Source organism: Schistocerca nitens, chromosome 9 (genome assembly GCF_023898315.1).
Source record: "Schistocerca nitens isolate TAMUIC-IGC-003100 chromosome 9, iqSchNite1.1, whole genome shotgun sequence".
NCBI lineage: Eukaryota > Metazoa > Arthropoda > Insecta > Orthoptera > Acrididae > Schistocerca > Schistocerca nitens.
Window position 1 is genome coordinate 283,023,541 of NC_064622.1, and position 288,358 is coordinate 283,311,898.

Genomic DNA, 288,358 nt, shown 5'->3' on the forward strand with positions numbered 1-288,358 from the left:
GCGAGAAATTTAAAGAAACCTGACTTTGCCACTGTGTCGTGAGCCTCACATTGTTCATGACTTGAGATATATGCCACAAATCTGTAATTGCTGTGGCAATAGAGTTAAAGAAAACATTTAAATGAGCTCAGAGCTGACATGCCTGTTTATATGATATATTATTCCTTGCTTAATTTCTGTAATTAGAGATATCGTATTTTAAAGGGAGAATCTATTTTCTATAAAATATGACGTTTCCAGTATTCAGAAGTACTCGACCGAGACTTGTACCACATACGTTTGAGGAGGTACTTATGCAATAACGCAGTGACGTGTGGTTGTCAGTGGACACGAGGGCCCTGAGTCCGCCAACACTGTCAAACTGTGTCATCCTGGGAGAATGGACATCACGTATGGTTGTCCGTGGACACAAGGTCCCTGAGTCTGCCTACGTTGTCAAACTGTCTCACCAGAGGAAAATTTGACTTCAGGTGTGGTTGTCAGTGGATATCAAGTCCCTGAGTCTGCTGCACTTAAAACATATAGGCCTGGTTTCTTTTGACCAGAGGAAACTGCGAGCATAAAAACATAAAATATCATGTAGTCAGACCACTAATGATTAATGTCATGGAAACCTAAGTGGCCAAATGCAGAAAATAAAATATTAGTTTTTACTGGTTATTAGGTTATGTTAGCTTATTGAAGACTATTCAATGCTTAAGTAGTTACTGCTAAAACTTATATGATCTTTTTTATCTACTTATGTAAGAAACTTGTTATATTTCCTTTAATGTTTTCTTATTGCATACTAGGCTAGCAACATTTTCATATTATTTTTGTAAGAGGAGCCATGTTTTCTCCTTTCCAATCAATTAGGCAAGCAAGATTTCCGCCATTTTGTATAAAATTTTAACATTTTCTCTTGCCTATATGCCATGCAAGAAAATTTTCGTCGTTTTGTAAAAAAATTTACTTCGATGCTAATCAAGAAATACTTTCAGTCATTGGCTATAAATTGTAACATTTTTTCTCTTTGCCTAATTTTTTCGTCGTTTTGTAAAAAATTTCACTGTTCGTTCCTTGCCAATAAGTTAGACAAGAATCACCTCTCAAAATTTTCAAAAATGAGGTTGGGGTTATGAGACTTGGCAATACTCTCTTAGGATTTAAAGGTTGGCTACAGCGCGCATACACAAGCTGTGGAATCTAAGATATTGTTGTCGCGCTTCGCTGCGCACGGATTAATTAGTGGCAGTTTTGAAGCCAGTGTAGGAGCCCGCCTGCTGTGGTGCGCACGTGTGTTGGGCGAGGGTTCGTCGCCAAGATGCCGTACTGCTGTGTCCGCCAACAGCGACACAGGATTTGGTATTAAGTTGATATTTTTTATAATTTGCAGCAAGCTTATTAATTTAAAGAAAAGGGTTTGTGTATGTGCGTAGCAGCAGACGGTAATTTTGATAATGATAGGAGTTGAATTCTTAAGGGAAACCATTGTTAGGCGAATAGATTAAGTACTGATTTTTGTCATTGATTTCTTTTGTAATTGTCAGGGAATTGTTTCACTATGTATTTAATTGAGAAGTATTTCAGTCTGTCTCAAGAGTTTGATCAATTTGTGATATTGCTTTAATGCCACTGTAGGCAGATTTACATACGAAGCGATTATTCAAAGAGCTTCTAGCGTTTTGTTAACTGAATGAGAAAAAATCGCTTTCAGAATATAGTTTTTGAAAAAAAAAGGAATTACTTGTTTGGGTTATCATTTATCGAGTTTAGATTTGACCAAACCCTTTCTCTTGAATTATATGTAGTCGTAGTAAGCAGCAGCAACCGCAGCAACATCAGGAGCCGTCATACAGAACATGCATTGCACTGAGCATGAATAATAGTTTTTTTTATGTTTTTGTTAAATGATGGAATGCAGCAGATCAAGCAGTGGCAGCAGAAAGACCAAGTAAGTTATCTGTTGCGCACAGGACCAATTAAAAAAATAAATAAAGTTTAGGTGATCTCTGTAATAGCTAAGTTAACAAGAGTACAAGCACGAGATTTTCAGTAGAATACACGAGATAAGAAGAAAGAGTTAGCGACTTTCAGAGTCAACTGAAGGAAATCTCTGACATGGCTGTTGATATACTTTTCGGGATGTGAGGTCGTGGTCCAAGAACTTTTCTGCTCCTTACGTTTCGTCCAGAACTGCGCTGGACTTCCTCAGAGGCGCTGCTCCGCTGAGTCTTGCCTCGGCAAGACTCAGCGGAGCAGCGCCTCTGAGGAAGTCCAGCGCAGTTCTGGACGAAACGTAAGGAGCAGAAAAGTTCTTGGACCACGACCTCACATCCCGAAAAGTATATCAACAGCCATGTCACCCGGTCGTGAAAGCCTTCATTCTAAAATCTCTGACATCTGGCAGCGCTTTGACAGCCTTCAACTGAGAAGCAAAAACGGCTGTAAGCGGAAACAATAGCGGTTAATAGACCTTGGAAGAGGGGTTGCCCTAGGGCGTTACCACACAGATGTTTACAAAATCGAGTTGTAGACACGCGAAGCAGCTGGACCCAGCGTACACAAACTGTCCGGGATCATCTCACAGTGAGTCTACTGCAGGAATACGTGTAAGGTTTCGTTTCTAATAGAAAATTGACAAAATGAATACCTGGACAATGTCAAGTTGGTCAATTATTTGTATCATAAAACACATCGCACCTGAACAAAAACGAACAATCACGAGTCGTCAATGACGTGAGAAACATAACGATTGTACATGAAAGAGACTGGTCTAAAGTGAGAGAGAATGAAGAAATCGGCTCTTAAGTCACATTATAACTCGTTTTACAATACGCAGTTAATGAGCAACTGGATGCCGTAAATAGCACGAAATCCCCACACTGATAAGTGATACACGTTCTCTGGATGACAGTCGCTTGAAGCAAAGATATCGCTGCCACGCCAAGTGTTTACATCTATGTATTTGAAATTCATTTTAAATCACGCAATTACATGATCTACTACACATGCAGTAAAAATTTAGTAGCAGGCCTGATGTTTTAATTAATTACATGTTTACTTCTTCTTCTTCCATTGGCACTACATCCCGGTATGGGATTTGGCCTCCTCAATAACTTTCTGCCATTCATCTCTGGACTTCGCCGTGGACCTCCAGTTACGGCAACCGACTCTGGCAGCGTCCTCTCTAACCTCGTTGCTCCATCTCAAACTAGGTCGTCCTCTCGCTCTTCTTCCTCCAAGTTCACTGCAGCAGGCTTTCCTTGCGGGATCTGTCTCATCGCGTCGCATTATATGTCCAGCCCATCTCAGTCTACACAGCTTTATGAACTTTACCACATCGTCCTCCTTACAGCAGTCATAAAATTTGTCATTTCTTCGCCTTCTCCAGGTCCCATTTTCATATACTGGTCCAAAAATCCTCCTCAACATACTTCTCTCATGTCATCTCAGTATTACGTGTTTACTACTGACTATTTGCAACACATTTTGCAGGCAGTATCGACGTATACCACCAAATGTACCTTCAAAATTACATAACTGTACGACACATGGCTCATGACATATTACATCGTAAACATTGAGAGGTATGGAAAACTAGTTTTTGCTTAAAATCGAGAGAAAATTACCCAGACCGCATTTCATCCAATTTTTCATAATGAGAGCACTTCCAACAAACTTTACACATAATTTCAAACATTTTCTAAGCTACTTCTTCCTTACATGCTTACAGTCAAAGTCATTTGTAAAGTAATCAGAAGTTTGAAGCTGTTTTGTAGATAGGACTTCAATTCGCAAAAGAATCGGGGGTTGAAAATGGCTCTGAGCACTATGGGACTTAACTGCTGAGGTCATTAGTCCCCTAGAACTTAGAACTACTTAAACCTAACTAACCTAAGGACATCACACATATCCATGCCCGAGGCAGGATTCGAACCTGCGACCGTAGCGGTCGTGCGGTTCCAGACTGTAGCACCTAGAACCGCTCGGCCACCTCGGCCGGCAAGAATCGGGGGTTTAGACTACTGGTATTGACATAACCCTACACACTTCACTCAGAGTCCATAAGTTTTGTGAACCGTAAGTTACACTGATTGGTTCAACGAAGCAGACAAGGGCGTGTGTGCTGTCCACTGTTTTATTATCCGAAAGATAAGTTCCGTATGTAGAAGAGTGATAGTCGAGAGTTAGCACGCCACCTTCAAAGAACAGTACGTGACAGAATTGTGCGAACTGTAAAAGCAACCGAAGGAATACCAGAACCGGGTGGAAGTTTTCTGTGTGTCAGGTACCGCTCCGCTTAGGTAAGAACAAGTTTTGATTCCAAGAGTGCCATCTGGTTGAGCCTCTACGCATGTCATGTATGTTTCCACTTCCGTAGGAACAAATCCTGTCTTCTAGGCCGCTACACCACTTAGAGTTCAGGCAGGTTACTTTTTAAATCAACAGAGGTTAGTACAAAAAGATGACTTTTATACTTAAAAGAAAAGTCTGTGCGTGAAACAGCAGTGGTTCAGATATCGACAGTTGGCACAGGAACCAGGGTGTACAGATATAATCTCCCATGATACCCTGTGATGTAATTCTATTGATCGCTCCACTCTTTTCATAAATTCTAGATAACTTGCGAACTCTCCATCAGTTCTAAACAGAGTGCTTCACGTGAAAACTCATCCGTACTGATTTAAGATAAAAGACAAACTCGGCCACTACATAAAATTGCTTGAAATTACCTGTCACCTTCGACAACCATTTTGTTACTTGCATTTCTTATATTATCTTTTTTTCGTGCGGTTGATATTTGGTGCATATTTGGTTTCCCTTTCATAAAATAACCCTGGATTTACTGACATGTGTTGTAAGTCAGAACCACCTCTTATTCACAGTGACATAATAGGCTACATGGGGGATATGTTTCATGAACTAATTCTGCAAAACCTGATATAAAACAGTACACAGCTTAACATTGACAATTTTTTAGAAAATTCTTTCGAAGCAACTGATTTATTTCAGTCGAGGTTATGAGGTGATAATATACCTTAAGACAAAAAAAAAAAAAAAATAATAAGAAAACGATGCACCACTAAGGAACTGTAAGAATGGGAAGGAAATCAGTAGATTTGATTTTGATGTACGTGTACAAACAAACAAATGATTACAATTTCAGAAAAATCGGATGACTTATTCAAGAAAAAGATCTTCACCGATTGAGCAAGTCAATTACACTTTAGCCCGCCTCTGCCCCTTATGCAAGCAGTTATTCGGCTTGGCAATGATCCGTTCGTAGTGTGGATGCACGGAACAGAGGAGCTGGTTGCCTTCCTGACATATCTAAACAGCATTAATCCGAATATCCAATTTACTATGGAGACGGAGATTAATGGGCAAGTGAATTTCCTTGATGTGTCCGTGATTAAACGACGGGACGGAACGTTGGGCCATAAGGTGTATAGAAAGGCCATACATATTGATCGTTATCTGCATGAAGATTCAAACCACCACCCTAGACAAAAAAGAGGTGTAATCAAAGCCTTGGTAGACAGGGCGTACAAAATTTGTGAACTTGTTTATTTAAAAGATGAGGCTGAACATCTACGGTCAACTTCCGTGAAGAATGGCTATTCTAGCAAGGATGTAGATGGAGCACTTCGGTCTAGGCAGAGAATCAGGAGCAACGACGAACAACAGTCGCTCAACGGCAAGGTTTTCCTTCCGTAAGGTCACAGATCGTATTGGGAAAGTGTTAAGTAAGTATGGGGTGGAAACTATTTTCAGACCCACCAGGAAAATAAAAGAATATTTAAGCTCGGCAAAAGATGTACGACACCCTTTGGCTACACCGGGGGTATATAAAATTGCTTGTAGTTGTGGACAAGTTTATATCGGTACCACAAAGAGAAGTGTGAACACCCGTCTTGTTGCACATAAGAGGAATTGCCACCTGGGTCACACGGATAAATCGACCGTAGCAGAACATGTTTACAAGGAAGGTAATCATGAAATAAAATTCAGTGAGACGAGCTTCATATCTAAAACCTCGCATTATTATGCGCGCATGTATAGAGAGGCTTTCGATACTGATGAACACCGAAATAATTTTAACAGGAAAGACGAAGGTTTTAAACTGGATAAAATTTGGATGTCTGCGTTGCATGGGAAGCGCGGCGATCGATTACTTTCAATCGAGAACGTTGGCATTACCGACGCCACGTGATTGACAGTTGCGCCCTCTGTACTGCCTATATAATCAGCTCTTCCTTGGGTTCTCTTTGCAGTTCGCCGCTTTACCTCGGAGGATGTCTCCCGTAGCCGGAGACGAAACGTCATGGGAGAGTTTTATACATAGACCACTGCCCATCAGCCCGGAAGCTTTAACTGAAGACAATACCGGCCCTGAAAGCCTACATTGTAGGATCGTTGACAGGGTTGTTGGATGGCCTCCTCAGGTATACCATATCAAATTCTGTCCGATTGGAGCGTTAGATAGTCAAAATTCCGAGCAGATTGTAGGGCCCTTCCCATAATGTTCCAAACTTTCTCAATTTGGCAGGGATCCGGCGACCTTGCTGGTAAAGGTTGGCTTTGGCAGGCACGAAGACAAGCAGTAGAAACTCTCGCCGTGTGCAGGTGGGCATTGACTTGCTGTCCAGGGAGTCTTGCGATGAAGACAGCCGCTGTAAGGGTGACGCGGATGACAACCACAGAGGTCCCGTTATGAAATAAAACGGCACCAAAGATCATCACTCCTGGTTGTCGAGCCGTATGGCGGGCGACAATCTGGTTGGTATGCCACCGCTGTCTAGGGCGTCTTCAGACACGTCTTCGCCGGTCATCGGGGCTCAGTCCAAAGAGGGACGTCACTGAAGACATTCTACTCCCGTCAGTGAGATTTCAGGCCGGAGACGTTTTTGGAGACAACTGTACCAATCAATGACAAGCCGAGCAACCGCTTGCATTGGGGCCGGAGGTGGACCAGCGCGTTATTGGCTTGCTGATTTTGTGATGCTCTTTCTCCTGATTAAATCGTCCAGTTTTCCTGAAACTCTAAATCATTTGTTGTCTGTAAATGTACTTCATATCTACTGATTCTCCTCCCAATTCGGATAATTCCTTCTTGGGACGTCGTTTTCTTTTTCCTTCCGTTCTTTAAAACCATACTTAAAAGATTAAGTTGTAAGCATTACTAATTAATTAAAACGTCGATAAAGATAAAACCATTACTGTCGTAAAAGCTTTCCTAGACAAAATCCAATTTCATTTTGTTGAACCTCTGACCAAACTGAAACGTTTGACGTACGTGACAATAAAAATCCGTTCGTTTATTATTTTACCATTTTTCTAGTGCATTTTGTCTTTGTACAGTGTTTTCAGTTCTTCCACTACCCTCCCCCGTACAGTGCCATTCGATCGATGCACTATTATCAAGTTTTACAAGCGAACAGGACAATTTGTGAGGGACTCCGAATGTCATTTAGATGCACTGAATTACCCATATAACTGGCCGTCAGCATAGCTGAAAATGGATTAATTTCAATCATATGACACGTCGTACACAGACTGGGTCTTGCTTCATGCCATGAGAGTGACGTCAGAAACCACCAGAGTAAAAGAGAGGTCTCCGCTGACTGAGGTCGGTTGTGTGGACACCTTTGGAAACTACTGAGTTGGTTAGGCCAGCGGTTTTGATTCTTAGATCTTATCACATCTCTGCTCTGGAAAGTGCATGCCAGATAGTACGTCCCATTGTACCAGTTGTAAGGACTGTCATGTGTTGTGTGGTAGGAATTATTGTTTAACCCTTTGTTTCCTGACATAAGAAAAAATTTACTTTTTAACATTTTCTTTGCAGAATTTATGCTATTGTCGCCTCAAATGACGGTAAGATTTTTTTGTAAAATTTTATTTTATTTTTTTACAACTTTTTTCATTCCTGGTACTCAGAAGTACCGTCAGACTCCATGGACAGAATCACAACATGAGCAGAAAAATGCTCCAATTTTTATAACTTGTACTTTATTCCTCATAAATATTAAATATTTCTACATTAGAAAATTAATTAACAAAAATATGATATTTCTGAATTTTTTTAAAAATTCCCATAAATTTACCTTACTATGTGTTGGTCTCTCCACATTCTGTGTATCCGGTATTCACATTGAGGTGAAGGTGTAAACAGCAAATAACTCTCTGAGGCATCATTATCCGAACGAGAGGAGTTTGTTTCACAATCTGCCTCTTGCAAATTGCACGAAAAAGCTTTGTCAAAATTATTAACATTTTCGTCATCATCTTCGATGTCAGTATCCTCTGTAATATCAGAGGGAATGTCCTCATGCAAAATTGTTTCAATCTCTGCATCACTCAAAGGTCGAAAGTAGCCACCAGTTTTACGATTTTCGTCCATATGTGTGTGAAAAAGTGGACAGAACAACTATTGCGAGGTAACGCACTGTTGCTACAATAAAGTGTTCGCACAACCTGACGGTACTAATAAGTCCGCTTTATATTTTCCACTTTATCTCATTCACTTGTAACGTAATGCTTCAAACTATTATAAAAAACTAAGAAAGTAAGTACTTACAATGGAAAACTCAACGGAAGTTTCAATAAATTGCGCACAAATTCAGGCAACACCATGGAAACAAGCACATACAATCTTCTGTTTTAACAGCAGCGCGCGAAAAACAGTTTCAAGCTCTGATAGCCAGAGAGGTCTATGTATTGCATAACAACATCTATGAAACATTAGAGCAGAGTTACTGTTACGTACCGACAGGCTCTCAGATCACGAAACTGCACCACGAGAAAATAATGAGAGTCAAAACTTACTGGTACTTTTGAGTACCATCAGGCAACAAAGGGTTAAATGCCTCTGTGCATACTGTCCTCACGGTCTGTATTTGATCGACATGTAGGAGGGTGTATGATATTCCAAGAGTCATCACGTGAAACCGGTTCTTGAAACTTTGTATGTAGGGTTTCTCGGTTTAGTTTGCGTCTATCTTCAAGTATCTGCCAGTTCAGTTTTTTCAACGTTTCTGTGACACACTTCTGTGGGTCACACAAACCTGTGACCATTCGTTGTGGCTTTCTCTGTATACGTTCAATATCTCCTGTTAGTCCTGTCTGGTAGTTCTCCCTCAAACTTGGGTAATATTCTAGGATGGGTCCCACGAGTGATTTGTAAGCAATCTCCTTTGTGGAATGACTGCATTTTATTCTGGTATCCTACCAGTACACTGAAGCCTGCTACCTGCTTTGCCCACGACTGAGCCAGTTGACTGTTCCATTTCATGTCGCTATAGACTGCTGCGCCCAGGTAGTTTTAAGAGTTTACAGGTTCTGACTGTGACGTCTACATCTGTCGATGACTCTCCTTCCAAGATAACTGGCTGCGTCCTCCCTACCAAAAAATCCTCAGTCCAGTCACAAATTTCACTTGATGTCTCATACGTTCGTACTTTTGATAATGAGCATAGGTGTAGTGCTGAGTCAAATGCTCTTCGAAAATTGAGAAATACTGCATCTACTTAACTACCTTGATTCATAGCTTTCAGCACATCATGTGAGTAAAATTTGACTTAGTTTTCACGTGATCGATGTTTTCGAAATCCGTGGTAGTTGCTATGGAGGAGAGCATCCTGTTCGAAACACCACATTATCTTTGAGCTCAGAAAATGTTGTAAGATTCTATAACAAATGAATGTCAAGGATAGTACATGGTAGTTTTCTTCATCACTTCTGCTATCCTTCTCGTAGACGGGTGTCACGACCTATGTTTCTTCCAATTCTTGTGCACGGAATTTTGCTCGAGGGATCTACCATACATTACAGGTAACAGAATGGTTAAATCAGCCTCTGACAGTAATATCTATTTCACTCTTTTTTCAGTTGTTCGATAATTTAATCGGGATAATACTTACTGAGTTTCTCTTCATAAAGGATCTTTTGAAAAAAAGAGTTAAGCATTTCTGCTTTTGATTTGCTACACACAACTTCACTTCCTGACTCGTCCCTGAGTGACTGAGCGCTAACTTGCGTGCACTAACTGCCTTTACATACGACCAAAATTTCTTTGGGTTTTGTAAAACATCTTTTGCCAATATTCTGCTTTGATAGACATTGAAGACTTCACGCATGTTATGCTGACGCGCAATCGTTTCATTCAGCATCTCTGTCTATACCTTGTTTTATACCTATTATTCAGTATGTACTGTTCCTTGTATAGTGACTGGGTGCCATGGAGAGTCCCTCCTATGATGAACTCTTCTACTGGGCACATATCTACCCAGTGCATGATGAACTATTCTCTTAAACTTGATCCGTAGTTCCTGTACGTGCACCTATCAAGATCTGAAAGTTTCAAGTTCCTCAGTGAGATATGGAAATATTGCTTCTCTGTCCAATTTGCTGAACACATTAAATAACGTGCTGGTAATACTGGCTAAACCAGGTGCAAGATGTGCGTTTCTGCACTCAAGAATAGTAGACAAGTAATTCCCAAAGCTTTTCTCCGTTATTTGTAAAGTCACGTCAAACAAAAAATGAATTCGTGAACGCGCATGCCTCGACCAGCAATACCCACAATATTTGTGGATTTGGCAATCTGCTGATGTTGGCTAGATTTTGTAAACTTAACAACTAAATGCGTGTAGATATCAATAGCAGCACTTGAAGCTACGAAATTTGATTAGTGTGGCATTGATGGCTGCGAGATAGAGATGTGTGCTACAGTCGCCCAATTGCACATATGCAGATGGCGGTAGTGTCACGTACACAAGGTATAAAAGGGCAACGCATTGGCGGAGCTGTCATTTGTATTCAGGTGATTCAAGTGAAAGGTTACTGCATGATGGGAACCAACAGATATTGAACGGGAAATGGTAGTTGGAACTAGATGCTTGGGACATTCCATTTCAGAAATGATTACGGAATTGAGTATTCCGCCATCCACATTGTCAAGAGTGTGCTGAAAATACTAAAATTTCACGCATCACCTCTTACGACAGACAACGCAGTCGCCGACGGCCTTCACTTAACGACCGAGAACAGCGGCGTTTGCGTAGAGATGTCAGTGATAACAGGCAAGCAACACCGCGTGAAATAACCACAGAAATCAGTCTGGGACGCACGATGATCGTCTCCGTTGGGACAGTGCAGCTATGGCAGCAGACGACAAACACGAGTGCCTTTGCTAACAGCACGACTTCGCCTGCAGCACCTCTCCTGGGCTCGTGACCATATCGGTTGGACCCTAGACGACTGGAAAACCGTGGCCTGGTCAGAAGAGTCCCGATTTGAGTTGGTAAGACTAGATGTAGGGTTCGAAGGTGGCGCAGCCCCGAGAAAGCCATGGACCCAAGTTGTCAACAAGGCACTGCGAAAGCTGACACTGGCTCCATAATAGTGTGAGCTGTGTTTACATGAAATTGGGCTGGGTCTTTTGGGTCAACTGCGCCGATCGTTGACTGGAAATTTATATATTCGTATACTTGGGGAACTTATGCAGTTATTCATGGACTTCATGTTCCCAAACAACGATGGAATTTTTATGAATGATAATGCGGCGCGTCACTGGGTCTCAACCATTCGTGATTGGTTTGAAGAACATTCTGGACAATTCAAGTGTATGATATTGCCACCCAGATAGTCCGACATGAATCTCATCGAGCATTTAAGGGACATAATCGAGAAGTCAGTTCGTGCACACCATCCTGCACCGGCAACACCTTTGCAGTTATGAACGACTATGGAAGCAACATTACTCAGTATTTGTTGAGTCCACGCCGCCTGAAGTTGCTGCAATACGTCGGCTAAAAGTGGGCCCGACACGACATTAGTATGTATCCCACGACTTTTCTCACCTCAGTGGACAATAACACCTGTACTTCGCGAACTGCAATGAGTGTTGTGTATTAACTGTATCTTTTGCGTGCATGTGACTGATGAGTGCGTGGGTTAGGAATTTCACCCAGTAGAATGACACGTAGTCTGGAGGTTAGGAACAGTTTTCCACTATCGCTCGTCGCTCCAGTGACCAAACACACGTGACGATAACTGTTTTCAACGCCAAGGTTTGAAAGACTAGTTCCAGATAGAGTGTCACAGCACAACCACACGCTATGGCTCTCCGTCTTGGAAATGGATTCTCACGCGTTGTCTTTCTCGATATCAACACTGGACACTGACAGAAAATATGAATGACACGAGTTCACTCTGTATGTGCTTGAAAAGGTGACTCTTAGTCATAATTTTCCGAATGTACATTTACTTCTGCAGCCTGTATAATGTCCTCGTAGTGTTTCTGCTGTTAGGAATATTGCATATTGAGAAACATCTTTGTACGAGGGTTGCCCAGAAAGTAATGCACCGCATTCTTTTTCTCAGCCGAAAACAATGCTACGAATGTCAAACGTTATGTATGTACACTACTGGCCATTAAAATTTCTACACCAAGAAGAAATGCAGATGATAAACGGGTATTCATTGGACAAATATATTATACTAGAACTGACTTGTGATTACATTTTCATGCAATTCGGGTGCATAGATCGTGAGAAATCAGTACCCAGAACAACCACCTCTGGCCGTAATAACGGCCTTGATATACCTGGGCATTGAGTCAAACAGAGCTTGGATGGCGTGTACAGGTACAGCTGCCCATGCAGCTTCAACACGATACCACAGTTCATCAAGAGTAGTGACTGGTGTATTGTGACGAGCCAGTTGCTCGGCCACCATTGACCAGACGTTTTCAATTGGTGAGAGATTTGGAGAATGAGCTGGCCAGGGTAACAGTCGAACATTTTCTGTATCCAGAAAGGCCCGTACAGGACCTGCAACATTGGGTCGTGCATTATCCTGCTGAAATGTAGCGTTTCACAGCGATCGAATGAAGGGTAGAGCCACTGTTTAAAGTGCAGTCAATGCGAATAAGAGGTGACCGAGACGTGTAACCAATGGCACCCCATAACATCACGCCGGGTGATACGCCAGTATGGCGATGACGAATACACGCTTCCAATGTGCGTTCACCGCGATGTCGCCGAACACGGATGCGACCATCATGATGCTGTAAACAGAACCTGGATTCATCCGAAAAAATGACGTTTTGCCATTCGTGCACCCAGGTTCGTCATTGAGTACACCATCGCAAGCGCTCCTGTCTGTGATGCAGCGTGAAGGGTAACCGCAGCCATGGTCTCAGAGCTGATAGTCCATGCTGCTGCAAACGTCATCGAACTGTTCGTGCAGATGGTAGTTGTCTTGCAAACGTTCCCATCAGTTGCCTCAGGGATCGAGACGTGGCTGCACGATCCGTTACAGCCATGAGGATAAGATGCCTGTCATCTCGACTGCTAGTGATACGAGGCCGTTGGGATCCAGCACGGCGTTCCGTATTATCCTCCTGAACCCAACGATTCCATATTCTGCTAACAGTCATTGGATCTCGACCAACGCGAGTGGCAATGCCGCGATACGATAAACCGCAATCGCGATAAGCTATAATCCGACCTTTATCAAAGTCGGAAACGTGATGGGACGCATTTCTCCTCCTAACACGACGCATCACAATAACGTTTCACCAGGCAACGCCGGCCAACTGCCGTTTGTGTATGAGAAATCGGTTGGGAACTTTCCTCATGTCAGCACGTTGTAGGTGTCGCCACTGGCGCCAACCTTGTGTGAATGCTCTGAAAAGCTAATCATTTGCGTATGACAGCATCTTCTTCCTGCCGGTTAAATTTTGCATCTGTAGCACGTCTTCGTCGTGGTGTAGCAATTTTAATGGCCAGTAGTGTTTTGTTTCAAGTCTCCTTAGTGACCGCGCCAAGTTTCCGTCACTTCCGACAGATAGCGTAGCTGCAGGACGGTTTCAAAATGGCGTCTGCAGGTGATTTGCGATACAAGCAACGTGCCGTCATTGAATTTCTCACTGTAGAGAAATTAACTGTGGAGAATACTCACAAACGCTTGTGCGAAGTTGCCTCGGGCATGGATGTGTGTGATGTCCTTAGGTTAGTTAGGTTTAATTAGTTCTAAGTTCTAGGCGACTGATGACCTCAGAAGTTGAGTCGCATAGTGCTCAGAGCCATTTTTTGTGCGAAGTCTACGGAGCATCTGCTATCTAAAGAAGTACAGTTAGTCGATGGGCACGGAGGGTGAGGTCATCAGAAGGTGGTTCGGCGGAGCTCCACGATTTGCAGCGGTCGGAGAGACCATCCACGTCTGTCACACCTGACAAGTCGCAGCGAGCTGATGATGTCATTGGCGAGGACAGGTGCATTACGACTCGGCAGTTGGAGCTGCATCTGTCAATCAGCAAAGGAATTGTGGATGCAATTATCAGCACTCTTGGATATTCCAACGAACGAACTATCAGTTTAATATGCCACGGCTGCAAAATACTAACACGAATTCTTTACAGACGAATCGAAAAACTGGGAGCAGCCGACCTCGGGGAAGATTAGTCTGCATTCCGTAGAAATGTTGGAACACCTGAGGTAATACTGACCCTACGACTTATCTTAGAAAATAGATTATGGAAAGGCAAACCTACGCTTCCAGCATTTGTAGGCTTAGAGAAACCTTTTGACAATTTTGACTGGAATACTCTCTTTCAAATTCTGAAGGTGGCAGTGGTAAAATACAGGGAGCGAAAGGCTATTTTCAATTTGTACAGCAACCAGAAGTCAGTTATAAGAGTCGATGGACATAAAGGGAAGCAGTGGTTGGGGAGTAAGACAGGGTTGTAGCTTATACCTGATGTTATTCAATCTGTATATTGAGCAAGCAGTATAGGAAACAAAAGAAAAATTCGGAGTAGGAATTAAAATCCATGGAGAAGAAATATAAATTTTGAGGTTGACATTTTAATTCTGTCAGAGACAGCAAAGGACCTGGAAGAGCAGCTGAACGGAATGGACAGTGTCTTGAAAGGAGGATATAAGATGAACATCAAAAAAAGCAAAATAAGGATAATGGAATGTAGTCGAATTAAGTCGGATGATGCTGGGGGTAGTAGTTTAGGAAATGAGACGCTTAAAGTAGTAAATGAGTTTTGTTATTTGGGGAGCAAAATAACTGATTATGGTCGAAGTAGAGAGGATATAAAATGTAGACTGGCAATGGCAAGGAAAGGATTTCTGAAGAAGAGAAATTTTTTAAGATCGAGTATAGATTTAAGCGTCAGGAAGTCGTTTCTGAAAGTATTTGTATGGAGTGTGGCCATATATGGAAGTGAAACGTGGACGATAAATAGTTTGGACAAGAAGAGAATAGAAGCTTTCGAAATGTGGTGCTACAGAAGAATGCTGAAGATTAGATGGGTAGATCACGTAACTAATGAGGAGGTATTGAATAGAATTAGGGAGAAGAGAAATTTGTGGCACACCTTGACTAGAAGCAGGGATCGGTTGGTAGGACATGTTCTGAGGCATCAAGGGATCACCAATTTAGTATTGGAGGGCAGCGTGGAGGGTATAAATGGTAGAGGAAGACCAAGAGATGAATACACTAACCAGATTCAGAAGGATGTAGGTTGCAGTAGGTACTGGGAGATGGAGAAGCTTGCACAAGATAGAGTAGCATGGAGAGCTGCATCAAACCAGTCTCTGGACTGAAGACCACCACCACCACCACCACCACCACCACCACCACAACAACAACAACAACAACGGATATTTAAAAGTTTCCGCAAGATGGTCCTGCGGCGTTTAACGGTGGATCACAAATTACGCACAAAAAAATTTGTCTTGGTTTGTTGCATTGAAGCATGCCATTCGTGGAAGACATTTTGAGGACGATGAGGAGGTGATTGACACTGTGAAGCACTGGTTCCGCCACCAGGACAAGGATTGGTAAGGACAGGGCACATACACCCTTGTTTTGCCCTGGAGGAAGGCCATAGAACGGGACGGAGATTACGTAGAAAAATAGCGTGTGTAGGTAAAACACCATTCTTTTGTGTGTGTGTAATTCTCATTATGTTAAATTAAAAAACTGTTCATCATCATCATTTAAGACTGATTATGCCTTTCAGCGTTCACTCTGGAGTATAGTCCCCCTTATAAAATTCCTCCATGATCCCCTATTCAGTGCTAACATTGGTGTCTCTTCTGATGTTAAGCCTATTACTTCAAAATCATTCTTAACCGACTCCAGGTACCTTCTCCTTGGTCTACCCCGACTCCTCCTACCCTCTACTGTTGAACCCATGAGTCTCTTGGGTAACCTTGCTTCTGCCATGCGTGTAACATGACCCCACCATGTAAGCCTGTTCGCCCTGACTGCTACATCTATAGACTTCATCCCCAGTTTTTCTTTGATTTCCCCATTGTGTATACCCTCATGCCATTGTTCCCATCTACTAGTACCTGCAATCATCCTAGCTACTTTCATATCCGTAACCTCAACCTTATTGATAAGGTAACCTGAATCCACCCAGCTTTCGCTCCCATACAACAAAGTTGGTCGAAAGATTTAACGGTGCACAGATAACTTAGTCTTGGTACTGACTTCCTTCTTGCAGAAGAGAGTAGATCGTAGCTGAGCGCTCACTGTATTAGCTTTGCCACACCTCGCTTCCAGTTCTTTCACTATGTTGCTATCCTGTGAGAATATGCAACCTAAGTACTTGAAAGCGTCTACCCGTTCTAACTTTGTTCCTCCTATTTGGCACTCAATCCGTTTATATCTCTTTCCCACTGACATTACTTTTGTTTTGGAGATGCTAATCTTCATACCATAGTCCTTACATTTCTGATCTAGCTCTGAAATATTACTTTGCAAACTTTCAATTGAATCTGCCATTCATATGCGAGACTGCTTATTTTGTGTTCACCTATCTTAATCTCACCCAGCCAGTCTATTGTTTTCAACATATGATCCATAAATAATATGAACAACAGAGGAGACAGGTTGCAGCCTTGTCTTACCTCTGAAACTACTCTGATCCGTGGACTCAATTTACCGTCAACTCTAACTGCTGTCTGACTATCTATGTAAAGACCTTTAATTGCTTGCAAAAGTTTACCTCCTACTCCATAATTACGTAGAACAGACAATAATTTCCTCCTAGGAACCCGCTCATATGCCTTTTCTAGATCTATAAAACATACACTCCTGGAAATGGAAAAAAGAACACATTGACACCGGTGTGTCAGACCCACCATACTTGCTCCGGACACTGCGAGAGGGCTGTACAAGCAATGATCACACGCACGGCACAGCGGACACACCAGGAACCGCGGTGTTGGCCGTCGAATGGCGCTAGCTGCGCAGCATTTGTGCACCGCCGCCGTCAGTGTCAGCCAGTTTGCCGTGGCATACGGAGCTCCATCGCAGTCATTAACACTGGTAGCATGCCGCGACAGCGTGGACGTGAACCGTATGTGCAGTTGACGGACTTTGAGCGAGGGCGTATAGTGGGCATGCGGGAGGCCGGATGGACGTACCGCCGAATTGCTCAACACGTGGGGCGTGAGGTCTCCACAGTACATCGATGTTGTCGCCAGTGGTCGGCGGAAGGTGCACGTGCCCGTCGACCTGGGACCGGACCGCAGCGACGCACGGATGCACGCCAAGACCGTAGGATCCTACGCAGTGCCGTAGGGGACCGCACCGCCACTTCCCAGCAAATTAGGGACACTGTTGCTCCTGGGGTATCGGCGAGGACCATTCGCAACCGTCTCCATGAAGCTGGGCTACGGTCCCGCACACCGTTAGGCCGTCTTCCGCTCACGCCCCAACATCGTGCAGCCCGCCTCCAGTGGTGTCGCGACAGGCGTGAATGGAGGGACGAATGGAGACGTGTCGTCTTCAGCGATGAGAGTCGCTTCTGCCTTGGTGCCAATGATGGTCGTATGCGTGTTTGGCGCCGTGCAGGTGAGCGCCACAATCAGGACTGCATACGACCGAGGCACACAGGGCCAACACCCGGCATCATGGTGTGGGGAGCGATCTCCTACACTGGCCGTACACCACTGGTGATCGTCGAGGGGACACTGAATAGTGCACGGTACATCCAAACCGTCATCGAACCCATCGTTCTACCATTCCTAGACCGGCAAGGGAACTTGCTGTTCCAACAGGACAATGCACGTCCGCATGTATCCCGTGCCACCCAACGTGCTCTAGAAGGTGTAAGTCAACTACCCTGGCCAGCAAGATCTCCGGATCTGTCCCCCATTGAGCATGTTTGGGACTGGATGAAGCGTCGTCTCACGCGGTCTGCACATCCAGCACGAACGCTGGTCCAACTGAGGCGCCAGGTGAAAATGGCATGGCAAGCCGTTCCACAGGACTACATCCAGCATCTCTACGATCGTCTCCATAGGAGAATAGCAGCCTGCATTGCTGCGAAAGGTGGATATACACTGTACTAGTGCCGACATTGTGCATGCTCTGTTGCCTGTGTCTATGTGCCTGTGGTTCTGTCAGTGTGATCATGTGATGTATCTGACCCCAGGAATGTGTCAATAAAGTTTCCCCTTCCTGGGACAATGAATTCACGGTGTTCTTATTTCAATTTCCAGGAGTGTAGATACATTTCCCTATTCCACTCGTAACACTTCTCCATTATTTGCCGTAAGCTAAAGATCTGGTCCTGACAACCTCTAAGAGGCCTAAACCCACACTGATTTTCATCCAATTTGTCCTCAACTAATACTCGCACTTTCCTTTCAAAAATACCTGAGAAGATTTTTCCCACAACGCTGATCAAAGAGATACCTCTGTAGTTGTTAAATCTTTTCTGTTTCCATGTTTAAAGATTGGTGTGATTACTGCTTCGTCCAGTCTGATGGAACCTGTCCCGACTCCCACGCCATTTCAATTATCCTGTGTAGCCATTTAAGACCTGACATTCCACTGTATTTGATGAGTTCCGACTTAATTTCATCCACCCCAGCCGCTTTATTGCACTGCAATCTATTGACCATTTTCTCCACTTCCTCAAATGTGATCCTATTTCCATCATCATTCTGTCCCATTGTACATCGAAATCTGAAACATTACTGATCGCATTTTCACCTACCTTGAGCAACTCTTCAAAATATTCCCTCCATCTGCCCAAGGCATCAACGGGATTCACCAGCAGTTTTCCTGACCTGTCCAAAATACTTGTCATTTCCTTCTTACCTCCCTTTCGAAGACTGTTAATTACACTCCAGAATGGTTTTCCAGCAGCTTGACCCAAGGTCTCCAACCTGTTTCCAAAGTCTTCCCAAGATTTCTTCTTGGATGCTGTAATTATCTGTTTGGCTTTGTTTCTTTCTTCAACATAACTTTCTCTGTCTACCTGAGTTCTAGTATGTAGCCATTTTTGATATGCCTTCTTTTTCCTTTATAGGCTGCCTTGATGGTGTCATTCCACCAAGCTGTTTGCTTCATACTACCTTTTCACACTACTGTTCCAAGACATTCTTTGGCCACTTCTAGTATTGTGTCACTGTACCTTGTCCATTCCTTTTCCAGTGACTGCAATTGACTACATTCAATTAACTGGTACCTTTCTGAGATCACTGTTATGTACTTGTGTCTGATTTCCTTATCCTGAAGTTTCTCCACTCTTATCCTCCTACACATGGACCTCACCTCCTGCACTTTCGGCCTCACAATACCAATTTCACTGCAGATTAAATAGTGATCAGTGACATCAAAGAATCCCCTGAATACACGTGTGTCCCTCACAGCCTTCCTGAATTCCTGATCTGTTATTATATAGTCAATGAGAGATCTGGTTCCCCTGCCTTCCCAACTATACCGGTGAATGTTCTGATGTTTAAAAAAGGAGTTTGTGATTACTAAGCCCATACTGGAACAGAAATCCAAGAGTTGTTTGCCGTTCCTGTTGGCCTCCATATCCTCTCCAAATTTACCCATAACCTTCTCATACCCTTCTGTTCGATTTCCAATCCTGGCATTAAAATCACCCATGAGCAGAACACTGTCCTTGTCCTTTACTCTTAACAACTACATCACTGAGTGCATCATAAACACTATCCATCTTATCTTGATCTGTCCCTTCACAATGCGAATATACTGACACAATCCTAATTTTCTTGCTAGACACTGCCAAATCTATCCACATCAGTCGTTCGTTTACATACCTTATTGCAACTACGCTGGCTTCCATTTCTTTCCTGATGAAAAGCCCTACACCCCATTGTGCTATTCCTGCTTTGACTCCTGACAGGTAGACCTTGTATTCTCCCCCTTCCTCTTCTTTCCCACCCCTTACCCGAATGTCACTAACAGCTAAAACGTGCAACCCCATCTTACTTGCAGCCTCTGCCAGCTCTACCTTCTTCCCAGAGTAGCCCCCATTGATATTAATAGCTCCCCATCTCGTTACCATTCGTTTGCCGAGTCGTATCTTAGGAGTCCCTGGTTTGTCAATAAGAGGTGGGACTCCGTCACCACCAAAGGTCCGAAGCATTTTGCTCTGATTGTTGCCAGCATCATATTTGTAGTACCAGGGAAGCAGGTTGCTAGCCTTACTTGCCCCGGGTCCCATTGAGTTTTACCCCTAACGGTTGAGGGACTAACCGGTGGATTTGGTTGTCTTTGCCCCCTGAGCACAAAGGTGGCCACGACTCGGAATATGTCCGAGATGCCCAGCCTTATTCCAAAGTAACTGGTATGCTGACTGTCAGAACCACTTACTTGGCCACTCATACGTTGCCCGTGGTTCATGAACTAGGACATGATACCAGGAACCCACACCATGAACCACAACCAACCCGAAAAACTGTTAAAGAAAAAAATGCCGTGCATTACTTTGTAGGCAACCGTCGCACCCTCACGTTCTCTTAAAATGTGTAAGTGACTATCTCAACAGATTGTTGGCATATAAGGGAATGATCGTTCTCAAACAGCTGCCCAGTGGGGATTTCCAGAGCGCATTCTTCTGGCTTTTGGTGGAGGCAGGGCCAGGCATTTTTGCCACCGCAAGGTGCGAACAGGCATAACGGCTAGCAGAAAATGTTACTATTATTAACGCTAAATCATATAGGGGTGTTTTAGGTGCTACAGGAAGTAATTTAGGAGATGGTATTATAGACTAATTCGAATAAAAAATTCTATATGACATGTATACAACCTTTATTGGTTATAGACATATAGCTGGTTGCAGATATAAGTTTTCATTTCGTGTGTTGGTAATACAGCTGCTATCGGTTTATTTATCGATTTCATTTTCGTTTCAAAGTCCAAGTTGTGATGTTGTGCTTCACTTTACATAAATGAATTTTTCAGCTATAACTGTGATTGTGATTGATTGTCCATCGTTTAAGTATCTCTTACCTACTTATAAATGCTGAGTATGCCTAGATGATATCAGTGTACGGGTGTCGCAATGGAAATGCTGATACTGCTGCTTGTAGACAATAAGGCAGATGACTTCCTAAACGCTGAGTACCAGACTTAGGATTATTTACTCTTATTTCCAACAAACTTGGACAGACTGTTTCATACAATACACAGCTTCCGTCAATGCATCATCAGCGATTGATAGTAATGGGCGAAAGATAATTCTTAGCGGTCGGGGTCGACAAATGCTCAGGAATAAAAGGAAGTCCAGAGTTTAAAATGAAATGCCCTTCATGGTATTTAGAGGTGTAGCTCATGTCCGTTTCAGACACCTGAGAAGGAAACTAACCATAGCTTTCTTTAGAGGACTATTCTAGCATTTGCGGAATAAAGCAGTTGTGTAGCTGAAGACTGGTTTAGAGTTTTAGACACCTTACGAGATGAAACGTCGACGACTGCTTTGCTTCTTTGTGAAACTGTTTGGACATGGGTTGTTTTTGTAGAAACATCCAATTTTCGAGCTGCAGTGAAATCTAAGAATAGTTGTTTTCACTGTATTTTAGTAATGCAAATAGCGTATATGTGCCCTGGCTGTCAGATGCGCCAAGATAATAAAAATGGAATAAAGTTGACAAGCGGAAAAAGCTCCTATCGGAGCACCAAAAGACAAACCTGTTTAAAATACATTGACTGAAAAGTGCGATGCCCGCTACTGCATTTCACCATTCTCAGCACTTAAAAAAATTCCCAGAAATATAATTTGCTCTTATCTACTTCACTTTCACCTTCTCTTTATTCTTCTCCTACTGGCACTGTCTCCCTCACTCTTTTCCCAGTACTGTCAACTATGTTCCACTGCCCTCTCTTCCTCTGAGACTGCCATTGTCTCCTTCGCTTTTTCTATACCACTGCCACTGTCTACTATTGTCCAATATTTATTGTCTTTTCATCTCTTTCCCACTACTATTGCCTACTTCTTCCTGCAAATTAAAAAAACGGGAATATTAAACAGATGCATATTCCCCTTTTTTTTTTTGCTCTAACAGGAGCATTCTTCCGCTAGTTCCCTTCTTTTTCCTACCATAGCAAGATATGTCACTTTGTGGATCAGTAAAATTTTGATAATTTGCTTATGTGAGATTGAGATAACGCAAAACTAATTTTACACCTCAGATCGGATTTTAAGCGTACAAAAATTCTGCATGTGCGTAAATACTACGACATGGTTTTCCAGGAAACCTTCATTTCTCCGTGCTTCAAATGGTTCAAATGGCTCTGAGCACTATGGGACTTAACATCTGTGGTCATCAGTACCCTAAAACTTAGAACTACTTAAACCTAACTAACCTAAGGACATCACACACATCCATGCCCGAGGCAGGATTCGAACCTGCGACCGTAGCGGTCACGCGGTTCTAGACTGAAGCGCCTAGAACCGCACGGCCACACCGGCCGGCTTCTCCGTGCTTCGTCACTTTATAAACTACTTTTCTACCTCGCATCGGATTTTACGTCTGTATTTTACGTGTACAGATACGGTAACATAGAACCTCTGTATCTCAGAAACGGATAAAGGTTTCAAGAAAATTTTCAAGGTTGTTCGAGATCGGGATCTTAGGAATATAAAGTAAAAATTGCAGCTGTTTGCGGCAGTCGTGGAATCCGTGGCTCGGTTTTTGTACAAAAAAAGTAAAAAGCCCTTGCTTCTGGGTTTTCTAAAGAGCCACCCATGGTCTAATGGTGCCTACATAAGCCCCTTAAGGCACACCGTAGACCACATGAAATGCGAAAAGAACCAACTGGTTTGCTCTGTTAGCCTAAGCAGGAAGAAGTGTGGAATATTCGTGCTTTGAACCTGTACTGTAGGTTAGTGACACCCAGAGGACGCTTCTGCTGGGCATACATATGGTCCCTAGCCTGAGGGCTATCCAAAGCACTTGACCTACTTTTCTATCACCAACACAGCCGAAGATATGAGCCCCGGAAGAATCCTTTTTTCACGCGCGATGGTTTGGAATATAATAACAAGGGAAACTCAGTATCGCATTCCACTCAGATTTAGTGGCAGAATGGCCCAGCGGATAGCCCATCGAAAACGGAACACAGATCAAGCTTGAAAACAGGAAGAAGTCGTGCTGCACTGCGAAAACAGAAGCAAAATAGAAACAGTGGACAATCCGAGCTTAAGATGTACAACATCAAGCGTATTTGTAAGTTGTACTAATTTTTCATGTTGTATTTTTGCACATGTTTTTTTAGTTTTTATATAGACTCTGAAAGCAGGACAACGAAATCAGATTGTATTCTCAATAGCAAACTAATAAAAATTCCTGTTTGATTGCAAAATTTACATACGCTCATGCGTATACAGGGTGGTCCATTGACCGTGACCGGGCCAAATATCTCATGAAATAAGCATCAAATGAAAAAACTACAAAGAACGAAACTTGTCTAGCTTGAAGGGGGAAGCCAGATGGCGCTATGGTTGGCCCTCTAGATGGCGCTGCCATAGGTCAAACGAATATCAACTGCGTTTTTTAAAATAGGAACCCACATTTTTTATTGCATATTCGTGTAGTACGTAAAGAAATATCAATATTGTAGTTGGACAACTTTTTTAGCTTTGTGATAGATCGCGCTGTAATAGTCACAAACATATGGCTCACAATTTTAGACGAACAGTTGGTAACAGGTAGGTTTTTGAATTGAAATACAGTACGTAGGTACGTTTGAACATTTAAATTTCGGTTGTTCCATTGTAATACATGTACCTTTGTGAACTTATCATTTCTGAGAACGCATGCTGTTACTGCGTGATTACCTGTAAATACCACATTAATGCAATAAATGCTCAAAATGATGTCCGTCAACCTCAATGCATTTGGCAATAAGTGTGGGGACATTCCTCTCAACAGCGAGTAGTTCGCCTTCCGTAATTTTCGCACATGCATTGACAGTGCGCTGACACATGTTGTCAGGCGTTGTCGGTAGATCACTATAGCAAATATCCTTCAACTTTCCCCACAGAAAGAAATCCGAGGACGTCAGATCCGGTGAAAGTGCGGGCCATGGTATGGTGCTTCGACGACCAATCCACCTGTCATGAAATATGCTATTCAATACCGCATCAACCACACGCGAGCTATGTGCCGGACATCCATCATGTTGGAAGTACATCGCCATTCTGTCATGCAGTGGAACATCTTATAGTAACTTCGGTAGAACATTACGTAGGAAATCAGCATACATTGCACCATTTGGATTGCCATCGATAAAACGGGGGCCAATTATCCTTCCTCCCATAATGCCGCACCATACATTAACCCGCCAAGGTCGCTGATGTTCCACTTGTCGCAGCCATAGTGGATTTTCCGTTGCGCAATAGTGTATATTATGCCGGTTTACGTTACCGCTGTTGGTAAATGACGCTTCGAAGCTAAATAGAAGGCGTGCAAAAACTCTGTCATCGTCCCGTAATTTCTCTTGTGCCCAGTGGCAGAACTGTACATGACGTTCAAATCGTCGCCATGCAATTCCTGGTGCATAGAAATATGGTACGGGTGCAATCGATGTCTTAGCATTCTCAACACCGACTTTTTTTGAGATTCCCGATTCTCGCGCAATTTGTCTGCTACTGATGTGCGGATTAGCCGCGACAGCAGTTAAAACACCTACTTGGGCATCATCATTTGTTACAGGTCGTGGCTGACGTTTCACATGTGGCTTAACACTTCCTGTTTCCTTAAATTACGTAAGTATCCCGCAAACGGTCAGGACACTTGGATGATGTCGTCCAGGATACCGAGCAGCATACATAGCACACGCCCTTTGGGCATTTCGATCACAATAGCCATACATCAACACGATATGGAGCTTTTCCGCATGTGGTAAACGGTCCATTTTAACAAGGGTAATGTATCACGAAGCAAATACCGTCCGCTCTCGGGGAATGTTACGTGATACCACGTACTTATACGTTTGTGACTATTACAGCGCCATCTATCACAAAGCGAAAAAAGTAGTCCAACTAAAACATTCATATTTCTTTACGTACTACACGAATATGTAATAAAAATGGGGGTTCCTATTTTAAAAAAACGCAGTTGATGTCCGTTTGACCTATGGCAGCGCCATCTAGCGGACCAACCGTAGCGCTATCTGGTCTCCCCCTTCAAGCTAGACGAGTATCGTTATTTGTAGTTTTTTCGTTTCATGCTTATTTCGTGAGATATTTGGCCCGGTCACTATCAATAGACCACGCTGTATATACATCTACACACAGGTCTCAGGCACCCAGTCACGATCCGCGTGGCTCCCCCCGTCGGAGGTTCGAGTCCTCCCTCGGGCATGGGTGTGTATGTTGGCCATAGCGTAAGTTAGTTTAAGTTAGGTTACGTAGTGTGTAAGCCTAGGGACCGATGACCTCATCAGTTTGGTCCCATAGGAACTTACCACAAATTTCGAAATTTCTACACACATTTTAGAATAGAACTGAAGCGATTCTGAGTCAAAACACAGAACAAAAGGAGCAAGGAACTAACAGATCAGATGAGAACGTATATAGCAAAGAAATTACCTAACCAGAAAAATGATATTAAGGAGCTCCGGAAAGGCACAAAATCATGAGAAGTTCAATTTTTACTTTTTTGCGTTTTCTGAATCTGCAGACTATTACCTTTTAATAGATATATAATTTATTCAATTCCGAAGACTACAACTATTTTTAAATTTTTTTTGAAATGTGTTCTACATGGGCGTGACCCACTGTGGCGCTGTTAAACTGCTGTCAAATGGTGTTATTATTCACGTCCGTGTTCATCAGGTACATTTTAGTGATGTGAGATAAAGTATGTGTTGTGGCTAACCTGTGATGGTTCAATATATATCGCTGGTGTGATTGTCGATTGTTTCATGTTTATTTACTCTGTCGTTATCTCGAAAATATTCGTAATTAATTCTGTTTCTTGAGTCTCTGTTTTGTTGAAGTATAATAATGAGTAAAAGTAAAGTTATTAGAAATCCTCTGAAGGCTTTTAAGAAAAGGAGAAATGTTGGAAAGCCAAAGGTATTTAGAAATATGGGAATGAAGATAGGTTCTAACATGGTACGAGCGATGCTTGCTTTAGACAAGGAACGCCTTCGGGCTGCAGACAGGGCTGTAAAGAGTCTAGAAATACAAGCAAGAGTAAACAGGAGGAGGAACAAGAGGAAGCTGGAGGAGGAGTTTGCTGAGGATGAAGATAATCCATCCTATGGACCTGGAATGCACTAAAAAGTTAATCCAATCTTTGTCGCTCGATTCCCAAAACTTTTATTTTCTCATACTAATTACATGTTTTCTAAGGATCTTCCAAACATATTTGTTTCAAACTTCCAGTAAATGTTACACAGTACCTTCTGCATAATTTAACACAGCCTTTTCCCAAAAAACTGTATATTTTTGAATATATAAATAAAAAATTGCAAAAAAATGTTGTGAATTTTCATTACAATTGAAAAAAAATCATCTTTAATAACTGAACTAAAATTTCGTAAAATCCCTGTGTTAAGTTGTAGCCCATATTCCAATAAATAATCTGTAAAAAGTTCAACTTCCTACCTCAAATACTTTGTGAGGAAAGATGTAATTTATAAGCGTTATTTTAACATTGCAAGTATAGGGCGTTCCGGAGCCCCTTAACCAACACCTTGCCGACGGAAAACAAGATTCAATTGGTTGAAGAAGAGGTCTCAATCTTCGCAAGCATGTCCAATAAGCCGTGATCATGTGCTGCATGAAGATCAGGTTATCTTCCCCCTAGCCCTGTACAACGCAATGAACTAAGTGTCCCATCAACCACATTGCGGTATGGGTTTTTGACCGTGGAAATATAGAAGAATCTGGGCGCAGTATGATTTCCGTAGTGTATACAATCTCAGAAGATTGAGTAAGGAAGGCCGTTGCGTCCCAATTTGCCATACGACCTCCACGAGTAAAGCGATGTCATATCGTATCTGTAGACGTACAACGACTACACAAATCTGTGTCGCTCGTTCGTTGGATCAATATTATTTAGTACCTAATACCACGAGGTCGGAACGCGCATCGGCAAAATCGAAGACTGGTTGTTTACGGCTACTCTCTTTCAATGAGGTTCGGGCAATGGACTACTTCCCAATGAGTCCTTAAGAATTTCATGGTGAAGACGGAATTCCATAAAATGTCAGCCCCTAAATAGCTCACCGCAAGATAGAAGTCACGAATGTATTTTAACTTGTAGTTTATACGACCAATATCAATATGGGGTTCAGGACTAGCAGGACGGACACAGAGAAATAAACGAGACGAGAATGTGTGAATTTCTTGAGTCATCGTCAAAACAATATGTCACATACGTAGCATCTGCCTTCGTATATCAGCGATGCCCAACCTCCCAAAGGAACGAGACTTCGTTACCACTTCTTACCGTAAGCGAAATATATGTCTTTTCCGTAAGAAAAGAGGGAAGCGGATAAACTTGGTCCACATAATAAGCTTTGCATAAGACATAAGTATCCAGGATTCGGAGTTTCTGGAGTAGAGTAAGAGAATGCCTTTCAGGTTCTAGTATCGCTCCCTTAATTTTTTCTGTAACAGACTTCCAGCTGAGTGTTGCTATTTTGAGTGGACAACGATCAATGATGGTCCAGAGAGACGTATGCCGACCCACTGCAGTAGCCCACGGAAGAACCACGTCATCAAAACCTCGCAAAGTAAACAGCCTGCATTTACCTTCATTAAGTAGTGGACCTGAACTCTGGCAATAATCATCGATTATAGTCCTCGGTCGAGGTATCCCCGCAGAATTGTGGAGTAGAACAATCTCGTCATCCGCGTATGCACGAATAGCTGTAATCCCTCCGGAAAGCGTCCAACCTTTCAGCTGGGATGCTAGCATCCGAAGCAGCGGCTCCAGAATCAACACAAAGAAAGTCATTGACAGTGGGCTTCCTTGAGGCACTCCCTGACGAATATTTATCAGGGGCGTCAGTTGGCCGTTAACAAGCACCGAAGCTGCAATACTCATAAACAGATTTGAGAGCACTCACCGTGTGTCAACATTAAACCAACTGCCTCCAGAACTGGAAGCAAAAAGTCGTGATTAATACGATCGAATGCCTTATCAAAGTCTAGAAAAGCAGGGGCACAAGGGACGGACGCTACAGGAACAACCGAAACCACATCACGACACTTGACTATAGGGGTAAGAATGGTACGACCAGGTACGCAGCTTTGATGTTTTGCAACAATCCTCTCCATCACAGCAGACATCCTTCCATTAATTGCCCTCGCCACGCCCTTATAATCAAAGTTCAACAAATTAGGCGAAAGCTATCAGAGGCATCCGGCCCAGGGCGTTTCGGGATTAAAACAATTTTCCCCACTTTGAACGAGATAGGCTCTACTCTAGCCTGTAACACTTCATTTAAAAAGACGTAAAGGTAGCACCCAACAGCAGCCAAAATCGCACGTAAAATTCCTTGGGAAGTCCATCCAGACCGGGGACGTTTGAGAAGGCGATCTCACAATAAGTTTGTAAACTTCCTCAGGCTGATAGGCAGCTGTGAGCATTTCATTATGTTCAGGTGTAATTGTCGTATCCAAGATGCTGAATAGTGGGTCGTAAAAGGTTTCGCTGGACTTATCGATGTCGTAGATGTCTGCATGGTTTTTGTGTAAGACACGCACTATATCAACTTGCGCCATTATTTGACGTGAGGGAATGAATACAAACGCGTCGGCAACGGGTCTGATGCCGAAGCAAATGGTGTGAGGAAGTCAGTTATTTCGTCACCAATGTACGTGACTTGGATCGCATTTTCAAACTATTCATTTGCATTCTCTTCAAGCTCAACAATTTTGTCTTTACTCGCCTAACATCTGCAATTCGCAGAGGGGTGTGATTCGCAGCAGCATAAAGTTCACGCAGGGTGGAATAGTACTAATCGTACGTTCTCCGAAAGCCTCGCGCTTTGGCAGCACAATAAAGTATCAAAATTGGCCTGAGCCTCGGTTTTACCAGATGTGTCCACCAGTCAAGGCTGGAAGAGTACTTCACAGTTGACCGTAGAGTACGCTCTCACACGGCTCGCGTCACGTCAGAGAGAGAGAGAGAGAGAGAGAGAGAGAGAGAGAGAGAGAGAGAGGGGTCAACTAGGTGAGCGACGTTTGACATCCACGGAGTGTGAAACAATTGGACTGGTTGCCGTTCAAGATTGAGAGATGAAATTACAGCACAGTGATCTGTAAAGGAAGTTGGGACGACGCCAACATTAAGAGTACTATGGCGCAGGTAGTGTGATAAGTAAAACCTATCTAACCTGCTCCTTGAAGTCGCAGTAAAGTGGGTAAATTTAACTAAAGTCGGGTATTTACACGTCCAGACGTCTTTCAGGCGTAAGGAGCGCACCAATTCATGTAATTCACGACAGAAATTAAAATTTGATCAATCTGCAGGCCGCAACACACAGTTAACATCACCGCCCAACAGAATATACAGAAGACTCTTACGCAACGGGTAAACAAGTTCCTCTTTATAAAAACGCGAACGATGCTCTGTGCGATCAGTGCCTGAAGAGGCGTGTAAAAGAACCAAGGTAAGATTAAAAAGTTGACAACGTATTCCCCTGCCAGAATCCAACATTTCCACCTCAGCAATAGGAATGCCTTCGCGAAAGAATAAGGCGGCCCCCGTAGAATATTCGGGTGCTGCATTAAAGATCACACGGAAACCAGATAAGGAGAAACGCCTAAATAACACTTCCTGTAAGAATAGTATGTCCGCACATGAATCATAAACGAAATGGCGCAACGAAGCCAGTCGCAGTTCTTATTCCACACGATTGACGTTTAAGGAAAGGAATGTGTAAGCAGCTGAGCGTCAAGGTCCATTGGGGGGTCAACGGCATCGGGAAGCCACCCCGTCATCGCAACCTTTTTTTTTTATTTCTTACTCGCCACCGCACGGTCACATTGTATACGCTGTTTCTGTCGGCCAATGGCATAGCGGTCTCTGCAGACGGAGATGTGGGAGGGGTCATAGGCACAGCTTCTTCCCCTCAGAGCAAGGGTCATGTAATGCAGGACCAGTCACTAAGGCGGAAGCATTCTGTAGAACTACCAATGCAACAAGTGCTACGTGGTCGCTAATTTTATTCTCCTCTGTACGCAGCAAATTCAGAAAACAGTAGCCAGAGGACACTGCATCGTCTCGGACTGTAACGGGGACGCAAAGACGAAAGTGGTGCGGGGCGGGGGGGGGGGGAGAACTCTGCCCCTCTCCACACACACAGGCAGTGGAGAAGGAGCCCCTTCGCGAACGGGAGGGATGCTGGAGACTTCTTCGCCACTCACCGTACCACGGACGGGAGGTATCGTAGCACCGAGAGGAACAGAGGCTGCGGAGGAGGCTGGGGCAGAGGGAGCAGCCAAATCCTCACCATCTTAAGTGCGACGTCGCTTGTTAGTAACTGTCACAGGTTCTACCGTGAGGGCAATAGGATTCTGAACCTGTCGCGGAGGTAAAGAAGGAAATTCTTTTACACAATTATCAGAACCGACTTGTAGTAGGTCCGACGTCGGGAGTGGAAGGAACAAGATCAGCAAACGTCAATTGGCGACGCTGCACTAATGACGGCTTTAATACAAAAACCCTCTGCGGGCTATCAGACCGAACGTGTCCACTTCCATTACATGTGAAACGTCCCCTTTGAAAAATTATGAATGACAGTGCTCGGAAAACTCTTACGTTATTTGATACAGAAACAGCTGAGTAACTGACAACGAATTCCCACAGTACTTTCTTTCCTTATTCTGATCATCACCAAACTGACACAATATTTTTAGTACAACGCAATCTGACTTTCAATAATCCCTACAAAAGAATGGCTCTGACTATCAATAACCTATGCCTTTCATGAATCACTTATCTCTCAAAACTCTTCGTTACTCGAATTACTGCAATACAGCGAGCGCCAATACTACCAGCTAAATAAAAGAGTCTAACTACTAATAGGCACAGTTAGCAAATGAAATATTTTGATAGAGAACAAACAATGTATTTACCTTAACAGTGTTCAAAAGTCATAATATATATTATATATTTTGACTAAAGTTCAGTCTTGATCACGTCATGTATGTTTTAACGATACAGGTAACCGGTTTCGGTTCTTTCTACAAAACCATCATCAGACCTGTGGATAAATTTTAAGAAATACTAGATACCAATCTTTAAATAAGATGAAAGTGTCTAATAATGTCAAAATTTAACAAGATAAAATAAAATTAATTATACCTATGGCTCCTTAGGATGGTAGGGGGAGCTCTCCTCGCTGCTACGCAGTCAACTGATGGTTATGAGTGCTGAGCATGAGCTTAAATATGCAGAGGCTCCGCCTACTTCCTGTCACACTACTTCACAACTGCCAATCAGCGTTCATAATATGACGCCATCGTCAAAGTATAAAAGTAGGAAATACACTAATAACATAAAATTGATTCATTTAAATGTCTGACTAACAGATAGTTAGTATGTCTACAGCTTATTTATATTTTGGATAAAAACAGTGAACTACGATTTGTAACAGTTGTGCCCTCTATGGGCAACCTTAATACTATTACAGTGCCAGTTACATCAAAGATGTGAAAGTCCTTGGCGTTGTGGTATATATCGATTATACCGAGTCGCCTACATCACAATTGCATCTTTGTTGGATGCTGCAGAATCGTCTTATTTTAACTGTAGTTTTTATAGCAATATTCTTTATAGCAGTAGGGTAGCAGCCAAGAGTACGTTCCACATTATGTATATCTGAATAACTGATGAGACTACTGATTAAATTTTTTTTTTTTTTACATGACGTGATCAAGACTGAACTTTAGTCAAAATATAACAATTAATTGATCACTGCTTTCCAAAAATGTTTACCAAAATTGTATATATTATATAATTTTGTGACATCCAATTAAGCAAATTTCCTTTTTCTGACGGACACATGTCCAAATCGTCCGCTCAAAACTCGGGCATCACTCTCCCCACATCCACCACTGCTGGCGGATCACCTCCAACTGTTCAACGCTACGCGCTGTTCACATCCAACTGCCCAACACTACACAAGCGAATATTCCAACAATGTGTCCAACCAGCCACAGACTGCACACAGCGCAGTCAGTGATTTTCATACAGAGCGGTACTTGGCGTTACCAACATAAAAACCTAAACAGCCTACTTACACATGACACGAAAACGATAAATACGCATTTGTAAATGTGATGGAATATTGCGTTTGACATGCATTTCCACGGAACTAATTTGACTATAATACTGTCATGTGTGTTGCATAGACCAACGTTCGCGACTGACGTTTTTCACGTTGCCATAAGGAGTCAGTATGTCCTTTAGAAAGTTGTCACCAGCCTCCTGCCGGAGGTTGAACACGTGAACATTTGTATAGTCAGTTTCGGCATCTGCGAGTGACACTACGCTAACAGAATTATCGCGATGCCTGAACGGGACTTAAGAACCGTGTCGCGACGGTAATCTTTCAACGGAAATTTCACGTGAAACTCGTCTGCATCAAAATAAGCGGTGTGAACGTGATCAGAGTTCACATTAATTGTACCGATAAGCCAGTTGTGGATTTCTGGAGACCCGGGCTGCACGTGTCGCGTTGTTTTATCGAAAGTAAAGTTCACAGTACCTTTCCGTGGAATACACGTGGAAACCATGGTAGCCACAGTAGCCATAGAGGAGCGTCCGACGCCGCTGCAAGTACACGAACGCAGAGAGTAAAGCGGAGCGGAGGCGCTACGATTCACTCGGCAGACAGAATAACACTAACGAGGAAAACTTCACAAAAGCAACGCTGCAGTAAGCGATATAAACAAGGAGCTTCCCATTCGGCGCTCGAAGCGGAACTATCCGTCGCAATCAAACACGCTGACCGCCTAACCACGACACCGTGGCTGTTCAAATTCGCTCGATGTTTCACATCTTGACTTGGACCGTTCATTGTTTCGATTTTGGTTCTTTTTTCACAGTTCAGTACACCTTACTCCTGTTTTCATGCTTGGTATGAGTTCAGTTTTTGAAAGGCCATCCAATGCGCCAAATGGTTCAAATGGCTCTAACAAGGGAACCTCCCCATCGCACCCCCCTCAGATTTAGTTATAAGTTGGCACAGTGGATAGGCCTTGATAAACTGAACACAGATCAATTGAGAAAACAGGAAGAAGTTGTGTAGAACTGTGAAAAAATAAGCAAAATATACAAACTGAGTAGTCCATGGCCGACATAGGCAACATAATGGACAATCTGAGCACAGGAGCGGCGTGGTCCCGTCGTAGCGTGAGCTGCTGCGGAACGAGAGGTCCTTGGTTCAAGTCTTCCCTCGAGTGAAAATTTTGCTTTCTTTATTTTTGCATAGTTATTATCTGTCCGTTCGTTCATTGACGTCTCTGTTCACTGTAGTACGTTTAGTGTCTGCGTTTTGCGACCGCACAGCAAAACCGTGCGATTAGTAGACGAAAGGACGTGCCTCTCCAATGGGAACCGAAAACATTTGATTGCAAGGTCATACGTCAACCGATTCCTCCACAGGAAAACACATCTGATATATTCTATACGACACTGGTGACGGCATGTGCGTCACATGACAGGAATATGTTGTCGACCCACCTAACTTGTACACTTGGCGAGTGGGTAAAAAGATTCTTTTACATTGCCCAATTTAGGTTTTCTTGTGGATGTGATAATCACTCCCAAAAAAGTGATGAAAACATAAGAGTTTGTCACATAAACTGAAAATAAAAAAATAAACTTTTCACTCGATGGAAGATTTGAACCAAGGACCTATCGTTCCGCAGCTGCTCACGTCACCACGAGACCCCGGCGCTCCTACGTTCTCAATGTCCTTGATATTGCCTATCTTCCCATGAACTACTCAGTTTGTATATTTTGCTTATTTTTTCACAGTTCCGCACAACTTCTTCCTGTTTTCTCAATTGATCTGTGTTCAGTTTTTCAAGGCCTATCCACTGTGCCAACTTATAACTAAATCTGAGGGGGGTGCGATGGGTAGGTTCCCTTGTAAGCACTATGGGACTTAACATCTGAGGTCATCAGTCCCCTAGACTTAGAACTACTTAAACCTAACTAACCTAACGACGCCACATACATCCATGCCCGAGGGAGTATTCGAACTTGCGACCGCAGCAAAAAAATGGTTCAAAGGGCTCTGAGCACTATGGGACTCAACTTCTGAGGTCATTAGTCCCCTAGAATTTAGAACTAGTTAAACCTAACTAACCTAAGGACATCACACACATCCATGCCCGAGGCAGGATTCGACCGTAGCAGCAGCGCGGTTCCGGACTGAAGCGCCTAGAACCACTCGGCCACAGCAGCCGGCTCCACTGGGTCAAATTACCACTAAATCTAAGGAGGTGCGGTGGGGAGTTACCCTTGTAAGCAGCGCATGCTGTCACACACGTACCAATAAGAGTCATTTTTGAAGTAAAATCCTCATTTCACTCAATGTAGTCCAGGTCCTGAATCAAATATTTATTAATTGTATTTGTTCAAACATATCCACTGCTTGATACAGGAAGAAGTATAAATTATGAAGAATCGATTGCAGCTTTTTGTGAAATTAAGATAACGATTCACGTAATTTATTTTCTTATGAAATAGTTCATTTTACGAACGGTGGGAACGAGGTCTTCCAGGATACATTCGGCACATATATTTTTACAGTTGTACGCCGTTACATTACAGACAAGGACGAAATGCAAAGCTGGCATCAGTCGAGTGCCTAGTAAACAAAAAGGTTTTTCGGAAATGTCGTTATAAATCGCGGGTCGACGTCTTCAGAGCATTAACTGGATGGAGGCGAATGAATTCCTGGACACTGCAAGTACTGACTAACGTATTATTACAATGTGTCACTTATTTCCTAATGTTGCAGCAGGTTGAACGCTAGAAAACAAATTAAGGGCTCCCACCTCTTGAGGAGATTTTGTGGCAAGATTATGCAACTTGTGGTTGCCTCCAAGGTTATTCTGCACGGTATTTACTTCTGTCCATGACTATTTCTTTCGGTAAGCGAAGTTTACAGGAGACAAAATGTAACAGTGTACTGTTGTCAGAAGTTTCCTGGAGACTACGAACTTCATTCCTACTGCACTATATTACACGAAAAAATCGTTGCGAGGCATCTGTCGACGTTGTAAAATATTGAAAACTGTTTATTTGGAACCTATTTAGATTACACTTTTCTTTATAGTCCATTTTGGCCTGTAAACCCATTACATACAGTTACATACAATTTCTAATTCTTAGTACTTAATTCCTTAAATTTCTTAATGATTCTATCTTTCATTGGTCATGGTGTCGGGGATCTACCGTTACTGCATAACGCGAATCCGTTGATTTGGCTACTACCTGCGCAATTAGTGACAACCTCCCTGGTCAGCAGTTTCAGCATGGCAGGTGACAGTTGGATAGCTCTAATTGTAAAAGTGGTCAGAAGAGCCGCACTAAATGATTTTCGAATTATTTCTGTACAACGACAATATTAGATCAACTGTACCATTCAGAAATATCTTCTGGCCATGGAATAATGAATCCACAGAAGACGCTCCATAACTATTGGTCCAAGTGCATAACGATTGGCTTGAAACCGGAAACAATGCTATGAGATAGTCATGCCAAAACGAAAGTGTAAATAACATATTTTTGCATTTGCTTCTTTTGTTTGTTGCGCCAATGCATAGCTCGGCAATGAAACACTTGAAATAGTGATTTCGTTATTGTTACAAGCAATTGGGTTATTTTGAACTGTATCATAAGAAAAGAATTATTAAAATATGTACTGTTTGCTTCATTGTAAAGTCACGGACGTGAAATTAAACAGGGTCCCCAGTGAATCTACATCTACATGGATACTCTGCATATCACATTTAAGTGCAGAGGGTTTCATGGAACCACGTTCACAATTCTCTATTATTCCAATCTCGTATAGCACGCGGAAAGAACGAACAAATATATCTTTCCTTACGAGCTCTGATTTCCCTTATTTTATCGTAGTGATCGTTTCTCCCTATGTAGATTGGTGTCAGCAAAATATTTTCGCATTTGGAGGAGAAAGTTGGTGATTAGAATTTCGTGAGAACATTCCGCCGCAACTGTAAACACCTTTGTTTTAATGATGTCCATACCAAATCCTGTATCACTTCAGTGACATTCTCTCTCCCCTATTTCGCGATAATACCAAACACGCTGCCCTTCTCTGACCTTTTTCGATGTTCTCCGTCAATCGTATCTGGTAAGGATCCCTCGCCGCGAAACAGTATTCTCAAAGAGGACGGGCAAGCGTGGTGTAGGCAGTCTCCTTAGTAGATCTGTTACATTTTCTAAGCACCCTGCCATTGAAACGCAGTCTTTGGTTAGCCTTCCCCACAACATTTCTGTGTGCTCCTTCCACCATGAGGCCTCACGGACGAATGATGCATGTTCATTGGCATACAACCCAAGAACCCGTTTGTCCCCTTTTGCACTAATCCATTAATTCACACTTAACAAGATACATAATTAAGTTCAGGCAATTGACGGAACACTCCATCGCTGCAGTGATAAGTGTCTAAATTCTCAACCTCAGTCGAACGCTCGTTTCTTATCTAGAGTATTGGTGTACTTTCAAGAGGAATTTGATCCGTTGTGACCACCCTACGTGCACTGTTACTTATTGTTAAGCAATCACAGATAAATACAGATAAATTCTCCAAGGCTAAAGGGTTTCTATTCCAGAATTCAGGGCCGTTTTTATGATCTTTTGACCCCCAGGCTCAACCTGTCAAGAAAAATTTTGTAGGAAGTTTTAGTTTTATTCTTCCTGGAATTTATCCGGTGTCTCCTCGGGGTCGTAAACTTATTTCAGATTTCGCATAGTTAGTGGTAAGGGGTGTCCGGATGCGCTTCTTTAGGTCACCACTTCCCCTCTGGAACAGAATTTGTGCACCCCATCTATCTGCAACTAGTGAAACTGTGAGAACATTTTCCAAAGGTGTACAGATCATGCAACCGAGACGGGACGAGGATACCAGCCCTGTATTACCTAGTGGGATGTGAGACACCTGCTGAAAACCACATTCCGGCTGGTCAGCACAGCTGCCCTCGTTTTTAATCCCCCAGAAAGAGTCGATCCAGGGCTGTGGCGCCTCCCTCTGTTTATTATGTAACTAGCTCTGTTTATTATTTCACCAGCTGTGTTTATTATTTAACTTGCTGTTACCAGCAGCTACCCTCGCGTATTCATAATTATGTTATAATGTTTGACGGTAAGTACGTAAACTATTGTACAGGCAATAACGTCAGCTGCTCTCACGTGCCTGCCTGTTTGGGTAAGCGTAGCCTGATAAATAGATGCTTGCCCCCTCCAAATACCCCAACATACGATGACGTGGCATGTGCGCAGGATTGCTGCCAAGCAATACATGTGCATGGTGTGGACATGTGCATGCATCTATACAGCGTGCTACACCAAATTTCATCTAAAGTGATTCAGCGCTTTGTTCCTGAAAACGACAGAGGTACTTTCGCACGTAGTATGTTATAGCACGGAGGTACGGATTAAACAAAAAAAATGGTTCAAATGGCTCTGAGCACTATGGGACTTAACATCTATGGTCATCAGTCCCCTAGAACTTAGAACTACTTAAATCTAACTAACCTAAGGAGAGCACACAACACCCAGTCATCACGAGGCAGAGAAAATCCCTGCCCCCGCCGGGAACGGATTAAACATGTTGAGTATTGTTCAGGCATTGTGTTAATTATGTTGAATCATATGATGTAGAATATATCAATCAATAACAGCATTTTCGTAAAATGACAAAGTTTAAAAGTCAAAGAATAAATAACTTTTTTTAAAGAGTAAATATATTTCCCTAAATCGCGGAATATCCACTAAATCAATAAATACGCTACAGACTTCTTAAAGTAGCCTGTGTTCTTCCTCGGTGTTCAAGCTCTCTCGATATCAAATTTCATCGACATTGGTTAAGCTGTTTAGTCTTGAATAGATAACAGACGAACACATTTTCGCATTTATAAAACTGTGATACAATTCTGACGAAATAAAGCTTGTTTGTTGCCCCAAGCTACGATCACGTTAGCCGTGAGAAGCCTATGAAAGCCTATCTAGTAGTTTTGGAGATTAGGGTGCTCAAGCATACGACCGAACGAAGGTTTCATATAAAACTTAAAATTACGACATATTATTCGCCGTGATGCAATTGTAATGAAATAATGCGTATACGTTGTGCCAAGTGACGCTCAAGTAGCCTGTGCCAACCCCATGAAAATTCGCCTGTTTGGTTTGGAGATTAGCGTGTTCAAACATCGGAACAGATGGACACAGCGGTTTTACAGTTTTATTATTAGTGTAGACTTGCTGTCACCTGCGGCTGCGCTCGCAAATCAGTAGTTTCGTTATGATGAGTAATGGCGAGGAAGTATGCTCTCCCCCCCCCCCCCCCGTACTCTCAAGCTGTCACACTGTCACAGTACACGATGCGTCGGCATGCGGAGCACCACTGCCGAGCAGTGCGTACAGAATGGAGCATGGGCAGAAATGCGCCTCTATGCATAGTGCTTAACTTCTGATCAGTTTGCGTTAGGACGTTCAAACTGTGCGGTTGGCCGCGGGGCATTATGGGAATTAGTATGCGCTGCATGGTTTGGTTTAGCGAGAAAGCCCACTTGCGTTTGGATGGTTTCGTCAATAAACAAAATTGGGGTATATGGGGGGCTGAGAATCCATATTTCGCGATCAAGAAGTCTCTTCACCCTTAACGGGTGAGTGTGTGGTGTGCAAATGTCCAGTTACGGAATAATCTGTGCGGTATTCCTTGATGGCACGGTGACTGCCGAAAAGCACGTGAAGGTTTAGGAAGATAATTTCATCGCCAATATCCAAAGTGACCCTGATTTCGACAAGATGTGGTTCATGCAATACGGAGCTCGACTCCATCGGATCAGGAGAGTGATGTCCTGGAGGAGCACTTTGGGGAACGCATTCTGTCTCTGGGGTACCCAGTGGCCAATGGGATGGGCCTCGATTGGCCGCCGTATTTTCCGGATCTGAACACATACTTTACTTGTGACAAGGGCATTATCGACCATACGCCTGTTCCATGAGCCTCTTCCACTTCTGTCTGCCCAATGCGCTGTTTATCCAGTTGCTGTTGATGTTCATCCTAGTTGTGTCGTCCCGAATGTTATCCCGCCATCTGATTCTGGGTCTCCCTCTTCCTCTCGTTTCATCCATTGTTCTGCTGAATGCCACTGTAGGTAGTCTATTCTCTGTTGTTCGTGCTACATGGCTTGCCCAATTCAACCTTCTTCTCTTGAGCACTTCGACGATGTTACAGTGTTTCTACAGCCCTCTTAATTCTTTATTTCTTCTTATTCTCAATTCCATGTTATTTTCGTCGACTACAGGTCCAAAAATTTTCCTTAGTACTTCTTTCATATATTAACAGTTTTTCTTCATCTTTCTTTCTAAATATTAATGTTTCACATGCATATAACATCACAGATATAATGGACAATTGATGTAAGCGGATTTTGAAGTTACTGCTAAGTGATCTTTATCTTAGAATTTTGATGAAACTGAAAAGTGTCTTGTTTGCTGTTGCTAAACGGGCATCTGTTTCTATATCTGTTGTGTTGTTATTACTAAAAAGTCTTCCTAGGTACCTGAAGTGGTCAACAGTCTTGAAATTGAATCTATCTACAGTGAAAGGTACATCTTTTCTGGTTTTCTTACTTATGGACAGGTATTCTGCCTTTTCTTCATTAACATGCAATTCTGTTTTCTCATAAATTTTGTACTAATTTTGCATCATTCTGATTAATTCTGTTTTGGAACTACTTACTAGTGCTACATCAGCTGCATGCAAGTCTTGTAATGTTCACATACTGTAGCTGGATCGCTTGTGGACTGGTTTTAGAAAATTCTCCATCGATCTTCTTTAGGAGAAGGTTAAATACAATAGGTGAAATGGCATCCTATTGTTTCAGTCCAGTGTACACATTAAAATCTTCAGTTTCTCCTACCGGTGTCTTTATGCGACATAAAGTTTCATCTTTACTCATTTTAACTACTCTGATTAATTTTGATGGTATTTTAAATTTAGGAGTGTCTTTCGGTGTACGCCTTTTTAAAATCCACGAATAATATGTGGACATCTGCATTGAATTCCCATGCCTTCTCAGTTACTTGTCTTAGGGTGAATAAGTGATTTAATGTGGATCTGTTTCTACGGAAACCGCATTGGTAGTCCCCACTCAGTTCTTCTGTTATTGGAATCAGCCTGTTTAATAGGCAGCTCGATAAGATTTTGTAGGTGACATCCAGTAAGGCGATTCCTCTGCAGTTAACACAAACAAGTGGATCATTCTTCTTAAATATGGGGCACACAACTGCAGTTTTCCAATATGCAGGTATGGTTTCTGTCTTCCAAATTTTTTCTATTAACACCTGTATTTCTAATTCCAGTTGTGGGCCTCCATTATTTAATAACTCAGCGTATATCTGGCCTTCGTCACAAGTCTTGTTATTCTGTAATTTCTTTATTGCTTGCTGTATTTCATTTACTGATGGGGTAGTAGCTGTATCAGCTGTATCAATTGTATCAGGTTCTTCCAATTTAATGTAAAAGTGTGGGTCATTGCAGTTCAGAAGTTGTGAGAAGTATGTCTTCCATCTTTTTTGTATGTAACTTTTGTTGGTCAATATTTTCCCATACTGATCCTTTATAAACTGTTCCCTTTTACTGAATTTACCAAAGGATTTTTTTTAATATTTTGATACATCTGCCTTGTCCTGTGATGTTGGAAATCATCCTTTGCTTCTCTGATCATATTGTTATAGTATTCCCTTTTCTCTTGTCTTAGGGTTCTTTGATTTTCTTGGCGGAGTTTACAGTATCTTTCCTTCATTGTCATATTGCCCCTCTCTTTAATCCATGCATTCCTCGCATTTCTTCTTGCCAGCAGTTTTTCATGGCACTTTGTGTTAAAGCAAATTTTATTAGGTCGTTTTCTTTTACCTATGATTTTGGAAGCTGCTTCTTGAATACTGCCCTTCAGGTGTCTCCATCTGCTTTCGACATCCTGCGGTTCTGTATTGGTCAGTCTCGGTTTTATTTGATTGCTCTCAATTTCGTTTGTAAAATTTTCTTTTATATTTACTTTCGCCAGGTTTCCTGTGTTATATCTTGTAATTTGTTCTCTATTTCTATGTACTTTCCTTTTGAGTTTCACTTTCCTTTTTGATATGATTAACATGTGGTCTGTGTCACAATCCGCTCCTCTAAAGGTTCTGACATCTTTAATACTATATTGCAATCGTTTATGGATAGCTACATGACCTATTTGATTGACTACTTTTCCATCTGGTGATATCCATGTTGCTAAATGAATGCGTTTATGTTGAAATTTTGTGCTGCTTATGGTGAGACCATTTGTCATTGCAAAGTTTATAAGTCGAATCCCGTTATTTGAACTTTCCTCGCGTAAGATGAAATTGTCGATGGTTGGCTTGTAGATTTCTTCCTTTCCTACTTTGGCATTAAATTCTCCTAACACCATTTTCACACTGTGCCTACTTAATGAATTTTTCGTTTGTTCCAGTTGGCTGCAGTATTCTTCCCTCGTGTTGTCATCTCTATCTTCTTTAGGTGAGTGTGTATTCAGAAATCACTGCATCTGAACAGTTACCTATGATATACGGCTATTAACATGTTTGAACTCCCTTATCGAGTCATCTATTGATTTATGAATGTAGAAACCGGTTCCAAATTCATGGCGCTAACCGTAGTCTCCATAAAGTATTGTCTCGTCTGCTATTTTCAGTGAACCTGTTCCCTGCCAACTTATTTATTGGAGAGCTACCATTTGCGCACTATATTTTCTTAATTCGTTTGCTAGTATTTGGGCAGTCCCAGGCCACACATATGTGACTTCATTTTTGTGGGGCTATATTAAAGATAACGCGTACAGCAATAACCCCAAAAACATTGCTGAGCCGGAAACAGCCATTCAGGAGGTCATCGACAGCGATGTTCCGACACTTCAGCGGCTCATGCAGAATTTCTCTATTCGTCTGCACCACGTCATCGCCAATGACGGCAGGAATATCGAACATGTCATAACCAAAATATGAATATCTGTAGTGACGTTCACATGTTGAATAAAGTATGTGCACGCCGTAGTTTGTAACTAATTTAAGTTCTTTCCATGTAGTTCAATAATTCCAGAATGAGATTTTCATTCTGCAGCGGAGTGTGCGCTGATATGAAACTTCCTGGCAGATTAAAACTGTGCGCCCGACCGAGACTCGAACTCGGGACCTTTGCCTTTCGCGGGCAAGTGCTCTAAGCTACCGAAGCACGACTCACGGCTGGTCCTCACAGCTTTACTTCTGCCTTACTTCGGTCGGGCACACAGTTTTAATCTGCCAGGAAGTTTCATATCAGCGCACACTCCGCTGCAGAGTGAAAATCTCATTCTGGAAACATCCACCAGGCTGTGGCTAAGCCATGTGTCCGCAGTATCCTTTCTTTCAGGAGTGCTAGTTCTGCAAGGTTCGCAGGAGAGCTTCTGTAAAGTTCGGAAGGTAGGAGACGAGATACTGGCAGAAGTAAAGCTGTGAGGACCGGGCGTGAGTCGTGCTCCGGTAGCTCAGATGGTAGAGCACTTGCCCGCGAAAGGCAAAGGTCCCGAGTTCGAGTCTCGGTCGGGCACACAGTTTTAATCTGCCAGGAAGTTTTAGTTCAATAATTGTCACCCTGTATCAACCAGTAACAGCATTTTCACAAATATGATAAAGATCAAAAGTCGAAGAATAAGTAGCTTTTTCAAAGAGTGAATATTTTCCCTAATTCGAACAATATTCTTCAAATCAATAAATATCTCCTACTTTACAATTTAAGAAGTAGCTTACGTTCTTCCTCAGAGTTACTATCGCATTTATGCTATTAGTATAGATAAAACTTCCCAGTTACGGTATCTTTTTCCCGGTGATCCGATTTTGATGAAATGAAGTCTGTAATTTGCCCCAAGCTATAGTTTTGGAGTATCTTATTCAAACAGATAGACAGACAGACTCAACAATTACGCAGATTTAGTACTAGCACAGATCGAATACATTTTTACATACAATTTATTACTTAACGAACTGATTAAGAAATGAAAAGAATGTTCCTTCGACTCTTCTATTTTTTGGTTCCTCTTGCCTTTCTACATCGTTTAGCTTGTGTTTTATGGTGGACCATGATTACAGATTGCACCACAAAATGTCTTGTTGCAGTAAGAGCTCTACTTCGTTGGTACATTCTCATTGGATTACAGTCCTCGGAACAGCCAAAACACCAGTTCTTAGCGTTGCGCTGCAATGTCTGACTATATGGATGTTGAGAAATTTTGTTGTTTCCAGTTTGTGGTAATACAATTATTGCAATGAAAATACACCTATAACAATACATTCGTATTTAAAATAAACGTATTTGTTTATTTCACTTTTGAATATCTGACCAAAAGGCTCACAATGGCCGCGTGACGATGCTCTGGCGTCACGAGTCAAACTATATGTCATACTCTGTGCATCTGAAAAATCTCCCACGACAGCTCCCGAATGAATAAAATTATCTGAAAATAGTTCTTCCCAGTTTCATGACTTCAAGAATACGTATCCATCTACGGAAGAAATGAGTGATGGAAGAAATTACCTTTCTGAAAATTCGAACTCACTTCAGACCCCCAGAATTCCGCTAATCCTTCTTTTAAAAGTCTTAGCGGTTTTCCCAATTCAAGTTCCATTTGTCTGAACTGCCAATATTGGTAATCTGAAATGACATAATTCGAGAGTTGAATGCTGACTTAATTATGTCAGCTGACCACTGAAGCATCAAAAATTCCATATAGAATAGTTACGTCTGCGTCTTTTACTGTTGTAAGAGAACCTGTGCCACAGTATTAAAACAAAGACCTTTTTTATTTTAAATGTTTGTAGTGTGGGCCTCTAGGCTGCGGCCTACATTGACTGCCTGTAAATACGGTCATGCTAGCAACTACTAAAAGACATGTCACCACCGCTATCGGTAATGAACATCGGTATGAAGTCATTCTATTATCTACTTTCATTAATATTTGCATTTTTCTCCAAGCTGCAAATGTTCTGTCAAACATGCAAGCAAGAAACTGATCAAAATAATAAACCAGTTTTCATAAACGTATAATGCTTGTAATTTATAACAGCAATTTTTGTGACGAAGATACGGCAGCTGTTTCTGATTTGCTTCTGAAACTGTAATCTAAGTAAAGATGATTTCAGTTAAGATTTGCCGCGCGGGGAGCCGCGCGGTCTAATGGCGCCCTGCCACGGTTCGCGCAGCTGCCCTAGTAGGATGTTCGAGTCCTCCCTCGGGCTTGGGTGTGTGTCTTGTCCTTAGCGTAAGCTGGTTTTAGTTAGATTAAGTAGTATGTAAGCCTATGGACGATGACCTGAGCAGTTTGGTCCCATAGGAACTTATCACAAATTTCCTAAAATATAGATTTAAAATTACGTTTGACATCATTCACAATTTATATCATCATCATCATCATCATCATCATCATTTAAGACTGATTATGCCTTTCAGCGTTCAGTCTGGAGCATAGTACCCCTTATAAAAATCCTCCATGATCCCCTATTCAGTGCTAACATTGGTGCCTCTTCTGATGTTACGCCTATTACTTCAAAATTTATGTGTGAATATGTAATGAAAGAGTTCAATTGCCACTTGCAATGTCATTTTAAGAAAACGTTACACGTGGTAAGGCTCTCTTACAGTAGTAAAAGACGCAGGCGTAACTATTTTGTGTGGATTTTTTGCTGTCTCAGTGTGACAGCTCATAAGAATGAAGTCAGTATTCAGCTCTCAAACTATGTTACGTAAAATTCCCAATGGCGTCTCCGTTCAAACAAGTGGAACTTGAATTGGAAATAATTTTATGAAAACTTATGGCAACAGAAAATCCTGACTGAAGGAGGAGGAGGAGGAGAAGATCACATCACATAATAATATAATGAATTCAGTCAGATTAGAAGAACAGCATGTAGTTTTACGAGATATGAAAGAAAAGAAAGCATGTGGTCCAGATAGTATTAATACGGGACTTTTAAAATATACTAGTCCCTTTGGTGGTTTTAGAGTATTACATTTATCTAATAAATGTTGGCGCTGGTGTAAAATCCCAATCTCTTGAAAAATACAAGAGGTTATATCAGTTTTTAAACAAGGCCAAAGAAATAGTTGTGAAAAATTAGCAATTAATCTCCTAAAACCAGCGTTAAAATTTTCAAAAATAATCACTAATCGTTTAAGAACCCTTATAGAGACACTCCTATTAGAAGAACAATGTGAATTTCAGAAAGGTTATTCGTTGAGTGATAATATATTCACCATAAATTTTTTTACAGAAACGACGAGAATTCAGTTTAAAGACACGCATAGCTTTTATTGGCTTCGGAAAAAGCTTTCGACACTGTGAACAGAAAAAATTATGGAACTTGATGATTAAGGCTGTATGTCCTAGACATCTTATTGAAGCTATAAAAAGCGCGTACATGGACACAAAAATAACAACAAAGTTCGTAATAATAAAAATGAATGAATTATTACCAATAAGTGACTCAAAGGCGGCTGCAGTTTGTCACCAACCTGATTTAAAGTATACATAAATGATGTGATTAAGAACTTGAGACAAGAAGTAAATGTCGGATACACAGATTAAGAGAAATAATTATGTCAATATCCGTATGTACGCAGATGATGTTAACATTTTGGATGAAAGTGAAGATGAGCTACAGAAAGCAGACTGTAATTTACACCGGTTAGAGAAAAGAGAATACAACCTTCTAATGTCAAAAAAGAAAAGCAAAATCATGATTCATCATGGGAAAGTCCGCGACTCGTGGTGTTGCGGTAGCGTTCTTGCTTCCCGCGGGGTCAGGGATTTTCTCTGCCTCGAGATGACTGGGTGTTGTGTGTCTTTCATCACCATTTCATCCTCATTCACTCGCAAGTCGCCGTAGTGGCGTTAAAGAACTTGTGGAGCGGCGGCCGAATCGCCCCGCTCGTTATTATCATGGGAAACACCCCACGCACAAAAAAAAAAAAAAAATAATAATAATAATAATAGATAATATACCGTCTGATTTTGTCCATCGTAAATGGTTTTGAGAATGCATGTGACTGTGAAAACAATGGGTTTGTTTATAAACCCGCATACATAATATAGGCCACCCGTTTGGAAAACTAGAGCAAAAGGTCAAAGTTCTACGTCGACTAAACAAAGATCATAAAATAGATTTGTTACAAGAACTGGAGATACATTCACATTACGAAAAATACGAGGGCAAAATGTCGATGAAGAACTTGAATGTGAATCGGTAGATTTCTTCAGATGTTTTGACAATATACTTAAATAAAAATGGTGACAGAAATAAGCAACACTGTAAAATAAGTACAGCAAGTTATGATCTGTGTTGCTATGCATATCACACTCTGCGGAAGACCTGTAACCATCTCCGTTAACTACATCTAAAAACACTTTGAAACTGTTTATTTATGTAAGTTACTCTCGATAAATATTGTGCACTGAAAGTGGTGTGTAATGTTTAACGTGTGTGAGCCTCCGCGCAAACCGACCATAAGGAAACTGTACGTACAAGTTCTTCCAAATTTCGCCAATACATATAAAAATCGATAACTTACTAACAATGGCGCGTTTGTTTACGTATTGGAGTAAAGTCACCAAAACAAAGCAGAATCTCCCACATCGAAAGCAATACATAGAAATGACACAGAGCAAAGAGAAAAAGCACTTGAAACTGGGAATCAATTGCCAAAGCGCAATATGAGTAAAAGAAAATTGTAACTGGTAGCAGAAAAGTTATTTATAAACAAACTCAGATAATACGCCACTTGAGCACCTCTCTTACTTTAATTTTGTAGGATGCAATGTAGTATGTGACATGAACAAGTGCACAGAAAATAAGATTAACAAGTATCAGTCAATATTTAGAATGATAAAATATTCCAGAACAAAATAAGGAAGGAAACAAAGTTAAAAATTTATAAAACCATGGCTACATCTGTATTGCTATATGAAAGTGTGTCATGGGTCCCTAAAAGCGAGATAAAAGCAAACCACAGACAGCAGAAATGAGGCTTCTTAGGAAAGTGAGAGGTGTTACCAGGAAGTACCACAGAAGAAATGAAAATATAAAGAATGAACTAGATATTTGTAAGAGAGGACCTGAAGGCCCTAATCTTGCCAGGTAAAATAAATGCATAAATAAATAAATAAATAAATACTTGTAATGGTAGTAAAAAGATTGAACAATATAAAACGTTATGGAGACATCACCTACAAATAATACGCAAAGAGAATCCCACATTTGGCCATAATGTACCTGCCAAGAGGAAGAATGGACTTAGGAAGACTGAGAATGAGGTGGTAGTGGAAAGTGAAGACGGAACAGGCACAAATTCCTGCACCTTGAAGTGCAGAAGAAGAATAATAAGATGTTAAAGAAGATAACGAATTTACATAATAACCGGAGATGTTAGGGTCATACGTCAAATAATATGTAATAGTTATAGACATAGCTCTGTTGATATTTGTTGTTGCGGCAACCAACATATTAATGTCCCAAAGCATTGTGACGAAGTTAATTGAAAAATATCTCCAGCTAATCACGTAAACGAACCACTCGAAGTGGTTAGCCTATAGCAACGCATTTCACTATATCGTGGCCATATGATGTAGTTAAAACAGATCTACTATAGGTAACACACACCACACACATGCAAACTGACCCACAACCACCAGTATTAACTATGTGAAACTTTTTTCACCAGGCTACCTCAGTAACTGATTAAAATCTGCAAGTGTTAGTAACTTCGTGTAAATGTCCTTTGGATATTACTGTTTACGATTTCAGTTATTTGTTCATTCCTTCGCTTTATCTGTGGCTATTGCACTAACTTTAGAATAGGTTCACCATACAAATATTCTCGTGTTGCTTCAATTGGCGTCATACCTTCTCTTGAATGTAATAAATTGTTTAAAATAATCTCTGCATTTGTACTCTTCATGACCATGGAGTGACTTTTTCATTACACAGCGCACTAAGAACCTTCATCACTCTCACTCGTGGATTCCCTTGTGGGTGAAATTTATGTACTTGCTGTATTCCTCATCGAAACATAAATTCCTAAAACATTCGAGATGTAAATTGTGGTCCATTGTCTGATAAAAGTTTGCATGGTTTTCCCATGGTGTTGAAATTCTCATTGCCCATCATTCGCATCACAATATTGATTTTAGCCTTGACAATGGGGTGTAACTTCATGAATTTAGACCACACTTCCATAACCACTAGTATGTACTGAACTCCCCCAGGTCCTCTTGGTTGGTGGTCTATAGAAATCCATTGTTGCCAGATGCCAAATTCGCTTTCGCACTACTAGGTTACAATTGTATCTAACTGCCCGAGTACTACATTTAACTTTTGCCCATAGTTCCACTCCGCCTTGGGTAAGTAGCCTTGCAACAGCCGCTGCCAGTCCCAAGCCCAGATGGAGGAAGAGATTTGGGCATTGGGCTAACAAACCAGACCAGTAAAAAGCTCTTTGTTATGAAACACAAACTCGCTTCGGACACTGATGGATACAATGGATGACGAAAAGTGCGAAGGAAAAAGGATTGCAATTTGGACATTTGACTTGGCCTGACCAGCTTTTTTAGGTCTTGGAGAACCTATCTCAACCCATTGTGAAGACTGAACATTGGTCTCAGCATCCTAACCGTAGGCCCGCGTCTCATCACCAGTTACGATTCTCTTAAGAAACATTTAGTTCTTATTTGCGCTATCCAAAACCTCTTCACAGACTGCGAGGCGAAAGTCTTTCTGGTCTTGACTCATGAGCCATGGGACGAACTGTACGGCAACACGATGCATTCCAAGATGCGGTGCCTGGGTTTCATTAAATGATCCAACTGAAATGTTACATTCTTTTACAATCTCTCGGACACTCAGTCTTCGATTGGCACGCACAATTTCGTTGACCTTCCTGACAACAGCGTAGTGCCGTAGTCGGTAGAGGTCGAAAAGCGTCCTGAGCGAGTGTCATCTTTAACCTCCCTCCGACCATTTTTAAACCGTGTGAACCAATCGTAACACCTAATACTGGTTAAGCCCTCATCACCGTAGGCTTCCTGCATCATTCGGTGTGTCTCTAAAGATTTTCTTGAGTTCCACGCAAAATTTAATGCAGTCGCGGTGCTCCTCTAACTCTGCCACCTCGAAATTCGCGAACTGCGCGACACAACGTTCTACTCAATTCAACACTGAGCAGACATACAACAGACATACAACAATGAAATTTCCGGCAGTTACACACTATATGTAGGCATATGCAGGGACGCCAACAGCATTACGCTCCAACACACATTGGCGCGAAATTTCAATTGTTCCAGAATTTTTTGAACGGACCTCGTAATATGTTACGTATGTGGCACCATGCATAGTAACAGCAGTTGTCGAAATCCTTCCGGAAGTTTTTCATTCTTCCACGAGTCACTATGCTACACTACTGGCCATTAAAATTGCTATGCCATGAAGATGACGTGCAACAGACGTGGAATTTAACCGACAGGAAGACGATGCTGTGATATGCAAATGATTAGCTTTTCAGAGCATTCACAGAAGGTTGGCGCCGGTGGCGACACCTACAACCTGCTGACATGAGGAAACCGATTTCTTATACACAAACAGCAGTTGACCGGCGTTGCCTGGTGAAACGTTGTTGTGATGCCTCGTATAAGGAGGAGAAATGCGTACCATCACGTTTCCGACTTTGATAAAGGTCGGATTGTAGCCTATCACGATTGCGGTTTATCGTATCGCGACATTGCTGCTCGCGTTGGTAGAGATCCAATAACTGTTAGCAGAATATAGAATCGGTGGGTTCAGGAGGGTAATACGGAACGCCGTGCTGGATCCCAACAGCCTCGTATCACTAGCAGTCGAGATGACAGGCATCTTACCCGCATGGCTCTAACGGATCGTGCAGCCACGTCTCGATCCCTGAGTCAACAGATGGGGACATTTGCAAGACAACAACCATCTGCACGAACAGTTCGACGACGTCTGCAGCAGCATGGACTATCAGCTCGGAGACCATGGCTGCGGTTACCCTTGACGCTGCATCACAGACAGGAGCGCCTGCGATGGTGTACTCAACGACGAACCTGGGTGCACGAATGGCAAAACGTAATTTTTTCGGATGAATCCAGGTTCTGTTTACAGCATCGTGATGGTCGCATCCGTGTTTGGCGACATCGCGGTGAACACACATTGGAAGCGTGTATTCGTCATCGCCATACTGGCGTACCACACGGCGTGTTGGTATGGGGTTCCATTGGTTACATGTCTCGGTCACCTCTTGTTCGCACTGACGGCACTTTGAACAGTGGACGTTACATTTCGAGATGTGTTACGACCCCTGGCTCCAACCTTCATTCGATCCCAGCGAAACCCTACATTTCAGCAGGATAATGCACGACCGCATGTTGCAGATCCTGTACGGACATTTCTGGATACAGAAAATGTTCGACTGCTGCCCTAGCCAGCACATTCTCCAGATCTCTCACCAATTGAAAACGTCTGGTCAATGGTGGACGACCAACTGGCTCGTCACAATACGCCAGTCACTACTCTTGATGAACTGTGGTATCGTGTTGAAGCTACATGGGTAGCTGTACCTGTACACGCCATCCAAGGTCTGACTCAATGCTCAGGCGAATCAACGCCGTTATTACAGCCAGAGGTGCTTGTTCTGGGTACTGATTTCTCAGGATCTATGCACCCATATTGCGTGAAAATGTAATCACATGTCAGTTCTAGTATAATATATTTGTCCAATGAATACCCGTTTACCATCTGCATTTCTTCTTGGTGTAGCAATTTTAATGGCCTGTAGTGTAAATAAAATCAATTTACTGGATTATTATTGCTTAGAGAGTTTCAGAATTTTAGATCCGATCCTGGAGCTCTTTGGATTTGTGTTAACAGCACTCAAAAAAATCACTTTGTATCAAATTTGGTGAGGATGGAAGCATCCGGCTTAACCATGCGAGGAGAGGCTGGTTATCCGGGAACACTTTTTCTGCAGAATACAAGAGATTGACAAATTGGGAAGACCGTTGCTCCATTTTGTTGAAACTGTAAGTTAACTGAAGCACGTTTATTGACAAGGTTACCTGAATTGATTTTCGAGTAAGTTTCGTGACACTGCACGGTTATGAACACTAATCACCATAACAGTGTCGACGTCCTGTCATAAAGTAAAAAATGGGATGAAGCGCCTGAGCACATGAGGAAGAAGAGAAACTGGGCTTGAATCAAGTTCTTATGGCTTATGGTGAGACAAATCTCGAGAATTTTGTTTGCTGGCTGAACTTGAAAGATGAAAATGAGGTTATCCGAAAAAGTTAACGCATGTGGGACGAACATTGCAAAGAATGTGATGACACCATGAGATTTCCAACATTCCAGCACTCAGTTCTTATCCGATAACAGCTTCGGAGGGGTGTATTTTCGATCCTCCGTGAATGATTCTCCCAAAACGCTTGTCTGATAACTGCAACATAGTCGCGCGTTCTTACAGGAGCACCGTGGGGAATTCCGAACGGAAATTCTCAGCACAGAATCTATTTCCGGATCTATAACGGTGCGGAGAAGGCTAGACTACTTTCATTCCCCTGCAGAACCTGTTTTCCTCAAGACTGAAGTCAGATTACAAAGTTTTCTTGTCTGAAACGGAAACCTGACGGCCAGGTGCGAACTGGAAGCGAAACGCCCGTTCAGTTCATGCTGGCTACCGACCATTTTTATTAAACTGTAAAAGAAATTATTGTCCGTTGTGGTGTGTAAAAAGCTCATCGTTTACTTGCAACGCTGTTGGACAGTTTTGTTTGTGAAGTCTTTCCTAGCGCATACATTTTGTCACTGTGTATCATGTCTCATGTCTTAAGTAATTAATGCGATTCATTTTATGTGAGCATTCTTTAGTTAACCACCCGATCCGCTAGATGTCATTACAGCTTTAATCACAGGAGATCAAGATGTTTGGATCACTGGCAGGTGTTAGCATTACCTGACTGATTCTACTTGGGCGGTTTGCGGATCAGTTGGTTAAGAGCCACATGCCTTGTATGCGGATGTTATGAGATTTCGTATAGTAAGCGTCGTTTTTATAATGATGTTGACGTCGATGACGATGTTTCTAACACACGATGCAAGCTGAGGTGTGCTGTCCGTTTAGCGTGTGTATCGGTCTGTGGCATCGTAGCTCCCAAAGGAATGGTCCTATTTTTACACACTTTCTTTTATTTGAAAGCTGGTGTACCCGGGATGGTTCTTAGCTATGTTCCATGAAATGTTCAGCAGTTTAAATTTCAGATATTCAAATGTGTGTAAATTCCTAAGGGACAAAGTTGCTTAGGTCATCGGTTCCCAGACTTACACACTACTTAAACTAGTTTATACTAAGAACAACGCACACACCAATGCCCGAGTGAGGACTCGAATCTCCGGCGAGAGGGGCCGCGCAGTCCGTGACATGGCGCCTCAAACCGCGAGGCCACTTCCTGCGGCTTTTAAATTTTGTCAGCTAAGTAAAAACGTTTTCCGCCAGTGGGCTCTCTCGGTATACTCTACGTAATACACAAAAGCCACATCCAGTTACGTAGTATTAGGCTGTAGAGACCGAGCGAGGTGGCGCAGTGGTTAGCACACTGGACTCGCATTCGGAAAGACGACGGTTCAATCCCGTCTCCGGCCATCCTGATTTATGTTTTCCGTGATTTCCCTAAATCGCTTCAGGCAAATGCCGGGATGGTTCCTTTGAAAGGGCACGGCCGATTTCCTTCCCCATCCTTCCCTCACCTGAGCTTGCGCTCCGTCTCTAATGACCTCGTTGTCGACGGGACATTAAACACTAATCTCCTCCTCCTCCTCCTACGCTGTAGAGCTCAAAAAGATCTAAATAGAAGTCCGCGAGAATATATGTTTATCTTTTATTGTTGATCAAGAATGATGATTTTTGTGTTTTGAAGTCGCTCTTTTCAGCAACTACAGAGCAGTAAAAGCGTTATTGTGACTCAAATGTAAAAGATAAAAACATGCTCTCGCAGTCTTTTTTGTAGTTCTTTTTGAGGTCTACAATTCAGTTCTTCGTAAATAAAATGATTTTGCCCTAATAGTTTAGGCAGCCTATTGCAGAAGAGCGCATTGGCAGCCCATATTCTTCCAATCTCATTCAGAACTATCACCATTGCGTTTTATTTATGTTACCCTAATTAGCTAAATATATACTAAAACATATGTGAGTCAAAACAAGAAACACGTAAATTGCATTAGTGAAAAAGATCTCGTGTCGCAGCTTCGTGTTTCTTCCCGGAAAGTATTTGTGTGAAATGCGGGAATAGTGGTCGTTCATGCCGTGTCTACTAGTAAAATATAAAGTCTGAAAAGCATTGTATATTTTGTAAATAACTCTTAAAACAGCAGAGAAAAAATATAACTGATAAACAAAAAGTACTGGAGACCTGGCAGACGTTTTGCGTTAAAGCCCCCTCTTAGTATGTTCAAATTTAGATCAGATCCTCACACTTATGGGCTTCGTTTAGCTTGCAAACTTCAGACGAAAAGACGAAATTTTTTTTCTAGTTTTGAAAGTTAAAGAACGCTGTCTCTTCAGTAATATTACTAGATACTACACAAATAGTATCTTCTCTGCCCTCGTATCTGTATTATGTAAATATTTATTACTAAAATCGTAAAAAATTGCATTTTTACGAATTTTTACCAGTTCTTACGAATTATTTGCTCGAAAACCCTCACCCGAGAACTTTTGAGAATTACACAAAATATTGTTAGTTAAGATGTTAGTAGTCAGTGCAAACACAGTGGGCAATATTTCTCTGTGTAAAGTGTTGAAAATTTTCCAGCATTCTGCATATTTCGCGTCTCTGAATTTATAGTGTCAAATTATACCATTCTGCATCGAGCTTTGTGTTTGGTTTGAACTTTTTGTTAGATAGAATGTCGCTGACGCTGACGCTGGAATGACGAGCCTGTCCTTGGCTCGTGGTGGTGCAGTTTAGACAAAATTTGTCATTCCTGCGGTTACCGTAAGAGAGAGAAAGATATATTACCACTCTTGTTGGTTGGTCCTAGCTGGTGTAACCCGAAAAAGAGAAAGACACACTCTGTTGAGGGATTAGTAAAGCTTAATCCCTCAACAGGTCAGGCCAACGCGTGGTTGGCCTGTGATGAGGTTGTTGGCCCAGTCCACGGATGAGCCGGTTGCGGGAGCGTCCCGTCTTCTCGCAGAACTTCCTGGCGATGGCTCGAAACCTGTCTCGGAGAGGCAGGATCCCGGTGTCCTCGTGGAGTTGGCGCGTCGAGAAACGCCTCGGAAGATGTGTAGCAGTCTTCAAGGCGCGGTTCTGTATCCGCTGCAGAGTCGCGATGTGAGTATCTGAGGCTTTCCCCCAGACCACGGCCGCATACTCTAACAGTGGGCGAACCAATGTTAGGTAAAGCGTGATGCCGTGTTGCGGTGGCAATGACGACTGCGGGTTTAGCAGCGGAAGCAGGGCGCGAAGGCGTCCTACTGCTCTCCCTTTCACATCACGGATGTGATGCTTCCAGGTGAGCCTGCGGTCTAGGGTAACCCCTGGGTATTTCGCCATCCCACTCCATAGGATAGGTTCGCCCAGGATTTCGACCGGCGTAAGCCCTGGCTGCAGAAGTCTTCGGGTGAAGACGACTGCCTGGCTCTTTGTGGCGTTGAATTTCAGCCGCCACTTTGTTGTCCATGAGCCCTAGGTGTCGCACCCGCGTTGGAGGAACATCAGTGAGAAAATACAGTAGCGAAAGAGTGAGGTGTGTGGATTATGAAAAAAGACACAAGACGGTGGTGTTTATGAAAAGTGAAAATCTGTCAGTAGTATTGCTGAAATATTTTGGTCCTCAAGTAACGGTATTAGCATCACACCCATTGTGCAGGAATTTCTACACTCATTAAAAGAAGAAAGTTAGTGTCAATCACCCTGAACGATCACCATCACCTAAATGCGAAACTGAAGAAGACAGTGTAGGTGTTTATATTCCTGGGTGTGAAGTTGTTGATGCGTTGAATGTTATAATTTCTGTTGTATCCCCTACTATATCTCTCCTTAAACGTCCATTAAAGGTAAGAATCGCAAGAAAGGTATGTAAAAAGAAAAGTGGGAGAAATTGAGACAAGTTTTATACAAGCCACATCTTCAAAACTTTGTCAAGTGTATAATGTAGATACACTTGGTGGAGAACCTGAAGATAGTGATATGTGCACGAAATGTGGAACCTGGTTTCGAAATCCAAATACTTTTATCTCGACAGCCATCTATACTGAGAAGGTACAGTTAATGACACTCATACCACATAACTACTCTAAGCAGCAGATACGAAAATACATAACAAATTCTTCACATTATTTGATTTCAAAAGCTCGTAAAATAAAGAATGAGAAAGGTATTTGGGCATACCCAGATTCTTACTGAGGGCATCCGTTGCAAGATAATACGCTTGCTGTTGCTCTGAAACATTACATCTGTGATCACAAAGATTGCAGCAGGCAGAGTCCTAACCAGACTGATGTTATCTCTGTTACTGAAAATAGTGAAAAAGTTAATGAGTTGACATGATATATGACAAGATCAATAAGAGAAGCCTATCTCCTAATGAAACAGGACAACCCGAATTCAAAAATTATCTCTCAAAATTCTGCTCCTTACGACCAAAACGGGTAAAATGCCAGCCAGTGAAGGAAATATGCACGTCTATTTACTGCACTAATTTAAAACTTGTTTGTTTCGCCATAACCAGTGTCACAGGAAAGAAGTACACAGAGATGGACCTGATGCCTCTGAGTATACGTCAAGAGCCGCAAGATAAATGTTGGTTGTAAGAGTGTGCAGTGTGTCCCGGTGCTATTGCAGCATTGCGCCTTCAAAATACTAACAATAACGTATTATATGCGTTGTGGGAGGGAGAAATGTTGGTGAAGAAGACAGCAAAGCCAGAGAAGTCTGTTATAGAGGTTAGACATTGGGTCATGTCTGTAGGATTCCAAGACAGGCCATAGCAGAAGTAAAATCAGCCACATCCCACAATACTAACACATTAGTTATTCATTTCGACTTTGCTGAGAACTGGTCTGTTGCTTTGCAAAACGAAATTCAAAGTTACCACTGGCACACGTCACAAGTATCAATTTTCACATGTGTTGCTCACTCCCTTGGAACATCACATTGTTTTGCTTTTGTGAGTGATGAACCCATTCATGACAGTGCACATGCATGCTACGCTGTCAGCATGATAATTGATGACATAGCATCCAGAGGCCATGCATTTCGTAAACATGTGTAAGTGACTGATGGTGCAGCATCTCATTTTAAAAACCACTTTCTGCTTTATGAGTTTGGTCATCACTGTAGTACAGGAATTAAGTCAAAAACTTGGATATTTTCAGCAACAGGTCATGGAAAAATTGCATGTGATCTTGCAATAAGATATAATCTGCAGCATGAAGCTGTTGGTGCTATAAGAGATGCTGCTGGATATGTACACACCATATCAACATTAGTAACAAATATGAATCTCTTAATTCTAAATGAAAGTACATTAAGGAAATTCCGTTTAAAAAAATAGAGAAGAGTAGTCTGCTATGAAGCCTGTGGTAGGAATTCAATCAAGTCACTACTGGGTTGCATCCCGGAGTGGCACATACAATGCAAGAACGGTTCTCCACGAAATGCAGTCTGTTACTGTGTGTGAAATGCAGAGACCACAGTTACATTAGAAGACTTTGTAGTGACTCACTTTCATTTCTTGTATGACAATCACTGGTGGTTGGAACAGATAGTAAGTGTCTCTCATGAGCTGCAAGATATAACTGTCTCCTTTATGGCACCTCATGGCCCTGTTAATGCTTTCAAATGGTCATAATCAAAAGATCAGGGTGCAATCTCAGCTTGGCTACACAAGTTGAATGATAAGCAGATGTAAAAAAAAAAAAAAAAAAAAAAAAAAAAAAAAAAAAAAAAAAAAAAAAAAAAAAGGACTCTTTTCAACAGTGCAGTGTTGATTATCACATTGCAGGCAATTTTAATTCATGGAAAGTCATGAACAAGTAAAATCATGATAGAACACAATAATAATCTGTGAAGAATATCATAAAAAAGGGTATAAATATTCTATATATCATTTCTGTTATAAAATGCTTTCAAATAAAATTATGGATTGTTTTCCCATTCACTTATAATGTTGTAAAGAAATTACTTTGATTCAGAAATACCAGTTTTGCATGAATTTACTTAAAACCAGGGATCAAATGTCCTCGATTTTTTGACCTTGAGAATAGAGCTAAATCTACCTAAAAATTTCCCACATTTTGTACATTCCTTAAGTACAATGAGCACCTAACATACCATGAAATTTTTAGAGCATTTAGGATGGAGGTTTTGGAGGAAATAATTTCTAAATAACCAAAAAATTTGAGATTGTTTCATCTTTATGCACAAATATTTTGGCATTCTAAGAATGTCATGCATTAATGTCATAGCTGACAGTTAGCAGTTTTTCCTCTTTATCATTTCTCAAGATAATTAACATCCGGTGACTATTCATATCTTCAAAGCATAGTTTGGAAATTTCGCAAAAAGTTACAAATTTTCATGATTTATTTTTCCAAAAAAAAAGAAAAGTTCAAAATTGCGTATGTATTCATCATGTCTCATAGTATTTGGAACAAGGTATTTATTAAAAGTAAATTCAGATCTCTACCACTTTTGGTTTCTTTACTATAATGTTTCAATTTTCCCTTTCGTTACGACATTTTCACAAATACTCTCATTTAAAGAGGTCTGTAGCGTTTTAACAAATCAAAGAATTGGATTATTTTCGGCTATAATGGCTTCGTTTGTGGATCATGACTGTATGGGATAATTATTTATTTATAATTTCTGCTACCAGTAACTTTTTTATTTTTTGTTTTATGTTTAATCCAACATAATACAATGCGTTTCGAACATTTTCTGTTCATCTTCAGGCGTTTATGCATACATACAGATAAATGTTATTTAAAAATAAACTGTATTAAACTAGATTAACCTAGAACTTTTTGTCCATTTTTTTGTTATTGTAGTGGCTGGGTGGCATTTGGGGTGGGGGGGAGGAGGGGGAGGTGGGCAATGGATAGCCAGAAATCGATGTCAGTGATGTCTTCATCTGGTTTTTTTCTTTCTGGTTGACTACGTATGATATCACAGCCTGTATGCGTGGCAGATAGTTTTTCACCGGTTGTGTGTTGCGAAAATAGCGTGAACCGAGTTTATATGACAGTTGATCACTTACGATTTCATCACCTTGCAGCTTCACTTGCTACACTGATGTAATGTCGAAGCTCTTGATTAGTATTACACTGTTGCACATTGTATTTTGTCACTGATTTCCAGCGTGATTCACTGCACAATTTACTTCGATATACATGTGAACGTTACGCACGTAACACAAGATGGCGGACTTGTAGCATGTGAATCAGCATCGATTATCGAGGCTTTGTATCGATATTCGTGGTGCTGACAGATTTGCAGCCATATTTGAGAATGCAGGCCTTCTCGGTGCATCTCGATGATAAAATCTTCTCGGGTTGACAGCCGAGTCAATGTGTAACCTCCAGCAACGTTTCAGCAAGTTTCATACTTGCCACCCTCAGGCGAAGATGGCAAGTAAGAAACTTGCTGAAACGTTGCTGGAGAACAACACACTGATTCGGCTGTCAGCCCGAGAAGATTTTATCATCAGATTTGTAGCCATTTATTTACACTGACACATCTTGAATCTATTGAGTTAGAACTGGATTAAGACTGTTAAAGAATGCTTATGAATATCGTTATTTCATTCTTAATAAAATTTATTATAAAATGAAATCTAAAATTAGTGGACTAAAGCTTGCTACTTAGGGTATATTTAGCACGATGGGCAATTAAATCTGAATTACATTTTATCAGATATCGATAAATTAACCTAGGAAATTTTGCGCGCTGGCTCCTGTGTCGGTAATTATTGAGACCATCCTACTAAACTCCCACAGTTTCTCATGGAACTGGTACTCTCTGCACCATCTTTTATCTACCTCTCACACGAATCCTTACGTGATGCTTCAGCTATTGCAGTCTCCACAAAATTGAATCTCATGATGGACTACTCTGGCTCCAAATCCAGAAATATCACGCACCCCACGGCATTGCTTTCATTGACAACGCAATGTATGACTGAAGCGTAAGTGAAATAATGCACAATTAATTTTCTGATCAGTCTATCAGTGTCCAAATCACACACGAATCTTGAAATAATATATCAGAGCAATCACCGCTTTCAACTACGTAGTTCTCACCGAGCGAGGTGGCGCAGTGGTTAGCACACTGGACTCGCATTCGGGAGGACGACGGTTCAATCCCGTCTCCGGCCATCCTGATTTAGGTTTTCCGTGATTTCCCTAAATCGTTTCAGGCAAATGCCGGGATGGTTCCTTTGAAAGGGCACGACCGATTTCCTTCCCAATCCTTCCCTAACCCGAGCTTGCGCTCCGTCTCTAATGACCTCGTTATCGACGGGACGTTAAACACTAACCACCACCACCATCAACTAGTTCTAAAGCACTTCATTTTGTCCTTGTCCATCAAAATGGAAAAATCGATGTAATAAGCTCTGTGTCCGCAATAACTGATTTTTTTCATTTGCGTTGTAGGAACACTTCGTGGCTGCCATTTTGTAACTAACCTAGAAACTAAGTACGAGGGTCTCTGGCGCACAAGCCCAAACAGCTGCAGTCCGATATCCAGTGAAGGCAGAGGTCACTGGTAGTTACTCTTTGCGACATATGAACGCTAGATGGCAGCAACGCATCTGTTCTTAAAGCAGCATCTTTACTGGCAGAACATATACACATCGATGACCCACAACATGATGACCAATGCCCAACGCGAAATATAAAGCTTCCTGGTGGCTTGCTGGCACATGACACGGCAGAGAGATCACTCATACAGGGTGAACATTAACAAAACCGACAAGCTGCAGGGATCTGTTCCTGAGTGGAAATAGAGGAGAAAAGGTGTCAGGAAACGCTTCGTTGCTGCGGTAGATGGCGCTGACGATTGAAGTTCTTCTGACCATGTGCCGTGTCTTGTACTCTGTGTGATTGACGCGGCGTACGGTAAGCAGCAGAACGATCCGGTATTTATGTCAGAAACAAGCCGAGATGGTGTTTGTGTACGGCCACGCAGATGGAAACTGTCGAGAAGTAGCACGTCTATGCCGAAACAGCTAGTCTCACAGACACTTACCGTATCAAACAACGTTTCAAGCCGATTCTGTGCGTTTGTCGGATCATGAGTCCTTTCATACAAGCGTGCAGGGAGGCGGCGGATTCTGCGTACACAAGATTTGGAGGAGCAGGTTCTACAGGATACTGAGATAAACCCTAGTACAAACACCGGGAAGTGGCCCGCCAACATGGTGTAAGACAAAGGACGATTATGTGTATCCTGCATGACAATCGCTACTTCCCTACCACCTGCGCCAAGTGCGGGGATTATCGGCAGCGTATTTCCCTCCAAAGGAAGGATTTTGTCTATGGTTGTCACACGAGGCCACTACAGTTACGGGATTTCCGTCATCAGTTCTCTTTACCGACGAAGCAACCTTCACCAGAACTGGCATAATCAGTCTGCATAATCGTCATCCGTGACTGCTCCCGGTAGCTGAGTGGTAGCCGACACGGTAGCTCAGCGTGTTCGGTCAGAGGGTTAGCTGTCCTCTGTAACAAAAAAAACTGAGTGAATGGATCAATAATGAATTTCAACGGGCGTCAGGGAACGTCCGCCATGAACAATTGCAACGAACTATAACGAACAAGCGCGACAGACTGTCAGTCCTAAGGGCCCGGGTTCGATTCCCGGCTGGGTCGGAGATTTTCTCCACTCAGGGACTGGGTGTTATGTTGTCCTAATCATCATCATTTCATCCCCATCGACACGAAAGTCGTCGAAGTGGCGTCAGATCGAAAGACTTCATCCGTGGGCTACAGACAATCCTTGGGGAATAGTTGAGGTGTCTCATCAGAATCGGCTCTCCGTGAGTGTGTGTGTGCAGGGATTCTTGGCAACCACATACATGGACCGGTTATTCTGCCACAACGCCTCGACGGAGGAATGAACCTGGGCTTTCTGCGGAATGCTCTGCCTGAGCTGTTTTAGCAGTGTCTTTGGCAGTACGACAGGTTGTGCGGTTTCTGCATGCCGGAGCACCATCCCTCTTCCGCATTACCTGTACAACATCTTCCCCAGGTGTTGGATAGGTCATGGTGGCCTTGTAACACTGACTACCAGGTCACCGGACTTCAGCCTCCTGGATTTTTACCTCTGGGGCCATCTGAAAAGCGTTGTGCATGCTGACCCAGTTCCTGATATGCAGCCCCTTAAATAGCGCGTTCATGACGTCTGTGGCGGTATTCGGAGAGCGGCTGGAACGTGCAAAAGAGTGTGGCAGTCCATGATGCGACTTGTGAAAGCGTGCTTTGCATTTCGGATGCCCATTCGAACATCTGTTGTGACGTCGATACGGTGCAGCTGTGTACTGCGTTCCGGGACGATTCGTTCCCGTTGCATGCACATCGTCCACTTCCGGAGACACATTCGTAGGACCTTCATTTCTGGTCAGGAATCCGTTTCTGCAGATCATCGGTTTTATTAATGTTCACACTATGTAGGCGGAGGAGAGACGAATCACGAATTGTACCAGCGAGAATACGGACCGCAAATCGGGAAATGCACTGATTCAAGCGACTCTGACAAAGGACGCATGGTTACAGCGCGGCGTCTGGGAAGGAGCACCTCCGAAGCAGCTGGTCATAGTGTTGCGGCTCATCAGTTTATACGATAAATAAGGGCAGCTGGCGTAATCAATGTCCTCCTCTTGCGGCTCCCTGCTGAGGCCAAAATAATTATGCGGGCAACCTGACATGTACATATTTTATTGGTTCAAATGGCTCTGAGTACTATGAGACTTAACTTCTGAGGTCATCAGTCCCCTAGAACTTAGAACTACTTAAACCTAACTAACCTAAGGACATCACACACATCCATGCTCGAGGCAGGATTCGAACCTGCGACCGTAGAGGTCGCGCGGTTCCAGACTGTAGCGCCTAAAGCCGCTCGGCCACTCTGGCTGGCATTATTTTATTACTATGGCAAAAAGACTCTCGATTCTGCCGGAAGCGGTGGGGTATTTCACCTTGCGGTTAGGATGTTTGTTCAGACCACTAGTCCTACGCCGTGTTTACGTTGCTGCGACTGGTTCACCGTTCTTTGTGGACACGCTGTACAATCCGCACTGTTACACTAATAAATCGAGTAACATCAGTCACTCTGCGATTATGAACGCGTCCAAACACGATACCTGCTTTGTGACATCCCGTTATGTCATCTTAAAGCGTTGATCCATACAACCTTCTGGCACATATAGACTATTTCGCTACCACGACACGTCAAGGATGGGGGGTCTCGTAGCTACTTGATATCAGATCTACGCCAGCCGCAGGGCACCAAACCGACTGGTGATGGCTTCTAAATGGATCAGAAACATGTTATGAGCTAATTATTCTCAGGCTAGAACTAAAAGCTTAGTTCTACTAGACCTTGTTACGGGATATGACACCAACCAATTGTTGGAAGCCACTTCCTCTCACTTCTTTTACGTAACGCGATGTCGCTGCAGCAATTGTGTAACAGGTAGCACCACTCCTTTGTGGCGGTGCGCGCAAACCGGTATGCTGTGAGCTTTTAGCCGTGTCGGCGGAGAGGGCGCAGCGAGCCACAACACAATCTGGCAGCTGGACTGGTGGGCGACGGAGCCCGCGTTACCTGCACCGCGATGCCCGCTTACCGAGAGGCGCTCGGCTGCGATAAGCCACTGCCCGATGACAGCGATAGCGGCTGCAGTTCGTCTATCTTGCCGGCCGGAGGGGGCGGCGCCTGCATTCCCGAAGTGGCGATCTGTGCGGTTACCAGGCAACAGGTGAGTGCCTAAGACTTCTGTCCGGCCCCCTAAACACTGTGCGTGACGTATTCACATAACGTTTGTGCTGTTCATCTCGGCGTTAGTCTCCACTTAACAGGCATCGGCAGAAGCGAAAATACTTCGGGCATCACTTTTACGATACCTTACGTTATCACCTGTTCTCGACTTGTCAGCCAAGCGGTGGAGATGAATATATTTTGTTCACCAGGAATCAACCTTAGCGTCTAGTGCCACTATAGATCGCGTCCCGGGAAGAATGGCCATTATTCAGGGATATGACATGAACGATCAGTCGAAGCAAAAAAAGTTTACGAAACAAGGGATCTAAAATACGTAACTTAAGAGCTACGGTCACTTGTTTATCTTCGCTAATGTGAATGACATCTCTACTGCCGAACAACTGCTCATAGCTCTTAAGGAATGCATTTTAAATCTCATATTTAGTAGACAGTTATTTTCTTGTTTTAGTCCATACTACCTCCTCCCAAAATATGGAAAGCAAAGGAGCATAGCCCGCATCTCGTGGTCGTGCGGTAGCGTTCTCGCTTCCCACGCCCGGGTTCCCGGGTTCGATTCCCGGCGGGGTCAGGGATTTTCTCTGCCTCGTGATGGCTGGGTGTTGTGTGCTGTCCTTAGGTTAGTTAGGTTTAAGTAGTTCTAAGTTCTAGGGGACTTATGACCACAGCAGTTGAGTCCCATAGTGCTCAGAGCCAGCCAAAGGAGCATATAGTACAAGAAATTTTTTTCACAGTATCGAAGATGAACTAGTGGTCATGCCTCTTGGAGTATTTTAGAGTTCATTTTTACTACTCTTTCTCTCTCTCTCTCTCATTTTTTTTTTTTTCAAATGAGGCCACGCGGGGTATCCGTGTGGTCTTAGGCGCCTTGCCACGGTTCGCGTGGCTTCCCCCGTCGGAGGTTCGAGTCCTCCCTTGGGCATGGGTGTGTGTGTTGTCGTTAGCATAAGTTAGTTTTATATTAAATAGTTTGTAAGCGTAGGGACCGATTACCTTCTGACTCACCATCGCCCAGCCCTAATCGCTAAGCACAGAAATTTGGAATTTGAGTAGGGTGTTGATGTTGTACTGTAGGCGTCGTTTAAGAAGAAATTTTTGTACATTCCACCCCTAAAGTGGAAAAAATAGGTGATGAAAGGCTTTTTGAAAACATGTCGCCCTTAAGGCAATTTTGAAGCTAAACTTACCAGAATTGCCATTTGGTTTCTCGGTCAGCATTTGTCGAAAATGGGCGTGATACAATGAGTCAAAGTTTTTCTTTTAAATAAATTATTAAAGAACTACTAAAGTATTTTTAAAGTTGCATTCTGAAAATTAGTATTTGGCAACTCGGTTAGAAGTAATAAAATATGTGTTCCAATATTTTTGGAAACTCCACCTCTAAGAGGGTGAAACAGACGATGAAGTGTTTTATGAAAAGGCTTCATTAGGAAAGAATTTTTAAAGCTAAATGTATGAAAATTTGAGTCTGACTTCTCGGCTGGAAATAAAAAATAAGAGTTCTACTCCTTCTGGAAATTCAACCCCTTTGGAGGTGAAATGGGGGATGAAACAGTTTACGACAGTATTTCGGTACTGTAAAACATTTACAAGTCTAAATGTATAAAAATTACTATTTATCTTTCAAAAAAGTATGTATTGGTTGATGAAAATTTCTGTGGAAATTGTATCAAAGGAAATCCAAAGGCGGGATTGACGAAGACCTCCTACTCCAGGCACCAAAATCGTTGTTTGTTAGAAGTACATCCGGAAAAGACCTTGTTTCTACAGTCTTAATTATTTTCAAAAGTTAAGAAGATGTTCCAATTCATGAAGAACATAAAAATTCGATTTAAGGAAAACAAAACAAAATTGTGCGGACCATACGGTCTATGCGAGCGGAGAAGCTGGCGCTAATCGCTAAATATTGACCATTCCTATCGTGAGATACTCTATAGGCGTCCCCGTTTAGGTTATTCACATGATATGGTACACACGTCGGTAACCGACGTCACTAAAATGGAGACAGACGCACACAAAGATGTCGTAACCATGCAGCTGAAATCTACGCATCGGTTTACAATGGGGATCAATTTTGGAAACTCGGAGTGTGCCGCTAAAAAAAGAAAGCAAAACAAAAATTGTTCCAGCACTCTGGCGCGCGCATTTCGGAAACGTATTCTCAGCACAAAATAAATCTGCTTGCAGTATTCCTGTCCAAAATCCGTTTCCAGTGTCCACAAGGACACCCGCCCCTGCTGTTGCACAACTTAATCGCAGCAGTGGTTTTGGCACTGGCCTGTTGGGACCACACACTGTTTTCGAATCGCTAGCGATTGTAGTAGACCATGAAAAAAACGGTTTTGCATACTTCGTCTGTGGACCCAAATGTACCGATCGAAGAGAGAAGAATTTCATATTCAGCAATAAAACGAAGGGGAAAAACAGAAATTTCAAGGCAGAAAAGTTCTCCATGCCAGGAATCGGAACCTTCTCGAACACCATGGAGTGCAACAGATAGCAAGACGTAGCTATAAGATAACGAATTCAAAAGTCATGTTTTGACGGTTGCACGTTGTGGCTAACTGGGAAGAAGAGGATCATCTTAGTTCAGTCCTCGTCTGTTAAGTGGTTGTTTGGAGAGGCTTCCCGTATTCTCTATGAATACTGGTCTGTGTTACAATTCACCAAAAGAAACCGAGGAAAGGAGCTCTGAAAAATGATTTTATTTAATTTAATTTATGCTAGTCAACTCTGAAAAATCGAAGCCGAGAAAAAACTCAATAAATATAGTAAAATTATGTGATGCTAAGTTATGTAGCGAACAAAATGTTGTAGAAGGCGTCAAAATTGAATAACCGTTTTTTAAGTAAACATCCAGTTCCTCACTTTGAAGAGTATAAATCAGTGACATTTCTGCTGGTTATCTTGGTTAATAACCACAAGGTTTTCTCAAATTTCATAATTTTATTATTTTCCGTGTCAAACTAACATTTTTGGTATGTGAACGAAAACACTTTTTGCGAATATTTCTTAGCTTTATTTTCCAACTCGTTGGATACGCTGGATTGAATCGCATGGAAAATGTAATTTTAGATTTTTAAAACGAAAAGAGAGAATCTAAATTCATATTCATAATATGAAACATGTATTTTGCATATATGAATGAAGTATGCTTACCTTTTAGCTATCGAAGTTATCAACCTTCAGAAAAATATCGAGCTGAAACTACCAATCGTTCGACATAAATACGTTTAGCATACTTTCTGCCATATTATTTCATAAACTAAATCAATTATAACGAAAATGTAATTTTCCCCTCTTGGATAAATTTCTGCTGACGCCATTGGACACGTGACGACTCGCTTATTGAGGGATTTCTTAAAATAAATTCTATAGACAGAAATAATTTTCTCAGAGTTTTATTGTTAATTTTGAAGTCAAGTTCTATGCGACGAAAAATTGACAACAAGACAGACAGTATCAAACATTCGTGATAAAAATTGAAACCGAAACTATACCAGATGTAGGCAAAATGAAGTCGGACAGATCCCGTTTAGTAAAAAAAACCTGCTTGTGTATGGCGCCGGCCGGTGTGGCCGAGCGGTTCTAGGCGCTTCACTCTGGAACCGCGCGACCGCTACGGTCGCAGGTTCGAATCCTGCCTCGGGTATGGATGTATGTGATGTCCTTAGGTTAGTTAGGTGTAAGTAGTTCTAAGTTCTAGGGGACTGATGACCTCAGATGTCAAGTCCCATAGTGCTCAGAGCCATTTGAACCATTTTTTTGTGTATGGCACAGTAAAGGCACACTAATGTCAAAAGTCCCCCACACAGGAATAATATCCACGTGAAATTATTTCTAGTAAAATGTCTCACTGTTGAAACAACAGTGAAGTCTAACTTGTTAAAACATCAAGAATGAAGATATCTGTCAAAAAATTCCTCACTGATTAAAACTGTTTGGCGACCCAAGACTCGAACGCTGGGCTTTTGCCTTTCGACGGCGGCAAGTTCTGGCAGAAATAAAATTCTGAGCAGGGATTGTGAGTCGTGCTTGTGTAGCTCAGTCTGTGAGCACTTGCCCGTGAAAGGCAATGGTCCCGAGTTGTAGTCTCGGTCCAACACACATTTTTTATCTGCCGGGAAGTTTCATACCAGCGCATACTTTGCTGCAGAGTGAAAATTCATAATAGATGGAAAAGTTTATTACAACCACCACATTCAGGATTTTTCATCTAATTCTGTATTACAAAAGACACCTGACGGTGAGTGATGGTGGATACTTCCGACACTACTGTTGTGCGAGGAAGTAATATGTTGCCCGACTTTTTCCGGAACATACTCTCTCGCATAATTCATTCGTAATGCTCTATGTGATGCAAAACGCCTCCTTGTAGCTTCTGCCACTGGAGTTTTGCTCAGCATCTCCGTAACGCACTCGCGCCGAATGCCGTGACGAAACGCGCTTCGTTTGACCTTGTGTACATCTTCCATTAATCCCACCCGTAAGGGTCCACAGTATTCAAGAATCGGTAGAATCAGTGTTTTGTAAGCCACTTCTTTCGGGAACGAATTACATTTCTTTAAGATTCTTCCTATGAATTTCAGTCGTGCACCTGCTTTCCAACTATTTGCTTTATGTAATCATTCCAATTAGGGTCGCTCCGAATGGTTAATTCCAGGTACTGTGCTGTAGTTAGTTAGTTTTTCCAGTAATTTGTAGTCAACAGTGTGATTGTGCAGTAGACTATTTCTTCTGCTGTGTATGCTCTATTATTACTATTATTATTATTCGCGTGTGGACCCAATAGACCCATGCGAGGTACAATCCTTCATTGCCACTTTTGAAGCTTGGTCTTCCTTAGTGTTCAATTTGTTTCATCCTTTCACAATGAAGTCTCTTTCTTTTATCAGACCACGGTGATCCAGTCAGTTTTCTAATTTCCCTCTGATCAGATTTCCAAGCAAATATCTTTTGTCTGAATGTTTTTCTATCTGTAGCTTCTGCCTGAGTTATGCCGGCTACTTTAAGATCCTCCTTAATCGCAGCGATCCATTTAATTGGCTCAGTTTTGGCATTATTTCTGTTTTCGTAGAATTCTACTATTCGTTTTGTGAATCTAGTGAGTGCCTTTCTTTTAATGGCCCTTAAAATTTAAGTCTTCGTTTTCTCATTTCACCATGTATGTCTGTTCAAATCAAATGGTTCAAATGGCTCTGAGCACTATGGGACTTAACTTCTGAGGTCATCAGTCCCCTAGAACTTAGAACTACTTAAACCTAACCAACCTAAGGACATCACACACATTAATTCCCGAGGCAGGATTCGAACCTGCGACCGTAGCGGTCGCGCGGCTCCAGACCGTAGCACCTAGAAGCGCTTGGCCACCTTGGCCGGCATGTATGTCTGTGTATTCTACTATTTCCTTATTACTTCTCGGCTCTCCATCAGCAATTTTGGGGCCTAATATTTCCCTAATAATCTTTCTTTCTTTCTTTCCTTTGAACCTCTTCAATATTCGTCTTTCTATTTAAAATTAAAGTTTCTGTCCTATAAAGACATTCAGGTTTGATTACTGTGCTGTAATACCTAAGTTTACTGAATTTAGAAAGTGATTTTTTATTATAAATATTTTGTGTTAATCTGAATGGAGTTACCATTTGACAGCGATCTTCGTTTTCAGCTTTTTCCAGACCGCTTTCGTGTATGATTTCCCCCAAGTACTTAAACTGAGAAACCGTTTTTATTTTTCCATACTTTGTGTTCAAAAACTTTGGTGCTTGTTTGTCGCATGTCATATATTCAGTTCTTTGAATGATATTTGTACTCCTACTTTTTCTGTGACTTCTTTAAGAATTTCATTTTGTTTTTGAGCTGTGGTAATATCCCTAGTTAAAACTGCCAGACTATCTGCATAGGCGAGGCAATCTAATATTACTTCTTCCTAACTCGATTGATTGATCTATATTTTAACCTGACTTTTGCACTCGCCATTCTGTAATCACCTTTTCGAAATCATAGCTAAACAGTAATGGGGTGAGTCCATCTCCCTGTCTAACACCAATCTTTATATCAAATGGTTCAGAAATTTCTCCCATGAATTTAACTTTAGACCTAGTGTCAGTTAACGTTTCCTTAATCAGTGTTAGAGTTTTATTATCTAGCTCTTGTTCCTTTATAATTTGGAAAAGAGATTCACGATCAACTGAGTCGAAAGCTTGTATAATCTACAAATGTAGATACAATACTGTAACCGGAAATCCTTTGGTGCGTAAGGATTAATTTTAAATTTACAATTTGTTCCAAATAGGATTTATTTGGTCTAAAGCCTGCTTGGTAATCACCAATTTTAGGTTCAAACTGTTCTTGGGCTCGGTCAAGTAAACATTGCGAGAGACTTTTATATGTGCTAGGAGAAGAGATATTCCTCGGTAATTATTAACATAGGTTCTATCCCCTTTTTTATGCAATAGATGAATTAGGACAGTTTTTCAGTCCTCAGGTATTTTCTCAGTTTGCCAGATATGTCCTGTTAGTTGAGTGATCTCCTTTATAGCGTTAGGGCCAGCTGATTTTAGTAGTTCTGCGATTATACCGTCTTCTTCGGATGTTTTATTGTTTTTAAGTCTCTTAATTTATTTAATTATTTCGATTTCGTCAGGTTCTTTAGTGTCAGGGCTGGTGTTATTAGTTTTCTGTGGTGGAATTTATTCGATGGTTCAGGACAGTTTAATGGTTTTTCAAAATAATTATCACTTATGTTATAATTTTCTTGGTTGTTAAGAACTAAACAGCCATTTCCATTTTTCAAGCAAAGACTTTCAGGTTGGTAACCAGTTAGTTTTGTTTTGAATGTTTTATAGAAATTTCTTGTATTGTTCTTTCGGAAGTCTTTTTCGATTTCCAAAAGTTAGGCATTTTCATAGTTTCTTTTAGTCTGTTGGATTAATTTAGAAGTTCTTTTCTTACAGTTGGAAAGGTGTTGTACGTATTTTCAGTTTTGTTATTATTCCAATTTTTGAATGCCTCATGTCTAGATTTACCCGCTGTTTCACAGTCCGCTTTCCACCAAGGGTGTTTTTGTTTCTTTCGAAGCGTAATTCAATTTTGTGCTCAGAATGAGGTTTTCACTCTGCAGCGGAGTGTGCGCTGATATGAAACTTCCTGGCAGATTAAAACCCGGACCGAGACTCGACCTCGGGACCTTTGCCTTTCGCGGGCAAGTGCTCTACCAACTGAGCTACCCAAGCTTGGAAGGTAGGAGACTACTGGCAGAAGTAAAGCTGTGAGGACGGGGCGTGAGTCGTGATTGGGTAGATCGGTTGGTAGAGCACTTGCCCGCGAAAGGCAAAGGTCCCGAGTTCGAGTCGGTCCGGCACACAGTTTTAATCTGCCAGGTAGTTTCAAATTTTGCACTGTTGTGATTAACTTTTCTTTCAGGCTTTGTCAATTGTTGGATTGTTTTTTGTCATGTTCGCTTGTTAGAGCTGGGGTTGTTTCAACAGTGTAAAATTCTGGGGTAAGATTTTTTTGTTTTCAAGAGTTTTTGAGGTAAAAGTTTTACTTTTATTCTCGTTAAATAATGGTCAGAATGTATATTAGGCCCTTTCGTAACTTGGACATTTAAAATTTCTTTGTTGTTTGGGTATGAAATTGCTACATGATCAAATTGAAATTCCCCGATAGATGTATTGAGTGCCCGCCAAGCTTTTGTTTAGAAGGGATATTTTTAAAATGTATTGACATGATTTAACGATTAAAAGTTTTGCACGTTTCAACAAATCTTTGACCATTTTGGTTTGCCCATTAATGCCCAGGAAATGCACCCACCGTTTTATTATTTTTTTTTCTCTTTTCCTAAAGGAGCATTAAAATCACCCACAAAATTTTAACACGCTTTGAGGGAATTTTCGAAATGATGCATTCTAAAGTTTCCCAAGCTTCATTAACTTCTTCAGATTTTTTTACGGTAATCCTCATTGAATGGTATGTGGGCATTAATTAAAGTGTATGACTTATTTGCGCATTTAAGAGAAATTGTCATTAGTCTATAATTTATGGGTTTTATCTCCGTTATTGAATTTAAAATATTTTTGGAGGCTACAAAATCAACTCCCAGATGTGGTGTATTATTAAGTATTCTTTTACCAGTTTTACTTTTAAAAAGACGATAATTACCAAAATCCATGGTGTTATTGTCCGTCATTCCAGTTTCTTGAAGTGCGAAATATGAATCTTCCGTTTTTTTTAATGTATCTCCCAATTTATGAAGCTTACCTGGTTGCGAAAGTGTTTGTGTGTTAAGTGTTGCAAAAAAGTATTTATTTTGATTTTATGTTGGTCACTGGATTCCGACTTCCCCTGCTGAATCATACTGCATTTAAACCTGGCCACTCCAGAGCTCGGAAGACCAGTTGCGCCAGTACTACTGAGATTGGCCACTTGGGGTAATATTGTGATTATCAAAATGATCCATGATTGTTGTACGTGGACTGAGGTGGGTTTGAGTAGACTCATTGAGTGAACTCAGAATGTTAAGACTGGATGGGTTAGTTCCAGAATATAAATTTCAGCCGTACCACTAGTGAACAGACACTGACCACTTTTCCGCTTCCTACAAGACAGACACAAAGTGGATTTGGTTTTATTTTACCTTGGTCCGGAACAACCTATTCTGTATTTGCAGCCGTCCACCGTATCTGGTGGAACGTTTACTTTCCGTCACCTGTGACCTGTCCAATACCCTAGGCAAGATCGGCTTCTTAGACTTTTAATTACAAAATCTTGAAGCCTGGAGTATGTTCTATGTGTCACATTTATTTACGTTACGAGTCAGCTGTCTCGGTGCCAGTGATGGCTGTGTGATGGTTATAAGAGAACAGTTGAAGGGCCTGCAACCAACCTGTCCACGGGTTAGACCCTCTGAGCCTACACCTTGAGTTATAGTACCGGGTGCGATTTCATACGATAGGAGAAGCACTTTCATGGTTATCCCACGCACCCCGACTGCTAATCTGTACGTCAGTCTGGTGATTCGACCTGTTGTGCTGCCGTTCATGAACAGCATTCCAGGGGGTGTTTTCCGACATGATAACGCTGGCCCACATACTGCTGTTCTAACCCAACTTGCTCTCCAGAGTATAGACATGTTGCCGTGGCCTGCTCGATTACCAGATCTGTCTCCTGTCGAGCACGTATGGGACATCATCGAACGACAACTCAAGCGTCGTCCACAAACAAAATTAACTGTTCCTGTAGTGGCCGACCAAGTGCAACAGCACGGAACTCCATCCCGCTAACTGACATCCGGCACCTATACAACACAATTCATGCATACTTGCATGCTTGCACTCAACCTCCTGGCGGCTACACTCGTTATTAACGTATCAGGAGTCCGCCCCCGGTAGCTGAGCGGTCAGCGCGAAAGAATGTCAATCCTAAGGGCCCGGGTTCGATTCCCGCTCAGGTACTGGGTGTTGTGTTGTCCTAATCATAATCATTCCATCCCCATCGACGCGCAAGTCGCCGAAGTTGCGTCAGATCGAAAGACTTGCACCCGGCGAACGGTCTACCCCACGGGAGGCCCTAGTCACACGACATTTACAATGTGACAGCAGCATTTCATATTTGCAATATCTTGTCTCGCACTTACATTAATCTATGATTTTGCAATGTTAATCAGTTTAATACGTTACGTAAACAAATGTATGAGGGCTGGAACTTAAATAGTGGCAACTACTTGTTCACAACCGATACTAAAGAGTTACATGTTAGCACTTGTTACTGTCCTTCAAAGTAGTCACCAGCGTTGTGTAGAACCCGTTGCCAGCGGTGTGGAAGACGTAGTATACCATTAGCAGAGCCTTTCCTGTTGCTGGTGCGAATGGAGCGGTCTACTGCCTGTCGAACAGTTCTGATGCGAATGCGACGAAGTGGTTGCTTCATCTTCGGAATCAAATCAAAGTCACAAGGACAAAGTACGATAAGTATGGTGATTGGTACAGTACTTACCAGTCCCATCGACCGAACAGAGCAGCCACACCTTGCGCTGTATGCGCTCGCGCGTTGTCGTGCAAAATGATGGGTTGGTTGCGCAGAAAGTGTTGCGCTTCTTTCGCAAAGCTGGTCGTAGGTGATGCCCAAGAACGAACAGTAATACGACTTAAGTCCTTGTGGCTTTGATTTGATTCCGAATATGAGGGAACCACTTCGCTTATTCGCTACTAGTTTTGGGGATACAGACAGACACGCCGGTTTTAGAATTCAATTATTAGTATAAGATTGGAAAATTTTATTTTTTTTATTTAACTTTGTCGTCAGATGCTCTCACTGTCGCCACAATCGTCAAGGTAACCTAAACGTGCGTTTACACCAGCGCGCCTCGCGCCTAGTACTCGCGCAGCCGTGCTTGCCTCACGTACAAGTAGTGGCATGCCCATAGGTGCGCGCCTTGTCCTAAGCACGTGCGTGCGAATGGATTCCATTCACACCTGTGTTCACACTGGACGCCTCTGCTTCTGCGAGGGGCAAGCTGCAGTCGCACGGCGACTGCCAGCAATGCGCGCAGGTGTAAACGCACGATAACGGAGGGAATTCGTGTACGCCGTCTCTCTATGAGTCGTGTTAACTTTATTCTATGTGTTATCGTACTTTAGACGTTTGTGTATCGCCTTCTCCGAGGTGGGATTTGCGGATCAGCCTAATATTTGTCAAAACGAGCATGGGAAACCGCATAGAAACCTCAGTCAGACTAGCTAGTGTACTGTGGTCGTCAATCCGTCCCACGGGTTTATTTATTTATTTACAAGTCAGGTTGCGTAGCCAAGTTGAGGAGCAAATCTCCAAGGTCATGGAACGTGTCAGTACATTAAATTACAACATAAATGTAATAAAATATTTATGACCCCGAAAAAAGTCAATCCACAAGTTTAAGTAAACGCAATCAACAATACAGCAAGAATCAGCTTAATTTGTTAAGGAACACCTCGACAGAATAGTAGGAGTGACCTATGAGGAAACTCAGCAGTTTCTATTTAAAAGCGTGTGGATTATGGCTAATATTTTTGGTTTCGAGTGGTAGCTTATTGAAAATGGATGCAGCAGTATAATGCACACATTCCTGCACAAGACTTAAGGAAGTGCGATCCAGATGCAGGTTTGATTTCTGCCGACTATTAAATAAATGAAAGCTGCTCATTCTTGAGAATAAGCTAATATTGTTAATAAGAAATGACAGTAAGGAATATATATTGAGAGGCCAATGTCAAAATACCCAGACTCGTGAACAGGGGTCGACAAGAGGTTCGTGAATTTACACCACTTATTGCCCGAACCGCCCGTTTCTGAGCCAAAAATATCCTTTTAGAATGGGAAGAGTTACCCCAGAATATAATACCATACGGCATAAGCGAATGAAAGTAAGCAAAGTAGACTAATTTTCGTGTCGAACGATAACTCCCTTCAGATACCGTTCGAATAATAAAAACGGCAGCATTAAGTCTTTGAACAAGGTCCTCAACGCTGGCTTACCACGACAGTGTACTACCTATCTGAACACCTAGAAATTTGAACTGTTCTTTTTCACTGATCGTATGCCCATTCTGTGAAATTAAAACGTCAGGTTTTGTTGAACTGTGTGTTAAAAACCGTAAAAATTGAGTCTTACTGTGATTACCGTCAGTTTATTTTCGACAAGCCATGAACTTAGGTCATGAGCTGCACTATTTTAAACCGAATCAATGTTGCACACAACATCCTTTACTACCAAGCTAGTGTCATCAGGAAACAGAAATATTTTAGAATTACCCGTAATACTAGAGGGTACGTCATTTATATAAATAAGGAACAGCAGTGGCCCCAACACTGATCCCTGGGGCATCCCCCACTTTACCGTACCCCACTCAGACCACACATCACAGCCATTCTCAACATTGTGAATAACGAACTTTTTCTGTCTGTTGCTAAAGCCAGAGGTGAACCAATTGTGAGCTACTCCCTGTATTCTGTAATGGTCCAACTTCTGCAGCAATATTTTGTGATCAACACAATCAAACACCTTAGTTAAATCAAAAAATATGCCTAGCATTCGAAACCTTTTGTTTAACCCGACGCGTACCTCACAGAGAAAAGAGAATATAGAATTTTCACTTGTTGAACGACTTCTAAAGCCGAACTGTATATTTGATAGCAAATCTTGCTATATAAAATGATCAATTATCCTTACACACACAGCCTTTTCAATAACTTTAGCAAAAACATGGCATAGAAATAGGTCTAAAATTGTCTACATTTTCCCTTTCTCCCTTTTTATGAAGAGGCTGTACTACTGAGTACTTTGAACGTTCAGGAGACTGACCATTCCTAAAGGGAAAATAACAAATATGGCTAAGTGCAGGGTTAACATGTGCAGCACAGTACTTTAATAATCTGCTAGGCAGTCCATCATAACCAGTCTTCAGTGATTAGATTATTGACTCAATCTCCCTCTTGTCTGTATCACAGAGGAGTATTTCAGACATCACTCTCGGAAAGGCATTTGGCGGGAAAGTTACATGATTCCCTGTAGGAACTAAATTTTTATTTAATTCAACAGCAATGTTCAGCAAATGATTGTTAAATACTGTACATGTATCTGATTTATCAGCTACAGAAATATTTTTACTACGAACTGATTTTATATCGTGACCTTGTGCTGCTGACCAGACACTTCCTTTACAACTGATCACATACTTTTAATTTTATCCTATGAATTAGCTATTCTAACACATACTCTTTGCCTTCGTAACAACATTTTTAAGCCCCTTACAGTACTATCTGCAATGGGCTACTGTAGTTTGATTGTGACTACTTCCAACATTTTGATATAATTCCCGCTTTGTTCTACATGATATCCTTAGCCCACTAGTCAGCTACCCGGGCTGCCTATTGCTGCTAGGATCTAGCTCACGTCCTTGTGACACAAGCTATCTCGCTGTTTGTTACACTATAACAGCAGGTGGTGGTGGTGTTGACCACAATAATGACCATTTAACTTTTAGCCCTCAAGCTTCCATACAGCACTGCTCTTTGGTGGCCCAGGTTTGTTACTCGGCAATGTTAGTTATAGGTTTACAGTGATACAAGACAAAATTCATAGGTTTACTGATGAAGAATTGGCCGATGTGAACCTCGTGCATGGGGTCACCAAACGCAGTAAAGAGCGGCACAGCGACATTACAGTGAGCCGTTCCCACATCACAAGCAGTTCTGTACCTCAAAGTTGTTACACTGCTCTCTGCTTGTACTGTACGGTTCAGAGACTACATACTACCATCTTTTTCACTCTCGTTGAAACTTTTTTATATAGAAACAGGGGTAATTTTGGTAACAAACCGAATAAATTATTTTATTACTACGTAACGAGCTACGGTAGATCAGAGGTTCATTGTACCAACAAACTCAGAAAATATACAAGAATAACTTCCGAAAATTTATCGCTAGTATTAAGGATCACCCTGTAGGCTAGATGTAAAAGAAGCAATTGAGGCACTGAGAACCGTAAGGCCTCTCTGCACAGGAACACGTTTTGCAAAAATAGATGTTTGTGAAAATCAATTTTATAGACAAACCACCAGTTTTATAGGTCTGAATTATCTTTTAAACAAGTCTCAACATATTACACTTCTTACAAAAAAAATATATCCACTCTATGTTATGTAATACTGATAAATATTTAAGAACATACACTACCGGCCATTGAAACAGCTACACCAAGAAGAAATGCAGATGATAAACGGGTATTCATTGGACAAATATATGATACTAGAACTGACATGTGATTACATTTTCACGCAATTTGGGTGCATAGATCCTGAAAAATCAGTACACAGAACAACCAACCACCTCTGCCCGTAATAACGGCCTTGATACGCCTGGGCATTGAGTCAAACAGAGCTTGGATGGCGTGTACAGGTACAGCTGCCCACGCAGATTCAACACGATACCACAGTTCATCAAGAGTAGTGACTGGCGTATTGTGACGAGCGAGTTGCTCGGCCACCATTGACCAGACGTTTTCAGTTGGTGAGAGATCTGGAGAATGTGCTGGCCAGGGCAGCAGTCGAACATTTTCTGTATCCAGAAAGGCCCGTACAGGACCTGCAACATGCGGTCGTGCATTATCCTGCCGAAATGTAGGGTTTCACTGGGATCGAATGAAGGGTAGAGCCAGGGGTCGTAACACATCTGAAATGTAACGTCCACTGTTCAAAATGCCGTCAATGCGAACAAGAGGTGACCGAGACGTGTAACCAATGGCACCCCATACCATCACGCCGGGTGATACGCCAGTATGGCGATGACGAATACACGCTTCCAATGTGCGTTCCCCGCGATGTTGCCAAACACGGATGCGACAATTATAATGCTGGAAACAGAACCTGGATTCATCCGAAAAAATTACGTTTTGCCATTCGTGTACCCAGGTTCGTCGTTGAGTAAACCATCGCAGGCGCTCCTGTCTGTGATGCAGCGTCAAGGGTAATCGCAGCCATGGTCTCCGAGCTGATAGTCCATGCAGCTGCAAACGTCGTCGAACTGTTCGTGCAGATGGCTGTTGTCTTGCAAACGTCTCCATCTGTTGACTCAGGGGTCGAGACGTGGCTGCACGATCCGTTACAGCCATGGGATAAGATGCCTGTCATCTCCACTGCTAGTGATACGAGGCCGTTGGGATCCAGCACAGCGTTCCGTATTACCCTTCTGAACCCACAGATCCCATATTCTGATAACAGTCATTGGATCTCGACCGACGTGAGCAGCAATGTCGTGATACGATAAACCGCAATTGCGATAAACAATCCGACCTTTATCAAAGTCGGAAACGTGATGGTACGCATTTCTCCTCCTTACACGAGGCATCACATCAACGTTTCACCAGGCAACGCCGGTCAACTGCCGTTTGTGTATGAGAAATCGGTCGGAAACTTTCCTCATGTTAGCACGTTGTAGGTGTCGCCACCGGCACCAACCTTGTGTGAATGTTCTGAAAAGCTAATCATTTGCATATCACAACATCTTCTTCCTGTAGGTTAAGTTTCACGTCTGTAGCACGTCATCTTCGTGGTGTAGCAATTTTAATGGCCAGTAGTATACTTGTTGGTACGCATGTAATAGCTTGCATTACTTACTACGTTCCGAAACTCAACGCATAAACCGAGCGAGGTGACGCAGTGGTTAGCACACTGGACTCGCATTCGGGAGGATGATGGTTCAATCCGCGTCCGACTATCCCGATTTAGGTTTTGCATGATTTCCCTAAACAACTCCAGGCAAATTCCGGGATGGTTCCTTTGAAAGGCCACGGCCGATTCCTTCCCTAATCCGATGAGACCGATGACCGACGACCCAACCCAACGCATAAACATAGGTCATAAGCTCGGGTTTTGTTGGTTAAAGAAAGGCAGGGTCAAGTGATGTGGACAGCTTTTGGGCTAGGAACCGTTTCTGAGCCCTACTGAAGGATCGTCGTAGTGTCTCAGTCCTACAGTATAGGGTCAAAGTATGAATATCACACAGTTCCTCCTGCTTAGGGAAATGGAGCAATTCGGTTGCTTCTTTTTGCATTATATGTGATCCACGGTGGGCATTAAGATGCTTATGGAGGTACCATTAGTTGGAGGCCGTTTTTTCGTATCAAAACCGACCTGCGGATTCCAAGATGACTGTGCACAGTAAATGGTTGAAACTTTTAGGATATATATTTCTAAGATCCCGGTCTAGCAAACCCTGAAAATTTTCTTGATATCTTTATTCGTTTCCAAGATACAGAAATTCATAGTTACCTTACACGCACGCGTAAAACACGCACGTAAAATCCGGTATGAGGCGAAACATAGTTTACAAACTGACGTTTCGCGGCAAAATATGCTGTAAACTATCTCCGTTATTATCAGATGGGTTCTGAGAATCCCATATTTTATTACTAAACCGGTACAAAATTTTTGTGCACGTTAAATTCGGTTCAAGGCGTAAAATTAGTTTTACGTATTTTAATTTAACATAAGGAAACTATCAAAATTTTACTTACCCAAAAAGTTCTTTTCATAGGAGTGACATGACCTGCTGTGATAAGGAAAAGAAGGAACCTGAAGAAAATTGCTCTTATCAGGGCACGAAGAATGGGATTATGTTCCTGTTCGAAAGACTGACTGAAAAGTGGGGTACCAACTACCTTTCTCAGCATCCTTAAAATTTTCGAAAAATTTTTGGCATGCGAACATATTTGAGCTTTTTATGCTGAGAAAGCTATAGACAGTGGCAGTGGGAAATGGACGGAAAAGTAACAAACACGCGAAGATAGTAGACAGTAGCTTTGGTATAGGAAGTGTGAGAGAAAGAGTTGGAGGGGTGGGGGATAGTGGCCATGAAGCATAGTTGACAGTGACAGAGCAGAGCTAAGAAACGAGTGAACGAGACAGTGTCAGTCGGGAAGGAATAAAGAGAAGAAAAAAGTGGAATTGGGTGAGAGGCAGTGATAATAAGGGACAGAGTCTATGACGATGAGAACGATGAACAGTGAAAAGAGAGAGAAACAGTCAGAATGAATGAATGAAACAGTAGCGTTAAGATAGAGCAAGAGAGAGACAGTGACAGTGTGTGGAGACAGTAATAGTAGGAGAGAAAGAAGGGAACTGTCACTGTGAGATGGGGGACGGTGACAGATAGAGAGACACAAAGAGTTAGTGACAAACAGTTCGGCTGAATGAGTGAGTGAGAGCAGTTGGGAGTGGATGGGTGTGAGCGACTTACAGCGATAGACTATTGGGGTGACCGAAATACATTTAGGGGAGGTTATGAGAGTGACAGGTGAGTAGCATTCTAGAAAGAGCACGAATATTGATCGCATGTCAAAAATTTTGGGAAAATTTTTAAAGTCCTGAGGAAGGTAGGAGGAGGAGCTGGTACTACACTTTTCAGTCAGTGTCTTTTAAACAGAAACATATTCTCTTTACTTCGACCCGCCAGGGTAGCCGAGAGCGCTAACGCGCTGCTTCCTGGACTCGGGTAGGCGCGCTGGCCCCGGATCGAATCCGCCCGGCGGATTAACGACGACGGCCGGTGTGCCGGCCAGCCTGGATGTGGTTTTTAGGCGGTTTTCCACATCCTACTAGGTGAATACCGGGCTGGTCCCAATGTCCCGCCTCAGTTAAACGACTTGCAGACATTTGAAAGACATTCACACTGTTTCACGATTTACACTGGACACAGACAGCTGGGGCACACTAATTCCGTACCGGGGGGTATAGGGTGGCGGCAGGAAGGGCATCCGGCCACCCCTAACAATTAACCATGCCAATTCCGTACTTAACCCTGCTGACCCTGCGCACAATGCGGGATAATGGCGGTAGCAAAAGAAAGAAGATATTCGCTTTTCTTCGTGCTCCGGTAGGAGTATTTTTCCGCTGGTTCAAATGGCTCTGAGCACTATGGGATTCAACATCGGAGGTCATCAGTTCCCTAGAACTTAGAACTACTTAAACCTAACTAACCCAAGGACATCACACACATCCATGCCCAAGGCAGGATTCGAACCTGCGACCATAGCGGTCGCGCGGTTCCAGACTGAAGCGCCTAGAACCGCTCAGCCACACCAGCCGGCTTTCCGCTGGTAATTAATTATAATTCACAAAATTTCCACATGTGGGCTAGTGTCATCTGACAGTTGTACTTTTAATTAATGTAAAGCTGGAATCAGATCGTAAAGAACGGATACAAAATGCGCCACACAAACAATTATGACATATCCCAACACTTCATGGTCCTCGTTATCACTATTTTCATTAAGCACGTTCCATGGGTTAAGATTCTGGTAAAACTGCCGATATACTTCCGATTATGAAGTATTATTACAACACACAATTATGTTGACAACCCTAGATAGTAAATGAATAGTGCAGAGCAACAAAATTATCCTTTGTGCTTTGGGCCCGTATGGAAATGAATATCTGTGAGAGAGGTGAGACAGCTTTTCGTCACTGATCATATATACTGTATGGGGCTACAAATATGGATAAATCTGGTTCACAGTAAGATGAACAGACATCAGGAGTATGCATACATACTACGGTATCCTTACGGTTCTCAGCGCCTCAGTTATGTTGATGCAATATGTAGGGCAAGTCAGTACTGTAGGGTAATTTGCAAAGTGCAAAATGAGATACAAAAGACTAGCACTACTCTTTATGAAGCACTGTAAATAAATTCAAAGTAACTTAGCATTTTCTTCGTATCCATGTTCCGAAATTCAGGAATGCAGGATGTCGAACACAGCGAGTGATGTATATGTCAACGAAGCTAAGAAGTTCGTCACCAGCTGCACAAAAAACCTTTACTTGGTTCACTTTACCCGTTTGAGCAGTTTAAACTGTCACCTTTAAAAGTGAAATAGGCTCCAAAAAATACAGACATTTCCATTCTGTAACAAAAGACGCTGCCGTCTGGTTCTTATTTTGGCGGTGGCTTACCAATGACTTGAGCCTATTTCACTTCTAAAGATATCAGTTTAAACAGTGGAGCCGGTAAAGTGAACCAAATAAAGTTCTTTTGTGCAGCTGGTGACTATCTTCGTTGAAATACTTTGCAGCTGGTGAAATACAGCTACGACCAATATCAGCATGCTGCAGGAAAACAGATCAGCAACCTTTCCTTTATTGAAATAAATGGTTGCTGGTTCGTCGAATGTCGCATTAAGAAGTGTCCTTTATTTATTGTTGGTGCATGGTTTCGTACTAAATGTCCATCTTCAAACCATCCGTTTTCGTAAGTAATTAAAATACAGTCAAATACGCATGCATGTAAGTAGCAGACAATCTAGAGTGGCAGTCCAGATAGCTCAACACAAAATGATCAAAATAGTTCAGCACATAATGAACAAATTATGAGCAGTACAGAGATGTTTCTGACATTAATCTGGTGACAGGTTGTCTCTTTACGAAATGACGACAATAGCACAACAGTATGAAATTCCCAAATTTCTTTTATGTCCTGGTGTATCCTTTACGTTTTGTCCCTGATGTCTGAGTGATGTTTCCCACCAACAGCTGCGGCCAACAACGTGAGGCTGAAGTCAGCCGCAGTGCGCTTCTTACTTTCTCTTTCATAATGTGGCTTACCTAACGCTGACGTTGTGGTTACATGAAGGTTATGTCGCAAAAACTTATCGTCGTGTCTCGGTAATTGTTTTTTGCTCTAACAACACTTCTGCGTACTATGTACTTTGTATCTAGATTTTCTCTCTCGCTTATCTACATGACTGCTTATTATGCGGGCAGTATATCGTGGCAGTGACACGACCGTGAACAAACGAGAACTTGGACTGCCCGGGAGACGAGGGGTGCGAGGGAGTTAGTCCCGCCTCCGTCTGGAGGGGCTGCCATCGACGTCCTCATTCTGTGCGTGCACGAAAGCTGAACTGACACAACGGTCATAGGGATCGGTAATTCCTTTTGTTGTAGTCAGAGTCGATTTCGAATCCCTTTATGCACCAGGGTCTTCAATCATTTCAAAATAAGAAAAATAAAACAAGCAATCTACAATACAAAGCAAACTGAAGTACACTAAACGTGCGGTAATGGCTAAAGCGCAATTGTCTGCTGCGGTTGGCAGTGGTAGTTCATGCCCGAACTCTACCGCTTTATCACACAATATTTCAAAAAACTCCCCATCTAAAACTGCCACGACATAGTGTCCACATAATATTGGAAGCATTATTTTCTTAAGGTTTGGAACAATGTATTTATTTCAGTCAGATGTTTGCTTCTACCGTCTCTTCGCATTAGTATTTACGTTTTTAAAATACTGTTCATATTTGGTGTCATAGCCGTAATAGTCTAAGATTAAGGCACCCGTTAGAGAGAAGACCGGCTGTAATACGGGGTGGTCATAAAGTTTCAATCCATAAAATGTGATTCATCTGAAAAGGCCACCTGTCACCATTCAATGGACGTCCAGTTATTGGCGTGCAGATTCCAACCTTCTTCATCGACGAACAGCAGTAATCACGTATGCATCAACCAGACGCCTGCTGCGGAGCACCAAACGCAACAACATCCTCGGAATGGTCCTTTTTGAGACACTGTTGATAGCCCTTTGGTTCACCTGGCCTGTCTGTTGCCCAACAGTTCAACGTCTTTTTGCCTGTTGTGACGTTCCCTCTCCACCGCATGTTGATGTTGTCGACGCCGTGGAGCTGTTACTGCTACAGCTCGGTCGGTGGAGTCGAGATGCGATGCGCGATGATGGATGTCTCCGTCGGTTAACGAGAGATAAGGTCTGAAAAAAGCTCTTAAGAAATTGTTCCTCGCGTAATGATTAAAGCTTGATTGCGAGGCCGCACAGTTTCCTTATTAATGCGAACTGCGCACTCTGATTGTCTCTTATAGTTTGAAGTTGAATTATTATGCGCCCGGTTTTTAGTGCAGTAACTGATGAATCTTCCCTCATGCGCATCGTCCACATCACCAAAAGCAAGGAAAAAGTTTAATTGCAGTTCGTATTGGTCGTTGTTTGTTCGTTGCTAAGTAAAATTGTTCGTTCCATATGACGCGAGATCCAGAGATACTCTTTAACAATGTCTTAATTATCTTGGGTCGTAATATTATGTATGTCCAAATCTTCCTTGTCACAACTAATAGTCCACGAATTTACTTCCAAGTTAAATAGTCACTGTTCATTAACTTTTGATGAGCAATTACCAAATATTCATAGAATGATGGAGGCGACAAGTTGAATTTCCACTTTTTCGCTAAATACTTTATAAACATCACGCCACACGCACACATGGCTAATTAGCACTGGCAGCTCCATTAGTTTCAAGTATCGTGAGAATCACGACAGCTTTAACCCTTGGGCGTAATTGTATCTTCTTCATGTATTCGTGTCAATGTCTCCTACTCGAGACTAAACGTGTATTATAGTCTTTTGAAACTTTGTCCATTCCTTTCTATAAGTTCACTTATACGAATGTTGAGTCCAATATTGCCTACTTCCGTTAATGAAGTCCAGCAACTCGGTATACACAGTCAGCATACTATCTCGGTTCAAGTCTCTAGTCTGAATATCAGTTCGCAAAATCCGTGCGTCTACGTAACGCAACAACGACTCTTGAAAGTAAAACAATCTCTTCGCGCTCCGTTCGCTCATCTATGGCAAGAGCTGCTCTCGTATGACTTGATAGCACGATAGCGACTTACTTTTTCCGTGAATGAGTATTGTAGACGCATTGAATTTCTTTGTTGCGTGTACAACTCTCTTCCACATAAAAGTTATCTCTGACCGTCATTTCTTTGGACTTAACTTTCATGGTATTAATTTGCAATTATTACTTAGATGTGTGGCAAATACCTAAAGATGACCTTTCTTTCTTCATCCTTTCTATCTAAACACACTCTGTAATGCTTAATGTTGGTGTTTATCAAGACTTTCTGGTTTTATATCATCGGCAAAGTTGTCGTACCTGTCAGGATAACTTTCCCTACTTTACATTAAAAAACAATGTTCAAATGTGTGTGAAATCTTATGGGACTTAACTGCTAAGGTCATCAGTCCCTAATCTTACACACTACTTAACCTAATCTATCCTTAGGACAAACACACACACCCATGCCCGAGGGAGGACTCGAACCTCCGCCGGGACCAGCTGCACAGTCCATGACTGCAGCGCCTGAGACCGCTCAGCTAATGCCGCGCGGCCCTACTTTACATCTTTCCTAATTGGGTTTTGGGGTTCATTAGGGTGTTACACTGTACACATCTCCACAGTCTTCGCTCACCTCTGTCATCTATAGTCTGTGGTGGACCACAGTTGCCTCAGCGCAGTTTATAGATCCTGCGATCTCGCCATGCAGCGGCGACGAGTAGCCGCGCGGTTTGAGGCACCATGTCACGGATTGTGCGGCCCGTTCCCCCGGAGGTTCGAGTCCCTCGGGCGTGGGTTTGTGTGTGTGTGTGTTGTTCTTAGCATAACTTAGTTTAAATTAGTTTATGACAGCAGTGTGATCCCGTACGAATTCACACACACACATTTGATTTCGCCATGCACGTTTTCCTTTAACCATCGCAGCATGTGAACAGTTTAAAAACTTAGCAATTTCACAAATGCCTACACCATTAAACCCAAAACAAATTATCGTGCCCTTCTGGACCGCGAGGTTTGCACATCACAGTAAAGAAAAAGTGTACTTCATAAATTAGACCACACAAAATGCTCAGCTCGTCAAACTGTTTGTTACGATTTTATAGAAGCTGCACACAGCGAACCCCTCATGGGTAACATTTTGTTTACTGATGAGGCGACATTCCATATCTTAGGAAAGGCTAACGAACATATCGGCAGCATATGGAGTAACGTATGACCTCACGTTTACACTGATCGGCACCTTACTCTTTCACAGAATGGCAAAGAGACACACCGAAAATGATTGTGAGGCTGGACTCACGGAGACTACGGTTTATGCAACCATCATTTTGGCACGAGAGGCCATTACAGGAAACATACGCTCCAGCAACTCCTGGAACCAAAGCTATAGCAAGAAGGCATAGCTGACACTGTTGTATGCCTACAAGTATAAAGCCCTCTGTCATTTTTCCGCCATAGGTAGGGAGTACTGAAACGTCCCCTTAGAAAAATTATACATGACTGTGATTAAACTGACACACAATATTTTTAGCGCAACGGAATCTGACTTTCAATAATCCCTACAAAAGAATGGCCCTGACTAACATTAACCTATGCTTTCACAAATCACTTACCTCACCACAATCTTCGTTACTCAAGCTACTGCAATACAGCGAGCGCCGCTACTGCCAGCTAAATAAAAGATTCAAACTACTGAAGGCACTAACTACTGATAGGCATAGTTAGCAAATGAAAGATTTTGATAGAGGACAAACAATGTATTTACCTTAATAGTGTTCAACGGTCATAAAATATATAGCAGTTCATGACACCCAGTCTTACAAATGTACTGTCTCTGATGGACACACGTCCAGATCATCCGCTCTCAAAAATCCGCCATCTCACTTCCCCACATCCACCACCGCTGGCGGCTCACCTCCAACTGTGCAACGCTACGCGCTGTTAACATCCAGCTGACCAACACTACAATGGCAGACAACAATGCAAACTATCCACAGACTTCACACAGCACAGCCAGTGATTTTCATACAGAGCGCTACGTGGCGTTACCAACGATAAAACCTAAACAGCCTACTTACAGTACCTAAATCGAAGATTCGCTAAGAGCTGGATAGGTTAGGACTCAGCAAGAATGCGGCCACCGCGTCCACATAATTTGACTCCTTTGGATTTCTTTGCCTGGGGACATATGAAGGCAAGATTGCACGAAACGAAAGTAAGGAACCTCTAGGAAAGCAGCGTCGGCTATTGCACAAGGTATGCTTCCGAATGGTTACAGGTCTGCTCTTCAAGGATGGGAGCAATGCTTGGAAATGTATGGAGGCCATGTTGAAGTACAATGAAAATGTATACATAGACAGAAATTATCAATAGTTCGGGTTTCACTAGGCGTGGCCTCCACCTAATTAGTTATGGGAAGCGGAGGCTGGCAAAGCTTGTAGGTGACAGTGTAGTGGGTGGTAGTGAGATCACTCATGGAAAAATTCCTGTAGTAATTGGTGTTACAGCTCCACCTGTTTTAGATTCAAGTCAGCTGATAGGTATCCCTGCTTAAAGGGAGTCCCTCTAACAAAGGAATCATCTTCTGATGAGGTCAGGTATCCAAGCAGACAAGGAATTAGCATTTTTCATCAAAATATAAGAGGTATTAGAGATAGGGTTAGTGAACTGACGATAGATCTTGACTCTGACATTATTGGTATATCGGAGCACCACTTAAATAATTTGACGATACGGAGGCTTCCTTCACCAGGATACAGATTAGCTGGCTGTTTTTCAATGAGTTCTTTGCGGTGTGGGGGAGTGGACATGTACGTAAAAAACAGTATTTCATTTGAGTCCGTAGACGTATCACGTCAATGCACTGCACAGGTATTCGAATGTTGTGCAGGGCAGTTGAAATTAGTAAAACTAAACTTCTGATTGTTGTTGTTTATAGGCCCCATAACTCTGACTTCAGAGCATTTCTGCTCAAGCTACACTTTTACCAAAAATTAGTTAAATGTAGTGACTTCAATATTAATTTTGCATGTGATTGTGCAAGAAAAGGGATGTTATAAGATGTCCTAAGCTCATTAGATCTGACGCAGACTGTGTTTTTACCAACTACGGTGCAGGAGAACAGTAGCACCGTCATAGAGAATGTTTTTATTCGCTCTTCATTACTAGACGGGCATTCTGTTAGTAAAAGGGTGAATGGCCTTTCAGATCGTGATGAACAAATTTTAACACTAATAGGTTTGTGTACTCAAACAAATGTTGCATATAATTGAAGACTATGTAGAAAAGCTATCCAGCGGCAATAGAGAGATTTTTTAAGGAACAAGAGTGGCAGGATGTCAATAGTACCGATAACATAGGTGACAAATATAATGCTTTCCTTAACGCATTTCTCGTGCTCTTTGAAAGTTGCTATCCATTAGAACGTTCTGAAAGGGGTACTATCAGTAAAAGGCAGCCTGGGTTGCTGACTAGTGGGGTAAGGATAATATGTAGAACAAAGTGAGAATTATATAAAATTTTTAGTAGTCATTATCAAGATTTCTGGTACTGATAAGTCAGATATATGTACAGTATTTAATAATCATTTTCTGAGCATTCCTGGTGAATTATATCAAAAATTACTTCCCACAGGGAGTCATGTAACTCTCTTGCAAGATGCCTATCCGAGACTGATGTCTGAAATACTCCTCTGTTATACTGACAAGGGGCAGATTGAGTCAGTAATTAAATCACTGAAGACTGAGGACTCTCATGGATATGATGGAGGGCCTAGTAGAATATTAAAATACTGTGCTGCACATGTTAGCCCTGTACTTAGGCAGATTTGTAATTTGTCCTTTAAGAATGGTCAGTTCCCCGGACGATTAAAGTACTCAATAGTAAAGCCGCTTTATGAAAGGGAAAAAGTTTAGATCTATTTAGATGCCATCAGTGTTTGCTAGAGTTATTGAAAAGGCTATTTATGTAAGGATAATTGATCATTTTATTTCACAGGATTTGCTATCAGATGTACAGTTCATTTTTAGAAGTGGTTTAATAACTTAAAATTCTATATGCTCTTTCCTCTGTACATGATGGATTATACAAAATGTTTCAAACACTAGGCTTTTATTTCTTTTATTTCACGAAAGTGTTTGGTTGCGTCGATCACATAACATTGCTACACAAGTTGGACCATTATGGAATACGGGGAGTAGCTCGCAATTGGTTCACCTCTTACTTTAACAACAGACAGGAAAAGTTCATTATTCACAGTGTTGAGAATGGCTGTTATGTGGAGTCTGAGTGGAGCACAGTGAAATGTTGGGTGCCCAAGGGATCAGTCCTGGGTCCACTCCTGTTCCTTATTCATATAAATGACATGCCCTTTAGTATTACAGGTAATTCTAAAATATTTATGTTTGCTGATGACGCTAGCTTGGCAGTAAAAGGTATTACGTGCAGCATTGGCTCTCTTTCAAGTAGTGTAAAAATGGTTCAAATGGCTCTGAGCACTATGGGACTCAACTGCTGAGGTCATTAGTCCCCTAGAACTTAGAACTAGTTAAACCTAACTAACCTAAGGACATCACAAACATCCATGCCCGAGGCACGATTCGAACCTGCGACCGTAGCGGTCTTGCGGTTCCAGACTGCAGCGCCTTTAACCGCACGGCCACTTCGGCCGGCTCAAGTAGTGTAGTTCATGACGTAAGTTCATGGCTTGTAGAATATAAACTAACACTATATCACAGTAAGACTCAGTTTTTACAGTTTCTAACACACAATACAACAAAACCCGACGTTTTAATTTCACAGAATGGGCATATGATTAGTTAAACTGAAGAGTTCAAACTTCTAAGTTTTCAGATAGATAGTAAACTGTCGTGAAAAGCCCACGTTCAGGATCTTGTTCAGAGACTTATTGCTGCCATTTTTGCTGTTCAACGATATCTGAAGTAAGTGACAATTCGACACGAAAAGTAGTCTATTCTGCTTATTTTCATTCGTTTGTGTCGTATGGTATTATATATTCGGGTAACTCTTCCCATTCTCAAAGGATATTTTTGGCTCAGAAACGGTTGGTTCGGGCAATAAATGGTGTAAGTTCACGAGTCTCTTGGCGCCCTCTGCTCACCAGTCTGGGGATTCTGACATGGCCCCTCAATATATACACTACTGGCCATCAAAATTGCTACACCGCGAAGATGACGTCCTACAGACGCGAAATTTAACCGAGAGGAAGAGGATGCTGTGATATGCAAATGATATACTTTTCAGAACATTCACACAAGGTTGGCGCCGGTGGCGACACCTACAACGTGCTGACATCAAGAAAGTTTCCAACCGATTTCTCATTGCCATGCGTATCACCCGGCGTGATGGTATGGGGTGCCATTGGTTTCACCTCTCGGTCACCTCTTGTTCGCATTGACGGCACTTTGAACAGTGGACGTTACATTTCAGATGTGTTACGACCCGTGGCTCTACCCTTCATTCGATCAATGCGAAACCCTACATTTCAGCAGGATAATGCACGACCGCATGTTGCAGGTCCTGTATGGACCTTTCTGGATACAGAAAATGTTCGACTGCTGCCCTGGTCAGCACTTTCTCCAGATCTCTCACCAATTCAAAACGTCTGGTCAATGGTGGCCTAGCAACTAGCTCGTCATAATACGCCAGTCGCTACTCTTGATGAACTGTGGTATCGTGTTGAATCTGCATGGGCAGCTGTACCTGTACACGCCATCCAAGCTCTGTTTGACTCAATGCCCAGGTGCATAAAGGCCGTTATTAAGGGCAGAGGTCGTTGTTCTGGGTACTTATTTCTTAGGATCTATTCACCCAGACTGCGTGAAAATGTAATCACATGTCAGTTCTAGTATAATATATTTGTCCAATGAATACCCGTTTATCATCTGCATTTCTTCTTGTTGTAGCAATTTTAATGGCCAGTAGTGTAGATTCTTTACTGTTGTTTCTTGTTAACAGTTTCAGCTTATTCCCAAGAATAAGCAGCTTTCACTCATTTAATACCAGTCAGAAATCCAATCTCCATTTGCATCTCACTTCCTTGACTCTTGTGCAGAAAGTTGTGCAGTATACTGATGCATCCATTTTCAATAAGCTACCACAAGAATTTAAAAATGTTAGCTGTAATCCACGCGCTCTCAATTCGAAACTGAAGAGTTTCCTCATGGGTCATTCCTTCTATTCTGTGGAGGAGTTCCTTGAAAAATTAAGCTGATTCCTATGAGATATTGTTGATTGCGTTTACATAAAGTTATGGCTTAACATTTTGGGTTCATAAACATTTAAATTAACTGTTATTATTTTCATGTTGCAATTTCATGTACTGACTCGTTCCATGACCTTGGAGATTTGCTCCTCAATTTAGTCCTACGGAACTAGATGTGTAAAATAAAATTAAAAAAAAAACATATATACTTTTCACGTAAATGCAAGAACTTGAACTTTCTCTGTTGGGATTGGTACCAGGTATTCTGTCGCCTGGAGGTAAGTTTTTGTAGAGCTATGTCAATCTGTTTCTAGTTGGCAAGATTGGTATCACTCAGGAAAAGCATATTCTCCTGCCGAGTAACACGACCCTATAACCAACGCATGAAGCACATGTATGCTTTCTCGTCAACTTCTCTCTTTGAGTTTTCTTAAGATACTATTTGGTGCTGTGTTCTTCATTCTGCCTCTGTCGCTCTGTTCCTTGAATTTCAGATGCGAATCAAGGGTGGAGGTGTAATTGAGAAGTGTTCCTAGCCGTGAGGCTTTTAACTTGTAGTTGACATGTCTGCTGCGGAGGTGCAAAGCGCTGACTAATGTTTTGCTACGGATTGGCTTCAGGGTGTCGGCTTCATAATAGTCTCCCAGGTCATGAAGGGCAGAAAGTTGTCTTCAGACGCCTTCAAATGTCTTTTCCTAGGTCGAGAGGGCCAGATCGTCGGCATCACCAAACGAGGTGAAGGCTTTGTTAAGTGGTTGGTCGTTGATGTGAAACTAAATAAGACCAATTTTAACTAAACAAACAGTTTTTGTTTTCCGCTATCGCTTTTGGAGTTTTGAAAGCTAACACAGAATTTTCTGTTGCTGTCCAGCTCTACGATGATCTTCATAAAGCTGTTATCTTGTTGGAGTTGTACACGTTTGGTACATGTCTTCTGATCTTTGCCGTGTCGCAGGCCGCGCTCAGGTCGACAAAGGCGACACCAGTGACGAGACCTTTCTCGAAGCCGTCCTGTATATGCTGCGTAAAATTCAAAGCCGGCCATTTAGAAACATCCCAGGTCGGAATCATTAATTCCATCCAAAGATAGATATAGTAACTGAAATAAACAGGCAGTCTGAACGTCATAGTGCCATGTGTTGCAGACATCGTTACAGATCTAAGAAAAGAAACATGTTGATATACCGTGTGCCAGGACAATAAAATCTTACGTAAGGCATATCACAGCGTGACTGGTTGTTTTTAGTTACATAAAGCTTAAACCCTACAGCAGGATAAACAACTGTGCGTATTTATTTTCGCGGAGCATGATTATCCCATAAAACTTCGGACGTGCAGCCTCATAAATTTCACTTCTTCTTCATCTGATGGTTCGATTGTATACCATCAAGATATCTCCAGTGAGTCGGGTGACTGACGCCTCAGCTCCTGCTCCGTCCTTTTAAACCCGCGGACCGTGCTAATGCGCGTGCGGCCACAGATACACAAGGCGCCAGAGACGTTGACCGGCGGCAAAGAGGAACAACTTGTGCATAAAATAGGATGCACGGTCGATCCACACGGTGCTATCGACGTATCACTGTGAATTGCATCATTTGCGACGTCGTTGTGAGTTTATTCCAGAAATTGCTCGCTTCCCACGCCCGGGTTCCCGGGTTCGATTCCCGGCGGGGTCAGGGATTTTCTCTGCCTCGTGATGGCTGGGTGTTGTGTGATGTCCTTAGGTTAGTTAGGTTTAAGTAGTTCTAAGTTCTAGGGGACTTATGACTACAGCAGTTGAGTCCCATAGTGCTCAGAGCCATTTGAACCATTTGAACCAGAAATTGCTGGATTCCGTACTTTGTCCAAGCTGAATCCGCTATGTCTGTTTATTAAATTCGTCTCCTACCGAATTCGGTTGGCTCTGTGCAACTCTCATCGACTCTACTTGTCGTCTGTCCGATGTATGCTCGGCCACACTCACAGGCGATCTTGTAAACTTCACCGAATCATGTTTACGGGAACCCAGGAGTGCTGCTGCCATTGGTGGAGGGCGTAAAATCATTTTAGCTCTCTGTTTGCTGAGGATCCGTCCTGTGTTTGACGTTCCCATATATGGCAAAAAGCCAAGGATTTCAAAATTTCCTCGTCTTCTTCTGCATTATTTATGTCCACTGTTGGTTTCATTCGTAGTGCCTTACATATCGGCTGTGGAGAATACGAAATGACTTCAAAACTCTTCTCAGTCGTAGAAGCTCGTCCTGGAGACTGCTCTCGTTAGCAATGACGGATGCTGTGTGTACCAGAGTTCTGAGAACACTCATCGCCTGCGAAAGATGGTGGCAGCTATTTGCACGTAAATATAAATCCTTATGGGTCGGTTTCCGATATACTGCGTTCCTCAAAGTGTCATCATCTTCGCGTCGTACCAAAAGATCGGAAAACGAAAGGCAGACAACTTTTTCGATTTTCATTGTGAACTGAATATGTGTATGGATGGAATTCAAAGCTAAAATCTCTTTATCAAAGGTTTTGCCAATGAAAAATAATGATTCTGAAAGAAGAGCCTTTTCGAATAACGCTATATCGAAACTGACTAATATATGAGAAATATTCAGTTTGAGTGATTTTAGTTTGACAATAAAGCCCGTAGAGTTACGTATGTGACGAGCACACTCCGCGGACTTCATTGGCAAACTAAAATCACTGCGACTGGACATTTCTGATATATTGGTCAGTTTCGATGTAGTAGCGTCGTTCCTCTTTTAGAATCATTATTTCTCATCAGCAAAACCTTGCAGTACAAGGGAGGCCACACCTGCGTGGAGAGTCAACCCTACAGTCACTTCCAAGGCCAACACAGCCCGTTATACATCTGTATCTTCATCTGCATGTACACCTACACAAGCCATGTCACAGCGTGTGGTGGGGGGTGACCTACGCCTGGTACCACAATCAATGTCCCCTTCTCCGTTCCATTAGCGAAAGCTCTGCGGGAAGAATGACGATCACATGTCTGTCTATGGGCTCGGAACTATGTGATGCTGTCGTTGAGGTCATTTCGATAGACTTACATTGGAGTAAGTATTGTCTTGTCAGACACATCTTAAAACACACGCTCTCGAGGTCTGAAAATAAACTTGTCTGTTGCGCATAACGTCTGTCTCGTGTCGTCTTATACTGGAAACTGAAGAATATCTCTGTAACGCTTACGAATCGAACCCGCGACGAAACATTCCACTCTTCTTGGATTTTCCTCTTTCCTGTTAATCATATGTGTAAGAGCCCCAGACATGAACCCTATTATTGAATCAATTCGCTTTGCAAGCCGTTTATTACACGAATGAATTATGTTTTTTAAAGATCTTTTCACCGAATCTAAGCGTAGCATCTCTTCTTCCCGAACAACTTCCTCTTTCTCTCTCTCACTCCCTCTCTCTCTCTCTCTCTCTCTCTCTCTCTCTCTCTCTTTCTCTCTCTCTCTCACACACACACACAAACACATACACACATACACATAGCATAATGCCATCGTGTTCGACTAACACTGCGAAATTAAGATTAAGATGACGACCTTCTGAAGATAAGGGGTTAGGCCGGAAAAACAAAAGGGAGGAGACTTAATGGGTCACCTGCCAGTTCTTCCTGTAATCGTCGATCCTCTGCCAGTCTTCCTACATTTCGGTACGATCTAATACTACACACATCAAAAAAAAGTTTTGTATCATCCGGTTCCCAGAAATCCTGAAGGCAGATGTTGACTGTGGATATTCTATCACAGACACAGTCCCTTTGACTGTTCAGAGATGTCACTAAAACCGCCCAAAGATGTGAACAACCATGCATGAGCAGCACCTATTTGACGGAGGGGGTCCGACAGCCGAACAGTTCCAGTCATTCCGCCAGGAAGGAGGTACACAGCTCGTGATGTCTGTAGTTCAACCATGCCTAGACGGGCAATGCCGTGGTTCGATCGCGTCCGCGTTGTTACTTTGCGCCAGGAAAGGGTCTCAACAAGGGAAGTGTCCAGGTGTCTCGGAGTGAACCAAAGCGATGTTGTTCGGACAGGTGGGAGATACAGAGAGACAAATGGCTCTGAGCACTATGGGACTTAACATCTGAGGTCATCAGTCCCATACAGAGAGACAGGGTCGATGACATGCCTCGCTCAGCCTACGGATTATGGCTCGGAGGAACCCTGACAGCAACGCCACCATGTTGAATAATGCTTTTCGTGCAGCCGCAGGACGTCGTGGTACGACTCAGACTGTGTGCAAAAGGCTGCATGATGCGCAACTTCACTCCCGACGTCCATGGCGTGGTCCATCTTTGCGACCACATGCAGAGTGATACAGATGGGTCGAACAACATGCAGAATTGACCGCTCAGGATTTGCATCACGCTCTCTTCACCGAGGAGTGTCGCATATGCCTTCAACCAGACTATCGTCGGAGAAGTGTTGGAAGCAACCCGGTCAGGCTGAACGCGTTAGACACGCTGTCCAGCGAGTGCAGCAAGGTGGAGGTTCCCTGCTGTTTTGAGGTGGCATCATGTGGGGCCGACGCCGGTGGTCATGGAAGGCGCCGTAACGGCTGTACGATACGTGAGTGCGATCCTCCGACCGATAGTGCAACCATATATTGGCAGCATATTGGCGAGGCATTCGTCTTCATGGACGACAATTCGGGCCTCCATTGTGCACATCTTGTGAATGACTTCTTCAGGATGACGACTTCGCTCGACTAGAGTGGCCAGCATGTTGTCCAGACATGAACCCTGTAGACCATGCCTGCGATAGATTGAAAAGGGCTGTGTACGGACTATGTGATCCATCAACAACTCTGAGGGATCTGCGCATAATCGCCGTTGAGTAGTCGGGCAATCTGGACCAGCAGTGTCTTGATGAACATGTGGACAGTATGCCACGACGAATACAGGCATTCATCAATGCAAGCGGACGTGCTACTGGGTATCTTATGTACTACTGTTTACAGCAATCTGGACCACCACCTCTAGCTGTATGGTGTTACAACATGCAATATGTGGTTTTCGTGAGCAGTAAAAAGGGCGGATATGATGTTTATGTTGATCTCTATTCAAATTTTCTGTACAGGTTCCGGAACTCTCGGAACCGAGGTGATGCAAAACTTTTTTGATATATGTGTTATTCTGTCTGAGTTCAGTAGAGAGGTGAGAGCATCGGAGACAGCCTGAAACCTTTACGCCATGTATGGGGATAGTGTCAATGGACATAGCATGGCAAGAAAACGGTTTGCTCGTTTTAAGGAAGATAGTTTTGACGTTAGTGGCTCTCCACGTTCAGGAATAGCTTCGGGGATTGATGAAGATCGTCTAAACCAGTTAATCCATAATAATCCACGTCAGTGTACACGAGAACTGGGAAATGTGTTGAACTGCGACCACTTCACTATCGTGCGACATTTTCATGCAATGGGAAGGGTTCAAAAATCGGGTGTAAGGGTACCACATGCTCTAAGCCAAATTTACGAAAATCGGTGAGTGGCAATATGTGCATCTCCGCTGCTAGTAAACAGTACCGACCATTTCTATCCTGTATCGTTATTGGTGACGAAAACTGATGTCTTCTTGCTAATATAAGGAAAAGAAAGGAACAGCTGAGTCCAAACAAAGCAGCAGCTCCCCGTACAAAAACCTGCACAGCCACAAAGCTTAACGTTTTGCACCTGGTGGAACAGTGACGGTGTGGTGGGCTATAAATTGCTTCTCCAATGTGTAACCATCACTGCTGACAGTTATTGTCAACAACTGAGACGTCTTGCAGACGCAATTCAATACCAACGACCAGGAGGACTTCGAGAAGTGATACTACTCCACGATAACGCCCATCCCCATACCCCATTCTGCTAGACTGACAAAAACATTTTACAGGAGTTGGGTAAGGCCGTCATTCCATACCTACCTTATTGACCTTACCTTGCGGCCTCAGATTTTCAACTTTGGCCGGCCGAAGTGGCCGTGCGGTTAAAGGCGCTGCAGTCTGGAACCGCAAGACCGCTACGGTCGCAGGTTCGAATCCTGCCTCGGGCATGGATGTTTGTGATGTCCTTAGGTTAGTTAGGTTTAACTAGTTCTAAGTTCTAGGGGACTAATGACCTCAGAAGTTGAGTCCCATAGTGCTCAGAGCCATTTGAACCATTTTCAACTTTTCCGCGCTCTAGCAGACAACTTTCAAGGACGGAAATGCGCTCCTAAATGGTTCGACGAGTAGTTCGCTTCCAAATCACGCGATTTCCACAATCGCGGAATCGAAAGTCACCTCAGTGTTGGCAGACTGTTGTAAATAGTGGAGGAGAATATATTATTGATGACTCAAATCTCTGCTACGTGTCTCTGTTGCGTTTATTAAACTTACAGGAAAAACGCTAAGAACTTATGCACCAACGAAATATTTTTATGATTCACGAATAAACAGTACTTCTCTGTCACACATTTACAACAGAGAAAGTTAAAATGATAGTAAAAGTGGCAGATTGCTTACAAAAGCACATCAACAACTACTTTGCCTGACAAAAAAGTGATTTATCCAAAAAGGCACGAGGAAACGAAATGGAACTGCACGGGTTGAGAGAGTACGTGATGTTATTTCGGTGATTACATAATCGAGTCAAATTTACAAAGAACTTGGTTGTATGAGTCTAGTTATCGTAGTGACGCTGCCGTCTTGCCTGAGTGTGTGCACTGACTCGTTTGGGATTGGCGTCATGAAGCCGTCATGTCCCTTCCTGAGGCAATCTGACCCACAGCTGTTGTAACTGGTCTTTGATATCCTGGATATAGTCTCTGAGAGAGAGCTACGTCCAAGCTGGTCCCTACATGTTCTCTGGGTGTTAGCTCTGGGGACCTATCTGGCCACGGAACTACCTCTGCACCACGCAGACGGTTTCAAGTGTGTACGAGCAATGTCCTGTTGAAAACTGGCACCACAGTACTAGTGCATGAGAGGTAACACATGTGCACGTAATTTGTCCTTAACGTACCGTTGTGCCATCAGAGTTCCCCCAATCACTCATTACCATTCGTGACTTGAAATCGTACACGGTGGCTCCCCGCACCACGTCACCGGAAGTAACACCACTGTGAATCTCCAAAACATTGTGTAACGTATGTGCAACTAATATATGTAACGTAGCTATAGCCAATATTGCCTACAGTAATATTCAGGTTGATGGACACTCGTGGAAATGTGTTCTGAATGAGTCTGTCCTATAATATTGTCGCCTATATGGTTAAAAATAAAAACTATTGGCGAGATACGTCACAAATATTCACTAAGAGAATAATAAGTTGAAATTACCTGTCATAGAGCAGACATAACTGCAAAACTTATCAGTGTGGAGATATTAAACATGCATAACATATTTAGAAAGAGTAGCTAGTTGAATTGAAAAACGTAATTATTCGTTTTATTACGATGACAATAAAAATAGCAACAGAGTCTGGTAATCACCCATGATGTGGATTGCTAGCCGTACTGGTAAAGAAATGCATTAAAGAAACGTAGTAGACATGACATTCGGCACCAGTCGGTTACACTAATGAGAAGAATGCATAGCGCAAACTACTTTCGAATGCAGCTGAGGAAGCAATATGAAACAATACGTATAGATGACGTTATTTGCATGGTTAAAGGGGAATTACCTAGGATAAAAGAAGGAGGGATGAACGATGAAAGAGATAGCTGGAGTCGACAATTTTGTTTTACTTTGCAGAAAGAACGTAGCTGAAGAACAGGGAAACAGTTCTGACTCTGGACTAGAAAACATGGTCGGTTGCATCACATGAAAGATAACAGAGTAAACATTTTAAGTCAAAATACATCTTTAAAATTGGAACAGGTATTGTTCTCTCATTTCAGTGTTAGGATTAAATAATTGCATGTGTTTCTTATAAAACCTGCTTCATTGCCGTACAAGTATTAAGAAGGCAGATACAATCACACAGTCTAAAATATATAAAAAAATGCAATAGTAGGACCGTTACTTTGTCAGAACAACTGGAGATGTACCTCCACAAAATCAAAAAACCAGAATCTATGTTAAATGACCAAACAATTTCGCAAGCCAGTTATTTCAGTAATTTTGAAGACCTATTCTAAAGTTATTCCCTGCGTATGTCTAGTGTTTAATAAATAGGTCTCTAATCGCACCATGTATAAAAACGTATGTGAAGCGTTTCCAAACATGTGTATTTAACTGTGGCTCTTGAGTGAAGTGATATGTACGAACAGCATGGAAAAAAGAATGTGTTATGCCACTAAAACGTTAAAAAAGCTTTTCTTGGATTATGTGGTAAATTTACACAGTTCATCTTTTCCACTATTTCGCACATACTTTCCGCGTTTGACTTACGAAATTCATAATCTAACATCAAACCTTTTCATGACAGGAATATGCATTTCACCACATTCAAGGGAAAAAATAAAGCATGTATTAAGACAAACTACACCTGAAGATGGACGCACAGGGCCGAAATGCATAGTGTACTCAATAAAGCACGAAAAGTTGTAACTGAAGGCATTTTTTAATTCATACTTACAGCGAATTAAGAAACTATGAAATAAAGTTAAGTTCGTGAGCTAGATAATTTTGAGTCTTCTGCAGGCGTAAAGCAGGACCTGAGTCGTGGGCTTAAAATATATCTTATAATGAAATAAAAGTAAAGAAGGGAAGGAAATCCACTAGCAAGCATAGTGAACGCCTCGTCACTCTACCATCCTGGCCGGCCTCAGTGGCCGAACGGTTCTAGGCGCTTCAGTCTGGAGCCATGCGACCGCTACGGTCGCAGGTTCGAATCCTGCCTCGGGCATGGATGTGTGTGATGTTAGGTTATTTAGGTTTAAGTAGTTCTAAGTTCTAGGGGACTGATGACCTCAGATGTTAAGTCCCATAGTGCTCAGAGCCATCTGAACCATTTTTTTCTATCATTCTCTCCATGACCGCCTCGTCGTAGTTCGTTGGAAGTTGGCTACAATATTATTAACACTCATTCCACTAAATTAACGCGATACAGAAGACTCGTCTCACTTGGGTTAGGCATGCTCGTATACGACAGTGCAAACTTCAAAAGTTTTGAAAGGGAGTCTTGTATTTGGGACAGTTTTGCAGTTTGTGATGCTCTCGATCAACAAGGAATATAAAGTCTTCTAGAATGGGTGATTTGTCAACTACGAAGAAGTGCACAAAATGTCCCATTAGTCTCGTGCAGTTGTGCTTAGCATTTCGGTAACTATTCCAGGCGGGTTAAGGGGAGTCATTCACCTTTGCGGTGGTCGCAACGCTTCTGTTCAGTAAAGATAGCTTTTTAAGGATACGTTTCCAGTTTCATTCTTTACTGCAGCAAAAAAGTAGTCTGGTGAGTATAGCTTCGTGGTACTGAATTGATACACTAAAAATATGCATGAGACCAGCAATTTTTGTACCGTCAGTATGCAAGGAATCGGGCTGTGGCGACCGAGAGCGCTAATTCGTGTTCGCCCTGGTTGAGTCGTCAATCTTCTGACTGGTATGATGCCACCCGTAACGAATTACTCCCCTGCGTCAACCGTTTCATCTCGGAGTAACACTTGAAACCTACGTCCTCAATTATTTTCTGGTTGTTCCAACTCTGTCTTCCACTACAGCTTTAGCCTCTATACCTCCCTTCAGTGCCATGGAGCTGATGACTCAGCACGTATCCTACCTTCCTACGAGTTCTCGTTTTCGGTGTTTTCCATATATCCCTTTCCTCGCAGATTCTGCGGAGAATGTCCTCATTCCTTACCTTAACAGTCCACGTAATTTTCGACAATTTTCTGTAGCAACACACCTCAAATGCTTAGATTCTCTTCCGTTCCGATACCCCCACAGTCAATGATTCACTACCATACAATACCGTGGTAGAAACGTACATTCTCAGAAATTTCTTCCTCAAACATAGTCTTAAGTCTATTTCGTCGTCACCAATTTTGATGCTAAGTCTCTCGCTGTCCTCGTTTCCCCTGCTTCTCGTTACTTTCGTATTTCTTCGATTTACTCTTAGTCCATATTCTGTAGTCATTAGATCGTTCATTCCATTCAAGAGATCCTGTAATTCCTCTTCATCTTTACTTAGGAAAGCAATGTCATCAGCAAATCGTATCGTTGATACCCTTTCACTTTGAATTTTAATACCACTCTCGAACCTTCCTTTTATTTCCGTCATTGTCCTCCAAAATCTAGGTTGAACAATACAGGTGAAAGACAACGTCCCTGTCTTACACCCTTTTTAATCCTGCGCTTCGTTCTTGGTCTTCCATCTTGTGGTTCCCTCTTGATTCTTTTACGTGTTTTATATTAGCCGTCTTTTTCTATAGGTTACTCGCTATTTTTCTCACAATTTCGAACATCTTGAATCATTTGACACTATTGAACCATTTTTCCAGGTCGACAAATCCTGTGAACGTGTCTTGATTTTTATTCAGTCTCGCTTCCATTATCAACCGCAACTTCAAAATTGCTTCCCTGGTTCCTTTATCTCTCCTAAAGCCAAACTCATCGCCATCAAACAGATGCTCAATTTTCTTTCCCATTCTTCTGTATATTATTCTTTTCAGCAACTCTGAATGCTTGAGTTGCTAAACTGATTGTGCAATAATTTTCGTACTTCCCGGCTCTTGCTATCTTCAGAATAGTATGGTTCAAATGGTTCAAATGGCTCTGAGCACTATGGGACTTAACATCTGAGGTCATCAGTCCCTTAGAACTTAGAACTACTTAAACCTAACTAACCTAAGGACATCACACACATCCATGCCCGAGGCAGGATTCGAACCTGCGACCGTAGCAGTCGCGCGGTTCCAGACTGAAGCGCCTAGAACCGCTCGGCCACTCCGGCCGGCAGAATAGTATGGACGGCGTTTTTTCCGCAGTTCTGAAGGTATATCACGTATCTTACACACTCTACACACAAACCCGAATAGTTGTTTTGTTGCCATTGTCTCCAATGATTTTAGAAATTTCGAGGAATGTTATCTATCCTTTCTCTCTTATTTGATCTTTAGTCTTTCATAGGTCTTTCAGATTATGATTTTCTTTGAATTCTCTTCCCTGTCGACTTCTGTTTCTTCTTCTATCATATTATCGGGCCCTCAGTGTGCTCTTTCCATCTTTCACCCTGTATACCAAATTATTATTCTGAGCGGACGTTACGTCGTAGTTAAAAAGATTGAAATGCTACATAACACTGAAACTAAAAAAAAAGTTACCTATTCTCAGGTGCTATAATTCAAAATAAAATTTTAGTTATGAAACAGAGTGAAAATTAGAAAAAACTATAGTGATACGTTTCTCTTTCTCTGCATGTGAGCGACCGATAACAGTTTTGTGGTGCATGTTTTGTTAGACGTGACCAACGTTTGGTAGCGGGACGGCTACAGCCCACATCTCACAGAGCCGTTCCAGTTCCTCGTTGACCTAATACCGCTGAGAGGTCGATTGAATGATTTCATCAATACACTGTACGCCTCATGAATAGATAACGAGTTTTAGTAGGAGTAAAAGTCATGAAGAGATTTCAGCTGTGCTGCCGTGCGCCAGCTCGCTAATGGCAGTCTCAGTCGAGTGGTGTACGAATGCATGTCCTGCGGCCACTGTATTCCGCTGGTTCAGTGGCATAGTTTCTCATTATAAACACGACATACGCTCTGCCTGTAGGTAAGTGACGCTACCTAGCCTACTGCATGCCTTCTTTGCCTTACTCCAAGGCTGCTGCTATTCTCGCAGAAAAGGAAGGAAGATTAATTAACATTTAACAGAAAAAGGAAGGAAAATCAGGGTTTAGCGACCCGTCGGCAGCAAGGTCATTAGAGACGGAGCACAAGCTAGAGATGGCGAATGAAGGTGAAGGAAATCGACCGTACCGTTTTTCAATGGAACCACCATAACTTTTATTTCAAGCGACTTAGAAAAATTACGGCTAACGTCAGTCCTCACGGCCAGGTGAAGATATGGTCTACCGTCCTTCCGGAATGCGATTCCAGTGCTTTACCACTGCCGTAGTCATTTCTCTCTGTAAATCTACTCAAAGCTATCTTCTTAGCCGTTCGTGTCTTACCACTGTCCGGAACAAAATTTTTTGAAACGTGGTTTTAGGATATTCCATCTGTCACAAAATACTATTATTAATGTAATAAAAAATCTAGCCCGCGTAAAACATTTTCTTTTAAAAAAAAGCAACTGTATGTGAAGGTCTGAGAGTGATCATATATTGGTCGAAACCAGTCCCCGGTTTTTATAATATTGTTTTTGGTCTGGATTGTTTGTATTAAAATTTGTTCATGTGTCTCGGAAGGAAACAGATTAGTTAATACTAGAAAAGAAGACTGCAAAACCAATAGATTTCTAGTGTAAAGAGGTTCGTCTTATACGCCAACACTCGTGCAATGCTTGCTGTACTCCATTCTTCAGCGAACGGTGATGCAAACACTTACCAGGGAACTGAAATATTATGTAAAAATGAGGTGTTACGAAGCGAGTGCCTCACTTGTCGAAACGGAGTCGTTAGATAGGCCAAGGAGTCACGACATAACCAGTGATGTTTGTATACATGCAAAGCCACGTGCTTCCAAGAACGAACAACACAGCAAGCAGATAAATATGCTTAACGCCCCAAAATATATCTGATGTTCACTATTAGAGAAACTTAGCAAACAGCTTTACATAAGCGGCTATAAAAGGACGTAATATAACAGGAGTTCACAACATTCACAAAAACAGGTTTACCAAAGTAGTTGGCCACGTGTAATCTGTAGACGGACTAGATGCTACGAGTACTCATGGATGAATTAAGTATGACTGGATACTGCTATCTATGTGGATACATGATTCTCGACTTGTCACCAAGGAAAACATAGTGCCATCTTAAATCGAACAAGCACACCTCATGAGAATTCACTTTAGCTAAACATGACTCATAAACACACACCAGCCGGCCGCAGTGGCTGAGCGGTTCTAGGCGATTCAGTCCGGAACCGCGCGACTGCTACGGTCGCAGGTTCAAATTCTGCCTCGGGTATGGATGTGTGTGATGTCCTTAGGTTAGTTAGGTTTAAGTAGTTCTAAGTTCCAGGGGACTGATGACCTCAGATGTTAAGTCCCATAATGCTCAGAGCCATTTGAACCATTTTGAAACATACTCGTTCTACAGGCATGTAATCAGATTGTGGGCGGCGGGTATAATACAGTTTTTTATTTAGTTTACAAGTTGAAACGTTTGGTAGTCGTGCAATTTTTGCATACCGAGCCTTTTACAGGAGCCTAAGCACTAAATATGCGAACAGTAAGAAAGAGATGGAGAACGTGCTATTCGTAGTGTTCTGTCCACAGGTCCACCACTGACCTCACCAAAACTGAAATAAAATGCTCTAGCTATCAAAGAATAATGCAAAATAGTCCGAAACGACCGTGCTTTAACTGTAGCTAATTTCACACGCATAAGTATCAGTTTTACAAATACGATTTTTCAGTGTCTATGTAACAACACCGGCACTTCAATATTGTATTTATCCGCCGATACCAGGTAGTGACTTTCAGTTGATATGTTCTTCCCCGTATGGAAATTACATAATATGAGTACATCGAAGGTTGTGACGCAGGAACTGTGACATGTGGGAGTTTGGGACTGGCCGTGTGTCTTGCACGGGTAGCCAAAGCGATTGCCGGCAGGGTAGGTCAGCGTGTTCGGTCAGAGGACTGGCTGCCCTCTCTAATAAAAAACTGACTAAAATATTCAACGAGGAACTTGAAAGGGCTTCCTGAGACGCCACCGCATACCAAATGGCGATAACAATGACGAACCAAATAAAGAAGAATGGATAAAACCTATTAAGGCGACCGCTTATGTAAAGTGGCATATCCAAGTTCGAGTCCTGGTCAGACAAAAATTTTCACTGTCGGCATTCCCTTATATAGAAGGAGATGGTTTGTATAAGCAACTGCGAATACATGTTGTGCAGTTATGTAAATCATTAAGACTTGTCTTATCGCACTTCAGAAACGATTTCTACTTTTTGTTCCTAATTACGTAAAGTTTCTTGCTCGCCTTAAAAGTAGAGAATAATTAAAGCCAATTGCCACGTGGTTTTCTCTAATACAGCGGGCGGCACACAAAAACAAAACGCCGCGAACGAAACACGGAATTCAAAAATAAATTCTTAATCTCACTTTTACACAGTTTCACAAGATACACTCCTGGAAATTGAAATAAGAACACCGTGAATTCATTGTCCCAGGAAGGGGAAACTTTATTGACACATTCCTGGGGTCAGATACATCACATGATCACACTGACAGAACCACAGGCACATAGACACAGGCAACAGAGCATGCACAATGTCGGCACTAGTACAGTGTATATCCACCTTTCGCAGCAATGCAGGCTGCTATTCTCCCATGGAGACGATCGTAGAGATGCTGGATGTAGTCCTGTGGAACGGCTTGCCATGACATTTCCACCTGGCGCCTCTGTTGGACCAGCGTTCGTGCTGGACGTGCAGACCGCGTGAGACGACGCTTCATCCAGTCCCAAACATGCTCAATGGGGGACAGATCCGGAGATCTTGCTGGCCAGGGTAGTTGACTTACACCTTCTAGAGCACGTTGGGTGGCACGGGATACATGCGGACGTGCATTGTCCTGTTGGAACAGCAAGTTCCCTTGCCGGTCTAGGAATGGTAGAACGATGGGTTCGATGACGGTTTGGATGTACCGTGCACTATTCAGTGTCCCCTCGACGATCACCAGTGGTGTACGGCCAGTGTAGGAGATCGCTCCCCACACCATGATGCCGGGTGTTGGCCCTGTGTGCCTCGGTCGTATGCAGTCCTGATTGTGGCGCTCACCTGCACGGCGCCAAACACACATACGACCATCATTGGCACCAAGGCAGAAGCGACTCTCATCGCTGAAGACGACACGTTTCCAGTCGTCCCTCCATTCACGCCTGTCGCGACACCACTGGAGGCGGGCTGCAAGATGTTGGGGCGTGAGCGGAAGACGGCCTAACGGTGTGCGGGACCGTAGCCCAGCTTCATGGAGACGGTTGCGAATGGTCCTCGCCGATACCCCAGGAGCAACAGTGTCCCTAATTTTCTGGGAAGTGGCGGTGCGGTCCCCTACGGCACTGCATAGGATCCTACGGTCTTGGCGTGCATCCGTGCGTCGCTGCGGTCCGGTCCCAGGTCGACGGGCACGTGCACCTTCCGCCGACCACTGGCGACAACATCGATGTACTGTGGAGACCTCACTCCCCACGTGTTGAGCAATTCGGCGGTACGTCCACCCGGCCTCCAGCATGCCCACTATACGCCCTCGCTCAAAGTCCGTCAACTGCACATACGGTTCACGTCCACGCTGTCGCGGCATGCTACCAGTGTTAAAGACTGCGATGGAGCTCCGTATGCCACGGCAAACTGGCTGACACTGACGGCGGCGGTGCACAAATGCTGCGCAGCTAGCGCCATTCGACGGCCAACACCGCGGTTCCTGGTGTGTCCGCTGTGCCGTGCGTGTGATCATTGCTTGTACAGCCCTCTCGCAGTGTCCGGAGCAAGTATGGTGGGTCTGACACACCGGTGTCAATGTGTTCTTTTTTCCATTTCCGGGAGTGTATAAGTGATATATCATTCTACCGAAACACACTAACGTGTCATCGGTAAAGCCATTCGAGGCTTAAGCGGTCACTGTCCTGGGAAAAATCACGGCACATTCTTATATCGGAGCAAACACATTTCCATATGACTGACAACGATCGAATAATTTTCAGGTGCAGACAACTCGTTCTTTAAATATGCTCGGTGCAAACGGCTAACGAAACAATCGCTCCGAAATCGCTTCTAGCTTAGACAGCAGCTCCTATCAGCACTTTCTATGACTGCAAAATTATTTATATCGTTGTTAGTTGAAGATCTATAACAATCACAATTACTCTCTAAGTAAATCTTTACCCTTCTTTTTCTATCAATTCCTTAGCATGGTAACTCTTAAATTAAGAACAAAACCATTTTTCGAATGCAACTGAAGGTGGATGTTGGCCTCCGAACTGTCCCCTTTTAATTTATTTACATTTGTAAAATTACTATGTTATCTAAACCTTGGTGCAGATTCACTACTACGTATGATAAATATATTGCTGATGTCTTGGCAATGTATCATAAAGACGAGAGTTACTTAATCTAAATAATTTAACAAATTTCAGGAACTAAAATAATTTTTTCGTAATAATTCAAAAAGTAGGTGAGGTAGCTTCATGAAAACGTATACCACTTTTCTGTGATAAACTGAACCTAATTCTAGGAGTAGAACTCTCTAATATTATGCACATCTAAAATTTCGAAAAAGTGGAATAAATCAAAAAGTAAAAGAGGTAGCTCTATGGAAACTTCTACCATCTGTTCTAATGATAAACTGCATCTAATTTCAAAAGTAGAACTTTCTATATTTAATATTACGCTGCCTGTTAACATTTTACAAAAGGTGTATTTTGAAGTAACTACAGTGAAGATTAAAAAAAAGGTTCAAATGGTTCTCAGCGCTATGGGACTTAACTTCTGAGGCCATCAGTCCCCTAGAACTTAGAACCACTTACACCTAACTAACCTTAGAACATCACACACATCCATTCCCCAGGCAGGATTCTAACCTGCGACCGTAGCGGCCGCGCTGTTCCAGACGGTAGCGCCTAGAACCGCTCGTCCACCCGGGCCGGCTACACTGAAGAGCCAAAGAAACTGGTACACCTATCTAACATCGTGTAGGGCCCCCGCGAGCACGCAAACGTGCCACAACACAACGTGGCATGGACTCAACTAATATCTGAAGTTGTGCTAGAGGGAAGTGACATCATGAATCCTGCAGGGCTGTCCATAAATCCGTAAGATTACGAGAGGATGGAGATCTCTTCTAATCAGCACGTCGCAAGACATCTCAAATATGCTCAATAATGTTCATATCTGGGGAGTTTGTTAACCAGAAGAGTGTTCCTGGAGTCACTCTGTAGCAATTCAGGACATGTGGCTGTCGCGTTGTCCCTCTGGAATTGCTAGAGTCCGTCGGAATGGACAATGGACATGAATGGATGCAGGTGATCAGAGTGGATGCTTATGTACGTGTCACTTGTCAGAGTCATATCTATAAGTATCAGCGGTCACATATCACTCCAACTGCACACGCTCCACACCTTTACAGAGCCTCCACCAGCTTGAACAGTCCCCTGCTGACATGCAGGGTCCGTGGATTCATGAGGTTGTCTCCATATCCCTACACATCCATCCGCTCAGTACAACATGAAACGAGACTCGTCGAACCGGACAACCATGTTTCCAGTCATCAACAGTCCAAAGACGGTATTGACGTCCCCAGGTGAGGAGTAAACATTTGCGACGTGCAGTCATCAACGCCACATGAGCCGGCCTACGGCTGCGAAAGGCCATATCGATGATGTTTCGTTGAATGTTTTGCTCGTTGACAGTTGTTGAGGCCCAGCATTGATATCTGCAGCAATTTGCGGAAAGGTTGCACTTCTGTCACTTTGAACGATTCTCTTCAGTCGTCGTTGGTCCCATTCTTGCAGGATATTTTTCCGACCGCAGCGATGTCGGAGATTGATGTTTTAGTAGATTCCTAATATTCACGGTACACTCGTGAAATGGTCGTACGGGAAAATCACTTCATCACTATCTCCGAGATGCTATGTCCTATCGCTCGTGCGCCGACTATAACACCACGTTCAAACTCACTTAAATCTTGATAACCTGCCGTTGTAGCAGCAGTAACCGGTTTAACAACTGCGCCAGACACTTGTTGTCTTATATAGGCGTTGCCTACCGCAGTGCCGTATTCTGCTGTTTACATATCATTGAATTTGGAATGCCTATACCAGTTTCTTTGGCGCTTCAGTGTGATTAGCGAATAATGTTGAGATTCATAATATTTAACCTATTAATAGTCTTGCATAATATGACCAGGTCTTGAAACAGTATTTAAACATTTTACATAAGTACTAGTGTATCGTGTAATCATTTCGTTAGCAGCTCACATCATGTACTAAGCACTGTTGTCTCGACCTTGTCCGTGCGACGAGGAAAAATCAATACCTCACTCACCTCTCAGCGCGTGTTTGCTTCCGCACAAGATAACACATAAGAAGCGTTGCTTAACGTAAGAGCTCGTTGTGACCTCAGCCCAAAGGTGTGCCGCAGCATGATGCAAACCGCAACAAGCGATCAACGCCTCACAGTACGAAATTTGGCGGCAGAGTGTAGCGTATGCAGGTGACATTGGAGTTTTGGTAAGATAATCAAGACATCATTACTCGACAGAGCAATACAGATTTCCGTGCGGTTCTAGGCGCTGCAGTGTGGAACCGCGAGACCGCTACAGTCGCAGGTTCGAATCCTGCCTCGGGCATGGATGTGTGTGATGTCCTTAGGTTAGTTAGGTTTAACTAGTTCTAAGTTCTAGGGGACTGATGATCTCATAAGTTGAGTCCCGTAGTGCTCAGAGCCATTTGAACCAATACAGATTTTCAATCACGTCTATCGAACGCCGGGCTCAACAAAAGGAAATCTGGCAATATGAACCTCGGACAGGACAATCAGTCCACAGCAACGTGGACAGTTACCTGTCATAACAAATACGACGTGATTAGAATTTGATTTCGGACACAACATCAGCACACCATAGCTGTGAACTATTGGAAGGTCCTCACAGCCATTAGAGCCAGAGCTAAAGACCATAGTATTAGTCTGGATCCAAAGTGTTCATCCCGCAGATGAATACATTATATCAAATATCAATAACGTGGCGCTAATCTGCGGATAGCTCGCGGAACAGCCCAAAGAATTAATGCCGCATCAGGCTATTTCGTCAGCCTCGGCCACGCATTCATAGTTAGGTTTGACAGGCTCACGCTCACCGTAGAAAATGGACTAAACTTCACGGATGCCTGTAACAGACCGAAAGCCGTATACGGGTGCAATACGCACAAAATGTGGAAAAACCACCACACAGCTTAACAGCCCACCTGCTTAATAAAAAAGTCCCAACCAACGTTGATCCTCCCATATATGTGCAACACATCCCCAACGGACTTTATCATCTCAATCATTTTTCTTGGAATACAGTTATGTACAAATTAAACTTGGAGAAAAACACATCATCGGTGTAAAGGAACTGATGGAATGCAAGCCGACAAATATTATCGAACGAAAGTATAAGGACAAATACTGGAAATCAATATGGAAAAATATACACTGTAAAGATCTATCGTCAGAGGTCAAAGCGACGTGGTATACAACAGTAAACAGGAAGTTACCGACGAACGCCAAACGTCACGCCATGCTTCTCACGGACTCATCCATGCGCACAACATACATGGAAGTAAAATAAATTTGGGCCCTAGTCAGACAGAAGTCAGTACTCATCAACAGAACTTCTCCAACCGTCTTCACCCCAACACATTTCTTGGCCCCAGATACAGTTCCGAACCCAACGACGAAACGGAACTCCACTAATTGGGTCAAGGGACAAACCGAATACATCTTCAAAGAAGGAAACAAGAGTAAAGAAGATTATTGGGAGTCACTACCTGACGAAAACCAAAAACTGAAAGAAAATTATGCAAATTTCTTAAGTAGAACCATCTAGTAACACGTTCTGTGGACATCTCGCAACAGAGAAAGAATATTGTGGACTCTACCAGAAAGGACTATAAATTCTACGAAACCAGAGTCATTATTTATTTTAATTTTTTTCAGTTCGTTTTATTATGAAAGGAAGTTACAGCTTTCTTCTGTTTCACTAAACAAAAAAGTTATTTTAATTTTATAAGAAGAAATATTTATAGCCGTAAGAAGAAATCACCTAAAATACAGAGATAAAATTCTACATTCTTTTTAAGAAAGAAGCTCTGATTTCCTTTTCTTCGTCAGCTTCTCCACGTCTTCAAACACGAAAGATATGGTTTGCACTTTTCAGTGGCTTTCGTTTCTTCTTAATAAGAAACTCCAACGAATGCAGAAAATATTACAATTTTGTTAATGATCTTTCGACTTGCTTTTAATAAAATACTATGAACGGCAGTGAAGCCAGGCTAATGAAGGTAGAAACGGCGAGCACAAATGATGGGCAAGAAGAGGTGAATCGAGGCCCAGCAGTGGAAAAAAATTAAGAAATGTTAAGAAATGAAATCCGAGTTCGAGTTCCGATCCGGCACGAATTTTCAGTGTCGTCATTCCATTATACAGCTGATACTTGTACATATTCGCAATTGCGAATACATTGCATGTATTTCGTAACGGCTGTAATCGCCGCAGTGCCTGTTTCTTTGGGCGTCCATATATGTACAAAGGAACCTTGCATCGTAATACGGAATAACACAGGCCCTACAAAATCATATTTATCCGCCGACACCGGGCAAGCATCGACAGAATTTCCATCCCTATCATCAGTCACTGCATCATGCACTCGGCGACCGTGTTACCGAATGTCGAACAGAATTTTGTCGGTCCGCCCTTCAGCTCCTGAGCGACGACCCTACGGTTTTCCAACGTGTGCTCTTTACCGATGAAGCAGCGTTTACTTACCGCGCTAATGTAAGTTTCCATAATATTTACCAATGGGCAGCGGAAAATCCACACCGGCTTCGTCAGGTGCAACACCAACGGCAGTGGAGCGCAAAGGTAAAGGACGAAATTCTGTTGTCAAATTGCCTGCAAGGTCACCCGATTTGACTTCTATCGAATTTTTTCTTTGGGGAGCTCTCAAAAGTGAACTGTATGACGAAGCGCCAACTATGTCAGACGATATCTGCCGTAGAATCGCCGGTGCACGCTCTACCATATCATCCACTGTAATTGAATCTGTTCATCGCTCCTTCGAACGGCGATTGCAAATGTGCCTTTAAGTCAATGGTCAACAGTTTGAACACATGCTTAAATAAAGGATAAAGTTACTTTCTGTAAGACATAATTTATGTTGTGTGATTTAGGTGGTTACCAAATCATTTATTTCATGTACCTGTGTACGAAATTGCATTGCAGTGTGAAATAAGTCGACAGCGTATATCGCACATAGCTGGTAACACTATCATTAAGCGCTTACATTCAGCATGAAACGGTGTTACATTAAGAAGAATATTTATTTTGCTGTGTACAGTTGATCATCAAAGTATTTTTAATAATATGAATAGTTCAACGAATGTATCCATATGATATAATTTAGAGCGGGGTAGGTAGAGACATCTGTCCGAGCCGCTCGGGGTAGCCTTGCGATCCACGCCGCCTTGCATCGGTTCGCGCGGCTCCCCCCGTCGGAGGTTTGAGTCCTCCGTCGGGTGTGTGTGTGTGTGTGTGTGTGCTGTCCTTAGCGTAAGTTACTTTAAGTTGGATTAGGTGGTGTGTAGCCTACGGACCGATGACCTCAGGAGTTCGGTCCCATAGGAACTTACCACACCACAACTGTCTGATAACATGTGTTTTACCTCTGAGAAGCAAGCCACGTACAGGAAAATAAAGATTAAATCATTTAGGTATTTAATACAGGAGTTGCTTCTTGCAGCGCATTAGATCTCCTTATTTTTGAAGTCCGAATAGTTGCTTTCTCTTTTTCAGCTCGCGTAAACCCGGGAGGATACACAAGTGTTAAATAGTTTTCCTAAGCTCTTTGTGATACTCTAGATTCTAGCCTATGTAGTATTTTCATATACAACATTCATAAGTGAACGTGCATCTAGGTCGTAAGTTGGTTCAAGAGGAAACAAAGCTTTTTTTTGTAGTGCAGGTCTACTTTACGGTGTTCAACTAACCAGCCTGCTCCGAAACGACTGCTTGGCAGTGTTTGCACCGCAAATTCCGTTTCCGGCCATCGTGCTCTCACATCCTAGGACGTTTACAGTTTTTTTACGACAGGTTTCAAAGGCAATATTAGCAAACGCTATATCTCTGTAATTGTCTTCTCAAGAGCTATCGAATATAATTATAAAAAGTATATGGTTCCATTTAAAAACGTACTTACTTCGGTATCTCAGTTTGTACTAGGGCTAAAACCTTAACGAAAAAAACATACATGGCTCTCGATGCTCTAACATTTGCCGAAAACCGCGTTTCGTTATGTGTAACCGTTCATGAAATAAAAGGTGTGTTACAGCTTACAGGACTCACCCTGTAAAACCTTTACTAGCTTAGTATGCAGCATCGCCCGGGAATGTATTTACTGCAATCTCCTCAGTCCATCTCCTCCTTCCCCCTTCCTCTATCCAACCCCTGCTCCCCCCTCTCCTCCCCATCTCTTGCTGCCCCTGTCTCTGTCCAACACATCCTACCCCTTTCTCTGTCTTTCCACTCCTCCACATCTTTTCATCTGCTCCTTTCCCCTCTGTCCATTCCCTCCTACGCCTCTCTGTGTCCATGTTCGCCTCTCCCCTTTCCTTGTTCATTTCGTCCTCCTTCCTCTGTCTCTCTTTCCCTGTGTATCTCCTGCTCTCCTTTCTCTGTTCATCTCCTCCTCCTTGCTTTCTCTGTCCATCTACTCCTCTTTACTTTCTCTGTCCATCTCCTCCTCCTTCCTTTCTCTGTCCATCTACTCCTTTTTACTTTCTCTGCCCATCTCCTCCTCTTTCCTTTCTCTGTTCATCTCCTCCTCTTTACTTTCTCTGTCCATCTCCTCCTCCTTCCTTTCTCTGTCCATATACTCCTCTTTACTTTCTCTGTTCATCTCCTCCTCCTTGCTTTCTCTGTCCATCTACTCCTCTTTACTTTCTCTGTCCATCTCCTCCTCCTTCCTTTCTCTGTCCATCTACTCCTTTTTACTTTCTCTGCCCATCTCCTCCTCTTTCCTTTCTCTGTTCATCTCCTCCTCTTTACTTTCTCTGTCCATCTCCTCCTCCTTCCTTTCTCTGTCCATATACTCCTCTTTACTTTCTCTGTCCATCTCCTCCTCCTTCCTTTCTCTGTCCATCTACTCCTCTTTACTTTCTCTGTCCATCTCCTTCCTTTCTTTGTCCATCTACTCCTCTTTACTTTCTCTGCCCATCTCCTCCTCCTTCCTTTCTCTGTCCATCTCCTCCTCTTTACTTTCTCTGTCCATCTCCTCCTCTTTCCTTTCTCTGTTCGTCTCCTCCTCTTTACTTTCTCTGGCCATCTTCCCCTCTCCCCTCTCTCTAACCAGCCACTTCTCTTCCCTTTCATTGTGCATTTCCCCCTCCCCTACATGTTTCCATCTCCTTCTCCCTGTATCTGTGTCCATCTCCTCCTTCTCCCTCTCTGTCTGTCCATGTCCACCTCCCCCTTCCCTCTCCACGTTATTATCTCCATTCCAATAGAAGGCTGGAGGTTTTTACCTGCAAAATATTTATTTCCTGATCTTAATTAGTGTGTCTGCCAAATTTGACGGAAATCGTTCCAGGAGTTTAGGATGGGCTTTTTATCCATGACTTCGCCCGTGTACGCACAGATCAAATATACTTCATATATATTTAGGATATTTCATACGTATTTGTACATATATTCCACTTTTATATCCTGCGAATTTGAACCTGTAGTCTCATTTTCACGCAACTCAATGTTTATGACGTCGTATCTCCCAGACGTAGGTGTGTTTGTACCAAGTTTGGTTGACATCTCTCCAGTGGATAAGGAGGAGGTGTGGAAAACACACACAGACACACATACAACACACACACACACACACACACTTACATACATACATACATACGTACATGTTTACAGCATTTTTATAATATGTATGGATATGGATATTACACTGTGACGAGTACTTTGATGCATATTGAGTACATATATCGTACTTAAACTACGAAAAGACACAGGGGGTAGGGGATAAAGTCCACTTGTATCCAACAGCTTACGAGGTCGTTAGGGACAGAAAACTAGCTGGGATAGAGAAAGAAGTCTAGAAATAATTCAAGAGTCAAGATCGATTAAATACTTACTGGATAACCGGTTTCAACACACTAAAGGTGCCATCATCGGATCTGAAAGTAGATTAGCATTTATATAACATTTCAATATAACGATACATGAGGCAGACCAGCTGATATAAAATCATTGTCACAAAAAATAAAAAAAACAACTGCTCTCATGGTCATTCTTTTCCGTAAAACATGTAAAACCGAAATCACGAGATAAAACTATTTGGTACATGACCGCTGCTCGACTAACAACGGTCGTCATCACACTGCCCTATTCCGCGCAGGTATACATGGTCTGCCTCATGTATCGTTGTATCCAAATGGTTATAAATGTCAATCTACATTCAGATCCGAAGATGGCCCCTTTAGTGTGTTGAAACCGGTTATCCAGTAAACAGTATTTAAGCAATCTTGGCTTTTGAATTATTTCTACAACAGAGTGATCGGCTCACTACGCACTGTGTGTTCGCTGCAAGAAAGAAATCTCTCATGTTCTTTTCGAAGGAACCATTTCTATATTCGCCTTAATATGTCCAAGAAATAAACGTAAAACTTAAACATGAATGCTTAGAAGGGGACCTAAACCCCACTAATCCTGATAGTCCAGTGACTTAACCATTGCACCACCCCATCTGGTATCCTAACGTCTCTCAACCTTCAACAACCGTATAAAAGTTAAGAGACAGATTTTATTCTTAGCGCATAAGCGACGTCAGCTCAGTAACTGAGATTTTAACAATAACAGATGTACATTCGGTCTGTCTATTGTGAGCAGGCAGTGTTAAGTAGTGGACGTACAGTCTCAGTGCTTTGTCAAAAATCTAAATGGAGCAATATCTCTAAATTAAATGTTCAAGGCATTCTTCAAAATGTTTTAAGAGAAGAGAAAAGTGTGTCTAAAGTTTGTCCTGCAAACTGCCGAACATAAACGACGACAGTAGGGCACCTGCCGCTACTAGATTTACATGTAAAACGCAGCCAAAGGTCACGGAAAGACACTGGAACAAATCAGCTGCTGATACACTACTGGTGCATTTCCTTCCGTCCTGGTAGAAATGCCTTCATGACACCCTACATTCAAATCGGTGGCGATGGACGGTCGATCGTCTCGCGGGGCTCTGCAGGGTGTCGTGACGTCCGTTGCATTTTGGAGCCCATGTTCACTACACTTTTTTGCTTCGAAGTATCGTTCCTGTCATATACCTAACCATTCCTTCTGCGATACCCTGTAAAGCCGCAACATTCAGGTGTCATACACCGCACAATTTGAATGGGACAACTCTCTTTGTAACTTTTTGGCTATTCAATTTAAGCGTTATTGTCAGGAGGTATCTCGAACAAAATGACATCCTCCTTGTCGATCAACAAGGATTTCGAAGACATCGGTCATGTGAAACCCAAGCTAAACTCATAGAATCAGATGACTCAGTACTACATCATTTATCAATGAAAGTTCAATTATATGAGGTATCAAACGAGATTCGTGACTAGACTGATAATTCTTGGTTGAGAGGAAGCAGTATGTTTCGTGGGATGGAGAGCCATCGACAAATTTAAAAGTAACTTCAGGCGCGTCCTAGGAACGCATCTTGGGACACTTGCCGTTCGTATTGTGTATTAATGACATGGCGGACGTTATTAATATTAACCTCAGCTTCTTTGCATATTAGACAACAACCTATAGAGACAGAATAATATTCCTAAACTCTCCAAACTAAGCATGATAATATTCTAAAGCATTGTTAGAATTGGCAACCTGCATTAAATGTTCAGAAATGTAAAATTGTATACTCCACAAGTAGAAAAACAGTATGTTGTGACTACAGCATGAATTAGTCGTGATTGGAATCAGCTCATATAAATACTGAAGTAAAAATTTTTAGGATTATGGTGCAGAGTGATCACATAGGCTCAGTTATAGATAGATTAGGCGGCAGACTTCGGTTCATTGGTAGGATACTGGAAAAGACCTCTATAAAAGACACTACTTACAAAATACTCCTGCGACTTGTCGTAGAATATTGTTCAAATATTTGCGGCCAATATGAAATGTGGCTAACATGGCATGTTGAACGCATACAAAGAAGGACTGCACATTGATGACAGGTCACGGAAATGCTGATAACCTGAACTTCCAGGTACCTAAAGGTCGGCGTCACTTATCCTACGAAAACCTACGTATACGGTTTCAAGAACCGGCGAGGAATCTAAGAACATACTACAGCGCCGCAGTGTCGTTCCATTATGGATCACGAAGACAGGATTAAGACTCATTATAGGGCACACATGCACGATTATGCAGTCAATCTTCCGTGCTGCATTTGTGTATGGAACGGAAAAAATTCTTTTATGAAGTACAATGGGAAGTACTCTCCTCCATGCACATCACTATCGTTTGCAGAGTAGTTTTTGTTTGGCATATTGGTAATGTGGTTCCTATGGGCTGATACATCGATTGTCATTTTTTATTTGTTGTTCACTGTTCCTGTTTGAGTTTACATCTTGTCATTTTGTCATTTGGAGATAGTGAGTGGATCTGTGGATGCTAAAAAAGGTAGTGTCAGGTGGAGAAATCGGAACATTTGCGACACACTCTTCTGTTTGAGTTCAAGAGACGGGTAACAGCAGAGGAGACAGCCAGAGACATTCGCGCCGAGTATGGGGATACTGCCATTGAGCAGTGCACGGCAGGAAAATGGTTTTCTCGTGTTAAGGAGGATTGTTTTCACATTACTCTCCACTTTCAGGAATACCTTCGGGGTTAACATCATTAGCGATAGAAAAGAATATGTAACAGCAAATGCGAATGCGTTAATCAAGGCTAGTGAAGATGTAGGTCTAAGGAAAATTGAAGACGAAACTAAATACCTGGTTACTACTAGAATGCCAACAGCAGTAGATCAGGAAATGTTAAGAGTTGGAGACATGCAGTTTGAAAAAGTGAACACATTTAAGTATCTAGGCGTGGACATCACTTCGAGAAATTGAATCCGAACTGAAGAAGAGATTATGGGCGGGAAATGCGTGCTTCTTCTGACTGAATAGATTACTTTCATCACCGATATTGTATAGGAATTTAAAGATTAGAATATACAAAAATATTATTCTACCAGTTGTGCTGTATGGGTGTGAGACTTGGTCTCTCACTGTGCAAAATGAAAAGCCGTTTGGAGTATTTGAAAACAAAATTTTGAGGAAAATTTTCGGAGCAAAAACGGATGACATTAGCGGAGAGTGGCGAAAACTGCATGACGAAGAGGTTCACGAACACTATTCAAGCCCTGACATTATCAGTATTATTAAATCACGTAGGCTGCGATGGGCGGGTCACGTAGCTCGAATGGATGAGGGCAGGGCAGCGCGCAGAGTACTGGTAGGACACTTAGAGGGAAAACGTCCTGTGGGAGACCGAGGCGTAGATGGGAGGACAATGTGAAGGCTGATTTGAGAAGCCTAGGTATTGAAGGTGAATGGAAGGAAATAGCCCAACACAGGGAGAGATGGCGAAAATACGTTGATGCGGTAATAGACTATCGAGTCCGGTATGACCAGTGTGTGTGTGTGTGTGTGTGTGTGTGTGTGTGTGTGTGTGTGTGTGTGTGTGTGTGTTTGATGATGATCATTTACACGCATTAATCGACAATGATCCATGTCAGTTACTCGAGAAGTGGTAAATGTGATGAACTGTGATAATTGGCTCAAAAAAATGGCTCTGAGCACTATGGGACTTAACAGCTGTGGTCATCAGTCCCCTAGAACCTAAGGACATCACACACATCCATGCCCGAGGCAGGATTCGAACCTGCGACCGTAGCGGTTGCGCAGACTGTAGCGCCTAGAACCGCTCGGCCACTCCGGCCGGCGAACTGTGACCATTCCACCATCGTGCGACATTTGCATGCAAATGGAAAAGATTCAAAAATTGGGATATGGGTACTGCAAGCTCTAAGACACAATCACAAAAATCAGCGGGTGTGCATCTCTGCTTGCTCATCATTAATTGGCTCGTGATCAGCACCGACCATTCCTGTCCTGTATCGTTACTGGTGACGAGCCGCGGTGTCTTGATGCTAAAGTAAGGACAAAAAAAGAATGACTGAGGCCAAACAAAGCAGCAACTCCCCGTACAACCACGTGCGATTATCCACAAAAGATAATGTTACGCAGCTGGTGGAACAGCGACGGTGTAGTGGAGGGGTCTCCAAACATTTTAGTCCGCGGGCCATATTGACTCCTTCACGAAGTCATAAGGGACAAGATCTACCTAGTGGGATTAAAGCACCCTAGCACTCCATAATCACCGTAATGTAAGGCTAAAGGAAAGATGAAATCGCAGAAATCTAAGGTTGTGGGAATAGCTAGCACTGAAACGAACTACGATTTTTATTTAATTACATAATTTTGATTGGTGGACGTACCTGACCGAAATTCTGGCGTATATTATTCTGGTGAATTTCACAGACAAAAAAAATATGTCACTGCACATTCTTCACGAAAGCGTCCTGCAAAGTTAACGAAATTTCAAAATCATTATTAGCAACACTATTACTGCAAGACGTAACACAGGTAGAGTATGTCAACGCATTGTTATTTAAAGCGGCGCAACAATAAGTTTAGTTATGTAGTCTTGTAGCGAGTAGCAGAGCCAATGTCGCGGTGTATTGGTCGCGATAGGCCTCGTAACTCAATTGTTGGCAGAATAGGTACCACGTCAAATACACTCCTGGAAATGGAAAAAAGAACACATTGACACCGGTGTGTCAGACCCACCATACTTGCTCCGGACACTGCGAGAGGGCTGTACAAGCAATGATCACACGCACGGCACAGCGGACACACCAGGAACCGCGGTGTTGGCCGTCGAATGGCGCTAGCTGCGCAGCATTTGTGCACCGCCGCCGTCAGTGTCAGCCAGTTTGCCGTGGCATACGGAGCTCCATCGCAGTCTTTAACACTGGTAGCATGCCGCGACAGCGTGGACGTGAACCGTATGTGCAGTTGACGGACGTTGAGCGAGGGCGTATAGTGGGCATGCGGGAGGCCGGGTGGACGTACCGCCGAATTGCTCAACACGTGGGGCGTGAGGTCTCCACAGTACATCGATGTTGTCGCCAGTGGTCGGCGGAAGGTGCACGTACCCGTCGACCTGGGACCGGACCGCAGCGACGCACGGATGCACGCCAAGACCGTAGGATCCTACGCAGTGCCGTAGGGGACCGCACCGCCACTTCCCAGCAAATTAGGGACACTGTTGCTCCTGGGGTATCGGCGAGGACCATTCGCAACCGTCTCCATGAAGCTGGGCTACGGTCCCGCACACCGTTAGGCCGTCTTCCGCTCACGCCCCAACATCGTGCAGCCCGCCTCCAGTGGTGTCGCGACAGGCGTGAATGGAGGGACGAATGGAGACGTGTCGTCTTCAGCGATGAGAGTCGCTTCTGCCTTGGTGCCAATGATGGTCGTATGCGTGTTTGGCGCCGTGCAGGTGAGCGCCACAATCAGGACTGCATACGACCGAGGCACACAGGGCCAACACCCGGCATCATGGTGTGGGGAGCGATCTCCTACACTGGCCGTACACCACTGGTGATCGTCGAGGGGACACTGAATAGTGCACGGTACATCCAAACCGTCATCGAACCCATCGTTCTACCATTCCTAGACCGGCAAGGGAACTTGCTGTTCCAACAGGACAATGCACGTCCGCATGTATTCCGTGCCACCCAACGTGCTCTAGAAGGTGTAAGTCAACTACCCTGGCCAGCACGATCTCCGGATCTGTCCCCCATTGAACATGTTTGGGACTGGATGAAGCGTCGTCTCACGCGGTCTGCACGTCCAGCACGAACGCTGGTCCAACTGAGGCGCCAGGTGGAAATGGCATGGCAAGCCGTTCCACAGGACTACATCCAGCATCTCTACGATCGTCTCCATGGGAGAATAGCAGCCTGCATTGCTGCGAAAGGTGGATATGCACTGTACTAGTGCCGACATTGTGCATGCTCTGTTGCCTGTGTCTATGTGCCTGTGGTTCTGTCAGTGTGATCATGTGATGTATCTGACCCCAGGAATGCGTCAATAAAGTTTCCCCTTCCTGGGACAATGAATTCACGGTGTTCTTATTTCAATTTCCAGGAGTGTATTTGGCGGGCCGGATACCTGGGATGTCCGGCCAGCTAACGCGGGCCGGTTTTGCCGGCCCTCGAGGGCCGGTTTCGGCCCGCGGGCCGTAGTTTGGAGACCCCTGGTGTAGTGTACTACGAATTGCTTCCCCGATGTGTAGCGGCCACTGCTGACATTTATTGCCAACGACTGAGAAGTCTTGCCGGAAGACTGAGCGAAGTGATGCTACTCCATACAGTACCCGACCGCCTTCTGGTAGACTGACAAAAAACGCTATACAGGAGTTTGGATGAGAAGTCATTCCGCACCCACCTCATTCACTTGATCTTGCGGCCTCAGATTTTACCTTTTCCCCTCTCTCTCAACCAGCCTTCAAGGAACTTTCTTTCCGATTGAAAATACGCTCCGAACATGGCTCGTTGAGTTCGTCGCCTCGAATCGCAGAGTTATGCTAGCGTTGGCAAACTGTTGTAAATAGTGGAGGAGAAAATATTGTTGATGACTAAAGTCTCTATGTGTTTCTGTTGCGTGTTTAATTAAGTCCCATTTTGAAACTCCGCCGCTGCAGCATCGCATTGGCGTTTGGCGCATTCGCGCTTTGTACCGCACTCTGTTGGCAAGTCATAGACGCCTTTACTGCCCGACCATCATATTATTGCACACGGTCTCCCGTGGCCGTTATCGGAAACAAACGGCGACGTTACAGAGAACAAGTACAGTTGTGGTGACTAAGGAGAACGCATCACATTGCGAATGATTTCAAGATCGTTGTGCATATACAGTATAACCTCGTTAGCGCGAACTCGTATAAGACGAACTCGCGGTTAACGCGAAAAAAATATTGCTCCCACCAGGAATACATAAGTTCTTATGGTACGTTTTATCGGTTAACACGAATTTCGGTTAAGGCGAATTACGAACTCTGTTTCAGTTCCTAGCGTAATTAAATTTCACTGTAACACAAACTTCCTACCTTAGAGTATTCTAAGGCGTATTTTTTTCCGAAATTAATGCAGGAAATGTAGCTACAAATCTAATTATACTTACTGTTGACTCGTTTTTAACGTATTGTAGGTCGGTAGCCGCGATTATCACCTCAACAATCGCCATATGCTGTACATTGTAAGACATTCAATAATGTATGCAGCAGCATTTAGGAACGTACTCAGTGCCAGATTTGGCAGGTGTTCTGTTAGTCGTAGCCGTATCGGGTTGGCATACTGAATAAAAACTACAGTTACAACCGGTACCGTAGCACACAAAAATGACAAAGAGGAAACAGATAGCTCTAAATGTACAGTTAAAGCTTAAGATTCTAGATTAAGTGGACCGTGGTACCAAGAAAACAGCAATCGCAGAGCAGTTTGGAATACCTAAATCTACTTTATCTACTATTATTAAGAATCGAAAAAAAATTATTAATGCTGCGGCATCAGGTTCTGGAAACAAATCTAAACGACTTCGTACCGCCAAGTATGAAGACATCGAGACGTTACTGCTAGAATGGCTCAATCATATGCGTGCATCTAACATACCTTTAACTGGCCCTGTGGTTCAGTCAAAAGCAAATGATATGGGCGTCGAAGACTTCCGTTGTTCTGCTGGTTGGTTGTATCGGTTCCAAAAGAGACATTCAATTTCGTCTGTACAAATTTGTGGTGAAGCAAATAAAGTTGATGAAGAAAGTGCGAACAGCTGGTTGCATGAATTCAACCGAGTGAGGGAAAAGTATGCGTCGTGTGATGTGTTTAACATGGATGAAACTGGATTTTTCTACAATCTTTTCCCAAATAACACCCTGGGGCTAAAAGGTGATAAGTGTCACGGTGGAGCACGAAGCAAACAACGTGTGACTGTTGTACTGTGCCATAATGCTGACGGTAATGAGAAGTTTTGTCCCTGGGTTATCGGTAAATCCGAGAAACCACGTTGTTTTAAAAACATAAATATGGACACTTTACCTCGCATCTACTCTCACCACAAGAAAGCTTGGATCGATGGCACATCATTTCGCAAGTGACTTCTTCATTTCAACAGTCGATGGTTGCTCAAAATAGACATGTTCTTGCATTGGTCACATGTACTGCCCATAACGTTCATGATCTGAACCTATCCAACATAAAGGTTCAGTTTTTTCCACTCAACGCCACAAGCCGCCTTCAGCCTTTGGACCAAGGCATAATCTCTCTCATAATGAGAGCTTATCGTAAGCGACTTGTAAGAGATGCAATTCGTACTGCTGAAAACAATAGTGCAACCCCAAATTGGAATCTTCTTGAGGCAATAAAAGCCATCGCAGCAGCCTGGAACTCAGTATCGCCACACCATATAGGGAAGTGCTTTAACAGAGCTTGGAGACAAAGCAACAATGAAGATGTCCACGAGTTAGAAGATGCCACTTCACCTGATGAATGGACAGTTCTGCTGGACGTTGCGAACCCTGGGATTAGTTTCGAAGAATTCATTAGTCTAGACCACGATGTTGCCGTATGTGCTTCTGTGGAATCGTATGTGCCAAAAGCTGTGAACGAGGTGCAAGAAGGGCCATCAGAAGAAATTGAAGAGAATACGGATACCATTCCACCTACCCGTCAGGAGATGTTCACAGCCTTGGACTGTTTAGAACGTTTCGTTTCAACATCCGACGTCACTGCTGGGTTTACGGACGCTATCATTACAATTGGTTGTGAAATTACGAAATTACAAAACATTATCGTTCCCATGAACGTCAGCGAACCATGACCGAATTTTTTCCAAGAAAGTGACGTACGTAATATGTGAGTACTTGTAATTTTACAATCACTTTATAGTGTTATAAGTCTACAATAACGTGATTGATAGTGTATTGTATTACAAATTAGTGCTGTACATGTACACTATTAAAATCTGTGTTTTTCACTTAACACGAATTTTTTAACACGAACTCCTGATTTTTCTGTCCCTTCGGATTCGTGTTAACGAAGTTTTACTGTACTATCAAGTGGTTCAGCAAGTCCTCGTGAAATATCACTATGAAATCTCACGATAAGCCGCACGAAGAGTCCTCACTCCAGCTGCAATAATACTGTGGTCGATTAATACAGAGTCATTCGGTGTTTGTTCCTTGGTATTTTAAATACCTCCCACCGATTGACAATCCCGCCGACTGTTAAATATGCACTGTGTTCGTATTCTTAGTGTTAAAGGCGTGTAAACGGCTGAAATTCATTGTCACATCAGGGAATCGTATAGAGAAAACGACCTGGTGCAGAAAGTTGATGGAAAAAGTGAGGGAGAGCGGACACTTCACGATTTCGACGTTATAAGTTGCTTACTTACTCCTTGGCGCTACAGTCCGTGCAGGGCCTTGGCTTCCTGGAGAAACTCCGCCCACTCTTCTCTGCTGGCTGCCTTGGCTCTCCATCTACGCCGTCTCCTATGCCAAGGCCATTACCTGTAACATCCGTCCGCTTTCTTTTGTCCTTTGGTTCCGTAACTACCTCATTTTGCGTGATAGGCCTGTTAGCCCCATGCCCAACCCATCTTCTTTACCCAGGTTGGGACTGGCACTGTAATTTCCATGGTATTTCCCAGTCGCGTGGTTATGTGATAAGTTTTCTCAGCGTCAAAAAGTGTGCTTCATTTTGATGTTACAGAACGTTTAAACCACCGAAAGTTAAGCTCAAGCTGGGTACTGAAAATACTGACTGGGGCGTAGAAAAAAATTGACATTTAGCTAGTTCTTTGACTCTCCTAGAGCGCCACAGTGAGGAAAGTGACGTGTTTTTAAAGCAAATTGACACAGGTGATGAAAACGGGAGGTTAACATTGCACCTGAACGAAATCAGGAAACCATGGAATGGCGACATTCAACATTACCAAAGTAAGTGAAGTTCAAGCAGTTTCAGGAGAGGAATGGGATGTTTGCTAGTAAATTTTATGCCTTACGGTGACGCCATGAATTGTACGACGTACTGTGACACCTGTTTTTCTTTTCTTCGCTGCCGAAGTACAAACACCGACAGACTTCCACCGTAGAGTGAGGAACTTATATTGGGCTGATTGTCTGTCGAAAGCTAGCGTCGTGGAATGGTGTACAAAATTCCGTCCTGGTCGCGGTTCTACATAAAACGCCGGTCAATTCGGAAGGCCAGCCTCAAACATTACGGACAAGTGGGAGGCACTCGAGCACCCGCCTTGTAGTCCTCACCACTCCCCATGCGATTATCATGCCTTCGGTCCCTTAAAAATAGGCTTTGCAACGTCGAAGATTCCTGTCGAAGGAGGGTGTGCGGGAGACAAACTTCTTCGCGCAACAGGACACAATGCTTTAGGAAACGGGCACTTTAATCTGGTGCGTCTGTGGGATGACTGCATCAATGCACATTATGATTTTGCCTGACTGCCATTGCGATTCTGAACTGTAGGGCCTTCGGACGAAAACATTTTTATCGTCTCTTATATTTTTCTAGAATGTAGCCTTCTACGGAAATGAAACGTGGACGATAAACAGTTCAGACAAGAAGAGAATAGAAGCTTTTGAAAGGTGATGCTACATGAGTATGTTAAAAGTCAGGCAAGGAGATCGGGTAACTAATGAGAAGATACTCAATCGAGCAGGGAAGAAAGGAAATTAATGGCACATAGTGACTAAAGGCAGTTATCGGTTTAGAGGCATGAAGAAATTCTTAGTTTGGTGATGGAGCGAAGTGTGTGGGATAAAAATTGAAGAGAAAGGCTACGATTTAACTACAGAGCCAGATCCAAACGGATTTAGGGTACAGTAATTTCGCAGGGATGAAGACTCTTGTACAGGATTGACTAGGGTGGAGGGCTGCATCAAACAAGTCTTGGGAATAAAGACCACACCACCACCTCTCTCCATGTGAAGACAGTACTACACACTCACAAAATCCTTTCTTGTAGGATTGTAAAACATTGCTTTCAGGTCTTTTGAAGAGACTGAGGAGATAACTTAGGCATATATTGGACATGCAAATGCACTTATCAAAAAATCTGCTAGTGTCTTTTGAAAAACAATCGTTGTAACACAAATATGTCTAGTATAATCATATAATCAATCTTTCAGGTCAAGAACAATGGACACAACATGACGTGCGAAGTCGCCCACTTGTCTGCTGGGAAAATACAAGGCGTTTATAGAGCCCAGGAGCGGTTAGCGACCATTACGTGACAGGCTACACCTGCTCACCTTGGCTTTAAGCGACCACGATCAACAGCGCGAGCATTAGCCAGTCCGTGGTCAGGCGACACGCCCACGTGTCATCACGGTGAGCAGCACGGCAATAGTTCTCGTGCGTACCGTTTCTGCCGCAAAACAACTCTGGAGGCTATTATTGCAAGCTAAGGAGAGCGCTGCCAGTTTTTTTAGATACACTGTCATCCTAATAATTCTCTGAGAGTGTCTGCGCTAAGAGGCTCAGTGGTAAGACACTCCACTGCTGGTCGGGAGGGCGAAGATTCAGATCCTCGTCCGGTCTAGATTTCCTTAAAATCTTCCCTCTTTCCTTCCTCTCGGTGGTCACGCAGTCGTTCCAGTAGAAAGAAAGACAGTCATATCCCTATCACGTACAAACGGCCTTCAGAAAGTGATGCACAATCGTCTCTAATTTTTTTTATTTTTTGCAGGAGGAGAATGAAATTTTTTGTGAACATACTTGGAACATTTAGCTATAATTTGGTATATAAAAGTATTTTCTTTTATTTACAAGTGTGCCATAATGGACCGTGAAGTAGATGTCAGGTTGCGACAACGGTCGGTGATGGAGTTCCTCTTCAAGACCGGCAATGACTCTGCCACATCGATTCATAGGAAGTTGCTCCCTGTTTATGGGGAGGACACAGTGGATCGCAGTAGTATCCAGCGGTGGTTGCAGAGGTATAAACAAGGTGATTTCTCTCTACTGGACAATCCACAATGCGGTAGACCATCGATGGCAGTGAGTGATGAGAATGAGGAAACCATTGATCAAATCATCCAAAATGACAGATGTGTGACGCCACGATAGCTTACTGTAATCACTCGTTTGTCATTGGGTAGTTTGGTATCACTGGTACAGTCACTAAGGTACAGAAAAATCTGTGCGCTTTGGGTGCCTAGATTACTGACAAGAGAAATGAAAGCGATTAGGAAGAATGTGTGCGAGGGTCTCATGAAGACCTTTGCTCAAGAGTGGAAACAGTGTTTTGTCGGCGTCATTACCCAGGATGAAACATGGTTGTTTTGTCCGAACCTGAGAGCAAAACCCAATCTATGGAGTGGCGTCATCCAGGTTCCCCTCGGAAGAAAAAACCAAGACTTTCATGAACAACAGGCCGGAAGGTGATGGCCTCCTTCTTCTGGGATTAGTGTGGTGTCATTTTGATTGACTTTTCGGAACCTGGCTCCACAATTAACCGGGACCGTTACTGTTTTGTCACTGGACAAGCTGCGACGTGCCATCAAGACCCACAGACCACAGCTTTACGGTCAGCTTATCAGACTACACCATGACAATGCCAAACCCCATACAGCCCTTAGGACGCAGGAGAAAATCAGGAAAATGGGTTGGAAAATTGTTCCTCATCCTCCCTACAGTTCGGACTTGGCTCCGTCTGATTTTTACCTCTTTGGTCGTCTGAAGGCCCACCTGCGCGGCAAAACATTTGATAGTGAGAAAGACCTTATTTCCTGTGTCAAGCGATGGTGTAAAAGTCAATCCCCAGAATTTTGCCAAAGTGCATTTACATCACGGAAAGAACGTTGGGCCAAATGCGTCACAGCTGATGGAGGCTACATTGAGTAGGCTCAATGTATAGCTATACGTTCCAAGTATGTTCACAAAAAATTTCGTTCTCCTCCTGCAAAAAATAAAAAAAAATTAGAGACGACCGTGCAAAACGATTTGAACGCCCTTTGTAACATTCATCAAACTGGGCAGTATAATGGAACCTTCTTCACGGAGGGTAACAAAGCGAAATATTTATTAAATGAATTCTGTATTTTTTCTGCTTTGGCTGTTATAAACGCCTTGTCGATGATACATTAGTTCTGAGGAAGCCTGCAGAAGACGTCATTGCTAATAAGCATGTAGAGCTAAATAATATGGTTGATAAGACCAAATTCATCAGCAAGATGTAAATAGATAAACAGTATCAACATTTTAGAAATACGAATAAAGAAAAAAGGATTCTAAACACAAATTGGGAATTTTTTAGACACCACCTACACACAGATTATTCAGTAATAGATTATGTCACTCAGCAATCCACAAAAACGTATACTTCGACGCAGTCTTACGTGGAAGGATAAATTTTCAGCTGGATGAAGACAAAGATAACAAATAAATAACAGTTCTTGATAGTTAGCCAAAGTGAACGTTTCTGATCTAGAAATGATTAAAAAAATGTACAAACAAAACTTAAAAATTGCACATAAGTGAGCCACCAACGACGCTACTCTAAAAAGAAATATGACACTTCTCCCATACTATTTACTGTATTTATTTATAGCTTATTTAGCCTGACCAGATTAGGTCTCTAAGGCCCTCTCTTACATCTGACCAGGAACAACGCATACCAAAGACATTAAATCTTCCCAACAACAATAATAATATTAATAACATGGTGATATTTCACAGTAAATATCCACGATGTTTAAACATACGAGAATCTAAATTGTATTTGGCACATAAAACAATATTGAAATTATTGTAAGAAATATCACCCAAAAAACGGAATCATTTAATAAATCCAGAATATACAAAAGTATATGTGACGATTTTGCCATGATATACATTTCCCAAACCAGGTGATCTTTAGTTTGGGCATAGAAAATCCCCAGCCCGGCCGAGAATCGAACACGGCACCCTCTGATTCAGAGGCAGCAACACTGGCCACTAGACCACGAGCCGCGGACTTCCACAGGGCGGTAAGAATTTTAGGATTAGATTAAAAGAACACGAGAATTCAAATGAAAATAACCCAAGTGCTTTTTCCATGCATCTGATACACAACAAACTCACTTCCCGAAACATTTTCAACAGATTTTAAATACACCAAGAAGAAATAAAACGAAATGGATATGCTGAAAGAGATCGAAACTTTTATTCACATTTAAAATCAGCCAGAAAAACTTATTAGCTAACAAACTGAAATGAAGAAGAAAAACAACTATATCTCTACAGCTTTACTAGCATTCTGCCTACAGCTAACCAAGATTAAAGTAACGAGTCCATTCGTAATACCCACACTAACAGTGAAGATTAGTTATACATAATTTCCACGCTAACGGATAAAATTATTCGTATTACCTACATACTACACGAAACTCAAATTTTCGAACTCCCCATTTTGCTAATGACTTTTTATAATTTCATTATATATTATTTTATTAGTTACTTTCTTTACGTGCACATTTGGATTGTTACACACCCACACTTTCATTCCTTGGTCAACATTACATCATTGCAAATTTCCCGCCTTATATGCACAAACCAAATGCCAAAACTATCAAAACATGTAGAACAGTTGGCTTTTGTAAACAATACGAATGCAGACACAGATTGTGAGGACGGTGCCAATTTATAAGTTCGACAAATTGAAAGGTAATTATATTTCCTCTAATTTGCCTTAACATCACTGTGTTCTCATTTCGTTTCGGTATCACAGTCTGCTTTTTTATGCAGATTATCAATGCACAATAGCTTCATAAGCCGAAACCGAATGTGAAAAAAAGTAGAAGAAATGCAGCCTTCGTACAGTATATTTGGAGTTTTTGTTAGCAGCACGCCTTTAAGCAGTGTGAAATAAATTTGGTGTTTGTAGCAAGATATATAAATCTACATCTTCATGTACAGAGTGAACATTAATAAAACTGACAAACTGCAGGGACGGCTGTAAAATGATCCTCCGAACATGTGTCCGGAAATGCATCCTTGCCACAGTAGATGGCGCTGAGCAATGTAAGTTCCTCTGACCCTTGCCGTGTCTTCCTTGTGTCTTGCACACAGTGTGACTCACGCAGCGTACTGTAAGTAGCAGAATGGTTCGATATTCATGTGGGGAACAAGGCGAGATGGGGTTTGTGTACGGGCAAGCAGATGGAAACAGTCGAGAGGTAGCACGACTATACCAAAACAAGCACTTCCATAGTCACCAACCAAATCACACATTTCAAGCCCTTTTTGTGCGTTTGTGTGATCGTAGGTCCTTTCGGATACACAAACGTACAGGGAAGCGGCGAACTGTGCATACACCAGATTTGGAGGATCAGATTTGACAGGATATTGAGACTAACCTCAGTATAAGCTCCAGGCAAGTGGTCAGTCAATACGTTGCAAGACAAGCTACGATTACGTGTATCACGCATGACAGCCGCTACTCTTGCTGTCAGATGCGACGAGTGCAAGGGTTGTCAGCCGTAGAGTTTTCTCTACAGGAAGGATTTTGTCGATGATTTTTGCACCAGACCATCACAATTACGGGATTTTTATCATCAGTCCTCTTTACCGATGAAGCAACCTTAACAGAACTGTCATTAGTCTGCATAGTCGTCATCTGTGGGCAATCCTCGGAGAATGGTTGAGGCGGCTCATTACTAACGGTTCAGCATAAATGTGGGGGCAGGGATTCTTGACGACCTTATGCATTCTTGGAGCGGTTATTCTTATACGACACCTCGACAGAGGAGCATACACGGACTTCATGGAGAATATTCTGCCTGGGCTGCTTGACAATGTGCCTTTGGCAATACGACAGGCTGTATGGTTTCTGCATGACGGAGCACCACTCCAATTCCGCCTTACAGTTCTCCGACACCTCAGCATCATCATCCCCGGACGTTGAACAGGACACAGAGACCCTGTAGCCCGGCCTAGTAGATCACCGGAGTTGAACGTCCTGGCCTTTTTCCTCTGGGCCGTCTGAAAAGCGCTGTGTGTGCTGAACCAGTCCCTGATGTGCAGACCCTTCAACGGCGAGTTCACGATGTCTGTGATGGCATTCTGAGGGAGGATGGAATGTGTGAAACAGTGCGGCATTCCATGATGTGACGTGTGAATGCGTACATTGAATCCCATGGAGACCACTCTGAACATCTGTTGTGACGTGGATGCGATACATCTCTGTACTGTGTTGCGGGACGATTTGTTGTCGTTGCACGCACACCGTCTAGTTCCGCACACTTGTTCAGAGGACTTTTTTTCCCTCCAATTCTAGTCCGGAACCCATCCCTGCAGTTTGTCGATTTTATTAGTGTTCACACCGTATACTCTATAAGCCGCAGTCAGTGCACAGCGGAGGTGACATCCTACTAATATTATCCATTTTCTGCCCTGATCCATTCGTTTGTTGACCGAGGGAAAGATTACTGTCCTTATGCACTCGTACGGGCCCTAATCTTTCGTATCCTAATCTCATCGGTCGAAAAGTCTATTTCGAATACAGATTTCCTAAATTTATCCAACACGGATCGCGATAAATTCCCAGAACATTTCTCACAGTTTCATATGAAACACTTTGCGCTGTTACGACCCCATACGTGCGTCTCTTAATTTCTTTACGCCTGTTTTCACCCCTACTTGATAAAAACTCCAAACACGCGTGCGATCTGCTTTACAGATGCACTGGCCTTTCAGAGAACTCTTCTAACAAATTTGTGTCTTCCGATTGCTCATCACAACACGGAATTCACGCAACCGTCTCTTCTTATCCCTTTTTAGTACCATCCAAAAATACTTACACAGTGTGACGTCCTCTAGATCTTCGCCAGTAATGCTGTAATCGGATACTACGAATTTTATTTCTTTTTGTTATACTGTTTATCACGAGCGACTTTCTAAGTGCCTCCCCTTTCAAAACTATGTATGAAAATTCACACAACATTATGAACTGAGTTTGTGCACTAAGATATAACCCCCGGACAGTGAATATGGTCCATTAATAACGCAAAAAATTTGCGAATGGCAAAACTTACGCATAGCGCAACGAAGGTCAGTAGGAAGTTATTCGAAACACAGTTGTGCATTAAACTAAAAAAGTATTATACTATCTCAAATGTTTTAAAATCGTGTCTCATAGGTTCGATATGAATAAGAATAATTTTTTTTAACATCTATTGCCTACGCTATCTCAAACGTGAAAGTCGAGAGCCTGTCTCGTGGAAGCAATAATTTACGATGCCGCCGTCTCCGCTGCCGTACAAGTTGAAGCTCTGCACGTTGACTGTTGAAATTTGTTACGGACAATAAAGACAGGTAGTACGAGTATGCGTAGCGTAGCCCTTGAGCAAAACGCAGTTTAAGGAATGGAACACATTTAGTATCGAACAAGATTGTACTGAAACAGCTAGCAACATACACGTCCTGTACCTTATGAACAAAGGAAAGGTGTGAGACATCGAATACACGAAGGCTAAATGTATGAAAAAATCGCATATAATCCACAAACAGGTATGGTACACAGGTTAGTCGTGGCTACAAACAAATATCAAGTCAGATCATTTAGCGTCCCTTCCGAAGATCGTGGTAAAACATTGAGTAACATAACTTTATAAATGGCTTAAAAATATGCTTGCGGCTACGAAAGTGTGTTTTCAAGCCACTTGAATTTACTGATGGATAACTCAGAGTCGAATATCAGTCACCACGTGTTCTGTCGGAAACAAAAATAAGAACAAAGAGCCAGAATCATGCACGGCAAATGCAAAAGACAAACAATAAAAGGACACGATTTTGTCAAACTTTGATGGTATCAAGGTTCCCAACAGTAAGAATGTGTACGGAATACTCGCTGTTTGCTGTAATCTCGTCTTTCTGTTGAAAATTCTTGTCGATGGCGCCCGTATTAAAATTAACAAGGTTCAAATTCAAATGGCTCGGAGCACTATGGGACTTAACATCTATGGTCATCAGTCCCCTAGAACTTAGAACTACTTAAACCTAACTAACCTAAGGACAGCACACAACACCCAGCCATCACGAGGCAGAGAAAATCCCTGGCCCCGCCGGGAATCGAACCCGGGAACCCGGGCGTGGGAAGCGAGAACGCTACCGCACGACCACGAGATGCGGGCAAAATTAACAAGGCACATGTCTTACTACTTGCGCTTCGGAGTGACAGGGTAGAATGACGAGATGAGACAGACTTCGTGTTTCAAACAGCTTGATGGGAACAACCGAACGATGGGAGCCTAGCGCTGTAATTGGCCGGTTCTGATCGAAGTTCTAGCCTCGTAGTAAGAGATCCGTGCACTTTCCTGATTTGGCAAAGATGAGCCCCTCCCGCGAACTGGAACGACTGATGACCGACCGTCTGTAAGTAAACAAGCTTCCATATTCCTAGATTTCCGGAAAGGTCAAAAATAGTTCAAATGGCTCTAAGCACTATGGGACTTAACATCTGAGGTCATCAGTCCCCTAGACTTAGAACTAGTGAAACCTAACTAACGTAAGACTTTCACACACATCCATGCCCGAGGGAGGATTCGAACCTGCGACCGTAGCAGCAGCACAGTTCCAGACTGAAGCACCTAGAACCGCTCGGCCACAGCGGCCGGCATCCGGAAAGTATGACATACGGTATCTCACTGCAGACTGCTAACGAAGTCAGAGCGTATGGTTCCAGGTATGTGAATGGCTCGAAGACATTTAAGTAATAGAACACACTACATTGTTGTCAAAGGCGAGTGCTCATCAGAGACAAGGGAATCACGAGGAATGCCCCAGGGAAGTGTGATAGGACCGCTTTTATTCAAATGTTCAAATGCGTATGAATTCCTAAGGCACCAAACTGCTGAGGACATCGGTCGTCTAGACTTACACACTACTTAAACTAACTTATGCTAAGAACAACACACACACCCATGCCCGAGGGAGGACTCGAACCTCCGGCGGGAGGGGCCGCGCACTCCGTGACATGGCGCCTCAAACCGGGCGGGTGCTTTTATTCTCTACACACATAAATGACATGACGGACAGGGTGAGCAATAATTTGTCACGCTGCTAAAAACAATCACCGTCTCTTAATTGTTCCTACACTATATGCAATACGCATTGCTGTAAAATATGATCACTTCTTTCCGCATCTACTGTCTACTTAAGAAGAACAAGGAAACCACAGCCTAGCCACGAAAAACACTCCCATATGACCACCTCTTCTGTACATTGTTGTTGTCGTTATTGACACTATACATGATGGCTGCTAACATTCTCCAGACATTCCCCAAAACCAAATCATTTCCCATTGTACAAGATATAGCGTGATTTATCGTTCCAAATCAATCGTATCCAGTCATTCATTGTCCACCGGCGTCGCTCTTTACGCCATCTCAAGTTCTGATTAGCATTAACTATAGAAATGTGTGGCCTCCGAGGAGCTGCCATACCACTGATCCCATTCTTTATTACACCCTACGCACAAGCATTGTGCTAGATGGATTGCTGCTAACATTTTGGATCTCTTCAGTGATTCTTCTCGCCGACTTCATGCTATTTTTGACACACATCCTGCGCAATGCTCGACCGTCCGCGTCCATCATTACATGAGCTCTGCTTGTTCTTGCTTTCGCCGTAGTTTTTCCTTCACACTAACATCATCATATATGGACTTGGACAACCTTTTTAGGGTTGAAACGCGCCTGACGGACCTGATAGTCAGATGGCTGCTCTACATTCGAAATCACTGAACTCCTTCTGGCCTTGCCGCGCAGGATTAGCCGAGCAGTCTACGGCGCTGCAGTCATGGACGTGCGGCTGGTCCCGGCGGAGGTCCGAGTCCTCCCTCGGGAATGGGTGTGTGTGTGTTTGTCCTTAGGATAATTTAGGTTAAGTAGTGTGTGAGCTTAGGGACTGATTACCTTAGCAGTTAAGTCCCATAAGATTTCACACACACACGTTTTCCTCCTGGCCGACCCAATCTTCTGTCGCTGCTTCTCTACTGACGACACAACACTCCCCGCCTCCTTTTATACTGGTGGGTCTGCCTCTCGTAACATCTAGTGGTCATCCTTGCATTGCATAGGAGTGTCTCGGTACTTCTGATCGGACAGCGTAACTGCTTTGGGCCTCGCGGTCGTACGACCACAAACAGTCTTACTGCGCACATGCGAGATGCTGTGGAGTGCAGTTTGCCCCCCTTGGACCTTGCACTGACCGATATGAATTATAGTGGGCGGCTACTGAGCCGTAGGATATCAGCACAAACTGTAAGGCTCGGCAGAGTGGCAGATAACGCTGCACCATAGTAGGGAAGTGTAAATTGATGTACAACATTAATTATAAAAGTCAGTAAAAGTTTGTAATACAGTTAAGCGTTTCACAAATATTTTACAAAGTGTGTTGTACATTTTGGTACGTGTATAGCCTTGTTTGATTCACGGTGAGTCTGTATACAGCCTATATTAATGTGCAATTTCTGCAGTATTAACTGATGCAAAGCGAAGAGAGCACCATTGTTAGGTATTATTATCTGTTGGGTGCTGAATATATTTCTACTGAAAACCGTTTTATTATTACCGAGACTTTCTCAAAATTAAGTAAACACATGCCTGATTGCACGAGATCCAACCATCCGCCCTTCCTAACGGCGGTATTTTCTTTTCTTTTGGATACTAATCTAACTTTATAGCAAGAAATAAATGCTTGATGCGTTTGAAGCCAACTACAACACACAGTTTTTAGCTAAATTCTCCAATAACAAAACCATCCTGTGTCTGATGCTTTACTTAATTACCATGTTACTAGAGTCTACTGAGAAGGAGAATCTTTAGATGTGTGGAACAAACAAAGAACATACTTGATAACTGTTCATGACGCGTTTCGAAAGTTTACACATTTAGGTGGATGCCATGCTGCACAAAAACCGATTTAAGCAGACGAATGGCTGCGAGCTACACGCAAAGCTGTATCCACCTACGGATGATGGTGCAAGCGCACAAAATATATCGTAGACATTAATTATAAATGTGGCGAACGCATCTGTTTTAATTTGACTCGTGTGTGAGAACATGACTACGTAATAACACGTGTACTTTTTCAACGGCAGAGTAAAAATTACGATGAAAATAGCTGTTCCAGCAATGCCATTGTTTAAATTATGTCAATCCCAAATCCTGCATCATTTTAGTGACGCTCTCTCCCCAATTTCGCGATGATAAAAAAACGTGCTTCCCTTCTTTGAACTTTCTCCATATACTCCGTTAATCTCATCTGGTCCGCCCCTAGTAGGTGACTGGTGAGCGCGACAGAATGTCATACCTAACGGCCCGGGTTCGATTCCCGGCTGGGTCGGAGATTTCCTCCGCTCAGGGACTGGGTGTTGTGTTGTCCTTATCATCATCATTTCATCCCCACCAATGCACAAGTAGCCAAAGTGGCGTCAACTCGAAAGACTTGCACCAGGCGAATGGTCTACACGACGGGAGGCCCTAGCCACACGGCATTTTATCGTATCTGGTAAGGAGCCCAGACCGTTCAGCAGAACTCCAAAAGACGGACAAGCGTAGGGCAGGCAATCTCTTTAGTAGATCTGTTACATTTTCTAAGTGCCCTGCCAATAATCGAAGTCTTTGGTTTGCCTCTCACGGCCATTACAGCATGTATTTTAAACAGACCTAATATGGATCCTCATAGTGGCGCTAAATTCACCACTCTTACGCGTCTGGCACGAAATCTGAATAGACATCGTCTTTCAAATGTAGAAACACTGTTACCAACTTTGATTATGTCGCATAAGTCCTCCTTGGTGTTGCGACTTCTTTTCCGCTAGTGTATTCACTGGAAGAACGTATCCTGGTCGAAGGACTTCAAATTTAAAAAATGTAGTTCTTCCTTAAAATGCTTAAATTCTAGTAGAAGATTATGCATGTGATGGAGTGCGGCACAAGTTTTCGGGCAGTTTTTAACGATAAGATCTTTTTTTATGTCTTGCAGCCAGTGAATTTTTGACATTTTTTCTTTGAAAAAAGTTATCAACCACAAATACCCATCTCGTTAAGTAGAATCATTTAGACGAGTCACGGGATAATATGATACATGAGCCCTTTCTGCTTAAACTGATTTTCTACAAAATATTGTAGGAAATCTCATGAAGGAAGAAGGATATGCAATGTCATAAGTTTCAGTGTATCTTTGCTAATCACTCTGAATAGTAACATAATCGCACATATGGCCATATTCAGCTTCTACAAAACATCATTAATACATTACTATCCCGAGAGGTTACCGTCTACCGTCAGTCTATGATCCCTGGTGTCTTGTGCTTAGTTAATTGTGCCACCATTCTGAGAGTGTTGAATGATAGCGCGATTGGAATTGTAAGTGTTGAAATGCTGAAATGTACAGGGTTATTACAAATGATTGAAGCGATTTCACAGCTTATTATTTGAGATATTTTCACAATGCTTTGCACACACATACAAAAACTCAAGAAGTTTTTTTAGGCATTCACAAATGTTCGATATGTGCCCCTTTAGTGATTCGGCAGACATCAAGCCGATAATCAAGTTCCTCCCACACTCGGCGCAGCATGTCCCCATCAATGAGTTCGAAAGCACCGTTGATGTGAGCTCGCAGTTTTGGCACGTTTCTTGGTAGAGGAGGTTTAAACACTGAATCTTTCACATAACCCCACAGAAAGAAATCGCACGGGGTTAAGTCGGGAGAGCGTGGAGGCCATGACATGAATTGCTGATCATGATCTCCACCACGACCGATCGATCGGTTTTCCAATCTCCTGTTTAAGAAATGCCGAACATCATGATGGAAGTGCGGTGGAGCACCATCCTGTTGAAAGATGAAGTCGGCGCTGTCGGTTTCCAGTTGTGGCATGAGCCAATTTTCCAGCATGTCCAGATACACGTGTCCTGTAACGTTTTTTTCGCAGAAGAAAAAGGGGCTGTAAACTTTAAATGTGAGATTGCACAAAACAGGTTAACTTTTGGTGAATTGCGAATTTGCTGCACGAATGCGTGAGGATTCTCTACCGCCCAGATTCGCACATTGTGTCTGTTCACTTCACCATTAAGAAAAAAATGTTGCTTCATCACTGAAAACAAGTTTCGCACTGAACGCATCCTCTTCCATGAGCTGTTGCAACCGCGCCGAAAATTCAAAGCGTTTGACTTTGTCATCGGGTGTCAGGGCTTGTAGCAATTGTAAACGGTAAGGCTTCTGCTTTAGCCTTTTCTGTAAGATTTTCCAAGCCGTCGGCTGTTGTACGTTTAGCTCCCTGCTTGCTTTATTCGTCGACTTCCGCGGGCTACGCGTGAAACTTGCCCGCACGCGTTCAACCGTTTCCTCGCTCACTGCAGGCCGACCCGTTGATTTCCCCTTACAGAGGCATCCAGAAGCTTTAAACTGCGCATACCATCGCCGAATGGAGTTAGCAGTTGGTGGATCTTTGTTGAACTTCGTCCTGAAGTGTCGTTGCACTGTTATGACTGACTGATGTGAGTGCATTTCAAGCACGACATACTCTTTCTCGGCTCCTGTCGCCATTTTGTCTCACTGCGCTCTCGAGCGCTCTGGCGGCAGAAACCTGAAGTGCGGCTTCAGCCGAACACAACTTTATGAGTTTTTCTACGTATCTGTAGTGTGTCGTGACCATATGTCAATGAATGGAGCTACAGTGAATTTATGAAATCGCTTCAATCATTTGTAATAGCCCTGTACTTTCATTGCATTTACGAAACACCCTGTGGGTTATTAAGCAAACTCGAAAACTTTTTTTTGGCGTATTGCGCGGATGTTGACATGAATATGGAATGACTATGCCATTACCATCCATAAAAAATGCAATTATGTGCTAGAATTGAAGGAAAGACATTAATCTACCTGCATCAGTAACAGAAGTTAAGTAAGTATGAAAGTCTGTGAGAAAACTCGACGTTACAGTGCAGAACAACCTTCCGTTTCCATCTGCTCATATGACAATCAGACTTATAAAATACTGCTGGCAAATCCGTAGCGTTTGTAAGATGATTGACTCGTTTGAATGGGTGTCTACCAAGTCTTCCTTCCTGAAAGCCAGTTACTGTTGGCTAGGTGCTTTCAGTCAATCTTGAATAAATGTACACAACATATTCAACATTGATTTAAATTTCATAGTAATTTATTTCCATTCTGCAAATTGATGGTGATCAGATTTCATAAATTACATTTTACCCATGTACTTCGAAATATCAGTAAAATACATAGACATCGAGGAGCATAACATAATTTAACAAGTGGCTGTCCATAATTAGGCAGGATACTGACTTTATGTAACTTTACTGAACACACAATATACACTCCTGGAAATTGAAATAAGAACACCGTGAATTCATTGTCCCAGGAAGGGGAAACTTTATTGACACATTCCTGGGGTCAGATACATCACATGATCACACTGACAGAACCACAGGCACATAGACACAGGCAACAGAGCATGCACAATGTCGGCACTAGTACAGTGTATATCCACCTTTCGCAGCAATGCATGCTGCTATTCTCCCATGGAGACGATCGTAGAGATGCTGGATGTAGTCCTGTGGAACGGCTTGCCATGCCATTTCCACCTGGCGCCTCAGTTGGACCAGCGTTCGTGCTGGACGTGCAGACCGCGTGAGACGACGCTTCATCCAGTCCCAAACATGCTCAATGGGGGACAGATCCGGAGATCTTGCTGGCCAGGGTAGTTGACTTACACCTTCTAAAGCACGTTGGGTGGCACGGGATACATGCGGACGTGCATTGTCCTGTTGGAACAGCAAGTTCCCTTGCCGGTCTAGGAATGGTAGAACGATGGGTTCGATGACGGTTTGGATGTACCGTGCACTATTCAGTGTCCCCTCGACGATCACCAGTGGTGTACGGCCAGTGTAGGAGATCGCTCCCCACACCATGATGCCGGGTGTTGGCCCTGTGTGCCTCGGTCGTATGCAGTCCTGATTGTGGCGCTCACCTGCACGGCGCCAAACACGCACACGACCATCATTGGCACCAAGGCAGAAGCGACTCTCATCGCTGAAGACGACACGTCTCCATTCGTCCCTCCATTCACGCCTGTCGCGACACCACTGGAGGCGGGCTGCACGATGTTGGGGCGTGAGCGGAAGACGGCCTAACGGTGTGCGGGACCGTAGCCCAGCTTCATGGAGACGGTTGCGAATGGTCCTCGCCGATACCCCAGGAGCAACAGTGTCCCTAATTTGCTGGGAAGTGGCGGTGCGGTCCCCTACGGCACTGCGTAGGATCCTACGGTCTTGGCGTGCATCCGTTCGTCGCTGCGGTCCGGTCCCAGGTCGACGGGCACGTGCACCTTCCGCCGACCACTGGCGACAACATCGATGTACTGTGGAGACCTCACGCCCCACGTGTTGAGCAATTCGGCAGTACGTCCACCCGGCCTCCCGCATGCCCACTATACGCCCTCGCTCAAAGTCCGTCAACTGCACATACGGTTCACGTCCACGCTGTCGCGGCATGCTACCAGTGTTAAAGACTGCGATGGAGCTCCGTATGCCACGGCAAACTGGCTGACACTGACGGCGGCGGTGCACAAATGCTGCGCAGCTAGCACCATTCGACGGCCAACACCGCGGTTCCTGGTGTGTCCGCTGTGCCGTGCGTGTGATCATTGCTTGTACAGCCCTCTCGCAGTGTCCGGAGCAAGTATGGTGGGTCTGACACACCGGTGTCAATGTGTTCTTTTTTCCATTTCCAGGAGTGTATTTTACTTTACTCTTCGAATGCTAAACAAGAACAGACAAAGTAAGCGGATACTGTGAGCAGCAAACGACGGTTGTTGGCTGACGATGCTGTGGTGTACGGGAAGGTGTGACATTAAGTGACTGTAGGAGGATACAAGATGTCTTAGACAAAATTTCTAATTGGTGTGATGAATGGCAGCTAACTCTAAAAGTAGAAAATGTTAATACAGATGAGTACGAAAAACAAACACGTAATGTTCGACTACAGCAGTTGTAGTATGGTGTTTGATACCGACAAGTCGATTAAATATCTATACATAATGTTTTACAGCGATATGAAATGGAACGAGTATGGTAGCTGAATGGTCGACTGCATTTTATTTAGGAGAGTTTGAGGAAAGTGTGGTTCATCTGTAAAGGAGACAGCATACAGGACTTCAGTGCCAACCATTCTTGAGTACTACTAGGATACTTGGGATCCCCATCAGGTCGAATTAAAAGTAGACATCGAAGCAGTTCAGAAGCGGTAGGTCGATCGACGAAGTGTTACGGAGATGTTTCCGACACTCAGAAGGGAACCATTGCAGGGAAGGCGACATTCTTTTCGAGGAAAGCTGTAGAGAAAATTTAGATACCGTCATTTTGACTGTAGAACGATGCTACTGCCGCAAATACAGGTTTCGCGTAAGGACCACGAACGTAAGATACGACAAAATAGGGCTCGTACCGAGGCATATACAGTCATGCTCATAAATTAAGGATAATTGCAGAATGTGGAGCAACACAACGTGGCACTACACAAAACTGGCGCTAATAGCATAGGTACATAGGGAACACACACGACACAGATCTGTAAGTCTACGGTATTGGTGATAAGTTGAAAAAACCGTCGTGAAACACATCTGCTACAAAACGCCACTGTTTCCTGCGCACGTACCCCGACATCAGTACGGAATATGATCACCATGCACACGTACACAGGCCGCACAACGGGTTGGCACACTCTGGAGCAGGTGGTCGAGCAGTTGCTGGGGTATAGCCTCCCATTCTTGCACCAGTGCTTGTCGGAGCTCCTGAAGTGTCCTAGGGGTTTGAAGACGTGCAGCGATACGTCGAATGAGAACATCCCAGACGTGATCGATGGGTTTAGGTCTGGAGAAGGCAGGCCACTCCATTCGCCTGATATCTTCTGTTTCAAGGTACTCCTCCACGATGGCAGCTTGGTGGGGCTGTGCATTATCATCCACAGGGAGGAACCTGAAAAGGCGGACATACTGGTGCAAAATGACGGCCCCATACACCTGACTGTTACAGTTCCTCTGTCAAAGACATGCAGGGGTGTACATGCACCAATCGTAATCCCACCCCACACCATCAAACCACGACCTCCGTACAGGTCCCTTTCAAGGACATTAAGCGGTTGGTATCTGGTTCCTGGTTCACGCCAGATGAAAACCGGGCGAGAATCACTGTTCAGACTATACCTGGACTCGTCCGTGAACATAACCTGGGACCACTGTTCCAATGACCATATACTGTGTTCTTGACACCAGGCTTTACGGGCTCTCCTGTGACCAGGGGTCAGTGGAATGCAACTTGCAGGTCTCCGGGCGAATAAACCATGTCTGTCCTGTCGTCTGTAGACTGTGTGTCTGGAGACAACTATTCCAGCGGCTGCGGTAAGGTCCCGAGCAAGGCTACCTGCAGTACTCCGTGGCCGTCTGCGGGCACTGATGGTGAGATATCGGTCTTCTTGTGGTGTTGTACACTGTGAACGTCCCGTAATGTAGCGCCTGGACACGTTTCCTGTATGGTGGAATCGTTGCCATAATCTTGACATCACACTTTGTGGCACACGGAGGGCCCGTGCTACGACCTGCTGTGTCTGACCAGCCTCCAGTCGCCATAGTATTCTACCCATCATAACGTCATCAATAAGTGTTCTTTGAGCTATTTTCAACACGCAGTCACCATTAGCACGTCCGAAAATGTCTGCACACTTACTGGCAGTACCGTACACTGACATGCACCAACACACCTCTTCGTATGTGTACTGCTGCCAGCGCCACCGTGCGACGACCGCAGGTCAAATAGTCATATGCACCGCATGGTCATACCCTGAGGTGATTTAAACCCGCAAACCGCCAACCAGAGCGTTCTTTCACCATATATCAGCATTATCCTTGATTTATGAGCACGAGTGTAGATAGTCGTTTTTCCCTCGCTCTACTCGAGTGTGGAACAGGAAGAGAAATGTCTGGTAATGGCAGAAGATACCATCCGCCACGCACGGTACGACAGCTTGCCGTATATGTATGTACGTGTCGAACATTACTGCATGTTTGTGGACTGACTGACACGGATCTTCACAGAAGGAAGGCTAAACGCGGACTGATGTCTCAAGCTCGGCGGCGATTGCACGGCATAGGACGGTTTTACAAAATGTGAAAATGTAGAGTTATTGAACTATATTCGTTGTGGATGGTGAACTGCAACTGTGATTTAAAATGGATGTTTATGTGGGGTATAGTATTCGCTCTGTCGTTTTTTAAATGTTGATTCGATTTATTGAACCGTTAACTACACTACTGGCCGTTAAAATTGCTACACCAAGAAGAAATACGGATGATAAACGCGTATTCATTGGCAAATACATTATACTAGAACTGAAATGTGATTACATTTTCACGCAGTTTGCGTGCATAGATCCTGAGAATTCAGTGCCCAGAACAACCACGTCTGTCCGTAATAACGGCCTTGATACACCTGGGCATTGAGTCAAACAGAGCTTGGATGGCGAGTACAGGTACAGCTGCCCATGCAGCTTCAACACGATACCACGGTTCATCAAGAGTAGTGACTGGTGTATTGTGACGAGCCAGTTGCTCGGCCACCCTTGACCAGACGTTTTAAATTGGTTAGAGATCTGGAGAATGTGTTGGCCAGGGCAGCAGTCGAACATTTTCTGTATCCAGAAAGGCCCATACAGGACCTGCAACATGCGGTCGTGCATTACCCTGCTGAAATGTTGGGTTTCGCAGAAATCGAATGAAGGGTAGAGCCACGGGTCGTAACACAACTGAAATGTAACGTCCACGGTTCAAAAGTGCCCTAAATGCGAACAAGAGGTGACCGAGACGTGTAACCAATGGCACCCCATACCATCACGCCGGGTGATACGCATGGCAATGACGAATACACGCTTCCAATGTGCGTTCACCGCGATGTCGGCAAACACGGATGCGACCATCATGATGCTGGAAACAGAACCTGCATTCATCCGAAAAAATTACGTTTTGCCATTCGTGCACCCAGGTTCGTCGTTGAGTACACCATCACAGGCGCTCCTGTCTGTGATGCAGCGTCACGGGTAACCGCAGCCATGGTCTCCGAGCTGATAGTCCATGCTGCTGCAAATGTCGTCGAACTGTTCGTGCAGATGGTTGTTGTTGTCTTGCAAACGTCCCCATCTGTGGACTTAGGGATCGAAACGTGGCTGCACGATCCGTTAGAGCCATGCGGATAAGATGCCTGTCATCTCGACTGCTAGTGATACAAAGCCGTTGGGATCCAACACGGCGTTCCGTATTACCCTCCTGAACCCACCGATTCCATATTCTGCTAATAGTCATTGGATCCCGACCAACGCGAGCAGCAATGTCGCGATACGATAAACCGCAATCGCGATAGGCTACAATGCGACGTTCATCAAAGTCGGAAACGTAATGGTACGCATTTCTCCTTCTAACACGAGGCATCACAACAACATTTCACCAGGCAACGCCGGTCAAGTGCTGTTTGTGTATGAGAAATCGGTTGCAAACTTTCCTCATGTCAGCACGTTGTAGGTGTCGCCACAGGCGCCAACCTTGTTTGAATGCTCTGAAAAGCTGATCATTTGCATATCACAGCATCTTCTTCCTGTCGATTAAATTTCTCGTCATCTTCGTGGTGTGGCAATTTTAATGGCCTGTAGTGTAGTTTTAAAGCCGCTGAAGGCTCATTCTCAGTAAGGAGATGTTTCTGAGACATATTCTGAACCAAGTGAAGCTAAACGTTATGTGAAACGTCCCCTTAGAACAATTATACAAGACTGTGCTTAAACTGACACACAATATTTTTAGCGCAACGCAATCTGACTTTCAAAAATCCCTACAAAAGAATGGCCCCGACTAACATTAACCTATACGTTTCATAAATCACTTACCTCACAAAAATCTTCGTTACTCGAACTACTGCAATACAGCGAGCGCTACTACTGCCAGCTAAATAAAAGATTCAAACTACGGAAGGCACTAACTACTGAGACGCATAGTTAGCAAATGAAAGATTTTAATAGAGAACAAACAATGTATTTACCTTAATAGTCATAATATATATAGCAGTTCATGACTTCCATTCTTACAAATATCAAAACTCCGCCATTTCTCTCCCCACATCCACCACTGCTGGCGGCTCACCTGCAACTGCGCAACGCTATGCGCTGTTAACTGCCAACTGCCCAACACTGCAATGGCAGACAACAATGCAAACTAGCCACAGACTGCACACAGCACAGCCAGTGATTTTCATACAGAGCGCTACGTGGCGTTACCAATAAGAAAACCTAAACAGCCTACTTACATATGGTCGTGGTGCAGTAGGACAAAACGGAAATTCAATAAATGACAAACTTTCGAAACAAAACCGTCTATCTGCACTTGGTCCAGATAATGTTCTTTTAATGGGTTGACAACTAGTTAACGGTACAATAAATCGATTCAGAATTTAAAAATGCGCTTGGTTACAAAAAAATGGTTCAAATGGCTCTGAGCACTATGGGACTTAACATCTTAGGTCATCAGTCCCCTAGAACTTAGAACTACTTAAACCTAACTAACCTAAGCACATCACACACATCCATGCCCGAGGCAGGATTCGAACCTGCGACCGTAGCGGTAGCGCGGTTCCAGACTGAAGCGCCTAGAACCGATCGGCCACCATAGGAAGGCGCTTGGTTACACCCACGTAAATTGCCAATAGATGTAGCACATTTTCAGTACTGGTTCAAAAGTCGAGACTACATACATATTAGGTAGTGATCTTAGTTCGATTAACAATTGATGAAATGCCCTTAAAATATCACAAGTAGTGGGTTCTTCTTTTATGATCGGAACTGTAGACATGTCTTTTTGTCCGGGGAATCTTGCAAATGCTCCGGATGTATTCCTGGAAACTAAAATTTTCTTAATGAACACGGAAAGATTACACTTTAAGATTCGAACATTCTAGACTTGTTACGAAAGCAAAAATTTTGAATACGTATAACTTTTGAAATTCCTAGTTTCCAGAAAATACTGGGGCTTTCGAATAAGGTATGTCTGTTCAAAAGCACCAACTATTTCAAACGCGGTCGAATTTTTGATGAGCACTTTATTTTCATTCATGGATCGTAAAGTTCAAACGTTTCTTTAAATAATATGTTTCCACACAAACTATTATCACTGTTGTTTTCAGCAGGCTCTAAGTTATACATTGAATAGGAAGATTTAAAATTTTGGAACTTGAGTAAGAATTTGGGGATTTAATACGTGTATATTACGTGTATTACTTAAGGGAACGGCATTAGAATAGGATGAAAATAGTACTTAAATTATCAGTGGTATTATAGTAAGTTGCTTCATTTCTTGTTTTATTTTCAAAGCCATAAACAAAAGACAAGTGTATATAAAAATAATTTTGTTATTAATAGTTACGTTCACTTATGGTTACTTTCCGACATAGTCACCGTAACGCTAAAGACACATGTCGTACCTATGGACAAGCTTTCCGATACCCTCTGCCTAAGATGTTGCAGCCATTAAAATGATGTGAGTCTTGGCCGTGTCTTGAAGTACCTTGTTAGTTTGTAAGCACGGCCCTCTTAGCCACTTCTTCAGTTCATAGAAAAAATGCGAGTTATTCGACGCTTAGTCGGGACTGTACGACAGACGACAGAAAATGTCCCACAGAAATTGCTCAGAGAGCCTTTGGATTCCACCAGCATTGTGATGATGTACATTGTCATACAGTATGACGATTCAAGAATTCAGCATGGTTCTCGTTTTCTACGCCGTAAGACATATACACAGTTCCTAACTATAATACTTGACTGATTATGCCTAACTTTGAACATCTTTAACATGTTAGTCAGCATTATAAATATTTAAATTCGGTCAATAAATATATGAAATACTGAAAACAAAATTTGGTTACTCCTGAAAGCCGTTAGACAGGCTTCCTGCAGTTGAAACTGTTCGCTGATTTAGCTGTTTACTACTATAGATAAAGCAGGGGAAAATGCTCATGCTAGAGCACAAAAAAGACGAATATGCTCCTGTTAAAAAGACCGACTGAAAAGTGGAGTACCAGCTGCCTCATTCTACTTTCCTCAGCACCTCTCCAAATTTTCCCAAATATTTTAGCATTCGAACATTTTCGCGTTCTTTTTAGCGTGCATCTCACTTCTCCCCTTACCGAAGTCGTACACACCCACTAGTCCATCGATGTAAGTAGCTTATACCCATCCAACCCCGCTTGCCATTCTCACTCAGTCATTCAGCCCAACTCATTGTCATTATCTCTTCCTGTCTCTCTACTTCTCACTGTGTCCCGATTCACAGCCACTGTCCTCTTCGTTCTGTCCCTTCCTATTGCCTCATTTCACAGTAAAGGTGTCCCTCTTGCTCTCTCTTACTGCTGCTACCTCATTCAATCCTTCCCGTTGCTACTGCCTCTTCTCACTGTCACTATCTCTCTCTCCTTCTTTATCATTGTTATAGTCTCTGTCTTCCATTATCATTGACTCTCAATTACATCCACATTCTCCTTCTTTTTGTTCCTCTGCCACTGGCACTATCTCCTTCACTCTTTTCCTGACACTGTTTTCTGTGTCTAGCCCTCTCTGAATCCGTACTGTGTTTTGGTACCGAACAAGTAAGTTTTTGGTGTGTTTCTCGATAAATGATAGACATTTTTGGAAACAGGAAGACGCCGTTAAAATTTGCGCAATTTCCAACTGTTATTTATTATTTAGATTTCACCTCATACCGGATTTTACGTGTAGAAGAAGGTTAACTTAGAACCTCTCTATTTCGGAAACAGATAAAGATATCGTGAACATTTTGATGGTTTTCGAGATTTGGATCATAGGAAGATACAGGAAAATTTTCAGCATTTGCTTGTATAGGGGTCTTGGAATCCTCGGCTGGAATTTCGTCCGCTGTTGACGGTGAAAGTATAATAAAAATACCCATTTGTGGGGTTTTCCGAGGAACCGCCACGAATTAATGGTGCCTCCATAAGTCCTGTAAAGCCTACCGAAGACCACATGAAATGCAGAAAGAACCAACAGACTAGCTCCATTTCCCTAAGCAAGAGGAACTGAGTAATATTCGTATTTTGATCCTGTACTGTGTGATAGTGACACAAAGACGATCCTGTTGTTGGGTATACATATGGTCCCTAACCTAAGCGCTACCCGAAAGACTTCACCTTTTTATCACCAACAGAACCAGTCCAGGACCAACGGAAAATCACGTTTTTAGGCGCGGCCTTTCGAACATGTTAAGTACGTATTTTGCCGCACGCATACTGATTTAAATTCAGGCAACAATTGTGTGATATACGGAAAATCAAATTTTGTTGGCCCTGGAAGCCACACTGGACTTGCATTCGGGAGAACGACGGTTCAATCACGCGTCCGGCCATCCTGATTTAGGTTTTCCGTAATTTCCCTAAATCGCTCCAGGCAAATGCCGGGATGGTTCCTTTGAAAGGGCACGATCGACTTCCTTCCCCGTCCTTCCCTAACCCGATGAGACCGATGATCTAGCTGTTTGGTCTCTTCCACCAAAACAACCCACCCCAACCAACCTTAACCTTAAGACCCTGGAAGCGTTTAGATAGGCAATCTGCAACTGGAACCGGCTGACCGTTTTAGCCACTTAGTAATGCAGATGAATATGTACTAACGCATTTTGTAGTGAGCTCTCACTTTACAGTGGCACAATAGCCGAAATCGCGATCGCAAATAAACACATTTAATAAGGGTCGAAACGAAACATGCTGTCACTCCTGATAGGACTGTAACAAACTTTTGCTTTTCGACAGTTGGTTCAGTTGGTTAGGAGGTAGTATGAACATTATGGGTGCATCTGGATAAATATTCCATTACGTAAGCAATCGTATATAAGATCACCAAGGAGAGTTGTTTTCGTTTAAAGATTTAGCTTAACTTGCTACTCTATTTTTATCTAATCTGTTTACTCCGTATCACATCAACGTAGTTCTTTTTTTGCCTGTCCGATAAAACTGCTTTAAGACAGACTGGATTAAGGGCAGAGTTCACGCTTATCTTACAGTTCTAGATACCGCCTGGTGCTTACACTCGAAACGCATTTATCTCGTGGGTGGACATTAAGGTTGATGATACCGGTGTACAAGATGGCTTGCGGGTTCTACTGGTACATTCAAGTCAGCTGGGAATCACAAAAATATACTGACTACAGACCTTCTGACTGGTCTCATAGTTGTCGTAGTGTTGTTAGTCTCCAGCAGACTATAAATTCTTGATACGTAGTACTGCAAGAAAATTCCAAACGACTTGTAATCACTCGTATGTAGAATTTTAAAACTTTATAAGAAAGGAGAATGTAAGCAAAAACTGATTTAGTACTGTGATTCTTGAAACTTTCCCATTGCAAAGAGTATTTCATGAAGTTTCGAGACTGAAGTCGGGTAACATCGACTTCTTGCCTCTATATTTCGGCTTGCAACCGTTCAGCCGTCTTCAGGTGAGTGTTTTGCACTGGAGATTGCTAGCTTTTTAAAGTTGTTATTTCATCCCCTCACGCACCATATGGGAGGAGGGGAGGGCGGGGTTTGTTGATGGGCTGTCAGCGGAACAGGCAATCCGTCCGCCAGCATATTAACTGTAAAAATTTAACTGGATGAAAAGGAAACAAGAAACAAATAGTAGAGATATTTATGTTGAATTTAAAATCTTTTTGAGGGGCAAAAATTAAGGGGATTTTTTAGATATATGAGTGGTATCACTTCTTGCATGGGTAGTTAAAAACAGTAATAATCTACCGTAAAACGAAACACAATAAGAGTGCGTTTAAAACCCTTTATAACTTCACGCCGAAACACCGGTTCTTAAAAGGAAAACTTTTCTGTCACTAAGAACCAGAGGTACCTACTGTGAGGTAGGGAGACTGTTGCTGAAGGGGGAAATTTTGGCCGTCGAGGAACGTAGAGACGGGTTGGTATAAGGATGAAGGACTGTCGCACAGCAGCGAAGGGGTATGAGTGGCTGTTGGGATAGAAAAAGGAATGGAGTAGACGGGGGAATTGGGAACGATAATAACTGCTGCGAAAGAAATGGTTCAAATGGCTATGAGCACTATGAGACTTAACATCTGAGGTCATCAGTCCCCTAGAACTTACAACTACTTAAACCTAACTAACCTAAGGACATCACACACATCCATGCCCGAGGCAGGATTCGAACCTGCGACCGTAGCGGTCACGCGGTTCCAGACCGTAGTGCCTAGAACAGCTCGGCCACTCCGGCCGGCGCTGAGGATGACATGACTGTCGAACTGTACCATTGGACCTATTCAGATGCAGTTTAGTTTTTGTTTAGTATATTCCTTAAATACAAAGCAGCAGAGTACTGAAGAAATTTATTATTTTTCAACGTATTTAAAGTTCTTTCGTACAAAGTAGCTAAGAGAATGTAATAGTAGGTAAATCTAGCTTCGTTAGTGTTGTAAGATGATGGTCTTTTGAAAGAAGTATAGCAACTAACGAAATGAACTATACTGGCTGATGTCCGGTTAATACATATGTAATATTGAGGATACTCAGCCCAGTTGTAAATCGTGTGATTATTGCCAAAACATGATAACATTATCCTGTTTTCAAGTGCTTAAAATTTTTTTTATGCCTGTACGCCTCGTCACAACATAAAAGCAAGCTGCACACGTGTATTGTCAACTCAAAAAACCATAAAACATAAAATATCACAAGCCGGTGCATCCATCGTTCCCGAGGTACAATTGCAAATTGAAAATATATGTGTGATAAGGGACAGTTGACTGTGCACTGTGAACTGAACGCGGTTACTAAGGAAAGTTGTACACACCCTGCAAGCTGAATGGGGACAAATGAACACTAACCGTTAGTTGCGCTGTTGTATATGAAAAAACTGGACACTTCTTGAGTGACGTTCGAGTGAAAGCAAAACACCAGATGTAAACACCAACCGCAGTGTCTATCAGGGAGAAACGATGTGTCTTCCATGCGCTGCGTAGCCAACAAAGTACTGGAATTGGCTAGCGCCAGATGGAACAACCACGACAGCCTATTAACGACGTGGTCACGGAAACACACTAAATCAGCTGCCTCTAGAATGAGCTACGTGCACCAACCAAGTCTAATGGGAGAGCGGAAGGACGCTTGAAAAGTGAGTGTAGTGACTGCAAAGTGCTGGGGCGTGTCAATAAAAACTATGTGTGAGCTCTATGAGAACTGATATGACAACAGTAAAGTGGCTTACTTAAATTCGTTAACAGACACATATTTTGATACAACAAATACCAGAATTCAGTTTATTTCATGAAGCAGAATAACATAGTAACTCTACCCATCTCGTTGTTTAATTCAGTTGTGTTCTTTCACAGGACTTTTTTTTACGTTCTAATTTTATTGTTTGAAATGTTTTATGTACTTCACCTTCGCATGTCGAGTGGTGGGTCAAAAGTTTCTACCACGAAAGATCTACCAGTATGGATTTCACAACACCTGCATGAAACCAAACAGCCTGCTCCATCCGACTGCATACAGCCGCATCTAACTGCTTCCATCCGCATTTTCTTATTATGTACCACTGTTATGAAATATTGTTGTTAACCACAAACTTTTCTGTAACCATCGTATGTCAAATCGTGTAAACAGGGAAGAGAATGGAAACAGTGCACTAATGAAATATTTCTTATTTTCTAATTGTAACTTCTTAAAACAAAAGGTCAAACCGTTATTACATTGTGTATCCGAAATAAACTTAAATGATTTCAAAAAAGGATTCTTTTCATGCACATGCTGAAACTGGAAAAAATATTAGTGAAACGTCAATTTATAACAGAACATTGCTCTTTATGCTAATATTTCATGAAGTTGACGCCATAGTCCTTGGTTTTCGCCTGGTTATCCGTAGGAACCTAGACAGAATGGGAGGCGAATCAATAAATACTACCCTGATTTAGCCAGAAGCTTTCAAGTGCATGAAGAGCCAATAACGAGCACAGATACTGAGTCATGTAACTCATGAAATATCATCATTGTTCTAACGCTAATGGAAAACTGCATCCAGAATATTTCAGAAAGGAAAATTATCTGCCACTATGTAATATTATCTCTTGTTAACATGAACCACAAAATTAAAATGGTAATAACAACGAAATGTACCCCAAACCAATACGAAAGAATGAAACGATGTTAAATATCTCAAATAAAATGAAGTCGCAATTATGTGTGGATGTAGAATGGCTCGTTCCTTGGCTATTGTCAATAACCAAATTGATCACCATTAGGGGCAAGTGTTCTGATATCAATTTAAAATGCGTACGAGTTTGCATTGCATTCGGCAGCGAGGTGTTTTCTTTGGGCGGCTACTATCCAGAGAAGCTATATCAGTTATCAATGTAGGGATTCCGTGTTGCTAATGGCATCCAATCACTAATTATAAAATGAAATGTAAATTGGCTCGAGAGCTCGCTACAGCCTACTTATCCCCTACTTCTTGACTTATTATTGCCGACTTCCACGTTATAATTGAAGTTTGTTAATAGTTCAGGTACGATTTTCTGAAGAGACAATAAAAAGTGTTACCCTACGTGCTTGTTCTTCTTTGGCAACACACAGTTGACGACGACATTTATCGAAAAGACTGAACTTTATGTTACCCACTGTGACATATGGAAGTAGGGAAATAGCGCTGAGCTATTAAAATATAATGAAACTGACGAGCTTTCAGCTCTGTTTGAATTTAGATTTATGGTGTGCTCAGCTTCGTGCTCTTATGTGGAACTCATAATTAATATCAAAGTTCAGTTATATGATTATTTTTACGACACAAAGTAGAACATTCATTCCTTTGTGAAGACCAATAGCCAATGTTTGCTAACATTACTACGAGATTTAACGTTATTAGCAACAGATAGGGCAGGCGAAGTGGAGTAGCACTGTACCAGCTCCCTCGATTGGTCCACGAGACCAAGAAAGCAGCAGGTACCGACGCCCGGGCTCGTGTCAACTCCTTATTTCCGGAAGGCACCGTATAGTTTCACACAGCTGCCTAATGAACAAAATACGAAAATACGGAATATCAGACCAGATGTGTGACTGGATGAAGAGTTTCTTGCAAACAGAACACGGCACATCATTATCAATGGACAAAAGTCTTCAGCGGTAAAGATAACCTTGAGCGTCCCCCAAGGGAGTTTTATAGGACAATTACTTTTCACAATTTGTATATGCCGGAAGCTCCATGGGGCTTTTCGCAGATGATCCCGTTGTACGTAGCGAAGTCGCAACTCTAGAAAATTCTTGCGAAATACAGTGTAACTTCCAGAGGATAGATAGTTCGTGTAAGAATTGGCAGTTGATCCTTATTTAAATAAATGTCGTGTATTGAACATGAAGTTGGAAACACCTATAACGCGCAGTCAAATGAAAACGACACAGATGGAAAGAAAGCAAACTGTTTATTATTTCAAAATTAATCACTGTAACGATTAGTATACTTGTCCCATTGTGGAAGAAGACTGTCAGTTCCTTCATGGAAAATATTTGCGGTTGCCTACGGAACCATAATAGTACCCACGCATGCACCTTTTCGTGGGAAGCAAATCGACGGCCGTTAACACCCTTCAGGGCTCCAAAAATAAGGAAATATGAGGAGGTAACTGGACTGTATGGGGATGCGTCAGGCCCTCCCAGAGAAACTACTGCCGCGTATTCGAAACAATCTTGACAACATAAGGGTGGGCGTCTTGTTGACGGATTGTTTTGACTACGCTGCAGAAATTTCGTTGGCAAGCCGTTACACGTACTACGTAAGGCCCTTCGCAGAGATGCACGCTTGGATACAATCATAGTTCCGTAGACAGTCGTAAATATTTTTACATGAAGGCGCTGACCATCTTGTCTCACAGTGGGACAGACGTATTAACAGTACGGCGATTACTTTTAAAATAATAAATAGTTTACTTACTTTTTCTCCATCTGTCTCGTTTTCATTTTACTGCCCCTTATATTACTGCACAACTACACTAAAGACAGTCAGTGGAAATGGTAACAATAGTTAAAAATCTGGGAGAAACCGTTACGAGGAATTTAAAAGTGGAAAGCCTGCGAATGTCAGGCTGTGAGATAAGCGCATATCAGAACGAGGTCCAATAAAAGTTTCTTATAGCAATAGAGATAGATTACAAAACAATTGTTGCACTCGTTCATCAGTATTGCACGTACTCTGGCACTATTACAATGTAGAATTACGCGGCAGTACAGGATTGATGCCTGTTTATTACACTACTGCTTCTTACTGCTTACGCTGACTTAGTAGCATTAACAACCGCAAAAGTGAATTGCAGTTATCTCGAAAAATGTTTGCAGACGATGAACCACTCCAAATCGAAACTCTCTTTCACACGATCAGTCCTAAACGCCACTCAACTCACCTAAGAAGACTGATTCATTCTTGATAGTTTTTATGAGCCGCCTCCCCTCTTTAGAAAAGAGATGCGTCATCCGTACAGAAGAAATTAGTGTTCAAAGCTCACAGGAAAGTTCCCGCAATCAGCAATTAGCATCAGCTTACGAAGTTATGTCCTTGAACGCTGAACTGCATTTAAAAAGTGTTTATTAACCGCTGACTTTGCTACATTTCTGCAGATAAGCATAAAAGTTATAAACCTGCAGATTATGCAGATGGAAAATCCGAACGGGCAGCGTGTGAAGTCAGACAATCGCTTTATGACGAATACAGTGCAGACATCTAGTTTTTTATGTCAGACACTCACGCGCTTCATTATCTGTTTACTTTTGGCTGTAATCCCTATCTTTAGCACGACCAAGACTTCGGATCCTTTTCTTGATCACTTTCATAATGGGGAGAGTTTCCAAGCTACTGTTATCTATGGGGAGTGTTGCGTGTAAGATTCAATGACGTCATGTCTACGTGTGTAGTATACTACACTGTTGTTCAAAACTTAAGGACGAAAGTAACTTTCGCACGATATGTCACCGCAAAGTAACATTTCTCGATGAAACTTGGACCATGACTCGAAATAATATGCTACAGTATAGTACAGAAGGTAACTGAAAGAGATAGTGAGACGAAGGCAGAAAAAAAAACTTTTTTCAAAGAAAAGCCTTCGCGATTTATGATGGTTCCCTATACATTACAATAGGTAGTTCAAAAATGGTTCAAATGGCTCTGAGCACTATGGGACTTAACTTCGGAGTTCATCAGTCCCCTAGAACGTAGAACTACTTAAACACATCTAACCTAAGGACATGACACACATCCAGCCCGAGGCAGGATTCGAACCTGCGACCGTAGCGGTTGCGCTGTTCCAGACTCTTAATAGAGTATGTGATCACCATGGACTGCAATGCATGCTCTGCAACACGCTTCCTTGTTGGTCACAAGATTGGCAAGGGGGTATTATGGTAAGGCATTTCATTCTTCCATCAGCGCGGTTGACAACGGCTAGAAGGTTAATTATTTATTTGAATTTTCTGCTACAAGTCACTTTTATTTGTTTTATGTTTAAAACATAATACAACGCATTTCGAGCATGTTCTGTTCATCATCAGGCGTTTATACATACATACATACAGATAAATATTACTTAAAACTAAATTGCCTTGGATTGTATTAACGTAGAACTTTATGTCCATTGTTCATTACTGTAGAGGCTGGTGTGGCATTGGCGGGGAGGGGGCCAGTGGATGGCCAGAAATCTATGTGAGTGATATCTTCTACTGGTTTTTCTTGTTGTTGGTTATGAATGATATCACATGTTGTACAGGATGCATATAGTTCCTCATCAGTTGTGTGTTGCGAAAATCATGTGTAAGGCTTTTACATGACAGTTGATCACTTACGATTTTATCGCCTTGTAGCTTCACTTGCATCGTTGGTGTAATGGCGGAGCTGTTGCGTAACATTGTACTATTGCATCTTGTACTTTGTCACTGTTTACCGACATAATTCACTGCACAAATTGTTTCGACATACATGTAAACATTATGCACTTAATACAAGATGGCGGACTTGTAGCGTGTAAGTCAGTATCGATTATCGAGATTTTCTATCGATATTCTTGGTACTGACAGATTTGTAGTCGTTTATTTACATTGAAATATCTTGAATCTATTGAGTTGGAACTGGCTGAAGGCTGTTGTAGAATTTTGAGTTTTTGAATTCGGTTATCTCATTAGGAATGTTATCTCCAAGTTTTGTATTATGAATGAAAATTTTATTTCTTCCATGATATGCATTCTTATACTTTTTTCTATTTTGTGTAACATTTCGAAGTTGTCTTCGATTTTCAAACGGTGGCCTGTATCCCACACAGTCACAGTTCACAGACGTAGCAATTATGACCGAAAATAATAATGCTGGATGGCTGTTGGTGCATGTGGACGTACTGTAATACGTCTCTCCAATGCAGCTTACACCTGCTCCATTGGACTACAGTTGGGGGAAAGAGCAGGCAATTTATTCGCAAAATATCCTCTCGTTTCAAGAAGCCCTTCATCAGGGCTATTCGATGCGGTCGCGCAGTGTTATTAATAAAAATGAAGTAATGCCCGAACGCACCCCTGAAAAGACACACATGGGGAAGAAGTACAGTGTCATAATAACGTTGATCGGTGAGTGTACTGTGTTGAAAGGTTTGGAGGTCGGTGCACCCATGCAACATTATGCCTCCCACACCATCAAGACAATCATGCTCAACAATGTCCTCGGTGCATTGTGTACTCGCACCTCTCGCTATATGACGGTACGTCCAGAAACACTGATCAGACTGAGTCTGCTCTCATCCGAGAACAGCACGCGAACCCACTCCTCCTTGGCCTAGTCCCCATGCCACGAGAACTTGCCCAAACGTTGCCAAAGATGTGCGTGTGACAACGGAACACAGTTTACTGGTCGTCAGGCATAGAGAACTCCCCCATGCAGTCACTGTGCCACTGTGGAGCGTGAGATAGCGAGCCTTGCAGTCCTGTTAATTATGTTTGCAATTGCACCTGTTGCTTGACGTGGGTCCCTTCTTGCCTCTTTCATAATGTAGCGGTCATCTGCTACTGTAGTTGACCGTGGTCGATCAGCTCCTCTCCTTTAGGCGCAGAGGCTGTGATCCTGAAAGCTCCTCACCTACGTAAAACAACACGAAACACCTGGGCTATACTCGTCACACGTCATCCTTCTTGCAGTTGGAAATTTGTGGTAAGGTTTTATGGCACCAAACTGCTGAGGTCGTCGGTCCCTGAGCTTACACACTAATTAATCTAACTTAAACTAACTTACGCTAAGGACAACACACACACCTAATACCACCGCGGACCGTGAGAAGGCGCCTCAGACCGCTCACTTCTTGCAGTTTCCCGATGTTTCTTTCCCGTGTGGACTCATCCAAGTGTTCGCAAGAAAAAAATGGCTCTGAGCACTATGGGACTCAACTGCTGAGGTCATTAGTCCCCTAGAACTTAGAACTAGTTAAACCTAACTAACCTAAGGACATCACAAACATCCATGCCCGAGGCAGGATTCGAACCTGCGACCGTAGCGGTCTTCCGGTTCCAGACTGCAGCGCCTTTAACCACACGGCCACTTCGGCCGGCCTGTTCGCAAGAGGCCATGTTTCAATGAAGAACACCACCACAGTGCATTGTAACAGCTCACTGGCTGACTGTCTTCTCATGTTTTTTCAGTTGCCAGCGTGTTGCGGAGCCCGCTCCATTTGGCGCTGTAGTCACGCTCACCTCACCTCAAGCAACTTCCAATTTTCTGTGCAGGACTGGGAGAACTCCGGCAACATCCTCCCGCATCCATTTCCACCTAATATTTAATATCTTACGTTAATTCACTTTCCAGTCCTCAAGTTTTGCAAATCAGTGTATTAATGACAAGGTAAAGCAGATTCCCACTGAAACGAAGGATATGAGTGGAAGCATGGCGCAATCAGTTCGAAAACAAGTGACTATAAGAGCTGTAACTGTGTAATCATCTGATTAAATTAGATTATATTAGATTAATACTTCTTCCATAGATCTTGAATACGACACCTCGTAATGATATCGAACGTGTCAGTTTAACAAAAATTTGTTTGTAAACATCAAGTGTTATAGTGTACATGCAGCGTTCGTATGAGTGGTTGCAAACGCAGGAGAACTTCTGTAAATTTTGCTATGTAGGAGACGAGGTACTGGCAGAAGTAAAGCTGTGAGGACGGGGCGTGAGACGTGCTTCGGTAGCTCAGTTGGTAGAGCACTTGCCCGCGAAAGGCAAAGGTCCCGAGTTCGAGTCTCGGTCCGGAACACAGTTTTAATCTGCCGGGAAGTTTCAATGCGTAAGTTGTAGTTGTATGTTTACGTAAAAACAAGAGAATATTCATCAATTTGAGATAAGGGACATTGGTCAGGAAACGACCGAGTCAAAACTTACAAGGGAAAATCGTTTGTATGGACCAAAACAAGACAAAAATTTCTAGTAAACATAGGCTCTAAAATCCATACCTTAAGAGCTATGAGCTCTTGCTCTTCTTCACTGCTGTTAAACACATCTCTTCTACTGAATAAGTGCGCATAGCTCTGACGGTATGATTTTAGAGCCCGTATTTACCTCCTCCCAAAATGTGGAAAGCAGAGTGCTTGCAGTAGGAGAGATGTTTTACTGTATTAAAAACGAACAAGTGCCCATAGCTCTTTAGGCATGCATTGTAGAACTCACGTTTACTACACTATTTTTCTTGTTTTGGTCCATATTACCACGTCTGTAAGTTGCATGCCCTACAGTCAATGCAACAACAGTACCGGGACATGTACTCCGCAGTCACAAATGCCGGCCGCGGTGGTCTAGCGGTTCTAGGCGCACAGTCAGGAACCGCGCGACTGCTACGGTCGCAGGTTCGAATCCTGCCTCGGGCATGGATGTGTGTGATGTCCTTAGGTTAGTTAGGTTTAAGTAGTTTTACGTTCTAGGGGACTTATGACCACAGCTGTTGAGTCCCATAGTGCTCAGAGCCATTTGAACCATTTTTGCTGTCACAAATGTCAGAGCGATTTTCGCTCGTAACTTTCGACTTGCTTGCATCCGGACCAGTGTCCCTTACCTCACATTTATACACTTACCCTTCACCATCATCACTAAACGTTTGTACCATCATTATGGAATCACCCTGTAGGCCTATAACGTCTGTGCTAGTGGCATTTAATCATTGTGACTAATTTTTTTCTTAATTTCCAATTTACCGTTATTTTCGACAACCAGAATGACCTCCAGTCCCGCTTATTAGCTGCAACTGAAAGTAAAAGTTAATCCAGAGAGGCAGTCTCTAACGGTAAATTTCGTTTTCTCTCTGCAGGAACTGTACTCGCCAATGGCGTACCGCGCTCTCCCTCCGGAGCTGGAAGAACGGGCGAAGAATGAGCTGAACGAGGACCCCAAGAGGAGGGAGCAGGACATTCAGCACATCAGGGACTGGCTCAGCAAGCAGCCGCACATCAGGGCCAGGACTGGTAAGGAAACGTGCGACCAGCGAGTACTAACCGTCTCTCCACTGCCACGGTAACGCTGCTGAGTGAGTTCTGTAAAACGCCCAACACTTTAGAGAGGGAAAGTCATCTTGAAAAGAGACGGAGTGGAAATTGTAAAACTGCAACGTGAGTCAGTGAAGTATCATTCCTTCTGAAACTTCGTGGCACATTAAAACTGTGCGCCGGAACAAGACTCGAATTCGGAACCTTTGGCTTTGTGGAGCGAGTGATGCACCGATTGAGCTACCCAAGCACGCATCACCACCCCTCCTCACAACTTCAATTCTGCCAGTACATCCTCTCCATTCTGGAATCATTCCTTTTAATCAATTTAGCAGCCTTAACTCGCAACATATCTCACAGCACCCACATCCTCTCAGCATACTGGGTGCAGTCTAGAATTTTGGTCTTCGTACAACGGTTGTTTCTCTGAAAATGGAGGTTTTGGCACTTTATTATACATACATCCGCGTATGAAAAAATTTTTACCTCGTACCAAATTAAAAATGGTGGCTGCAGTCCTTGTCGAAGTATCCGCCTCCCGGTATGTCGTTATTTGCGCGAAGCGTTGTACACAGACTCGTAACTATTTCTGAAACCCATACAAATAAAAAAATTCTTAAATTAAAATTAATTTTGGAGGCTATGACGATGGGATTTTGAAAATTACTTCGAAAAACATGTCAATATATTGGTATGTTTTTCTAAACTAAAATGCTTAAAAAATATTAAAAATTTGACAAAAGTAAAAGCTCTGACTAAGGCACCGTAAATTTCATTACCGTTCGTTTCTAAGAAAAAAAAAAACCAAATGAGTCGGTTAATCTGTCGTGGTTCTGGAGCGCTTTACATGCTGAAAAATGTTGTTTCGGAAAAAACGCGTGTTAAGTTGGGAGTAACAAAACAAACGTGGTTTCAAAACATATTAATCTGCGATACTAGGACCTTAGAGGCATCCTTCCTTTTCCTCAAACATGCTCTGGTTCTGAACTTGGTACTATAGTTTTTCAGTCCGGGCTCTTTTAACAAACTGAAATATTCGTCCAACGCGGCGGCCATGCGTTTCCTGTCAGATAACTCCGCAAAGTTCTTGCTGTTCGTTTCTGTGACGATTTCTGACACGTTCGTGGTCTTCATAATAGACGAATAACCTTCGTTGAATACAACTGCAGCTATATACTTTGCTATTTCAACAGTTTTTGCCCCACAATGAAGATGTTTCGGCACCAGTTTTCACAAAAAAAAAAAAAAAGACTCATATGGCTCTGAGCACTTAACAGCTGAGGTCATCAGCCCCCTAGACTTAGAACTACTTAAACCTAACTAACCTAAGGACATCATACACATCCATGCCCGAGGCAGAGTTCGAACTTGCGACCATAGTAGCAGCGCGGTTCCAGACTGAAGCGCAAAGCGTTGAAGCTTTCGTTATCAATTTTCTTATTGGTACCGGTGTTTATTTTAAGCAAATCTTCATTGGGCAGATGTTCGCATACTGTTTGTATTTTATCTTGAAATAGTCTTGCCTGATGGTCCGTTGTTACAATGGCTCCACGCTCTAAGTCGTCGCCACCCCAGGACACACAGTTGGTGTTACGTACTTTTTATTTACTCTGTTTTATGTACTGGACAAGTCAATGTGGCGCCTGTATTTTATGGATGAAGTGTGGTCTCGTTATGGTTGTACGATTCATGCACAGTAATATTACACTCATGTTCAGAAAAAAAACAGAACACTAGAGATAGGGCGTTCATATTCACATGATATGTACATTAGTATGTTCTGCAGAAATGATTCAGTCACCTTGGTTCAGGGTATGTGCTGTTGGCTAGTAGGCACAGGGTCCGATATGGGCCCTGATAACTGGCGTCCTATGGTATAGCCATCCATGCTGTTTTCACCTGGTTCCAAAATTAATCCGTGGTGATTGGCACTGGGTCACAGCGCTGCCCCTGTCGTTGCACCGTATGCCATACATTTTCGAGTGGCGACCACTATGGTGATCTGGCGGGCTAGGGGAATAGGCCAACGTCCTGTGACACCAAGAAAGCTCGTGTTCGTTTAGCAGCAGGTAGTCGTGCATCGTCCTGCTGAAAAATGGCGTCCGGGATGTTGTACAGAAAGGGTATGGCTACGGGTCACAGGATGTCATGCAAGGACCAACTGTGGTTTTTGGTTGTACCCAACAGCACCCCACACCATAAGGTCTTGATATGGTGCTGTGTGTCTTCTGCAAATGAAGTCACTGTGATTCCGCTCCTACTGTCTGCAGCGATCCAGAAAGCTAGCAACATTTTCAAATAAACAGAAAACTCAGTCTGATGCCATTCCTGTCTCCAGTGACGTCGTTCCATACACCATTGCCGTCTAGCATGTCTCTGCACCTTCGTCAAAGGTAGGCCGAGAAGTCGACAGCATGCACGTTACCCATGCCGTAATAAACGGCGACAGAGTGTCACCATTGATAGTGTACTGTGTGTTCCACTGTTCCACTGATGCGTCAGAGCCGAGCAGAAGTCAGATCTGTCCTGCAGTGCCATTCGGATGAGGTGTCGAACTTCTCAGTGGTTGTCTACATGTTGCAGCCTGATCCATCCCGTCCTGTTCTAAGGTCTCCCGTTGAACCATTCTGTACACACCCGTCCTACTGCCGAAACACTTCGTCCCACACAAGCAGCAGTTTAACGGATAGATGCATCACATTTTCTCATGCCAATTATGCGCCCTCTTTTAAACTCACCAATTTGACGGTACGGTTCGGGCATACGACTGCGAGGCATCCTGCGCGTCTACTCGAATCACACTGATACATTACCTTCGGTTCATAGCCACAACGAGAGCCGCAGGCACATTTTACCGGTAGGTGGTGTTGCGCCACGATATCGATGTTGACATTGAATCGACAGGTCGATATGGTTCAAATGCAAATCGTTTCCGCTAAACATGCTAACGTGCATGTCCTGTGAATATGAACGTCCCATCTCTAGTCGTTCAAGGCGTTCTGCTTTTCTGAACATGAGTGTATTTCCAGAAGTCCGGAGATGACAGCGAGGCCTGTCGAAACTGGTCAATGAGGAACCAAAAATATTCAACAAGCGATCTTTGCTGCAAAAATTCTCATTTATTGTTGTGAATTCAATAAATAATGATTGTATGAGACGCGACTCATTCCATTCGTCTACGGGAACCAGAAGACAGTAGATCCGTCACCCAAATTAATGCCTTTTCCTTGACTTTCTGAGGGGATTCGATATAGTTCCGCGCCAACGAGCAAAATGGGAGCGTGCAGAATATCGGCTCAACTATGTGATCGGATTGAAGAGTTCTTACTAAAAGGAACACATCGTGACGATCCCAAAAGAGCCAAATCTTCGGACGTAAAAGTAACTTCGAGCGTTCCCCAAAAGGCGTTCGACTTAGTTCCGCACTGTCGTTTGCTACAAAAAGGGCGCGCTTCCGGTCTATCCAATGACATATGCGGTTGGATAGAAAGTTTTCTAACAGACAGGGAGCAGTATGTCGTCCTGAACGGGGTAACTTCCACAGAAACAAGAGTAACTTCAAGTGAGCCACAGGGCAGCGTAATAGGTCCTCTGCTTTTTACGATTTACATTACGGCCTGGTTGATGGTATTGACAGCGGCCTTGGACTGTTTGCCGATGATGCTGTAGTCTATAGGAAAGTAGTATCACACGAAAGTTGTGAACAAATCAACGAGGATTTGCAGAAGATAAGTGCGTGGTGTAATGACTGGCAGTTATCTCTCAATATTAGTAAGTGTAGTCTACTGCGTATAACAAGGCGAAAATCCCCATTAATGTTTGAGTACAAAATAAATGATCAGTCTTTGGAAGCGGTAACATCAATCAAGTATCTGGGTGTGACTATTCGAAATGATCTCAAATGGAATGATCAGATTACACAAGTAACGGGTAAGGCGAACTCTAGATTGCGGTTTATTGGTAGAATACTGAAGCGGCCGGCCGCGGTGGTCTCGCGGTTCTAGGCGCGCAGTCCGGAACCGTGCGACTGCTACGGTCGCAGGTTCGAATCCTGCCTCGGGCATGGATGTGTGTGATGTCCTTAGGTTAGTTAGGTTTAAGTAGTTCTAAGTTCTAGGGGACTAATGACCACAGCAGTTGAGTCCCATAGTGCTCAGAGCCATTTGAATACTGAAGCGATACAGTCCTTCAACATAGGAAATTGCTTACAAGACGTTAGTTCGTCCAGTGTTAGAGTATTGTTCGTCTGTATGGGACCCTTACCAGTTGGGTCTGATTCAAGAGATTGAGAAGGTCCAAAGAAGAGCGGCAAGATTCGTGACTGGTACATTTAGCCATCGCGAGAGCGTTACAAATCTCATTGAACGTTTAAAGTGGGACACACTTGAAGATAGAAAACGCACTAAGCAGAAGGGGCTGCTCTCTAAATTCCGAAATCCAATCTTCACCGAGGATGTAGAGCATCTATTATTACCACCAACTTTCAAATCGCGTAATGATCATCATTCAAAGATGAGGGAAATTAGAGTTCGTACTGAGGCGTTCAGACAGTCGTTTTTCCCTCGCGCGATACGCGAGTGGAACAGAGGGGGGCGGGGGGAATATGACTTTGGCACGAATTGTGCCCTCCGCCACACACCGCTTGGTGGCTAGCGGAGTATACAGGGTGTTACAAAAAGGTACGGCCAAACTTTCAGGAAACATTCCTCACACACAAAGAAAGAAAATATGTTATGTGGACATGTGTCCGGAAACACTTACTTTCCATGTTAGAGCTCATTTTATTACTTCTCTTCAAATCACATTAATCATGGAATGGAAACACACAGCAACAGAACGTACCAGCGTGACTTCAAACACTTTCTTACAGGAAATGTTCAAAATGTCCTCCGTTAGCGAGGATACATGCGTCCACCCTCCGTCGCATGGAATCCCTGATGCGCTGATGCAGCCCTGGAGAATGGCGTATTGTATCACAGCCGTCCACAATACGAGCACGAAGAGTCTCTTCATTTGGTACCGGGGTTGCGTAGACAAGACCTTTCAAATGCCCCCATAAATGAAAGTCAAGAGGGTTGAGGTCAGGAGAGCGTGGAGGCCATGGAATTGGTCCGCCTCTACCAATCCATCGGTCACCGAATCTGTTGTTGAGAAGCGTACGAACACTTCGACTGAAATGTGCAGGAGCTCCATCGTGCATGAACCACATGTTGTGTCGTACTTGTAAAGGCACATGTTCTAGAAGCACAGGTAGAGTATCACGTATGAAATCATGGCGGTGAATCGAGGAAGTACAGTACATACTGACGAAACTAAAATGAGCTCTAACATGGAAATTAAGCGTTTCCGTCCACATAACATCTTATCTTTATTTGTGTGTGAGGAATGTTTCCTGAAAGTTTGGCCGTACCTTTTTGTAACACCCTGTATATGAAGATGTAAAGGGTGTTATATGAGAGTTATATTTAACAATATGAACGACATATTTGGATAACATCGTACGTCCCATGAGTCGTTTTGCTGATGATGCTGTTGTATATGGAGAAGTGGCAACCCTAGGAAAATGTAGCAAAATGCAGAATTTTGCAGAGGTTCGGTACATCGTTAGGAATTGACAGTTGACTCTCACCATAAATAAATGTAACGTACTGGCCACAAATAGGTAGAAATACTCATTACTGTGTGATTTCACTATTGCAAGACAATTACTAGATGCTGTAAAATCCACTACATATCTGACAGTTTGCGTACAGAGTGGTTTAATGTTGAGATTTACTAGAAGAATCCTCAGGAAATGCAGTCCATTCACAAATGAGATAGCTTACAAAACCATTGTTCCACTAATACTTGAATGTTGCTCGACACTCTAGAAGAATTACTAGACAGGAGTGATCTGGAAATAGAAAATATCCAAAGGATAACGAATTGCTTCTTCACTGGTACATTAGCAAGCACAATAGGGTCACGGTGATATTAATTCAACTAAAAAGACGGGCACTACAAGACAGAAGTTGTGCATCATTTGTAGGAAGTACGAACAATAAATGTTTACATCCCTCCGGACAGAATAAGTTATTTCGTACACGGAAAAGTAGAGGAATTTCATGAGACCTTATTTCTGGATCCACGTCTTGATATATGGGGTATCCTAGGATCAGTTGCCAGTATTCAGGACTATGACAAGAACTATAATTCGAAGGAAAATAGTAAACATGTCTAAAATGCATGGCTTAGGTACTGAGAACACTTCTTGATCTTCGATACTGTATAACAAATCTCCTCTACAGCAAGCTCCTTGTTTTCCGTATTTTCTGAGGAGGTGGTATGAAACAAAACAACAAAAAATTGTCTACTAAGCACGGGATCTAAAATGCATATCTTAGGAGCAATGAGCAGTTCTTCAGTAGAAGAAATGTGTTTCACAGTAGCGAAGAAGAACCAGTGCTAATAGCTCTTAACGTATGCATTTTAGTGCCCTTGTTTACTAAACATTTTGCTTCGAATGATCGTTCCTGTCATATCCCTGAATACTGACCTTTACTCCTGGGACACCCTGTACGCAAGTTACCGGTGCATAGTGCAGGGTACTTCATTCTAATCTTACAGATTTTGTGCCTTATTCCATTAACGTATTGAGCGAGTGAGAAAATGACTGTTTAGCGAGAGAAAAAATGACTGCTTTGCTAGGTTACAGACGGTAACCTCCAGGTGTCGAAACTCGGCCCAGTAACTGACATACATCAGTTAAACACTCTCTAAAATAATTAATTTGAAATGAAAAGACTATTAAATGAAGCAAGAATCACAATTAATTCGGTCTATTCCGTCGAAGAAAACGTTTGACAAGAAATGATAATATTATTCTAATAAAACTTTGGCACGTCTGATTTAAGGGTCTGAGAAAGGATTCTAATAATCGTGTAAATGAAGCAACTGCCAACGTGAAGTTGTACCATGATTCTCGTGACATCAGCAGAATGGACAGATTGTACTACAGAAAGGAACGCATTGAAACTGTGGCCGAATTCGAAAGCAAGCAGGTACTGAATCTAAGTTGTAGGTGGAGCCTGAAGTGGATGCGCTATCAGTCATTGGCGGCACACTAACGAACCTCACCAGCCGTTAAGTGCAGATCAGCACGAAATCTCTGTACATCCTTCAATACGTTGGTCGTGCGGTCGTCCCAGGTGATCGAGTATCTTGGGGGTGAAACGATGACAGTTTCTACGAAGAATTAATTTTTTACCGAATATTCATCAAAACGAAAACACATATTTCCATGTACTCGCTCTTAGTCCGTTTTGATTGACTGAGGTATGGATCTTCCGAGTGCCGATATGTAAAAAATCTCTTTAGAAAAGGCTGCTTCCCTCTCCTGGTCTATTCTTTAGGCAGTTGGCCAGTAACGCAAATCCTACCATTTAACAATGAAAAGACGTCTTACTCACTTTCCATCTGTATCTGTGGCCAATGCGGTGGGCCCTCATCGACATAGTCTAATTTCGTTTTCTAACCTCCAGTTTACTCATATTATCCAGTCATGGCAGTACTTACGTGGTGTAAAGATTTGGTTTTTGTGAAGTCAACGTTCGGTGGCGTCTGACGCCTACAAAGCATCACAAAACTGCGGGTCCCCACTGTTTGCTAGATAGCGTCCGTAACATCGGGCACATTCTGAGTAATACATTTTATGCACAATAGCGCCTTCGTGGACCTCGTTAAAAACGACATTCCTTCTAATTTCACTTCTGGGTTGTAAAACTGGTCACGTGTTGCACCACATATCTCTGTTTGCACATAGTCTTCAGGCGTCCAATCGCGGCACTACAAAAGACTGTCCAGTGGCCTGCAAGCCAATGACCTGCACACCTCCCAGAATTCCCTGCCAAGAACCGCTCCAAGGGAGGTGGCCTACGTAGCTCCACAGTGTTTTCCCCTTGTCCCAGTCTGCTTTCAACATCCTCACATTTATATAATGCATGCAAATTCGATTAAAAGAGTAAATGAAGAGCAAATTACATTAGTCACTTACCGAAAATCACTAGCACTGTTATACATCACATTTCTACGCATTGATTAATTATTGAGACTCAGTGGGATTTTGCAGTATGATTTTATACGTGTCATGGGACAGTTTCCGAAAAAACGGTAATGTAAAATCTTGTTTTTCCTGTCGTTCATCCCACTTCTTCATGGGCTCAGCATAATAATCATAGGATCTGGCAGTGATCGTGGTACAGTTACGCCAGATGCCCTTTGTGTTGCAGTCCCGTTTTCCTTCCTCACGACGGAATTTGCGTACCCCAACAGTCTCTGACTGGAGTAAATTCAAGTCCAAGTCTTCGAACGTTTTCCAAAAGTTTGCAAATCGTGTAACTGTGGCGTGATGTGGCCACTAGCATGGTTTTCACCTAGTCGTATGTGGCAAACAGCCTGCATGCTCTCGTCGGTAGCCCACAGGGCGAATTCTACACTCCTGGAAATGGAAAAAAGAACACATTGACACCGGTGTGTCAGACCCACCATACTTGCTCCGGACACTGCGAGAGGGCTGTACAAGCAATGATCACACGCACGGCACAGCGGACACACCAGGAACCGCGGTGTTGGCCGTCGAATGGCGCTAGCTGCGCAGCATTTGTGCACCGCCGCCGTCAGTGTCAACCAGTTTGCCGTGGCATACGGAGCTCCATCGCAGTCTTTAACACTGGTAGCATGCCGCGACAGCGTGGACGTGAACCGTATGTGCAGTTGACGGACTTTGAGCGAGGGCGTATAGTGGGCATGCGGGAGGCCGGGTGGGCGTACCGCCGAATTGCTCAACACGTGGGGAGTGAGGTCTCCACAGTACATCGATGTTGTCGCCAGTGGTCGGCGGAAGGTGCACGTGCCCGTCGACCTGGGACCGGACCGCAGCGACGCACGGATGCACGCCAAGACCGTAGGATCCTACGCAGTGCCGTAGGGGACCGCACCGCCACTTCCCAGCAAATTAGGGACACTGTTGCTCCTGGGGTATCGGCGAGGACCATTCGCAACCGTCTCCATGAAGCTGGGCTACGGTCCCGCACACCGTTAGGCCGTCTTCCGCTCACGCCCCAACATCGTGCAGCCCGCCTCCAGTGGTGTCGCGACAGGCGTGAATGGAGGGACGAATGGAGACGTGTCGTCTTCAGCGATGAGAGTCGCTTCTGCCTTGGTGCCAATGATGGTCGTATGCGTGTTTGGCGCCGTGCAGGTGAGCGCCACATTCAGGACTGCATACGACCGAGGCACACAGGGCCAACACCCGGCATCATGGTGTGGGGAGCGATCTCCTACACTGGCCGTACACCACTGGTGATCGTCGAGGGGACACTGAATAGTGCACGGTACATCCAAACCGTCATCGAACCCATCGTTCTACCATTCCTAGACCGGCAAGGGAACTTGCTGTTCCAACAGGACAATGCACGTCCGCATGTATCCCGTGCCACCCAACGTGCTCTAGAAGGTGTAAGTCAACTACCCTGGCCAGCAAGATCTCCGGATCTGTCCCCCATTGAGCATGTTTGGGACTGGATGAAGCGTCGTCTCACGCGGTCTGCACGTCCAGCACGAACGCTGGTCCAACTGAGGCGCCAGGTGGAAATGGCATGGCAAGCCGTTCCACAGGACTACATCCAGCATCTCTACGATCGTCTCCATGGGAGAATAGCAGCCTGCATTGCTGCGAAAGGTGGATATACACTGTACTAGTGCCGACATTGTGCATGCTCTGTTGCCTGTGTCTATGTGCCTGTGGTTCTGTCAGTGTGATCATGTGATGTATCTGACCCCAGGAATGTGTCAATAAAGTTTCCCCTTCCTGGGACAATGAATTCACGGTGTTCTTATTTCAATTTCCAGGAGTGTATATGGGGCCGGCGTGCCTCAGTTTCCTGGAAACGGCCTGTTAACGTGCGTCGCTCTCCAGGAGGGTTCTGTTCGTATGTCTCTTTAGCCGCCTTAATCTCTCTTCATCCTTGAAATTTACGATTGTGGCAGCATAACGGTCGCACAGTCTTCTTCGAATACTTCTGAATTTACTCATCAGCGTCCCACAGGAAATAAGCTACCGTTAAAAAAACACAACACCCTCGACTGTTTCCAGTGACTGCTACGGTATGTTACGCTGAAGAGCCAAAGAAACTACCACACCTGCCTAATATCGTGCAAGGCACCCGCGAGCAGACAGAAGTGCCACAACACGTCGTGGCATGGACTCGGCGAATTTCTGAAGTAGTGCTGGAGGGACTGACACCGTGAATCCGGCAGGGCTGTCTATAAATCCGTAAGAGTACGAGAGGGTGGAGATCTCTTCTGAACAGCTCGCTGCAAGGCAGTGCTGAATAATGTTCATGTCTGGGGAGTTTTCAGGCCAGCGAAAGTGTTTAAACTTAGAGGAGTGTTCCTGGAGCCACTGTGTAGCAATTCTGGACGAGTGAGGTGTCGCCTTGTCCTGCTGGAATTGCCCAAGTCCGTCGGAATACACAATGGACATGAAAGGATGCAGATGATGCTTATGTACGTGTCACCTGTTGGAGTCGTATCTAGACGTATCGGGGACCCATATCACTCGAACTGCACACACCACACACCATTACAGGGCTTCTGCTACCTTGAAGAGTTCCCTGCAGGGTCCGGGATTCATGAGGCTGTCTCCATACCCGTACACGTCCATCCCTTCGATACAATTTGAAACGAGACTCGTCAAACCAGGCATCACGTTTCCAGTCATCAACAGTGCATTGTCGGTACTGGCACAGGCGAGGCGTAAAGCTTTGTGTCGTGGAGTCATAAACGGTACACGAGTAGGCCTGCTGCTCCGAAAGCCCATATCGATAATGTTTCGTTGAATGGTTCGCACGTTGACACTTGTTGATGGCCCAGAATTAAAATATACAGCAATTTCCGGAAGGGTTGCTATTCTGTTCAGTCGTCGTTGGTCCCGTTCGTGCAGGATCTTTTTCCGGCCGCAGCGATGTCAGAGATTTGATATTTTCCTGATATTCACGGTACACTCGTGAAATGGTCGAGTGCCGACTATAACACCACGTTCAGACTAACTTAAATCTTGTTAACCTGCCATTGTAGCAATAACCGATGTAACAACTGCGGCAGACATTTGTCTTATATAGGCTGTGGCGACTGTGGCGCCGTATTCTGCCTGTTTACGTATCTCTTTATTTGGATACGCATGCCTATACCAGTTTCTTTGGCGCTTCAATAATGTGTATACTGTAGTGTTAGTTATTCATTTGTCATGGTCATCGACGATCAGATGTTGCTATGTAGGCCTGTCTGTACACCCTGCGTTTTTACTCTGCCTGCAGTAACTGTGCTGAGTTTTAGAGGTTAACAGTGTTTGCAACATTTATTCTAGGGTACAACCATTCCCCGTCGACGAGTACGTACTACACCCGTTTAAACGGGGTCACACTGCGGGTCTGGGGGAGCTGGATAGACGTATTAACGGATTGATGTTCGTGTTGGTGGTGTGTCGCTGTTTTCAGCAATGGTCTGTGGAAAAGTCCCACAGCTGTAGACCGTGTTCTGGAGGGCTAAGGTCACGTGTCCCTCTGGCGAGGCTACCAGTAACGCCGCGAGAGAGCCAAGCATGGCTATCCTGCTGTCGACTGGAGAGTGAAATAATGGTGTCCTGTTGTCTTCAGCGATGAGTGTGTGTCTGTATGTGAATGATGGACGTACACTTGTACGGCGTACACTAGGTGAGCTGCCTTCTTCAGAGTATTTTCGCCCACGACACACAATCCCCATCCCAAGCTTCATGCTGTGCTTGGTCATCAGATACAACTCGCTGTCACATCTGATCTTTATAAAGGGTAAAGTGACTAGTGCCCTCTACCCTGCAAAGGCTATTATCCTCGTGTTGCTGCCATTTCTTCGATATTATGGTGACGTGCTTTTTCATCAGGACAATGCACGTCCACATACGGCTGCTGCGACGCGTTGTGCCCTGCGTGATGCACAGCTGCCCTGGCGAGCAGTCGGCCGCGGTGGCCGAGCGGTTCTAGGCGCTTCAGTCCGGAACCGCGCGACTGGTACGGTCGCAGGTTCGAATCCTGCCTCGGGCATGGATGTGTGTGATGCCCTTAGGTTAGTTAGGTTTAAGTAGTTCTAAGTTCTAGGGGACTGATGACCTCAGATGTTAAGTCCCATAGTGCTCAGAGCCATTTGAACCATTTTGAACCTGGCGAGCAAGATCACAAGATCTCTGTCGACTGAACACGTATTGGACATAGTGAAACGGAAACATATAAGTTCCTCCGCTTCTCCAAGCACCACTCACGAACTGCGACGAGCTGCGTGGTACAGTCAATCGCGATTTGGATTGTTTGGGGGAAGAGACCAAACAGCGAGGTCATCGGTCCCATCGGATTAGGGAAGGACGGGGAAGGAAGTCGGCCGTGCCCTTTCAAAGGAACCACCGCGGCATTTGCCTTGGGCGATTTAGGGAAATCACGGGAAACCTAAATCAGGATGGCCGGACGCGGGATTGAACCGTCGAGGTCTATCGCGAGATGGCACCTTTCAGATCGTTTGCATGTGAGAATATCGCCATAACTGCCGCCAGAAAGGGGTACCCTGCGTCTTTATGTGACTGTTTGGGCACCCGATACCATGACACCTGTGTTTCATTTGGTCTGGGTTTGTTATCATGTGATGAGCTCTACGTGTAGGTGTGTGTGTGTGTGTGTGTGGATGTGTGTGTTTAGAGTTTCGAAATGAACTACCTGTTACCTCACTTATCAGTAAAATGACCTCTTTTTTTTTAAAAAAAAAAAAAAAAGAACAGTGGAGATCGCAATAATATTACTTTGTTAACCGGTTTCGGCTTATCTGCGAGCCATCTTCAGAATTTTTAGGCCCCATATGGCCTAAGTCGAAACCGGTTAATAAACAAATATTATTGCTATCTCAGCTGTTCGTTTTTTAATATACAATCAGGTCGCTACTCTCTGTGGACTATGTTGTCAAAATTTATGAAAGTGACCTTGTCCTTGATTGTATAGCTTTTTTTACGGCAGTGTACATCGCCTTTCATCTAAGGTTTCCCATCACGAAGCCCATACTTTAGCAGATCAAAAATAGCAGATGGTGTTTTATTTCCATGAATCGTTTTCGCTCTTGTTACAATTAGTTTGAAGATTATGTGTAAGGTGTCAGGCAAATCCAACACCTTCCATGAAAACCCTGACATGATAAGCAAATCCAGCAGTATGTCACATAGCTCCGAATAAATCGTGACATTAAATTAACCAAAGTAATACGAGTAACGAGTGAGCAAATGGAATACCACAGACTAACACAAGAATGCCTAAATGCATGTCATACCTTCCCACCGTGAGACAGACGCAGTTCTGAGGGGAGAAACGAGAACAAAAGCTGAGAGCAGAACCGTGTTAAGCAGGAAGGCCCTACGATAAGGGACGGACACCCACGTCTCCAGCCAACCGCCGTGACTACCCCCCAGCCCATTTTAAAAGACAGAGCTCTCCAGAAGAACAGTATAGATCTTACGATAACACTAAAAGGGCCACACCAGCTGCAAGTTTTAGCGTGAGACATCTTCGCGTCTCTGTTACGTTGCAAACGTAAAAATCATTGCCCCACCACGAAAAGTAACCGCCAGGACCATCCCCCAGCCCATGTTAAAAGATAGAGCTCTCCAGAACAACAGTATAGATCTTACGATAACACTTAAAGGGCCACACCAGCTGCAAGTTTTAGCGTGAACCTTTTTCGGGTCTCTGTTACGTTGCAAACGTTAAAAACATTGCCCCACCACGAAAAGTATAACGTTTCTCATTGGATAGACAGAATTTTTGTAGGCGGTGCTTAAGGTTAACATTGAGACCCTGATTGGTCAGATGAAAACACAGCCAGATAGTTTTTTTTAAACCAACTTTGGTAAATTGTAGTAAGGAGAAGTTAGGAGGGAGTTGTTTCCGAGACGGCGAGCTGTATGGAGCTGCGTCGCCCGCCGCCCCCTTGACACTGCCTAACCAACGACAAGGTAATGAACGCACGCGATGCCGCATAACAGCGCATAAAGCTTCACTCAGAACTGCAGAAGTCTCATCTGTTACACCCCCTTTTTGCGTAATACTAGTGTCGATCGTCAATTAAAGCTCATGGTATTCACATTTGCTACGTAAGTTAAAATCTGAAACGTGATGATTTTTCTGTTATATAATTATTGAGAAGCCACATCAGCCACTGTAATTTACGACAAGTTAGATAAGTAATTAAAGATAATTGAGGGTCACTGTAGACCACTTAATTTAAACCTAGATTATAGATGTGATATGGCATAGGTCATCCTTCGATCCATTGTAGAATTTGGAAACCCATTCTGGGAATATTCGTTCACATTTTTGTGGAACGCAGTTGGTTTTTATCATCCTGTATTAAAATATTTCCTTTTATCAATAGTTCAATTTATAAACAATGTTTTGTGAGTAGAATAAAATTTCCAATGGTAAACTTAACTGCTTTTTCGAGGTTATTTTACCAGCTAACTAAAAATAGGAAAGCCTTGAACCCTTTCCACTAAATTTAGTTAGTATTAAGATTCTTTTACAGGGAGTGCAGTCGAGCTGACGCTGAAATCATTAAGTATTTGGTTATATCATCGCTAGTCCCACTGAACTCTTCTGAACTCTACATGTCATGTGTGGTCTGGCGTCTCCTTACCAGCAACAGGCCCCAGGTTCAAACTAGTCAATTCCCTAAAAAACACGCTCAGAGCGTCGTTGCGCGAAAGTGGTAGGGAGACACGACTTAGAACAAACAGACACCACGCAGAATGTTAGATGTGATGTGATGCATGTCTTTTATTGAAATTTTTCGGTATGTTGTGGCTTCCATGGGAAGGAATGTATGAATATAGTGTAGTCCTCAAGCAGTCACAAACGGAGAAAGAATCAAACAAGTTTACGTCATTATGAAATATTTGTAATGCGTTACTTGGATCTCCAGAGGTGTTATCCCCTTGCCGCCGTCGATGTTTTCCAGACGACCAGTGGCTGCTGACGTTCCTACGCGGCTGCAAGTTCTCGCTGGAGAAGACCAAGCAGAAATTAGACATGTACTACACGATGCGCACCGCGCTCCCAGAATTCTTCACAAACAGGGACCCCTTCTCCGAGGAGATGCAGGCCACCATGAAATCCGGGTAAGCTCTTCCAAACTGTGTTGTTACCTTGGCTGGCAGTTACTCAGCCTTATACTAGGGAGACGTGGCCTTGTTTCCGGTTTTTCTGATACCCTGCTAGTATCTTATTACCAACTAGCTAAGTACCTGGCATTGCCCGAGTGTGTATTTATTCCAATATGCTATTGGTCCATCTCCGCCTACGCCCTCCTCTCTCCGTCCATTTCGTCCTTCATCTCCCCTCTGTCCATCTCCTGCACCCCTCTTTCTGCTCACCTCTTCCACTCTCCACTCTCTGTCCATCTCCTCCTCGACTTTTCTCTGTCAATCTGCTCCTCCTCTCACATGTCTATCCTCTCCTTCCCCCTCTGTCAATCTCCTCCCCATTCCAGTTCCTTCTCCTGCCCCCACTCTTAGTCAATCTCTTCCTCCCCCTTCCTCTGTCCATTTCCTGTTCCCTCCTCTGTCGTCCATCTGCTCCTTCCCCCTCCCTAGTCCGCTTTCCTCTCTATGTCGATCTCTTCCTCTCCCTTCTCTCTGTCCTTATCCCCCTCTCTGTGCCCATGTCCTCCTCTTCCTGTCTGTGCCTACCTTCTCTTTACCCCTCTCTCTGTTTCAATTTCCTCCTCCCTTTTCTCTTCACTTCTCAACCCTACAGTATTACTTTCCAGATTCTAACTAATATGTGTACCAAAACTGAGTGACATCGTTGCGGGGGCTTAGCGTGAGCTTTTTACCCGTACATTTGCTCACATACGCACCAGTCAAATATATTTCACACGTATTTGTACACATATTTCACCTGTAAGCCTAATGAATTTCTCTGTACAGTTTCATCATGCAGCTCAATGTTCGTAATATGTCTACTGAATTATGTGTTGTGCAGTGATTGTATTGTGGTTAGAGTTAGTAGTGAAGAAGTAATAAATTAAAACGTCATGCATGATGCGGTAGTTTTTCGTGCATCTCAATATTTATGACGTCAAATCTCCTGCACTCTGGGTCGTGCAATGATATAATTTTGTAGGTACATTCAACTTCAGCTGTGGATATTTTCTACGAAAAGCTTTGCGAATACATTTAGTAGCAACAAAGCATGATGCCATAAATTTTTGACGTACCTCAGTGTTTTCGACGTCATATCTCCTAAACTAAGTACCGTATAACAATTTATTCTTTTCTGGTACCTTCACTGGTATATGTGAAAACTGTCTGCAGAATGTGTCACGAATACAGTTGATAATGGAGAAGTAACAAGATAAAACCGTCATGCATCATGAAGCAGTTTTACTGCATGAACAGCGAAGATGTAGTAAGCGATAAACTTTTGATATGTGCTGTACCACAACCCAAAAGCCAATTTCTATCACTCCAAAAACTAAAAAAAATATGCTTATAATCTACTGACGATCGTAAATGGCAAATACTACAAAATATACTTCTTCAATCAAAAATATGTATAAACCTCCCCAAAAGATGATCACTGTTGTGCCGCAAGATACACCGAGCACCCAACACACACTGTAAAGCCGTTTATTTTCTTATAAGTTTTTATGTTGTTGAAATACTAATTCCTTAGCGACTGTGATACAAATATTACCTCGGTTTGTTACAATAAGCTGTAAATCATGAACTTCGTATCTGGTGATTACTCAACTTCAGATTATCAATAATGTGAAGAAATTTTCGTTCGTTCTCAAAAGTTGGCTGAAAAAATTAAAATAATTTCAGGAAATTTCACTTCACTGTTGTGTTGTTTAATAGTAATTATCAAAATTATAAGGAAAAACTTAGTCATTGTTATTATTAATAATAATTTTACTTTACATATTTTATTAGTATTTAACGTCCATAAATAAGATGATAATACTTAATGTTTAAAATTTTAATTTACTTCGAATTTATTACCAGTTATTGTTTATGAAAGGACTGTGATTGCTGTTTCAAAGTACTATGTGCAATATGTCGGGCGAAGTATGCATTTCGTGAGCAAGTTGACAGATGTCTATTGATGAATGTTCTCTCAAACAATCAAACACTGAATCCTCAGATTCCAGTGTTACAATAATTATTTGTGAGGTACAGTGGCGTCTGTCCCTTTGATCAACCGTTTTGTAAATTCTTATACAGAACAATCAGTTTATTCCACTTAGAATTAAGTTTGTGTATAGAGCATGAACAATCACCTCCATGCATGTGTGTGTGTGTTTATCTTTCTGTTTCTGGTAGATTTCTGTGTCTATTGTTACTTTTAGGGTTTACTTTTGAATTGACACGTCTGTTTGAATGCTATCTTTACGCCTTGTCTTGTGAAAATGTTTTATGTTTTATTTAGGAGTTTGTGCTTGTATATCACTGTTACCAACTTGAACCTTTTTCCTTTTTGTAACGTATATTGTGTGCCATTGTTGTTTTGTCACTGTGTGCACTTGTTGGTGTGGAGTTTTCTTGTGTTGTCATTTGTGGCTCTGTGGGTATTGCGATTACTGACTGAATTTGTTTCTTTTTACTTTTTAAATTTTGTGATTAGATCACTACTGTACCCATTATTTGTGGCTGTTTGTATGACAATGTCTAGTTCTTTCTGGCAGTCTTCTGTGTTGAGTGACGTTGTATTGGGTCTACAAAGCATGTGCTTTTGTTCTGTTTGTTTCTGTGAGGGAGGGAAATTTGACGTCTGTTGTACGAATGTGTCAACTGTTGTAGGTTTGTATCTTTTTGTGATTATGTTTTTAAGAATCACATCTTCTACATGATCATTAGATTTCCTGACAGTGGGAAGCGACTTGGTAGCACATCATCTTGTAAATTATATTCATTGTAACTGTAAGTATTTTCATTTCATTGTTAATTCGATATTTTTGTGTGTTTATCTGGAAACTCGTTGTGTGTTTTGGTTTTGTTCTATGATGGTTATTGTCTGTGTTACTGGTATATTTGAGTACATGCTTCCTTTGTCAAAAGAAAGAAGAGCAGCTTTGTGTAGAATTTTTACATCATCCATTAGTTGTATTAACTGGGAGATGTTCCTTATAGTTCTGTCATCTTTTGTTTTCAGATACTAATTGTAATACGTGTCTTGCGTGTTTATAAATGGAGCTTTCTTGGAGATTACAGTGGGTATTACAGGGATGTTTGGTTTTCGAATTTCTGGTTGGCATTGGAGGATGGGTATAGTGGATTACTCTGTATTAAGATTTCTTTTTCTCTCCAACTTAGTATGTGGTCTGTATTTTTAAAAGTGTTTTTAACTTTGTTGAAAGTATCTCTCGGGCTTATTTCAATTTTTAATATTATTTTACGTATTAACTCATGTTTTTGTCAGTTTATTGTTCTTTGTCCATCAAATCTATTGTTCTTCCCCTTTTCTGTTCTAGAATAGTGTCTGACTGCATTATGAGATTTTCTATGTATTTTTGATCTATTTTTGTGTTCAAATCATGTTCCACTCCTTTTGCAAATAGCTCTTATTTTTCATTGTGTAGTTGCATGTTTGTGAGATTCATCACTCTGGGGTAAAATTGGCGCATGTGGTTTTGCTGTTCACATTTTATTTTTCTGTGTTGAGTTTGTCATATCACGAGCTCCATTATATTTTCGTATGTTTTCTTCGATTTCCCTAATTACAGTAGCTGCGCCTATTCCAAACTTGTTGAGTAGCTAAGAGGAAAAAAAACACATTTCCAAGTTATAGATTGATTTCATATAATTTTTGAGTCAAGTATTTTTAACTCTCTCTGTTACTTGCATTGTTTGAGACCACTGGTTGGGTTATTTTCATATTTATACTGATCTTAGATACAAGAATACTGGATTGACAAATACTGTTGAATTTAATGTGTTGGAAGGTTTTATGGAGCCTGAGATTCAGTCTTCTGAATCTGTAATAGTGGCCACCTGCAACTGTCTGGTAGAGATTACTTGACAAGATCCTTGTGATGACCACTTTCGCACCAGCTTTGTATAAATTGGAATAGGTTATAACAAAAACATATTTTAATTGCTGAGCATCAATTCTTTTGTTTTGCTCATGCACCCAGACATGTTTCACTTTTTCAGTAAAGTTTCCTCATGATGGAAGATTGCACAGGTTTCAAATAATGAATCAGATGCTGTGCTGCAACTACCTTTCCATTTTATTACGTAAAACTTATATGAAAATTTTTACATCTGTACAATACCCAAGGTACAACGACGAAAAAATCATGTTATATTCCAAGACACCCACTGAAGAAGCCTTTTTAAAAGGTTAAACGTGAATGAGTGCAGCATGCAAAGGATGTTTTTTCATAACTTACTGCAATTTATATACAGCTGCTGCGAGAAATGGTTACCACAATAATTGTGTTGTTTAACGTTAGTATGAAATCAAAAATAATTTAATTTCCTGCGACTGTAATACCATACAGATCAATATAAAATATGGAACATTGCTACATTTTATTTATTAAAAAAGGACTATTAACGTCATCGTTCGAGAAATAAACCATGTAGGTAAAATTAATACTGATGAACTAAAGCAGATATCCGCAAGCTGTCTTTAGATGGCACTTGGAAAGCTGTATCTGCTGTCGGAACTATATTTAGGCTAAAAAATTTTATGTAGCCATCAGCGTTAACAACCACTGAGTAATATTAATCAACAGATAATAATACACAACAGCATGAAGTTAAAATACCATATTCCTTCATACTTTCTTTCCATAGTGTAGTGAATATGTGCAGTTATGTTTTTGTTAGCTCATATTATCCTACTGTAGTGATTGAGTTGCAAACAGTGTAAGATAATGAGGCTTTGCTAGCAAAAGACGAAACGCAATGAAGAAAAAATGTAAAATGATGGTTTACATGTGTTTGTAGGATGTTTTTAATGTAAGTAAATATTAAATTTATCATTTCATCATTATTAACTTACCTACCTATATGATTTTTATACCAGTGTGCTAAGTGTGAACTTCTTTTTAAATTCCATACCACGCTATTGGTTTGAAAGTTGAGAATTTTAAGAAATTCATAGCCACTTGTATCTTTTATGACTGTAGTGAAGAAAAAACTGGTTTGATCACGGGGACGAAGGGACTTGCATGTTGGTCGTGGTACAGTGAAGACGTGAAAGGAGTTACTCTACTTTCAACATTGCAGCACAGTCAGCAGTCGTGATAATCTAATATATAAGAAACTGTCAGCCTCGATTGCGGTAATGAAACCAACCTTTACCTAGGTTTCAACCCAAATAATTGAACCTTCCTCAGAAGATATACCTGAATCTATAATTTGTCTAAGAGGGCATTGTCTAGAAATAAAAGTAAAACAGCCTGAATAGGCATAGTAACCGGCTGTTTTAGTTTTATTTCTAGACCATGCCCTCTTAGACAAATTATAGATTCAGGTATATCTTCTGAGGAAGGTTCAATTATTTGGGCTGAAACCTAGGTAATGGTTGGTTTCATTACCGCAATCGAGGCTGATAGTTTCTTATATATGTGGTAGGAGGTAGTTTAAACAGATTGGTACAGCCGCTTGTGTACGCAATTGTGGCATTAGATATGCTGGAAATGAAGGTTAGCTATTAAATTAACAAAATTCAGTGACCTTGGTGACACATTGTGAAGCAGCTTAACAATGAACGTTAACCATGAACTGTAACGTGTAGGGACTAACACCGCTGAGTCTCTGCAAAATATTAGAGGAATACGACCTCTCACCAGGTCGCCGACATACTCGCCGACTATGGTCGTCCAGGGGAAGTGCAGAACCATCATTCATCGCTGAACACAATGCGAAGCTATTCATCAGGAGCTATGATTTTTGTTCATGCCACCTTTCCAAACGCAGCTGTTTGTGCTGAGATGTTAACGGCAGCCTATGCATTGGATGGTAACTTCTTGATTCGGGTACAGCTACTATCTGATCAGTGGTACAGAATGACACAAAATCTTGCAGTGAGTACATTACGTGTTCTCAGACTGCAGACGCAGCTACGAGTTGTTTGGTGCAAAACACAGCGAACCTCACGTTCCCGTGCAATCCAGCATCGGGTCACTGTTACATGCTAATGTCACAGAAGTCTGGATATTATACAGTTCGCCCAGCCAGCCAAATGGAAACCTACAATGAGTGACCTTTCAAACTGTAAGATGATGCCAACGCTCTCACAAATGAGTACGTTGCGTGTCCGTGTCCTCCACGCAAAGCACTCAACACCTGACGCCGTTCACGCTGCCTCTGTGTCCTACCATACCTGGTAACAACACCAAACACGAACAACACTAATGCGTTCTGGTGGTCGTTCTACCCGTCGCAGATAACTGCACCTCTTAATCACTTATATGCCTGTCGATGGTATGTATGTGTACGAAGTCACATTGAATCCGACCATAACTTCTGGGTTCTTCACTTTCACTGTCAGATAATGCACAGTTTGATTATTCTGTGCGGTTCATATTCCTCAGTGAACTGTATACTGAATTGACAAAAGTCATGGGATAGCGATATGTACGTATACAGATGGCTGTACTGTCTGGAACACAAGGAGTAAAAGGGAAGTGTATTGATCGAGTTGTAACTTGTACTCAGCTTCTTCATGTGAAAAGATGACCGACGTGATTACGGCTGCACAACGGGAACTGACAGTCTCTAAACGCGGAACTGCAGTTGCAGCTAACGACAGTGTACATATCATTTCGGAAATCGTTAGGGAATTCAGTATTCCAAGATCCATAGTGTCCAGAGTATGCCAATAGTACCAAATATAAGGCATTACCTCTCACCAAGGACAACTCAGTGGCCGACGGCCTTCACTTAACGACTGAGAACAGCGGCGTTCGCGTAGTGTTGTCATTGCTAACAGACAAGCAAAACTGCGTGAAATGACAGCATAAATCACTGCGAGGCGTACGACGAACGTGTCCGTTAGGACAGTGCCGCGAAATTTAGCGTTAACGGGTTACGTCAGCAGACGACCGATGCGAGTTCCTTTGCTAACAGCACGACATCGCTTGCGGCGCCTCTCCTGGGCTGTGACCATATCGGTTGGACCCTAGACAACTGGAAAACCGCGCCCTGGTCAGATGAGTCCCGATTTCAGTTGGTAAGAGCTGATGGTCTGATTCGAGTGTGGTGCAGACACCGAAGCCAAGAACCCAAGTTGTCAACAAAGGCTTCAAATGGTTCTGAGCGCTGGGATCATCAGTCCCCTCGACTTAGATCTACTCAAACCTAACTAACCTAAGGACATCACACACATCCATGCCCGAGGCAGGATTCGAACCTGCGACCGTCGCAGCAGCGCGGTTCCAGACTCAAATGCCTAGAACCGCTCGGCCACCCCGGCCGGCAAGTTGTCAACAAAGCATCTACATCTACATCTACATCCATACTCCGCAAGCCACCTCACGGTGTGTGGCGGAGGGTACCCTGAGTACCTCTATCGGTTCTCCCTTCTATTCCAGTCTCGTATTGTTCGTGGAAAGAAGGATTGTCGGTATGCTTCTGTGTGGGCTCTAATCTCTCTGATTTTATCCATATGGTCTCTTCGCGAGATATACGTAGGAGGGAGCAATATACTGCTTGACTCTTCGGTGAAGGTATGTTCTCGAAACTTTAACAAAAGCCCGTACCGAGCTACTGAGCGTCTCTCCTGCAGAGTCTTCCACTGGAGTTTATCTATCATCTCCGTAACGCTTTCGCGATTACTAAATGATCCTTTAACGAAGCTCGCTGCTCTCCGTTGGATCTTCTCTATCTCTTCTGTCAACCCTATGTGGTACGGATCCCACACTGCTGAGCAGTATTCAAGCAGTGGGCGAACAAGCGTACTGTAACCTACTTCCTTTGTTTTCGGATTGCATTTCCTTTGGATTCTTCCAATGAATCTCAGTCTGGCATCTGCTTTACCGACGATCAACTTTATATGATCATTCCATTTTAAATCACTCCTAATGCGTACTCCCAGATAATTTATGAAATTAACTGCTTCCGGTTGCTGACCTGTCATTTTGTAGCTAAATGATAAGGGATCTATCTTTCTATGTATTCGCAGCATATTACACTTGTCTACAATGAGATTCAATTGCCATTCCCTGCACCATGCGTCAATTCGCTGCACATCGTCCTGCATTTCAGTACAATTTTCCATTGTTACAACCTCTCGATACACCACAGCATCATCTGCAAAAAGCCTCAGTGAACTTCCGATGTCATCCACCAGGTAATTAGTGTATATTGTGAATAGCAACGGTCCTATGACACTCCCCTGCGGCACACCTGAAATCACTCTTACTTCGGAAGACTTCTCTCCATTGAGAATGACATGCTGCGTTCTGTTATCTAGGAACTCCTCAATCCAATCACACAATTGGTCTGATAGTCCATATGCTCTTACTTCGTTCATTAAACGACTGTGGGGAACTGTATCGCACGCCTTGTGGAAGTAAAGAAACACGGCATCTAAAAGTCATTATACTCGAACATAGTACGTGTTCCAAAATTCTACAACCGATCGACGTTAGAGATATAGGTCTATAGTTCTGCACATCTGTTCGACGTCCCTTCTTGAAAACGGGGATGACCTGTGCCCTTTTCCAATCCTTTGGAACGATACGCTCTTCTAGAGACCTACGGTACACCGTTGCAAGAAGGGGGGGCAAGTTCCTTCACGTACCCTGTGTAAAATCGAACTGGTATCCCATCAGATCCAGCGGCCTTTCCTCTTTTGAGCGATTTTAATTGTTTCTCTATCCCTCTGTCGTCTATTTCGATATATACCATTTTGTCATCTGTGCGACAATCTAGAGAAGGAACTACAGTGCAGTCTTCCTCTGTGAAACAGCTTTGGAAAAAGACATTTAGTATTTCGGCCTTTAGTCTGTCATCCTCTGTTTCAGTACAGTTTTGGTCACAGAGTGTCTGGACATTTTGTTTTGACCCACCTACCGCTTTGACATAAGACCAAAATTTCTTAGGATTTTCTGCCAAGTCAGTACATAGAACTTCACTTTCGAATTCATTGAACGCCTCTCGCATAGCCCTCCACACACTACATTTCGCTTCGCGTAATTTTTGTTTGTCTGCAAGTCTTTGGCTATGTTTATTTTTGCTGTGAAGTTCCCTTTGCTTCCGCAGCAGTTTTCTAACTCGGTTGTTGTACCACGATGGCTCTTTTCCATCTCCTACGATCTTGCTTGGCACATACTCATCTAACGCATATTGTACGATGGTTTTGAACTTTGTACACTGATCCTCAACACTATCTGTACTTGAGACAAAACTTTTGTGTTGAGCCGTCAGGTACTCTGTAATCTGCTTTTTGTCACTTTTGCTAAACAGAAAAATCTTCCTACCTTTTTTAATATTTCTATTTACGGCTGAAATCATCGATGCCGTAACCGCTTTATGATCGCTGATTCCCTGTTCTGCGTTAACTGTTTCAAATAGTTCGGGTCTGTTTGTCACCAGAAGGTCTAATATGTTATCGCCACGAGTCGGTTCTTTGTTTAACTTTTCAAGGTAGTTTCCAGATAAAGCACATAAAAATATTTCACTGGATTCTTTGTCCCTGCCACCCGTTATGAACGTTTGAGTCTCCCAGTCTATATCCGGCAAATTAAAATCTTCACCCAGAACTATAACATGGTGGGGAAATCTACTGGAAATATTTTCCAAATTATCCTTCAGGTGCTCAGCCACAACAGCTGCTGAGCCAGGGGGCCTATAAAGACATCCAATTACCATGTCTGAGCCTGCTTTAACCGTGACCTTCACCCAAACCATTTCACATTTCGGATCTCCGTCAATTTCCTTAGATACTATTGCACTTCTTATCGCTATAAACACGCCTCCCCCTTCACTGTCCAGCCTGTCTCTGCGGTATACATTCCAATCTGAGTTTAGGATTTCATTACTGTTTACGTCTGGTTTCAGCCAACTTTCTGTTCCTAGTACTATATGGGCGCTGTGACCGTTTATTAATGAGAGCAGTTCTGGGACCTTTCTATAGACGCTCCTGCAGTTTACATTAGCACATTAATATTGTTATTCCCTGTTGCATTTTGCCTACTCCTACCTTGCCGCGTCTGAGGAGGCGTCTTGTTGGGCCTTGGGAGGGAATTAGCTAACCTAAAAAACCCCCATGTGCACTCCACACGTACTCCGCTACCCTTGTAGCCGCTTCCGGCGTGTAGTGCACGCCTGACCTATTCAGGGGGACCCTACATTTCTCCACCCGATAGCGGAGGTCCAGAAATTTGCACCCCAGATCTCCGCAGAATCGTCTGAGCCTCTGGTTTAAGCCTTCCACTCGGCTCCAAACCAGAGGACCGCGATCGGTTCTGGGAACGATACTACAAATAGTTAGCTCTGATTCCACCCCGCGAGCGAGGCTTTCCGCCTTCACCAATTCCGCCAACCGCCTGTACGAACTGAGGATGACCTCTGAACCCAGACGGCAGGAGTCATTGGTGCCGACATGAGCAACAATTTGCAGTTGGGTGCACCCAGTGCTCTCTATCGCCGCCGGCAGGGCCTCCTCCACATTTCGGATGAGACCCCCCGGCAAACAGACAGAGTGAACACTGGCCTTCTTCTCCGACCTTTCCGCTACTTCCCTAAGGGGCTCCATCACCCGCCTAACGTTGGAGCTCCCAATAACTAATAAACCCCTCCCCCCGTGTGCCTTCCTGCTCGGACCTTGCTGAAGCAGCAGCCACATGTCCACTCACAGGCAGAGCGGGCGATGCCACACGGCCAGCCTCCACATTTACCCTCCGCCTCGTGCGCCGCGAACGCCGCTGAACCCGCCACTCCCCTTGGGGAGAGGGTGGCCCAACCGCGCCCGGTACCCGCGAAGATGTCTCGACAGCAGGGACAGTGTGGGTGAAGCATGTAACACCTGGGGTGTACCATGCGACGCACCAGACTCCCCACTGCCGCTACACTCCGAGGCAGCAGCCTGAAGACGGCTGTTTGCGAACAGTGGCCAGCTCCTCCTGCGTCCGTACACAGCAGTCACACATCCTATCCATCCTAAGGAATCAATTTACTGAAGAGAGTTAATCAACTTTTAACAAGACTGCTAATTCACTAAAGGCGGCTGATTATTGACTAAACTGTGGTTGCTAGCCACTTCTTGTAGAAAACAATGACAATAGCACTACCCGTCTCTGGACTGTATTGAAAACAAACACTAGCACTACTAGCACTATGGTTGACTAAAGGGACTCTCTCTGACTGTCCGCAGCTCGTGGTCGTGCGGTAGCGTTCTCGCTTCCCGCGCCCGGGTTCCCGGGTTCGATACCCGGCGGAGTCAGGGATTTTCTCTGCCTCGTGATGACTGGGTGTTGTGTGATGTTCTTAGGTTAGTTAGGTTTAAGTAGTTCTAAGTTCTAGGGGACTGATGACCATAGATGTTAAGTCCCATAGTGCTCAGAGCCATTTGAACCATTTTCTCTCTGACTGTATTCAAAACAAACACGAAATCTATGGAACACTATTAATAGCACTCGACAATTAAAGCTTCCTAAAAGCAAAAACACACGGAAGAAGTGACAAGTAAGAAAAATATAGTTAATACTTAAATTAAGGTAGCTCGCTGCACAGCAGACGTGAAGCAGACGGCGGTTAGGACGACACTGCAGCGCCTTGTAAGCTGGTGGTGATTCCATGATAGAGTGGGCTGTGTTTACGTGGAATGGCCAACTGAAACGATCACTGACTGGAAATGGTAATGTCAGCTCCTTGGAGATCATTTGCAACCATTCATGGACCTCACTTTCTCAAACAAGCATGGAATTTTTGTGGATGACAATGCGCAATGTCAGAGGGTCACAATTGTTTGAAGAACATTCGGGGAAAGATTGGCCACCCAGATTGCCCGACACGGGACATAATCGACAAGTCACTTCGTGCACAAAATCCTGCACCGGCAACAATTTCGCTATTATGGACGGGTATAGAGGCAGCTTGGCTCAATATTTTTGCAGAGGGGTTCCAACGACTTGTTGCGTTCGTGCCTCGTCGAGTTGCTGCACTACGCCGGGTAAAAAGAGATCCGACACGATACAAGGAGGTGTCCCAAGAACTTTGTCATCTCAGTGTATGTACTATGTGGACTGGAATATTTTTCTATCCACTTTCGACCGTATTAAGACGAGTTGACAGACGGGAAAAGACCTATAAAAGTCAATGGTGCATTCAAACTAGTTGCAAGCAAAAGTTTAGTTAAAGAATGGGTGGAAGGTAACTGTAATGGTTTGCATCCGCTGTATGTAGACGCAGATATAAATCGGCGTCTCTACTCTACAGATGTAGGGTTTGCACTGGTGCTGCCTGTTTGCAGAGTGATAACGATGCTGCCTGGCCCGGACTTGGAGGGCCGCTTGGCGGTGGTGGTGCGCGCCGGCAGGATGGCACCGAACCGCGCTGGCGCCGAGCGCAGCTTCAAACTGAACTTCATGTCCACCGAGGTGATGATGCTGGACGAGGACGCCGGCGTCATCGCGGGCCAGGTGGGCATCATCGACCTCAAGGACGTCACCCTGGGCCACGCCACGCCGCTGACGCCGTGGTTCGTCAAGAGAGTCATGACGTGCAGTCAGGTAAACTCGTCGTTTAGTGTGAGCAGCTTCCTGTTTTCGCGGTGCATTGACTCATCAATCAGATCTCGGTCGTACTGACACAGAAACTCTATTTCTGTAACTCATATTTAGGCAGTACACTTTCTGGCCGTCGACAGGCTGAAGCTACACTGCAGCCCGTATTGATGCATCCACATCCCGGCATAGATCAAGTGTTTAACAATAGATTCAGTTCATGCAAAGTTCTTTGCTACCGAACAACGTCTCTGGTCCTTGTGTTGCCACATGGGCACCTGGCGTTCTCTTATGAGACAGAATTGTTCATAATCCGGGCGATCAACGAAACTCTTGTGTTTACTTTGTTCTTTATAGACTTAATCTTTCAATCATGCCCATAGGCAAAAAGCCAAAAACGTAAAGTCGAAGTACCTTGGTTACCAGGAATCGTGACAATTTCTGCCAGTCCATCTTCCAGTGAATATCAGCTGCAGATGATTCGTCACTTGACGAATAGAATGTGCAAGATTCCGTCAAGTACAAGGGTCATACACTCGTAGCCAAAGGAACATCTTCTATTATTGCTGGGAGCTCATTTTCAAGACTGACTGGGCATGCTGTGTTGCCACATCGTCGTACAGGACCCTTTACCTGGGATGGCTAAAAGGGGAAATGTACAAAGAAAAAGCATACACAATAGTCGTACTGATCTTTCGGATTATGACTAGCGCCGCCCCCCTAAAAGAATATCAAGGTGATCACAGAAGTGCTACAAACTAGAGATGGGCAGAGTCGTTCATCCTCGGTAAATAGTTCACTGGTGATCGCTCTTTTTTGGGAACCGTTCGTTTTTACTCGTTCACCGTTCATTGTGCTTGGTATATGGTTCTTATGAAAAATTGAAAATTAGTAGCATAGGTGACTGAAGAGTAGAGAAGTTTTATTCATAACAAAATTTTCATGCACTTGTAATTTTCATTATTCTGTCAAACATCTCGATTAGCCAGCTGCTGCGTTATGTGACTGATCGCAGTGAAATAATATAAGCTGGCGCACGAAAAATCGGCCCCGAGTACAGACTGCTTGCCAATTACGCACTATTTGTTGGCCGCTTCGAGCAGAATAGATAACATGTAATAATTAGACGGTTAAGAAATATCAAATAAGCTAATGCAAACACCTTCGAAACAACAGATGACGATAGGTAAGCGACAATGAGCAGTCTAGTACTCGGAGCCGATATTTCGAGCACCACCCCGTACCACTGAAATAATATTGTAGGAGTTATCAGGTCCTCCTTACAAAATGTGGCATCATACACTCTATTACGAAGCGCGGGCTTCACTCCGTTGTAAGATGGTCTGCCTTACATAACAATGAACATGCTCTTTTCCCTTGGATAAAAAAAGACCGAAAATGGCCACTCGTGTGTGCCGTGCCAACGTCCTTTTTTACAAGTATTTCTTCTGCTGTTTATCGAAATAGTGAAGTAAGCTGATACACCGTTTTGTTACCTGAAAAGATGTATGTATTACATACCACGTAATTTTATGTAACTACAAAATACACTTTAATTACCAGTCGTGGACGCTGAATGGAATAGGAAAAGAACCAGAAGTTCAGAGGTCAGTAAAAGGTTTGAAACAGATCTAGAATGGGCGTGCGAAGCGAACGAAACGAACAACAACTTGATACTGAACTATGAGCAGTCGGCAGTGGAGCTGCAACGAGTGGCCATGCGAAGAAGGACGAGTCTGGCCGACCGAGACCGAGACAGACGCGAGCAGGAGCGACGCTGGAACGAGACCGGCCGACGTGCCGTTCGGGAACGAGACCGACCGTTTCCCGTTCCCGGGAACTGTAAGTAGAAAGCCACGACCGAAGTGAACTGTGAAAGACCGTTGCTTAGAATTCGTTCCTCGCTCGTTCCGTTCATCTTGGTGAACCGTTCCTTTGGACCCGTTAGATCACATATGACTCATCTCTGCTACACACTGTGTTTTCAAGAGCATTCGAAAAAATTGTTCAAATGACTCTAAGCACTATGGGACTTAACATCTGAGGTCATCAGTCCCCTAGACTTAAAACTACTCAGCCCGCATCTCGTGGTCGTGCGGTAGCGTTCTCGCTTCCCACGCCCGGGTTCCCGGGTTCGATTCCCGGCGGGGTCAGGGATTTTCTCTGCCTCGTGATGGCTGGGTGTTGTGTGCTGTCCTTAGGTTAGTTAGGTTTAAGTAGTTCTAAGTTCTAGGGGACTTATGACCACAGCAGTTGAGTCCCATAGTGCTCAGAGCCATTTGATTTTTAAAACTACTCAAACCTAACTAACCTAAGGACATCACACACATCCACGCCCAAGGGCCGGCCGGAGTGGCCGTACGGTTCTAGGCACTACAGTCTGGAACCGAGCGACCGCTACGGTAACAGGTTCGAATCCTGCCTCGCGCATGGATGTGTGTGATGTCCTTAGGTTAGTTAGGTTTAATTAGTTCTAAGTTCTAGGCGACTGATGACCTTAGAAGTTAAGTCGCATAGCGCTCAGAGCCATTTGAACCATGCCCAAGGCAGGAGTCGAACCTGCGACCGTAGCAGCAGCGTGGTTCCGGACTGAAGCGCCTAGAGCCGCTCGGTCACAGCGACCGGCTAAGAGCATTCGAAAGTGCAATAAAATCAGAGATGGAATTTATGAAAATAAACGATGAACTTTTGTGTTTAGCCTTTACTAACACCTCCTGTGAGTATTTGTTTGAGTTACATTCTAACAGCTGTATCTCTGTAAATACTAGAAATCAGACATAGCTATACGGAAGCTTTCATTCGACTTAGTTTTTGGTAGCACGTCCTAAAACATTTAATATTTCGCTTTAAACTCCCTGTATTGTTATGCACGTCCAGAGACATCTCGATAAATGGACCTGATTGCGCACTGTAAGCGAGGTGAAATTCAGTACCAAAAAACGCCGAGCAATTTCGTTCACCACCAAGGTCAAGCACCAAATCCGCGATCTCAGAATTGTTGGAACGGACTTACTATAGACTACAGTCTTGCATATCGCAAGTAAGTAAGGGTTGCGGCTCATCTAATATCTGTACCCGCTCTGTAAGAGCGTCTTCTTATTTTCGGCCACCTTGTATGGTTCGGAAGTGTGGCCAATGGCTCCGACACGTATTTGAAACGACTGCAAAGTCTTCCAAACAAGATATTTCAGGTTAAAATAAATTCTCCTGGCTTTACACTCAGCTTAGACAACACATAGGACAACCATTAATCAACAAAATGATTTAGAGAAAATTCATTACAGTTTATATGAAAACAAATTTTTCGTCCCCTAACCTCATAAATTTAGTAGACCAACAGCCCCTAAATTCAATTCAGAAAAAAACCAGAGGTAATTCTTACATGACACTTTAAGAACTCATATGACACACATCTTCAGAGAAGAGCTAGACATATTCATCGCAATGTTTACGCTATGGCGGGAACGGTGGCGTCACCAGCGCAGACGTTGACATCACATGCGACAGCATGACGTAATTAACGACCAATTAGAGACAACCACAGCAGCAGTTTTGACAGTGATTTGCTCCTGACGAAGACGACGGAGGTAATCGTCGAAAGCTCGATGTTTTAACGTCAACTAACGCGACAAAAAGTCCGAGAATGTTTTATACAACAGCGCCGTCGCGAAAGACGTCGTTCTCATACACATAAAAAGTAACATATTTCGCAGATCGTTGCGCCAGATTTTTTCTAATCAGGTGCAGTAACACGGGACAATGCTCTGTGGAGCTTCTGCTTTATTAGGGCCATGTCTCCTCGTGTATCTTCAATCTGTAGTTTCAGTCGAATGATGGCCCCGAGCTATAGCGTCGAAGTACACTACTGGCCATTAAAATTGCTACACCAAGAAGAAATGCAGATGATAAACGGGTATTCATAGGACAAATATGTTATGTTAGAACTGGCATGTGATTACATTTTCACGCATTTTGGGTGCATGGATCCTGAAAAATCAGTACCCAGAACAACCACCTCTGGCCGTAATAACGGCCTTGATACGCCTGGGAAAAGAGTCAAATAGAGCTTGGATGGTGTGTACAGGTACAGCTGCCCATGCAGCTTCAACACGATACCACAGTTCATCAAGAATAGTGACTGGCGTATTGTGACAAGCCGGTTGCTCGCCCACCATTGACCAGACGTTTTCAGTTGGTGAGAGATCTGGAGTATGTGCTGGCCAGGGCAACAGTCGAACATTTTCTGTATCCAGAAAGGCCCGTACAGGACATGTAACATGTAACCTGTAACATGTACATTATCCTGCTGAAATGTAGGGTTTCACAGGGATCGAATGAAGGGTAGAGCCACGGGTCGTAACACATCTGAAATGTAACGACCACTGTTCAAAGTGCCGTCAATGCGAACAAGAGGTGACCGAGACGTGTAACCAATGGCACCCCATACCATCACGCCGGGTGATGACGAATACACGCTTCCAATGTGCGTTCACTGCGATGTTGCCAAACACGGATGCGACCATCATGATGCTGTAAACAGAACCTGGATTTATCCGAAAAAATGACGTTTTGCCATTCGTGCACCCAGGTTCATCGTTGAGTACACCATCGCAGGCGCTCCTGTCTGTGATGCAGCGTCAAGAGTAACCGCAGCCATGGTCTTCGAGCTGATAGTCCATTCTGCTGCAATCGTCGTCGAACTGTTCGTTGCAGATGATTGTTGTCTTGCAAACGTCCCCATCTGTTGACTCAGGGACCGAGACGTGGCTGCACGATCCGTTACAGCCATGCGGATAAGATGCCTGTCATCTCAACTGCTAGTGATACGAGGCCTTTAGGATCCAGCACGGCGTTCCGTATTAACCTCCTGAACCCACCGATTCCACATTATGCTAACAGTCATTGGATCTCGACCAACGCGAGCAGCAATGTCGCGATAGAATAAACCGTAATCGGGATAGGCTACAATCCGACCGTTATCAAAGTCGGAAACATGATGGTACACATTTCTCCTCCTTACACGAGGCATCACAACAACGTTTCACCAGGCAACGCCGGTCAACTGCTGTTTGTGTATGAGAAATCGGTTGGAAGCTTCCCTGATGTCAGCACGTTGTAGGTATCGCCACCGGCTCCAACCTTGTGTGAATGCTCTGAAAAGCTAATCATTTGCATATTACAGCATCTTCTTCCTGTCGGTTAAATTTCGCGTCTGTAGCACGTCATCTTCGTGGTGTAGCAATTTTAATGGGCAGTAGTGTATTTGTTGTAGAAATTGACTTCCTACAGCTGGAAGTCAGAAGTTTCACGGAACAGCCTACAGTAAGTTTCTGATTCTTTTAACGCATTAAGACCACCTGTGCTCATCTACATTTCTCAGTCACTGCGCAGTTGAACTGCTTCATTACACTACACAAGGGAACTGAAAGAAATGTGCAGTGAGATGGACAGAAATGACACTCTTATTCATAGACGATAATTACATTGAATTTACCGCTAGTTATTATGGCCTTCTGGACGTTAAAAACAACGGGAGATGGTTCTTAATAGGGCGTGTGATCGCCACGGGCGGCAGTGCATGCTCTTAACGTTGCGGGCTTTCAAATATTAATTAAATTATGGTGATGGTAGCCCTCAACTACGTACCCTCCGACTCGGAGTTGCAATATTAAATGTTTTGGCTGGTTGCGTTGTGTAGGGGCTGGGATACGAAGTTGCTGCATTACAGGCCAAATACTGCTGAGTCTACAGTATACGATAAAATTATACACATGAATCGAATGGTAGAAAGGTTTCTATCATTCGGTAATTGCGAATTACGAGTTAAACACACAAATTTATAAATGTAAGATTGCAGTTAAATAAAATCTGCAGGTACTATCTTAACGACTGTAAATGATGAGTACGATAGGAGAAGCACTTTTGAGAATGCGGTATATTTCTGCAAAACACTTATTGGTGTTGATGGTCCAGCATTTAAATAAAATGTAAGTTGAATAACAGGGAAACAATAGATTCCTACTTCACATAATTAGTTATTGACAACAACATAGCTCGCGAGATATTCACTTCTGAACGCATACTACATCTTCACTGCAGAAGCCACGGAAATCACACAAGAGCACACGTCGGCACTCCGAAATATTTCTATCCTTCGCGACCACGCGCAAACTGCTCCGTAGACCAAGTCCTCCCGCCAACTGTCCAGCACTTCCCGTGTCCTGTCCCGTCCGTTCTCCCACTTCTATCGAGTCTCCTCATTCACGAGCACTGTGATTGGCTAGACCGCTCCCACCGTGTCTTCAAACCAATGCATACTCACAAACATAAAACACTTTCTGAATACTGGTTTTACATTTAAATAACTTGAAATTAAATAAATATTCCTACGGCTGGACTATAAACACGCTCTACCACACATTATTAGATACATTAATAAATTAAATAGACATATGACAATTAAATGGACACCCTCACTGCAAACAGGCGTTTATATACTTCATTGGGGCCATGTTGAAAATGTGTGCCCCAACTGAGACTCGAACCCGGGATCTCCTGTTTACATGGCAGACTCCACCGAGGGCACAGAGGATAATGCGCCTGCAGGGTTAAAATATGGCTTCCTGGCCATTGACCTTCTTGTGCGAACTCACACGCTATGCCCGAGCTCGTACTGGACTTGGTAGATTAATCTGCCACGAGTAATGAGTATGATGGGCAAACATCTATTAGGCGCACTACGAATGTAGTGGCGTGCACATGTTGGGAATGTGGGTCTCACGGGGAGCGTGCAAGGGATAAGTCCCTGCAGGCGCACTATCCTCTGTGCCCTCAGTGGCCCAGATGGATAAAGTGTCTGCCATGTAAGCAGCAGATCTTGGGTTCGAGTCCCGTTCGGGGCACACATTTTCAACATGCCCCCAATGAAGTATATAAACGCCTGTTTGCAGCGAGGGTGTCCCTTTAATTATCATTTCATTCTATCAAAGCTGCATGGTCATCAACGGTAACTGTTCTTTCGGGAACAGATACTACCGTCATATATAAATAGACATATATCAAAGGAATAGCAAGCAAAGTAGGCCACTGGCCTAATGTCTCTGTGTTTTCTAAAACACAGTAAATAATTCGCCAATTTCTTCATTAATAACACATATCGGATACAAACAAATACATAGATGAATAAATATATTTCTAAGCATGCTGCTACCGCTTTTTCGTGTAACTGTGGAGTACTTATAGCCTGACGTGAGCAATAGTAGTCGACCACTTTGATCTCCAATAACTCACGTACTATTCAAGTTACATGCCTGTAATTTATACCCATTTAGGTTTACACTAATACCTTTCTAAAGACACGTCGATTTACGAAATCGGATGAATCGTTTGGATTTTGGAAATTCGTTGCTGAGTGTTACTTGTATAATTTACAGTCAGATACTAAACTTTAAACTAATAAAGATATTGAAAATCTGATTACACCATCAGAATCGTCGTGAAAATAATGGTAAAGTACATGTTTCATTTTGAGTTATCATGATTCATCTGGCTACTATTAATTTCTATACGAACTGTGAAATGTCTGCCATTAAGGTTTCACAAAGTCCGCCATCTTTGGCTCTCCTGGGGTACAAGTCCCAGCCACGCGCTCCCTGGACCACGCTCTGGGGCTGCCCCTGTTGCTCAGCTAACGTTCGGCACCACGTGGCCGCTGCCGGGCCCCAGCTTTTTGAGCGGCCCGTGCGGCCACGCCAACTCCGAACTTAGATTATTTCTAGGGCGCCACAACTCGCACGTTACCTCACAACGTGCTCCCACGCTGGGCACAAGGTTGGTAAGGACTTCTTAATGGTTCAAATGGCTCTGAGCACTATGGGACTCAACTGCTGTGGTTATCAGTCCCCTAGAACTTAGAACTACTTAAACCTAACTAACCTAAGGACATCACACACATCCATGCCCGAGGCAGGATTCGAACCTGCGACCGTAGCAGTCGCACGGTTCCGGACTGCGCGCCTAGAATCGCGAGACCACCGCGGCCGGCGGACTTCTTAATGGTAGAGTGCTCTGTTCCTCCACCTGCGCGGTTAACAAGCTCTGGATGGTCGTTTATGGAACGTGCTGCAGTGCGTCTGCCCAGCGCAATACAACTTACGAAGAGGACAAGTGTATCAGCACCAGTTAATTGTATGCATCGTTTTGACCTTGGTAAAACTGTCTTCGAAACCGGTTGTGTGGTAAACAGCGCGATGTCTCCGTCAGGAAACATACGAGATGTGTTGAGTTTCTTACCTTAGGGTAAGAAGATGCTAGATACAAGGTTATAGTAAATTCATGTGCATCTAGTGTCTGTTTCTAAAAGGATTGAGGACATCTTGTAACATTTCTTTACTGTGTGATACAATGTATTCTTTTGGCATTACATGCCACTCTCGTCTACAAAACAGGAGTAACTTTACAATTAATCATCATGGTCATCCATAGTTAACCGTATAAAACATAGTCCTCCAACTGAAAATTACTACCACGAAGCTGATGTTGAGCACCGATGTTGTTCTAACAGTTCACTGGCGAGAATCGATATAATCTGTTCTTTCTCATTTACTGAGTTATTTGTTTTGTCTTTCAGGAAGGCTACCCACTGCGGCTGAAGGGCATCCATTATGTACACGCGCCACCCTCTTACGAGACTGTAATGAACCTGTTCCAGGCCGTCATGAAGGACAAGCTCAAGAAGAGGGTGGGTACCGCACGTCTGTCAGGCGGCAGAATGAGTTTCTCCCCCTGACGTGGTCCGCTACACTCGTCTGCTTTCTGTACTGTATACAAGTGATTCTTCTATCTTTACACAGTGCTGCACATTTTCGCATCCAAGCAAAAGCGTTTTGTATGTGTGTGTATGTGTGTGTGTGTTTGTGTGTGTCTTTGAAAGAGAGAGAAAGAGAGAGGAAAACAAAGAGAGAGAGATCAGGTTGATAGGGATAGCGATCCGGATTGTTAAAAGATAAATCAAAATTGGCGGTGTACCTCGAAAATTATGCATGTACATTAACAAAAGTGTACGATAAAAAGATGTTGTCATACACTTTTCTTCCATTTTTAACACTTCATGAAGACATAATGTTAGCAACTATTATAATAGTAGTGACATAAATTACAAGCTATTTTTGAACAATTAGTCGTGATTTAAGAGACTGGAACAAGATAAGTTACGTAAGGTTATATATACTTTTGCTAGCACTTCGTTTCAGGATAGTAGCTACCTACAGTTACCAGAATCACCCAGACGGAACAGAGATCAAATTTGCCACATTACACAGACCATATATACGGCGTGTATCAAGTCTTTGCATCAGACTTCTAGGCGTGATAGATCACATCACGGGGAATAACTTTTGTCAGAGACGAAATGAAGGGGTCGGAGAGATATAGTCATAAGCCACATCGAACTAAATTTGAGATACAGTGAGTTTAAAGTTCCATAGAGGTCTGAAAACGTTTAATACAAAATAGAAACCTTATTTCTACTGCAAACACTTGCTTAATACTTGCGAAGCATGCTGTTAAATAGGCAACTCTCTGCATGCTGTAAAATATTATTTTTAGAATGATTCTAATTAAGAATTAGTCAACGGTGGCTTATGACTATATCTCCCAAAAAATTGTTTAAAACATAATGTATGGATCTGTAAGGATTTATTTTAACTACTCTTACACAGCAAGCAGAATATATAATTTTTACACATTAATATATACATATCAGGTATCTGAGATGTATAAATTACTTTTTCATGTATACAGTTACATCAAGGAAGTTCCTCTACCTCATTATTGTACATGTTATTTCCAGTACATGACCGAAAGAAATCTTGATTTGCTGCAGGTATATATGGCATAAGAGACAGTACATCATCAATTTTTTTCTGGTTAATTGGTAGTGGCTTTCTGTACTTTATTGGCAGCTGATATGGATTTGGTTCAACTAGCCTTCCTTTCTTTTTGACACGAATATCCACTGACATGAAAGCTCCTATGTCTGAATAAGAGTGCTTTACTCTTAGCTTGAAGGGATCTTCAGACTCAAACTTAAATTGAGTAGCTTCACTGAAATGGTGGGGATTTCCAGAGGTGGATTCTGTACTTTTTGAGGTCAATGTCTTCAGGCTTTTCAAACTTCTGAAGTCTTCTCTTTCCATTTTAGTTACAATGAAATGTTTTGGACTCGCAGATTTTATTACTTCTGCCCATTCATCTGGAGTGTACACTATTGGACGTCTTTTTCTTGCATACCGTTCAATGCAACCAAAATCACGAGCGCAAGGTAGCATGGTGTGACCTACCACAGGGAAGTAATGCTGGACAGAATCAAATCTTTTGGTAGCAACAAGGGACCTTTCCAAAGCAATAATAGTCCAATTCTTTGTCTGACCCTTGCAGTTGTTTATGTGGAGATGTTTTGTCTGGGGATTAGTTATCTCCAAGTACTTCAATAAGCAGCTCCCAACCTCATCTGAACCCCGTCCTCCATCTTCCTCGCTCCACAGAAACATATAATCCTTATTTGATCCACAGTCGTGGACGCCATAGTTGTATGTCCATATTTTCCTCTTGTAAAATGCTGGACCTACTGTTAGTTTATGTGTGGGGAATGTTTGCTGTATGTCCATTGCTATCACATGATGCTCTTTCGAATTTTCTTTAGCCAGAGCAGTTAAAGACGCAATCATATTTTGTCCTCTGTCAGCCTTTTTGAGATGCAGTTCATATTGTTGTTTCTTTTCAGTGACTTCTGCTGCACATAATTCTGGGTCATTTATTGCAATTAGAAATCCATCACAGTTTGAACAGGTGTCACTTTTTGGTAGTTTGAAGCCTTCGTTAAATTCAGATACGAAAATTTCTCTGAATTTACTTTCAGATACTGCAGGAACCTGCTTTTCTTTGCAGTATTGTGAGTATTTATCTCGAAAAAAGGAAGCAATTGTGAGATCACAATACAAATACACTTTATTGGGGTTCTGTTGTATTTCGGTATGGCGTTGAGAAGTTCTCTAACACTTTGTACAGCTTCGTCTTGAAATTTATATGGGTAGTTTCCATGTTCTCCTGAAAGAAAAAAAGATAAGCTTATATCCTCTTCCTAATAGAAATATTTGTATAGTACTCAGTTTGAGTACATCCCTAACTTATAGCACAGAGTAACATACAAACCTCTCCCATCTTCTTTTGGCACTGCAAATCCCTGCTTCATTTGATGTTGCAAATTTCTCACTTTTCGTGCATGTATCTGTAAGCCATGAACCCTTAGGAAAGCTTCCTTGCAGATCATGACTTCTATTCCGCATATCCCCACATTATAAGAAAATGTATCATCCCTGGATGATATTTTCTTGGAAGTCTTTTTTGGATAGCTTTGAAACAAGTTATGACAAATATAACAAAATGAAATAAATGTACAAAATATTAAACCATTTGTATTCAAATAGTAAACAAACCTCCGCTTTTTCGATTCCATTTTCATACAGCTCATCAGGTAAGTATTCGGGGCGTTAAAGTTTCTTTTGTCCCAAAATGAATGAAAAATGTTTTCTTCCTCTGCAAGCAGTTTTGTGAAGCATTTATTTGAACAAGTACGGGGACTTCCTATAGTACCAGCCTGAACAGTCTTGTGGGTTTTTAAAGGCTTATACTGCTGACCAGCATTTCGTCGACGTTCTACTTTATTTTTCTTCCACTGATCAATATTTCGCTTTCTTTTCCGTGAAGGCTTTGGTTCTTCGGGCGATTCTTCATTTATTCTACTTATTTCAAGGTATAATATGAAGAGCAAAATGGTCTAAGAATTTGCGTGAGATATAGTCATAAGCCACACAAAACATTAAATTTCGCTAAAATCACATTAATGAGACAATATTTTTTACACATCTTTTGCCTTTCAAACTACATTATTGCACCATTAAGCAGTAATATAAATGTGCCCATCAAGTTTCATCATTAACACACAAGATGGCTGTCAAATGCGTTGCCAATGTTGAGGGAAACAAAGTCACAAGCCACAGGAAATTAATCACCAGAAATTAACCGTTTTATTTCCTTACCGAAACATCATCTGAGCTGGAACTGCTGGTGAATGGATGCCAAGATTCATCACTGTCAGGATCCAAAGGGTAAAGCTCTTCACTTCCAGTACTGTCTGTGTCAAATATTCGTTGAAGACCCGAAGACGCTTCAGACGTTCCTGACCCACCTGCCATTTTGCCGTGGCTTGTGACTATGTATCTTCTGAAACTACCACCAAATGGCACAGCATAGAACTGCACTCCGTCATAGTCTGCCATCTGTTGCAGTAACACGGAACTTTTTCAACTCATTGTGAAGAAGACGTTGTTAAGAATGCCGCAACATGAAAAACTCAATTTCGTGAAAGTTGTGGCTTATGACTATATCTCTCCGAGCCCTTCAAATGTACACTGACGCTTCCCCATAATGCTAGGCCTCCTTATTGGTTATGCTCTGAGAGGCGTCAGAGCATAGACACACTGCTGTGTTGGTACGCCTTCTGTGCTGCCTACAATGCAGTCACCTGCTCCGTGTGAAAGAGGTTAGGGGCAGGAAAATTAAATTACCTGATTTGCTTCTAAAACCTCTTTTCCACTTATAAAGATACCGCAAAGCAATCTAATTTTTGTAATTTTTTGTGTATTTACCGTACGTGAAGCTCAGAACTCCAATACTAACACTCTCCAACAGTTTGACGGAACACTCAAAAATTCTCGATAAACTCGACTCTTAAGTTTTCTAAGCATCTTTAAAAACGGAAAGTAAGGTCGACTTTTTCGATGGCCAGTGTGTGACTGTCTGGTAGAATGCTTATTTACTACGTGGCAGGCCTTTTCGATTCCTGATCGATGCATACCTTTAAACAAAGGTATACATTTCCGTCAGTCTTGCAATAGCTGGATCGAGTTTGCTTTCTGTCATTATCTTTTTCGTTTTTTTTCTATTAGTTTCGTATACCTACATTATACATATGTAAAATTCATTAAATGTGTTCTCATTAATACATATCTAATTTTCATTTTTCGTGAAAATGTACACCCACAAAACGCCAGTTTCCATAAAAATTCTTAATTACCTATATTTTGAAAAAGATTTTTAATAAAGATTGTTTCCATTAAAACATTACGAATTGATTCTTAAGGTTTTCTGGTTGAAAATCATTCACTGGGGTAGGTAGTTTGCAGCGTATCTGGTGAATAGACCCTGTTAGTTCGGTGTAATCTCGTAGTCCCAGGGCCGCTGCATACTAAAGGAGGCCTAACGTTGTCAGAAAACGTCAGCGAACATTTTTTTTTCCTCTTTAAGTATTTCACGCTTCAAGGAAATGCTCGTGGAACACGTACCTTGGTTTGGAAATTCTACGCCGGCCAGAAATCGAACCTGGTCCGCCCCACGTGGCGGGCGAGCATTCTACCACACAGCCGTGTGGCCTGTATAGAAATCGACCTTAGTGTAAGGTCTCAAACCCACTCGGAAAACTTCAGACTCGATTTCCTAGCGAATGTTTTAGAGTTGCGTCGAACTGCTTTGGATGATTTATATTAGAGTTAACTTCACGTACCGTTAATAACAAAAATTACGAAAATGTTGTCTCCTTATTAGAGACATTCATTCTTAAGGTTTTCTGGTTGAAAATCATTCACTGGGGTAGGTAGTTTGCAGCGTATCTGGTGAATAGACCCTGTTAGTTCGGTGTAATCTCGTAGTCCCAGGGCCGCTGCATACTAAAGGAGGCCTAACGTTGTCAGAAAACGTCAGCGAACATTTTGTCTCGAACAGAAGTTGTTCCCCTTCACTCTAGACAACTAATGCAAAGACTTTGAAACACGCTGTATATTAACTATAGGAAGCTATAATCTGAAGTTCGGTTTTTTGACACCAGGCGAAAATTAAGAAGTTGGAAGATGAAAGATAAGAGATCCTGATAGCAGTATAATAATATTTTGCAGTCACTAGGAAACCGAAACTACGCTGGTGGAGAATGAACTATCAACGCTGAAAAGACCGCACTTTAACGACGTTTTATGCATGTTGTAAACTAGCTGAGCATTGACTATGAACAGAATTACTGCGTCATATGCCTGTTGACGCACTTCAACATAATCACATTGTATAGACTTCCATAACAGCACTAGATTCTTTCAGTTGTGCATACTATCGAAGAGGCGTTGAGTGCCATCTTAGAGGATGTCGCCCCACGCTGCTCCTATCTGCAGACGCTAATCGTCAAGAGATGCTTCCAACAATGCAGAAAACACCTTATTATTCATCGTCATATTATACACAAACGATGTTCAGTAAAGAACAGGTCGGGCCAATATACTGCCAGTGGGACTTAACGAACATTAGGGAGAGCACGTTGAAAGTGACAGTTGTGTGTTCGAGGTCATTGATCCACTTCAAGAAAATCTCCATTATTATTCAGGAATAACATATAAATAGGATAGATAACATTCTATGTTTATCCCGCACTCTTTATGGCCACACGGTGAACGGAAGTGGTGGCTTCGCACACAGTGATTCTAGAGTTAAGTCCTGTATGTCGATTCCTGCTCAACAGAGCCCTCACAAACGACCACTACCAACTCAAAGGCATGATCTGATGCCTTTACTAAATACACTCTGATGTCTTTCGTCCTGTTAGTTGGATCCCACTGAAATGCATGGGAGTGTTGCACAGTAATGAGATGTGAGAAGACGTACGACGAACGACAGCGCCGCTCGCGGCACAGGTTTCAGAGAAAAAAAATTCCTCCACTGCCATCGCTCATTGTCTCCCAAACAGTAACTGCTCCCAGGATGCACTATTCTTGATACGTCATGCGTATTTACAAATGCAGACACAGGAAAGTAACTCTGTAGTGTGCACCACTTCAAGAGAGTAGAGAACCAGGTCTCGATAAATCAGTCAGGGACGTAGCTGAAAATGATACACAAAGCACACAACTAGCTAACTTCTCGCCGTCCACTGTGCTCTGTGCGGCACTTTATGGTGATAACTTTAAGCATCGTTAAAGTCAGAAAATTACCAGTTTTCAACAATCTTTTGATTACTGTGCAATCCTTACTTGTTTAATATATGAAAGCAGGATCTGATGAATTGACTGTCTGATTAAATCTGTTGTAGTTGCAATAGGTCCTCGTGCTAGGTGAAAGGTTTAGAAATCCTTGAACACCTTGAACTGCAATAAATATCTTTCTTTTTAACGCCTTCTACTCCACTACATACCTTTATTTTCCGTTCTGAACATCTTTCAGACTTACGACGCTTTTCGAAAGTGCTCGTCGGCAGCACATAGAAGTGCGGCATCTGCGTTTCGAATTTATGTCCACAGGGAATGTTGGAAATTGTAGTAAGTTCGACATACATTCAATACGGAAACTGCAGGAGATGCGGCTGGCTCTCCAAAACAACTATGCAAAGCATAGTCAGTGAATTCTACAACTACTCATTTCAATCTCTTATCATCAGCGTTACGGCTACTAATGAGAGCCCACTCTCATTTAAGAAATTATTTATGAACTTCGTGAATGCTGTTTCGGCCTTAACCCATTTTTAAGTGGAATACAGCTTTGTGTGCTTTATGGCTAAGGAAAAAAGAAAAGCCACTATTATACGAATTTCAAGAACGTAACCGAAAAGTAAGTGTGTTGTTGCTTAATTCCAAATCTAGTTTGCACCAAGAGAATCCATAATGCCTCGGATATTCTCTCTGTATTCGCCACTAGCCCACAGGATTCGAGACTCTGTGGAATGTAGAAAACAGAAAATATTGGGGTTGTGTGATGTTCGGTGACGCCGTATGGTGACTTTCTCAAAGACATACCTCCAACACTTTCTGTACGCATGCCTCTGATCCTGTCGAATCCCTTATATAACTCTTTAAGAACGTTTCCTCAAAAAGAGGAATGTAATAACTCAAACTACACTCCTGGAAATTGAAATAAGAACACCGTGAAATCATTGTCCGAGGAAGGGGAAACTTTATTGACACATTCCTGGGGTCAGATGCATCACATGATCACACTGACAGAACCACAGGCACATAGACACAGGCAACAGAGCATGCACAATGTCGGCACTAGTACAGTGTACATCCACCTTTCGCAGCAATGCAGGCTGCTATTCTCCCATGGAGACGATCGTAGAGATGCTGGATGTAGTCCTGTGGAACGGCTTGCCATGCCATTTCCACCTGGCGCCTCAGTTGGACCAGCGTTCGTGCTGGACGTGCAGACCGCGTGAGACGACGCTTCATCCAGTCCCAAACATGCTCAATGGGGGACAGATCCGGAGATCTTGCTGGCCAGGGTAGTTGACTTACACCTTCTAGAGCACGTTGGGTGGCACGGGATACATGCGGACGTGCATTGTCCTGTTGGAACAGCAAGTTCCCTTGCCGGTCTAGGAATGGTAGAACGATGGGTTCGATGACGGTTTGGATGTACCGTGCACTATTCAGTGTCCCCTCGACGATCACCAGTGGTGTACGGCCAGTGTAGGAGATCGCTCCCCACACCATGATGCCGGGTGTTGGCCCTGTGTGCCTCGGTCGTATGCAGTCCTGATTGTGGCGCTCACCTGCACGGCGCCAAACACGCATACGACCATCATTGGCACCAAGGCAGAAGCGACTCTCATCGCTGAAGACGACACGTCTCCATTCGTCCCTCCATTCACGCCTGTCGCGACACCACTGGAGGCGGGCTGCACGATGTTGGGGCGTGAGCGGAAGACGGCCTAACGGTGTGCGGGACCGTAGCCCAGCTTCATGGAGACGGTTGCGAATGGTCCTCGCCGATACCCCAGGAGCAACAGTGTCCCTAATTTGCTGGGAAGTGGCGGTGCGGTCCCCTACGGCACTGTGTAGGATCCTACGGTCTTGGCGTGCATCCGTGCGTCGCTGCGGTCCGGTCCCAGGTCGACGGGCACGTGCACCTTCCGCCGACCACTGGCGACAACATCGATGTACTGTGGAGACCTCACGCCCCACGTGTTGAGCAATTCGGCGGTACGTCCACCCGGCCTCCCGCATGCCCACTATACGCCCTCTCTCAAAGTCCGTCAACTGCACATACGGTTCACGTCCACGCTGTCGCGGCATGCTACCAGTGTTAAAGACTGCGATGGAGCTCCGTATGCCACGGCAAACTGGCTGACACTGACGGCGGCGATGCACAAATGCTGCGCAGCTAGCGCCATTCGACGGCCAACACCGCGGTTCCTGGTGTGTCCGCTGTGCCGTGCGTGTGATCATTGCTTGTACAGCCCTCTCGCAGTGTCCGGAGCAAGTATGGTGGGTCTGACACACCGATGTCAATGTGTTCTTTTTTCCATTTCCAGGAGTGTATTACGATATTATGAGAGACTACAGCAAAATCGTAAACATTTAATGAGTAATTCCGTCTCCCGCTCTGAAATGCATTAGTTGTTAATCTTAACGTGATTAAAAAAGATTTTGACTGTATATGCTCAGCGATACTGCCTTCAGTAGCCTTCACTTCTCTGCTGCCTGTGACCGCTTCATAGCCTATCTGTCCTTGGGCTGCTGTTTACCTCCGTGACGTCAAACGCTCGTGGACCTTCGTTTTTATATAGTTCATCTTCGTCTATCAGTTCGTAAATTTGCATTTGGGACTCGCAGTACACTGACGCAAAGAGCAGAAACACAACTCATATAGAAGAGGCATTAGTCCCGCTAATGTGATTATGGGTAGTTCTTTCACTCGGTTACCATATTAATTTTCTCTTAAATTACAACCGTACTCATACCAACGTGTACAGCTCACACAAATCTGATTTTCGTTTGAATGCATTGGTTTGACATACAAAAAAATTAAGTACTTTTCCGACAGAACAGTTTCAAATTAGTCCTGTATGTTTATGAGATGTAGGTTGAATACGCCCACATTTCCTTTTTGTACGCTGTTCGGAACAGGAATGAAACGCATGTTGTCTAGTCAAAGCATTTATTTCCCCTTAGTTGTACGCCTGCGTAACATTTCTATTATTATTCTAATCCCAGAAGCCCGCAGATTAATTTTCTCATCACAGGACTAAATAAAATGTATTGTGTCGTTATCTTTTACCTTACTACATCATTCTTTTAACTTCGACTCTTTTTCCACGTATCATATTGTGTCCCCCATCTATAACGAGGGGTCGACGACACGACACAGACTTTGTTGTTTTTGGGGCATTTCAAATCAGCGGGAAAGTCAGTGACAAGTGATCTATTGGTTATTTTCGGCCACAACATTCTGATCCATCTCCTAATTATTGCTCAAATAGTATACATATCACTGTAACCATCTTTCGGTTAGGAACTTAGAACTTTCTACACACTAAGAGCACTGTTTTTTATTTCTCCCAGACATGTTTCGCCTTTTTGCTTTAAGACATTTTCAGTGGGATCTGGAATGATACAGTTTTTTTATGTGTTATTTGTAGGTTATAAGGCAGATCACCTCTCGTTTTATGTGTGAATAAGTGATTCCTTACAGTTCTTCGACTTCCTGATCGGCATCTGCGTTTCCTCTCCGTTGGTCACATGCTGGAGGTCGCACTACAACTTCATTTACGAAACATAATAACGTTTTATGTTCCGAATCTAAAACATATAAACTTGCTTATCTTTCATGAATGAAGTTGTGGTGCGACATCCAGCATATAACCAGATGACAGGAAACGCAGATGCCAACCAAAAAGTCGAAGAACTGTAACTAATCACTTATCTACAAAGAAAACGAGAGTGAACTGTTTTATAATCTACAAATAACACATATCAAAATAAAACTGTATCATTCTAGATCCCACTGAAGATGCCTTAAAGCTAAAATTACGAAACGTGTCTGGGAGAAATAAAATAAAGTGCAGCAATAAAAGGCTCTTTTTATTTACAAAACAAAAATTCACCGTTAACATATTCGGTTCAAAGATCCATGAAGTTACTCCAATCGAAGCTGTAGCAGACTAGCTTTCTCAGAAAATATAATTTTTTTAAGGGATTGACGCAATCTTGAATGGACTGAAAATAAGGATATTAAATTGTTGCTGTAGTCGTCTAGTTGTATTTATTTTGTGAAGTTACACTGAGGTGAGGAAAGGCATGGGATAGCGTTACGTACATATACAAATGGCGGTAGTATTGCGTACACAAGGCAAAAAAATAGCGGTGCATTGGCAGATATGTCATTTGTACTCATATGGTTGATTAGAAAAAATTTCTGACGTGATTATGGCCACACGACAGGGAGTAACAGAACTTTGAACCCGGAACGGTTGTTCGAACTAGACTCATGGGACATCCCATTTCGCAAATCAATAGGGAATTCAATATTCTGAGATCCACAGTGTCAAGAGAATACCAAATTTCAGGCGTTACCTTTCAGCACGGATAAAGCAGTGGCTGACAGCTTAACTTAACGACCGAGAGGAGAGATGTTGGCGTAGAGTTATCAGTGATAATAGACAAGAAGTACTGCATGAAATAACCACAGAAATGAATGTGGGATGTACGACGAACGTATGCTTCAGGACAGTTCGCGAAATTCGCGTTAATGGGCTATGGTGGCAGACGACCAACGCGAGTGCCTTTGCTAACAGCACGACATCATCTGCAGCACGTCTCCTGGGCTCGCGATCATATCGGTTGACCCTAGCCGACTGGGAAGCCGTGGCCTGGTCAGATGAGTCCCGATTTCAGTTGGTAAGCGCTGATGGCAGAGTTCGAATGTGGCACAGGGCCCACAAAGCCATAGACCCAAGTTATCAACGAAGCACTGCGCAAACTGATGGTGGCTCCATAATTATGTGGGCGGTATTTACATGGAATGGACTGGATCCTCTGGCCCAACTGAACTGATCATTGACTGGAAATGGTTGTATTCGGCTACATGGAGACCATTTACAGTCATTCATGGACTTCATGTTCTCCAACAAAGGTGGAATTTTTACAGATGACATTGCGCCATGTCAGTGGTCCACAATTGTTCGCAAGCTGGTCTCAATAACATTCTGATCAGTTCAAGCGAATGATTTGCCCACCCATTGAACATTTATGCGACATAATCCAGAGTTCAATTAGTCCACAAAATCCTGCACCAGCAACATTTCCGCAATTATGGACGGCTATACAGGCAGCATGGCTCAATATTGCTGCAGGGGACTTCCAGCGAGATTCTGAGTCCAAGCCTCGTCGATTCGCCGTGAAATGGAATCTTCACATAGATTCACACGTAGTAAAGCAGCGAACCCCAGCTTGCGCAGTGTCTTATTGGAAATGTGGGTCGACAGCTAAGTGGCGTCTGCGCCACATACGAACCCCACCATCAGCTCTTACCAACTGGAATCGGGGCTCATCTGACCAGGCCGTGGTTTCCAGTCCTCTAGGGTCCAAACGATATGGTCACGAACCCAGAAGACGCGCTGCAGGCGATGTCGTGCTGTTAGCAAAGGCACTCGCGTTGGTCGTCTGTTGCCATAGTCCACTAAGGCCGAATTTTGCACATGGTCCTGACGGATCCATTCGTCATACCTCCTACATTGATTTCTGCGGTTATTTCACGCAGTGTTGCTTGTCTGTTAGCACTGACAACTCTGCGCGAACACCGCTGCTCTTGATCCTTAAGTGAAGGCCGACGGCCCATGCGTTGTCGCTGGTGGAAGGTAATGCCTGAAAGGTCACATTAATCACCTGAGTACAGATGACAGCTCCGCCGATGCACTGCCTTTTACACCTTGAGTACACTGTGCTGTCGCCATCTCTGTATGTGCATATCCCTATCCCATGACTTTTGTCGCCTCACTGTGTGATACACACAATATGATTTTACGTTTTGATATTTACAAGTTAAAGCTAAAATTTTTAACCGCGTGGGGTAGCCGCGTGGTCAAGGGTGTCTTGTCACGGTTCGCGCGGTTCCCCCCGTCGGAGGTTAGAGTCCTCCCGCGGACATGGGTGTGCGTCTTGTCCTTAGCGTAAGTTAGTTTAAGTTAGATTAAGTAGTGTGCAAGACAAGTAGCAGTTTGGACCCATAGGAACTTACCACCAGAATTTTTGTGCCAAATTGACGGATAGTTGACGTAGGGTGTTTTTACTTCTTGTTTACATTTTCTGAAGCTTAATAACAAGTGGGTTCAAAAAAGACGGAGTATTGCAATAAGTGAATGTGCAACAAAATTTTCGCATGAGTCTCCGCTAACAACAAGGAAAAATATATACACTATTGGAAATTAAAAATGCTACACCACGAAGATGACGTGCTACAGACGTGAAATTTAACCGACAGGAAGAAAATGCTGTGATATGCAAATATTCAGCTTTTCACAGCATTCACACAAGGTGGGAGCCGGTGGCGACACCTACAACGAGCTGACATGAGGGAAGTTTCCAACCGATTTCTCATACACAAACAGCAGTTGACCGGCCTTGCCTGGTGAAACGTTGTTGTGATGCCTCGTGTAAGGAGGAGAAATGCGTACCATCACGTTTCCGACTTTCATAAAGGTCGGATTGTAGTCTATCGCGATTGCGGTTTATCGTATCGCGACATTGCTGCTCGCGTTGGTCGAGATCCAATGACTGTTAGCAGAATATGGAATCGGTGGGTTCAGGAGGGTAATAGGGAACGCCGTGCTGGATCCCAACGGCCTCATATCACTAGCAGTCGAGATGACAGGCATCGTATCCGCATGACTGTAACGGATCGTGCAGCCGCGTCTCGATCCCTGAGTCAACAGAGCGGGACGTCTGCAAGACAACAACCATCTGCACGAACAGTTCGTCGACGTTTGCAGCAGCTTGGACTATCAGCTCGGAGACCATGGCAGTGGTTACCCTTGACGCTGCATCACAGACAGGAGCGCTTGCGATGGTGCACACAACGACGAACCTGGGTGCACGAATGGCAAAACGGCATTTTTTCGGATGATCCAGGTTGTGTTTACAGCATCATGATGGTCGCATCCGTGTTTGGCGACATCGCGGTGAACGCAAATTGGAAGCGTGTATTCGTCATCGCCATACTGGCGTATCACTCGGCATGATGGTATGGGGTGCCAATGGTTACACATCGCGGTTACCTCTTGTTCGCATTGACGGCACTTTGAACAGTGGACGTTACACTTCCGATGTGTTACAACCCGTGGCTCTGCCCTTCATTCAGCAGGATAACGCACGACCGTATGTTGCAGGTCCTGTACGGGCCTTTCTGGATACAGAAAATTTTCGATTGCTGCCCTGGCCAGCACATTCTCCAGATCTCTCACCAATTGAAAACTTCTGGTCAATGGTGGGGGAGCAACCGGCTCGTCACAATACGTCAGTCACTACTCTTGATGAACTGTGGTATCGTGTGGAAGCTGCATGGGCAGCTGTACCTGTGCACGCCATCCAAGCTGTGTTTGATTCAATGCCCAGGCGTATCAGAGGTGGTTGTTCTGGGTACTGACTTCTCAGGATTTGTGCACCCAAATTGCGTGAAAATGTAATCACATGTCAGTTCTAGTATAAAATAATTGTCCAATGAGTACCCGTTTATCATTTGCAATTCTTCTTGGTGTAGCAATTTTAATGGCCAGTAGCGTAAATAAGTATGCATTGTCGGAATGTTTACTTTTCTATACTTTTGACTCTAAAGGTCTAGACAGTTGGGTGCTCGTTAATACGAAAACATAACATTTTGTGAGGACACATTAGAGGTTCGAAATGTGTAGACGAAAATTACAAGAAAGAAATACTTTTCTGTTGCATTTCTTGTGAAGGGTTCAGTTATCGAAAATCTTTGTCACAATATTTTTTTTTTTTTTATGAGAGGTGTGGCACAGCAAATATTCACTGAATAACCATTATCACGCCTTAGTGTCATATATAATTGAGTGTTATGCTATGTTGTGGAAAAGGGTTGCTAAGCATGTTACATTTGAATGAATATGAAACTTGGAGAGGGTTGATAATTATATTATATTTGAACGTATAGTAAACTGTGCGTAACAATATTCTGTATTGTTGGTTGCAGATACACTTACATACGACTGTGGACACGCTTCTGGACTTCTTCCCGAAGTCTTCTTTACCAAAGGAGTATGGTGGAGACGCTGGAACATTCGATGAAATCGCAGGTATTACTTATTATTTCTTCATACTAGGCATCATAACCATAAACTATTTAAATGAACGTGCCTTATCCATTGTGGCTCTAATTTTATTTGAGAGCCCAGATGTAGTATAGAAGTTCTGCTGGTTTGGCAACAACATAATTGACGATGTCCTAAGTAGAATAGATGTAAAATGCAGGCTGGGAGTAGCAAGAAAAATAGTACTGAAGACATCGAATGTGCATTTAAGTATCAGGAAGTCTTTTCTGAAGGTATTTGACAGGAATTTAACCGTGTGCGGTAATGAAACATGGACGATAGTCGATTCAGATCAGTTAGAGAGGAATAAATATTAGGGTTCAGCGTCCCGCCGACATCGAGTTCATTAGAGATGGAGTACAGGCTTGGATAGTTTCAAGGATGAGGAAGGAAACAGGCCACGCCCTTTAGAAGAAACCATGCCGGCATTTGCCTGGGGCGCTTTACGGAAACCTCGGGAAATGTAAACTGGAATGGCCGGACACGGATCTGAATTGTCATCCTCCCGAATATGAGGCCAATGTGCTAACCACTGCGCCTCTTCGCTCGGTTGTTCTGACAAGAAGGGGACAGAAGCTTTTGAAAAGTGGCGCAAGAGAAGAAGTCTTGTGTTCAGATGAGTGCATCAGGTAATCCATAAAGGTGTACAGAACCGAACTGGAGAGAAAAGAATTTTGTCGCACAGCTTTGTTAAAAGAAGGGATTCGTTGAGAACATGAGCATTCAAGGTATCGTCAATTTGGTAATGTAGAAAGACGTGGCGGGCAAAAATTTTAGAGGCAAACCAAGATTCAAAAACGGGAAGGAAGTATGTAGCAGTAGTTATACAGAGATGAAGAGACTCGCACAGGACAGACTAGTGTCAAGAGCTGCATCAAACCAGTCTCGCGACTGAAGACCGAAAAGGCAAGAACAACAACTACAACACATTTAAGGACGAATATGTGTGACTGATGAATGTATGTACTCATTATAGACACGTCCGCACTGCCAAATTATGAATAAAATTAAGAATCTCAATATAGATTTTCGCCGACAGCGTCCCTAACAAGTAAAAAATTTCCGTAAAGGTTTTTTTTTTAAATTACAAGTACCAGTCACAAACTTAGTCAACTACTGTATTACTCATTTATTTAGCGACATGTTTCGAAGTAATACCTCATCTTCAGGCTAAATGGCATTACAAAAACAATTTTATAATAAGATCATATTGATGTTGCGTAGTCTTTTCGTAAATGCTGTGGTCATCCTGTGGAAGAAGAGAAAACTTAGCAAGAGGTGATGTAACTTTGTAAGTTGGACTGGTGTTTGCACGAAAATGTTTTGTAACGGTCACTCACTTTTTTCTTCTGGCGTGGCAATCTCGTTGTGATGCGCTGGGATGCCTCCATTTCCGTGGCTCTGCTGGTCACTGTTCACAAATTTTCAGTAACTTAGCAATAACTTGGAAACACGATTACAAACAGTTCTGTACTGCAGTGGACAAGATGGCGATCGAAATACAGCTGGTTTCGATTTGACTATCGATTTGTCGATCTATGTGGTGCCAGATGTTTACCTGTCATAGATTAAATCAAATTAATTATTCATTCCATAGACCCATAAAAGAGGGAATCCTCCTGGGTGTGGAACATGTCAGATAAACACATTACAAAAAACGTAATTAGAAAAACCTGAGTTTCATTAATTTTGATGATCCTCAGTCAGTAAACAGTAAAATTATGTACATGAATTAAATTTAAACCTATAATATTTACAGGTTTAATACTTACATCTGCTTTCATTAAATCCATCATTCAGACATTTGCTAGTTTCTTGGCTATTAGAACCAAGTATTGTCAAAAATTAAGGTAAATTATTCATTTCAGTGATCCTCAGTTAAAAACAGTCAGATTATGTACAAGATTTAAACTTAAACTTCCACTATTTACAGACTTAAGACTTACATCTGCTTTCCATACATCCATCATTCACAACCAAGTATTGTTAAAAATTGAAGTATAATAATTTTCGTTAAAATGGTCTACTGCACTTGTTGAGAAACTCATGGATGGAATAGAAGGAGTTGGCCACCAAAAATTCTTTTAAATTATGTTTAAATTGTGCCTTGTCTGAAACTAAACTCTTAATGTTTGCTGGTAACTTATTGAAAATATGCGTTGCTGAATACTGGACTACTTACTGGGCAAGAGTAAGTGATTTTAAATCTTTATGTATATTATTCTTATTCCTAGCATTGATACTGTGTACTAAGCAGTTAGTTGGAAAAAGAGATGCATTATTTACAACAAACTTCGTTAATGAATAAATATACTGAGAAGCTGTGCTTAATATGCCCAATTCTTTGAATAGGTTTCGACACGATGTTCTTGGATTTACACTACTCATTACTCTTATTATACGCTTCTGTACTCTAAAAATTTTTTCTCTGTTTGTGGAGTTACACCAAAACATGATAGCATATGACATAATGGAGTGAAAATAAGCAAAATATGCCAGTTTTTTATATTCTGGATGTCTTCTTATAGTATTACAGATGTAGGTAGATGAAATACATTACAAATTGAGCAGGATGACCACAGCGTTTACGAAAAGACTATGTAACGTCAATATGGCCTTATTGTAAAGTTGTTTTTGTAATGCCATCTAGCCTGAAGATGAAGTATTACATCGAAACATGTCGCCAAACAAATAAGTAATACAACATGTCAAAATTTGTGACTGGTAGCAGTAATTTAAAAAAACCTTTACATATTCCTTGAGACAGTCACGGTCGAAAAATAGTCAAAATGGGTTCAAGTTCTAAAAAATTTCTGTCCTGCTCCTGCAGGTACTGTTCTCCTAGCATCCCTCCAATTCCCGTCCCTGTCCGCCCACCCGGCTGCGCCGCACACTCTTAACGCTTCCTGCTTTCTCCGCAGTCGCCTGCCAGAAGCGGCTCGAGTCTCACGCCGCCTACTTCAGGGAGGACGAGAAGTTCGCCGTGGACGAGTCGAAGCGGCCGGGCAAGCCCAAGTCGCAGACAGACCTCTTCGGTCTGGAGGGTTCCTTCCGACAACTCACCGTGGACTGACCGCCATCCGGCTGTTCCTTTTTTTAATTTCTTTTATTTAAGCTCAATTGCCGTATAAACATATCTTCCCAAAGCGAATGAAATCAGACCGTAATATGATGTGTCATTAAATGTGTGTTTACATGCAAATATCAAAAATAAAGACATGCATTTGAGTAGAACTAATTTTTTTACCTAAATTTCAATCACTGTTTTGAAATTCTAACACATAGGCTGATAACTGTCCCCGCAAGTCCCAATTCAGAATATTAATATTGCAACGACGAGCTTTGAGGTTTAATAGAAGTCATTCCGAAACTGATACCTGTTGTCAATTTGTGTTGACTTTCAGGGCCGGACCATTTTATGTTGACTTAGTACCAATTTTTGAATCTTCTCGCTTCTATCCCGTTGACAAATGTTGATGGTGTTAGGACAGCAACCAGCCACAAATTTACTTTCAGTTCCTTTATTCAAAGGGTACCGTTATCGGTTTCGAATCGTTGTGATTCATCCTCAGACGGTTTACATGCTTTCTTTATGACATGTGGTGTGTTTTTTACAGATTAATTGTCCTAAAATATAAATAATACATAATTATAAACACGCCACACACAGATGGTTGCGTTACAGATTGTAAAGGATGAGCCAGACAATAAGGGACTTTATTATATGAGCCTCAAACCGGTAACTTCATTTTTCCATTACGGCCAAGCCACGGCCGGCAGTGTTAGCTGCCTGTAAATTCTTTCGTCCCACGGTCTAGTAACAGGCAGTCAGCATCGAGGAAGGGCACCTTGATCACGCGCTTCTCTCATGTGCTTACGAGGTAACGCCGCCCCAGGCGTCGCTTAGCAGGCAACGCTCTGGAAAGTTCCATGCCGCCCGCACGATTTGCTTGGTCCTGACCAATCAGGGTGGAGGAAGCCGCGTGGTGCGTCGAATATACCCGGCCGCCCGTCGCCGGGCCCGCTCTCTTGTATTCTTGCTCACCCGCGAGTTGGATGCGCGCCCTGTAGCATTGAACATCTCCCGCTTCTCCCGGTGCTGCGGCGCTGTGGACTTAGTTTTGGCAGACAACCACTTTCGGTAGCTTCGCGAACAATGTTCGCCAAATTGTAAGCTCTGGCTCACCCTCACCTCCCTAGGCCTATGTAGCCCCTTTTCATCATGCTTTAGCCAATAAATGGCCTTTGTCTAAAAATTACCCTATTATTCCGCAACGCCCACCGCCTGTCCATACCCGCCATCCTGTACAAGACATCGTTGCATGTGACTTATGTGAAACGTCGGTTTCGAGTGTTTGTTTTCATAAAATTCGCCCAACAGATGTAAATGCATTCCCACTGCATTCTTATTGTTGCACAAGTAAATTATTCCCACTGCATTCTTATTGTTGCACACGTAAATTGTTCTCACTGAACAATTTACGTGTGCAACAATAACAAGGCAGTGGGAATGCAATTCAAAAATCTTAGCGTAATCCACGCGCTTTCAAATCGAAACTGAAGAGTTTCCTGAAGGGTCACTCCTTCTGTTCTGTCGAGGAGTTCCTTGAAAAATTAAGCTGAAACTTATTATATTGCTGATAGCGTTTACTTACACTTATGGATTGACTTTTTTCAGGTTCATGAACATTTATTTTTATCTGTTATTACTTTTATGTTGTAATTTCATGTACTGACACGTGCCATGACCTTGGAGATTTGCTCCTCAATTTGGACCTACGGAACTTGATTTGTAAATAAAAAATAAAAAAACACAACGTAACACTATACATGCGTCCATTACACTCACCTACACCCTAAAAATACATTTACGACACAGTCATTATCTATATATGACCGTAGTATCTGTTCCCGAAAGAACAGTTACCGTGGATGACCATGCAGCTTTGCTAGAAATGAAATGATAATTAAATGGACACCCTAGCTGCAAACAGGCGTTGATGTACTTCATTGGGGACATGTAAGCAGGAGATCCCGGGTTCGAGTCCCGGTAGGGGCACACATTTTCAACATGTCCCCAATGAAGTACATCAACGCCTGTTTGCAGTTAGGGTGTCCATTTAATTATCATTCCATTTACAGTAATTATCATATAACAAAAACTTAACACTATACAGGCATCGTTTACACCCACCTACACCCTATAAATACATTTAAAGTGTGGTTCTCATATATCTGCAAGGAAATGGAGCAGTATCCATATAGGAAGAACGTCTTTTTCGACAGGCGGCTGACGCCATCCTATTTGATATCCCAGCCAGGATTGTCATACGACATTCACTTAAGTAACAGCGTTGCCATCGACTCATGTGGGATGATGTGCGGACTACTACCAAGGAATTGTGTGCACAACGGGATACTCGCTGTAATGTCTTAGACAAAAAAGGTTACGCAATCTTAGTTATCGTTAGAGTCGGAATCACGAACTACGGTGGTCGAGTTTAGGCTCGTTGTGCGCACCTAACGTCGAGCATCCTCCAATGGAAATAGAGCATACACTATTGGTTTCAGCTCTTTGCTGGCAATGTCGTAACCAGTGCGATGAATACACACGACCGTTGCGAATTATTTAGTGATTTTTTGGTCCGTTTCTTGCGAGATGTGATGACTGATGTTGGCGGTGGGCGGCAAATTGCACATATTCAAGCAAGAAACACAATTTTCAGCATATATATATTTTTTCTTAAAGAGCAAGCAATAATTTCCATGCAGGTACCGCAACTGTCGTTTGGAACTGGCAACGCTGAAATCCCCATCCTTGTCTCGACCTGCAAGGGCCGCCTTCGTATGTGCGTCAGAGTGTCGGCGTGTGCGAGACGGGCCATGTGGACGTCCAAAAGTGTCTTCGAACGGAAACTTACTGGTCTATGCTGGACCAATACGAGAGTGAAGGTAATGAAACGTAATGTCATTGACAGGAGCCGGAATCCAAAGGACAGTCCATCGATTGAAGACATGTGAATTGATTCCAAAAAAAATGTTCAAAAGTGTGTGAAATCTTATGGGACTTAAATGTCAAGGTCATCAGTCCCGAAGCTTACATAATACTTAACCTAAATTATAAGAATAAACATACACACACACATGCCCGAGGGAGGATTCGAACCTCTGCCGGGATCAGCCGCACAGTCCATGACTGCAGCGCCTAAGACCTCTCGGCAAAAGGATTCCACTTCATGGCATGTTAGTACAGCAATTAGTATGCAGAATGTGATGGAAACAAGTCTTCTTTTGCAGAATTGATTTTATTCCTCTATTTATTCATGACGCGCGTTTCGCCTAGTATAAAGATTCTTCATACCGACCAGTATAGTGTTGGTAAATGGCTTCTAGGTGATCGGGGGATCAGCAAAATAGATTGGCTTCATCACATACAATAAAATAAACCGAAGCAAGTATGTGCTCACGTCATGTACAACTAGGGTAACACTTGAAAACCTTGCAGGTCTGTGTAGCATACACCACTGGATGAACGACAGGATCAGGCCTGTACATGGTCCGTCACATGCTAAATACTCTGGAGGCACCGTTATTCCCTCTACGGCCTAATACGCTATACTGAGGCGGAACGTGATTCATAAATAAATAAAGGAATAAAATCAGTTCTGCTACAACGAAGTTTGAATTCTTCAGTGAAGTTGTACGAGAAGTGAGCGATCTATAGGGAAAGTGATGCACACTATGTTCTGGGTTAGTGTGCAGTTCTTCTGGAGGTCTTGGAGCCTAAAGTAATGTCAGTTGCTAACAGTACATGACGACATTGACTAGTCTGAAAGCCCGAATGTCCAAAGTCAGGCCAGAGAAGAAGATAAAGTCCGCTTGCAATACGATGATTCCAGGCCCCACAACAGTTTTGTGATAACGGAGCTCATTGTCAGATTTGGCTGCACTGCCCTACCACACATTCACTGTGCAGTAGCGATTTAGGACCTTCTAATTTTCATGTCCTTGGGCCTATGAAATACCGACTACTTGCACTAGATTTCCGGATGCAGATGCTGTCACCAAAGCCGTAACACAGTTGCAGGCCCCAGATGGTTCAGGTGTTCACTAGCGCGGCACGCACGCTATTGTTCACCATTGTCAAAAGTGCATAGAGAATAGTTGCGACTATGTAGCTGAAATATTGCGCCTTTTAAGTGAGTTATTATTAATTCTGCATGTGTTGCAGCTTCCGCGACAATAAATTGTAACTGTTATTTTGGGAATCGTATCTGGCCTTCATATATGACAACGTGTGACCTGGTTTCTCTCTGTGTGACACACTGCTCTGTTTCCCATCCCTAGATGTATCCAGATACACAGTCACATCACTAAGAGGGCGGACTGAAAAGTACTGCCTCAGAATTTCTTACGTGAGCACTCTTGAACCATTTACATTAACAAATGTTATTAACATTCCACATCTTTATTCTTCGTGTCTACATACACTACTGGCCATTAAAATTGCTACACCACGAAGATGACGTGCTACAGACGCGAAATTTAACTGACAGGAAGAAGATGCTGTGATATGCAAATGATTAGCTTTCCAGAGCATTCACACAAGGCTGGCGCCGGTGGCGACACCTACAACATTCTGAGATGAGGAAAGTTTCCAACCGATTTCTCATGCACAAACAGTAGTTGACCGGCGTTGCCTGGTGGAACGTTGTTGTGATGCCTCGTGTAAGGAGGAGAAATGCGTACCATCACGTTTCCGACTTTGATAAAGGTCGGATTGTAGCCTATCGCGATTGCGGTTTATCGATCGCGACATCGCTGCTCGTGTTGGTCGAGATCCAATGACTGTTAGCAGAATATGGAATCGGTGGGTTCAGGAGGGTAATACGGAACGCCGTGCTGGATCCCAACGGCCTCGTATCACTAGCAGTCGAGATGACAGGCATCTTATACGCATGGCTGTAACGGATCGTGCAGTCACGTCTCGATCCCTGAGTCAACAGATGGGGACGTTTGCAAGACAACAACCATCTGCACGAACAGTTCGACGACGTTTGCAGAAGCATGGACTATCAGCTCGGAGACCGTGGCTGCGGTTACCCTTGACGCTGCATCACAGACAGGAGCGCCTGCGATGGTGTACTCGATGACGATGCTGGGTGCACGAATGGCAAAACGTCATTTTTTCGGATGAATCCAGGTTCTGTTTACAGCATCATGATGGTCGCATACGCGTTTGGCGACATCGCGGTGAACACACATTGGGAGCGTGTATTCGTCATCGCCATACTGGCGTATCACTCGGCGTGATGGTATGGGGTGCCATTCGTGAAACGTCTCGGTTACCTCTTGTTCCCATTGACGATACTTTGAACAGTGGACGTTACATTTCAGATGTGTTACGACCTGTGGCTCTACCCTTCATTCGATCCCTGCGAAACCCTACATTTCAGCAGGGTAATACACGACCGCATGTTAGAGGTCCTGTACGGGCCTTTCTGGATACAGAAAATGTTAGACTGCTGCCCTGGCCAGTACATTTTCCAGATCTCTCACCAATTGCAAACGCCTGGTCAATGGTGGAGAAGCAACTGGCTTATCGCAATACGCCAGTCACTACTCTTTATGAACTGTGGTATCGTGTTGAAGCTGCATGGGCAGCTGTACCTGTACACGTCATCCAAGCTCTGTTTGACTCAATGCCCAGGCGTACCAAGGCCGTTATTACGGCCAGAGATGGTTGTTCTGGGTACTGATTTCTCAGGATCTATGCACCCATATTGCGTGAAACTGTAATCACATGTCATTTCTAGTATTATTGTATTTGTCCAATGAATAACCGTTTATCATCTGGATTTTTTCTTGGTGTAGCAATTTTAAGGGCCAGTGGCGTATTTACCGACATCTGTCGCTAGACAGCTCCGAACTCTAATGTGTATCAAAACTATATCGGTGCCTGAGAAACAGCGTGCTGTAATCGAGTTTCGAATTCGAAGAGTTCGGCCACACACGGAGCACCCTCTCCTTCAGCATGACAATACACGAGACCACACACGAGCCCTGCGACATCTGCAGCTATCCGACGCTTCGGTTTCACTGTCATCCTTCATACAATCCCAACTTGGCCCACCCGATTTTCATCTGTTTCCAAAACTTATAGAACAACATCCAGGATTTCACTTTGACAGTGGTGAAGCGGTGCAAGCAGAGGTGATGTTGCGACTCCGTCCACAGAGTGAAACATTCTATAGTGGTGCTGTCAACAAACTGGCCTCTCCCCGGGAAAAATGAGTTCGTCGCCAGGGTATCTATGTTGAGAAATAAATTTGTAGACATGAAGAATACATATGTAGACAGTTAATAAAATTTGCTTTATTTAAAAAGTTTTAACAGTCTTCACGTAAAAAATTTGGAGGCATTACTCTTCAGCACGCCCTCGTATAAATCACCAGTGCACATGTGACCACCTTGTGCGGTTATCATCGCTCTATGTAGTGAAGACATGCTTCAGCAGTAGGCGAGGGACCACAGAGATTAGCGTACTCACTTCAACTTATGTCGTTCATGTTGCATTGTCGTTAGTAAATTGCGACTGGAAATGACATAAAACAAAAATTAAAATCATTATCTGTGAAACCACTTTTATTTTTGTCTACGACGCATTTCGAGGACTCACATCCTTATCTTCAAACGGATCAGTGGATTAAAATGCAATTTATTCGTTCGGATGTAACTAGATGTCTGTTTGTAACTTCATTTCGGAGGTATTCCACCAAAAAGAAGCCTCAGGTACGCTATAACATACATTTTAAGTCTCTGAGCTGTTTGTGTGCCGTTCAGCAACGCAAATAAATATTTATAACGATCTTTAGGTATCTTTTTGCTGGAATATCTGTGAAATGAAACTCAAAACAGACGACTCAGTGCAGCAGACAAACAAATCGTAATACAATCCACTAATACACCTGAAGATGAGTGTGAACCCTCAAAATGGGTCGTGGAACAAAATATAATTAATTGATTTACTTTCACTTTTATACTCGTACCAGCACAAACAATGAACGTTTCTAGTGTCAATAATGTAAACATGACGCGCTGCAAGTGTTGTTACACGCTTTTGACTGGCAGGGACATACTATGTGGTGGCTATTGTGTGCAATGAACCATGTCCCCACAGTAAAAGAATCTAAATACACATGACTTAACGCCATACAGTACGTTTCAGTGAAAGCGTTTGCCTCTGTAACTTACAAAGTAATAGTTGACGGGAAAACCTATTGCGGCAGGTCAACATAGGAAACGTTACACTTCCTGCTGAGAAATGAACATACACTCCTGGAAATGGAAAAAAGAACACATTGACACCGGTGTGTCAGACCCACCATACTTGCTCCGGACACTGCGAGAGGGCTGTACAAGCAATGATCACACGCACCGCACAGCGAACACACCAGGAACCGCGGTGTTGGCCGTCGAATGGCGCTAGCTGCGCAGCATTTGTGCACCGCCGCCGTCAGTGTCAGCCAGTTTGCCGTGGCATACGGAGCTCCATCGCAGTCTTTAACACTGGTAGCATGCCGCGACAGCGTGGACGTGAACCGTATGTGCAGTTGACGGACTTTGAGCGAGGGCGTATAGTGGGCATGCGGGAGGCCGGGTGGATGTACCGCCGAATTGCTCAACACGTGGGGCGTGAGGTCTCCACAGTACATCGATGTTGTCGCCAGTGGTCGGCGGAAGGTGCACGTGCCCGTCGACCTGGGACCGGACCGCAGCGACGCACGGATGCACGCCAAGACCGTAGGATCCTACGCAGTGCCGTAGGGGACCGCACCGCCACTTCCCAGCAAATTAGGGACACTGTTGCTCCTGGGGTATCGGCGAGGACGATTCGCAACTGTCTCCATGAAGCTGGGCTACGGTCCCGCACACCGTTAGGCCGTCTTCCGCTCACGCCCCAACATCGTGCAGCCCGCCTCCAGTGGTGTCGCGACAGGCGTGAATGGAGGGACGAATGGAGACGTGTCGTCTTCAGCGATGAGAGTCGCTTCTGCCGTGGTGCCAATGATGGTCGTATGCGTGTTTGGCGCCGTGCAGGTGAGCGCCACAATCAGGACTGCATACGACCGAGGCACACAGGGCCAACACCCGGCATCATGGTGTGGGGAGCGATCTCCTACACTGGCCGTACACCACTGGTGATCGTCGAGGGGACACTGAATAGTGCACGGTACATCCAAACCGTCATCGAACCCATCGTTCTACCATTCCTAGACCGGCAAGGGAACTTGCTGTTCCAACAGGACAATGCTCGTCCGCATGTATCCCGTGCCACCCAACGTGCTCTAGAAGGTGTAAGTCAACTACCCTGGCCAGCAAGATCTCCGGATCTGTCCCCCATTGAGCATGTTTGGGACTGGATGAAGCGTCGTCTCACGCGGTCTGCACGTCCAGCACGAACGCTGGTCCAACTGAGGCGCCAGGTGGAAATGGCATGGCAAGCCGTTCCACAGGACTACATCCAGCATCTCTACGATCGTCTCCATGGGAGAATAGCAGCCTGCATTGCTGCGAAAGGTGGATATACACTGTACTAGTGCCGACATTGTGCATGCTCTGTTGCCTGTGTCTATGTGCCTGTGGTTCTGTCAGTGTGATCATGTGATGTATCTGACCCCAGGAATGTGTCAATAAAGTTTCCCCTTCCTGGGACAATGAATTCACGGTGTTCTTATTTCAATTTCCAGGAGTGTAGTTTACTGTGTTATTTTCCAAAGAGCTTTAGAAAAGAGATACAGTTTTTTTTTAAATTGAACAGTTTTTGGAAATTTGTGGTAAGGTCTTATGAGACCAAACTGCTGAGGTCATCGGTCCCTAAGCTTACACACCACTTAATCTAACTTAAACTAACTTACGCGCTAAGGACGACACACATACACATGAGGGGAGAGGGGGGGAGAGGGGTGCTGCGCGGACTGTGACAAGACGCCGCAGACCGCACGGCTACCCCGCGCGGCTAAATAGAACAATAGTTGTTTCTGTCATCCATTGGAATCATTTAAACGATCAGTGTACAAACCTATTAAAATCACATTCCTATCATGTTTAGTTTGGGAGCTACAACCCTTTCATGTTTGAGCAGCGAATACCACATGCTGTACATAACACAATGCGCCTTTTAGAAGTCCTGCGGACTATATGTAAAGTAGCCGGTGTCACGCACCGACGAACTTCCTCGATGTGCTGTTAGACTGCCGACTGTCACCGCACACGGCCCTATACGTGACAGGTTGAACCACAAAAACAAACGGGGTTTTGTGTGCCGTGCCTACTGACGTCAGGTGGAGACGGGCCAGGACCGCAAGAAAGACAGGCCGCGGCGCTTACGTCACGAAGGTAGGCGTGAACTCGCTCGCTCAGCTCAGCAGACAAAATGCGTTTCTGAACCGGTTAACTCGCAGCTGGGCGTGTACGTACTAACGAGAATTCCATGTTCTACTGGAATATGCTATTATGAAGTGTTATTAATTTACAGTACTACACTAAAATTTAAGACCAATACTCGATATAAATGGTATAAGGCTTGTTTACAGCATTTAGTGCAAATGCAAATGGCTCTGAGCACTATGGGGCTTAACATCTGAGGTCATCAGTCCCCTAGACTTAGAACTGCTTAAACCTAACTAACCTAAGGACATCACACACATCCATGCACGAGGCAGGATTGGAACCTGCGACCGTAGCAGCAGCGCGGTTCCGGACTGAAGCGCCTAGAACCGCTCAGCCACAACTGCCGGCCTTATAGCATTTAGTCTACTCTGCTTGACAGTCCTCATTCCACTCAAGAAGTGGCGCCTTATGCAAATGATAATCATTTTGGGATGATTTTAATTTTATTGTACCCTAGTACAGCCCTAACAAATTATAAGTAGGCCTGTGGACTTCCGGTCATTGCAGGACTAATAGCAGTAAGACACCGTAATAGTGGATTCCAGTAGAAGATGCGCTTCTCGTTTGTACGTACACACCTAGTTACAAGTTAACAGGTGTAGAAACGTAGTTTGTTTGCTGAGTTGAGCGAGCCAGCGAGTTCACGCCTACCTTCGTGACGTACGCGCCACGGCCTGTCCTTCTCGTAGGCCTCGAAGACGGGATACACGTACAACGAGTACTCGACATGTTGCTGATGCTCGGCGAATGCCGACACGATGCCACTGAAGCAGTCGTGGCGTATGCCGTGAGATATCCTAGGAGCAGAGCTCCGGCGGCCATTACGTTCTTACAGGGTGTTTCAAAAATGACCGGTATATTTGAAACGGCAATAAAAACTAAACGAGCAGCGATAGAAATACACCGTTTGTTCCAATATGCTAGGGACAACAGTACATTTTCAGGCGGACAAACTTTCGAAATTACAGTAGTTACAATTTTCAACAACAGATGGCGCTGCAAGTGATGTGAAAGATATAGAAGACAACGCAGTCTGTGGGTGCGCCATTCTGTACGTCGTCTTTCTGCTGTAAGCGTGTGCTGTTCACAACGTGCAAGTGTGCTGTGGACAACATGGTTTATTCCTTAGAACAGAGGATTTTTCTGGTGTTGGAATTCCACCGCCTAGAACACAGTGTTGTTGCAACAAGACGAAGTTTTCAACGGAGGTTTAATGTAACCAAAGGACCGAAAAGCGATACAATAAAGGATCTGTTTGAAAAATTTCAACGGACTGGGAATGTGACGGATGAACGTGCTGGCAAGGTAGGGCGACCGCGTACGGCAACCACAGAGGGCAACGCGCAGCTAGTGCAGCAGGTGATCCAACAGCGGCCTCGGGTTTCCGTTCGCCGTGTTGCAGCTGCGGTCCAAATGACGCCAACGTCCACGTATCGTCTCATGCGCCAGAGTTTACACCTCTATCCGTACAAAATTCAAACGCGACAACCCCTCAGCGCCGCTACCATTGCTGCACGAGAGACATTCGCTAACGATATAGTGCACAGGATTGATGACGGCGATATGCATGTGGGCAGCATTTCGTTTACTGACGAAGCTTATTTTTACCTGGACGGCTTCGTCAATAAACAGAACTGGCGCATATGGGGAACCGAAAAGCCCCATGTTGCAGTCCCATCGTCCCTGCATCCTCAAAAAGTACTGGTCTGGGCCGCCATTTCTTCCAAAGGAATCATTGGCCCATTTTTCAGATCCGAATCGATTACTGCATCTCGTTATCTGGACATTCTTCGTGAATTTGTGGCGGTACAAACTGCCTTAGACGACACTGCGAACACCTCGTGGGTTATGCAAGATGGTGCCCCGACACATCGCACGACCGACGTCTTTAATTTCCTGAATGAATATTTCGATGATCGTGTGATTGCTTTGGGCTATCCGAAACATACAGGAGGCGGCGTGGATTGGCCTCCCTATTCGCCAGACATGAACCCTTGTGACTTCTTTCTGTGGGGACACGTGAAAGACCAGGTGTACCGCCAGAATCCAGAAACAATTGAACAGCTGAAGCAGTACATCTCATCTGCATGTGAAGCCATTCCACCAGACACGTTGTCAAAGGTTTCGGGTAATTTCATTCAGAGACTACGCCATATTATTGCTACGCATGGTGGATATGTGGAAAATATCGTACTATAGAGTTTCCCAGACCGCAGCGCCATCTGTTGTTGACAATTGTAACTACTGTAATTTCGAAAGTTTGTCTGCCTGAAAATGTACTGTTGTCCCAAGCATATTGCAACAAACGGTGTATTTCTATCGCTGCTCGTTTAGTTTGTATTGCCGTTTCAAATATACCGGTCAATTTTGAAACACTCTGTACGTGCTGAACAATGATATCGGGAAAGAGGCAGCTTGCGAAGGCGCAGAAGTAACAGACGAAGACCTGCAAGAAGTGACTAGACGCAGATGTTTGTTTTAACTGCAATTCACCATGATTCACATGTCAGCTTACGAGTCGTTGCTGTGGTCGTTGGTCTCAGCCTCACATCTTTGTGAGGGTGGCAGATTTCACTCATACCACCTGTCGATGAAAGAGGAGCTGCATGGGAACTATTTCAAGAGGAGTATTGCTTTATGTGAGTGGGTCATATCTAATTTCACTCCGGAATCCTTACTAAGTTTTATGTTCTCCGATGGGTCCACGTTCGTAAATTTTGTTGCAGTGAACCGTCATAACATGCACTACTGGGCCGCAGACCATCCTCGGTGGATAGGACCTGTCGAACATGAACGTCGGTGGTCTGTCAGTGTATGGTGTGGAATGCTTGTGGAAGAAATCATCGGTTCACACTACTTCACATGCGCACTGACAGGTGAGATCTATCGGCCTCTTATAGTCGACAGTTTGGGCGCTATCCTTGAAAATGTGTGTCTAGAATGAGATTTTCACTCTGCAGCGGAGTGTGCGCTGATACGAAACTTCGTGGCAGATTAAAACTGTGTGCCGGACCGAGACTCGAACTCGGGACCTTTGCCTATCGCGGACAAGTGCTCTACCAACTGAGCTACCCAAGCACGACTCACGGCCCGTCCTCACAGCTTTACTTCTGCCAGTATCTCGTCTCCCACATTCCAAACTTTACAGAAGCACTCCTGCGAGCACTTACCCGCGAAAGGCAAAGGTCCCGAGTTGGAGTCTCGGTCCGGCACACAGTTTTAATCTGCCAGGAAGTTTCATGTGTGTCTACACATCAGAATCTATATGTGAATGCAGCGCGATGGTCACCCGGCCAATTTTGCTTGTGCTGCTGTGGAAAATCGTTCGAGCGCCACGGTCCTCATGAATGGCCGGCACCGTCTCCCGATTTAACACCGGTAGATTTCTTCTTGTGGGAATATCTATAGAATCGTGTCTATGTCACTGAACCCACAGCCCCAGGTGATCTAAAACGTCGCAGTGAGGAAGCTTGTCGCTCCGTGGCACCGGAGACGTTACATCTCGTCTGCAGATTCTTTCGAAGGAGCATTATGTTGTACATTCAGGAATATGGACACACATTTGAACATTTCATTTAAATCAATATTCCGCCCCCAGAACATCCATCATCAGCACACAGTCACGTATTATGTACAACAACTATTGTTCTATTTAAATAACTGTATCTGTATGCTCTAACTCTTTGGAACCCAATAAACTATGTTCATAGCTCCGCAGAAAGTGTAACGATTCTTATGTTAACCTGTCCATTGATTAGTTAATAATTTTAAGAATAATAATTACAGTGTAATTTGCTGGCGCCACACAAGAGGCGCAACAATAGTGAATTCGCTCGAGAGCATGTGTCTCAGCTAATTTATGCAGACCGACGATCATTAAAGACAGTCATGCTTATGATTTTTCGTATACACGAAAAATCTGTAACATATAAAGTTGGATTATAAGGTTATAGTTTTTCGAGCGCTGAAGTTGTTTACCTCCTCTTTTCTTCTTCTTTCAAGATAATGCTACGGCGCCCAACTTGCTCTGCTTAAATTTCTTGCCTCTCCGTAGTATTACAGATACCGTTAACAGAGATAATCACATGAAAGGTAGAATTAGCAAATTAATTAATGAAGAATATAAGAATTCATGTATTTTACCTTATTAGTTCAAATGGTTCAAATGGCTCTGAGCACTATGGGACTCAACTGCTGAGGACATAAGTCCCCTAGAACTTAGAACTAGTTAAACCTAACTAACCTAAGGACAACACACACATCCATGCCCGAGGCAGGATTCGAACCTGCGACCGTAGCGGTCGCGCGGTTCCAGACTGTAGCGCCAGAACCGCTCGGCCACCAGCGGCCGGCCTTATTAGTGAACCAAAGAGCAACCCATGTCTTCTCTTTATCGAGGACGGGAAGAGACAGACATTACAAGATCGATGAAACATCCGATAGTAGTTTTTAAAAACATAAGGAAATTAATCTTAATCTTTTCTCGCTAGGTCCGGAAGTTTGATTGCTACGGACATACCGCGTTATAATCTTTGCAGTAAATTACTTACGCGAATGAATGGTAAAATATGGACCGAAAAAACAGGAAGTATACCCATATGGATGACCCACCACAAGTTCCAATACACGTACCGCAATAAATTTTCCTGTCACCTATTACTTTGTAAGTTACAGAGGCAAACACTTTCACTGGAACACCCTGTAATTTAGTGGTAGAACTGTCGAGTGGCCTAACTATAGATCATCTGAAGCGGATATGTAGCGTCAGACTGCCAGAAACAATTAATGATGTCACGCCCGGGTTCTCGGGTTCGATTCCCGGCGGGGTCAGGGATTTTCTCTGCCTCGTGATGACTGGGTGTTGTATGCTCTCCTTAGGTTAGCTAGGTTTAAGTAGTTCTGAGTTCTAGGGGACTGATGACCATAGATGTTAAGTCCCATAGTGCTCAGAGCCATTTGAACCAATTAATGATGTACACGAAGAAAATTCTCAACACGCAAAATACATTAGCTCAAACGTTTGGGCTATAGAACTCAGAAGTAGGGAAACTAAATCCATAGGAATATTACAGGAAGCACAGCAGAGTTAAGCCACCACACCACAACACACATTCGACGAAACGGTAATACTGTGTACATGTGTATGTTTCTTTATATTACAAGTTGTGTCCTTTAAAAAATAGTAACGTTGAATTACTTACAGTAAACAATATATACTTATTGTATTAAGCTATTTGTAATGGACGTACTAAAACTACATCTCTCAATAAGTGAAGATCTTTGGGCTAATGCGAGCCTACTACTCATAGTTGCAACTGTTATACACGTATTCAGTTTGAAGTCCCGTTTTTAGTTTCATTGAATTAAATCGCCTCGGTAGATATCAATGTTAGTTACCAAATGGTGAATGCAAAGGCATGCACAAAAGCGTTGTATTACATTCTTGTAAGGCAATAGTTTATTACTAAAAAGAATTATTTAGTTGATGAAATTTTTTAGCCCGCGCTAATAGACTCGACCCTCATAATAAAGTGTCAGTTCCTAGCATTTGATAGGCACTACAAACTTTTCATGAGATCCTATCAGAGTAGTAGACATCTGCTTACGTCGAATCCCGCTATACCTTGAATCTTTTTATGAACATTTGTTCACGAACTACTTTCTCGGCAGTAGTGTATTTGGGGAACTACGAGAACTCAGCTCACCGACAGACTGCCTTCGAAGCGTGCATCACGGCTTTACAACGTTACTGCTGATGATAGCTGGTTTTCAACCAAGAGTGCCGGCGTACTCACATTGTGACTCGGGGTAACGAAGATCATTCTTTGAAATGGTGAACTTTTTAAGAACTGTTACAACATGTTTCAAATATTTTACAGAGTTTTTGCTAAAATCCCGATAAGAAAAGGATAACGTTCAAATGGACGGTAGATTGTGTCCGATATTGTTTCTGCTTTAAATCGATGTATCTGCTCCATACGCACTTGGCTTCCACCATCGAAGCTAACGTCAACAAAATTAGAAGTTTCAGATTGACGAAGCGTTACATGTGCCTGTTGAAGGGTAGAAGTGTATAGGCTTGAACTTCTGAAAGAACCGGATGGAAATACTGATATACTCAGAGCGTATAAGAGCTGTATCCTCGAGCATAAACTTTTTCCATCTGCTTTACGGTATTTTTTGAAGAAAGAGTCAGTACAGTAAGGGTTAAACACACTCTGGGCATTCTGCATCTTACTACGACCTTCATACAAATATCTGTTTTTTCCAGGTACATACTTTCCTTGAGCAACTTCTAGATGGTTGACAGGAGTGAGAATAATACGTGCGCTAGAGCCTTTGTATTTTTCTCATGCGTCTCGATGGGACATTGGTGTAACTTGATACGCTTGTGCTCCTTAAAGAATCATAGATGATTTTTTATCACTCAAATACACGCTATGTTCTCTTATAACCTGTTTGGAAAATGGGTATGTGTAATAGTTGCTTGCTCAAATTTTTTTTCTTAAACGAATAAAGGCCGCAGCTGCTACAAATCCCACTAAAATGTGAGAAAAAATTCAACATACTGTTTTGGTGCATTGAATACAATGCGGAACGCTACAACTGAGACCATACAGACATCTGGTAGATCATGCATTGGCATCAGGCAGGCCATATACTAGAAAAACTCTCCTACAAACAATTCCCACAGTGGCAACAGGCGACCATCTTAGAGAGTAGGTTGTTATATTCTACATCAGGATTGTTAACAGTGCACAGATAGGAGAATCGCAATATATTTAACACTGGAAGAAGGTAGGCAGGGTAGATAGAGAATTATAGTCGATCGGGATGGCTGAACTGCAGCAAGTCCTAAAAGTAGACACCTGGTATTCACCTCCAAGTTTCAGTTTGGGACATAGTTTTAGTGTCTCGTAAATGCTGCAAAGTGTAAATACCATGTCAACGTAATTCTTTTGATTTTCAAACTGTGATTTTAGTTATTCTTCGGAGTTACATGACCCGCACGCGCGTGTGTGCATGTGTATGTGTATGTGTGTGTGTGTGTGTGTGTGTGTGTGTGTGTGTGTGTGTGTGTACGTGGTGTGAGTAGGGGATGGGAGTGAAATAATGTGAAGTGAGGCAGCTGATTACCCTCGATTTCCATAAATTGCAAACATTATCGAGAAATATCATTGTCTAGGCTACAATTTTAGCAGGAAGGTTATGTAACTGCTACTACTACTACTACTACTATAGTACAGTCACACACCGCAAACTACTGTGAAGTGCATTGCAAAGGGAACTTCCCATTGTGGAAGTAATGATGGCGTCTTCTCGTTCCATTCATGGAAGGAGTGGGGCAAGAATGATTGCGTAAATGCCTCTTTGTGCGCTGTAACTAGTTTAATCTTGTGCTCGCAATTCCTAAGGGAAACAGTAAGAAGGGAATTCATCAGTTAGAGCTTGAAAGTTGTCTGCCGCTGACACAACTTTCAGAATTAACTTTCTTCCACGCATTCTAAACTGCATACTCGCTGCAACGATACTTCTGTGCCGAGCAATCGATCTCTGAAAGTATTACTGTCTTTGACGAATTCAGTTATGATATAAACTGATAAGCCAGAATATTATGAACGCCGACCTACTATCGATATAAACCCGTCCAAGTACAGCTGCTTCACCTGTCGAGGAATGGCTGCTAGTACGACACACGCATTGTGCATGAAGTATCAGTGAACGCACTGTCCGTGCGCAGAATAGGGAATGGGAGCGATCTCTCTGAGATTGACCGAGGACCGACTGTGATAGCCCGGAGGCTCGGCACGAGCGTTTCGGAAACTGTACTACTTATCAGGTGTCCGAGGAATGCTGTGATGAGTGTCTTCAACATGTGGCTAAGCCAAGGTGAAGCCACGTCCAGACGTCGTGGGGTTGGGCGGCCACCGTCATTACGAATGTAGGACGTCGTAGGCTGGGCAGACTGGTAAAAGGGGGTAGGCGGCGAAATGCGGCGGAACTAACATCACACTTTGATGCTGGGTAGAGTAAACGTGTGTCTGAACAAACTGTGAATCGAACACTCCTAACGATGGGCATCCGCAGCCGACAACCCATGTATGTGCTAATGTTAAAACCACGACATCGGCAACTACGATTAGAATAGGCACGTGACCATAGGCACTGGATGTCGGCGCAGTGGCAGAGCATTGCACGGTCTTGTGAATCCCGATACATTCTTCATCATCCCCATGGGAGAGTGCAAATTCTTCGACTTCCAGAGGAACAGCTCCTTGACACCTGTATTGCGAGCCGGGCACAAGTTGGCGGCGGCTCCATTATGCTCTAGGTAACGTTCCCGAGGGTATCAATGGGCCGTGCAAGGCACTATGACGGCCACGGAGTACCGAACACTGGTTGCACACCACATACCCTTATCAACAAGGTAATGCGCCATATCACAAGGCCAGGAATGTGGTGGTGTGCTTTGAGGAACACAGTGGTAAATTCCATTTGATGTGCTGACCCCTCACCTCGTCGGATCTGATCCTGATAGGATGTAATTGAATGTGGCGTCAGAGCTCACCCACCTCCTCCATGGAATTTAGGTGACTTAGGTAGCGTGTGTGAGCAGATATGGTACATACTCCCTCCAGAAACCTGACAAGGCTTCATTTCTTTCATGCCACGATGCGTCGCCGCTGTTATCCGTCCCGGACATACCGGCTGTTAGGTAGGTGGTCATAATGTTGTAGCTGGTAAGGGTATAACGTGAAACACTGGCGAGCTGTAACGCCAGCCAGTCAGAGAGCTACGCGCCACATCTTCAGGTGGGAACTTGCGGTTTAAACGGACTTGCTTGGTGTCCAGATCGCCGCTGAAGTGGTTCCTTTCGTATAAATTGACTCATTTCCAGATTATAAGTATCATAAAATTTCAAACAAACGGATAAACTCCAAAGGCGTTAAAAAAGGGAATGTGCAGTTGTTTTCATTTCTAACTGAAACTGTTTTAAATGCTGATTATTTTTTACTTTAAATAAAATTATATTGATTAAGTTTAATAGAATGAATAAAAATGAGCTTCAGGGCAGAAAGTGACAGTTGGTTAACGGCGTGCTTGGTGATGAATCTACGTGTATTGAATTAATTGTTCATACAGAACAAAAAATTTTGTAACGAGTTAATCGGTCGTCGAACTAAGATATAGGCTACACTTTTCAAGAACAGTAAAATAACTAACTATTGAGTGCTTAAGGCCTCCGCACGTTGCGTCATCAAACAAGTCGCTTCCAGTTTAATTTAAACGCCAAGAAATTAATTTCTTAGTTCACTTAAAACCTGAGAACTGAGAGGTTTGTCGTTTCACATATTGAAAACAAGTTTGAAATAGAATGGTCCAATTGTTTTAGGCAAAAAGGTACATGGAGTACTCCTAAATCGCAGAACAAGAAGAAGGAAACGATCTAGAGTCGTGATTTCTCAGACAGAACAACTACAATTATCGAAGAACAAAGACTGGTATAACATCAGTTTCTACAACTTGGCTTTTACGTAAGCACAGCCGAAAGAAATAGTTATTTGCTGCTCATTCAATGTAATTCGCGTAATCTCGCAAACATTTCACTGCAGTAATATTAGGAATTATTACGTGTCTATTCATAAGCAAGAAAATTACTTCACACTATTATTATCATGTCAGGCACAAAGTTTCATCCTTGCGACTTCATCAAAAGATATGTTAATACAACCCCCTAGAATGATGCAGGCTGTGTTCATTTGTGTAACTTGCCTTCAACCATTTGACTACATGTTATTCACTTTAGTTGTTACCAAAATTTTGGAAAGGTACAGTAAATTTTAGATACTTAGTTATTGTAATTGATTACATAGTTTATAAAAATCACGACACACCAGTGTTGACTTTATTTATGTTTTATTCCTACTGGTTTCGGTCATAAACCATGTCCACGGTCGTCGAAAAATGAATCGGCAGCCAACTGTATGTGTCGTTCATTTCGAACATTACAAGTATGATATTTCTGTGAAGAGTAACTAACTGAAGAGAACCAACACGAGAAACCCTCAGTCAGTTGCTCTTCACACAGATATCTTACTTGTAATATTCGAAATCAAGAATAATTTTGGTTTTGATATGTAGTGTTGGCTGTGGATTAGATTTTCGCCATCTGTGAACACCGTTTACGACAAAAACCGGGCGATATAAAATATAAATAAGTCAGCTTCTGTGTGTCATGCATTTTATAAAGTATTTACAAGCTGATAACTTCCTTAACAAGATAATTATGTAGTGTTTGTGATAAAGGAATTATTTGACTGAACAATATTCGTAGTCGTTCGAATGTAACTTCGTTAAACAGTGGTTATCATTAGGATCTTTCCATGTCGAGGTACCCACGTCATGAATTAATTACAAACCTGATTAAGTCTGCATTAGACAATTAAAGATCACAACTCATTGCTGAATTCCAGAGTACTTTATCAACACTCAGGATCATATTTAATATGTTTGCCGCACTTATTCAGGTGAACTCAATGGGTAACCTGACCTAAAAACTGGGACAGAGATAACAGACTTTAACATAATTGATGATTATAAGTAGTATACATGCCAAATAAAGTTTAGAATTTATTTTGCACGCAACTGATAATGAAATTAAGATCCTTGAAAACCATTGTAGTATATGGCTTTTATATAAAGTTCATATGCTTTAAGCAAGATTAGTAAAAGTACAGAGATTTCGCAGTACATAGTACACAAACAAATTTTAAATGTTATCATGAGCAGTGAACATACAGTTCTGTTAAGTATGTTTTGTTCAAGAACGAATAACTAAATTATATAGAGTTCGTTAGCTCATAATAGTTTTTACAAAAGCAGCATACATTTGTGTAATGTAAGAAGGAAAATTTCTTTTTGTTCGTAGAAGAGATGAGTAGAGGTTTTACAAGAATCATGCTCTTTTGTTAACAAATGGATAAGAGAAACACACATCGTTATGAATGTTAGAACAATTGATTTGAGAAGTTTAGACATTTTGAACGATAGATGTCGATGAATGGTGTTCTGTGTTAAGGTGATCTTGGCCCCTGGTAAGAAGGAAGAGTCGGTCTTCACCAGCAGGACCAATTGTAGAAGGGTAAGGTTCTGGACAATAAGGCCTATGAAGTGGTAGGTCGTCAAAGATCTCTGGATACTTTGGTTTCATTTCAAGCAGACGTCAGGAAGTTCGTCAGATATGGATTACATGAAAGTGTTGTACGTTTGTACCAACGACACATAACATGAGATTTACATTATATTGTTCTGAACCTAAAAACGCCATTAATACATACAAAAAATTTACATAAGTACATACACAAATTGTCAATTATTTGAATAAATTTAAAAGATCCATAGTTTTATTGGGGATCTGTTTTTCTGTTCTTTTAGACTGGCAAGTCTGATTACCATTCATCAACACAAAAATTTCTTGTGCATTGACCTAATTTATTGTCTATTACTCACAACCTGTAGTATATTACAAAGGCAAGTCTTATAAATGTAAATGTCCGCTACATGGACTGGATGAGTGTCTTTGTATACTTAAATTTAAAAATTGGCACAGCAAAGTTCAAGTGAGTAATTGTTAGGTACCCAACATTCCATTTCGACATGGTTAGGTAACCAACATTCCATTTCGACAATCAGGTACACCGCAGACACTAATGTCGGTTATAGTCAGCGTGGGTACAGTGGCCATTTACTATTCGCTCATAGTGATCTTGTGTGTGCTTGCTTACACAAAAAGTCCATTCACTTGTATCAGTTTGATGTCTGTCACTAGACCAGAGACCTGAATACATTTTACTAAAAACCTGAATAAGGCGAGTGAGAAGTCACAGTTCATTTATTCGTGTAGTAGACTTACTGTATGTGGTAATACCTGACAACATCACACGGAGGAGAGTCTTAACCGTTTACATCGCAAAACTTAAACACAAGCACTTCAAAATAGATTTCGTAGTAGCGTTGACTTACTTTTCTCATGTTATGTGAATAGAAGTTTAAAAATTGTCCCCACGGATCGTAATCTTTTTGATACAAAGTCCAACCAAAGATATTTACATTTCATATACACGTTTCATAGGAAACAGGAACTTTAGTCCAGGAACTTGATTGTATACATTTATAAGAGTATGACATTTTGGCCTGAACTTTACAGACATGAACACTGTCAGAAACTTATTACATTTACTAAAGGATTCGGACATCAATGTTTATTTTAAAAAGTATAAGTCCTTGCGTATGCTATACCTGCATCAGACTACACTATCCTTGCACATTCCTTTTGTGTCAATTATGCCCATCCTGATAGTAGAAATATGTCTTTTACTGGATGTGAATGGTTCCTTATGGAGCACAGTTTTTATACCAGTTATTCTGTATATTATGAGCCCCTCGTTTTCACTGAAGTGGCTACGGAGTAGGTGTCCGCAGTTATCTTATTGAATATATGTTTGACTGTAAAAACCATTTGAAAATTTACATAGCAAAATACACTGCCCTTTGTCTTAGCATTCATTTGCATTTTTGTAAGTGAACACATGAATACGTTGTTGATCTGTGCAAAGCTCATCTGTGTCGATAGCTCAATCAACTAGTGATAATTACCAAAACAGACACAGTTTTTAGTAACACTGGTGGTAGCCATTAATAGCACAGTTCTTCTCCTGCCTGAAACACTCTAAAAAGAATATACAAATACACCAAGTATGAAAAGGATTAGCTAGTCACTCACATACACTGTTCAAAGCTGAACATGTTTGTGTGTAACTGTCATTTAATTGAAATAATACAGTTTTCATTTATGGATACTCTTTGGACTACAAGCTAGTTAAATATAGAACACACTTATATTCTATGTACAATGTCTACAGGAGCATAGGTCATATTAATTACTGCAGCTTACTTGTACCCTTGTACTTCCTTACTTAAATCATGTGATTAGGGTTTTTGTCAATGCTCATAAAGCAAGTAACTGATTAGTAACTCAAAGCTTCTATGTGTCTACACAAATTGGCATTTGTAAAAAAACTTAAAACTACATATATATTTCTTCAAGTCCTGGAGGGGGTATAACTGTTTAATCTTGTTTAACTCATTGTAAGATAATAGGAAGCTCCCTTCATGAGGTACTCCGACTATTTTATATGGACTTGAATACAATAATTGCTAATTTTCCATTTTTACTCTTTAAGAAAGACGGTTTTTGATGTGTCATCTAAAGTATTTTATCCTCCACATGGAATTCTTGCATATGTGTTAACTTTATACCACAGTATTCTTTTCTTAGGTGAGCGTTTTCTGTTAATGTAATCAATGTGTGTCATATTTTCTGTTCTCTGGAGCTTTCCTTCCTCAGAATTTGGGGAAGTGGGTCGATACACTTGTTTCTTTTTGATTCGCTAAGCATTTGTTCAGGTGCTATGCATTATGTAATGGTGTCTAATAAATTATTGCCTAATTGTTTCAAAGGCCCATGGTACTCAGCCCACTGTGTTTGGAGAGTGGCAGTGTAAGCACTGATGTATCGATTAAGTTCTGTAAAAACTTTTCACAGAGTTTGTCTCTCATTGAAGTTGTGCAGTTAATTTGATGTCACTGTAGGAATGCTTTCCAGTTTGCTCTAGTATAGTTCTGATAGTAATCTATCAGGCATACCAGTCCTTCAGAGTTATTTATTATCCTTTCAATAATAAGTATTACTGTGGTAGATTTTGTTTTCGTACAACCTGATATATTTGGAAAAGATACTGTAAAGGGTGACCAATCATTTTACTCCACCAAAGCTTGTGGCATGGGAATGGAAACATCAATCGACATCATTTGTCGTGGTTTAGCTACCGATTCTGAATGTAGTTCGTTTCGACAGCATTTATTTATCTTGGAGGGTCTCCATACTCTTACTTACGTCTATATAATATTGCCTGTAAGTGCTATCGTTCTTTATACGGAAGATTCTGTAGCCTGAAGTTTGTTCATTTAATTCTGGGAATTGTGGAAGTTCTTGTGGAACGCAGAATGAAGCATATATCACCACATTACTGTTTCCATTAATATGAATTATTTAAATCACATTCCAGCAAAAATAAAGACTAGCATGCTAGGTGGGTGTGTAAGAGTTTGCAGCTTAAAAGAAAACTCAAGAGACTAATAACGACAAAATTTTTTTTGACATGATTACTATAAATACAATAATGGGTCATTTTAAAAGTCCATACAGTGGCTAAAGTCTCTAATTCAGTTGTAGAATCGCCCCTTCATACTCACAAGGGACATGGCTAACGAATCCTATGATGCAAATGTTAGGTTTACCCTCAACTTTATTGATTTGGAATAAACAAGTTCTCTAACGCTAGAAGATAGCACCTGCTGCAGTACAGATGTTTTTAGATGCATCATGATGGTGCACTAGTTAAGGATTTATCAAGGCTAACTTAATAGAATGAAAAGCCACTTGACAGTCTTTTGACCAATAACACTCTGCATTTATTTGTTTTCAATAAATTCAGGAGTGCCTCACAGTTTTGTAACTGAATAGGTACGAAATACCTAAAATCAACATCAACTGTTGATCGGATAGGATGAAAAAGGTTTGCATTTGTGAAATAGTAAAATAGTATCATTTTCGTTTCAGATCTGAAGATGGTTCTAGATGAACCGAAATCGATCATGTGAATAAACATTTTTGCAGTCAAGACGGATTATAAGTAACATAGTATTATTTCTGTTTGATTGATCATGATTTCTTAAGTTAGTACTCCACCAATAGTGATAACTGTTTTACCGCTCATTGACAAAGTAGCCGGGATTGTGCCGACTGTTGTGTCGTCTTCTTTTATTTAGGTTTGTTAGACTCTGATTTCCTTGCATAAGGTTATTCATCACAGGTCCTACTGACGGTGCTACACAGCTGTTGCGGCAATCGTTTGTTATTCGTTGATTGTTGATATGGTTACTCGGTGGAGTGGAGTGGCCGGTGCAATTGGTATTACTTATTTTACAGTCCTCATGTATCAAGTCAGGAAGATGTACTAATTTTCCTCTGATACCTTGGAAGAATTCACACAATTTCTTGGTGCGAGATCGGTTCATCCAGATTTTGTGCTTCGGTCAAATATTTTTCGAATTATTTATGTGAACTACCTTATCGGCTATAGAAGGGCTCTGGACTATAAACTTCTTTCCAGAGTCTTTCCTGTACACGTTAGACCAATATTAGAATAAAAAAGCCTTTTAGAATTATTGTTTACAAGACTGACGACAGTCGGCAGTTTCTATTACCCATTGTGTTACTATTCCCTGTAAATCCTGTAGTGGACGGCATTTTTTTTTTTTTTTGTAAATAAGACCACGTCTCAGGTAAAACTCATTTAAACAATATTATGAAAATGACTGGATGCGTGCTTTTTTATGAGGTGAGAAGACCTGGAACTGCCCACGCTTTAGCAGACTTTCCTGTAAAAGAACAAAGTAGAACCTACCCCAATTATACGATACACGGTTAGGCGAAGGGCTAATACGATCTACGTCATCTCTGTGTATCCTATCAAACTGATCCGAAATGCTGTAAGCAGCACCTGTCCTATTACTAAGGGGTGGTATGTCATGCGTAATTCATTTAACAGTGGAAAATATTGTGACATAAATCAGAGGGGTCCCTACTTACAAGGGAACCTCCCCATCGCACCCCCCTCAGATTTAGTTATAAGTTGGCACAGTGGATAGGCCTTGAAAAACTGAACACAGATCAATCGAGGAAACAGGAAGAAGTTTTGTCGAACTATGAAAAAAATAAGCAAAATATACAAATTGAGTAGTCGATGTGTAACATAAGCCAAATCAAGGACAATATGGTCTCAGGAGCACCGTCGTCTCGTGGTTAGCGTAAGAAACTGCGGTACGAGATGACCTCGGTTCAAGTCTTCCCTCGAGTAAAAATTTTAACTTTTTTATTTTCTAGCAATTGACGTGTGTCAATTATCAAAGTTCAGGCACTCTCACAATCAACTTCGCTCTCGAAAATTCCAGGACATGTTCAGATTTGCTTGGACATATGCAGGATTTGACACACGGAAAAAATTGGAAAACGTTAAAAACATATGTTTTGACAGAGCACAGGGAAAACTGTGTGACTGTGAAACTGTTGCATTCATTTGTTGCAGTTTATGTGATAAACTCTTATGTTTTCATCACTTTTTTGGGAGTTATTATCACATCCACAAGAAAACCTAAATCGGGCAAGGTAGAAGAATCTTTTTACCCATTCGCCAAGTGTACAAGTTAGGTGGGTCTGCAACATATTCCTGTCATGTGACGCACATGCCGTCACCAGTGTCGTATAGAATATATCAGACGTGTTTTCCTGTGGAGGAATCGGTTGACCTATGACCTTGCGATCAAATGTTTTCGGTTCCCATTGGAGAGGAACGTACTTTCGTCTACTAATCGCACGGTTTTGCGGTGCGGTCGCAAAACACAGACACTAAACTTATTACAGTGAACAGAGACGTCAATGAACGAACTGACAGATCATAACTTTGCGAAAACAAATAAAGTAAAATTTTCACCCAAGGGTAGACTTGAACATAGGACCTCTCGTTCTGTAGTTGTTCACGCTAACCACGAGACCACAGCGCTCCTCAACTGACATTATGTTTGATGTTGCTTATCTGGAACATGGACTACTCAGTTTGTATATTTTACTTATTTTTTCCATAGTTCCACACAACTTCTTCCTGTTTTCTCGATTGATCTGTGTTCAGTTTTTCAAGGCCTGTCCACTGTGCCAACTTATAACTAAATCTGAGGGGGGTGCGATGGGGAGGTTCCCTTGTTAGTGTAGGTTTAATCTGATACAACTCAGATTGAATTAGTTCTCCTGAAGCGTCTCATTCTGATGATGCTCTAGTACTGTACTGATGTATAGCAACTTGTAATTCAGCTTCTCATTAATCTTTGCATCTTTTTCAGATATCCATTTCGCAAATTCACGAGTAAAATTCCGTCTTTATATATCAAATTGTTCTTTCAACTTTACCTCTCATTCAGCGGCTTTTCTCGGTTAGCTGCTAGGCACGTCTTTAAGGTTACACAGTTCCAACTGTACTGAAACCACCTCATCTTTTAATTTTTTATAGTGTTATGAATGTCCTGGTATGCACCTTTAGTTCCGAAATTTCTGATACTAGTGCACACTGCTTTGACTGAGTGATGTCGTGTTTGCATTGTTAGGCGTCCTGTTTGGACTGAAATGAGTCCTACTTTAATGATAATCAGTAGAAATCTGCATTCATCGTTGTTCTATTCTTTTATACAACTCCAGAAACGGGTCTACAGTGTGACTGGTTTGTGGAATAAACTCCTCACGTTCAACCTGTTGAAGCTTCTACATTACGAATTGTCGGATCAGTAAATTTCGTGCCATCGTCATGTCATACGTGAACGTTGTTTTCTATAGATTCCATATTTCGAATTTTACCTATTTTTACTGTGCCACAGATGTCTGAAAGTGTTTTAGTGAATCTTGTATATCCTTTTTAAACGCCAATATACAATTAATATTGACTCAAACTGCGAATTTTCAACAAGAAAACATCGATCTGCAGAAACAAGATACAACAGCTATTCCATACTGTCTGCACTGTGCATAAAGTCAGCCATATTGTTGACTTTGTTATTTCGTGAATAACGTAATTAACAAACAAATTCCCAAGCTAGGCTTGAGACAAACTATGGTCCGGGAACTAACTACCTGATTGATAAAATTTTATAAAATATATAGGCAGAGATATAACCAGTTATATCTTTACCTTATGTAAGTCGGCGTCATTAAGACTGTGTCATATCATCCGTATCAGAAAATTTTATTCAGATACTGTTTTGAAAGTTTTTAAACTTTAGTTTCTTTATATTTCTTACGTATTTACTTCGTTACTCCACATCAGGTTGTATCACTGAAAATGTATCTGAATATGACAGTGAAGATTAGGTGGGTAGATCACGTAACTAATGAGGAGGTATTGAATAGGATTGGGGAGAAGAGAAGTTTGTGGCACAACTTGACTAGAAGAAGGGATCGGTTGGTAGGACATGTCCTGAGGCATCAGGGGATCACAAATTTAGCATTGGAGGGCAGCGTGGAGGGTAAAAATCGTAGAGGGAGACCAAGAGATGAATACACTAAGCAGATTCAGAAGGATGTAGGTTGCAGTAAGTACTGGGAAATGAAGGAGCTTGCACAGGATAGAGTAGCATGGAGAGCTGCATCAAACCAGTCTCAGGACTGAAGACCACAACAACAACATGACAGTGAAAAAAACAATTTGTAGTTACGTAATAACAAAATTTTGGATGTACAGAAAACTCAAAAAAATTACAATTAGTTTCTGGTAAACGGTCACCACTTTAAGTGGTTCCTTTCAAATAAAGTGATTAATTTTCCAGGTAATAAATACCATAAAGCTTCAAACAAAAGGCTCCAATCCACAGGCGATAAAAAAAGGATAAGTGCAGTTATCGTCGTTTCTAACTGAAACTGTTGCAAATACGGATTATTTTCTATTTTAAATGAAAATATATTCATTGAATTTAACAGAACGATAAAAATGAGCCTCGGGCAAATAAATTCATTCTTGGTTAATGACGCGCTTGTTGACGAATGACCATGTTTGTAGTTAATGTTCATACAAAAGAAATAATTTTGTAACAAGTTAATCGGACTTCGAATTAGGGTGCAGGCTCGAATATTTAAGGATAATAATAATTAACGATTCCGCGCTTAAGACTCTTCATTGCTGTATCACTAAAGAAGACGTATCCAATGCTGTGTAAACGGCTGGAAACTAATAGTATATTTCAGTTAAAACAGGAGAAGATTCTCGTTTTACAATATGAAAACAAGTCCGAAATATAATGGTCCAATTTATTATTGGCAAAAAGATACATCGAATAAACTTACACCCCCTGCTACGCCGATGCCAAAAGAAGAAGGAGGAGCCGATCTAGTGTCGCATTTTTTCAGATAGAACAACTACAATTGTTGAAGAACAAAGATTGGTATAAACATCAGTGGTTTACAAATATTAATTTTTCATGTACTTTACCTACGTAGGAGCACATCCAAAAGAAGTAGATTTTTACTGTTCATTCAATGTAATTGGCGTAATATCGTAAGCACTTTAACTAAATAATATTAGAATCGTTATGTGGTAGTCCACAAACAAGAATATTGTTTGACAATAGTATTATCATGTCCATCAAGGACCATTCAAATAGGCACAAAAGATAATCCATGAGACTTTATCAAAAGATCTGTTATAGCGAGTTTCGGGGTGCAATGGTGCTGTCATGGTTGAGTAATGTATTAATCCCTAGCCTTACCGCTTAGTTCGACGAAATTCGTGCCATAACAGTTGGAGACGAAGCGTGTTCAATAGGCCAGCATGATGCACGAGAGAATCATAATAAAAGCCGACATGTGGATGCCTGATAACTAGCTACAAGCAGATGTTTTCTTTTTGTTTGACACGATATTGCCCTTGCAGCCGTCAACACTAATTTAATTCTTTTTCCTTATATGAAACAATACTTCAAAACACCAACATATCTATAAACTGGCACATATAAACAATACTTTAATAATTATAATCCTGGAAAACTCGGCATTTTCTTGTTGCCTGTCTTTTTCTAGGCGTCAAATGGATATGTTTTGGGAAATGGTCCAAGTATTGCGCTTGGAGTCGAATAGGTGTTGCACCTACTAAAGGTTTTGCACGCTTTTCGTAATGAGGAAATTGTACATCTTTAAAATTGCTTCTGCTATTTTTATTCAGTAATCAACAAACGTTGTTTGTCCGTGTATTGTTTTGTGAACGACGTACGTATTGAATAGAGCCGTATAAGACATATAAAAAGGTTGTCGATAACCTCTGACGGGTTTCCTCATGATTAGAAAACAGATCAACATCTGATCTTGACTATCAATTCCAACCATTCCCTTATTGTATTCGGGGTTACATTTGCGCTTCATTGTTTTTCTAAACTGTTGGTCAATGTGTTCAGTCATCTCTAGATTTTAGTGTTTCGTTCATAGCATACATACGTCACGTTTGTCTTTCCATCTCAGAGTCAACAAAATGTTACAATTTCTCCATAAACAATCGCCTTTATTTAAAGTTTGATTTGAATGTTTTTCGCATATTTCACCTTTTGATACGTACTGTCCCGATAACATTTTTGTTTTCTAGTGTGAATTTAAAGAAATACTGTGAGAGGAGTACCAGTTGCGAAGAAACAAAATATATCCCTTATTCAAAATGAATTTGGTAACTCCATGACAGCGCTCTCTTCTGCACAGTTATGCCGGTCGGTTTAGTCCTGGACGGCACATGTTGTGACTCCGAAACAATAACCGGTATATTGTGAATTTTTAATGATAATCTCGCTCTTTTCAATGGATTACATTGTTTACGTGCTAAACGTCCCCTATAAACTAAAGATCCAAAGAAACTGGTCACCTGCCTAATATCGTTTAGGGTTCCCGAGAGCACGCAGAAGTGCCGCAGCATGTGGCGTGGACTCGACTAATGTCTGAAGTAGTGCTGGAGGGAATTAACTCCATGAACCCTGTAAGTCTATCCATAAATCCGTAAGAGTACGAGAGGATGAAGATTTCTTCTAAACTGCACGTTGCAAGGCATCCCAGACATCCTCAATAATGTTCATGTCTGGGGAGTTTGGTAGCCAGGTCTAGTGTTTAAACTCAGAAGAGTGTTCCAGGAACCACTCTGTAGCAATTCTGGACGTGTATGTATCGCATTGCCCTGCTGGGATTGCCCATGAATGGATGCAGCTGATCAGACAGGATGCTTACTTACGTGTCATCTATCAGAGTCGTACCTAAACGTATCTGGGGTACCATATAACTCGAACTGCATACGCCCCACACCATTACAAAGCCTTCAACAGCTTGAACAGTCCCCTGCTGACATGCAGAGTCCTTGGATTCATGAGCTTGTCTCCATATCCATAGACGTCCATCCGCTCGATACAATTTGAAACGAGACTCGTCCGACCAGGCAACATGTTTCCAGTCATCAGCAGTCCAATGTCGGTGTTGACGGGCCCAGGTGAGGCGTACAGCTCTGTGTCGTGCAATTATCAAGGGTACACGAGTGGGCCTTCGGCTCCAGAAGCCCATATAGATGATATTTCGTTGAATGGGTCAGCATTGAAATCTGCAGCAATTTGCGGTAGGGTTGCATATCTGTCACATTGAACGATTCTCTTCAGTCGTCGTTGGTCCCGTTATTGCAGGAACTTTTGCCGGTTGCAGCGCTGTTGGAGAACTGATGTTTAACCGGATTAACGGTACACTCGTGAAATGGTCGTACGGGAAAATTCCAATTCATGGATACCTCGGAGATGCTGTGTCCCATCGCTCGTGCGCCGACTATGACACCACGTTCAAAGTCACTTAAATCTTGATAACCTGCCATTGTAGCAGCAGTAACCGATCTATCAACTGCGCCAGACAGTTGTTGTCTTGTATAGTGTACCCTGATACACTATTTACAAGCAGTATTCTGTTCACGGATGAGGCTGCATTTACCCGTGACGGTATTTTTAACTGCCACAACTGTCATATTCGGGCCGATGTCAGTCCTAAAGCAACACACGTATCACGATATCAGCAGAGTTATTCGTTGAAAGTCTTGGCAGGACTGCTCGGAGACCTCACAATAGGAGCATACATCCTATCACAGAGACTAACCGGATAACAGTCGGTTTCTGCGGACTGTACTTTACATGATGATGTTCTACTGATGGAACGCCTGAACAGATGATTCATGAATGACGGTGCTCCAGCACATATGCATTTACGAGTCCGCCTGTTTTTAAATGGTTCAAATGGCTCTGAGAACTATGGGACTTAACATCTGAGGTCCTCAGTCCCCTAGAACTTAGAACTACTTAAACCTAACTAACCTAAGGACATCACACACATCCATGCCCGAGGCAGGATTCGAACCTGCGACCGTAGCAGTCGCGCGGTTCCGGACTGGAGCGCCTAGAACCGCTCGGCCACCGCGGCCAGCCCCTGTTTTTAACTTGGACGGATGGTCAATACTGGGTAGGTAGAGGAGGACCGGTGCCATTGTCTCGAAGGCATCAGGATTTAAATCCCATTGATTTCTGTGTACGGGATCATGTCAAAAGCCTGGTCTACGCTACCGAGGACAACTCTCTTGAGGAATTACGCTTGCGAATTGAGGTAGCCTTCTACTGTGTGCAGAGTTCCTCAGGATTGCCTGAGATGACTTGCAAGTCATTTCAGAGACGAGTTCAATGTTGCAGTCAGACACATGGACAACAATTCGAACACCTATTTTAACGTTTAGAGACGCCATGTGTTTCTAGACACCGATGAACCGCAATAGAAAATGTGTTCCATCTCGACCACGCTTTGTTTGTGGACCCATGTTTGGCTCTGAGCACTATGGGACTTAACATCTTAGGTCATCAGTCCCCTAGATCTTGGAACTACTTAAACCTAACTAACCAAAGGACATCACACATATCCATGACCGAGGCAGGATTGGAACCCGCGGCCGTAGCAATCCCGCGGTTCCGCACTGAAGCGCTTAGAACCGCACGGCCACCGCGGCCGGCGGCCCCTTGTTTACTGGAGTTTTTTAGCTACTTTTGGCCTGTACTTTACCTACGTGAATTATTGACCATCACTTCTGAAACAGCCTATATGCGGTCTTGAGTTGTCTCATTACGTGACATTGTCACAGAGACATCCAAAATATGGCAAAATCACTGACCTTAACGAGGCTGAAATGTAAAGCTTGCGGACCGAATTACAGAATTTGTGTAAGCCTATCGGAAGCGACTGTTTTGTACCCAATGACACCCCATACCATCATGCAGGGTGCTGGGACTAGGTGACAATAAGGAACGCAGTCTGGCCTTTAAATGTCTGTGATAGTGCGCTTACTACTAAGATTTCCCACAGTATCCTGGAGTCGAGATCGCTTGTTGTATCACATCGAACCATCAAACTTGACATTGAACCACTATGGTACCAAAGACGGTCAGAATGCAGGGCATTTCGAAAATAGTACGTTTTGTCGCTTAACAGACAAGCGACATCGTTCATACACTTATTGAAGATTGCGGTACATGATGATCCTCGACGACGGAGGAGTGCGAAATGAAGTACGCACTAACCCTACGGCCATCAGCTGTGAAGGATGCTGTACAACCTGTTAAGTTCATTTGGGTAAAACGACGGTTATCACGTAGTCTGAGTACATTGCCTTGGCATATACCAAATCGCTGTTGTACACGAAGATCGTCTCTGTTAGTTTCACTAGATCATAGCAGTATATTATCGATACTCCCAAAAGAACGTGACACCTATTTCGTGGAGGCCGATGTTTCAGGCTTGCTGGCTCTTCACCGAGAGAGTATGGCGTGACACAAGCCTTCCCAGCCATGCATGAGAGGCCAAGATGAAATAGAGACTGCCTCCGGAACCACTACGTTAGTTTGGTTGCCGACCTGCAAGGCGTTAACTTTGAATACGTTCAGCCCGGAATTTATCACTGCGGGTTTACTTAAGGCACATGTCCCAGTTTGCTAGCGGCTTTCTTGAAAATCCGTATAAGACGTGCTTATCTACAAAACTCGAGATCCGAAAAGCGTTCGACGCTGCCACATTGTCGACTATCAACCAATCACAATGGCTGTCTGATCGAGGAGCCTCCACACACAGATACGTCCATCGTGATGCTGTACGCAGGATAGAGACATTGGTGAAAGACGACGTAGTGCCACTTCTGTGACCAGTGTTGTCTTAGAGCGAACCACTGTAGCTTCCCTCTGCTGCCGCCTCAAGGAAACCGTGGCTATTGTCTCCGTGCTGACAGTTCGTGGTGCTCCGGGCGTCGTCGCATTATCCACGTGGCCACTTGTTTTGTTGCAGAAAAGCCCGTTTCCTGACTCAAGATAAGTGACGTGGCTGAGAGATTCTGCATGACCGAGCGAACAATGTGTCTATCCTTTCAAGCGCTAGTCGCGTGGAGCCAATAAAATCCTGCATGACGTTGTGTAATACTCTCCTGAACTCAATGATGCCATATGATCGAATTTCCGACACGTGCTGGCAGACGTTTTGGCTAAAGTCTAGATCAGAGCGAGCGGCCGTCATAGCGGTGCTTATCTACTCCTCGTGGGTTGGCAACGCGTCAGTTTCGTATAGCCAATGCGATGATTCTTATAATCAATGTAAGGTGAGAACAGATGCAATGTATTTCTAGCGCCGAAACTGAAATAATTTACTTGTTTGCTGTTTCTCGTTGTGTTGGTGAATTCTGAGAGAAATATTTTGTGATTATGTCAGCGAGCCCGCATCTCGTGGTCGTGCGGTAGCGTTCTCGCTTCCCACGCCCGGGTTCCCGGGTTCGATTCCCGGCGGGGTCAGGGATTTTCTCTGCCTCGTGATGGCTGGGTGTTGTGTGCTGTCCTTAGGTTAGTTAGGTTTAAGTAGTTCTAAGTTCTAGGGGACTGATGACCATAGATGTTAAGTCCCATAGTGCTCAGAGCCATTTTTTTATGTCAGCGACTGCTATAAAGTCGAATGATTTAAGTGATTTAGTACTACACGGGACGTCGTCCGTTGGTTCATGTCTCATTGATTAATTACACGGACAGGAATATGAACCGAATGTGGTGGTGAAATGTCTCTTCAAGACTGAAAGGTTTGTATTGGTGAAATCATTTGGAACTACAGCAAAAGCCGCCACTTTGAGTTAAGAGGAACAATGTTTTTTTTTTTTTTTAATTCAATCATCAGGGAAGGTTAGTGAATCAACCTATGGACAAGCCTCCCTCCCCTCCCACTGCTCTCAGGGAAAAGAAAAAGTACAGCTTTTTCAGGTGTTTTCTTTCAAGAAAAGCATGTAAAGGTCAGTATTACACAGGGTTCCCCCCCCCCCCCTCTCAAATTATCGTATGGGCACCCTTGGTCGCATTTAATTAAGAAAACATTGACCCTTCCACTTTCTCCCAAGATTTAATAAAAAAAATTAATCAACTTACTCAGCGTCATCGCGGAGAACGATTGCAGAGCAACACAAGAGCAGAGAAATACGAGAAATATTTCACTGCTTTGTCGAATATGTCACGCGTCGCGACGCTGTCCTTGGTTTGCAGATACTAGCACAGTTTAAACAGCTACGACTCAAACGGGGAGCAATTAAATTTACATTTACAGCAGTGCCTCACCCTTTCTTCCAATGTATTACTCCGAAGCACGTCGTCTGCTCTCTCATCGGCTACGTAACACAAAGAGCTCACACATCTTTTGTTCCCATCATACCTCACGCCAACCGCTGGCAAGATTCCTGCAGAAAACACGTAAGTGCGCCACTCGTCCTGTTCTAGACTTTAACCGATGTTTCTCCTTCTCACATGAGAGATAACACTATCTTCTCATCAATTTCTGAATGAGAAACCAGGTGCGTAATCCGTCCTCATACACAGAATGTAAACGGTGTTACTCCCAACTGCTTCGAGAGATTTCTCTGAGATACTAAACTCTTGCACATCTAATAATGACGTACATTTTATGCTATTCTGACGTTTGTTGATGCCTTCTTTTAATTTATCAGTTTTCTTGTCCAGCAGTTTGCATCATTTTTGAAGTCTGTACCTACTCTATAAACTGAGAGTTTCGACTTGGTCGTTATGTAGGGGACATTTGTCGTACCTGAAGGATAGTGTAGCTAGGAACACATTATGTTTCGATGTCAGTAGTTCAATTAAGTGATTCATTTTGGAATTAAAGGGAGGAATGCGCACTAAAAACCGCCATAAGCAGCTACTGGCATTTTCTTCTGTTTTTGTTGTCGTGAGACATGAGGCTATATTTTGTGCAGCTTATGTAAATACACACATCAAAAAAAGTGTTCTACGACTTCCTGACCTTAAAACTGAACAGATATACACAAAAACAACATTTCAGTTCTCTTTATTGCACATTAAAACAAAACAATTGTAAGTTGTTCAACAATAATGTAGACCTTCTGAATTTGTGTTGTAGATGGCAGCACACCCCAGTACCTCTAGTAACCGATAACATGCAATCTTGCAATGATCCATGCCTGCATTCATCGTGTCCACTAGATCACCAAGGCATTGTCGGTCCAGATTGCCCCACTCCTCAACTGCGATTAGCCATCAATCTCTGATTGATTGGTGGGTCATCTCGTCAAAAAATATCCCTTTTCAATCCATCCCAGAAGTGTTCGATAGGACTCATGAATGGAGAACATGCTGGCCATTCTGATCTAGCGATTTCGTTATCATGAAGGAACACATTCACAAGATGCGCACAATGGGCGCGAGAATTGTGTCCATTATAACGAATCCCTCTCCGAAATGCTGCCGATATGGTTTGAAATATGCGCCGGACGATGTCATCCCTGTATTGTTTAGCCCTTTGATTGCCGTCAGTGACCAGTGGCGTACATAGAGCGTCATCCCAAAAGATCAGAGAACCACCATCTTGGGGCTATCGCTGGACAATGTGCCTAAGACGTTCATGCTGACCAGACTGCCTCCAATAACGTCTCCGACGATTGTCTGGTTGAAGGCATATGAAAGTCTCATTTGTGGATAAAACTTGATACCAATTCTGACAATGTCCATTCAGCATGCTGTTGGGCCCATCTGTACCACGCTGCATGATAGTAGGAAGTAAAGCTGCACATTACGCAGCCTATATCGTAGAGTTCGAGTCGAAACACGATGTCCTGTGGTTGCACGAAAATCGTTATTCAGCATGGTGGCTTTCCTCTCAGGGATCATCCGAGCTAAAATCCACAAGTAGAGGTCATCAGCTGGAGTAGTAGCCTTCGGGCGGCCTGAGTGAGGCAAGTCATCGACAGTTCCTATATCTCTGTACCTCCTCCATGTCCGAATAACGTAGCTCTGATTCACTCTGAGACGCCTGGGAACTTCCCTTGATGAGAACCTTTCCTGACACATCGACACAATTTTGATACGATGAAACTTCGGAATTGAAATTCTAGGCATTGCGGAACTACGGACACGTAGTGTACTGCCTTCCTGGTTTTATGACTGGAACTGACTGGCTGTCTTACCCACTCCTTCGCATTGGCAGTACGCCTGAATGGTTGTTTACATCTTTGTGCGGGTTGAATGACATTTATGAGAAATCTAAGGAACTGCGTTATTCGTTATTGATGGAATCTACACATTCGACGTCGGTGTTCAAGAGACCTTGGAACCGAGGTGATGCAACACTTTTTTTTATGTGTGTATTACAAGTTGTACATATTTAACTACTGTATAATATGTCAAATCTATTTGGAGAATTCTATTAATTCTTCAGTTACAGAGTTTTATTATGAGTGAAATTCTGTATATCTTTAAAACTAGTTACTCAACGTGGGGTCGGTTAACCCATACATTATCCCTTGAAACGGGAAAAGGTCTTCTAGCATAAAATAGTGATATCTGCAAATGAACTAAATTTATTTAATGTCTTAAGAGTTTCCCTGTCTTGAAAATGTAAATTTATGTTAGTTGCCAATAGCTACTGTTTCAAAATGTCTTAACTTCTGACTGTTTCTGATAATACTGGTGCTTAATTTGAATTCACTTACTGATTGTTAGTGTGCAACAGTGTAACGATGTAAGACACGAACGGTTGTGTACATGTACGTTATTGACAAAATTTTTCTCTATTGCAACAAGAATAGAATATTCGTTTCTGGGTGCAGTAACAGGTTATACCTTGAAACAGTTTTTTCACATTATGAAAAATCTTACTTTTCTGAAGTACCTTTGAGGTTTCAGAAAAAGACTACACCACACATAAAGAGAATTCTATCATTTAAAAAAGGAGTAAGGAAATATATTAAACTTATACTACAAGGATAGCAAGAGGCGAGGGTCTGAAAAGCGTTCCGAAGTAAGTACTCTCCTCTAGCATACTTTGGAAGAAAAATGATGTCTGGAATATTTTACATTTCAGTTTGTTTCACTGCATGGATACAAAAATCAGTTTTAAAATGATTCATATTAAACTGCATTTTGCAATGAAATTTTTCAATAATGTTTTCGTTGTAGTATGGTTCACTGCCTTGTCAGTTTGTCTGGATGATGACATCCTGCCACAATGGCGGCCAATGGATGGATGAAAATAATTTTTTTCTGTTACCCTTCCAAGTGGTTGTCACTACACTGCTGTCATATCTTTCATTCTAAAATCCGGCCAACCCCTTAAGGCTTTTTTCCCATTGCGTTATCCTTCATGAATGCTTTACTGTTACCTCAGTATGTTCTTCTGACGGACTGTATTATACAATAATTTGAAAATGGCGACACAGCTGAAATTGAGCAGTAATGAAAACAAAATAAAGGCCAGTACACACAATGGCATTTTGTTATCATTCAAAAAAGTGTGCTACTTGTTAACCTCCCTCGGAAATCTGGACCAAAGAAATTCCAAATACATGCTTCCTGTTATACAATCCTCCTTACAGCTTACGTGAAAACTTCTGCATATAAATTCCGCAACGCACTGTAGAGTCTATGGCGGAAAGTTCATCGCAGCAGTATTACCGATTGGCTTTCCTACTCCAATCGCGTATTGAGCGAGGCAAACATGGAAATCTGTATGAACCTGTACCTGCCTTAATTTATCTTATCTCGCTCCCATGAACCCAACTAGAGACATAAGATAGTGCAGCATAATATTCCCTCAGTCTTCTTCGAATATAGCTTCTCTAAATTAATCCAACTTGGTTTCGCGCGATCCAATTCATCTATCTACCAACGATACCAGTTTAAGTTAGTCGAGCAATTCTTCTACAGTTTCATATGGGCTTTATTGATCTGTTACAGTCCTAGCAATGCGTCTATAAATTCGATGTCATATCACATTTACTTGATAAGGACTCTAAAGATTGGAACAACGCTTTACAATTTGTCGTGCTGGCGTCTCGTTTGGGATTTCCTTTAAGGACGCACCACATCTTCCGAAAACTTTTTCAACAAATCTAAGTATTCCATTCACCATTCCTATTACTTATTTTGCAATGTCATCTCATTTGATGTCGCTTCTTAATATCATCTCTAAACAGTTATGATACATGATCAAGGTCTTGTAATCAGATACTGTCGGATTCTTTCTACTTGATGTAAGCATAATCTATTATCTTGCATTTATCCACACTCCATTCTCTGCACGAAGTGTAACGTTTGTCCAAGCCTTTGTGCATTTCGTAACGATCGTCTAAGGACGATACCTTCCTGCAAACACCAGCATCATCAGACAATAATATGATATTGCTGTAGATCCGTCTGATAAAAAGTTTATGCGCAGGACACACCTATATTCAGGTAACGTAGTAGGAGTAATCCACTAAATTACAAGCCCACATCATTAGCGTCGATATGCAGCAGGATTTTGAAACATATGCTGTGTTCGAACATATGAATTACCTCGAAGAAAACGGTCTATTGACACACAGCCATCACGGATTTAGAAAACATCGTTCTTGTGAAACACAACTAGCTCTTTACTCGCATGAAGCGTTGAGTGCTATTGACAAGGGACTTCAAGTGGATTCCGTATTTCTGGATTACCGGAAGGCTTTTGACAGCGTACCACACAAGCGTCTTGTAGTGAAATTGCGTGCTTATGGAATATCGTCTCAGTTACGTGACTGGATTCGTAATTTCCTATCAGAAACGTTACAGTTGGTTGTAACTGACAGAAAGTCATCGAGTAAAACAGAAGTGATTTCTGGCGTTCTCCAAGGTAGTGTTTTAGGCCCTTTGCCGTTCCCTATGAATATGAAAATGGTTTGGGAGACAATCTAAGCAGCTGTCTTAGGTTGTTTGCAGATGATACTGCCGTTTTTGAACAGGTAAAGTCATCAGAAGATCAAAAAAATCGCAAAACGATTTAAAAAAGATATCTGTATTGTGCAAAAATTGGCAATTGACACTAAATAACGAAAAGTGTGACGTCATCCACGTGAGTGCTAAAAGGAAACCGTTAAAATTTGGTTACACCATAAATCAGTCAAATCTGAAGGCCATAAATTCAACTAAATACCTAGGAATTACAATTACGAACAACTTAAATTGGAAGGAATACATAGAAAATGTTGTGGAGATGGCTAACCAAAGACTGTGTTTTATTGGTAGGACACTTAGAAAATGTGACAGATCTACTAAAGAGACTGCCTACACTACGCTTGTCCGTTCTCTTTTGGAATATTATTGCGCGGCGTGGAATCCTTAGCAGATAGGACTGATTGAGTACATCGAAAAAGTTCAAAGAAGTGCAGCACGTTTTGTATTATCTGCGAAATAGGGAAGAGTGTGTCACTGAAATGATACAGGATTTGGGATGGACGTCATTAAAACAAAGGCGTTCTTCGTTGAGGAGGAATCTTCTTACGAAATTCCAGTCACCAATTTTCTCCTCAGAATGCGAAAATATTTTGTAGACGCCGACTTACATAGGGATAAACGATCACCATGATAAAATAAGGGAAATCAGAGCTCGCACGGAAAGATGTAGATGTTCGTTCTTTCCGCGCGCTATGTGGGATTGTAATAACAGAGAGCTGTGAAGGTGGTTCGATAAATCCTCTGCCAGTCACTTAAATGTGATTTGCAGAGCACTCATGTAGGTGTAGATGTAAACATTAGAGCTTTTATTACGTTTTCTTGAGGGCACTCTCAACGTTATCTTCGTTTTTGTGGAACATTCGTCGTCCATTTTCTAGTGATACTATATTCCTCGATCAGTCAGCCATTGTGATTGGTTGATAGTCGACAATGTGGCAGCGTCGAACGCTTTTCGGATCTCGAGTTTTGTAGATAAGCACGTCTTATACGGATTTTCAAGAAAGCCTCTAGCAAACTGGGACATGTGCCTTAAGTAAACCCGCAGTGATAAATTCCGGGCTGAACGTATTCAAAGTTAACGCCTTGCAGGTCGGCAACCAAACTAACGTAGTGGTTCCGGAGGCAGTCTCTATTTCATCTTGGCCTCTCATGCATGGCTGGGAAGGCTTGTGTCACGCCATACTCTCTCGGTGAAGAGCCAGCAAGCCTGAAACATCGGCCTCCACGAAATAGGTGTCACGTTCTTTTGGGAGTATCGATAATATACTGCTATGATCTAGTGAAACTAACAGAGACGATCTTCGTGTACAACAGCGATTTGGTATATGCCAAGGCAATGTACTCAGACTACGTGATAACCGTCGTTTTACCCAAATGAACTTAACAGGTTGTACAGCATCCTTCACAGCTGATGGCCGTAGGGTTAGTGCGTACTTCATTTCGCACTCCTCCGTCGTCGAGGATCATCATGTACCGCAATCTTCAATAAGTGTATGAACGATGTCGCTTGTCTGTTAAGCGACAAAACGTACTATTTTCGAAATGCCCTGCATTCTGACCGTCTTTGGTGCCATAGTGGTTCAATGTCAAGTTTGATGGTTCGATGTGATACAACAAGCGATCTCGACTCCTGGATACTGTGGGAAATCTTAGTAGTAAGCGCACTATCACAGACTTTTAAAGGCCATGTTCTGCACCTCCTGCAGGAAAATTAAGACGCGATGTTTCAGCACGACAATGCCCGGCCACAAGTGGCGAGGAATGTGCTACCTCTCGTCCAAGAATAATGAATCCGATTGATTTCCTTGCGTACACATCTGTTTGACACGTCGCCATTCGAACATTTCCAGGATAAAGTTGATGATACTAAAATGTAGACTTTCACGGCCGGAAATGTCATGTCCATTCTAATTATCCGGGCTGTTATGCCGTGGTCGGTTGATGAATTCTGTGTCAATTCCCAACGTTTCGTCCCCGTCTGCGGAGGACATCTTCAAGGAAGGCTGTAGCTCGATGGACCTTCCAACGAGCTACAGACCCCCTTGAAGATGTCCTCCGTAGACGGGGACGAAACGTTGGGAATTGACTGTCAATAGCATGAAAAAGCCTCTCTGAAAAAAGACGAGTTTATTAACACGTAATACAAATTTAAATGTTAGAAGGTCTTTGCCAATGGTAGTGGTCTGGTGTGTATCCTTGTAACGAGGACGATAAACAGTTCACACTAGAAAAGAATCAACCGACCACGGCATAACAGCCCGGATAATTATAATGGACATAAAGTTGATGAGTAACTGATTTTTCACAGTACCTCTAAAACAGTTGTTTATGCTATGTGGGCTACATGGAAGCCAAATAGAGTCATATTCCCTTGAAATGAATCCGTGCCTATCTTGATTACATACTGCATGGATGAGTACAAGGTGATCGCACTGAATGTTGATTTTTTTTCTTTTGACTGTTTCGACGCGGCCCGCCATGAATTTCTCTCTTGAGCCAAATTTTTGATTTTAGAGTAGCTCTTGGAACATAAGTACTGATTTATTTGCTGGATCTATTTCAATCTCAGTCTGCGTCTACAGTTTTTACCCTTTACAGCTCCCTCCAGTACCATGGAAGTTATTCCCTGATGTCTTAACGCATGTCCATTCTTGTAGTCAGCGTTTTCCAAATATTCTTTATCTCACTGAGGAGAACCTCCACATTTCTTACCTTATCAGTTATTTTAAACATTCTTCTGTAGCACCACATCTCAAATGCTTCTAGTCACTTCTGTTCCGGTTTTCCCAGAGTCCATATTTTACTATCATACAATGCTGTGCTCAAAACGTAAATTTACAGAAGTTTCTTCATCAAATTAAGGCCTATGTTTGATGCCAGTAGACTTCTCTTGTCGAGGCATGCCCTCTTTGCTGTGCTAGTGTGCTTTTTATGTCCTCCTTCCTTTGTCCATCATAACTTGTTTTCTGCCTAGGTAGCAGAATTTCTTAACTTCATTTACCTCGTGATCACCCATTTTGATGTTGAGTTTCCGGGATGTTCTCATTTCTAATGCTTGTCATTACTTTAGTATTTCTTCGAGTTATTCTCAGTCCATAATTTGTACCCATTAGACTCCATTTAATACATCCCGTAATTCTTCTTCACTTTTAATCAGGATAACAATGTCATCAGTGTATCTTAACATTTATATTCTTTCACCTTGAATTCTAATCCCACCCTTGAACCTTTATTTTATTTCGGTCGTTGCTTCATCGATGTATAGATTGAACAGTAGAGGCGAAAGGCTACATCTCTGCCTTACACCCTTTTCAATCCGAGCACTTCGTTCTTGGATTCCTACTCTTGATTGCTGTACATATAGTATTTCAACCGTCTTTCTCTATACCTTACCCCTATTTCTCTCAGATTTTCTACCATATTCAACAATCTTTGTCGAACGCTTTTCGAGGTCGCAAATTCTATGTATATGTCTTTATTTTTCTTCAGTCTTGCTTCCGTTATCAACCGCAACATCGGAACTGCATCTCTGGCGCCTTTACGTTTCCTAAAGCCAAACTGGTCGTCATCTAACAGCTTCTTAATTTTATTTTGCATTCTTCTGTCTATTATTCTTGTCAGAGAGCTGTTAAGCAAACTGTGCAATAATTCTCGGATTTGTCGACTCTTGCTACCTTCGAAATTGTGTGGTTGATGTTTTTCCGAAAGTCTAATGGCATATTGGCAACCTCATAAATTGCATTCACCAACGTGAATAGTCGTTTTGTTACCACTTCCCCAATGATTTTAGAAAGTCCGGTGAAATGTTATCTATCCGTTTTGCCAAAGGCTTTTTAAATTTTGATTCTAATAATGGATCCACTGTCTCTTCCCTGTCGAATCCTGTTTCTTCTCCTATCACGTCATCATATAAGTGCTCGCCCTCATAGAGGGCTTCAGTGTACTCTTTTCACCTATCATCTCTCTCTTCTGCATTTAACAATGGAATTATCATTGCACACTTAATGTTACTGTCCTTGCTTTGAATTTCACCGAAGGTTGTTTTGACTTTTCTGTATGCTGATTTAGTCCTTCCGAAAATAATTTTTTTCGATTTCTTCACGTGTTTCCTGCAGCCGTATTGCATTAACTTGCCTGCTTTTTCTGTTTACTTCATTCCTAAGTGACTTGCATTTCTGTATTCCTAAATTTCCCTGAACATTTTTCTAGTTCCTTCTTCCGTCGATCAACTGGAATTAGATTTCTTAGGTTACCCATGGTTTCTTTGGAGCTACCTTCCTTGTACTATGTTTTTCTCTCCTACCCCTTTGATTACCCTATTTACAGATGCCATTCCTCCTCAACTGAACTGCTTCTGAAGTATTCATTGCCACAATGTCTATAGCCTCAGAGAACTTCAAGTGCCCGCATCTCGTGGTCGTGCGGTAGCGTTCTCGCTTCCCACGCCCGGGTTCCCGGGTTCGATTCCCGGCGGGGTCAGGGATTTTCTCTGCCTCGTGATGGCTGGGTGTTGTGTGCTGTCCTTAGGTTAGTTAGGTTTAAGTAGTTCTAAGTTCTAGGGGACTTATGACCACAGCAGTTGAGTCCCATAGTGCTCAGAGCCATTTGAACCATTTGAACCAGAACTTCAAGCGCATCTCTTCATCGTTTGTTAGTTCCGTTTTCCACTTCTTTGTTCACTGATCCTTGCTACCTAGTTTCTTAAACTTCAGTCTACTCTTCATCGTCACTAAATTCTGATCTGAGTCTGTATCTCTTCCTGGGTGCATCTTACAATCCAACATTTGAATTCGGAATCTCTGCCTGACCATGATATAGTCTAACTGACGTCTTCCCTTATCTCCCGGAATTACACAAGTATAGTTCCTCCTCTCGTGTTTCTTGAAGAGAGTATTTGCTATTACTAACTGAAATTTATTGCAGAACTCATTTAGTCTCTCTGCTTTCTTATCCATGTTACCAAGCCCACATTCTCCAGTACACCTTCCTTCTACACTTTATCCTACAACTGTATTTCAATCCACCATGACTCCTAGATTTTCATCTCCCTTTACGTGCTGAAATACGCTTTCAATATTCGCATGGATTTTCTATCTCTGTTCATCGACTGTTTGCGACGTCGGCACGTGTACCTGACCTATTTTGATGTCGGTATTGGTTTGCTGTCGATTCTGATGAGAACAACTCTGTCAGTGAGCTGTTCACAGTAACTCATAACGACTCCTACTCCTGTTATACCGTTTTCTGCTTCTGTTGATATTACCCTATATTTATCTGACTAGAAATCTTTTTCTTCTTCCAATTTCATTTCGCTGACTTCCATTCTATCTAGATTGAGCCTTACATTTCCAATTTCACATTTTCCAATTCCCTACCACGTTCAAACTACTTACATCTCATGCCCTGACTCACTGAACGTTATCCTTTCGTTGGTTATTCAACTTATTTCTCATGATCACCTCACCCTTGGCAGTCCTCTCCCGGAGATCCGAATGGGGGACTAGTCGGGAATCTTTTACCAATGGAGAGATCATCATGACACTTTATCCATTACAGATCAAATTTCCTATGGATGCGCATACTGTGTTTTTAATGCAGTAGTTTTCAATGCCTTCTGCATCCTCTTGCCGTTGATCACTGCTGATTCTTCCGCGATTAAGAGCAGTTTCCCACCCGAAAGACAAGAGAGTGTCCTGAATCCCAGTCCACTCCTCCGTCCTCTTTGACATCACCAGTGGCGTAATGACGGTGCCTCCTATGGCTAAAGTCATCGGCCACATTCATGATGCTTTCTATTCAAAATTTAGGCAGTGGCGTGGTTCTAACCAGGAACTGAAGGCGTTATTAATGAAAGGACTGTTAGACAAAGACGATACCCCTAGACCTCGGCTGACTGCCGCCATTCCGTATGGAATTGATTTCAAGTCATTTATGTATTGTCACGCAGCTAACATGTGGCGTAAGACTCATTCACTAGTACGTATTTCTCACACACGCTGGCGTTCCTCTGAAAGAAGCCACGTTGCTCATTAGTACCATAACTCGCGTCGCTGTTGTTCTCAATAGTACTCGTAGTTGTACAATACATTTGTGACTGGAAAGTTCTTCAGTTTTGGTATTGCTTCATTCTTGCACAGAATTTTTCGGTCTAAAGTTTCGGCCTTGTTATTGAGATCATCTTCCTGGAACTGGCTGTACAGGGCGAGAACTGTCAAAATTTTGTAAATGTAAGGAGAGCAAATTCCTTGGTTTATCTCTGTAAAAATACGTGATTGGCTATTCAGTGGCGTTGCCGCGATACTACTGCCAATAATGACCACGTCATTGAACAGTCAATGTTTTGGTGATCAAGAACTTTACCCCACTTGCAGATCAAATTCTTCCACCGGGATTCGAGCAGGCACCTCTGAGCAGAGTGTCACAGCACAGGCGTCCGTTACTGACGGATACGGAGAGAGAACGACGTCATAAATGTTGATCTTTGGTAAAATGAATTTTCAATATCACATAGTCATCATTCTAGAATTCAAAGGGAAAAAATAGAGCGAAAGTCGAAATTCTGAATTCGGTCTTCCAAAATTGATTCACTGAGGAAGATTATATTGTGATTGCTGATTCCAATCATCATGAAAAGACTGAAATGAAAGACATTAAGATAAGTGACTGTGAAATAGAATATCAGCCGACAATATATCAGCAGCGGAAAGGCATCTGGATCTCAACACATACTCTATTCTGAACAGATTAATTCAAGGGCCTTTGCTTTCTTTCAAACACAAGTTGATAGTGGGTTGCTGGAACCACCAAAGACACGAAGCGATTGGAGAAAATGTATATATCACGGTCGTTTTCAAGAAGGATAGCTAGACAGTTGCACGTGGTTATAGGTGTTCCTCGCAGTCGATAAAGTTTGGTGAAGTGCGTGACATATCATACGCTATAGGAGTATGACTCTGTTGAAGAACTAAAACCATCTTTGTACGAGTCAACATTTTTCCCTGCCCCCCTACATCTACATCTACATCTACATCTACAATTATACTACGCAAGCCACCCAACGGTGTGTGGTGGAGGGCACTTTACGTGCCACTGTCATTACCTCCCTTTCCTGTTCCAGTCGCGTATGGTTCGCGGGAAGAACGACTTTCGGAAAGCCTCCGTGCGCGCTCGAATCTCTCTAATTTTACATTCGTGATCTCCTCGGGAGGTATAAGTAGGGGGAAGCAATATATTCGATACCTCATCCAGAAACGCACCCTCTCGAAACCTAGACAGCAAGCTACACCGCGATGCAGAGCGCCTCTCTTGCAGAGTCTGCCACTTGAGTTTGCTAAACATCTCCGTAACGTGAAACTTCCTGGCAGATTAAAACTGTGTGCCCGACCGAGACTCGAACTCGGGACCTCTCAATCTCCATAACGTTATCACCGTTACCAAATAACCCTGTGACGAAACGCGCCGCTCTTCTTTGGATCTTCTCTATCTCCTCCGTCAACTCGATCTGGTACCGATCCCACACTGATGAGCAATACTGAAGTATAGGTCGAACGAGTGTTTTGTAAGCCACCTCCTTTCTTGATGGACTACATTTTCTAAGGACTCTCCCAATGAATCTCAACCTGGTACCCGCCTTATCAACAATTAATTTTATATGACCATTCCACTTCAAATGGTTCCGTACGCATACTCCCAGATATTTTACAGAAGTAACTGCTACCAGTGGTTGTTCCGCTATCATATAATCATACAATAAAGGATCCTTCTTTCTATGTATTCGCAATACATTACATTTGTCTATGTTAAGGGCCAGTTGCCACTCCCTGCACCAAGTGCCTATCCGCTGCAGATCTTCCTGCATTTCGCTACAATTTTCTAATGCTGCAACTTCTCTGTATACTACAGCATCATCCGCGAAAAGCCGCATGGAACTTCCGACATTATCTACTAGGTCATTTATATATAATGTGAAAAGCAATGGTCCCATAACACTCCCCTGTGGCACGCCAGAGGTTACTTTAACGTCTGTAGACGTCTCTCCATTGCTAACAACATGCTGTGTTCTGTTTGCTAAAAACTCTTCAATCCAGCCACACAGCTGGTCTGTTATTCCGTAGGCTCTTACCTTGTTTATCAGGCGACAGTGCGGAACTGTATTGAACGCCTTCCGGAAGTCAAGGAAAATAGCATCTACCTGGGAGCCTGTATCTAACCCCCTCCCCCCTACCTTCTCGCGCATACTGCAGTCTTGTGAAACCCATCATATTCAGTTCGTCCATGAGATCCAGATGACCGCAGATAACGGCGCCAAGATTGACGCCATTTGCCTTGACTTCTGCAAGAAATTCTCAAGCAGTTTTCCCACTACAACTGTGTGAACTAAATACGGGCTTACGAAATATGGGAAGAGGATTGCGTTCAGGGCTATCCGGCAGACAGAACTCAACGCGTCGTTCTCAAAGACGCGAAACTGTCGAATGTTAATGGATGTTTTCGGAATACTCCAGCGAAGTGTCAACGGGCAGTTATTGGTTCAAATGGTTCAAATGCCTCTGAGCACTATGGGACTTAACATCTATGGTCATCAGTCCCCTAGAACTTAGAACTACTTAAACCTAACTAGCCTAAGGACATCACACAACACTCAATCACCACGAGGCAGAGGGGGCAGTTATTGTTAACTATGCTTGTAAGTAGCCCGTCGTACAATGTAGGAAGATCCATCAGGCTGTTCGTGGTTGATCCAATGGAATTTAGGAAAGTCGTAAAGCACGATAATTTTAGCGAAAGGTGCAAAGTCATGCAGAAGGCTGACATTTGGTGAAAGGACTTGCAGTTATCCCACAAATAAATAAACGTAATGACTTTCACATTATTAGGTGGATTATGCACTATTGTTTCATTACGCTATTGTCAATAAAGCGCTGGGAACACGAACAGCTGTAAAAGAACTGGGAACAGCCGTCAGATATGACCTCATGTAGAACGACCACGTGCAACTAAATTCAGGAAAAACACGTTGCAGACTGAAATTCGTTGGAAGAATCATGAGAGATGTAGGTCTTGACCTACACAGGAACACAGAATATTGGATTAAGGGAATGTATGCCGGCCGCAGTGGCCGAGTTGTTCTAGGCGCTTGAGTCCGGAACCGCGCTGCTGCTACGGTCGCAGGTTCGAATCCTGCCTCTGGCATGGATGTGTGTGATGTCCTTAGGTTAGTTAGGTTTAAGTAGTTCTAAGTCTAGGGGACTGATGACCTCCGATCTTAAGTCCCATAGTGCTTAGAGCCATTTGAACCATTTGAATGTGTGTATAACTTGCACAATATAAAGTAAAAACAGTGTGAAAGCACACTAATTTCCTACATATTCTGATTTTATTCTCGGGCAAGAGAGTATTTCAGATGAAATATTCAACATTTTTTGATCTTTACTTCTGCCCACACTTGTGTAATGCAGCCAATCAACATTAAGTAACAGCATAAACGTCTACATACTATCATTCTGAAACTATTCTATTATTGAATAAACTGTTCCGATAAATTTGCTGTTTATCTTTTCACAAATTTACACTCCGTCTTAGGTGATTTTGGTTTCGAGCACTAACTTCAGGTCTTCTGCACCTACGCTACAACGGATACACATGTAATGCAGTGCAATTAAGTCAATAACACAATAAGAAACGTACGACACCAGTGGGTATCGGTATCTACTGCTAGATAGAAGTAACTTCACATATACACATATTTAAAAATGTTTCATATTTATATTTTTACGTTATACGTATTTGAATTAATACTGTAGCATTTCATTTAAATTTCTGTAATTATTTTTTACTATTTCTTTCAAAGATGTACCAGCGCTTATTATCGACAATGTGTAAACCCTGATTTTATATTACGTAGCTATTCTTCTTCGTTGTGCTCAGTGTTGTCGGGAGAGTGGTTTTAAATGGACAGTCTTTGTGGGGATTTAATCTGAAATGGAAGGGCTATTGTAAATGGAGCTAAAGTGCTCTTGTAATACTACTGAAGGCAGGACTATCTTCTGTTAATGGTTCAGTGTCAGCAAATATTTGCAAATATGGTTGTTTAAAGGTTCAGAGTCAGGAGCTCATGGTCTTGCGGTATCGTTCTCGCTTCCCGTGCACGGGGTCACGAGTTCGATTCCTGGCAGGGTCAGGGATTTTCACCCTCCGCGAAATGATTCGGTGCACATCGTTCCCCTACGCTCTGTCAAGAAGCATGGGAAGGTTCAGAAATATTATTTCATTGAATAATGGTTGCAAGCCACCTGAATAACACAATCCTTTCACCAGTTGATATTTCTTCATATCAGCAATAGGATCCAAGACCAGCGTCATATCCCACGAAGTCAATGAGGCCACCAACGAAGTAACAAAATAAGTAATATTTTGTATTGTAGATGTGGATGAGGGATTCGATATAGCTCATTTAAAATAAATGATCAACGTCTGTTTCGAAGAAAGAACGTTGAACGTTGAGCATTGACGATCTCATTATAGTAAGGCATAAAGTTCGATATTATTTGCAGCTAACTACCTCTTATTTTGTCAGCAGAAAGCAAGTATTACTTAGTGTTGATGGAGCGTCTTTTGATTAAATGAAGATGAAATCTTACGAGGGATAAACGATGGTTATGTAAATGCAGTCATGTAGTTGATTATACATGCACTGCTTTAACACCGGGGTGAAGACAGGTGACTATGGTACAGAATCACCAGTTTAGTATTTTATCCATCTACAGCAACTGCAGTCGTATATAATGAAATAACAAGCAACCAGTTGCATAAAGAAATTTAATTTCTTTACCGGTTCCGGGCACTTAGTGCCCTTCTTCAGAAGGTTGTGTCTACAGCATTATTTGCTAGTGTCAGTAATAAAATGCATACAGTAAAATGCCAAGGTCCTAAAAAGTATATGCAGGAGCAGTAAGTACTCTATTACTTATTCCTCCTGCATGTACTTTTTATGACCATGGCATTCTGCTGTATGCACTTTATTATTGACACTCGCAAATAGTGCGATAGGCGTAACCTTCTGAAGAAGGGCGCTAATTTTCCCGAAACCGGTAACAAAAATTAACTTTCTTTATGCAACTGGTTGCTTATTATTTCATTACAGAATCACCAGTTTAACAAGTCATGGTTACACAGTGCTGACATGAATTGAATTATTTAATTTACAGAAGAATGGAAAAAATGATAGAAGCCGACCTAGGTGAAGCCCGTTTTTGGATGCAGAGAAATGTAGGAACTCATGAGGAAATACTGACCTATGTCATATCTCAGAGGTAAGGCAAACCTACGTTTATACCATTCGCTTTTGATGACGTTGACTGGAACACACTCTTGGAAATTGTTAAGGTAGAAGGGATTAAAAAAATACACTTAGTGAAACGTTATTTACTACTTGCACAGAAACCAGATTTAAGTAATAACATTCTAGTAACATGAAAGAGTGGGAGTGATTGGGGAGGGAGTGTGACAGAGTTGCAGCCTATCCCCATGTTAATCAGTAAGAAAGAAAACCAAAGAGACATTTAGACACAGAATTAAAGTTCTGGGAGAAGAAATAAAATCTACGACGTTTGCAGATAAAAGTGTGCTGTTAAAGACAGCAAAAAATTGAAATATCTGTTATATCTTGAAAAGTGTTTGTAAGATAAACATAAAATGCGTGCCGGCCGAAGTGGCCGTGCGTTTAAAGGCGCTGCAGTCTGGAACCGCAAGACCGCTACGGTCGCAGGTTCGAATCCTGCCTCGGGCATGGATGTTTGTGATGTCCTTAGGTTAGTTAGGTTTAACTAGTTCTAAGTTCTAGGGGACTAATGACCTCAGCAGTTGAGTCCCACAGTGCTCAGAGCCATTTGAACCATAAAATGCGTCCGAACAAGTTAACAAGTCGTTATTCTTTTCTTGGCTAACGAAGGACAAACACTGGTAGACATCCATCGGGGAATGAAGATTCTGTATAGGGCAGCGTGTCTCTGTTGAAGACCTCCGTTATGGAATGCTGCGCCAAGCTCCGTCCTCATCGCTATTAGACACAAAAGACGCCGGTCGATCTGGGGAACCAGCTTCATCCATTACGGACAAGTGGGAGACATTCGACCACCTGCCCTACAGTCCTGATAACTCCCCATGCGATTACCACGCCTTCGGTCCCTTAAAAAAGATCGTGAAGGGTCAACGATTCTTGTCCGATGAGGATGTGCAACAGGCGGTTAAGGACTTCTTCACGCAGGAGGACGTGATGTTTTTCCAAACGAGTATCTTCAGCGTGATGCGTTAGTGAAACGACTGCCTGAATGATCACGGTAATCCGACAGTGAGCGCGGACGCTTATAAGCGTCAGCCGCAGCGAAAGTGCTAAACCAGGCAAAGCCGACAGAATTAGATAATGAAATGAGACATCAAAAACCGGTACATAGGTTTTGGTATTTGAACATCAGACTGGACTTAAAGGCCTTCGAACGGAAACGTTTTGATCGATCTTTATATCAACACAACTAAAATGAGGGTAATGGAATGTAGTCGGTTTAACACTTTCGCTGCAGCATCGGTGCAGGCGCGCAACTCTCCAGTGCGGCCCGGCAACGTGCGAGTGCGGGCCGGTAACTCTGAAACAGCAGGCACCGCTCGGAGCCGACGCTCCTAAGCACACCTGAGCTACAGGCTGACGTCACGACCTTGTAAGATCTGTAGGATCATGTTCTATACTGACTTAATGATGACGCCTACACTTAGAGGTTTCCATTTACAGATCCCAGATCCCTCTTTTGTATTTTCGCTCAGCAATACGTTGACTGCGTTATCGTTGGTTTCGTCACCTATAAGTTGCAACAATTCGTCTGTTACCAATAATCTGAAGAAATCCCCAGGAGAATTGTCAGCAGGATGGATTTGCAGAACTTCTTCTACATCTACTTCTACATCTACATCCATACTCCGCAAGCTACCTGACGGTATGTGGCGTAGGGTACCTTGAGTACCTCTATCGGTTCTCCCTTCTATTCCACTCTCGTATTGTTTGTGGAAAGAAGGATTGTCGGTATGCCTCTGTGTGGGCTCTAATCTCTCTGATTTTATCCTCATGGTCTCTTCGCGAGATATACGTAGGAGGGAGCAACATACTGCTTGACTCTTCGGTGAAGGTATGTTCTCGAACCTTCAACAAAAGCCCGTACCGAGCTACTGAGCGTCTCTCCTGCGAAGTGTTCCACCGGAGTTTATCTATCATCTCCGTAACGCTTTCGCGATTACTTAATGATCCTTTAACGAAGCTCGCTGCTCTCCGTTGGATCTTCTCTATCTCTTCTGTCAACCCTATGTGGTACGGATCCCACAATGCTGAGCAGTATTCAAGCAGTGGGCGAACAAGCGTACTGTAACCTACTTCCTTTGTTTTCGGATTGCATTTCCTTAGGATTCTTCCAATGAATCTCAGTCTGGCATCTGCTTTACCGACGATCAACTTTATATGATCATTCCATTTTAAATCACTCCTAATGCCTACTCCCAGATAATTTATGGAATTAACTGCTTCCAGTTGCTGACCTGCTATATTATAGTTAAATGATAAGGGATCTTTTTTTCTATATGTTCGCAGCACATTACACTTGTCTATATTGAGATTCAATTGCCATTCCCTGCACCATGCGTCAATTCGCTGCAGATCCTCCTGCATTTCAGTACAATTTTCCATTGTTACAAACTCTCGATATACCACAGCATCATCCGCAAAAAGCCTCAGTGAACTTCAGATGTCATCCACAAGGTCATTTATGTATATTGTGAATAGCAACGGTCCTACGACACTCCCCTGCGGCACACATGAAATCACTCTTACTTCGGAAGACTTCTCTCCATTGATAATGACATGCTGCGTTCTGTTATCTAGGAACTCTTCAATCCAATCACACAGTTGGTCTGATAGTCCATATGCTCTTACTTTGTTCATTAAACGACTGTGGGGAACTGTATCGAACGCCTTCCGGAAGTCAAGAAACACAACCCGTGTCTATGGCCCTCTGAGTCTTCCTTCGTAAATGGGTGATACTGCATATTATGTGGCTCTTTATGCCAGGACTCAACCTGGATAATCTCCGTGTGACAGGTCGGGCTCTTTTTCGTCGATTTCCACACAATTGTCGTGATTCGTATCGTCAGATTCGGAACTGTCACGAAACAGATTCGGAAGCTGTGCTTCCACGCTATCATCACTCTGCAATTCTTTTGCAGCCTCTAAATGACAATCTCCGTGGTATGCCTCGTCCTCACCACACAGAAAGTCACTGTCGTCTAGTACACTAAGTAACTGTTCCTCTGTCAATTTAACACTTTTCCTGCTCTTTTTCACATTGGGTGGTCCAGGTCTTGGTTCATTAGCCGCCATTACCAACAATATACGTTCGATAACTGAACACACAAAACAAAAGTTTACACGCTTTGATGCTAACTTAGACGCTACAACTAAACTGAGTAATCCGACAGTGAGCGAAAGTGCTAAACGAGGCAAAGCCGACAGTATTAGATAATGAAAGGAGACATTAAGAACTGGTACATAGCTTTTGGTATTTGAACATCAAAATAAATGATAATGGCAGAAGTAGAGAGGATGTAAAAAGCAAACTATCAATAGCAAGAATAGCATTTTTTAGAAAGAGAAATTTGTTAGTAAGGAATAAAAATTTAAGTATAGACTTTTTCCTAATGTACTTGCCTGGAGTGAGGCCTTGTACGGTAGTGAAACGTGGGCTATAAACATTTCAGGAAAGAAGAGAATATAGAAGCTTTTGAAATGTGGTTGAACAGAAGATTGCTGAAAAATAGATAGGTAAATTGAATTATTAATGAGGTATTGAACTTAACTGGAGTAAGAAGAATTACGTGATGACCTGACTAAAAGAAGGGATCGGTTGATAGGACATAGCCAGAGGCATCAAGCAACTGTCGATTTGGTAATGGCGGGCAGCCTGAGGAGTAAAATCTGTAGAGCGAGACCATGGCTTGAATACAGTAAGCTATGGCAATGTTCGTTTAATTTTGGATATGAGGGCTGTTAACAAGACTATCATCCCTGTATCAACTCATTTGGAGAAGCCGGATGAACAGTTACAGAAATTTCTTGGGGTTAAATTCCTCAGCATAATTGTTTACAAGACTTAATGAGGAATTTGGGAAATACCTATGTGGTGTCTGTTCTCTCCAAAAGAACAGACACCATTTTGATCCTGGAGGCACTAGAAAATCAAGACACAAAGGAATTAAAGACGCAAGCTGCAAGTGGGCACTGACTTATATCAATAGGGCAACCAGAAAATTTGTGACAGACCGGAATCTGAAACCAGGTCTCCTGTTTAGAAGTTAGATGCACACACCACTTCACCATCCTGACACGTGCGATTCTGTGTATATACACTCCTGGAAATGGAAAAAAGAACACATTGACACCGGTGTGTCAGACCCACCATACTTGCTCCGGACACTGCGAGAGGGCTGTACAAGCAATGATCACACGCACGGCACAGCGGACACACCAGGAACCGCGGTGTTGGCCGTCGAATGGCGCTAGCTGCGCAGCATTTGTGCACCGCCGCCGTCAGTGTCAGCCAGTTTGCCGTGGCATACGGAGCTCCATCGCAGTCTTTAACACTGGTAGCATGCCGCGACAGCGTGGACGTGAACCGTATGTGCAGTTGACGGACTTTGAGCGAGGGCGTATAGTGGGCATGCGGAAGGCCGGGTGGACGTACCGCCGAATTGCTCAACACGTGGGGCGTGAGGTCTCCACAGTACATCGATGTTGTCGCCAGTGGTCGGCGGAAGGTGCACGTGCCCTTCGACCTGGGACCGGACCGCAGCGACGCACGGATGCACGTCAAGACCGTAGGATCCTACGCAGTGCCGTAGGGGACCGCACCGCCACTTCCCAGCAAATTAGGGACACTGTTGCTCCTGGGGTATCGGCGAGGACCATTCGCAACCGTCTCCATGAAGCTGGGCTACGGTCCCGCACACCGTTAGGCCGTCTTCCGCTCACGCCCCAACATCGTGCAGCCCGCCTCCAGTGGTGTCGCGACAGGCGTGAATGGAGGGACGAATGGAGACGTGACGTCTTCAGCGATGAGAGTCGCTTCTGCCTTGGTGCCAATGATGGTCGTATGCGTGTTTGGCGCCGTGCAGGTGAGCGCCACAATCAGGACTGCATACGACCGAGGCACACAGGGCCAACACCCGGCATCATGGTGTGGGGAGCGATCTCCTACACTGGCCGTACACCACTGGTGATCGTCGAGGGGACACTGAATAGTGCACGGTACATCCAAACCGTCATCGAATCCATCGTTCTACCATTCCTAGACCGGCAAGGGAACTTGCTGTTCCAACAGGACAATGCACGTCCGCATGTATCCCGTGCCACCCAACGTGCTCTAGAAGGTGTAAGTCAACTACCCTGGCCAGCAAGATCTCCGGATCTGTCCCCCATTGAGCATGTTTGGGACTGGATGAGGCGTCGTCTCACGCGGTCTGCACGTCCAGCACGAACGCTGGTCCAACTGAGGCGCCAGGTGGAAATGGCATGGCAAGCCGTTCCACAGGACTACATCCAGCATCTCTACGATCGTCTCCATGGGAGAATAGCAGCCTGCATTGCTGCGAAAGGTGGATATACACTGTACTAGTGCCGACATTGTGCATGCTCTGTTGCCTGTGTCTATGTGCCTGTGGTTCTGTCAGTGTGAACATGTGATGTATCTGACCCCAGGAATGTGTCAATAAAGTTTCCCCTTCCTGGGACAATGAATTCACGGTGTTCTTATTTCAATTTCCAGGAGTGTATAATACTCCGTTGTACACCGAAAAGAACTTGTAGCAGAATTTCTTCTGTTTATTTGACAGATGGAAAGACTAACCTGGACTTCCTGTCCTAAATGGTACTCCCTCACTTGTGCTGGTTTCATCAAGTACTGTATTGCAATCATCATCGTACTGAATTATGTAGGTGAGGCTGGGTCTGATAGATGTTGTGGGTGTTATATCTGCCCCCACCTAATTATCCTGCCGCCAATTTGTAGGACGGCTGTAATCGCATCTATGGGATTGCCGGTTTGGTCCTCGTATTTCCACGATCTTGACTCTGTTTTGGTTCACCACACCACCTCCGTTGTGAGCTTAAAAACGTTCTCCACATTGATTATTCTCTGGATTGCGCCATCTGGTGCTTTTTAGTCCACTATTGCAGTTTCTTTTGCTGTTCCAACCTCCGTTTTGGAATCCATTATTCTGGCTTCTGTCATCATTCCAGTGTCCATTCTTCGGCCCACAATTGTTTCTGCAGGTTGCTCCTCCTGATGTACTCGAGTCATGGTTTTTATTTGCTGAATATCCTCTCGTATTATTATAATTACCTTGCCTCTGCCGATGCGACTGTCCGTCAACGTGTTCATAATCGTGTCTGCATTCACAGCATTAAAAGCAAGCTCGTATTCATCTATCGTGTTACAAGAAGTATTTATCCATGTCGCATCTCCCAGTTTAAACTTCTTGGTGATATGGCGGAAGTTTCTTGTAGCAGTGCCTGACTATCTACCCTGGTTCGCATGGCACGTTCAGAAACTGATTTTTCTTCATCACGAATTCTGAGAATTTTACTGGGCTCTTGAATCCCAATCCTACGTAATCTTTTTGCTGCGATCATTTCTTGTTTATAAACCATGTATTGTATATTTACATGTTTTGTGACAGGTTTGCCGGCCGGAGTGGCCGAGCGGTTCTAGGCGCTACAGTCTGGAACCGCGCGACCGCTGCGGTCGCAGGTTCGAATCCTGCCTCATGCATGGACGTGTGTGATGTCCGTAGGTTAGTTAGGTTTAAGTAGTTCTAAGTTCTAGGGGACTTACGATCTCAGCAGTTGAGTCCCATAGTGTTCAGAGCCATTTGAACCATTTTTGTGACAGATTTGTTGCTACCTTTGGAACGAAAATGTTTTCAAAATTCTTTGGCGTATTCCATAGGGATGAGGACCATTTCATTTGGAATCTGTAAAAGAGGCACTGACATATCCTTTTTTTCTGTAGATACGTATTATGTATTCTTGTTTTATAACAAGTTCTACATTCTTGAGGATCTCCTCACTACGGATCTATGGAACAAAACATTCAATTTAATTAAAACTAGGTTCCATCCTCCAGTTTTGATCAAGGTTTCCGGTAGGTTTCCCTTTCTTGTAAGGCAAATGCTCAAACTATGATTACCCCTCCAAATATTACGAACTAGGATCCCTTATCGTCAAACTAGGATTACCCCTCCAAATATTACGAACTAGGATCCCTTATCGTTCACTACCAGCTCGCGTGGTAGTTAAGAAGAACCTGATTACAGTGGGTTCTATCTCGGACAGTCAGTTCTACACAGATAATGAACAGTATGAAAACCACAAAAAATTTAAAATATAAATATGTTACAATGGAAAAATAAATCACATTGCAAACAGGTGCTGTCATAAAAACAGCGAAAACTTCTTTGTAGGTTTATAGTGTTATCTTCACACGTCACAATAAAAGGTGGGAGAAGAAATAAGAAGTTGTAACTGGGCTAAACGTCAAGCTCTGAAGGCACTACTGTAGGCGCGGCTGAATATGTTTTATCTTACCCGCTGACAGCACATTCCTTGGTACAGATAGAGCAATACGAGTACAAAATAAAATTATTGGTGAAGGAGCTACACTCTTCGATATACGTTTTTCAAGCCAGGAGTGAAAGACACCAGCGACAAAACAAGGAAAATTTCATACAGACGAACGTCCACAAGACACTAAGACACGACACGATATTACAAAGACTACATCTCTTCATGCATTAAACAAGTGGTCGGACACTGAAACGTACTTGAAACTCGTTTACACGTCTTAGAAAGCTGCTTTTCAGAACAATTAAAAACGTCGTCCAGTATTAAGAGCAACCTATCATCATTAACGCAGAAATCATTTGCTTGGTGAATAGGGAACATGTTGCCTGGGAGTTAGGCCGTCCGCACTATCGTCGTGCACAGCGTGTGAACTATTATCCTGGCGGGCTGTACCATTCAGCGTGCCTGGTCTACAGTTTGATACAAATGCATATAATCAATCTTTCATTAAATTGTGTTACATTGGGATGGACGAAAACTAAAATACGTACAAATTATTAACAACTGATTTACATTAATTTCGAATAGAACCCGTTTTTGTGGTTAAAGCATACAGTATTTTTAAGAATGATGCACCCATTCCCACGCTTATAGGACTGTGATATCTACACTCGTACGAGTATTTGCACGTTGTGGCACACCGAGATCAGCTCGATCGCTAAGGCACGTACTGCAAATGCGTTTCCACATATACAGCACATTCAGTTATTGACTTCAGTCTAATACACCTATAGTTTCAATGACGCCGCAAGTAGATGTTGAAATTATGGCAGATATTGGCCAAACCATCACCTTACGGCCTTACTCTGCAGCTGAACGCTAGTTGCACTACGTCATACGTGTACCACAGTTCAGTGTGTGACCTCTGAGACAGGTAGTCGTTCTAGGAGCGTAAAGAGGAAGGGGGACACGGTAGGGAGAAAGGATGAGGATAATATCAGAGAGATTAGAGCCCACACAGAGGCATACTGACAATCCTTCTTTCCATGAACAATACGAGACTGGAATAGAAGGGAGAACCGATAGAGGTACTCAAGGTACCCTCCGCCACACACCGTCAGGTGGCTTGCGGAGTATGGATGTAGATGTAGACGTAGATGTAGATGTGTGACTCATTTACCATCCCACTGATAATGTCCATACAAAGAGTCAAAGAGAGCATTTGTCAAAAGAAAGATTCGTACGCCGTACGTGAGTTCATCTGTGTCCACACATGCCTTTAATTTGTGAACATTCAAAGCACATTGTCTAGTGAAAAAATTATGTGTTTCTACGTAGTGAAAACTAGGTACCTTCAATCCGCCTGTAATATTTTGGACGTTTAAGTTGGTAAGAGGAAAAAGGTACTTGTGCTGTGGCGTCCGCAGTTCTCGACGGCGGATACTTCATAAATATTTATATTACAAACACAAAGAGATACAGTTACATGAGTAAAATTCACACACTTTTACTTACAGTATCAATATGTAGCGAATATGGCAAAAGCAATAACAGAGACTTAACTTCTGTTAGATTTATTATATTTTGTCTCACCGAAGACTGGCCTTGCTTCTGACTAAATGCTTCTAGTACGGAGGTGTGCTGCAAAGTAATACCTCTGAATATTTTTATGCGAAAACTCTTAAAGCATTCTGAATAAAACAAACGTTATGAACATTATGCATCCTTATTCTTCAAGTCTACATATTTATCTCTCAAAACAGTCATCTGGTGATGAACATAGTTCTCCTAACGAGAGACCAGTTTGTTGATACCATCGCTGTAGAATGGTTGACTTTGTTGACGGAGCCATAACCTCACCTCTGTTGCACCGCTACATCACTATCAAACTGAAGTTCTCGAAGGTTTTGTTTAAGTTTTGGAAACAGATGAAAATCATGTGGGGTGAAGTCACGCTCTGTACAGAGAATGATCGATGACAGTGAACCCAAGGCGTCGGATTGTTGCAGATGGCGTAGCGCTCGTGTGTGATCTGGCATTCTCGTGCTGAAGGAGAGAGTGCTCCATATGTGGACCAAGTTTTCTGCCGTTAGAATCTCGATTACAGCAAGCTGTCTCTCACGCACAGACAATTATATTACACATCCCCATGTTACGCCAGAAGTTCGGAGACCTCTAGTGGCAGATGGCTGAAAATACTTAGGCATGAAGAGTAAAGATGTAGAATGTTAACAAAGTTTTTTAATTACAAACTTCAAAGGTTTTCACATAAAAAATTCCGAGGCATTGTTTTTATATTGTTGTCATCGTAATTGAGTTTGCAGAGCAGGCGTCGATGGCAGTGCACCAGGGTTCGGCGTATTTCCTCCCTGTCTTGCCCGTGCCTTCTTTCCTACGTTGTTGTTGATGGAATACTCAACACTTTCGTGAGCAATAGTTCCTGGATATTGACGTGACGGTTTTATTTCTCTTTTACTCTTCTCCTGAGATGTACTTTTAAGGACCGAGAAGCTCCCTAATTCTGACCCTATATTGTTGTTTATTCAGTTGTTTATATTTACTACTTTTTGTATTTTGTCAAGGAGCGAGGAATGTTAATGTTTTATATATGTGTCAAAGTGCTACAGCGATGACTCTGAAGTCCTGAACATGTCTGGATGAGTTTCTAAGTTGATATAGTTATAGCTCTATTGCGTGCTTCTGTTCTAGATCATGTGATGCATAGTTTGTACATCTGTCTCCACATGCAAATATATTATTCTAGGGTATCTGAATTCTTTCAGGATCTACCTGAGGCATTTGTTCTGCAGACCTGATATGTTTTTCTCCTGTGTGTGTCGCTTGTCAGATCCCAGAAGATGCTATCACACAACATTTTTGGATGGCAATAGCCGATGCAATCGCACTTTGCTGTGGGAAAGAAGCTCAGTGCATATAAATATGGGAAGCAGTTGTTTTGCCACCACAGATGCCTTGTGCCATAGGTCTTGTATATGGTTGTGGAATAAGGGTTGTATCTACAGTTACCAGGAGTCCATGGAACGTCCTGTCCTTTATGATTTAATGTTTGGTCTAAGTTAGGGTGTTTTTCGCTAAAGTATACAGCTGTTGTATTTAGGTGGTTAATTTTAATTTTGTTGTTACCTAACAATTGAGCTATCAAATTAAGTTGCGCCTGCAACCTTTTTGTATCTTCTCTGCTTGCGTCGGCTTATACAGAGAGCAGAAGGATACAGTTTAGTGTATTCTGCGAGTGGCCGTTTGTGGCGGTCTCTGTCTTCATGTGAACTGCCACCCGTCAATGTTGCGGTGAATCTGGAGCGAGCTGGGAGCGCACTTGTGGCCAGCCTGGAGTTATTATAACCGACTTCGAAGAGGTGCTCTGAAAACTTCGTGTACGGTCGTCATAATCTCTGCCGATCCCGCAACAGACAGTATTATGCATACAAACTAGAGAATGTAGGATGTTGTTGTTTGATGTGGTCTTCAATCCAAGGATTAGTTTGATACAGCTCTCCATGCTACTGTATCCAGAGCAAGCTTCTTCATTTCCGAGCAACTACTGCAACCTCCATTCTTCTGAATTTGCTTACTGTATTCATCTCTTAATCTCTCTACGATTTTAACCCCCCCGCTCCCAAGGTTCCCACCACCACTAAATTGGTGATCCCTTGATGCCTCAGAAAATGTCCTACCAACTGATCCCTTCCTCTAGTCAGGCTCTGCCACAGATTTCTCTTCTCCGCAGTTCTGTACAGCACTTCCTCATTAGTTACGTGATCTACTCATCCAATCTTAAACATTCTCCTGTAACACCACACTTCAAAAGCTTCTATTCTCGTCGTCTAAACTGTTTATAGTCCATATTTCACTTCCATACATGGCTACACTCCATACAAATACTTTTAGAAAAGATTTCCTGACACTTAAATGTATACTCGATGTTAAAAAGTTTCTCTTCTTCAGAAACGAATTCCCTGCAATTGTCAGTCTACATCTACTACTTTAAGTGTCTCGTTCCCTAATCTAATTCCCTCGGCATCCCCTGATTTAATTCTACTACATTCCATTATCCTCGTTTTGCTTTTGTTGATGTTCATCTTATATCCTTCTTTCAAGACATTGTCGTTCATTCAAGACAATGTCCATTCCGTTCAACGGCTCTTCCAAATCCCTTGCTGTCTCTGATAGAATTGCAGTGTCATCGGCAAACCTCTACGTTTTTATTTCTTCTCTCTGGACTTTTGTTCCTACTTCAAATTCTTCTTTTGCTTCCATCACCGCTTGCTCAAGATACAGATTGAACAACATCAGGGATAGGCTACAACCTTGTCTCACTCCCTTCTCAACCACTGCTTCCCTTCCGTGTCACTCGACTCTTGTAACTGCCATCTGGTTTCTGAACCTATTTTAAATAACATTTTGCTCCTTGTATTTTACCCCTGTCACCTTTAGAACATCAAAGAGAGAATTTGAACCAACATTGTCAAAAGCCTTCTCTAAGTCTAAAAATGCTAGAAACGTAGGTTTGCCTTTCCGTAACCTATCTTCGAAGATAAGTCGTAGGGTCAGTACTGCCTCGCGTGTTCCCACATTTCTCCGGAATCTAAATTGATCTTTCACGAGGTTGATTTCTTCCAGGTTTTCCATTTTTCTATAGAGGATCCGTATTAGTATTTTGCCAGCGCGACTTAGTAAACTGATAGTTCGATAATTTTCACACCTGCTTTCTTTGGAATTGGAATTGTTATATTGTTCTTGAAGTCTAAGGGTATTTCGCCAGTCTCGTACATCTTGCTCACGATATGGAAGAGTTTTGACATGGATAGCTCTCCCAAGACTATCAGTAGTTCTAACGGAATGTTGTTTACACTCGCGGCCTTGTTTCGACTCAGGTCTTTGAGTACTCTGTCAAATTCTTCATGTAGTATCATTCTCGCATCCCGCGCCCGGGTTCCCGGGTTCGATTCCCGGCGGGGTCAGGGATTTTCTCTGCCTCGTGATGACTGGGTGTTGTGTGACGTCCTTAGGTTAGTTAGGTTTAAGTAGTTCTAAGTTCTAGGGGACTGATGACCATAGATGTTAAGTCCCATAGTGCTCATAGCCATTTGAACCATTTTTTTCATGCAGTATCATATCTCCCATCTCCTCTTCATCTACGTCATTTCCATAATATGTCCCTCAAGTATATCTCCCTTATATAGACCCTCTATATACTCCTTCCACCTTTCTGCTTTCATGTCTTTGCTTAGAACTTGTCTTTCATCTGAGCTCTTGATATTCATACAGGTTGTTCTCTTTTCTACCAAGGTCTCCTTAGTTTTCCTGTAGGCGGCATCTATCTTACCGTTAGTGACATATGATTCTACATCATTACATCTGTTCTCTAGCCATTTTGCAGTTCCTGTCGATCTCACTTTTTAAACGCTTGTATTCCTTTTCACCCGCTCCATTTACTGAATTTCCATATTTTCTCCTTCCATCAATTAAATTCAGTATCTCTTGTGTTACCCGAGGATTTCTATTAGCCGTTGTCTTTTTACCTATATGATCCTCTGTTCCCTTCGCTGATTCATCTCTCAAAGCTACTCTTTCTTCTACTACTGTTTTCCTTTCCCCTGTTCTTGTCAATCGTTCCCAAATGCTCACTCCGAAACTCTCTACAACCATTGGTTCTTCCAGTTTATTCAGGTCTCATCTGCTTAAATTCCTTCCTTTTTGCAGTTTCTTCAGGTTTAATGTACAGTTCACAACCAATAAATTGTGGTCAGAGTCAACGTCTGCCCCTGGATATGCCTCACAATTTGAAACCTGGTTCCGAAATCTCTGTCTTACCATTATATAGTCAATTTAAAACCTTCTGATGTTTCCAGGTCTCTTCCACAATTCATGTTTATTAAACGAAGTGTTAGCCATGATTATATTACGCCCTGAGCACAATTCTACCAGATAGCTTTCTTTTTCATTCCTTTCCCCCTGTCCATATTCACATACAACTTTTACTTCTCTTCCTTTACCTACTATTGAATTCCAGTCTATTTCAGACTATTAAATTTTCGTCTCCCTTAACTATCTGAATAATTTCTTTTATCTCATCATACATTTCTTCTTCATCACTGTAGTTAGTTGGCTTATAAACTTGTAGTACTGTGGTGGGTATGGGCTTCGTGTCCATCATGACTACAATAATGCGTTCACTATGCTGTTCATATTAGCTTATCCACGTTTCTATTTTTTAGTCACTATTAACCCGACTGCTGCGTTACCCCTACTGGAGTTTGTACTTATTCCTGTTTTCCTGTTCCTCTTGCCACCGAATTTGACAATTCCCATTATATCTACTTTAAAACTATCCATTTCATTTTTTTTTAAATTTTCTAACCTACCTGCCTGTTTATGGAATCTGGCATTCCACTCTCCGATCCGTAGAACGCCAATTTTGTTTTTCCTGATAACGACGTCCTCCTGAGTAGTCCGCACACGGAGATCCTAATGTTGGGACTGTTTTACATCTGGAATATTTTACCCAAGTGGATGCCAAAATCATTTAACAATACAGTAGAGCTGCATGCCCTCGGGAAAAATTATTGCTATAGTTTACCTTTGCTTTCAGCCGTTCACAGTATCACCACAGCAAGGCCATTTTCGTTGATATTATAAGGCCAGATCAGTCAATCATCCCGACTGTTTCCCCTGCAACTGCTGAAAAGGCTGCTACTCCTCTTCAGGAACCATACATTTGTATGGCCTCTCAAACAACTACCCCTCCATTGTGGTTGCACCTACAGTACAGCTAACTGTATCGCTGAAGCACGCAAGCTTTCCCACCAACGGCAAGGTCCATGGTCATTGGGCGGCTGCGGGAGGGGAGGGAAAGAGTGGGTGGCGGGAGGGGGGGGGAGGGGCGGCGGCGGCAAGGGACGGGAGTAGGGTGTGACACTTTGACAGTGGTTTCTTGGAGTGCTGGCACATGAACAGCTTGGCGCTCAGTATTAAAGCTCGGATAGCCAAAGTCATGAAAATTTACCTGAGTATTATGTTTCGAACAAAAGCCTGTAAATTACAGAGAATCAACGTGCGTTCACAAAAAGTCGAGTTGGAAACGTTTTGGATTGTCGGTGACGTGCACTTCACCACATGTGAGACACATATCTGTCAGTTCCACGCAGTGTCAACTACCACAGCTATATAAAGGGACAGACAAACTTGGCAGCACTTTGTATAATAATAATAATAATAATAATAATAATAATAGTACACTGAAGTGGCAAAAAAACTGGTATAAGTACAGAGATATGTAAACAGGCAGAAACGGCGTTGTGGTCGCCAACGACTATATAAGACGACACGTGCCTGACGCAATCGTTAGATCGGTTACTGTTGCTGCAACGGTAGGTTATCAGGATTTAAGTGAGTTTGAACATGTTGCTATAGTCGGCGGACGAGCGATGGGACACAGCATCTCCGAGGTAGCGATGAAGTGGGGATTTTCCCATACTACCATTTCACGAGTGTACCGTGAACATCCGGAATGCGGTAAAACATCAAGTCGCCGACACCGATGCGGCCGGAAAAAGATCCTGCAAGAACGGAACCAACAATGATGAAGAGAATCGTTCAACGTGACAGAAGTGCAAGCCTTCCACAAATTGCTGCAGATTTCAATGCTGGGCAATCAACATGTATCAGCGTGCGAACCATTCAACGAAACATCATCGATGTGGGCTTTCGGAGACGAAGGCCCACTAGTGTATCCTTGATGGCTGCACGACACAAAGCTTTACACCTCGCCTGGTGCCATCAGCACCGACATTGGACTGTTGATGACCTGAAACATGTCGCCTGGTCGGACGAGTCTCGTTTCAAACTGTATCAAATGGTTCAAATGGCTCTGAGCACTATGGGAATTAACTTCCGAGGTCATCAGTCCCCTAGAAATTAGAACTACTTAAACCTAACTAACCTAAGGACGTCACACACGTCCATGCCCGAGGCAGGATTCGAACCTGCGACCGTAGCGGTCACGCGGTTCCAGACTGTAGCGCCTAGAACTGCTCGGCCACTCCCGCGGGCCAAACTGTATCGAAAGGATTTACATGCACGGGTATGGAGACAAGCTCATGATCTATGGACTCTGCATATCAGCAGGAGACTGTTCAAGCTGGTGGAGGCTCTGTAATGGTGTTGGGCGTGTGCAGTTGGAATGATATCGGACCCCTGGTACGTCTAGATACGACCCTGACAGGTGACTCGTACGTAAGCATCCTGTCTCATTACCTGCATCCATTCATGTCCATTGTGCATTCCGAAGGACTGGGCAATCCCAGAAGGAAAATGCGAGACCCACACGTCCAGCATAGCAACAGAGTGGCTCCGGGAACACTCTTCTGAGTTTAATCACTTTTGCTGTCCTTCAACTCCTCATGCATGGACATTACTGAGTACATCTGGGATGCCTTGTAACGTGCTGTTCAGAATAAATCTCCACCCCCCCCCCCCTCCCCCACTCGTAAGGATTTGTGGACAGCCCTGCAGGATTCAAGATTATAGTTCTCTCCAGCACTACTTCAGCCATTAGTCGAGTCCATGCCACGTCGTGTTGAGACACTTCTGCTTGCTCGCGGGGCCGCTACACGGTATTTAGCAGGTTTACCAGTTTATTTGGCTCTTCAGTGTAAGAACCGATGAAGTAAGGCCTTAGGGCAGACACTCTAGGCGTGGTGTCAGATCACTTGATATGTACGACAGTATTATGGATTGCCTAGATCCCAGGCAACAACCGATCGCTTTCCTGCCGAAGAATTTCTGCACTAACAGTGCGGATAGCGCTCATGAAAAATCTCATGATTTGTTGCTTTTTGTACGGTGCTTCCTAATATGCACTGTTACCTTGCTTATGGTCCAGAATCACAGAAATAAAAATAAATCCTGCTTGTGAAGTTCTTTTTAACACAAGAAGTGTTGTATTCTCGATAACAGCTAGCTGTACGATAACATGTATCACAAACATTTGACTACATGCCAAATTTCGTCGGAAGCCGTTTCAAATTCACCATTGAATCATTTCAAGTCATTCTTTCTTGGGACGCCTATATCCTGTATTGTATATACGATTCCCCATTTGTCTATGCTAACGGTGGATTAACGAATAATAAGAACACACGGCTTATAATATGGTTAGTTTTGATGTGGTTTCCCTATTTCACAGAGTGGTAGATTCCCAATCCTTACAACCAACTGCTGAAAGGATCAGTGATTATTTCGTAATTCTGCAGGCGCTGTCACACATTAAAAATTTGTTTTTATCGGAAAAAATTGTAAAAAGAAGATGTGGTAGCAATGGACAGCCTCACCACCTGTAAAGGTGAACAATGTATGGAATATCTGAGGCAAATAAGCTAGAATTTTAAGGCCACGTTTGCTGTAGAAGGATAAAAGATCGACGTTTAATGTTCTCATCGATAATGAGGTCATCACAGGCGGAGCACAGCTGCGTGTCGGACAGCAAATCGGCCTTGTCCGTACAAAGAAACGGTGCCAGAATTTGCATTAAGCGATTCACGGAACCCACGAAAGACGTCAACCTGGTACTCCAGACAGCGGTTTGAAGCGTCGTCCACCTGAAAAGTGTGACCAATGTTTTACCACTGCGCCATCTCGCTCAGTTGTGTCTATAGGTACGTGAAAGACGCGTTTGTGAAATACACAAATTGAATAAGACTCTACTGGATTTTTTTTTCTAACACTTAAATTTTACCCTTTTTTGTCGTTAGTCTCCTGACTGATTCCATGCGGCCAGCTACGAATTCGTCTCTTACGCCAAACTCGTCATCTAAGAGCAGTGCTTGTTCCCTACGGCCTCAATTAGTTTTTCTGTGTTACAATATTTGCCTTCTCCTACACTTTTTACCCTCTACAGCTCCCTTAGAGAAATCACGGAAGCCTTAAATGTGCATATTTGGAACTGTATATGAACACTGGTCCACCTGAATACCAACTCAGTCCCTTATCACTGCGCCTCCTCGCTCAAACACAGTTACAGCGGAACTCAGTCTCTTAAGCACGAGACGTAGATTCAAAGAGAAGTACATCGGCAGTGGTGTAAATTGCTAGTTTGCTCTAAGGTATATGTTTACATTGACAGTCCGTAACAAATCGTTAATGGGTGAGGAACCTACATGGAGTACCAGTAACGATTTCTGCAACTGATGTTTAATCTTCATAACACTTGTGTAGCGTCACGAAACTGCTTAGAGTGGTAGTTAAAGCACTTACGCAAACGTAGGTAATGTTAAATTTACTTACGTTTTGCAACTCAATATCTTATTATGGAGTTAATAAATTTTAACGAATTACACACTTAATACGGAATGTCCGTGAAGTATTGCAATCACTTCAGAAATTCATAACTTGGAAACTATTAGAGATTACAAATTTTTGTGTGTATGACATTCATAACAGTTCTGCAGCACGTACGCCGGCCGGAGTGCCCGAGCGGTTAAAAGCGCTACAGTCTGGAACCGCACGACCGCTACGGTCGCAGGTTCGAATCCTGCCTCGGGCATGGATGTGTGTGATGTCCTTAGATTGGTTAGGTTTAAGTAGTTCTAAGTTCTAGGGGACTTATGACCACAGCAGTTGAGTCCCATAGTGCTCAGAGCCATTTGAACCATTTTTTTGCAGCACGTACACGGTAAACAAAACCGTCTCAGTCGCGATCACTGATCGAAGTCTTGCGTGACGGGAGTCGCTGTACGCAACAGTTTCGGGATCTGGGCCCCGTCATCAGGTGTATCTGAAATCTGAAGTAAAACAACAGTTGTAACCTGCTCCATTAAGTAATTAAGATATTATTAAAAAATAAATGAGCCGTTCACGGCTCACGTTATCCCATTTATTGTTTGTCATCTTCTATTACGGTACTGCCGCCTCGTTTTCTTGTTCCATTTACTGGCGTCTCTAACTTCCTGCCTTACTTGCCCATGAGTGGCAGTAGCAGCGCGTGTCGATAAGTGCGCTGTCGTACCATCTCTGGAGCGACTAATAGTATTTTCGGGTCGTCGTGTGTCTGGCAGTCAGTTCGGGACGGACCAGCAGTGCAGTCGGGACGGAGCGCCGGTGAGGCGCCGACAGCCAGTGTTCGCCGACCGCTGGCGACACACATGAACTGTCCCACGGAGGGAGATTGGAGCCGGACGACCGTTGGTGGTCGTTCGGTTGGTCGTCTCAACGGCCGACGTAAACTTGGTCCTTTCACCGTTTCCGGGCCTGGGCAGTTGGTCGGTTGGCGTGGAGCAGCGCGGAAATTTCCGTGGCGCATAGTTTGTCGGGGCCCGCTGGCGGCCTCTATGTGGTGTCGTAGTGTGCGGTGCTGTTCCCATTACTACCAGGTTTGGGGCTCTCCCATCCTCGACATGAAAGTTGGGTTTTAACTTAACCTACCAGCAAGTCACGACTGTTCACATTGCGTCGTTTGGAGTTCGTTGTCAGCTGATAGGATATCCCCGCGAGCAACAACGTGTGTTTTCAAATTGGCAAATTTTAGCCACCCTCCGGTGGAGTTTAGCTGTACTTGGTTATTTGAATTGAAGTGCACCAGCGGAATATTCTGCTTTGTGGCCGTTAACGTTCCGGTACCTGCCCTGGACTTTGACGTAAATTCAGGCAGTGTACTTTCTTCATCGTGTTGCTGTCCAGCATGGTGTGTAGCTCAATGTACGAGGGCCGTTCAGAAAGTAACCTCCGGTTGATTTAAAAAAATACACCAAGTTAAATAAAAATATTTTAATATATAAATCTTACAACTACATCTTTGCACTATTTTTCTACATAGTCTCCATAGCGATTGAGGCACTTATCGTATCTCTTCACAAGCTTTGAAATTCCTTCTGCATAAAAATCACCCGCTTGTGCCTGGAGCCAGCCTGTGACCGCATCTTTGAGCTCTTCGTCGTCATCAAACCGCTGTGACCCGAGCCATTTCTTCAAATGCATGAAGAGGTGATAATAACTTGGCGCCAGGTCTGGGCTGTAAGGTGGATGGTTGATAACGTCCCACTTGAAGGACTCAAGAAGGGCCGATGTTCTGCGAGCAGAGTGAGGACGGGCGTTATCGTGCAAAAAAACGATACCGGAAGTCAGCATACCAGGGCGTCTGTTCTGTATAGCCCGTCGTAACTTTTTTATTGTTTCACAGTACACGTCTTGATTAATGGTCGTACCACGTTCCATGAATTCAACCAACAACACCCCTTTGGCATCCCAAAACACCGTTGCCATCAGTTTTCTGGCAGAAAAATCTTGCGAGGCTTTTCTTGGTTTGGTAGGCGAATTTGAATGTGCCCACATCTTTGATTGTTCTTTTGTCTCAGGGTTCACGTACTTAATCCAGGTTTCGTCACCGGTCACGATTCTGTTTAACAATGGTTCTCCTTCGTCCTTATAACGTGACAGAAAGTCTAATGCAGAGGCCATTCTTTGAGTTTTGTGGTGGTCGGTAAGAATTTTGGGCACTCATCGTGCACAGAACTTACGGTAACCCAATCTTGCTGTCACTATCTCGTACAAGAGAGTCTTAGAAATCTGTGGAAAACCAGTAGACAACTCCTACATTGAGAAACATCGATTTTCACGAACTTTTGCATCAACTGTCTGAACGAGTTCGTCAGTCACCAATGATGGTCTACCACTCCTCTCTTCATCATGAACGTTTTCTCGTCCACTTTTAAATAAACGTACCCATTCACGGACAACTCCTTCACTCATAACTCTTGGTCCGTACACGGCACAAAGCTCACGATGAATAGCTGCTGCAGAATATCCTTTGGCTGTAAAAAACCTTATGACAGCACGCACTTCACATTTGGCGGGGTTTTCTATTGCAGCACACATTTCAAACTGCCACAAAAACTAAACTAGCGCAGGTACGACGTTCACTCGACCACGGCTTGATGCCGACTGACCTGTTGAGCGCGTGAACGCACAGATGGCGTCGCTACTCCCCCCACAACCCGCACTGTGACCAATCGGAGGTTACTTTCTGAACCGCCCTCGTATAATTGGTTGTGGGCGCCAATAGCTTCTACCTTGTTCCATTGAACTCCCTCATGTGTGCTGGTTGCGTAAAGCGGAGGTCATCTTATCGGTGGGTCCGTTGACTGTCTGTCGGTTGGGTTGTCGTCAGATCGGCAATGGTTGGGCCGACTGCCTGTCTCACCTAAGCGAGCGTTAGTGTTTGAATTCCAGGCCGTCCCTCGGAACTTCTGAGCGCCCTTCGGTGTACTACCTTTTCTTGTTTGTTCTTGTTGTTTCTACTTGTATGGCTTCTACCCGATTTTTAGAGTAAGGTTGTTTTGTCCTTAAGGTGTCAGATAGTTTGGGCTTTCAGCCTAGTTTAAGAACTGTTTTATGTAAAGCCTTTGGCATTTTTTTAAAATTGATGTTATTGAGTTTTGCGTGTTGGGCCTTCAGCCGATTTTGAATTTAAGTTGTTTTGCTCTTAAAGTGTCAGATTCTTTGGGCCTTCAGCCTAATTAAGGAACTGTTTTAAAATAAGGCTTTGCCTTTTAAATTTCTGATTTTGGCTGAGCTTTAAGTTATTGGCTTTCAGCCGTTTTTAAATTAAAGTGGTCTTGTCCTTAAGGCATGAAACTGTACGGCGCATTCAGCCGCTAATTAAGTTCCAAAACTAAAGCTGTGTTTTTTTAATTTTTCTTGGCTCTTGTAATTTTTGATCAAATAAAAGGTTGTATGTTCGAGTGTAACTGACAGCCGCTTATTTTGGCCCCTTTTCACAACTTAAACTACCTTTCCTGTCCTGCGGATTTAGCAAGGTGTCTCAAAAAACACCGACATTTAGAAACTGAAAAACCGGATAAAACGATTAAACGATAGCTAACGTAGCAGTAGTAACACGCCATGTCCATGCTCCAGCAACTAACAGACAAACATCTACCATAGGTGGACCGTCAAATAACATCCAAAATTGCGAATGCAAGGAACTCCAATTTTCAGTCGCGGCCTGGTAAAATTCCTCTTGCCCCAAAATGCCACCGGGAATGCATGGAGTCCATAGCAATAAAGTCACCATAGGACATCAGGTGGAAGTCACGCGCTAAACTAAACTAAAGAACGTGCTGCAGAAACCGCAAATCATCTTACAGCCTGATATGACGAACCCCGCGAAAACACATACATTCGAGGCCAACAGCTTCAAACGCTGATGCAGCGCGCCTGTGAGACCCGCACAGCTACGGCAAGCGGACTGAACAGTGACGCTGCAGGCCGTACTCGTGTAAACATCTTCAAGACGGCGCATAACACGGCATGCAGAGGAACTACGATACAACCACGTACAAATGCCGAAAAAATACAGAAGCAGTATAGATAATAACCGAAAGTAATGGCAGTCCATTAAGAGAGATTCCCTTAACAAACAAATAAGAAAATGTAGCATGACTTTCGGTTATTACCTATATTGCATCTGCATTTTTCCCGCATTCGTAACACCACAAATAGAAGTTCATGCATGACGTGGGGAGAGTTTGGAGGCCATGCGATGGAAGCATCACGACCCATCCAACTCTCAGGAATGTTGGACAATGGATCTTGCTTCCCGCAATTCGTGTAATGCACGATAAATTGATTTCTCGAGACTCCGTTGAAACGCAGTTTGCACTCGTTTCCCACGTTCTTGAGACACAGGGCGACGTGCACTTCGAGGAAGGTTTCTCACGCTGACTTCCTCTTTATAGCTTTTGAACCACCTCGTTACGCTTGTTTTTGTCCGTGGTATCCTACCATACTGATGTCAATAACTAGTCCCGTTGTCACAGATTTGGATTCTGGGTACCACACGACACATTGAGCCTTCTACTGGTCTGTCACCATTTTGGTGCATTCCAAATCAAATGTGCAACAAGCCGGCCACTGTGGCCGAGCGGTTCTAGGCGCTTCAGTCCGGAACCGCGCTTCTGCTACGGTCGCAGGTTCGAATCCTGCCTCGGGCATGGCTGTGTGTGATGTCCTTAGGTTAGTTAGGTTTAAGTAGTTATAAGTCTCGGGGACTGATAACGTCAGGTGTTAAGTCACATAGTGTAAAAAATGAAACTGCAACAAAGCACTAAGGAAAGACACTTACAACAATTACGATTCTCTATCTCTAATAGTTTCCAGGTTATTTTCGTGAGGGCCGATTGTGAGTGATTTCTTTTTCACTTGTAGTTAGAGTGCTACGGTCGACTGAAATTCGTTCACTACGGCGCTTAAACGTCACTATTAACCCCTGACGCACCGGCCAAAGGTCGTAAGAAGCTGCACTTCAAGATGCTGTCCAAGAAGCGCTCTTTGTGTCTGACTATTGGCTTTTGTTAATTTCTTTGTTTACTTGCAAATTTTGAAGAAAAGGAATGTTTACGTATTAATTAACTCCTCTGAACGTAATGCAATTATTACAAAGGAAAATATATTATGTGTGGCTGATCCCGGCGGAGGTTCGGGCATGGGTGTGTGTGAGTTTGTCCTTAGAATAATTTAGGTTAAGTAATGTGTAAGCTTATGAACTGATGACCTTAGCTGTGAAGTCCCATAAGATTTCACACACATTTGAACATTTTGAAAATATATTAATATATCAACAAAAATAATGTTAAGGACACTACGTCGCAATCAGAAAGAAAATAAAAATTTAATTTTTTTCCGAATTAGCTGCCATTTTATAAAAGTGGTTACTGAATGTGGAATTTAACATTGTATATATTTATATGGTGTTCGGCTCCGTTTCTGATTGGACATTGTCGATGGCTGCCATGCATAGGATCTGAGTTCGATTCTAAATACTGCCAAGGATATTTATTTGGTGGGAGGACTGGGCTGGGTTGCACTCAGGCTCGTGATACCAGCTTAGAACCTGTCTGATTGACAAGTTGCGGCTCCGAAGTCTGAATATCGACAACGGCCGGGAAAGCGGTATGCCGACCCTATGAGAGTCCATTTGGCATCCTCATGATGCCACATGGCAGAGGATGACACGGTGGTCAGTCGTTGTCACTTGATCTTCAGGGTCTGATCGCGGAGTTTCGTTTATATTTATTATGAGAAAGAAACACTACAGTCGGTTTATTACGTGACAGAAGGGAGTAATACTCAAGAGTGGATGATCGACGTCCCATGTGAGCTACATTTATTAGTAATTATTTAATGAAACTAAGTCATTTTTCTATATGACAACTATATTTATATTTTATCTTAAATCAACAACTGACAGCTGCAGTTGTCATATCAATACAGACATACAAGGGTGAGTCAAATGAAAACCTTAAATATTTTTTGAAATGTTATTTATTGTGCAGAAGTGGTACAAAGAAATAAATTCCTTTAGAAAAAAATTCTTTTGGTAGACCGCGCAACCACTCATGCACCGCGTGGCGTACCTCTTCATCAGAATCAAACTTCTTTTCTCCCATTGCGTCTTTGAGTGGTCCAGACATATGGAAATCACTTGGGGCAAGATCTGATGAGTATGGTGGACGAGGAAGACACTCAAAATGCAGGTCTGTGATTGTTGTAACTGTTGTACGGGCAGTGTGGAGCCTTGCATTGTCATGTTGCAAAAGGACACCTGCTGACAGCAATCCACGTCGCTTT

General features: G+C 42.9%; 1 protein-coding gene and 1 non-coding gene across 4 annotated transcripts; both read left to right on the plus strand.

Annotated features, from left to right (window-relative positions):
• Positions 1-63,404: 63,404 nt before the first annotated feature.
• LOC126203854 (alpha-tocopherol transfer protein-like) lies at positions 63,405-213,834 on the plus strand. 3 transcript variants are annotated; one of them, XM_049938227.1, is made up of 7 exons: positions 63,405-63,615; positions 159,443-159,596; positions 174,678-174,837; positions 187,151-187,409; positions 196,033-196,143; positions 210,483-210,585; positions 213,522-213,834. In XM_049938227.1, the coding sequence occupies exons 1-7, from the start codon at positions 63,472-63,474 to the stop codon at positions 213,671-213,673; spliced, it is 1,083 nt and encodes a 360-aa protein (XP_049794184.1). In that variant the 5' UTR covers positions 63,405-63,471; the 3' UTR covers positions 213,674-213,834. The 3 variants fall into 3 exon arrangements, with proteins under 3 accessions (XP_049794184.1, XP_049794185.1, XP_049794186.1); XM_049938228.1 differs by lacking the exon at positions 63,405-63,615 and adding an exon at positions 102,598-102,705; XM_049938229.1 differs by lacking the exon at positions 63,405-63,615 and adding an exon at positions 135,346-135,451.
• Positions 158,324-158,398, plus strand: Trnas-cga (transfer RNA serine (anticodon CGA)). The gene has a single exon. It is a non-coding gene; the product is annotated as a tRNA-Ser (tRNA).
• Positions 213,835-288,358: the final 74,524 nt, after the last annotated feature.

Bases quoted from the DNA above. Each gene is read 5' to 3' on its own strand.
- LOC126203854 (XM_049938227.1), top strand. From the start codon at position 63,472: ATGCCCGCTTACCGAGAGGCGCTCGGCTGCGATAAGCCACTGCCCGAT. The intron at 159,597-174,677 runs GTAAGGAAACGT...GATGTTTTCCAG, and splicing joins GCACATCAGGGCCAGGACTG to ACGACCAGTGGCTGCTGACG. The intron at 174,838-187,150 runs GTAAGCTCTTCC...GCCTGTTTGCAG, and splicing joins CAGGCCACCATGAAATCCGG to AGTGATAACGATGCTGCCTG.